Source organism: Trichosurus vulpecula, chromosome 4, assembly GCF_011100635.1.
Source record: "Trichosurus vulpecula isolate mTriVul1 chromosome 4, mTriVul1.pri, whole genome shotgun sequence".
Lineage (NCBI taxonomy): Eukaryota > Metazoa > Chordata > Mammalia > Diprotodontia > Phalangeridae > Trichosurus > Trichosurus vulpecula.
This window is the reverse complement of record NC_050576.1, coordinates 427,026,594-427,285,905: the sequence shown is the minus strand read 5'-3', so window position 1 is coordinate 427,285,905 and position 259,312 is coordinate 427,026,594. Positions and strand designations below refer to the sequence as shown.

Genomic DNA, 259,312 nt, shown 5'->3' with positions numbered 1-259,312 from the left:
TTGTCTGAGGTCACAGTTGCTACCTCTGCCTTTTTTACTTCAGCAGAATCATAATAAATTTTGCCCCAGGACATTTTAATTTTATGTGAATCTGTTTCAAGCATGTTTCTTGTACATACATATTGCTGTTTTCTTTTGGTTTCTAATCCATTCTGTTATCTTCTTCCATTTGCTGAGTGAATTAATCTCAATCATGTTCACACTTATGCTTGGTTGTGATATTCTTGTCAGTTTTCACTATGGAGTTTATTTCAGGAGGTGAACAGCGAATTCTCTTTATTTTCATTTTGTCCTCTGGAGTTTTCTTTTATGATTTCATGAAATACGAAATATGAGATTTTTTTTGGTAATGGCTTTTAGATGTTTTAATGATCCTTACATTTTCTTTCCTTGATCTGTGTTTTAGGTCAGTTGTTTTTGCAATGAAATATCTTACATTTTCATCAATTTTTCAGTCTTTTGGCTTTATTTTAATATTTCTTGTCTCATGGAGACATTAATTTATATTTTGTCGTTTCTAATTTTTGGAGAGTTTGTTCCTTGGGCAAAGTCTGGTACCTCCTGAGCCAATCTGTTTTTTCCCTTTCCAATTCTTTATTCCATAGTTCTAATTTCTATTCTAGTTTTCCCCTCTAGTGCTCTCATTTGGTTTTTAAACTCATTTTTAAGCTCTTTTAAAAAATCCTTGCCTCATCTTTTCCAGGAGTTCTGGTTGGACTTGGGCCCAAGTTGTATTTGTCTTTGAGGATTTGTTTATAGATGTTTTGGAGTTCTTTTCCTCTTCTGGGTTTGTTTCTTGAGTGTTCTTGTTACTAAAATAGATCCTTTTGGTGAGATTCTTTGTGTGTGTGTGTGTGTGTGTGTTTACTAATTCTTCTAAATTTAGTCTACTTTCTGACCTTGAACTTTATATTTGGTCTGGTCTCTGCATACTTCTGGGGAGAATATCTGGTGTGAGTTTTTGTCCTCTTTGGTTCTTTTGCTGCTTTCTTGGGTTATTGTGTTATTTCAAGATCTAAGGGACCCTCGGGCTGGATATATGCAAGTGTTTAGTGCTCATAAAATGATCCAGAGTAAAGTTTGCCCATTGCTCTTCTAGTCTGAACTCTGCAAGTTCCTGACCTGGATTTGGTCCTTTGCAACAGTTCTGATGGCTTGCTCGAAGTTTTAGTAGATTGTTGTTGGACTCAACCACTATTAGCCTATTCTGCCTTTCAAGGCATTCTTCTCCTCATTGGCTTTTTGGAGCTCTTTTGCCATTTGAGTTACTATTTTTTCAGGTGTTATTTTCTTCACTACTTTTTTGGGTCTCCTTTAGCAAGTTGTTGACTTGTTTTTCATAGTTTTCTTGCATCACTCTCATTTCTCTTCCCAATTTTTCCTCTACTTCTCTTACTTGCTTTTCCAAATCCTTTTTGAGCTCTTCCACAGCCTGAGACTAATTCATATTTTTCTTGGAGGCTTTTCATGTAGGCTCTTTGACTTTGTTGACTCTGTATGTTTTGATCGTCTTTGTCACCAAAAAGATTCTATAGTCTGAGTCTGAGTTTGAGTCTGAGTCCTTTTTTGCTGCCTGTTCATGTTCCCAGCCAACCACTTGACCTTTGACCTTTTTGTCAGGGTATGACTGCTTGTAGGGAGTACTTTGTCCCAAGGTTTAGGGTCTGTGCTGCTGTTTTCAGAGCTACTTCTACTCCACTGTCACCACAAGGTCTGCCACAGCAGACCTCCTCCTTCCCCAAGAACTGCCAACTAGGATTGCAACCCAGATCCAAGCAAAGGGCACAGCAAAAGAACCTGTCTCTGCGCCAGCAAAGCACTCTTTGCACTCCTGCTTTGATCTGCTGCTTGATTCCTCCCATCTTGTGAGACTCTGGAAGCAGCTGATGCTGGAGACCTGGAAGCAGCTGCAGGAGCTTCCTGCTGCTGCCACCACCGCACCACCTTGTATTGGCAACCAAAAATGGGCTCCTTAGCACTTAGTCAACAAGTGCCCTTGACTAGTTTGGCTTTTTCCCCTGAACTGAATGCTGTTTGTATGCTGGACTGGAGTAAGCTTGTCGGCCCCTTCACCTTGCTTCCCTTGCTTAAGCTGATGGAAAGAACCTGTGCTTTCCGGTCAACCCCTTCACTTTGCTTAAGCAGATTGAAAGAACCTGTGCTTTCCCCGGCGTACCTTACACCCCCCCCCCCCATCCGCAGAAGCTGGATGGTTAAAAGCAGCTCCCATTGAAGCCAGAGGCTGCTACAGCTACAGCTACAGCCGCAGCCACAGCCGCAGCCACAGCCACAGCCACAGCCACAGCTGAAGCAGGAGCTGCCAGTAGCAGAGCTGACCTACGGGAGGAAGCTGAACAAAGACTTCAGGCCAGTGGGTAATCTTTTTACCATAGAGGGGGAAGCATGATTTTGCTTTACGCAATCATGCTTCTCTGTAGCCTCCTGGTTACTCTTTCAAGGCGTACTTATTGGGCCTGGAAGCTTTTGATCAATATATCAAAATGGGGTTGCTGGTTCATGGGTTGGTTACTGTGGAGCCTAAATATATGTTTTGATTCTTCTGCCTTCTACTTTGAGAGTTTCTTATATCCGGCGGTTCCGAACCTTTCAGACATGTTTATGATCCTCTTTGAGATTATAAACTCTGCCCTCCTAATACACACCTCCGCCACCCCCAGGGCTGGGGCCAGACGGTTCTTATCCAGATTTTGCAGTTTTCCCACTAAGCTCCATGGTCTTTGCCATTTGTGGTTTGAGAAGTCTGGTAACTGCCACTGCTTAATGATTCATGGCCCTCAGGCCTGCTCCACTCGACTCCTGCTCTGGTTGGTCCTGGGCTGCACTCTGCTCCCAGCACTGTGGGATAGACCCTTCCCAGCAACCATCCAGGCTCTCCTGGACTGGAGACCTGCTTCCCTCTGCTATTTTGTGGGTTCCACAGCTCTAGAATTTGTCCAGGGCCATTTTTTACAGGTGTTTGGAAGGATTTAGGGGAGAGATTAAGCAAGTTTCTGCTTTCCAGCCGCCATCTTGACTCCAAACTCCACTATTAGCCAGCTAGAAAGCTATGTAGGTTCAGAGTGACATAACTATAGGGTCCCTTTTGGTTATTATTCTTCTGAAGATTTTAGACTATGGTGGATGTTGGACCTGAGGCCCTTTTTACTCCTTGGGTCAAAACCACACAATTGTCTTTGACTTCTGAACTTGTTTCTCAGTACACAGCCTAGAACCTGCTATTCCTTCTCATACTATATAATCTCCTCCTACCCTTGACCTGATGTAGGGCCCCTCCTTAGTTGGGTCTGAATCTTTGATTTGGAACTGGTTGTTGAGGGACAGAATTGCTAGTTAGCACTTTTCTTTGTATCCTGCACAAAGTTGGAGTCCTCCTATGAGTCTTGGAACTTTTTGCTCTGGCGCATAGCCTCAGTCTTCTATCAAGTTCCTTTGCACTGAAATTCTATGTGCTAAGGGTCCTTGATTCCTCACTGTCAATTGACCTCTGTCTTTCTCCCTATGATGACCTGGGCTAAAATTATGATTTGTTGTGATTTTTTCTTGGGTTTCCTGATCAGGACTCTGGTACATTTTGCAGATCTTTTGGAGAAAGAGTGGTGCTAAGCGAAGCTAAGCTGTATTTCTTCCAGCTACTCTGCCATCATGGCTTGGCCTGCTCTGCTCTATTCAAAAGAGAGCTGTCTGTTCAGAAATTTTTTTTATAGCAGCTTTATCTATAACAAAAAATGCAGGCAATTAATGTACAAAAATAAGGGAATAGTTAAATAAATTCTGCTATATTACTGCAATAGGATGCTATTATGATGGAAATTCATAAGAAATATAAAGAAATCTGGAATATCTCATAAATCTTATAGTGTAATATAAACATTGAGATCAATGTGTATAGTTATTATGCACAGTCAATGAATAAGTAAATATTAAGTTCTTACTGTATGCAAAGGCACTATGCTAGGTGCTGGAGATATACCTGTAATAAATGAAATAATCTCTACCAACAAAAAGCTTTTATTCTAGGAGAGGGAGTTGGGGGGTTCTTTGGGTACTCCCACAATTGGCAGCAGGAAATGAGTTAGCAATCACACTTTAATTAAACATAGGATATGGGGGTAAAAAGCACAGAAAGGCAGAGACAAGCAGCGAAAAGTGTTACAGAGGAAAATGACAATGTGGGAACAGAGGATAGGGTAGTGAAGGAAGGTCATTGGGAAGATGAAGAGGGGCAAAGTGAAAGAGTATCACTCAAGTAACCATGGATTAGAGTTACGAGCACTAAGTATGGACTCCATGGAGAAAAAAGAATGCTGGTGGGAAGGAGAAGGAAGAGTTTGAGGTTTCATTTTTAAAGGTTTTTTGGGGGAAACAAACCAACTCCTGCTCCCATCTGTGCCACCTCTGATGGGGTTAGTTCATTAACATATCCAAATCATCTGTTATTGGTATAACTTCGAAGTTACATTTCAAAGTTACATTTTTGATGTTCTGCTTGTCTGAAACTATGGAGGTCTGGATTTTGTTTGAAATTTACATATCATAGGATCAGAAACCTTAACAAGCAGAACTGAGATGACTTCCCCTGATTCAGTACACATTACCAGGATGTGAATTTTGGCTAATACATGACTGTTTTGCGGTTTAGTTGGTTCCTTCAGTTGCATCTGACTCTTCATGACTTGTTTTGGGGTTTTCTTGGCAAAGATACTGGAGTTATTTGCCATTCCCTTTTACAGCTCATTTTACAGGCAAGGAAACTGAGACAAACTGGGTTAAGGGGCTTGCCTAGGGTCACACAGCTAGTGTCTGGGGCCAGATTTGAACTCAGGTCTTCCTGACTTTAGGTATAGCACTCTATTCACTGCTCTTTTGATCTTTGGGAGAGTTTGTATGTGAATTCCAGGTTCTCTATTGCAATCTTATTTCTTGCTATTGCACTAAACTTTTATACAAGCTACTGATAACATTACCTATCATATTCACTAGAAGGGGTAGTGGTGGTTAGGGGGACCAGAACAAGACACAATTTTAACATGAGGGATGTTAAAAACATACTTAGTCTAGGAACAAACAATGCTTGTTGGAAAGCCAGGAAGGTTTTTTAAATTATATTTTACATTTATTCTTTCTGAATAAATGGGTATGTCCCCTGAAAGGAGTGCAGGAGAGTACAAGGACTCAGACAAATGCCAGCCCTTTTATTGGCTCCCAATTTGAATCTCCCACCTGGCTCTTCATTGGCCAGATACAACCCCCTGAACTGCCCACGTTATGCCCCTCTCAAACAGCTCCTTAAGTATGTGTACAAGCCTCTAACCTTTCACCAGATCAGAAGTCTGGTTTCTGCTAGATCACAACTCTGATTAGAACTAGTCACCTAACTTACATTCTGCTAAAGCTGGGTGGTGGGGGGGGCGGAGTGCTTTTAATCCTGTGGAAACAAAACTCCTTCCATTGTTTCCCACAATTTCCCCCTTCTTTTATTCAAATTTTTGTTTCCACATCTTTAATACTCCCTTACTGTCTCATATGAATTCTTCCTCTTATCTATCTTCCCTTTAAGTAGACATGAGAGGGAGAGGTTGATTGACCCACTGACAAGTCAAAAGGAGGCAGTCCCATTTATAAATACAGATACACAGACCCAAAAGAATACAATAATGCAATTGTCCCTTTAAGATTCAGAAGTCTCTTCTCATATAGCTGTCTGGCAAGGAACATCATTGATGAAGTCCTCTGGTCCTTGGTATTTGTTCCAGCCATCTCCAGCACAGCATCTCAGTACCTTCTGCCTCTTGTCTTCTGCCTTCTTATGTCCATCCTCCTACAAAAGTGACCTTGGCACAATTTTAAGTTACCATTCTTACAAAACCAAAATTGGAAACTTGGCCAGTTGTCATGTTTAAGAGATTCAAATTAGAACCTAGTTTCTTATACTTTACATTAATCCATCATTAATTCTCCCACCAGGAGGATGAGATTTCACTAAGGAATTAATAACATACATAAATGCATTAAGTAACCAATTTTTAACATAGTATGTATTAAGCCATAAACTTCTAGTCATGCCATGTTTCTTTTAAGGCATTTACAGAATAAATCACAAGCCATTCTTCTTTTAACATTAACTAATTGTTACAAAACTTGAGACAAGTATGATATTAACTGAGTAACAAAATAATATTCTCTTGAGCCCTTGATCTAATTGTCTTCATACTATTACAAAGAATTAAAGGACACTAGCTTATACAAGAACATATATACATATACATGTATATATACATATATATGTGTATATATATATATATATATAAAATAATAACAGAAATTATCTAAATAGCTAGTTGTTTGGGCTAAAATCCTACGCCTGATAGCTCAATCTTATAAAAACCTAAGATGTTCCAGAATCAATTATTTAATAGATTTGTTATTGTGCTTACAAAACTTTTTGATTACAGAAATTTGCCACTAAGAGATTAGGGATTAAACTTATAGTAAGGGAACAATATTTCCCTAACTTTATGTCACCTCCAGGCAGAAGTTATGTCTAAATGCAAACTGCATTGAGCCAGGCTTAAAGTCTGCAAGGTTTCAGTTGAGGAATCAAGTTATAAAAATCCTGACTCAGCTCAGGCTGAATGGCCAGTTCCCCAACATTTCCATGAGATCATCATACCTGCAGTTCATACCTGCCCCTCAGGGTTTCTGGTATCATGGATCAGTGGCTTCGATAGCCCTTCTTGATATCCATACATGGAGTTAGACCCATAAAAACAGTTAACAGTCCCATTAAGTCTTTGAATAGCAAGCTCCAATAATCTGTTTAAGATATGACTATAATCTCACATCGGTTAAGGAACATCTTTAAAATGAGCCCTAATAGCTTGCATGCATTGTTATACCTACTTATAGAAATTTTCCATTAAGATCATAAGTTATTGCTCTAATAGATTTGCATCTGTTTCCCAAGCTTCCAATGAGATATACCATATAAATATAATAGGTTCAAACACTAACTTTATCTTATATTTTAGATCATGGACTGAATTCAAATCAAGACAGAAACATTTAACTCTTCCCATTAATGCAAAAGCATTCAACAAGTTATCTCCCTCTAAGAAACTTACACTGAAATTATTTTCCCCAAACTAAAGAAGTCTCTGATTTAGTTCCAGTAATTAATTCAGTCAATTGTATTAATATCCAGTTACTCTTATATCATTTTAAAAAATGTAAGGACCTTATTCCACACAGACACACAGTAACTTTAAATCCCAGCCTTAGCCTATGGGATAATGATTCAACATTGCATTTGTATCTTTATTTCTTTTTCCCTTTATCTAATTATTCCCATAACATTTAGAAAGAATGTTATCTTTCACATAACTATACAAGACTATCAATTTACCCAATTATTTGAAAATAGCAAGATTTCAAATATTTGCATTAATCAAAACTCTACCAGAGCTCACATCTCAAATTCTTATTTTAAAATCTGTCCTAAGCCAGTCATTAGAGATCATTTGTAAATTGTCAGCTAATTCAGGCTCCCCATCTAGGAACTCTATATACAAAAGTTTACCAATTTGATACACTTCAATATGGTTGGATGCACTTTACACAGAGATTACAACTCCAACAAAGCAAGTCCACCTAAGTCTTCCACCTAGGCCTTCTGCTTTTTAGCCTCCTGTGACTTTCTAGCCTGTGCTGTTTCCAGGCTTTCCAGTCGCAGAGACCCAGGGTTATTACCTGAGGGGTCTTCTCTGTAGCTGCTGCCCATCCCCTTCCTTCCCTTCCGCCAGGTGGGAAAAGATAAAGCTCTATCTTCTTATCTAGACTAAGGAGGGGAGGAGGAGTGGGGTAAGGGAATGAGGAGACTGTAAGGAAGCTGTTTCAGGACACCTTAAGGTGTCTCTGAGTCTCTTCCCCTCATCCTGAACTTCCATAGAATTTCCTCTTTCCCCCCTATCCTGGGTCATAAAATTTTCCTGTCTTCCTTATCTTATGTCATCACCTTTTTTCATCCTGTCCTCAATCTCTTAACCCTCTATATAAGCATATCTTCCAGACATCTGAGTCCCACCCAGAGATTCATAAAATTCACTGTGGGTTTGAACTACAATAAAGTAGGCCTTCTAAAAATTATACAAAAGATTTTACAAAACATTGTTTTTCAAAATTATTTTCCCTTCTTTTTAAAAAAAATAAACAGCTTACAATTTATCATGAATTGACAGAAATTATAAGAGATCCCAAACCAAGGCCTTTGCATAATTACCAAATTGCCTTTCACAAACACACTTTTGTAAATATTTTATACCCAAACAATTTTAACTGAAACTTCCTCTTAAATAGACAAAACTTGGAAGTTTATGACTGACTTAACAGCTTTGCAACCCATTCATCATTTTTTTCTGACAATATAATGGTAACGACAGAAATGTAATAATGCCTTAAACATTATTATGTATTTAAAACTTGAAACTACCCATTCTTAAATTAGGTGAATGCATTTCTAAATAGCCTCACACAGAGAATCAATCATCTCATCACCAACACATGGAAACTATCACCGTAAACCACTGTATATATTTTCATATATAGCCAAGATTTCAAATGGAAAATCTGCTATATTTGTTTATAACCAAATATAACAGTTTCAAATTAACACATTTTTATCACATCACTTAAAAAAACCCCAATCCATATCCAAAAAATGTCAGATTAAAATTTCTTTAACACTATTCTACCTAACAATGATTTCTCACATTTAACAATCTAAGAGAACTTTAAAAATACTATTTAGAAATAATATAACATCAAATACATTTCCAGATTATCACATATATAAATTACTGATCCTATTACTTTTGGTATTTTAAAAACCACCTTAAAGTTATCAGGTATAGCCAGTCATTGCCAAGTAACAATATGTAAACATTTTAATTACATCCTGGTATTTATATATTCCCTTAAATATATTTTATCTAGCTGTATATTCCCACCTCTGAATGGCTCTTCTTCTGAGCTAACTATTGCCTCTGGCCCAGGCAAAGCTTAATAATTAATTGAATAATTACAAATCACAGTAATCAATACCTTTACCATAGTCAGTACTCATTTTTTTAAACCTTAGTTTTTAATAAAACCTCCATATTATCCTGAAATGTGGATAGACATGCTTCTTTCTAACCTACCATAACTTTCTCTGTTGGTTAAGAAATCAGGCTACAAATTTTCATTTTCACTTAATTTCCTTGTACTCTTTAAAGTCCTTGAGTCATCTAAAGAAAGATGGGGAGGGAGTGGCTCTTAAGAGCACATGGGTTTGCTGCTCTCCCATGCCCCATTCAAACCATTCATCTTTCTATTTTATGCTCTGTGTTTTTGCTCCCACTTCAATCTCTTTCCTAATCTCAACTCAAACTACTGCAGACATTTCAAAGAAATGAAAAAAAAATTATACCCATCAATTTTATCCAGCTTCTTTTGTACCTTTAAAACTAGAAGTTAAGTTAAATGTCTAAAAATTTACATACTCAAAGAGCCAAATTTCTCCTTCCCCCCCCCCACCTCAGTTTTCTTTTTCTGGCAGCCTCCCAGAGTGCTTGTTTTGCTAATTAACCCCACTTTTAGATCCCAAATTTTCCTGCTGTTGCTCAGGAACCTGACTTAAGCTGTCTCTGGCCATTTAGTTTCACTTTTTCATTCAATCTCTTTACTCATATTCCTGGGCTTCTAAGAATTTAAAAAAAAAAAAACAACTAGTCCCAGGAATTTAGCAGTCTGAGGAAGGGAAATTCCAATCTGCGGATATTCGGGCCCATTGTAAACCAATGGGGATACCTCCCTATCTCCACAGTGAAATTTTTCCTTTTTCTTATGCCATATAAATCCCAGACGAGCCCCCAGTTGTTAGAAACATACTTAGTCTAGGAATAAACAATACTCATTGGAAAGCCAGGAAGGTTTTCATTATATTTTACATTTATTCTTTCTGAATAAATGGGTACATCCCCTGAAAAGAGTACAGGAGAATACAAGCACTCAGACAAATGCCAGTCCTTTTATTGGCTCCCAATTTGAATCTCCCACCTGGCTCCTGAACTGCCCACGTCATATCCCTCTCAAACAGCTTATTAAACAAATGCACAAGCCTCTAACCTTTCACCAGATCAGAAGTCTGGTTTCTGCTAGATCACAGCTCTGATTATAATCAGTCACCTGACTTACATTCTGCTAAAGCTGGGGGGGGGGGGGGTGGAGTGCTTTTAATCCTGTGGAACTAAAACTCCTTCCACTGTTTCCCACAGGGGACAATAAAGTTATCTAGATGTCTATACATGAAAACTGATAAGTGAAGCTTTTCCTAATTTTCCCAACTTCTGGTATCCCCCACCCCATCCCACTACTACATTGTATTCAACTACTTTGTATGTATTTGCATGGGCTCACTTCAAATTTGTGCTGTATCTATAGATTGGTGTATTTATCTCCTCCATTAGAATGTAAGCTTCTTGCAAGGAGAGATTGTTTCATTTGTTGTACATTTACCCTGGCTCAGGCACAACCGGACTTACTGATTAATATAGAAGAAATAGAAAGACAACAATACAAAATAAATACAAAGCAGTTCAATACAAGTTAGGTTTAAGAGAAAGGGCTCTGGAAGAGAAAGGGATTCTGATGGACAAAGGTGAGTGACGAGCATTTCAGACAGAGAGTGAGTGGTGTGTAGGAGTAACAAAGAGAAAGCCCGTTTGGCTGGACTGCAGAATTCAGGAGAAAATATGTATAATGGGGTTACAAATACAGGTTGGGGCAGGGCTGTGAAGGGCTTTACAAGCTAAACAATGGAGTTTATATTTTATCACAAAGGTCATAGGGAGACACTGGAATCGATAGAGTACAGGAATCACATGGTCAGGTGTGCTTAAAGAAAATCCTATGGTAGCAGCATATAGGATGGTCTAGAATGGGGCTAGAATAGAGGTTCCAAAACTTATTTGGCCTACCATCCCTGTTTCAAAAAAAAAAAAAATTACTCAATACCACACCCCCCACCCCAGAAATCTACATTCTTTAACCCTTTAACATTTTTTTTGAAATTTGCATCATTTCAAAAAAAAAGATGCATCTTAAATTTAATGATTTATTATAAATTTGTGGGGTTTTTCCTTCATTGAAATTTTGATGATGCAATATTTTGTCACGTAACGATATGGCATTGCGAACAAGTCATTACATGCACATATTCTGGCTGATGCATGCTGGACTTCCAGACAATGCCTGACACACTCACATGCCAATACTTGCTTGTTAAGACCCGTTAGCAGGTTTGACCACTGATCAGTCATAACTTGTGTAATGGATGATTGAATTTTGTTTCCACAGAAATCATACAAACATAATTTACAAAACCTAAGGAGTCATACTTATGGCTAATGTAAGAGATAAACTGATTGCAGAAGAAAGCAGTGGGGGATGTTGATTGAACATTTCACTGCCAGTATATGAGCAGGTGCCTCCTTATCAGCATATCCAAGGGCAAATGTCTCCTTCTTTGTTCTTTGGGTAAACCTAGGAATTGTCTCTCCTGTATTAACAACCTTAAAGGCCAAGGGAGAACTTCATTCCAGAGCACTAACTTGAATAGTGGGACTTTTCTTAAGTTAACACAGACATCCTGGGTTCAGCTCTCTTAGCAATTGAGAAAACTCCTTTCTCATGCTATGGAGACCATAAAGTCTGAGTGATGCAGACATCCTGGGATGAGATTAAAGGTATTTATGTCTTGAGAATGACGATGAAAGGGGGGAGGGAATTGAAATGTGGAAATGAGAGATGTAAGCAGGGGTGGAGACCCACATGGGGGTAGGTTTTAGGTGTTTTCAGATAGGCTGTAGACCCTGAAATATCTGACCAATGGGGTATAGGGTAGGGAAATGCCAATCAGGATAAGAAATAAAAGGATTTGTAATTATCTGAAAGTATGTGTCTCCTTATGGGTCACCAGGTCTCTTGTGGTCTCTGGCAAGAGAATGATAAATAAAATCTTTCTTTAATTCATTGAGGGCTATGTGGAATTTCTGGTAAGATGATTATTTCTGACACTCGCATTTTGTGCGTCTATTTGGAAAATAATGTAATAACAATGACTTTAACCGTTACATAGTAGCCGAAACATTTATGAAGTTTTTCAAAATTTTCTTCTCTTCTTTCCTTACGCTTCCGCCGCCCCTTTATTTTTATTTAACTCTCCTTGACTGCACCCAACGCTACTATGTTCCCCCAGATCACTCTAGTGACCCACTCTGGGAGCCTTTGGGCTATAGACTTGAGGGAGATAGACCATTTAGGAGGCTGTTGTAATGAATCGTCCGGGTGAGAGGTGATAAGTGCCTGAAGGGTCATATGTGAGAGACGTGGAGGTAGAAATGGCAAGATTTTGCAATTAATTAGATGTGTGAGGTGAAGGAGAGTGATCACTCAAGGATAACCTTCAGGTTATAATCCTTAAAAAGGGAAGTTTGGAAGAGGGGTGGGATTTGGGGGAAAGATTAATTCAGTTTTTGAGATGTTGAGTTTGAGATGTCTCTGGGACATCTAGTTTAAAGTGTCCAATAGATAAATTGTGGTGGGAAATTGAAGTTTGTGGAGAGTCTTGGGCTAAATATATATAAATGTATATGTGTATATATACACACATACGCATACATGCATATAAATATATATGTATATCTATATATCTAGTTAAACACATGAGGTCACTAAGCTCATATATACATGTATGTGTGTATGTGTGTGTGTGTGTGTGTGTGTGTAGTTAAACCTATCAGGTCACTAAGAGAGTATAGATAGGAAAAGATTTGGGGGCTTAGGTCAGAGTTTTGGGGGATATACACAATTAGCGGATAATATATTGATGACAAACCAGCAAAGGAGGATGAGGAATGGTTAGACAAGATGTAGAATCCAGGAAAAAGTAGTGTCATGAACCTCCAGAGGGTAGAAAGCATCCAGGAGGAGAGAGTAATCAATGGTGTCAAGTAGAGCACATGGTTTGAGAAGGATGAGGCCTGAAACAATAAAGACTATCATATTTGGCAATTGAGACACCACTGATAATTTTGAAGAGAGCAATTTCATTTGAATGTTGAGGTCAGAAGCCAGACTGCAAAGCATAGAGGAATAGATTTGAAGAGAAGACCTGGAGGCTGTGAGTGTAGAAAGCATTTTTAAGGAATTTGACTAAGAAAAGGAGAGCTATAAGACAGTAACCTGAGGGGATGGTAGGCTCCATTGAAAGACAGTAAGGGTAGAAGTGGACATGCTTGAAATTAGGCAGGAAGGAACTAGTCAATGGGGAAAGGTTGAAGATTTAAAAGACTGAGGGTGACTGAGGTTTCAGTCTTTAGAGAAGATTGAAGGGGAAAAGATCAAAGGCATATGTAGAAGGGTTGGCCTTGTAAGGAAAAGGGCCACCTCATTATCAGAGATTGGGGAAAAGGAAGAGACAGCTGAAGGTTTTGAGATAAAGAGAAGCAGACAAGAAGGATCTCAGGTAGAATGGCCTCCATTTTCTCAATAAAATAAGTGTAACATAGGTTCTTTGGCCCCTCTGAGACTTGTTACATTTTACACCCATGCAGGGCTCTCTGGTACCCTAAACAGTGGAAGGATCTCTTTCCTCTGACTCTACTTGTGTTTGCCCCATTTTATGTGCCCAGTGACTAGTATCCCAGAGCCTTTTAACTGGTCAAGATTAGAGTAGCAGGAATATTTACTTCAAAGATATAACAAACACACAAACACTTCCCCCAACGCCTCTGGAACATAATCCCCTTTCCCTCCCCCCCTCCATACCGCTTCTGCATTGGTCTCTGAATATGGGAAGGGGATTAGTCTAACAATTTTGATAGTTCCTCTGTGGTATTAGTCCTACTAAGTTCAAGACCAAAATATCCCTGCCGGGCTAGCATCCCAGAGCTTTGATGTTGGGCAGGCTGAAATACCCTACCTGGACTCTTGGACTGCCAAGTCCCTGTGGCTTGAGCACCTGGGTCTGACACTATACTCTGTTAATCTAGAACAGAAAAGGAGGAAGGGAAATGCCAAAAGTCAGGGCCTATTCCAAAGTCCCTGTCCCTTTACTATGTGATGTGAATGAAGATGGCCTTCACTCTAAGATGGGGATGGGGGGGGGGCAGGTGTTGCTGAGCCATTGGAAAAAAGTTGCTCCAAACCACATATGCCCAACACAGAATGTTCATGTATGTTCCAGTCCCACAGTCTCTTGGAAGAAGTTCCCCAGAATCTCTGCTATCTTAGGTGGTCTAGGCAGATGCCAACCCTCACTCCCTCCCCAATACATAAATATAATTACATTACATTACAATACATTAATGTGTTTACTAGATCATTAGTTTTTTTCTCTATTTCATCCTTTTAAAAAAATAGATGCCTGTTTTAACAACCCAGCTAGCAGCTTCTCTGGGGGAGTAAGATCCCTCCCCCACAGCCGGCACCAGGGGGCTGCTGGGGCCCAGGAGGCTGCCGGGGAAAGCACAGGTTCTTTTTATCTGCTTAAACAAGGAAAGCACGGTGAAGGGGTTCATCAGCTTACTTTAATCCAGCATTCAGTTAGCATACAGACAACAATCATTCAGTTCAGGGGAAAACGCCAGCATTCAGTTAGCATTCAGTTAGTTCAGGGGAGCATACAGACAAGCATCAAGAGGCAAGACCAAATGCAGATTCATTGACTTACTTCAGGGGAAAAAAACCAGCACCCTGAGGTTCAAAACATTCATTTAGTTTGGGGGAAAAACAAACCAGCACCCCGAACCTCAAAACCAAAACACAAACAAATTACAAATATCAACAGACAGACCCAATACAATTCATAATTACCAACATCCGGGCTCCGCTGGAGAGCAAGGGCTGGCCCAGAGTCACGTTTGCTTGCCGCTGCCCCCACACCAACCAGAAGAGGAAAGAGAGAGCTTCAAGCTGTCCTCTCCCCTCTTATAGGGTTTTTGACATCATCAAGCGCAGCCTGAATGACCAGGGCCGATTGGTTCTTGACCTGGCCCCTCCCCCTAGCGTAGAGGTTAACACCTCCCCTCAGCCAGCCCCATGACTCATCACACAGGAAGTTTTCTGCTTCCTGACACGCTCTCTGGGCTTCCTGCCCTGGAAGAGCAAGCCACAGCATCCAGAGGCTCAATGAGGTAAGCTGAGTCATTCAAAGAAAAGGAAGGCCATTCTGGTTACAATGCCCTTTAACACCACTTTAATTTTAGCATATAATCCTGTGCTTCCCATCTCCTTCAGAGGAGGTTACACCTTTGAATTTTTATCAAATTCTTTTGAAAGAAGAAAAAAACAGTTTAGCAGAAAGTGTCCAGAAAGCCCTTTGTCAGAAGACCTGCGCTCAGATTTCACATCCAACCCTGGCTACCTAGGTGGCTCGGAACAAGTCGCGTCTCTGGCCCCTATTTCTTCATTTCAGAAATGAAACCGTTGGATTACTGTGAGCTCCTCGAGAGCAGGGGTTATTATCATTATTATTATTTTTTTTTTTTTTTTACTTTTCTTAGTGTCCCCAACACTTGGCAGGGACTCTTCTAGCTCTAGCTCCACGAAGGGAGCATGACGGCGTACATAACATTCCAGACCTACAATCCTTTTCTTCGGGGGAGGGGTCACTTATTTTTAAGCGGTATTCCCATTACCCACTACAGCTTAAACTCTTTGAAGGCAGGGACTCCTTTGGAAAGTCTCAAAGCTCGCAGCCTCGCTCTTGGAAAGTACTTATACGTTTGCTGAATCGAGTTACTCTTAGTAATGACAAAGAATGCTTGTTGACAGAATGAATGAAACTGCGGGTGACGTGGGTCGGAAGGGAGGGTGGGTGTGCGTCTCTTCGCGCGTCCCAAGGGCTCCACAAGCACCTGGAGACCGGGTCTGGGCAAGTCCGCCGGGTGGAGCGAGCCCAGAGCGAGGCTGGAACTGGAGCGTATCCGGAACGCCGGAGGTGGGCGTGGGTGGGTTCGGCCTCCGCGCTGGGGAGCAGGCGGGGAAGGCGGGCCAGGGGGACGGGCCGGAGGCGGGCACTGGCCGCGCCCCTCGCAGGCGGAGAGAGGCCGAACTTGCTGCATTGCAGCCGCCGCCGCGCCGCTCCACTCCTCCCGGATAACAATGGCGGCTCCGAGCCCGAGCGGCGGCAGCGGGAGCGGCTCTCCCGGCGCCGTGGGGCCCCCAGGGCCGGGCCACACGGCCGTCAGCAGCATGCAGGGTAAGGAGTGCCTCCTCGCCCCGCCCCAAGACCCCCGCGAACTGCCAGTGGCGGCCGAGGCCTCGCTCTCTGCCCCCTCCTTCCCCACCCCGCAGCTCCCCCTCCCCCGCCGCGGGCTTTCCTGGCCTAGTAGGCGCCACTCTTGGGCCTGGCTGTCCCGGCGGCTCCGGAGCTTCCTCGCGCAGCCTCGGCCCCGCGGCCCCCGCCGCTCCTGGACCCTCCCTCCGGCCCCGACCCGGGTCGGCCTGTGCCTCACCTGGCACCCCGGCGGCTCAGGCCCCCGAAGGATCAGTGCCCTCAGCAGTGCCCTCCAACCTGGTGATGGTTCCGTAACCCCCCCATCCCCCGCCCCCGGGAGGACTAAGGCTAGGAGGAAGAGGTAGAGGAAGGCCATGCCAAGACCCTAGCTGCCTCTCCTTGGTGACTCCCCTTAGAACAAATGCTTCGTGACTTTGGAGTGAATTGGCTTTTTGGCTGGGGGTGGGGGAGGGGGAATCGAGCCTAATTTCCCGGCTTCCCCAGGACCTGCCCCTGGTAATGAGGTGCGAAGGTGTTTTTTGGGTTTTGTTTTCTTTTTTGGTTGTGGTGGCAGCCCCTTCCGTGCAGGCCTTTTTGCTTGAACTTGGATATTAGAAAATGGGAAACTTTATTTAAACCAAAGAACACAAACATGTGCATTGTTATGACACTGCCTCTCCTGTAGTCCCCTAGCTTTTGAAAACATCTTCGAAGAAGGTGTTTTTTGTTTGTTTGTTTTTGGCCGTGTTAACTGATCTTAAAAGATGCAGAAATAGGTTCAAGTCATGCCTCTGACCCATACTAGCTGTGTGACCGTGGGCAAGGTGCTTGGCCAACTAGTGCCCCGGGCAGTTCTCTTAAAATTATAAACTACCGATGAATTGCTAGGATGAAATCACAAGTCTTGATTCTCCTCTCACCCTCGAAAACCACCTTCACCGCCCCCCCACCCCCCCAAAAAAGTCTGAAGCCTTTGATAGAACTCATCATTTTAATAATACGTGCTTGAGGTTTGGGAGCTGTTCAGTGCAGGAGGTGTGTTTTGTGTAGCCTTAGAAATCTCTGGTCACTTTTTACATTCTTCTTTCGTTGAATGGACAGAACCAGGAGGATAGTTCCATGGTAGCCAGTATTGACTATTGTGACATTTTGGTTGCTCTCTTGAGAGTTGGTTGTTAGTAGGTCAGTAAACATACATAAAAGTACACAACTGTGTGCAAACAAGATGGATACAGGATAAATTGGAAATAATCATCAGAGGAAAGGAACCGGTATTAAAAAGGATCAGTAAAGACTTCTTTTAGAAAGTGAGATTTCAGCTGGAAGTTAAAGGAAGCCAGGAATAGTAGGAGTTCGAGATAAGAGGGAGAACATTTGTACAATAGACATCCATATACTTGTTAACTTCTGTCAAAGAGAAGTGCACTGTTCTTTCTGTGGGTTTATTTTAATACTCAGACATTATCGATATTCCTATTTCTTCCATCAGTATAGATCATGACTCATTTGTGTCTTTCAATCCTGTGTGATTCTTGTTTATGTTCTATAGACCCTCCACAAGGGATCTGTCCTGCCACCAGAGATATTTTTGGGTGCTTTTAAAATGTTACGGGTGTCATTAGCATTTGGGCTAACTGTTGGCTATCCTTCCCTGTCAATACTTGACCCACCAACCTTTTTCGGATCGTATATCTCCTTGATATCTCTTAGACTATTTCTTTTTAGGTATGTCATAACTGGAAATACAGCCTACCTGGATCAACCATCTGTGTTAGATACATTTCTTTAGGTGGCACTACATTCTAATTGGGGAAAAAAAGTCAAACGTCAAAAAGTTAAATAAGCCAAATTATTATAAAATGTCAAATGAAGTCTAGAGGCAGCATGGTGTAGTACAAAGAATGTTGAACTTAGAGTTAAGGACTAGAATTCATATTCCATCTCTGCCATTTGCTACCTGTGTGACCTTGGGCAAGTCACTTAAACTTTAGTTTTCCTATCTATAAAATGTGGGGTGGGGATATTGGACTGGATTACCCCAAGGTCCTTTCCAGCCTAGGTCTATGAACCTTTAAATCAGTGGTGTCAAACTCAAATAGAGATGGGGGCCCAATAAACTATAGTTAAGAATTCCTTATTTTTATTGCATTTAATATATTTTGTTAAATATTTCCAATTATATTCTAATCTGGTTCAGGCTACATGGAGAGGGGCCTGCATTTTGCCACTTTGGCTTTAAGGATTCATAAAACCTTGCCTTTATTTATACTACTCACTTCACTTAACTCTAACAGCTTGAAAGACCAAATAATCCCTGAAAGACCTTTGAGGTTGAAGTGGCCTTAACTGTAAAGAGGTCACAAGGACTGCTTATGAGTATTCTGTTGTTTTAATTTGAGAAAACATAATTATAAAAAAAAATTATCAAATGAAGCATTTCTTGTAAAGTGCCTAGACTCAGAAGTGTTTAGGAAGTAGCAGGATATTGGGGGAGCTGTGTGGAAAGAACATTGGATTTGGAGTCAGAGGACTTGGGTGTAAATTCTGACTCTGCTACTTAATGCCATTATGACAGTTACTTAAATTCAACAAACATTTAAGTTTCTGTGTGTCAGAAAGGCAGTGTGCTAGGCACTAGGGATACAAAAACAAGTGTAAAATAGCCTTTACTCTTAAGGAGGAGAGGCAGCCAATTGGGTCAGTGGATAAAGGAGTGGGCCTGGAGTCAGGAAGACCCAAGTTAAAATCCTGGGCTCAGACACTAGCTGTATGACACTGGGCAAGTCACATAACTTCTGTTTGCCTTAATCCATGGTAGAAGGAAATGGCAATCCATTCCAGTATCTTTGCCAAGAAAAACCCCATGGACAGTATGGTCCATGTGGTCATAAAGAGTAGGACACAAGTGAACAAAAATTCTTAAGGGTTTTTTTTTTTTTTACTGAGGTCATATCAGTCAATCTTTATACTAGCCCCTTCCAACTCTCAGATTTTGTGATACTGTGAATCAAGCATTTATCAAGTGTCTACTATGTGTCAGATGCTAAGGATATAAGCTTACATTCCATGAAGGGGGAAAACACATATACATATAAGTACATATAAAATAAATAACAAAGTAATTTGGGAGTTGTAGGATATACCTATCAGGATCAGAAAAGGACTTGTATGGGAAGAGCACTTGGGCTGAGTTTTTGAACTAGGGATTCTGAGAGGTGGAGATGGAGGGAGTGCAGTTTAATTGGGAGACAGCAAGGGATTTGAGAGATGGAGTGTGCATCAAGAATACCAATTTGATTGAACTTCATGTAGGGAGGAGCATATGAGCTGAGCCTTGAGTGATTCTAAGAGACAGAAAGAAGTGCTTTTTAGGCGTAGAGGACAAAGCTTGAAGGTGGCCTGTTGAATTTTGAGAACAGTTGTTATGTCAATTTGGCTGAAATATAAAGTGCATGAAGAAGAATATGTAACAATTCTGGAAAAATAGGTGGGATCCAGTTTGTGAAAGCCATTAAAATTTGAGCTAAAGAGTTTTTATTTTTCCCAGAGGTAATAGTGAGTCACAGAAAATTTTTGAGTAGGGAGTGACATGGTCATACTTGTATCTGAAAAATCTTTATTTAACTGCTATATGAAGGCTGGATTGGCATCAAGAAGAAGATAGCGTGTTATGGAACTGATTAAATATAGAGTCAAGACTGGAAAGAAATGTGTAGGGGTGATCGATTTAAAGAATTGGTACAGTGGAAAGAACACTGCTTTTGGAGTCAGAAATTGGCAGGCTATTGTACTCAGGGTGATGAATGTTAGTAGAGAGAAGGGGGTAGAATCAAGTAGACTTAGATTGGTTTGTGGGGGATAAAGGAAAAGGAAGAGTTGAGGATGGGTGGCTTTTCCTTTGGAAACCTTGGTGACCAGAAGGATGATGGTCACTCAGCAAAAATAATTAAGTCTGGAGGAGGGAACAGTTTGGGGATGAATATGAGTTCCATTTTGGAGGTGTAAATTTGAGATTTCTAGGCTTCAGTTTCCTTCTATAAAATGAGGATGTTGGATTAGATAATTTTTAAGGTCATTTAAAAATGTTATGATCTTACGGTTCTTTTTAATTTGACAAAAAATAATTATAGGATCAAAAGCCTATTTACATGCAATACATTCTTTTACCAAAACTTTCTCCTGAGATGGGAATGGGGTGGGATGGTGAGGCTTGACTCATGCCTTTTGAGACTATCTAGTTTTTCCATATATCTAGATTATTTCTAGTCCTGACGGATCAACTCAATTTAAAAATTGTTTATTAAGGGTCTCCCACGTTCAGAATATTGTACTAGAGAGTCAAGCACACACAAAATATAATAGTTACTTCTTACTGTGGTGGATCATAGATTTAGAACTGGAAAGGACATTACAGGTGTAGCTCCTTCATTTTACAGATGGGTTCATGTACACTAATAAGAATAATACAATCTAAATTTAGGGAGACAGCACTGCCTGGATAGATAAGAGAAAGCTAGGAAAGACGTTGAACCTTAGCTGAGCCTTAAAGATGAGAGATTCTGAAAGATGGGGTGAGGACAGAGTACATTCCAGGAATGGGTGGCAAAATGTACTTAGAGAGAGATAGTATGCTGAATTCAGGATTCTTAGTAGTCCAGTTTTTCTTGGTCTTAGAATCTGTGAAAAGAAAGAGTATGAGATGAAACTGGAAAGGTAAGTTGGAGCCTGATTGTGTAAGGCCCTAATGCCAAGCTGAGGAGTTTATTTTATCCTTGAGAAAAAGTAGGGAGACATTTAAGATTGTGATTTGGTAATGGGCATGGTCAGATCTATTACTTAGCAAGATTATTTTTGATAGCTGCATGGAGGGGGCAGCATGATGTAGTACATTAGATTTGGAGTTAGGAAAACCTGGGTTCATATATATTTTTCCTTAGACATTCACTAGCTGTGTTACCTTGAGCAACCAGCTTTAACCTCTCTGTGCTTTATTTACCTTACCTGTAAAATGGAAGGTTTGGATTCAGTAGCCTCTATGATCCTTTCCAGCTCTCAATCTATGATCCTAAAGATGTATTGGAAAGGGGATGTTGTGGAAGCAGGAGGTATTCGATTAGAATATTGTAATAGGTGATGAGGGCCTGAATTAAAGTGGTAGCTGTTAGCAGAGAAGGAGGGATGATGGTGTCAGATTTTACCTCGACAACTGATTAGACATAGGAGTGAGGAAAGTGTTTATTGATTGAGGGCATATTGCTTACTAAGTGCTTCTTGGTTGAATAAATGGAAATTGAGAAAGAAGAGGTAGACAGATAAGAGAAGAAATTGGGAAGTAAGTACTTACTCTGTGCTAGGCGCTGTGCTGAGAGCCCTTTTCAAATGTTAGATCCTCACAACAACTCTCTGAGGTAAGTGTTATCCCCATTGCACAGGTAAGGAAACTGAAAGAGGGGTTAAGTGAACTTACTTAACCAGGGTTATACAGCTTATTAGTGTCTGAGGTTGGATTTCAATGTAGGTCTTCCTGTCTCCAGACCTAGTGCTTTATCCACTTAATTGCATCAGCTGATGAGGACTGGAAAAATATTATCTTATTTAGAAGTTAAGAGATCCTTGGTAACTTTGGGTGTGGGGAGTTTTATTTGAGACCAGGGGGTCTAAACCAGATTGCAAAGTTTTGAATATTAAGAGGGGAATAAGTTGAGGCAAAGAAGAAAACTTTTTCCAGGGGTTAGGAGGCTGTGAAAGGAAGAAGAGATAGGCTAATAAAATGAGGGGATGGGTCAAATGAGGCAGGATCAAATGAATTTTTTTTGTTTTAAATCTTGGGAAGACCTGGGCATATTTGTAGGCACCAGGAAATAAACAACTGATAAAGGAAAAATCAAGGATTTGAGAGAGGGAATGAGCCAAAGAGCATGAGAGGAGGGATGAAAGAGAAGGGTTACCTCCTTCTAGAGACTAGAAAAGGAGGATTGAATGGAGAACAATGTACCATGATTTTGTGGTGTGGATTTAGGGAAAATTGGGAGTTCATAGGAGATTGCTTTATTTTCCAAGTAAATTAGGTGGTGAGGTCCTCTGTTGGGAGGGAATAGTGATAGAGTTGTGTGGGCGACTTGAGAAGAGAATATTTGGAACAGCTGTTAGAAGAGCTGATCGTGGTAGAGAGAGATTAAAAGGATTGCCCCACAGCTGTTAGGGCCTAGTTGAGATTAGTTTACATAACTTTCTAGAAGTACTAGTCAGCAAGTTTATGTAACTTTTTCCATCAGGTTTGGTAGCCAGGAAGAAAAAAAGAGGGCTAAACCAGGGTTGAGGTTTATCAAGATATTAGCTGGCTTTTCGTCCTACCAAAAACTTAAAAGTTGTGTGAACTTAGGCAAATAGATTAACTTGTATTAGCCTCGGTTTTCTTGTATGTAAAATGGGGATGAGAATAGCATCTGCCTCTTTTGGTGTTTGAGAAGATCAAATGTGGTAATGTATATAAAGTGCTTTGCAAATCTTGCTGCCCTTATTAATTTAAACTATTGTTAATGGAGCAAGGGCATCAAGTCTAAGACATTGAATCATGCAACTGAATAAATATAGGGTCAAGACTGGAAAGAGATGTAGGAGTAATTGATGTAGAGAATTGGTACAGTGGAAAGAACACTCATTTAGAGTCAGAGAACCTGAATTTGAATCAAGACTCTTCTAAATGTGTGACATGAGGCATGTCAGTAAACCTCATGGGACCTCAGGTTTTTAATCTGTAAAATGAAGGAGTTGAACTAGAAGACCTCTAAAGTCCCTTCCATCTTTAAATCTATGGTTTTGGAAGTTACTGTGATGACAAAGAATAGATTTAAAACGTGATTAATTTATAATTGAAAAGAGGAATTTCAGATCTTTGAATCATGAACATAGAACAGTTATGGATGATGGCGAGATCTAGGAGGTAATTATCTTTGTTGGTGACTGTGGTAGAGCGATCCAGATATATGAGGTTTTGTTCTGAGACTGGTATGTGCATTCTGAATTGTACACTAATTATTAAAAATAGGAATATTTAAGAAATTGCTTTTGATATGATTTCCTTGCCTGAAGGAAATTATGAAGATAGATTAATCATAATTTAATTTCTAAAACCCAGCCTATTGATTTAGGTTAATATTATGGCTATACCTCCATAGCCTTTGTCTGCTAAGAACTTCTCTGGGTATCTGATCAGATTTCATGTATTGAGAGTGGTTTTTATACCACACTGTGTGCCCAGTGTCCCTTACTATTTTATCTATTCCTATTTGCCACTATATTTTTTTGCTGTTTCTGTTGATTTTCTGGAATGAGAATATAATGCTACTAGGAGTGCTACTTTTAGATTTGAACTGACCTTCTCTTATGTTATAGAGACAATCCTAGGGCTATAATACGAAGGTCATGGTGTGCTTCAGGAAAGTGCAACATATGTGTATATAATTAATATTATAAGTCTTTTATATATATATGTATACACCCATTAACATTTTTTGGAGGTATGGATTTGTGATTTCATCGCTATAAGGAACTCTTCAGATACTTCCTCTAATAACTTGAATTATGTTATCTTATAAAGTTTTCAGGAGAATTGAGAAATTTAGTTAACTTTCCCATGGTTACAAACTATATGTTAGGGTAAGGACTTGTACATATGTTTTCCTAATTTGAAAGTTGGCCCATCTAGTACACCATACTGCCTCTCTTGCTACAATATGTTGCCTAAAGAGAGTTGCACAGGAGAAGCGAATAAAGCATAGCAGAAAGATTTTTGATCAGAAAAGCAGAACTAGTTAAACACAGATAAATGATATATACCATATTAATTTTCCCTAGTAGCTATTCCTTATCTAATTTGTGATGGTCATATCTGATTTTCTCTCTAGTACCAAACTTGTACTATTTGGGCATTTTCTGTTCTATCTCCTATCCTTCACTTTGGTCTGGTTATAAAGTTAGTTTGGGACAGCTGTGTGGAGTCCTGGCAGAAAGGATAGGTGAGGCTGAACCCATCCCGGGTTAGAAAGAGTTAGTGTGGGTGACCTAGCCATGCTTAGGAAATAGGTTTGGAGGCCTCCTATCCTTGGAATTGTATTGTCTTGGAGATTTCACTTAATGTGTCCTGATTCAGTGAATCCTTTCATTCTTGTGGAGTGCCCAGTCTTATAGTAATTATGTATGTTGTTTCCTTGGTTAGGCTTACATCATTCTGTATTGGTTCACACAATTCCTCCCGTGTTTTTCTGAACTTCTCATGTTTGTTTCTTTTTTAATAGCATAATATTCCATTGAAGTCTTATGTTTTATTAAAAGTCTTATTTTTCTGTAGCTATTCCCTACTTGATGGGCTCTCATTTATTTTGGTACATATAGATGGGGTTTTTTTTTTTGTGTGTGTGGTTGTCATCTGATATTCCATATTATATTCCATGGGGAATGTAACCCATTAGCGCAATCACTGGTATAGGTGGTATGAACAACTTGTATAATTCCAAAGAATTTTTGAGAAGAGTTGGAGCAGCTCTATCAAAACTGTATTAGTATACTTTCTTTCCTATAGCCTCTTCAGTATTGATGATCTTCTGTACTACTTAATAGGGTATGAAGTGAAGCCGTCGGGTATTTTAATTTGAATTTTTCTTCTTTTTAGTATGTCTTTTCCTTCACGCCATCTCATTTGAAGAGGTGGCCCTTTAGGCAAAACTGTTTACATGCACCTGTAATCCCATTCCATTGTGTCTTCTCTAGCAGATCTTTTCATCTATCATCTTTCCTTTCTAATTGATTTTCAATCATTTTCCATTTACTGGCTGCTTCCTTACTAACTAGAAACATACCTGCATCTTCCCCATCCACAGAAACTCTTGCTTGATCCTGCTATCTCTGAAAGCTATGACTAAACTTGACCAGCTGTAGTCTATACCTCCACTTTCTTTCCTCATACTCTTTTCTGAACTTTTCAATATAGATTCCAAAATCATCATTGTGCCATTCCTCTTCCTCCTCCCCCACAAAAAAAATGAAAAGAGAGTCATTGAGGCATATTTTAAAAATGCGCCAAAGAGAACAGAAGTTTAAAAAGAATATGTTAAACCAGAACAGTTTCAAAAGTAACATGTTGAATTTCTTATATATTTTCTTTTAAAGAGAATTGTAGCGTAATAGAGATTCACAGTTTCACTTGTAATCCTCTTTTTTCTGTTCTACTGTATATATGAAAATGTTCTCTTTTTTGGACTTTGTTAAATTTGTAATTTAAAAAATAAAGTAAAAAAAATTGTCATTTCTCAGGGAACTTGTAGGCTTTCTATTGCTCACTTGTGAGAAGCTCTGTTGTAAGTTTTTTTTAACCATAATCATGCTAGTCTACAAGGTTTATAACCTAGCAATCATTCTTGACTCCTTTATTTTTAACAAAAAGGAGTCAAAAATGATTGCTAGGTTATAATAAGCTATTAATATCTATGTGAAAAATGTTAAAATTACTCATTATTTGAGAAATGCAAGTTAAAGTGCCTTTGAGCCTTTATCTCTCACCCATTAGATTAGTAAAGATGACAGAAAAGGGAAATGACAAAATTGGAGAGACCATGGGAAAATAGATAAATTAATGGAGCTGTGAATTGGTCCAGTCATTCTGGAAAGCAATTTGGAAGTATTCCCAAAGAGTCAATTATATAACCTATTGATACCATTACTAGGCCTATACCCCTAAAGAGATCAAAGAATGAGGAAAAGGATCCAAATTTGCAAAAATATTTATAGCAGCTCTTTTTGTAGTGAAAAAGAACTGGAAACTAAAGTGGATAGCTATCAATTGAGGAATGGCTGAACAAATTATGTGAATGTAATATTATAGCTCTATAAAAAATGAGAAAAGGAACTGTTTCAGAGAAAACTGGGAAGACTTATATGAACTGATATGCTGTGTGAAATGAGCAGAACTGGGAGAATAATGTAGGAACTCAACACTACTGCAAGGAAAACCACTTTGAAAAGCTTAATACTGATCAGTGCGATGACCAACCATGATTTCAGAATACTGACGATGAAGTGTGCCACCCATCTTCTGGGTGAGGTGATGGACTCAAAATTCAGAGTGACACATATGACAAACAACATTTTGGGAACATTTGTTTGTTTTTATTATGCATATGTTAAAAGGGTTTTGCTTTTCTTTATTTTCTATTTGGGGGTGGGTTGAGGCATAGGGATTGAGTTACCAAAAACAACAACAACAAAAATGAGCTGATGAAATCCAAAAGGTATCACTGATAAGCAAGATGGCTTTGAAAGTTAAATGTCAAGTTTATTAATTTAGTATAAAGTTAAAAAGAAAAGCAGGCTCTTCATAATGGAGATTTGCACTGTTGTGTACAGTCCCCTCATGTTCTATAATATATATATTGAAATTCTCATTTTATATTATTTGGTGTTTGCTAAATTCAAAAATTAAAAAAAAATTTAAGTAAATTTTTAAAAAGAAATAAAAGACATTCATGAGCTGGAGAGTATCTGGGGGAGTTCATGGCACATTAGGATCAGTTGAAGGAATTGAACATGTTTAGCTTGGAGAAAACGAGACTCGGGAGACATGATGATGATCTACAAATATTTGAAGGAAGATCCCTCTTGTGGAGGGAAGGATTTGACTTGTTCTGTTTGTTCCCAGTGGGCAGAATCGAGAGTAATGATTGGAAGTTGCAAAGAGACCAATTCAGGCCTGATATCAGGAAAAACTTCCTTAACAATTAGAGCCATCCAAAAGTGACATGACTTTCTTTGAGAAGTAGTGGATACCCCCCTCCTTGGCTGTCTTCAAACCAAGGCTGGACTATCACTTGTCAGGTATGTTGTAGTGAGGAATTCCCTTTTGTATGGGTTGGGCTAGATGGCTATTGGGGTACCTTCTGTCTCTCAAAGTCTGTTATTTTGTGAGATAAGTAGTCAGCAGGTATGGATAGTTTGCTAAAGTGATGCAAACTGTCAACAACTGTATGGAAAAATATTCCACATTCAATTCTACAAATCAGGCACCTGTTTGTGTGCCAGGCACTATGCTAAGAAATGGGGGTACAGCAAGGGCAAAAGACAGTCCCCATTCTCAAAGAACTCATAGTCTAATGGGGGAGACAACATATAAGCAAGTATATAAAATCAAAATATAGATACCATAAATTGGAAATAATTAGTAAAATTCTCTTCTTTCTCTTCCCTCCCCACTAAGGAAAGACAAATACAGTCATTGTAGCAAATAAACATAGTCAAGCAAAGCATGTCCATATATTTGCCATGTCCAAAAATTGATAGAAATTATTATTTTTTAATCAGTTTGATGAGCTTGTAAAAAACTAAAAGTTGCTCGGGAAAATGGAGTATTTGACAAATATTTATTAAAATAGGAAGTTATAATAATGCTGATATGAAATTAATTCTGAATATTTTAGTTGCCGGAATGAACTTACAATAAATCTACTATGCATCCATACCTCCTTTTGTAACCACGTCAGGTCCAAACTGCAAAGTAGGTAGCAGAAAGTGTGACACATTCTTTACAACAAGAACCTCAGATTTGGCATTCAGTGATAAGTTTTCCAAACCTTTTCACCATGATTTGAGCCCTTTACCAACATCAAGTTGGAAGATATTTTAAAATTTTATTTTTTGTGCCACAAAACAAATGTTTGTTTGTTTAGAAGGAATTAGAAAAAGGAATTAAAATGTGTGGAATATAACTGTTAGAAACATGCTTAGTCTAGAATAAACAATACTCATTGGAAGGCTGGGAAGGTTTTAATTATATCTTACATTTATTACTCCCAAATAAATGGGTACATCCCTTGAATGGAGTAGGAGAAAGTATAAGGGACTCAGACAAATGCCAGTCCTTTTATTGGCTCCTAGTTTGTATATCGCACCTGGCTTTTCATTGGCCAGATGCAACCCGATGAACTGCCCATGTCATGTCTCCCTGAAATAGCTCCTTAAGCAGTGTACAAGCCTCTAACCTTTCACCCCATCAGAAGCCTGGTCTCTGCTAGATTACAGCTCTGATTAGAACTGGTTCTAATCAGTCACCTGACTTACATTCTGCTAACACTGGAGTGGGGGGTGGGGAGATACTTTCAGCTCTGTGGAAAAAAAGTTATGTTTTCCACATAACTTTTCGATTTAAACTTATGCTATGTTTTTGTCGACTAAGTTAAGAATCAGAAGGTGAGACTTAACCAGTTTCAGTTTCTTTTATTTTTCTAAGATAAATGAAACGAAAATAATAGCAAATAATTGGCAACAAATATTTACTAAGCTCCTACTCTGTGCCAGACTTTGTTGTAGACACAGGGGATATAAATACAGGGATTTTACATTCTAATGGGAGAGACAACAGGCTCATATATAAGCTTATACTAATTATAAAGAGAAGGCACTAGCAGTTTTGGGGTTCAAGAGAGGCCTTATGTAGAAATGGGTGCTTGAGGTACACTATTAAGGAAGGGAGGAATTCTATGAAGTGGAGGTGAGAAGGAAGTTCATTTTAGGCAGTGGAAACAGTCCAAAGGTACTGAGATGAGAGATGGAATATCATGAATAAGGAAAATAGAGGTGGCCAGTTTGGCTGGATAACAAGAGTTCAGTCTACAAACCTAGAGCAGTTGTGAAGGGCTTCAGAATCTACACAGAAGAGTTAATATTTTATTCTAGAAGCAGTAGGAAGTCACTGGATTTGAGTTATGTTGGGATGGGGGAGGGGTTTGGTATAGTCAAATTTACACTTAAAGAAAATCACTTTGGCACCTGTATTTAGAAAGGATAGGGAGAGAATGAAGGGAACCTAGAAGTGCCATATCTTTTACACTGTACTGCAAAGTAGTAATTCTCAAAGCATTTTGGTATTGGTAATAAAAAAATGGAAATCAATTTGTACAACAGATTAAGTTCACTACACATTACTGAAGCAAATTAATTTTGTAGCACAGTATTTGATAAATACAAAGACCTCAACTACTGGGATAAAGACTCAGTGTTTGACAAAATAATGCTGGGAAAATTGGGCTGCAGTATGGAAAAAATTAGATTTAGACCAACATTTTATATCAAAATAATCTCCATATGGATATATGATCTAGATCTATATGATCTAGATTTAAAGGTCATGTCTTAAATATAATAAAGACACAAAAATAACTATTGGAGCTATGGACTGAAGAAAAGTTAATGAGCAGTTAAAGAAATAGAGGAGCAGACTACAGAAGATAAAATATATATTTTTTAATGTTCTTTTTTTTAAATTTATTTTTATTTTTAGTTTACAACACTCAGTTCCATAAGTTTTTGAGTTCCAAATTTTTTCCGCCTTCCTCTCCTCCCCCCACCTGCTGGTACGTAATTTGATATAGATTCTACTCATACCTTCACATTAAACTTATTTACACAATAGTGTCTACACAATATTCTCTACACAGTAGTGTAGAGGAGAATCATAACCAATGGAATGAATCATGAGAAAGAAGGAAAAAAAAAAAGAGAGCAAATAGTTTGCCTCCATCTGCCTTCAGACTTCTTAATTCTCTTTCTGGATGTGCATAGCTTTTTCCGTCATGAGTCTTTTGGAGCTGCTTTTGAACCTTGTATTGCTGAGAAGAGCTAAGTCTATCGAAGTTAGTCATCACAGGTACTGTGTGTCTGTAATGGGGTATGATGTTCTCTTGATTCTGTTCCCCTCACTCAACATCAGATCATGTAAGTCTTTCCAGGTTCTTATGAAGTCTGTCTGCTCCTCATTTCTTATAGCACAATATTATTCCATTACATTCATATACCACAACTTGGTTAGCCATTCCCCAATTGATGGGCATCTCCTTGATTTCCAGTCTTTGCTACCACAAAAAGAACTGCTATAAATATTTTTGTAATACTGGCCCATTTCCCACTTATGTGATCTCTTTGGGGTACAGCCCTAGAAGTGGTATTGCTGGGTCAAAGGCTATGTACATTTTTATGTAGCCCTTTGGGCATAGTTCCAAATTGCTCTCCAGAATGGCTGGATCAATTCATAATTCCAACAACAATGTAACAGTGTTCCAATTTTCCCACATCCTGTCCAGAATTTATGATTTTCCTGTTTTGTCATGTTAGCCAATCTGACAGGAGAGATGTGGTACCTAAGAGTTATTTTGATTTGCATTTCTCTAATAAATAGTGATTTAGAGCATAAAATGTGTAATTTTGATTACATAAAATTAAGTTTTTACAACAACAAATCCAGTAAAGGGATTAAAAAAGAAAACTGGGATTGGAGGATAAGGAATAAACTTTTCTTTGGTAAAGGTATTACTTCCAAGATAAAGAACTCATTCAAATATACAGGAGCCACTTCCCAAATGATAAATGGTTTAAGGATATGAACAGACACTTCTCAAGGGGTGAAATCTAGGTTATCTATAGCCATTTAAAAAATGCTCCAGTCACTAATAATTAGAGAAACATATATTAAGCAATTTGGAGCTTCTGCCTCATACTCATCACATTTGGAAACAGGTTTATAGGAAAGCAGGCAAATTGATGCACTGTTAGACCTGGGGATGGGTGCAACTCTTCTGGAAAGCAGTTTGTAATTATACACAACAAGTTACAAAACAGTGCATGCCCTTTGACTCAGGTATATCACTGTTAGGCTACCACCAGAAAGGTCAAAGAAAATGGAAAAGGTCCTTTGTATATAAAAATATGTATGTATGTATGTATCTATTAGGGTTTTTTTTTTGTGGTGGCAAAAAAAAAACTGCTGGAAACTAAAGAGATGCCTATCAATTGAAATGGTTGGATAATTTGTGATATGTGAATGTGATGGAATGTGTGCTGTAAGAAATGAAGAAAAATAGATGATTTCAAAGGGAGATGGAAGGACTTGTGTGAACTGATGCAGAGTGAAGTAAGCAGAAGCAGAGCAACAATTTCTACAATGAAATACATCAGTATTACAAAAATGAACAATTTTTGAAGATTTTCAAAGATTTATTTATTTTTAGTTTTCAACATTCACTTCCATAAATTTTAAATTTTCTCCATCTTCCTCTCCCAGATGATATGTGATCTGATATAAGATGTACATATACATTCTTATTAAACATTTTCACCTTAGTCATGTTGTATAGAAGAATTAGAATGAATGAGAGGAACCATGAGAAAGAAAAAACAAAACATTAAAAGAGTAAAAAGTATGCTTTGACCTGCATGCACACTCCATATTTCTCTCTGTGGATAGCATTTTCCGTCATGAGTCTTTTGGAGTTGTCTTAGGTTTTGCATTGCTGAGAAGAGCTAAGTCTATCAAAGTCAGTCATCACACCATGTGGCTGTTACTGTGTATGATATCTTCCTGATTTTGCTCACTTCACTCAGCATCAGTTCATATAAATCTTTCCAGGTTTTTTTTGAAGTCTGCTTGCTCATCATTTCTTATAGCACAGTAGTATTCCATTGGATTCATATACCACAACTTATTCAGCCATTCCCCAATTGATGGGCATCCCCTCAATTTCCAGTTCTTGGCCACCACAAAAAGAGCTGCTATAAATATTTTTTACATGTGGATCATTTTCCCATTTTTATGATTTCTTTGGGTTACAGCTCTAGAAGTGGTATTGCTGGGTCAAAGGGTATGCAGTTTTATAGCCCTTTGGACGTAATTCCAAGTTGCTCTCCAGAATCATTGGATCAGTTCACAACTCCACCAACAATGCATTAGTGTTCCAGTTTTCGCACATCTTCTCCAGCATTTATCATTTTCCTGATTTATCATGTTAGCTAATCTGATAGGTGTGATGTGGTACCTCAGAATTATTGTGATTTGCATTTCTGTAATCAGTAGTGATTTAGAGCATCTTTTCATATGACTTTAATTTCTTCCTCTGAAAACTGCCTTTTTATATGCTTTGACCATTTATCAATTGGGGAATGATGAAGACTTTTATAAACTGATGAAGGAACCAGGAAAACAATACAATCACAGCATTATAAAGATAAACATCTTTGAATGTCCTAAGAACTCTGGTCAATACAATTACCATTGACTCTATTAATGTAACATATACTATCTACCTCCTAACAGAGAGGTGATAGATTTAAGGTGCAGAAGGAGAGAAATTTTAAAAAAATATATATTTATTTGTTTTTGGTTTTCAATATTCACTTCTATAAGATTTTGCATTCTTAACTTTCTCCACTTCCCTCTGCTCCCCTTCCCCAAGATGGCATGCAATCTGATATAGGCTACCCGTACACATCATAATACTGTACAATCATATTAAAGGTATTTCTACATTAGTTATATTGCAATGAAGAAATAGAGCCAAAGGGAAAAACCATGAGAAAGAAGAAACAAACAAACAAAAAGAAAGTAGTAAGCTTTGATGAGACAGATTTTTGTATATAACCACTGAGAGATTTTGTTTCTCTTGATGGTACATATTTGTTGGAAGGAATTTTCTTTTTTTTTTTCTTTTTTTTTTCCCAGTAGTGTGGAGGGTGGGAAGAGAGAAAACAATTTTCTATTAATTAAAAAGTTGTGGGGAAAAAAAAAAAGCCCAAACCAGTAAAGAGATGGAAGTTCTACAAACAGTTCCACATACTATAGGTGTGGAATGTTGCATGCATTTTCAGATGAGGTCACTATGGTTACTTTTCTTTTAATTTGTTTATTTTGTTACAAAACAGAGACCTCTTAAAGAATGAGATGTTAAGAAGGGAAAGGAAAATCATTAGCATTATCTCACATAATAAAAATCTTTACCTCACGTAATAGAGGAACTTCTATAAGATGAAGAGTGTTTAGGCATGGATGAAGGAGTGAGAGAAAAAGTATTTTGTGAAGTGAGCCAAAGGTTGAATACAACTACATACACGCCACCTGCCTCCAGTGCTTCCAAAGATGAAAGTACATTTAATTGAAAGGGAAAATAAAAGAGGAAGGGACAGAGAGGGGTATGTGTTGAGAGGACAGGATAATTAGGTAAGGCAATGGTTATAAGCAAACAAACTCCAACATAACCTGTGGGCATCAAAGGGAAATTTAAAGGAAATGAGGAGAGTGAAAACCAAAAATGATAGGTAGGGCAGGAGGAAGAGAAAATGGACAGAGTTGTGGAAATAGACTGCTTCACATCTGTTAGGCAAACTTCCTCTCTTTTTCTACCTTTTTATTTATAGAGAAGAAGGTGGAACAAAGAGAGAAAGAGTACAAGAGTACAAAATGGAGGGCAATACATAATTACTGTAATGATGAACCTCAATGGGATGAGCTTACTCATAAAATGGAAGAGGATAGCAGAAAGCAGACTAACAATATTGCTTACAAAAAATACTTGAAATATAAAGATTCACAGAGTTAAAATGAGGGGCAAAAGAAAAATCGCTTTTACTTTGAATAAACTCTAAAAAGCAAGGAGTAGAAACATGATTTCACATAAGGCTATAGTAAATGTAATTACAATAAAAAGAGATATAAGCATGGAATCTATATTTGAACTTAAAGGCACCCCAAGTCAACATCAGTACTTAACATATATGCACAAAATAGCATAGCATCTACATACTTGAAAGAAAAGGTAATAAAATCTCAGGGAGAAAAAGATAAAACTATTATTGGGGGGGACTTCAATGTATTCCTTTCAGACCTGCATACATCTAGTCAAGCTAAATAAGAAAGAAGTTAAGGACCTGAATAGAAATTTAGGAAATTTAGATTATAGCTCTCAAGTGATTACCAAATGGGGACAGAAGTGAGCTTACATATTTCTCAGCCATGCAAGGACCTTTTACAATAATTGACCCAGCATTAGGGAATAAAAATCTCACTAAAAGTTCAGAGAAGCAAATACTAAACCCATGATTTACTGATAATGGTACAAAATGTATATTCAGTAAAAGTCCTTTGAAGAAGAAATTTAATCTGAGACTAAATTTTAATACCAAGGAAATGATGGGTCAAAGAACAAACCATAGAAACAAAAATATTCATCAAGGCAAACCGTGATGAGAATTTTTTTTTTTAAAAGTCCTTTTGGGATGCAGGTAACGCAGTCTTTAAGGGAAATTATATCTCCAGACACTTTCATCAATAAAGGAGAAGGGAAAATCAATGAATTAATACAATGAATAAATACAATTGAAAACAAAGATGCCATTGAGTTGAAAAAACCCTAATAAATGAGCATTTACCTAATCTGATTTTATTTTGTTCTTCCCTATTTACACGTAAAAACAATTTTTAACATTCATTTTTAAAACTTTGAGTTCCAAATTCTTTCCCTTCCTCCCTCCCCCTCCACCTCCGTTAAGTAGGCAAGCAATTCTATATAAGTTGTACGTGTATAGTCATGAAAAACATATCCATGAGAGTAATGTTGTAAAAGAAAACCTCAAGAAAAATGAAGTTAAAAAAATGTTTCAATCTGTATTCAGACACCATCAGTTTTTTCTCAGGATGGATAGCATTTTTCATCATAAGTCCTTCAGAGTTGTCTTGGATTGTTGCATTGCTGAGAATAGCTTCATAGCTGATCATCTTACAATAATGCTATTATTTTGTATACAGTCCATTTACATCAGCCCGTGCAGGTCTTTCCAGATTTTTTGTGAGAGCATCCTGCTCATCATTACTTATAGTACAATAATTTTCCATCATAATCACATACTACAACTTGTCCACCCACTCCCCAATTGTGGGCATCCCTTCAGCTTCTAATTTTTTACTCCCCAGAAAAGAGCTGCTATAAATATTTTTGTACATGTAGGTGCTATTCCTTTTTGTTTTTTATCTCTTTTGGGATACAGACCTACTAGTGGTATTGCTAGGTCAGAGGGTATGCATGGATTTATAGCCCTTTGGGCATAGTTCTAAATCGCTCTATAGAATAGTTGAATCAGTTCACAACTCCACCAGTAGTGCATTAAAGTCACATTTTTCTCACATCCCTTTCAGCATTTGTCATTTACCTTTTCTGCCCCATTAGCCAATCTAATAGGTATGAGATAGTACCTCAGACTTGTTTTAATTTGCATTTTTCTGATCAATTGTGAGTATTTTTTCATATGGCTATAGATAGCTTTGATTACTTCATCTGAAAACTGATCATATCTTTTGATCATTTATCAATTGGGTAATGGCTCCTATTTTTATAAATTTGACTTATTTCTCTATATGTTTGAGAAATGAGGCCTTTATAACTTGCTTCAAAATTTTTTTGTACAATTGCAATTGCTAACTGTATTTCCTTATGTCCAGTTCCTTCGACCCTCGTTTATTCTATTCTCTCTCTCCTTGTCTGTCCTCAAAAGTGTTTTGCTTCTGGCTACCCCCTCCTCCAATCTACTCTCCCTTTTATCCTTGCTCCACCTCACCCCACTTTCTTTTATCCCTTTCCACTCCAACTTTTCTGTAGGGTAAATGAGATAGATTTCTATACCCAATTGAGTATGCATATTATTCTCTTTGAGTCAGTTCTGATGAGAGGGTTTGCTCATCCCACCTCACCTCCTCCTTCTTCCCCCCCATTGTAAAAGCTTTTTCTTGCTTCTTTTATGTGACATAATTTACCCCATTCTACCTCTCCCTTTCTCTTTCTCCCAATACATTCCCCTCTCACCCCTTAATTTTATATTTTTGATATCATCCCTGTGCCCTCTGTCTATATATACTCTTTCTAACTACCTTAATAATGAGAAAGGTCTTATGAGTTACAAATATCATCTTCCTATATAGGAATGTAAATAGTTTAAACTTTTAAAAATCCTTATGATTTTCCTTTCTTGTTTACCTTTTTATGCTTCTCTTGAGTCTTGTATTTGAAAGTCAAATTTTATATTCAGCTTTGGTCTTTTCTTCAGGAGTGCTTTAAAGTCCTCTACCTCATTGAATATCTATTTTCCCCCTTGAAGGATTATATTCAGTTTTGCTGAGTAGGTCATTCTTGGTTGTAATCCTAGCTCCTTTACCCTCAAGAATATCATATTCCAAGCCGTTGATCCTTTAGTGTAGAAGCTGCTAAATCTTGTGTTATCCTGACTGTGGCTCCATATTTCTGGCTGCTTGCAATATTGTCTCCTTGACCTGGGAGCTCTGGAATTTGGCTATAATATTCCTGGCAGTTTTCATTTTGGATCTCTTTCAGGAGGTGATGGGTGAATTCTTTTAATATTCATTTTACCCTCTGGTTCTAGAATATCAGGGAAGTTTTCCTTAGTTATTTCTTGAAAGATGATGTCTAGGCTTTTTTTTTTTTATTGTAGCTTTCAGGTAGTCCAATAATTTTTAAATTATCTCTCCTAGACCTATTTTCCAGGTAAGTTGTTTTTCCAGTAAGATATTTCCACATTGTCTTATATTTTTTTCATTTTTTTGGTTTTGTTTTATTGCTTCTTGATTTCTTATAAAGTCATTAGCTTCCATTTGCTCCATTCTAATTTTTGAGGAATTATTTTTTTCATTGAACTTTTGGACATTGTTTTCCATTTGGCCATTTCTACTCTTTAAGGCATTCTTTTCCTCATTAGTTTTTTGGACCTTTTTGTCATTTGGCCTAGTCTGTTTTTTAAAGTGTTATATTTTTTCTGGTATTTTTTTGTGTCTCCTTTATCAAGCTGTTCACTTTTTCTCATGGTTTTCTTGCATCACCCTCATTTCTGTTCCCAATTTTTCCTCTACTTCTCTTAGTTAATTTTCAAGATCCTTTTTGAGCTCTTTCATGGCCTTAAACCTATTTGTAATTTTCTTGGATGCTTTGGATGTAGGAGCTTTGACTTTGTTGTTTTATTTTGAGTGTATGTTTTGATCTTCCTTGTCACCATAGTAACTTTCTTTAGTCAGAGTTTTTTTTCCCCTTTGTTTGCTTTTCTCCACCCCCCACTTGCCTTTTAACTTTTTGTTAAAAGTAGAGCTCTGCTTCCAGAGTAGAGGGTGTACTGTCCCAAGTTTCATGGGTTTTGTGCAGCTGTTTTTGGGGGAACTTCTAGCGACCTGTAAGTTTTCGGTTCTTCAAATATGGTACAGTCTAAAGAGAAGTGTTTGCTATTCTCCTGGCCTGTGCACTGGTCTGTGAGTGACCACAAGCACTCTTTTCTGCCCCTTCACTGTGGCTGCAGTCTCTCCTATGCTGGTGCTCCACCTCACCCTAGAACTGCCACCCAGGACTGCAGCCCAGATCTGAGTATGGGCAAAGCAACAGAGTCCCGCCTCAGTGGTAGCATGAAGACCTGTATAATCTCTCTCTGACTAGTTGTTGGACCCTCTCAGTCTGTGGACTGAAAGCTGTGGAAGCAGTCACTGCCACTGTTGCTGCTGATTTGCTGGGGCTGTGCTGGCATGGCCTACACTAAATTGCACTCCATTTTCACCGAGGTAGGACAGACTTTTCCTGTTGATGTCCTGGCATCTGTGGGCCGAGAGAGCTGGAAACCACCACTGTTCCTAGTGATTCAGTTGCCCTGAGGCCTGCTCTGGGTTTGCTGGGGCCTGGTCTGCGCTGGCCAGCAGTGGACTGTGCTCCTCTCTCACATGGGTGCAGCAGACCTTTCCTGCCAACCTTCAGGTTGTCTTGGGCTGGAAATTTGTTTCACTTTGTTTTTTCATGGGTTCTGCTGCTCTAGAATTTGTTTAGAGTCACTTTTAAAGGCGTTATGTAAGGTTTGGGGGAGAGCTCAGGCAAGTCTTTGCCATTACTCCACCTTCTTGGCTCTGCCCCCTTCCCTTTCTTATCTGGTTGTTTTTGATTGATTGAGTCTAAGGAGATTCCAGGCCTTGTTCACACCTGAGCTTTATTTGGGTGGGGTGATTGGTTCAATCTGCCTTCCCCAATAATCATCCTCTGTTTATGCACATTAGTCCTAACTTGCTCTTTAATTACCTAATCTGCTTTACTCTTTGTTAGTTGGTAATGTTTTCTAGTTGTTGGTTTTTTTTAAATTGGCTTGTTTCCTATTTATCTGACTTATTTACTACAAAATTCTGTAGAGCAGGGATTATAGTTTCAATTTCTTTTGTAGCTCTGTGTGATGGGCACAGGAACAATCTGTTGAATTTAAACACAGTGATCAATTTATGCTTAGTTCCCCTTATTTCTTCTTAAAGTCCTCTTTAAGGAAGAAATAATAATAAGAAGGGAGATTAGGAGGAGTTAATTTTAGCTATCCTGTAGTGGCTGAGAATTGCCTAGGTTGGTGATTCTTATTATGTTTAGCTCTGAGTGTCCCCTTACCCTGATGCTGATTTATCCCTCTGTGATTGGTTTCAGGGTTTGTATGAGTTCCCTTTGGAGAGTGACCCTGTTGTGGTACTGTGATTCCAGGTTATAGTTCCTGAAAGGATTGGTGCTGGGTAAGGGAATTCCTGCAGACTTTGAGGTAATTGTCTTTGGCTCTGTTTTCTTTTTTTATGATGGGATTAATGGTTTAAAAGAGAGATGAGTCTTTCAAAGGGGTATGTGAAACCTTTTTTTTGTGTTTGGATATTTTGGCTAGAGCTTGGTGTAAAGGCCACATCTGCTCAGGGCTATTTTTTTTTTCCTGAAGCCTTACATTAGATTGCTGAATTCATGAATTCCTTGTAGTGTTGAATTTGCTAGGCCTACCTTGAGCCCACACATAGCTTTGGTGATAATTTATTTCCGTTTCTGATAACTAGGTTGTATCTGTTTCAGTGGTAGACTTATTTTCACTGTTATACTAATTAAGGGCTACCGGTGTATCAGACATGTGGGCTATCAGATTACTCCTATTTTATGCCAGTCCCTTACCCTCTTTCCTGATTCCTTAGACTTTGCCAAACTGTTTGATTGCATAAACTTATAGGTAAAAGTTTTTTGAGCGTTCTCCTCCCAATGGTTGTATATTTATTTATAAATTATATGCGTATACTATTTTACTACAGCTTTACATATGAACTGAAAAGGCTGAGAAGAAATAAACGGTATTTTAAAAATACTAGTCTAAAGCCTTTTTCTTCTCACTTAAGTTATTAACAGTATTTTCAGTGAGAACGTGATTGAATATACTTTATTTCTTAAAATCTTAGTTTAAGTTTGTGATAACTCAGTTTATTTTGATAATTGCTTTTAATGGCTGTCATTGATTAAAAAAAAAAGATACCTCTGTAAAATGGCAAACAAAGTGGGACTTTTTGCTGTTTTTTCTTTTGGAGTGCTTCTCAGCACTTAGGCAATCAAGTGCCTTTGATTGAGTCTTGCCTTTCTTTGAATCAAGAGTCTTTGATGATCTGCTTAAGTCACAAGAAAGCCTACTTATCACATGAGTTTGAATCAAGTGGTTGTGATGCCCTCTGACCCTGAAGAAGTGTATATATACTCTGAGGTTGGCATTTTGCTTTGGGAGGCTCACTCATTGGAAGAGTGTTGGTATGGAGGCTTTGGGTAGCCATTAAGAGCCCCCTGCTTTGAAAACCCAGATGTTGGTGCTTCTCTCTCTCTGGTAACTATGTATATATTTCTATGGACAGACAGAAGCCCTGTCTACTGATTTGTGTTATTTGCTTTGTTTATATAATTTCTGCTTGCAATTTCTGTTTGTGTTTTCTCTGAAGTTCAGGGTGCGGACTTTTTCCCCTGAACTAAGTGAATGATGTGTGTATGTTTAATTAAAGTGAGATTATAAACCTCTTAAAGTTCCTTTCTTTAGAAAAGCTGATCAAAGAACCTGTGCTAGCAGCCCTCCTATGTTCTGGTATTATTGACCTTACACCGCCACAAAAGGTGCAAGCAGCATTGTTGTTACAACCTCACAAAAATGGAAGAAATATGTCTTGCTGTCTATGCTTATTACTAAGACATTTTTACTCATTTTCTTTTTTAAAATAAAATTATATTGATCTTTGGCTTTTATATCACCTAACTTTTCCCTTTTTCCTCCTCCGCCCCAGAGTGTCAAAAAACAGTGTTTAAGAAAGACAGGTGGAAAAGAGGAAGAGGAAAAAAATTCAGCAAAACTGATCAATGCACTGCAAAACTTTGGCATTAAATGTAATTATTCCACATCATACCCACTTTTCTCTGGCAGTGAATATAGGGGGAGATACCTTCTCATTTCTCTACTTTGGGTCCAATCTTGTTTCTCATAATTTTGCAATGTTCATTTTCTATTTTTTTTAAACTTTTAATGAAATCTTTTGTTTTCACATTACCAGAATTCTTCCAGCACTCCCTCCAGCCCAAATAAGCCTTCTAAATAATGTACAATATTTTTTTAAAGAAAGAAAAAAAGGAAAGTCAATAAAACCGATCAGTACAAAAAAAAAAACCCTGAAAAATGTGTTCTAAACCCATAGACCTCGTCCACCTTTGCAAATGAATAGGGGAAGCAAGGCATCTTCTTACATTTTTTCTTTGTGGCCAACTTGTTCTTGGTTATTTTGAAAATTCGTTTTCTTTTGTTTTTGGTGGTTCTCCCCATTTGTATTTTTCTAGTCATTGTGTATATATACATATACACATATGCATACATACATACCTACAGTTTTCCTGGCTCTGCTGTAGTTCATGTAAATCTTTCCACTTTCTCTGTATTCATCATAGTCAGGAGTTCTTACTGCCATTCCCCAATTGATGAGTGTGTATTTTCCTCTCTAAGTTCTTTGCTTCCACAAAAAGTGTTGCTATAAATATTTTGGTGTATATAGAGCCTTTCTTTTTGTCTGTGACTTTCTTTGGGTAAATACTGTCAACCTCCGGACTTTGGTCTAAAAGAGACAAATGAAATTAGGTCAACCTTCGGAGTTTGATCTTAAAAGAGACGAATGAAGTTAGGTTATGTACGTGCAGTTTGTTCTCTGTGAGCTAGCGAAGCATGCATGCATGGAGTCAAATTAGACTGAACTCAGAGAAAGGCCAGCTGAAGGAGACTATACCCATAGAGCAAGGAAGTGTTCCTCCTGCTCTCTCTCCCTCCCCCATCTTCCTGACTCAGGATGCCTGAGTTTTGCCCTGAGCCTAAATTATAATTTCCATATCTATCAACCATAAACATGGGAGTGTCATAACAGGATAGTGTCCATAAAACATCAAGATAAGAGAAGTGCTGTTCATCAAGATAGTGTGTGGTTCAAGGCATCTGGTCCTTTGCAGTCACAAACAGAAGAATGTTCCTGGTCAGCTTCATTTGGCCTTGTGATTGGTCAGACAGCCAGGAACATTTGGGTTTACTTAGACAGCATGCAAAGGGTTATGATATGTTAACTCAGAGTGAGTCAAAATGTGTTTCTCCTGATTGGCCAATCCAGGTTTTAGGCCTTTTTCAGGTGATGGGGGTGGAGCGGGCTCAAGCTGGTTTACATTTCCCCACCTTTTGGTCCGAGGTGCCACCTGCAGACCAAGGAAGGTATGGGAAAATCCTTACTTTTCCTCAGGGAGATCGAGGGGCATTTTGGCAGCCCTTTGCAATGCAACCAAAAGCAAGTAAAGAAAAGGGGAGCCCAAGGTAGGGGGTTGGGGGGCATAGCAAAAGAAAATCATAAAGCCAGACAACCTAAACCAAAATTAGGGTATCCTAGAGATATGAGTAAATAGCATATGTCATGCAGGAATCTGGAAAGGGGCCTCAAGTGGGGAGGGAGCCTTTTTTCTTTCAGGCTTGATCAGGATCTTTTGGGGAATCCAAATGTGTTGGACGTCGTCTTGTTCAGGCACCTACAGAACTGGAGGACAGGGTCTACTGTGGGTTTAGATGTCCACAGTGCGGGGGATGGGGACTGTCTTCTGATGATCCAGGAGTTCACACCCATAAATTGGCAGCTGTGGGAGTAGTCAAAAGGATCTGATAGTGCCTCTTAGAAGACACATGGGTTGACAGTTGGGAGAAAACAGCATAAACGTCCTTGGTTAAAGGCACATAAAGATGGTCTAGTTTCCCAGCCACACAGGGCTTGGTTCAAACAATAGAATAATGTTTTTCTCACAATTCCCATTATTTCATAATTACATTAAGTCAGGTATGGATCAAACTACTTAGAGGGCTCATGATGGACTCCTTTTGAGAAGGGAGATTTACATGTTATCAAGATAACTAAGAAAACTTAAACATAAACCAACTTAAACATAAACCGTGCAAAGCAATATGTCATTATCAGCACTGTTAAGTAACATCAAGTCTCCTTGTATCCCAGTAACCCATTTTCAATGTCCATTCAATCAGTACCTTTTGAGTCCCAGATATTTTATGCAGTTATCTGGTCCCTAGGTATCTTTTCTTGGACAGTTAGGTTTTATTCTCAGGACATCTCTAAATTGGATTCTGCTTCTCTGGTTTCAAATCTAGAGGTTCTCAGAAAATTCTGACTTAGTATAATTTAGTACAATCACTTAAATTTGTTTTTCCAATTTTAAAACTTCAGAGAATTTCAATTTATGTACCATTTGCCATTTCTATCCTTGTGTGAATGCTGTGCCTGATAGAAGAATCTTTTAAAAAAATTGAGGGTCCAACCATAAAATAAGCTCTTCTGCCTTTTAAAATGATCAGATAATTTAATAATGGGAAAATAACTTCACTTTTCTTTACCATTGGATTTGTGTGTAAAAATCCAGTTTTGAGAATTTATTGCCAAAACATGCTTAAAGCTTGCATTTCAAATTTTGGAAGCTAGTCATATACATCTGTATGTAATTCTTAGAGAAAACAGTCTAATCATGTTGTTTTTCTCAAAATTTACTATTGAATTTACTATCATATTACATCTTTTTCTTGTTACTTTGTCTAATTATTTCCCCCTTAGGAGGATATCATCCCTCTATTATTATTTGACCACAAATATAGGTTAAAATTATAGATACTCCTTCTTGCATCCTATTATAGTGACTCAGAGATATTCTAGTATCAACCTATCATTTATTTATTTATTAGTATACCTTTGAATTTTTATTATTGCAATAATTTTTTTAACAGTGCTGATAATGACATATTGCTTTGCACGGTTTACGTTTGTATGGTATTCTCTCCTCAGGTCAAATCTGATGAGAGCAAGATTCACTCATTCTCCCTCACTTGCCTTCTCTTCCCTTCCTACAGAGCTGCTTTTTCTTGCCACTTTTATGCGAGATAATTTGCCCCATTCTATCTCTCCTAATCTTCCTCTCTCAATATATTCCTCTCTCATTCCTTAATTTGATTTTATTTTTTTTAGATATCTTCCCTTCATCTTCAACTTACCCTGTGCCCTCTCTCTCTCTCCCTCTCTCTCCCCCCCTCTCCCTCTCGCTCTCCCTCACCCTCTCCTTCTCCACACATACATATATACATACATACACACTCACATATACATATATATACATAAACATATATATATATATATATATATATATATATATATATATATATATATATATATATATATATATATATATATGAATATTCCCTTCAGCTACCCTAGTACTGAGGTCTCATGAATCATACACATCATCTTTCCATGTAGGAATGTAAATGAAACAGTTCAACTTTAGTAAGTCCCTTGCAATTTCTTTTTCTTGATTACCTTTTCATGCTTCTCTTGATTCTTGTGTTTGAAAGTCAAATTTTCTATTTAGCTTTGGTCTTTTCATTGAGAAAGCTTGAAAGTCCTCTATTTTATTGAAAATCCATATTTTGCCTTGGAGCATTATACTCAGTTTTGCTGGGTAGGTGATTCTTGGTTTTAATCCTAGCTCCATTGACCTCTGGAATATCATATTCCAGTCCCTTCGATCTCTTAATGTAGAAGCTGCTAGATCTTGGGTTATTCTGATTGGGTTTCCACAATACTCAAATTGTTTCTTTCTGGCTGCTTGCAGTATTTTCTCCTTGACCTGGGAGCTCTGGAATTTGGCGACAATATTCCTAGGAGATTTCTTTTTGGGATCTATTTGAGGAGGCGATCGATGGATTCTTTCAATTTCTATTTTGCCTTGTCGCTCTTGAATATCAGGGCAGTTCTCCTTGATAATTTCTTGAAAGATGATATGTAGGCTCTTTTTTTGTTCATGGCTTTCAGGCAGTCCAGTAATTTTTAAATTCTCTCTCCTAGATCTGTTTTCCAGGTCATTGGTTTTTCCAATGAGATATTTTACATTGTCTTCCATTTTTTCATTCCTTTGGTTCTGTTTTATAACATCTTTATTTCTCATGAAGTCACTAGCTTCCACTTGCTCCAATCTAATTTTTAAGGTAGTATTTTCTTCAGTGGTCTTTTCCTTTTCCATTTGTCTAATTCTGCCTTTCAAGGCATTCTTCTCCTCATTGGCTTTTTGGAGCTCTTTTACCATTTGAGTTAGTCTATTTTTTAAGGTGTTGTTTTCTTCAGTGTATTTTTCAGTATTTTTTTGGGTCTCCTTTAGCAAGTCATTGACCTGTTTTTTATGGTTTTCTTGCATCCTTCTCATTTCTCTTCCCAATTTTTCCTCTACTTCTCTAACTTGCTTTTCCAACTTCTTTTTGAGCTCTTCCATGGCCTGAGACCAGTTCATGTTTTTCTTGGAGGCTTTTGATGTAGGCTCTTTGACTTTGTTGACTTCTTCTGGCTGTATGTTTTGGTCTTCTTGGTCACCAAAGTAAGATTCCAAAGTCTGAGACTGAATCTGGGTGCGTTTTGCTGCCTGGCTATGTTCCCAACCAACTAACTTGACCCTTGAGTTTTTCAGTGGGGTATGACTGCTTGTAGAGTAAAGAGTTCTATGTTCCAAGCTTGGGGGGATGCACCAGCTCTGCCACACCAGCACTCCTCCTTCCCCAAGATCCCCCAACCTGGACTGGACTTAGATCTTCAACAGGCTCTGCACTCCTGATCCACCACTTAATTCCTCCCACCAGGTGGGCCTGGGGCCAGAAGCAACTGCAGCTGTAGTTGTGTAGCTGCCCCACCTCCTCTGCCCCCCCCCCCCCCCCCCCCCCCCCGGGCTGTGACAGAACCAGGAACTCCTTCCACTCCCGCAACTTTTCCCACTAACTTTCTCTGTTGTCTTTGGTGTTTGCGGGTTGAGAAGTCTGGTAACTGCTGCAGCTCACTGATTCCGGGCGGTAGGGCATGCTCTGCCCGGCTGCTGGTCTGGTTGGTCCATGCCGCCCACGCTAGGCTCTGCTCCACTCCCACCTCCCTGCAGGGTAGACCTCACCGAGAGACCATCCAGGCTGTCCTGGACTGGAGCCCTGCTTCCCTCTGCTGTTTTGTGGGTTCTGCAGTTCTAGAATTGGTTTAGAGCCATTTTTTATAGGTTTTTGGAGGGACCTGGTGGGGAGCTCATGCTAGTCCCTGCTTTTCACCTGCCATCTTGGCTCTCAACCTATTATTTAATAGATTTAGTATTTTACTGACAGAATTTCTTGATTATAGAAATTTGCTATAAAAGGAAAAAGACAGTTATAACAATCATAGCACAAGGGAAAAAACTTCCTTAGCTCTGTTTGTTTCCAGGCATGAGTCATGTCTGACAGCCAGTCATGTAGTCAACAAGATGTTAAAAACAGGGCTCAGGATTAACCAGGTGGGGAATTTACCTTTTCAGAAAGGAAATAACGCAATTGGGAAATATGAGTCAGGAGGATCCTACCTAGGCCATGTCTGAGGTTATCCCCAGAATTTTTCCCAGTCACAGGCATATACCTGTAGCAGTCCTCAGCTTGCAGTGCATTCCATTTTCTATTGTTGGTTTCATGACAATTTGGACAGCTGTCCCGTAATGAAAGCTCAAAACAGTAGTAAATTACGGTCCCATAAAGTCTTGAATTGCAAGTTGCAACAATCAGAGCTTTAATCACAGAAAATTACTGCCACTTTCAGAATCCCTTTAAACAATGGGAAAGTCTTTAAGATGAGTCTTAAGTAGTTTGCATATATTTCTGCACATGTTCCAATTCCTCATTACATAACAGACATGAGTAAAATAAAATTTCCCATTAAGGTAATACAAGATAGCTCATAAGTCACTACTCTTCACTAACAACTGTCTGTACTGAAATACTGTTTCTTAAACAAAAACAAAAGATGTTCCTAACTTTAACCTCACAACTTGATAGATTTACGTCCTTGTTTCATGGACTTGTTTATCCTTCTCTACTTATTCTCATCACTCTGAAAGAATGAGATACTTCAGAAATTGAATCTTAAGCGTATGATCTAAGTTCAAATACTAATTTGACTCTTGCTTAGGCCAGGGAATGACTACAAGTTCAGATAAAATAGCAAGATCTCTTCCCCTTACAGGTCATTACAGTAATTTAGCAATGAATTAACTTGCCAATGAAAATTTAGTAGGTCTTCTAAAAATCACACAAAAGATTTTTTATGAAATCTCTTCCTAAAAGCATTTTCTTTTTTTAAAAACAGCTTAAAATTTGTCCCGATATAAAAAGGAATACTAACTAAACTTTTATGGACTAAATTAGTTGGGAACTTACAAAATGATAGATATCTCTTTTCTACTTTAAAGCTAAAATAAATCTTTAAAATTAGAATGTATCAAAACTAAGTTCATGTATAATGTCCTTAAGTAACATAAATCCCGAAAGTACTATAACAAACTAAAATCCTAGTTATCACAAAATTCCTGGTTGCCACCTCCCTCTAGTCAGAAAGGTTTTTCTAATGGGGAGGAGATTCAGTTTTTATTAGCCTTATCACAGTAACAAAGTTTATCAGGCCTTTAAAAATTTACTAGGTATTTTTTCCTTCCTTTGTCTTTAAATATATCACTAGAAATTAAGAAAATAATAACATTACGGAATCTCACATAGTGAATGTGGTAGTTCACAAACCTCCAAATTAAGACAGACACACACATACACATGTGTATATAATATATATCCTAAGATAAAGCAAACTTGAAAGTCACACTCCTATTTTGTGCAAGGATTCCCATTTTTTCAGTAGGAATTCCACAGCACAGAAAATTCTTGCACAGGGTTGATAATAATTTTAGATGAAACTTCGTCTTAAATATAGACAAAACTTTTGGGAGTTTATAATTTTCCTTAAATTACAGTACTTTAGAATTTTATAGCACATGATCAGGAGGCCTAACAACTTCCGTTACCCATTCTTCCCCCCCCCCTCTAACATTTAGATTATGAGGAATTGCTTTTCTAACAACATAGCTGATACAGTTATTTACCAAATTATACAATACAAGAAAATTTAGAAATATAACATTACCCTAAACAGTATTCTGTATTTAAAACTTGAAACAAACCCATCATCAATTTAACTGAATGCACTTCCAAATTATCTTCCACAGAAAATCATCTCATCATTAATATGTTGAAGCTACATCTTTAAACTACCTCATATACTTTCATAATAGTCAAGGTTTTCAAATGACAATTTACTATTACAGTAAATATCATCATCATTATTGCCTGTTTATAATTAAATATATACCTCATTAAAATTTTAAGTTTTCAAATTATCTAATTTTATCATATCCTTTTAAGAACTCAATTCATATACAACAAAGTCCAGATTAAAAATTGCTTTGTCTAACACCATTTCAGCCTCACAGTGGTCTCTCAGATTTTACAATATAAGAGAATTTTAGAAATACAATACAATTTAGAAATACAGTAATAACGCAAACAATAAACTTCAGATGACATCAATTGCATTTCCAAATAATAACATAAAGAAATTATGGATCTTATTACCTTTGGCATTTTAAAACTACACTAAAGTTGTCAGGCAGGGAACAATTTTGTTAAATTAGAGAATGCCTAGCATATGCCAATCATTTTTTTTTTACTTTAGTTTTTATTTTTTTAAATTTTATTATTTTTTTTAATTTTTATTTTTAGTTTACAACATTTGGTTCTACATAATTTTGAGTTCCAGATTTTCTTCCCTGCCTCCCCCCCCTGCCTTCCCAAGATGGCATGGAATCCCATATAGCTTCCATGTATAATTTTGCATTGAATTAATTTATACACTAGTCAAGTTATGGAGAAGAACTGTGATCAATGAAATGAATCATGCAAAAGAAGAAACAGGACCAAAAAAAAAAAAAAGAAAAAAAAACAGCCCAAAAACAAAAACAAAAGAGAGAAAAGGAAAAGAAAAAAAGGGGGGGGGCGGGGAAAGGCTAGCATGAAGTGTGCCTCAGTCTGCATTCATAGTTCATAGTTCTTTCTCTGGATGTTGATAGCATTCTCCAACACGAGTCCTTCGGAGTTGTCTTTGTACCTTGTGTTGCTGAGAAGAGCGAAGACTGTCAGGGTTGGTCCTCACAGAATCCATATATCTGTGGTTGTGTATAATGTTCTCCTGGCTCTGCTCTGCTCACTCAGCATTATGTCGTGTAGGTTTTTCCAGGTTGTTATGAAGTCCGTATCATCCCCATTTCTTATGGTACAATAGTATTCCATTACCTTCATATACCACAGCTTGTTCAGCCATTCCCCAATTGATGGGCATCTCTTTGATTTCCAATTCTTAGCTTCCACAAAAAAAGCCACTATAAATATTTTTGTACCTATGGGTCCTTTTCCCGCTTGTGTGATTTCTTTGGGATACAACCCTAGAAGTGGTATTGCTGGGTCAAAGGGTATGAACATTTTTATAGCCCTTTGGCATATGCCAATCATTGTTAACCACTTTATAATCATTATATCATTTTGATCCCACAACAACCACAATTTTTATATTTCCCTTTACAAATCAGGAAACGGGGCAAACAGATAAAATAGCTTGCCATAAGTTACATAACTGATACATTTTTGCAACTGGAACAGACAAGGGTGAACTTACCAAGAGCATAGGCTGACTGGCTCTCCCACCTCATACTGCTACTTCAGGCACTACTAGGGGTACCCAGATTCTCCTAGGCAGCAGCTCAGTGCTGGAGGGAGGCAGCAGAGGGCACTGCCTAGGAGCTGGGATGGCTGGTACCGGGGCCTTCCCAGTAGTCATAATTCTTGGTGGCAGGGCTCAAGGAATGCAGGCCTTGAGACCTGACCCACCTCTCTTTCTCCCTCTCCACAACTGCAGATGCTGCTGGAGCTGGGGCTGCTTGTAGCTGCTGGGACAAGGTGGGCAAAATGTACTGCAGGTGATACTCCTAGGCTAGCTGGGAGCGCTACAGGGTACCCAGGGGCATAGAGCCACTGGGGTCACTGCCAGCGAGGCCCCTGCTGTGGCTTCTGCCCCTCCCCCCATCCTTCTATCAGGTTGGGAAGGGTGATCCAAGTTTCCCCTATAATTCTCCATCATTATCTTTTCTTAATCTGATCTGGGGTGAGAGAGGTTAACAGGGAAAAAACTTGTACTGAGATACACTTGACTTTGGGGGAGGGAATGGTGATCAGGACTGTGGGGAGGTGTTTCAGCAGGGGGTGAGCTCCTGGAATTACCCCAAAGTCCCAGAAGTTTTCTTCTGGTGTCTTAAAATGATGAATTTCCAAACTCCTTAATGATTACTCTCAAAACCTCTAGAATCTGCATTAATCTTTCTCAGTTTTTTCAGTAGCTACATCCCTTAGAATAGAACTATACAAATTGTAGTCTGTAGGGGCCAAAATTAAAATAGGCTAAACTTCTTTGGGCCACAGATAGGTTTTTAGTGGCTCACTTTCCAAGTAAAGGTATACATAATGATTAAACTATTTTGCAAATTATTTTTTAAAAAAGAGAAATTTCAGTTGAAATCAATTAATTGCATTTATTACTTAAGGTTTTTATTTATCATGAAATCACATTAATGTTAAAAAAATTACTAAGCTGTACAAGTTTTAATGCATTTTTCAGGTTTTCTTTCTGTTTACATTTAGTTAATGGGACGTATTACACTTCTTGTCAGCAATCAGTTTATCATACTCTGGAGTTTTAGAATCTGAAAACTAACTTTAGTAGCCACCTCATTTTCTAAGTTTACTTTCTTGAAAAACCGTTGTTCCCACTGAGATTTTTCAACAATTTGGATGCTTTAATTTGTTTTTCATTGGTGTCCAGTTTTCTTAAGTCAGAAGGTTTTGATTCGAAATGGAGATGAAGATTGTATTCCTTCAGAATGGCCATTACTTCTTGGCAAACAAGGCCCATTATTTTATCTCTGGTGTAAATAAACAAATATCTGTTTGTCCACTCTAGATTAAATGCTTTCTGTTCTGATTCGATCTTCCATCTCTTTTTATCACCCATTTTACACAGTCACCCCCGAAACTATAAGCAGCTGCTCACACACAAAGAAATACCGAACTGAGCGTCTGACCTTGGAGAGAGCGCAGACACTCATGTACCTTGGAGCATGGCTACGCAGCTAGGGAGGGGATGAAGCCCCTCTTTGCCTAGCAAGCTTCAGTTTCGATGGCTCATGGCTGCACTCATTTTGTCCCTGTTTAATGTCAGTAAGGAATGAAAACATAGCAAAAAGATACGACTCTTGCTTCTCCCAGAGCAGAGACAGATTGATGTGGTTGGTTGCTGCAGGTCACATGAAAAACAGGAGAGCCTGAGCAGTGACAACCTCCTGCTAACTTACATGACAGCCACAATAGTGACTGGGGGAGGCTGGTTAAGGACAAAGCACTCATTACATCTTTACTTTCTTTTACATTCTCTACATTTCTCATGGGCCACCTGAAATCCTTTGGCAGGCTACATGTTGTGCAGGGCTGCCTTAGAAGTTTTTCTGGCTGGCTGCATTTTAAATCTTCCAAGGTAAAAGCATCTAGTTCACAGCACAAACATGACACTGACATAAAGACACAGAATAATTGACAAAACAAATACAAACTGTGCAAATCTAATCATAGAATAGGCTATCATTACTCTGAGGAAGGGGGGTGGGGAATTTGCAAGGATCCAAAACCAACAGGGTGACTTATGTATCCACCAAGGAGGCAATGGGGTGGCTCTCTACACCTCTGCTAGTTGAGAGAGGGAACAAAGAGGGGCAGATGGGAACTGGATCCTAGAAACTTTCCGCAGAGCACCCTGAAGGTTGTGGATTTAAAGGGACAGGTCTCGAGCTTAAGTTCAGGGATTTGGTCCGTAGGTGGGCCAGGAGTTTGCCTCGAGGAAGAAGGGGATTAAATGCTTGTGGGGAAACTGTGCTAATGCTGAATTGGTCTTACAAGTTTTTTTTTTCTAATTTTTCATATTTTATTATTTAATATTTTAGTTTTCAACATCGATTTCCACAAGATTTTGAGTTACAAGTTTTCTCCCCATTTCTACCCTCCCCCCCCCCACTCCAAGATGGCATATATTCTGATTGCCCTGTTCCACAGTAACCCTTTCCTTCTGCCACCCCACTCCACCCTCCCCATCCCCTTTCCCCTTACTTTATTGTAGGGCAAAATAGATTTCTATGCCCCATTCCCTATATATATCTTTTTTTGAGCATCTGCTTTTAAAACTTTGAGTTCCAAATTCTCTCCCCTCTTCCCTTCCCACCCACCCACTCCAAGAAGGCAAGCAATTCAACATAGGCCACACATGTATCATTATGCAAAACACTTCCACAATAATAATGTTGTGAAAGACTAACTACATTTCCTTCCATCCTATCCTGTCCCTCGTTATTCAGTTTTCTCCATTGACCCTGTCCCTTTTCAAAAGTGTTGGCTTTTAATGACCCCTCCCTGCTATCTGCCATCCCCCCTTTTACATCCCCTTCCTCCTACTTTCCTGTGGGGTAAGACACCCAACCGAGTGTGTATGTTATTCCCTCCTCAAGTCAAATATGATGAGAGCAAGATTCACTCATTCCTCCTCACCTGCCCCCTCTTCCCTTCCAACAGAACTGCTTTTTCTTGCCACTTTCATGTGAGATAATTTACGCTATTCCATCTCTCCCTTTCTACCTCTCTCAATATATTCCTCTCTCACCCCTTAATTTAATTTAATTTTTTTAGATATCATCCCTTCATATTCAACTTACCCTGTGCCCTCTGTCTATATATATGTATATTCCCTTCAACTCCGCTAGTACTGAGAAAGGTCTCATGAATTACACACATCTTCTTTCCATGTAGGAATGTAAACAAAGCAGTTCAACTTTAGTAAGTCCCTTAGGAATTCTCTTTCTTGTTTACCTTTTCATGCTTCTCTTGATTCTTGTATTTGAAAGTCACATTTTTTATTCAGCTCTGGTCTTTTCATTGAGAGAGATTGAAAGTCTTCTATTTTATTGAAAATCTATATTTTGCTTTTGGAGCATTATACTCAGTTTTGCTGGGTAAGTGATTCTTGGTTTTAGTCCTAGCTCCTTTGACCTCCAGAATATCATATTCCAAGCCCTTCGATCCCTTAATATAGAAGCTGCTAGATCTTGTGTTATCTTGATTGTGTTTCCACAATACTCAAATTGTTTCTGGCTGTTTGCAGTATTTTCTCCTTGACCTGGGAGCTCTGGTATTTGGCCACGATATTCCTAGGAGTTTTCTTTTTGGGATCTTTTTCAAGAGGCAATCAGTGGACCCATATCCAAGGAGGGCAAAGCAGGCTCTGCACTCCTGCTCTGATTGCTTAATTCCTCCCACTGGGTGGGCCTGGGGCTGGAAGCAACCGCAGCAGGACCTTCCTGCTGCTGCTACCGCCACCGCCCCACCACCCCCAGGGCTGGAGCCAGACCATTCTCACCTCTATCCAGCAGTTTTCCCATTAACCTGGTCAATGGTCTTTGGCGTTTGTGGGTTGAGAAGTCTGGTAACTGCCACAGCTCAGTGATTCATGGCCCTCAGGCCTGTTCTACCTGACTCCTGGTCTGATTGGTCCTGGCATGGCCCATGCTGGGCTGTGCCCTGCTCCCAGCACTGTGGGATAGACCATTCCTGGTGACCATCCAGGCTCTCCTGGGCTGGAGTCCTGCTTCCCTCTGCTATTTAGTGGGTTCCACAGCTCTAGAATTTGTTCAGAGCCATTTTTCACAGGTGTTTGGAGGTATTTGGGGGAGAGCTTAAGCAGGTCCCTGCTTTCCAACTGCCATCTTTGCTCTGCCCCTGTTCAGGTTTTAAGGGAAGAAGTTTTTGGTTCTTGCTCTACCATTTCAGAACCAGTGGTGAAAACTCTCACCCTTGTCTAGATATCTTTTTTTTATTTAAATAGAGGATATCAGATTCAGAAGCTGAATTGCAGAAGCTGATTACAAAGAAGACCTACACAATACAGAACAAAGCAATGTGATCCCCATCCTCAGACCTAGCTCAGAGAGAATTTTGGACTTTGACCCAACTAGTGGGAGTCTGGAAGCTGGGAATAGAGAGAGACTTACCCTCCCCCCACCAAAATCAAGACTCCAGGAAAACTGTCCTGTGGTGCCCTCATCACTAGTGTTATCTGTGTAGGGAGCTCATCTTTCTGCTCCATCAGTTCCATCTGTAGTCATGACACCAAAACTGTCAGCCTCTAGAGTTTGGTCTAAAAAGAGACAAACAAAATTAGGTCATATATGTACAGTTTATTCTCTATGAGCTAGTGAAACATGCAGGCATGGAGTCAGATTAAATTGAACTCAAAGAGAAGCCAGTTGAAGGAGACCATAGAGCACAGAAGTGGGTGTTTACCCCACTCCCACCAACTCAGGATGCCTTTTCCATATCTGTCAGCCATAAACATGGGAATGTCGTAAAACCTGAATGTCATAACAGGATAGGGTCCATAAAACATCAAGATAAGAGAAGTGCTGTTAATCAAGATAGTGTGTGGTTCAAGGGACCTGGTCTTTACTAGTCACAAACAGAAGAATGTTTCTGGTCAGCTTCATTTGGCCTTGTGGTTGCTGACACGGTCAGGAGGAGCATTTGGGTTCACTCAGAGAGTATGCAAAGGGTTATGGTATGTTAACTCCGAGTGGGTCAAAATGTCTTTCTCCTGATTGGCTAATCCAGGTTTTAGGCCTTTTTCAGGGGATGGGGACCTCAAGCAGGTTTACATTACCTAGCACTGGAATCTCTGTGCCACAGATTATGGACTTTGTAGCTTCTTTATTTGCATAATTCCAATCTACTTTCCAGAACTTTTATGTTAATTTACAACCCAGCTCCACCAATAATACATTTCATTAGTCTGACTGTCTTTTCACAACTCGGATAAAATTTATTATTTTTATCTTTTGTCATCTTTGCCAGTTCTGTTTGAGGTGATATTCATTTTTCATTTCCACATACCAATTATGGGAACATTTTTGTTTAATTTTAGCTGATACATTTTTGTCTTCTTTGATGCCAGTTACTTGGTTTTGCAAACTAGTGAGGTGTTTGTATTTTTTTTGTAAGTGATTCAAAGCCCTCTGAAATTCTTTGTTTGGAAGATTGTAAAATAGGTTTAAAATCTTCAAAAATTTTCAAATGTGCAGATATGTGAACCTTCTTATAGATGCCACACATTGTTTTTGCCAATGAAAACTTAGTTTTTAAATGTCTTAATAAAAAAAAATAATTCTGATGCCATCATGTTTTCAGAATATTATCTCAAGTCACTATATATGTATATATACACACACACTCAGGACAAAGACAGTGACAGTAAGTAATTTTAATAATTTCAAATTTATCTGTCCAGTTTCTCAGATGTCATTATATAGTCATTATTTTTTATCACTGTCATGTACTGAGGAAGAGCCTAGACTAGAAAAGATTAAGACAATATTCTCTCTATCATTTATTTGTTGTTCTCTTATGCTCCTGTTATTAGTATTTTTAATCCTTAGGTTTCTTTGTAGGAATCTGAGCCCCTTGTTCATTTTGCTAGGGTTAGTTTAATAATATAATATCATCTTTAAATCCACTTATTAGTAGACACATGTAAAATGAGTACATTGAAAAGTGATGAAAATGAATGAATACGTGAAGATGCCATTTTCAATTCCTTCATCTTGTGGATGAAGTCAGAATTCCTTATGAACCATGTGACACATTTGACTATAGGTCAAGTGAAGACACTGTTGTCAACCATAGACTGCATATGAATAAATACTAATTTCTTTGTTATTTTTAGGAAAAAAGATATAAATAAAAGTTCTCATTTTTTCTCTCATCCCATTGGATCTTCTTTTGTGTTCCACTTTGCATACCACAGCCCTAGACAATGTGGGACTAGAGAAGGAGTAATGATTTTGGAAGTTGAGAAATTGGCTTCTACACCTAATTATAATCTCTGTCTCAGTTTCTTTGGGCAAGTCTATGGACCTCATTTTCCTCATTTTTAAAACAGGGGTGAGTAGACTAGATTTATAAGGTCTATTTTTAGCTCTGAATTACATGATCTTCTAATTATTACAGATTCCAAATTATAGGTGTGTCCTGATTAAATGTATGAATAGTAACTCTTACTTATGAAAAATTTGAGCTGCTGAACCAAATACATAAGACACGTGATTTAATCATATTGTATAGCTTTGGGGCTTACTGGTTTTTTTTTTTTTAAAGCAATTTATTTATTTTAACATATTTGGTTTTCAGCATTGATTTTCACGACATTTTGAATTACAAATTTTCTCCCCATTTCTACCCTCCCCCCCACTCCAAGATTATATTAGGCTTATATTCTGGTTGCCCTGTTCCCCAGTCAGCCCTCCCCTCTATCACCCCCCTCCCCTCTCATCCCCTTTTCCCTTCCTTTCTTGTAGGGCAAGATAAATTTCTACGCCCCATTGCCTGTGTATCTTATTTTTAGTTGCATGCAAAAACTTTTTTTGTTTTTGAACATCTGATTTGAAAACTTTGATTTCCAAATTCTCTTCCCTCTTCCCTTCCCACCCACTCTCTCTAAGAAGTTGAGCAATTCAACCTAGGCCACACATGTATTATTATGTATAACCCTTCCACAATACTCATGTTGTGAAAGGCTAACTACATTTTGCTCCTTCCCAACCCATCCCGCTTTATTGAATTTTCTCCCTTGACCCTGTCCCCTTTCCAAAGTGTTTGTTTTGATTACCTCCACCCCCATCTGCCCTCCCCTCCATCATCCCCTGCCCCCTTTTATTTTTTTTTTTTATCTTCCTCCCTCTTCTTTCCTGTGGGGTAAGATACCCAACTGAGTATATATGGTATTCCCCCTCAGGCCAAATCTGATGAGAGCAAGGTTCACTCATTCCCCCCTCACCTGCCCTCTCCCCTCCTCCCATAGAACTGCTTCCTCTTGCCACCTTTATGCGAGATAATCCACCCCATTCTATCTCTCCCTATCTCCCTCTCTCAGTATGTTACTCTCTCATCCCTTAATTTCATTTTATTTCTTTTAGATATCTTCCCTTCATCTTCAACTCACCCTGTGTCTGCTCTCTCTCTTTTACATATATATATATATATATATATATATATATATATATATAAAGAGACATATATATATATACACATACATACATATACACATAGATATATACATACATACATATTCTCTTATATATATACATAAACATATACATATATATGCATATTCCCTTCAACTACCCTAATACTGAGGTCTCATGAATCATACACATCATCATTCCATGTAGGAATGTAAACAAAACAGTTCAACTTTAGTAAGTCCCTTGCAATTTCTGTTTCTTGATTACCTTTTCATGCTTCTCTTGATTCTTGTGTTTGAAAGTCAAATTTTCTATTCAGTTCTGGTCTTTTCATTGAGAAAGCTTGAAAGTCCTCTGTTTTATTGAAAATCCATATTTTGCCTTGGAACATGATACTCAGTTTTGCTGGGTAGGTGATTCTAGGTTTTAATCCTAGCTCCATTGACCTTCGGAATATCGCATTCCAAGCCCGTCGATCTCTTAATGTAGAAGCTGCCAGATCTTGGGTTATTCTGATTGGGTTTCCACAATACTCAAATTGTTTCTTTCTAGCTGCTTGCAGTATTTTCTCCTTGATCTGGGAGCTCTGGAATTTGGCAACAATATTCCTAGGAGATTTCTTTTTGGGATCTATTTGAGGAGGCGATCTGTGGATTCTTTTAATTTCTATTTTGCCCTGTGGCTCTAGAATATCAGGGCAGTTCTCCTTGATAATTTCTTGAAAGATGATATCTAGGCTCTTTTTTTGATCATGGCTTTCAGGTAGTCCAACAATTTTTAAATTATCTCTCCTGGATCTATTTTCCAGGTCAGTGGTTTTTCCAAGGAGATATTTCACATTGTCTTCCATTTTTTCATTCCTTTGGTTCTGTTTTATAATATCCTGATTTCTCATAAAGTCACTAGCTTCCACTTGCTCCAATCTAATTTTTAAAGTAGTATTTTCTTCAGTGGTCTTTTGGACCTCCTTTTCCATTTGGGTAATTCTGCCTTTCAAGGCATTCTTCTCCTCATTGGCTTTTTGGAGCTCTTTTGCCATTTGAGTTAGTCTGTTTTTTAAGGTGTTGTTTTCTTCAGTGTATTTTTCAGTATTTTTTTGGGTCTCCTTTAGCAAGTCATTGACTTGTTTTTCATGGTTTTCTCGCATCCTTCTCATTTCTCTTCCCAATTTTTCCTCTACTTCTCTAACTTGCTTTTCCAAATCCTTTTTGAGCTCTTCCATGGCCTGAGACCAGTTCATGTTTTTCTTGGAGGTATCTGTTGTAGGCTCTTTGACTTTATTAATTTCTTCTGTCTGTATGTTTTGGTCTTCTTTGTCACCAAAGAAAGAATCCAAAGTCTGAGACTGAATCTGGGCGCGTTTTCGCTGCCTGGCCATATTCTCAACCAACTAACTTGACCCTTGAGTTTTTCAGTGGGGTATGACTGCTTGTAGACTAAAGAGTTCTATGTTCTACGTTTGTGGGGGAGGTGCCAGCTCTGTCAGAGCCGCACTCCTCCTTCCCCAAGAACCCCCAGTCCAGGCTGGGCTTAGATCTTCAGCAGGCTGTTGCACTCCTGCTCTGATCCGCCACTTAATTCCTCCCACCAGGTGGGCCTGGAGCCGGAAGTAACAACAGCTGTAGCTGCCCCACCTCCGCTGCCCCCGGGGCTGGAAGCCGAACTGCCAACTCCTTCCACTCCCGCAGCTTTTCCCACTAACCTTCTCCGCAGTCTTTGGTGTTTGTGGGTCGAGGTGGGACTGGTAACTGCCGCAGCTCACATATTCAGGGCGCTAGGGACCCCTCCGCCTGGCTTCTGGTCTGGATCGTCCACGCTGCTCAGGCTGGGCTCTGCTCCACTCCGTCCCAGCTCCCAGCTCCGTGTGGAATAGACCTCACCCAGAGACCATCCAGGCTGTCCTGGGCTGGAGCGCTGCTTCCCTCTGCTGTTCTGTGGGTTCTGCCGTTCTAGAATTGGTTCAGAGCCATTTTTTATAGGTTTTTGGAGGGACTCGGGTACGGAGCTCACTCTAGTCCGTGCTTACCAGCCGCCATCTTGGCTCCGCCCCCCGGGCTTACTGTTTTATAAAAATATTCAACACATCTCTGTATGTAACATTTAGTATATTTAAGTATAAATTTAAAGGAATATATTGTAATTGAGCTTGAAATTTTGAGCCTTTACTTCATTTGCTTTTTTACATATTGTGTTTGCTTACATTTCTCTCAGATTTATTCTCTCGATATTTCTTGAAGGAAAAAAAAAAGGGACTCTCGTCCTTTTCCTTTTTAAAGATAATTTCTTTGGGGGGTGGAGCCAAGATGGTGGCTGAAAAGCAGGGACTTGTGTGAGCTCCCCGCCAGGTCCCTCCAAAAACCTGTAAAAAATGGCTCTGAACCATTTCTAGAACTGCAGAACCCACAAAATAGCAGAGGGAAGCAGGGATCCAGCCCAGGACAGCCTGGATGGTTGCTGGGTGAGGTCTATCACGCATGGAGCTGGGAGCAGAGCCCAATGTGGGTGGCAGCAGGATCAACCAGACCAGGGGGCAGGCGGTACAGGCCCTAGTGCCCTGAATCAGTCAGCTGTGGCACTTACCAGACTTCTCAACCCACAAACACCAAAGACAACAGAGAAGGTTAGTGGGAAAAGCCGCTGGGGACAGAGTGAAAAGAGTTTGTGGTTTGGCCACCACCCCCGGCACCATGGAAGTGGTGCAGCTGCAGAACTACAGCTGCAGTTGCTTCTGGCCCCAGGCCCACAAGGTGGGAGGAATTAAGTGGCGGATCAGAGCAGGAGTGCAGAGCCTGCTGAAGATTTGTGTCAGGTCCAGGTTGGTGGTTCGTGGGGAAGGAGGAGTGCTGGTGTGGCAGAGCTGGCTGTATAGAAGTAGCTCTGAAAACAATGGCGCATGCCCTCAAGCTTGGAACAAAGTACTCTTTACTCTACAAGCAGTCATACCCCGACAAAAAACTCAAGGGCCAAGTAAGTTGTCTGGGAACATGGCCAGGCAGTGAAAACAGACTCAGATTCAGTCTCAGACTTTGCAATATTTCTTTGGTGGCAAAGAAGACCAAAACATACAGCCAGAAGAAGTCAACAAAGTCAAAGAGCCTACATCAAAAGCCTCCAAGAAAAACATGAACTGGTCTCAGGCCATGGAAGAGCTCAAAAAGGATTTGGAAAAGCAAGTTAGAGAAGTAGAGGAAAAACTGGGAAGAGAAATGAGAATGATGCGAGAAAACCATGAAAAACAAGTCAATGACTTGCTAAAGGAGACCCAAAAAAATATGGGAAAAAAAGATAATTTCTTTTAAAAGATATTTTTTCCAACATGTACTTTTAGCTCCCTTTATTTTTGTGGTTGTGGTTGCTTTGAAAGGTAATCCTATGATTATTAAATTAAATCCTATGATCTCTGATGAGAGATCTCTAGAAGGAAGGTGTTTTAATATTATAGAAGAACTTTCAGTCTTTCCCTCTCTTAATTTGACTTTTTCCAAATTTCTTCTCTTGCTCTGCACCTCCCCCACCACCTCCCCAACATTGGCAGTATAGGGTTATTGATACCCCTCATTCTTGTTCTCTAAAATGTAGTTGAAGGCGAACCAGATTTGAAGTCAGTTGTCTTGATTTTGATTCTTGTCTCTACTTTTGGCCAAATAAATCACTGCCCCTTTCTGGTATTCAGTTTTCTCATTTGCCAATATTATTATGTAATTTTCAAGAACTTGGAGATTTGCTAAAGGAAAGGAAATCTGAAAGGACCTTTGTAGACTTGCTACTGTAATTGCTACTATTTGTAATTTAATTTAGGTTAAGTCACTGTTCTTTTACTAAATGAGTGAGAACTTCAGAGATCAATGAGGTAGCCTGAGGATAGCAGTGAATAATACATTCTTTCCTTTTTAAGAGTAAAGACTCAGGAGAGGAGATCCTAGCATCTGTTCATTGAGTCATTTTACAGGTTGTTCCTAAAGTCTGTACACATAGGCAATTGATGGCAATGTGGAGTTATTGCATCATGTTCACGTGAATCTTGCAAACCGCATCAACCTTTGCATCACAAATGATGGAAATCATATTGAAGATGTTGTTAATATTACAATTAAATTTTCATTCATTTCTTGAAAATATGCATTTTTGCCTATGTGTCCAGACTTTAGGAACACCCTGTATAATTAACAGATAAAATGAAGAATAGCAATTCCAATTGACTTATTTCTAGCATTGCCTTTTAACTTAGCTAGTCTGTGTGAAATTTAACCCCGAAGCACAGATTTAGAATTTCAGGAACATACTGTATCTGAATATTTAACTATATAGTTAATCATCTACTTGCTTCATAGTTTCTTTTTTTGGGAGGTTCAGAACATAATATAATATAACCATAAAAGTAAAAATCACCATGATTACAAAAACGGTTTCTAAAAGAAAGAAATAGATGTTAGAAGTACCTTGATACTTTGACGTATCAATGTGGTACTCCTTCTAGTGATAGATTATGAATTAGTTACTTTAAAACACTGATTTTAACTTTGAGCTTCTTGCTATTTAAGACAAAAAGGGAAACATAATTGACCTTTGTAGTTTTTATAGTTCAATAAAAGGAAACAAAAAGTTCATCTAGAGACTTTTTCCTTGTAATTGAATTTAAGTAGGAATTTATCATTTGTATTAGTGAGGGATAACATGTACTCAGTTTAACAAAAGCACAGATATTCTTTAAATAGGAAGTTACATCCACAAGCATTTATTGTCTACTTTGTGCTAGGCATTGTGCTAAATGTAGTGTAATCTTAAATGTAATCTTAACCTGCATCAAAAGGCATGCAGTATCCAGAAGTAGGGGTGGTGGTACTACTCTACTTTGCTTTGGTCAGATCATTACTAGAGCATTATGTTAGTTTTGGCATGCCACATTTAGATGGATAAGTTGGCGATAAGGCCAAATTGGCAAAAGAAAATCAAATGACCTGTCATCAAATAACAAAGGCAACCTTGTTTTAGTATAATATGTTGCAAATTTCCCTCTCCCCTTTGACAAGTTTTCCTACCAACTTTCCCCCAACAGGATGTGAGTTTTTGTAGGGTATAGTGTGTTGAGTATTAGAGATATTCATTTCTTGATTGTTCCTTCTCCTTTTTTACCTATACTTTTCTCCTGTTTGTTCTTTAACTCCTGGGCAAGACTTGAGTAATCACTATAGCTTTAGATGGAAAGTAACTTCTTTTAGCCAATAATCAGGTTTTTCTTCCTTCTCTCCTAAGAGGGAAAAAAGGTGAAGGAGAAATTCCAATTAATTTTGTTACTTATTTATATCCTCTTGCGTCTTTCTATCCGTCATCCTGTATGTAAAATATTAATATCTGAACATTATAACACTGTCACTTATATAACTTTAGAGTTATGTGAGATCTTTTAAAAAAATTGAAGCAACCCTATTACTTTCAAGTAGGAGAGTAATAAAAAGAAACAAATACCTTGGAGTTTGTTGACATTGATATGGCAAGCCTTTTTTCCCCCATAGATAGTGCAAAAGTAACCTTTAGTTTAGAGGATGAATTATATCACCTTCCTAATAAAGAGTCCAGATTAACAGCACTAGATTAACTGAGTCCAAGTTTCATTGACCTTAAAAGCAGTTAAAAAAAAATTTAAAGATTAGAAAATTTAAGTGTTGCAAAGAAACTTAATTCACTATTTGATTCCTACTTTAACAAGTTATGCTGTATCATGATTATAGTCTATAGGACCTTAAAAATAATCTTGGCAGGAAACATCAATAAAGAAAAAAAATATTTACAGAATATGCCACAGTGATCCAGAATGAACAGAATTGAGTTTTGGAAGCTTTTTCCAAGACTCTTAACATTTGCCTCTTACAATAGTGAGGTTTGCTTATTCAGCCTTTTTCAACTGCTCCTTCTCATTTGTCAGGATCTGCTCCATAACCTAATACTTTTACTTACCCTTTGCTTCTTCCCTGTTATCAGGCCCAATTCTGATACCCCCTTGAATTTCAAGGTGCCCATGTGGACCTGCATGCATTTCACCATGGCAAAACCAGTCTCACCCAGCTGGGTCTTACCTCATTTTCTGTTTGAGCACTCAGTAGGGCATAACCCTAGTATCTACTGTATACCAAATAAGCTCTAGGGATCTTTCTCTTGACTCCTGTTCCCACTGACTGGTGGGATTTCCAGAGCTAAACTGGCTACATAAAGTGTCAGGGTGATTTCTTCAATGACTTTGGCTCAAACCCCTCCTGGTGTGCTTCCCCCCAAATTATCAATTGATAAACATTTAGTCAGCTAGTTTTTTTTAAAAAGCAGTATTTTTACTAAAGTTGGTTTAGTAAGAATAATTGATATAAAACATACCTCCCAAAGTTTTTGATGTACTTATAACTCCAGTACAAGATAGACTAAGAGAAAGGGGGCTCTTGCTTAGAGATCATGTGGCAAAGTGGTAACTCATAGCAGCTCTTAGTTGCCGGAAGTCTTTTTTTCTCATTTGTGAGTTACTTAAATTCCCCTTAGGCTATTACAGTTTACTTGTGTATTATATATATTACATATATACATATAAATACATATATATGTGTTAGTTCTACTATAACACTTATTTTGAAAACACAAAATTGGCCCAGTGAGAATGATATATTAGGGAACATTTTGAGCATAACTTGACTTGTGTTTGCAAGTATGCCATTTCTTCCCCAGAAAACAGTGAGATAACCACACAGAATTGGACCATTTCACTTTAACTTGCAAGCTGCATAGAACCCTTCAGATTCCCAATTCTACAAGCAAACTTAGGTCTTTTTCAAGGTGAAGTGACATTATATTTATTGTGTGTCTTCTGATACAGAAGGAGCTATGGCCAGAGGACAGATGGTACCAACACACTGACTGGCAGTTCATAATTTCAGCCTGCCCAACTTGTGTGAGACTAGCAGCCTAGACTGCCGGCCTGACCTCACTGCAGCCACTATTCATTGTATTGTTTGTGTAATTTTTATTTTTTAATTTTTTTATATATTTAATTTATTTAATATATTTAGTTTTCAGCATTGATTTTCACAAGAGTTTGAATTACAAATTTTCTCCCCATTTCTACCCTCCCGCCCGCTCCAAGATGGCGTATATTCTGGTTGCCCCATTCCCCAGTCAGCCCTCCCATCTGTCACCCCACTCCCCTCCCATCCCCCTTTCCCTTCTTCTCTTGTAGGGCAAGATAAATTTCTATGCCCCATTGCCTGTGTATCTTATTTCCTAGTTGCACGCAAAAACTTTTTTTGTTGTTGTTTTTGAACGTCTGTTTTTAAAACTTTGAGTTCCAAATTCTCTCCCCTCTTCCCTCCCTGCCCACCCTCCCTAAGAAGGCAAGCAATTCAGCATAGGTCACATGCATATCATTATGTAAAACCCTTCCACAATACTCATGTTGTAAAAGATTAACTATGTTTTGCTACTTCCTAACCCATCCCCCTTTATTGAATTTTCTCCCTTGACCCTGTCCCTTTTCGAAAGTGTTTGTTTTTGATTACCTCTTCCCCCTGTCTGCCCTCCCTTCTATCATCCCCCCTTTTTTATCTTCTTCCTCTTTCTTTCCTGTGGGGTAAGATACTCAATTGAGTGTGTATAGTATTCCCTCCTCAGGTCAAATCCAATGAGACCAAGATTCACTCGTTCCTCCTCATCTGCCCCCTCTTCCCTTCCTAGAGAACCACTTTTTCTTGCCACTTTTATGCGAGATAATTTACCCCATTCTATCTCTCCCTCTCTCCCTCTCTCAATATGTTCCTCTCTTATCCCTTAATTTGATTTTATTTTTTTTAGATATCATCCCTTCATATTCAACTCACCCTGTGCCCTCTGTCTATATATATATGTGTGTATATATACATAGACACACACATATGTATATGTGTGTGCATACACATATATATATGTGTGTGTGCATACACATATATACATATATATGCATATTCCTTTCAGCTACTATGATATACATAGACACACAGATATGTATATGTGTGTGTGCATACACATATGTATATGTGTGTGTGCATACACATATATACATATATATGCATATTCCTTTCAGCTACTATGATACTGAGGTCTCATGAATCATACATATCATCTTTCCATATAAGAATGTAAACAGAACAGTTCAACTTCAGTAAGTCCCTTATGATTTCTCTTTCTTGTTTACCTTTTCATGCTTCTCTTGATTCTTGTGTTTGAAAGTCAAATTTTCTATTTAGCGCTGGTCTTTTCACGGAGAAAGTTTGAAAGTCCTCTATTTTATTGAAAGTCCATATTTTGCCTTGGAGCATGATACTCAGTTTTGCTGGTTAGGTGATTGTTGGTTTTAATCCTAGCTCCTTTGACCTCCAGAATATCATATTCCAAGCCCTTTGGTCCCTTAATGTGGAAGCTGCCAGATCATGTGTTATCCTGATTGTTTTTCCACTATACTCAAATTGTTTCTTTCTGGCTGCTTGCAGTATTTTTTCCTTGACCTAGGAGCTCTGGAATTTGGTGACAATGTTCCTAGGAGTTTTTTTGGGGGGGGGATCTGTTTGAGGAGGTAATCTGTGGATTCTTTCAATTTCTATTTTACCCTCTGAATCTAGAATATCAGGGCAGTTCTCCTTGATAATTTCTTGAAAGATGATATCTAGGTTCTTTTTCTGATCATGGCTTTCAGGTAGTCCAATAATTTTAAAAATCTCTCTCCTGGATCTATTTTCCGGGTCAGTGGTTTTTCCAATGAGGTATTTGACATTGTCTTCCATTTTTTCATTCCTTTGGTTCTGTTTTATAATATCTTAATTTCTCTTGAAGTCACTAGCTTCCACTTTCTCCAATCTAATTTTTAAGGTAGTATTTTCTTCAGTGGTCTTTTGGACCTCCTTTTCCATTTGGCTAATTCTGCCTTTCAAGGCATTCTTCTCCTCATTGGCTTTTTGGAGCTCTTTTGCCATTTGAGTTAGTCTGTTTTTTAAGGTGTTGTTTTCTTCAATATTTTTTTCAGTACTTTTTTTGGGTCTCCTTTAGCAAGTCATTGACTTGTTTTTCATGGTTTTCTCACATCACTCTCTTTTCTCTTCCCCATTTTTCCTCTACTTTTCTTACTTTCCAAATCCTTTTTAAGCTCTTCCATGGCCTGAGACCAGTTCATGTTTTTCTCGGAGGCTTTTGATGTAGGCTCTTTGACTTTGTTGACTTCTGGCTGTATGTTTTGGCCTTCTTTGTCACCAAAGAAAGATTCCAAAGTCTGTGACTGAATCTGAGTCTGTTTTCACTGCCTGGCCATGTTCCCAGCCAACTTACTTGACCCTTGGGTTTTTCAGCGGGGTATGACTGCTTGTAGAGTAGAGAGTCCTTTGTTCCAAGCTTGAGGGGATGCACCGTTGATTTCAAAGCTATGTCTATACAGCCAGCTCTGCCACACCAGCACTCCTCCTTCCCCACGAACCACCAACCTGGACCTGACGCAAATCTTCAGCAGGCTGTGCACTCCTGCTCTGATCTGCCACTTAATTCCTCCCACCACATGGGCCTGGGGCCGGAAGTAACTGCAGCTGTAGTTCTGTAGCTGCACGTCCTCTGCTGCCGCTGGGGAGGTGGCTGCACCTCAGACTCTGTCCCCTGCAGCTTTTCCCACTAACCTTCTCTGTTGTCTTTGGTGTTTGTGGGTTGAGAAGTCTGGTAAGTGCCACAGCTGACTGATCCAGGGCACTAGGGCCCGTTCAGTCCTGCTGCCGCCCACGCTGAGCTCCGTTCCCCTTCTGTTCCATGTGTGATAGACCTCATCCGGTGACCATCCAGGCTGTCCTGGGCTGAATCCCTGCTTCCCTCTACTATTTTGTGGGTTCTTCAGTTCTAGAATTTATTCAGAGCCATTTGTATAGGTTTTTGGAGGGACCTGACAGGTAGCTCACGCAAGTGTCTGCTTTCCAGCCACAATCTTGGCTCTGCGCCGCCACCCCCCCCCCCCCCGCCTCTCCCCCCGTTGGTGTATTTCTGAATCATTCACAAAACTGTGCTGTACTTTTTAATAGGTTCCTATCTTTTTTTAGTGTATCACTGATGAAGTTTTTGAGCATTGTGCCCCAACCCCCATTTATCCCATAAACCCTGTGGTTTTTATTGAGATTTTATATAGTGTGTGTGTTTGTGTATAAGGAAAGTCACATCAATAAGTACCTATAAAAATATATATCAAGTAATTACCAAGCAAGTTGGAGGTGTGAGAGAGATCTACCATCTCCTCTTCTCCTTTTTGATCTTTTCGTGTTATTCTGAAGTAGTTTTCAAATAATGATTTAGCCAATACAGTATATTGTGTTAGTTGCTATTTATCTTGCTTTGAGAAGTGTGATCTTTAAGCAATTGTATTTTGGAACTTAAGTTATTCAAAGGCATCTTGAATTGTGTATATCTCTGCAAGCTATTCAGAGCAGAACTACCTCATATGTTAATTTTTTGTCTGCTGGGTAGTTAATTCTGTGATTTTTAAGTTTTTTATATTGTATTCCTTCTTTTAGTAGTAGTCCTGATTTAAATTGTTGATAAGTCGTTTTTCTTTCTTTCTATATGGAGTATTTTTTCCCTTCAAGTAGTTCTTGTTTTTGTGGTAATACCCCTCTTGGAAGTGTGGTGAAGCCTCTGGATCTCTTCTCGGAATTAGGTTGTAAATTACATGGGATCATGAAGGTATCCAGTTGTATTGAAACATCATCATATATTAAAAAGGAAAAGTTCATGGACTCCCAGCTAAGAATCTGCCTTAAAAATGTGTTTAAGCTTAATTATGTCAAAAAAAAATGTTGAATCTTGGATTCCTTCTTTTTGGAGTCCTTTAGATTGTTTCTCTTTGTAGATTATTTAGTGTTAGAAATGTACTTACATTGTCTAGGAATAAACAAGACTCATTGGGAAGCCAGGAACGTTTTAATTATATGTTATATTTATTCCGTCTGAATAAATGGGTACATCCCCTGAGTAGACTAGAGGAGAAAGTACGAGATGGACGGCAGTCTTTTCATAGACCCTCCCTTCGAATCTCCCGCTAGGCTCTTCATTGGCCAGATACAAGCCCCTGACTGCCTACCTCATGCCCTCCTCCAGTGACTCGTTTAATCATGCCTACAAGCCTCTGACCTTTCACCTGACCGACTTGAGGCCTGATTTCTGCTGAAGCTGGGGTGGGCGAGGGGCAGAGGGACACCTTCAACTCTGTAGAAACAAAACTCTTCCTCCCATATCTTACATTCAGTTTTGTAAATTTTGGGAAATTTTTTTTTTCCCTCCCTCCCCACCCCCCCCATATCGTGCTGCTATTGTTATTTTATAAAACCCTCTAGGACATGAATAATCCTGAAGTTGTAGCATTTTGATCTGCCTTCCAAATTCTTGCATTGTTTCGGTTCTCTGGAATAGTGCTGTTTTTTTGTAGTTGATTTGCCTAGTTATTGTTCTCTTTTCTAATACAGTGAGTGTATCGTTGGTTAATTCTGTTAATTAACCCGAAGTTTTAATTTTAATCTCTACACTGTTTTTTTTGTTGTTTTCTTTCCAGTCTTTCTTAAAGCTTCATTTAATTTTAGCATCAGTTTATCGTTTATAAAATTTTTTCTTCAAGCTCATTTGTATTTGACAAAATAAGAATACTTTGTGTACTTTGGGTGCTAAGTCATTGAGCACTCTGTTTACCAGGATCCCAAAGCTTTGGCTCAGGGCTGTCCAAAATGGGGCCCACTGCCCATGCAACCAGGGCCTCTCTACAAGCATATAAATTTACATAAATGCTTTAGTAAAGGAAGCTGAGCTACAGCAGAGCTCACTAAAATGGCAAATAAAATATATTGTGTATTGTTTCAATAAAAACCTAAGGTTGGACAGCTCTGCTTCAGCTGATGAGATTCCAGTAAAGGACTTTTCTACCACTACCTATCCCTGTCCTTATGATTATTTTTTAAACAAAACTTTGATTTTTGTTTTGAGGTGATCGGAGTTAAGTGACTTATAACGAGGGTCACACAACTAGTAAGTGTCTGAGGTAGGATTTGAACTCAGATCCTCCTGACTACTCCAGGGCTGTTGCTCCACTGCACCACCTAGCTGCCCTGTTTTAATTTTTTTTATAAATACACTCTGTAGTTGGTTATAAATTTGCTATTATCATTTTTTACAAGAAAATGGTCATCTGTAACAGGTATGAGTTTGACCCTAAGAAAAATGACAGGTGAAAATACAAAGGTAAAACAGAAAAGAGGAGCCAACCATTCCCACTAAGGACTTATAATAGGTTTAAATAATTAGCTCACCTAAATGCATCTAAGATGATTTGATTTATAAAAAAGTAAAATTTGTGTTTAGTTCTGCTAGGCTATGTACTATATACAGCAAAGTACATTGTAGTTGAAAAAATGTATTTGATGTTTCTTTAGGACTGATTGTTAATTGACTTGTGTGAAGTCCTACAGCTAGTAGAGAGAAGAGGAAAAGGGTTTCAGCTGTCCCCTAATGCAGCACTTTCTGAAGTACACCATAGTGCACCCAAATCAAGAATGTTTTCAATGTAGTTACTTTAGAAATGCGTTTCAAAGCACACAAAAACAAGCCACGTGATTAAGTCTTATAACAGTTTAAATTTAGGAGTAAAAGAAAGGCAACACAAACTAACAGTTACTCAGAGAGCTCACATTTTCCTAGGGGCATATAACAAGTACTCAGAGAAAGACAAAATAATTTTAGGAGGCAGACAGAGCTCTTAACAACTAGGTTCAGGAAAAGTATCTTGTAGGAAGTAACACCTGAACTAAGTCTATTTATAATTATTTTCTTTTCTCTTTATATTTTATTTTGTTGTGGATTTAATGAGAACTAAAAAAACAAAAGGAAACATTTCCATATTTTTTAAAAATGAAGAGGATCACATACTTACATAGAACTCTTTTTAATTCTCAATTTAACAAATACTGGATAAAACTTGCATTTCCATGTCCATTATAGAACAAGAAGGGATAGTACATGAAACTAAATTTCTGTCATGTAGAGCTTGTTTTTCTTTTAAAGTGTATAATAAATTCCACATGTGACTTTTAAGTCTGCCATGCTTTCTTGTGATTCCTTCTGTCCTTTTCTTCTCTTTTTGGAACCCCATCGCTACTTCCCTTTTCTCTCCTACCGCCCCCTCTCTCCTGCCTCCCACCAAACAGAGAAAAGTAGAACCCTTGTACCAAATATGCTCCCAAGCAAAACAAATTCCCGCATGGGTCATGTCCAAAAATGTGTATCTTATAGGGCATCTTGAATCCTTCATTAGGACATAGGTAGCATACTTTGTCGTGAGTATTACGGAATTATCGATGGTCATTACATTTTTTTTTGGAGGGGGGAAGGCAGGGCAGTTGGGGTTAAGTGACTTGCCCAAGGTCACACAGCTAGTAAATGTGTCAAGTGTCTGAGGCTGAATTTGAACTCAGGTCCTCCAGGGCCGGTGCTCTACTCACTGCGCCACCTAGCTGCCCTTATGGTCATTACATTGTTTGGAGTTTTTAAGTCTTTTCAAGTGATTTTTCTTAATATTGTTTTTGTTAGCTTGTTTATTGAAAAACATATGACACATTTAACATATTTTCAACTCTAACTTCATTTTACTTCTGGACTTGCTTCATTTTTCTTTTATACATTAAAAATGCATTAATGGCCATCTTTTCTTATTTTTTGTTCTATAACCCAACTGCTAGCTCCGTTCTCTATCCCAGGTTACTCCCAATAAAGAAAAAAAAATAAAGAAGCATAGTCAAAAAAAACAAATCCATACATTTTTATGCTCCAAAATGTGGGTCTAATTCTGTGCCTTTTATCTGTTATTCCATCTGTCAGGAGACTTCCTCCTGCTCCCTCCGGTAGGTTATTGCATTCAGCAGAGTTCTTAAATCTTTCAGAATTGTTTTTCCTTATGGTGTTGTTCATTGTATGATTTTTTTCTCTTAGTTCAGCTCACTTCATTCAGCAGCAAAGGTCATACAAGTCTTCCCAGGTTTCTCTCTCTAAAACGGCTTCCTTCACCATTTCTTTAGAGACATAGTATATTCCATTCCATTCATACACCGTAATTTATGCAGCCACACCCCAATAGATGAAAAGATATGAACAGGAAGTTCTCAAAGAAGAAAGCAAAAGCAGTCAATAACCATGTGAAAAAATTCTTCAGATCACTATCAATGTGTGCAGTGCAATTAAAACTATTCTGAGGTTCCACCTCATATTCATCAGGTATGTAAAGATGATATAAAAGAAAAATTACACTTGTCAGAGGGGCTGTAGGAAGACAGGCACACTGGTTCACTTTGGAATTGTGGATTGATCCGGCCATTCTAGAAAGCAATTTTTAATTAGACGCCCAGTAAGCACTAAACTATGCTTACCCTTTCACCTAGCAATGCCACTATTAGGTCTATGTCCCAAAGAGATCAAAGAAAGGAAGAAGACTCACAAGTACAGAAATACTTGCTCTTTGTTGCAGGAGAGAACTGGAAATAAAAAGGTTGCCTATCAATTGGGGAATGACTGAACAAATCTTGAAATGATTTTAAGAGGTGGAGGTGAGGAGAGAGTGAACTTTTAGACATGGAGGGTACTATAGTCATCGATAAAGGAGGTGGCACATACTGTGTTCAGAGAAAAGTTGGGGGACAGTTTGTCTAGAATGGACAGGGAATAATGGGAAATATGTCTCAAAAAAGTAGTTGGGTATTTTATTTTAAGAGGGGTAAAAATGCCAGTCTTTGAAGGTTTTTGAATAAAGAACATCATCATATACCTTAGGAATATTAATTTGGAAGCTATATAGATGTTGGACTGAAAAAGTATATAATGGAATGAAGAAAAATAATCAGGCCACTACCATAATCCAGGAGACAGATAATGAGGGCCTGAACTGAGATGGCGGTTGTTTGAGTGGAGAGGAGGTTATATATAGTGGAGGGAGAATCAACAAGTTATGAACTAGTTCAGTATTGGGGTTGAGGGAAAGGGAACAGTTAAAGATGACTCTGAGATTACAAGCCTGGGTGATTGGGGAAAAAAGAGGGAAGTTTGGAGGAGGCATAGATTTTGGGGGAAAGATATTGAGGTAACTCTCAAGAAAATTTCCTTTTGATTCCCAATCACAAATAACATTTAAATGAATTTGAAATTAAAAGTAGAAGCATCACCCTTGTGGATATATCCCCATTTACTGTTGTGTAGATAATGCAAGAAATCTGAAGTTATGTTTTTAGGAAATTCCATGTGTACAGTATTTCAGCCATAATGTGGTAATGTGAATTGGTTCCCTGTTTTTAAAAACTATTTTATTGGAAGTTGAAAACTAAATGTCATGTTATTTTAATTTTGGTGTGATTCTTTGAATTACAGTCAATGAACTGGAACTTATCTCTTTTACTTTAGGCTTTCAGATAAACTTCTGTGAAAAGGCACAAAGTAAGCTATACATTTTATAGTTATGCTCCTTTTTTCGTATCCATCTTGGTATTGGGAATGTGTCCACTGTTGTTTCAACTAACCAACCATGGAGATTTTACATTAATAGAGCTTCCATTTTTCATTCTTTTATCAACTACAAACATTTTCTCTTAGAGTTGTTTATTGTAAAACATTTTACCCCTTTTCAGTTAAATATTTCATAACTGGAATAGTAAAATAGAGATGCATGACATTCAGATTGCTGACATTAAATCATAATTTAGCTTACCAGTTAAGACCCACTTTTATAGACATAAATATAATCCTATATTATATATATAAAACACAGACTATAACTGAGATTGGTATAAATCAGAGTTTTCACATATATGCAATGTATTTTTAAGGGAATTTTTCTCAAAAAAAATTGTAGTTATATCATAAAACTAATAGTTTAATTATTATGCATATTTTCAGATTTTCTTTTTGCTAGTTGGTGATAGGAAAATGACCATCCCAAAACAAGATATTGAAATAAAGTGTTCTGTGTCTTAAAAAAAAAACAAAATAAAACACCAAACTAAACTACTTTAAGAGAAAGGTTATTTATATTTGAATTTTAAAATGTCAGTTATGTAAATCAAATTCAATAGAGGAGACTGCCTTCAAATTACACCTTTCTCTGTCTAATTCCCCACCTATTAAGACTATTTCCACCTTCCCCTACTCACCCAAATGTCAGAAAGTGGTATGTGATATATAAAACTTTTAAATATATTTTATAAGGATATACAATTAGTGTATATTATCCCTTCTGTGATGCTATCTCTGGGCTTTTAACATTTCAAATTAAAAATTGATATACATTTTTAACAACGTTTTTACACATACAAATCCAGTTTAAGTAAACAAACTGGACACTGTTCTTATCATCCCCCAAGACAAATCAGACCCAAACTTTACTTTTTGACCTTTAAGAAATGCCACCAGATCTTTTCCCCCTCCTCTCCTTCTTATCCTCCAATAGTAGTTAGGTTTTCCTTTACCTAAGTCACAGCAGGAAGTTTTTGGTGTGTTTTTAAAAGTACGTTATATGTGTTACTGTCAAGAACACCAATCATTTAGTGAGACAGATTAGAATCTAGAAGAAAGATCATATTTAAAAGGTCTGTGCCAGAATTTGGCATGATATTTTAAACTGAGGTGTTTTCTCATTGGACCCAAAGTATGAACGATCCATTCACCTATGCCACTGAACTCTGTTGTCATGGGGAGGGGTTGATTGCAGATCAGTCATCAGCATTTTTTCCCCTTTGCCTTCCCCTAAATTGTGAGAGGCATAGTGGATGGGGTATTGGACTTAGGGTCAGGAAGACCTGAGTTCACATCCTTCCTCACACTTACTTCCAGTGTAACCCTGGACGAGGAAGGCACTTAACCTCTGTGCCTCGGTTTCCTTATCTGAAACAGGAGGGGATTGGACTAGATGATTTCTAAAGGCCCTTCCAGCTCTAAATCTCTGATCCTATGACTACTAAGTTGGGTGTTGTGTGAGCCAGGAAAGTCCTGGAAGCAGCAAAACCAGTTAGTTTCCAGAGTTATGCTATGAAAGAGGTACCTATTTATTGCTAACTCCAAATTTTTGTTTGTGACATTCAACAATTCTTCTACTCCTGGCTCCTCATTTTCACAAGGAATTTATTTTTTCTCAGTGATTTTTCTTCTTCCAGGCCTCCAGTATCTTTGATGTCAAGTTAGTTAGCCTTTCTTATTACTGCCTGATGGTGTGGTTCTGGCATATTTCCAAATTAGCTTTACATCAGGTATGTATTAAAAATAGCCTGATTGCTTAGGTGTGAGTGGGATATGCCATGAACAAAGGTACCTTCACTCAAATAGGAATGAGTGGTATGAAGGACATGGAGAGAGGAGATGTTGGTGATCACAGCACTTTTCTTTTTTATTAACTGTGCTTAAAAATCTGGCAGCAGGACCACTTGCTCTGGGTAGAATTATAGAGACACCAGAGATTCCCCCATGGCAGGCATTATCAATATTTTTTTGTATCATGACCCTTTTGGCAGCCTGGTGAAGCTCCTATTACCAGAATAATGTGTTTTTTGTTTTGTTTGTTGTGAGGCAGTGGGGTAAAGTGACTTGCCCATGGTCACACAGCTGGTAATGTCAAGTGTGAGGCCACATTTAAACTCAGGTTGTCCTGAGTCCAGGGGCCTGTGCTCTATCATCTGCACATCCAGCTGCCCCCCAGAATAATGTTCTTAAATGCAAAAAATTAAATGCCCAGGATTGCAAAGGAAACCAATTATGTTGAAATACACTTATCAAAATATATGTATTTTAAAAGTTGATAGGGTAAGAGTCTCTGTCTTAATGGAAAAGGAATAGACGAAAGAAGAATTGGAAGAAGCTAGCTGACCATAAATTTGGAAGTCAGTCAACAATTTTTAGACACTTAACTATAGTGCTGGGGAGATAAAGGCATAAAACAGTCCCTGACTTCAAGAAGCATATATTACAGTCTAGATAGCATACAAATAACTAGGTATATGAAAGACACAGACAGTAGGTGAAGGTAATCTGAAAGGCAAGAGACATTCATAGATTGGGAAGAATCTCTTGCAGAAATGCAAGAAATGTCATTTGAACTGAGTCTTGAAGAAAGCCAGGGAAACTGAGATGGAAATGATGAGGTGGAGTGTTTTAGTCGTAGGAAACAACCATACATAAGCATGGAGTAGTGAACTAAGTGTCTTGTTCTGGAAACTACAAGTAGACCAGTGAAACTGGATAGAGTGTGTGGAGGCTGAAGAGGGTGTGAGAAGCCAGGAAAGATAGAAAGGGGCCAGGATGTGAATACGTTTAAATGTCAAACAGCAGACTTGAAAGTTGATCTTGGAGGTGATAGGTAGTGAGTAGAGCTAATTAATCAGGGAAGTCACATGAACAGAGCTGTGCTTCAGAAAAATTACACCATCAGCTCTCTGCTGAATAAGAGTTGGTAAGCCCCAGCATGCATCATTTTAAAATTACTTGCCCTGCAAACTTTTCTTTCTGGGCCTGTTGATCCATTTTAACTTGTATAACTGTATTTTGAAAAATTTAGTTTCTCAGTTTGCGTTGGAAGATAGGTATAATTTTCTTGTTACTGCTGGTTGAAATGGTCACACAGAATACCTGCATTCCTTTTTTTTTTCTTTTGACACAAATCTTGGCAAATTTAACAGTCCCTTCACAAAGTACAATATCTAAAAATAAGGAATTTGAAAGATTGGTCTTTCATCTTTTTAGATTTTTGAAATTCTGAGAAAACTAATTTTCTACCTTGTTTTACTTAAAACCAATGTTTCTACAGTTATCTTGAATGTGTGGAAAAATTCTCAAAAACAAAACAAAAAAACCTCCACAACTCCCTTCCTGTTCCTCCCTCCCCTCTGCCCCCAAACCCTTTCAAAATAAAATTTTACTTCAGTATCATATATCCTTTTTAGGAGATGGTGTATAAAACCAAGTGTTTGTAGGCCAGGTAAGGGAATTTCGGTGAGGTTCAAAATAACTATTGAAAACTCAAGATAAAAGTGCTACTATGTTATATCTTAAAATGACTTATAAGACTTTTGTGATGACTAATGGAAGCTCTGAAGTTTTTTTTCATTGTCTGACTTTCATATAACTTCTATTCTTTATGTTATGTTACTCAATTAAAAAAAAAAACACCACCACTACAATCACCTCTTACAAGTTGGCAAATTTTATTGGAGTACAATTATACCTTGGCATTGCACAATTTTTTTCTGGGTGCTGAATTTCTTTAGGAGTCCAATAAAAGTCTACTGAATGTCTCATTTTGTATGCCTTTTTATATGTATATTTATATATATTTTTGTTTATATTTAATCACTTTTGTAGGCATATAGTACTGATACAAGACAGTAATAAGTGCTTTTCTGATACTGAGATTTTTATGAAGTTGTAATATCAGGTGTCAAACATGATTAAATGTTTAAAACAAATTTTCTGAAAAAAATTGTGTAGAACCCTTAAAATTGCCATTATGATGGTTTGATCAATTGCTGCTTAAGAATATGTTGCTATTGTGTATAAAGATGCTTTTATGGTTTGCAACAGATTTGGATTATCACATGATGGCATTCAGATCAATGTGGTTAATTTGTGCATCTCATTCTTTTGCAATATAATTTGCTTTATCTTATAAAATCAGAATTCTTTAGCGTACTGATTCCCAACCATTGGCCTTTGGGTTAGTGCAAGGAGTTTGTGAATCCTTCAATAAGCAAACATGCCTTCTTCATGCTGAATAAACAATATATCTTGCACATAAATATGATACTAGGTTTCAAATATATGTAGATGCTAATGTAATTAATAAAATTCAAATCAATATAAAATTAATTCATAAATAATGAATTCATAGTAGTCCCTCCTTTGTTTTCTCAATCAGTGATTGTGAATAGTACAACTACTATGGGGATGGGGGGAGCTCATGTTTTTTGACTTTAAAAAAGCATCATACTAAAAAACTTGGGAGCTACTATAAATTGGTATTTAAGTTCCAATTTTCAGATATATGTCAAAAGTAATTAGGTAAAATTTTCTCAGGTATACTTTTTCTCTAGTTTATGAATTACATGTATTCCATTTTGGATGAGAATTATATACTATCATGAATGTTACCCGCAATAGATATTTCTCATTTAGCGTGCAGTTTCAAGAGCAAATTATAAGTGAAATCCACTGCTGAATAAGAGATTGTCAGTTTTGAGTTTGTTTTGTGAATTTAGGAAAGAATTTGGTTTTCACACAAGATGTTGCTTTTTTATTTATATATTTGATTTATGAGGCTTCTTTTTTAATGCTATACTTTAATCAGAAATCTGAATCACTGTTGGCTCAAGAGAAAACTTTAGAGGAAAGTAGATAGCCTTGCTTGATATGCTTTAGTGTTTCATTAAAAAATGTCCTGTTAATTGAGGATATTGGAATATGAACATCTTGCTTGAAAGGAAATGTGTTGTAGTTGAAAGTGTGTTTAACACAGAGTTTAGAGTGACCTGGGTTTGAATTATATCTCTGGCATATGATAGCTGTGTGGCCATATAGCATTTCTACAGTTAGTTTCCTCGTTGATAAAATGGTGATAACCCTTGTGGTATTTACTTCACAGGATTGTTGTGAGAGGAATGCTCTTCTAAAGTTAAAGTATTATATAAATATTAACTATCACCATCACCACTACCACCATCATCAATATAACTTTTTTGGAGACTATGCCCCAGAGCTTAATACTCTATTTGTTACCCTTCCTTTCTTTGTTAATAAAATCACCATCATTCATCATCTTCCCATAATTCTGCTTATTATCATTAACAAGAAAATAACTGAAAAGTTATTTTTTAATAGATTGTACTAGTACAGGATTGTAGCAATAAAACAGGCCTCCTAGTCTGCTGACCTCTCCTGCATATTAAATGGATATTTAGTTAGACCAAAAAAAATGGGAAGTTTATATTCAGAATGTTTTCCCAAATTTTTTTATAGTAAATATGGTAAACCCATAAGATTCTTAATGAAATAGTTATTATTTTTTATGTTAATTTAATTGGTATGATTCTTGGGGAGCAGTATCGACAACTCTTAATAGTATAAAGATGTCATATAACTTCAAGGCCTAATACTCTGTAAATATCTGGTGAGTATATTTATAAATATTCCTATTTTATGCTTTAATCTTCCTTAAGTCAAGATAGAGTCTTTAGCTCAATTTAGAATTAATTATATACCCAGAGTTTTTGGATAGATTTCAAGAGGCCCATGAATGTTAACAGGGAAAAAATTTACATTGTTATCTGCACTATAATGCTTACTGAAATTTGGCATTTCCTTCAGTTAAGAGTGTAGAGCACAAACATCATTCTAAGAAGGGGTCCACCCTACTGCCATGACACCAAGTAATTTTCTTAAATCAACAAGAGAGAATTTCTTATTTTTTGTTGTGGAAATCCATGAATATATATTCAGAATTGCTAAGAAAATACCGAAGTGGTTTTTAAACTGAGACTATAATAGTCATATTAATTACATTATTTTCAGGTCAGTAAGTTTTAATAAATTGATTAAAAAAACAACTCTGAGCAAAGACTCAAACTTTAATTCAGCATGTTTTAAGTGCCTACTCTGTGCAAATCAAATATGCTAGACTCTGTGAATACAGAGACAAAATCTGAAATAGTTCGTATTCTCAAGAAGCTAGTATCAAAAATGTCCCATTATTACCTTAGTGAATCCATGAGATATAGGTATTTACTCCATTTATAAATGGGTAAACTGAGGCTTTGAGAGGTGAAACAACTTCTCTAAGCCTGTAATGCTAAACAAATGACAGAGCCTGAACTAAACCTTAGGTCTGTGATGCTGCTCTTGCCACTCATTGCTGTTTCTCTCTCTCTCTCTTTTTAAACCTCATAGTGGCAGCAACAAGCTATAGTGTCATGATATGACCTGATATGATCTTTGCTGGGTGGCGGTGGGTATGGGGCTCAGGATCTTTTAATCTCTAACATAATAACTTATAGATCTGGATGAACAAAGGCCAGAGATACAGTTATTGCTCTACAGCAAACTCTCAAATCAGATACAATTAAGGAATAATTGTTCCAGGTGACAAAAAGATTCTACACAAGATGTCTTTATTTTTAACAAGAGTAGTATAGGAAGTACTTTGAGTTACCTGCTGTAAAAAACTGAGCTACTAGAGGGAAGGAAGACTATAGTCGGTCACTTTTAAAATCGTTGTTACTATAGAGCTCACAGTAACACCTTTAGGAAGAAATAAAATTAACTTGGACATCGATATCCATGCCTTTTCCTCTTTTGGGTTCCTTATGCAAGGAGCTGTTTAGTTCTGATCAAGCAGAAATAAAAATTGGTGATTATGGAATCTTTTCATAGAGGGTCCAGAATTTATAGTTGCTATCAAGAACTCCATATCCTCTAAGCAGGCAGGCCTTCTATAGAGTTGTTTGAGAAATGGAACACTTCAGGCACCAGGAAACCAACTTGTTCCAGCTGACAACTTTGTTTTGATTGATTCATCTGTTTATCTCAAAAGTTAAAAATGTTACGAGATCGTTGTTCCGATAATCTAGAAGCATTCACTCTTGCTTTTGGATTGAACATATGCAGTGGTAGCTCTATTATAGAGTGGCGAAACGCGTGGCAAGTTTCAAAGCAAGATTTTGTAATATCAGCTTTTTAGGGAAAGGAAATAGTTTTGAGCTCAAAGGGAAAATATAGCGCATTTATGTAGCATTATTGTGAGGTGATTCTTGGCCTCCTTTGGGAAAGCTAAGCAGGACCTAAAAATACCCAGAACCCTTCAGTATACAAAATACCCTGTTGAGCTTTTCACAGAACCATACAACTTCGGAGTTGTAATGGATTATCAGTAGCCTTCTAGTTTAAGTTATAACTCTCATTCTGAAACCATCTAATTCTGTCATCATCTAGAGCAGCTTTCCATCTTTTTCATAGGAATGCAGTGAGAAACTTTTTCAAATAATTTATGAAAAATGAAACTACCAGTTTAGTAGATATGTAAAAAAATGAGTATGATATGACTTGTTCTTAATAAAACTATGCTTCTTCTTTGAAATTATTTTTCCTTTTCTAGATGTTCACTTCACCCTTTCTCTAATGATGCATTCTAAAAATTTCCCAGAAATTAAAGTCAAGCTCATTGAATATCTCATTCCTTATTTGAAAACTGGAATGTTTTTCTTCTCCAGTCTTGATATACTTCCCAATTCTCCACTGTCTTTCATATATCATTAACAGTGGCTCAGAAATAAAATCTTCCCATTCTTTCAACGACTGGATATGTAATTCACCTGGACCTAGGAACTTAAATTTATCCAGGGGGCAGCTAGGTTCTCTCTTACTATCTAATTACTTATTTGGAGTATCAATTCCTATTAGTAATTTTTTTTGTGTCAGTGCAGTTTTTTTTGTAGTACTATATCATTCTCATACTCACCTTCAGTTACCTGCTGTTGCTTATCTCTTGCACATATCTTTTAAAAATCTAAGTTGGTCTCTGAGTTTCCTGTGCATCCACATTGGTATCTTCAGACAAATCTCATTTTTCTTTGTATGAGAATTATTTCTTTTTATGTTTTAATAGAGTTTTATTATTTTGAGCTGATTTCCTATATTAGCAATTTTGGTCTGAAGATCTTTCCCACCCATTAATAGGCCATGTGACCTGCTTATATCACAGGAAGCCTAAGTTACATGGTGGGAGGAACTTCCTGACAGGAAAAGGAAGTTATGTCATGGAAAATAGAGAGAGAGAGAGAGAGAGAGAGAGAGAGAGAGAGAGAGAGAGAGATATGTTATGGCTGCTATGGGCTGCCCTCATGATTGTTAGAACTGAACAGGCTGACTTAGCTGTACTGTGAACTTGTTTTGGGGAAGACCCCAGCAGGGGGTCGGAGAGGTTTTGGGATGGCAAGTTTCCAGGCTGTGATATCTTGTTTTAAGTTCTTTTCTATTATGATAAAGTGGGCTGACTGGCTGTGGGAGCTGAACATTTGATTATGGGATATGATTTTCTGGTATCTGAATAAATGGTTTACTTCTTTTACCTTCTTTATGGAGAATCTCTTGTACTTTGCGATACAAAACTACATAGGCATTTTGACAATTATCGTCTACGTTGTAGTATTGCCTTACTGTTTCATTTGCCCAGTAGAATTTTGCAGTGTACCTTGCCTGTTCGCTATGCGAAATCAAACTGAAGATTTGAATATGGTCAGAGATTTTCCCAATTGTTTTAGTAAATTTTACAGATTTAAAAGGATAGTAAATTCCTTTTACCTGTATATTTGACTGCTCTTCAACATAGAGTGAGGTAATCCTAAAGACACAGTCTGGAATGTACTCTAGATTCTGGGCGTATTTCAAATGGTTTAGAGGGAGGATAGGTGATATTTCATGAAATTGATCATACTTATGTTTACATTTGGAAAAATACATCATTTTTTTCCTTGGTTTGTTTTTGTTTTTTTTGGGAGGCAGTTGGGGTTAAGTGCCTTCCCTAGGGTGGCACAGCTAGTAAATGTCTGAGGCTGCAATCCAGGTCCTCCTGACTCCAGATCTGGTGCTCTATCTAGGGCACCACCCAGCTGTCCCTGCTGCATGGTTTTAAAGTTTTTTCTTGGTAGTATTAAAAACTGCAAGGACATTAACTCCATAAATATGACCCTTTTCCTATATTAATTGAAACATGTAACATGCCCCACTTTCTAGAACAGAACATATGTGTGAAAATGAGATTTAAAGTATGTATGTGACATTACATTTTATATAAGAATGTTGGACACTTGTTTTACATATTAGTTAAATCAATAAGGCGCTAACATACAGCCTTGTCATACTCATTTTCCAATTGTAAGTCACTTCTTCCATGTTTGGTTCTAACTATTGCCTTTTGGCTTGCATGCAGGTACCTCAGGAGACAAGATGATCTGGTACTCCCATTTCGTTGAGGATTTGCCACATTTTGTTGTGATCCATACAGTCAAAGCAAAAGTAGATGTTTTTTTGGACTCCACTTTCTCTATAATCCAGCAAATGTTGGCAATTTGGTCTCTAGTTCCTCTTCCTTTTTTTTTTAAGTTAGTATTTTATTTTTCCCTAATTACATGTAAAAACAATTTAAATTTTTTTTTTTATTTTTAGTTTGTAACACTCAGTTCCACAGGTTTTTGAGTTCCAAATTTTCTTCCCCTCTCCCCTCCCCCCAAGATGGCATGGAATCCAGTATATCTTCTACATATACCTTTACATTAAACATATTTACACAGTAGTCAAATTGTAAAGAAGAACCCTGATCAATGAAGTGAATCATGAGTGTGTGAGGTAGTGAGAGAATAAAGTGTAAAGGCTTCACAGGGAACACACACACACACACACACACACACATATATATGTGTGTGTGTGTGTGTGTGTGTGTGTGTGTGTATATATATATATATATATATATATATATGTATATGTATATCTAAAATGTTTTAGAATCAATATTTAGAGAAAAGGGAAATATCAAATTTGAGTCTGTGGGAGTCTGATTAGTTAGCCTTTGGGAATATCTTTCTCCCCTGAAGTTTTTGTTCTTTCTTCTGGTTCTGGTTTAAAGATTTACCAAATAAGAATAGGGTCACTGTGACCTGCTTTTCTTTACCATGAGAGAGAGAAGAGGGTTTTCCACTTCCCCTTACCCTATTCTCCTTCTTTAGATTTATAGATGTCACCTCAGTTCTGAGTGGAATACAGGATTGTGAAAGCTTCCCTATGAATAACTCAGGCAAGGCAATATTCAAAATAGAGATAGTACTTAAAATTTTAGTTAGGATGTGAACCTCACCAGGCCTGAGTTTAGTTTTCCTTTAAATCATATGATTTTGGAGAAATTAGATGGCATTCCCCTCTCCCCCTCCCCTCTCCTATTTCCCCCATAAGGTAATTCTGTAGTTTCTGTGCTTGTATTGGGTAAAAACTTATTTCTTTGTTCCTGGTTAGATTGTGAGGCCACTTGTGTGTACTAACGGGGGTGGGGTTCCAGCCTCTGGGGTGGAATTTCTCAGAATTGTTTGTATGGGGGTATATATCTCCCTGTTTGCCTTCTCCCTGAGGCGGGGGGCCATCACTGCTAGTCTGCCCTGGTAGTGAGAGAGACGCCCAACTCTTGCAAGACTTGATCAAATAAAGCTTCTGTTTTTCCTAACTGGAGAAACCTTTTTTTTGCTTGAGTCAGTGGTCTTTTGACCCACACAATGAGGAAGAAAAAACAAAACCAAAAAAAAAAGATAGAGAAAAGAAAAAGAGAACAGATAGTTTCCTTCAATCTGCATTCATGCTCCATAGTTCTTTATCTGGATTTAGATAGCTCTTTCCATCATTAACATTCATTTTTAAAAATTTGAGTTCCAAATTCTGCCCCTTCCTTTCTCCCTATACCCTGGCCACCCCCCCAACCCCCACCTCCCCGCTCTGAGAAGGCAAGCAGTTTGATATAGGTTATACATGTGTAGTCGTGCAAAACATATCCATAATAGTTATGTTGTGAAAGAAAACATGGACACACAAAAATAAAGAAAAATTAAGTTGAAAAAAGTATGCTTCAATCTATATTCAGACACCATCAGTTCTTTCTCAGGGGATGGATAGCATTTTTCATCCTAACTTCTTCAGAGTTGTCTTGGATTGTTGTATTGCTGAAAATAGCTACGTTATCACAGTATATTTCACCTTGCATTAGCCCATGCAAGTCTTTCCAGTTTTTTTTACTGAGGGCATCCTGCTCATCATTCCTTATAGTACAATAATATTCCCTCATACCACAACTTATTCAACCATTCTCAATTGATGGTCATCCCCTCAACTTCTAATTCTTTACCCTCAGAAAAGAACTGCTATAAATATTTTTGTACATGTAGCTCCTTTTCTTTATCTCTTTTGTGATACAGACCTAGTAGTGGTATTGCTAGGTCAAAAGGTATGCCTGGTTTTATAGCCCTTTGGACATAATTCCAAATTGCCCTACGGAATGGTTGAATCTGTTCACAACTCCACTAACAGTGCATTAAAATCTCATTGTTCTCACATGCCCTCTAGCATTTGTCATTTACCATTTTTTTGCCCTCTTAGCCCATCTAATAAGTATGAGGTAGTACCTCAGAATTGTTTTAATGTGCATTTCTGTAATCAGTGAGTTAGAATATTTTTACATATGGCTATAGATAGCTTTGATTACTTCCTCTGAAAACTGATCATGTCTTTTGACAATTTATCAATTAGGGAATAGCTTTTTATTTTTATAAATTTGACTCAGTTCTCTATATGTTTGAGAAATGAGGCTTTTATTAGAGAAACTTGCTTCAAAATTTTTTTTTACAGCTGCAGTTGTTCCCCCCACCCCCGTTTATTCTGTTCCCTTTCTTCTTTTTCCCTGCCTCTCCTCAAAAGTGTTTTGTTCCTGGCTACTGCCTCCTCTAATCTTCTCTCCCTTCTGTTTCTCCTCCCCATTCTTTTATCTCCTTCCCTTCCTGCATTCCTCTAGGGAATTTGTATGCCTAATTCATTGTTCACCTTTATTCACTCTTTGAGCCTGTTCTGATGAAGAGTAAGGTAGGGTTAACTCACTCTGCCTCACCTTTCCCCTCTTCCCCTCCATTGTGAAAGCTTTTTCTTGCCTCTTATATGTGACATAATTTACCCCATTCTACCTTTCCCTTTCTCTTTCTCCCAATATATTCCTCTTTCACCCTTTAATTTTATTTTTCAGATCGCATCCCTTGATATTCAACTTCACCCTGTGCCCTCTGTCTATATATCTATATCTGTATATGTATGTATGTATACACACATATGTGTATGCATGTGTATATGTATACATACACACATATGTATATACATACATATATACACATATGTGTATATATATGTATACACACATTATATATATATATTTATATTTATATCCCTTCTAAATACCCTAATAATGAGAAAGATCTTATGAGTTATAAATATCATCTTCCCATGTAGGAATGTAAACCGTTTCACATTATTAAATCCCTTATGATTCCTGTTCACCTTTTTATGCTTCTTTTGAGTCTTGTATTTGAAAGTAAAATTTTCTGTTCAGCTTTTGCCTTTTCCTCAAGAATGTTTAAAAGTCCTTTATCTCTTTGAAAGTCCATTTCCCCTGAAAGGATTATACTCAGTTTTGCTGGGTATGTGATTCTTGGTTATAATCCTAGCCCCTTTGCCCTCTGGAATATCATTCAAGCCCTCTGATCCTTTAACATAGAAGCTGCTAAATCTTGTGTTATCCTGACTGTGGCTGCATGATACTTGAATTGTTTCTTTCTGTCTGCTTGCAGTATTTTCTCCCTGACCTGGGAATGCTGGAATTTTACTATAATATTGTTTCAACAATCTAGCTAGCAGCTTCTGTGGGGGGGTGTAAGATCTACCCACAGCCAGCATCCGGAAAGCTGCCAACAGCACAGGTTCTTTTGATCTGCCTTAATAAGGAAAGCAAGGTGAAGGGGTTGACAAGCTCACTTTAATTCAGCATACAAATATCAGTCACTTAGTTCAGGGGAAAAAACCAGCACCCTGAACTTCAGAATAAAATACAAACAAATTACAAAAATCAACAGACAGACCCAATACAATTCATAGTTACCAACATCTAGGTTCAGCCCAGGAGCTCAGAACAAGGGCTGGCCCAGAGTCGCGTGCCACCACTGCTGTAAGGAGGAGCTCCAAAGAACAGACAGCCAACCCCTGGTTTTTATATCTTTTTCAGCATCAGGGGTGAGTCACACATGCGACTCACCCCCATGACCTAGAATCGTCACAGAGAGGCAGACTTAAACCCACTTGGTCTAAAAGCCTCTGCTCTCCCAGACATGTAAAGTAGGCCCTCCCTGGAGTTAGCCCCACCTTGGGCCCCACCTTAGTTGCCAATCCACACCCACTAAGGTTTTACACCTAATAGGGGTTTGGGCCTGGTGCTTAGCACCTAGTAAGACTCAATCAAAGACCCTGAATTAATCAAAGGAAACAAAGGCCAAACTCTTCAAGGGCACTTGTTGAACTAAGTACTAAGGAGCCCATTTTGATTACCAACACAAATATTCGTGGCAGGTTTTTTTTTGGGGGGGGGGGGATATCTGTCAGAAGGTGACGAGTGGATTCTTTTTTTTTAAACTTCTTTTTTGTTTTTAGTTTACAACACTCACTTCCACAAGTTTGTGAATTCCAAATTTTCTCTCTCCCTCCTCCCTCCCTTCAAGACAGTAGGCAATCCAAGATAGGTTCTACATATACTTTTGCATTAAATTTATTTACATAATAGTCAAGTTGTGAAGAAGAATTGTAACCAATGGAATGAATCATGAGAAAGGAGGAAAAAAAAAGAGAGCAATATAGTTTGCCTCAGTCTGCATTCAGACTCCATAATTCTTTCTCTGGATATGCATAGCTTTTTTCATCATGAGAAGAGCCAAGTCTATCAAAGTTAGTCTTTACAAATACCCTGTGTCTGTAATTGTGTATAATGTTCTCCTGCTTCTGCTCCCCTCACTCAGCATCTGTTCATATAAGTCTTTCCAAGTTATAATGAAATCCTTCTGCTCTTCATTTCTTATAGCACAATAGTATTCCATTACATTCATATACTACAATTTGTTTAACCATTCCCCAGTTGATGGGCATCCCCTTGATCTCCAATTCTTTGCCACCACAAAAAGAGCTGCTATAAATATTTTTGTACATACTGGTCCATTTCCTACTTGAATGATCTCTGTGGGATACAGCTCTAAAAGTGGTATTGCTGGGTCAAAGGGTATGCACGTTTTTATAGCCCTTTGGGCATAGTTCCAAATTGCTCTCCAGAATGGCTGGATCTGTTCACAATTCCACCAGCAGTGTATCAATGTTCCAATTTTCCCACATCCTCTCCGGCATTTATCATTTTCCTCTTTTCTCATGTTAGCCAATCTGACAGGAGAGATGTGGTACCAAAGAGTTGTTTTGATTTGCATTTCTCTAATCAATAGTGATTTAGAGCATTTTTTCACATGCCTATAGATATCTTTAATTTCTTCCTCTGAAAACTGCCTGTTCATATTCTTTGACCATTTATCAATTGGGGAATGACTTGCATTCCTATAAATTTGACTCAATTCCCTGTATATTTTAGAGATGAGGCCTTTATCAGAGACACTGGCTGTAAAAATTCTTTCTGAATTTTCTGCTTCCCTCCTAATCTTACTTGCATTGGCTTTGTTTGTACAAAAACTTTTCAATTTAATGTAATCAGAATTAATCCATTTTGCCTTTTGTAATGCTCTCTATCTCTTGTTGGATCATGAATTCTTCTCTTCTCCATAAATATGACAGGTAAATTATTCCTTGCTCTCCCACATTGCTTATAGTATCAGCCTTTATATCTAAATCATGAACCCATTTTGACTTTATTTTGGTATACAGTGTCAAATATTGGTCTATGCCCAGTTTCTGCCATCCTATTTTCCAGTTTTCTCAGCAATTTTTGTGAAATAGTGAATTCTTAACCCAGAAGCTAGACTCTTTAGGGTTATCAAAGAATAGATTGCTGTAGTCATGGACTACAGAGTCTTGTGTTCCTAACCTGTTCCAGTGATCTACTCCTCTATTTCTTAGCCAGTACCAAGTATTTTTAATTTCTGCTGCTTTATAATACAGTTTAATATCTGGTATGGCTAGGGTCCCTTCCTTAGCATATCTTTTTATTAATTCCTTTCATATTCTGGACCTTTTTTTCTTACAGATGAATTTTGTTATCCATCCAGCTCTGTGAAATAATTTTTTGGTAGTTTGATTGCTGTGGCACTAAATAAGTAAATTAATTTAGGTTAAATTTTCATTTTTATTATACTAGCTCAGCCTAACCACAAGCAACTGATGTTTTTCCATTTATTTAGATCTGACTTTATGGTGTGAAAAGTGTTTTGTAATTGTGTTCATATAGACCTGGAATTTGTCTTGGCAGGTAGACTCCCAAATATTTTATAGTGTCTACAGTAACTTTAAATGGAATTTTTCTTTCTATCTCTTGCTGTTGGGCTTTGTTAGTAATATATAGGAGTGCTGAGGATTTATGTGGGTTTATTTTATATCCTGCAACTTTGCTAAAGTTGTTTATTATTTCAAGTAGTTTTTTACTTGATTTTCTAGGATTCTCTAAGTAAATCATCACATCATCTGCAAAGAGTGATAACTTAGTTTCTTCTTTGCCTATTCTAATTCCTTCCATTTCTTTTTCTTCTCTTATTGCTAAAGCTAACATTTATAGTACCAACTTGAATAATAGGGGTGATAATGGACATTCTTGTTTCACTCCTGCTGTTATTGGGAATGCATCTAGCTTATCCCCATTACATATAATGCTTGCTGATGTTTTTAAGTAGATGCTAGTTGTGATTTTAAGGAAGACTGCATTTATACCTATGCTTTTTCTAGTGTTTTTAATGGGAATGGGTGTTGTATTTTGTCAAAAGCTTTTTCTGCATCTGCTGAGACAATCATATGGTTTCTGCTAGTTTTATTGTTGATATGATCAATTATGCTGATAGTTTTCCTAATATTGAACCAGCCTCGTAATTCTGGAATAAATCCTATGTAGTCATACTGTATTATTCTTGTGATAAGTTGCTGTAATCTTTTTGCTAATATTTTATGTAAAATTTTTGCCTCAATATTCATTAGGGAAATTGGTCTATAATTTTCTTTCTCTGTTTTGACTCTTCCTGGTTTAGATATTAGTACCATATTTGGGCCATAAAAAGAATTTGGTAGAACTCCTTCTTCCCCTATTTTCCCATATAGTCTATAAAATATGGGAATTAATTTTCCTTTAAATGTTTGATAGAATTCACATGAAATCTATCTGGCCCAGGAGGTTTTATTCCTAGGGAGTTCATGATGGCTTGCCCAATTTCTTTTTCTGAGATGGAGTTATTTAGGTATTTTACTTTCTCTTCTGTTAACCTGGGCAATTTATATTTTTGTAAATATTCATCCATTTCCCTAAGATTGTCAAATTTATAGGCATATAATTGGGCAAGATAATTCCTAATTATACTTTTAATTTCCTCTTCATTGCAGATGAAGTCACCCTTTTCATTTTTGATGCTGGTAATTTGGCCTTCTTTCTTTTTTTAAATCGATTTGACTAAAGGTTTATTAATTTTATTGGTTTTTTCATAAAACCAACTTTCAGTTTTATTTATCAGTTCAATAGTTTTCTTGATTTCTCATTGTATTGGTGTTTTTTTTTGTTTGTTTTCTTGTTTTGTTGTTTTTTTTTTTTTTTTGAGTGGGGAAGGCAGGGTAATTGGTGTTAAGTGACTTGCCCAAGGTTACACAGCTAGTAAGTGTGTCAAGTGTCTGAGGCCGGATTTGAACTCAGGTCCTCCTGACTCCAGGGACTGTGCTTTACTCATTGAGCCACCTAGCTGCCCTGCCTTGATTTCTATTTTAATAATCTCTCCTTTGGTTTTCAGTATTTCTGATTTGGTATTTAATTGGGGATTTTCAGTTTGTTCTTTTTCTAGGTTTTTCAGTTGCACGCCCAATTCACTGATTTCCTTTTTCTCTATTTAAGCATTCGGAGATATAAAACTTCCCCTAAGAACTGCTTTTGCTGCATTCCATAAATTTTGGTGTCTCGTCTCATTACTGTCATTCTCTTGACTGAAGTTATTGAATATTTCTATGATTTGTTGTTTGACTCACTCATTCTTTAGGATTATATTATTTAGTTTCCAATTAATTTTTAGTCTGTCTTTCCATGGTCCTTTATTGCAAATTAATTTTATTGCATCATGATCTGAAAAGGATGCATTGACTATTTCTGCCCTGGATTGTGAGGTTTTTATGCCCTAGTACATGGTCACTTTTTATGTATGTGCCATGTAACTGTTGAGAAAAAGGTATATTTCTTTCTATCCACATTCAGTTTTCACTAAGAGGTGTGTATCATATCTACCATTTCTAAAATTCTGTTCACCTCCTTAACTTCTTTCTTGTTTATTTTGAGGTTAGATTTATCAAGTTCAGAGAAGGGGAGGTTGAGGTCACCCACTAGTGAAGGTTTGCTGTCTATTTCTTCCTGTACCTCCCTTAAGTTCTCTTCTAAAAATTTGTATGCCATACCACTTGGAGCATGTGTGTTAGGTAATGATACTGCTTCGTTGTCTGTGGTGCCTTTTATGAGGATATAGTTTCCTTCCTTATCTCTTTTAATTAGATCTATCTTTGCTTTTGCCTTGTCTGAGATTAGGATTGCTACCCCCGCTTTTTTTTTTTTTTTTTTTACTACACCTGAAGCATAATATATTCTACTCTAGCCTTATACCTTTACTCTGTGTGTATCCTCCTGTTTCAAATGTGTTTGTTGTAAACAACATATTGTAGGCTTATGGTTTTTAATCCATTCTGCCATCTGCCTCTTTTTTTTTTTTCTTTTGGAGTGGAGAAGGCAGGGAAATTGGGGTTAAGTGACTTGCCAAAGGTCACACAGCTAGTGTGTCAAGTGTCTGAGGCTGGATTTGAACTCAGGTGCTCCTGATTCCAGGCCAGGTGCTCTACTCACTGTGCCACCATTCACATTGAATTATGATTATTATTATGTCTTTTTCTTCATCCTTTTTACCCTCTTTATGCTTTTATTTCTCCCTTCTCCCTTCTATTCCTGAAAACAGTTTGGCTTTTGACCACTGCTTTCCTAAATTTTCCCTCCCTATTAATGCCCCCCCCCCATCTTACCCTTTTCTTCTTGCTACTTCTTACCTCCCTTTTAACCACCCTCCCCCCTTTTTCTTTCTTCTTTCCCCTCCTACTGCCTGTAGGACAAGTTTGATTTCTGTACTTATTAGAGTATGTTATTCCCTCCTGGAACCAAATCCAATCAGAATACAGCTCATACACTGCTCTTCTTCCTCCCTTCTTTTCCTCTCCTGATTCATATGTTTTTGTGCCTCTTCATGTGATGTAATTTACCATTTTCTATCTCCTTACCTCTTTTCGCAGAACAATCCTTTTGTACCCCTTAATTATGTTTTTTTATCATCACATCAGTTACTTTATACTGACCTCCTCCATCTATGTATATCCCTTTTAATTGTCATAGTAACTCTACTGTTTTCAAGATTGACATATGTAGGATATATAAAACAATACAATCCAATAGTAAGGATATAAACAATTTGCCCTTGTTGAATAACAAGGTTATTTTTTTTCTTCCTGTTTAACCTTTTATGTTTCTCTCTTGAGTTTTGTATTTGAAGATCAGATTTTCCATTGAGCCCTGTTCTTTTCATCAGGAAGGTCTGGAATTCCCTTATTTCATTGAACATCCATCTCCTTGCTGAAAAATTATGCTTGGTTTTGCTGGATAGTTGATCGCTGGTTGTAGTCCAAGCTCCTTTGACTTATGGAATATCATATTCCAATCCCTCTTCTATTTTAATGTAGAAGCTGCAAGGTCCAGGGTGATCCTGAGTGTAGTTCTACGATCCTTGAATTCTTTCTTTCTGGATGATTGCAGTATTTTTTCCTTGACCTGATAATTCTGAAATTTGCTACAGTATTCCTTGGAGTTTTCAATTTGGGATCTCTTTCAGGGGTCGATCAGGGCATTTTTTTTTTCTTTCTCTCTTTTTTTTTTTAATTTTTTAAATTTAATATATTTAGTTGTCAGCATTGATTTCCACAAGAGTTTGAATTACAAATTTTCTCCCCATTTCTACCCTCCCCCCCACTCCAAGATGGCATATATTCTGGTTGCCCTGTTCCCCAGTCAGCCCTCCCTTCTGTCACCCCAATCCCCTCCCATCCCCTTTTCCCTTCCTTTCTTGTAGGGCAAGATAAATTTCTGCGCCCCATTGCCTGTGTATCTTATTTTCTAGTTGCATGCAAAAAGTTTTTTTTTTTGTTTTTGAACATCTGTTTTTAAAACTTTGAGTTCCAAATTCTCTCCCCTCTTCCCTTCCCACCCACCCCCCCAAGAAGTCAAGCAATTCAACATTTTGCTTCTTCCTAACCTATCCCCCTTTATTGAATTTTATCCCTTGACCCTGTCCCTTTTTGAAAGTGTTTGTTTTTGATTACCTCCACCCCCATCTGACCTCCCTTCTGTCATCCCCCCCTTTTTTTTTATCTCCTTCCTCCTTCTTTCCTGTGGGGTAAGATACCCAATTGAGTATGTATGGTATTCCCTCCTCAGGTCATATCTGATGAGAGCAAGATTCACTCATTCCCCCTTACCTGCCTTCTCTTCTCTTCCTACAGAACTGCTTTTTCTTGCCATTTTTATGCAAGATAATTTATCCCATTCTCTCTCTCCTTATCTCCCTCCCTCAATATATTCCTCTCTCATCCCTTAGTTTGACTTTATTTCTTTTAGATATCTTCCCTTCATCTTCAACTCACCCTGTGCCTGCTCTCTCTTTCTCTCTCTCTCTGTATATATACACATACATATATACATATATATGCATAATATATGCATATTCCCTTCAGCTACCCTAATACTGAAGTCTCATGAATAATACACATCATCTTTCCATGTAGGAATGTAAACGAAACAGTTCAACTTTAGTAAGTCCCTTGCAATTTCTTTTTCTTGTTCGTTTTCTTGATTACCTTTTCATGCTTCTCTTGATTCTTGTGTTTGAAAGTCAAATTTTCTATTCAGCTCTGGTCTTTTCACTGAGAAAGCTTGAAAGTCCTCTATTTTATTGAAAGTCCATATTTTGCCTTGGAGCATGATACTCAGTTTTGCTGGGTAGGTGATTCTAGGTTTTAATCCTAGCTCCATTGACCTCTGGAATAGCATATTCCAAGCTCTTCGATCTCTTAATGTAGAAGCTGCTAGATCTTAGGTTATTCTGATTGTGTTTCCGCAATACTCAGACTGTTTCTTTCTGGCTGCCTGCAGTATTTTCTCCTTGACCTGGGAGCTCTGGAATTTGACGACAATATTCCTAGATTTCTTTTTGGGATCTATTTGAGGAGGCGATCAGTGGATTCTTTCAATTTCTATTTTGCCCTGTGGCTCTAGAATAACTGGACAGTTCTCCTTGATAATTTCTTGAAAGATGATATCTAGGTTCTTTTTTTGATCATGGCTTTCAGGTAGTCCAATAATTTTAAAATTCTCTCTCCTGGATCTATTTTCCAGGTCAGTGGTTTTTCCAATGAGATATTTCACATTGTCTTCCATTTTTTCATTCCTTTGATTCTGTTTTATAATATCTTGATTTCTCATGAAGTCACTAGGTTCTACTGGCTCCAATCTAATTTTTAAGGTAGTATTTTCTTCAGTGGTCTTTTGGACCTCCTTTTCCATTTGGGTAATTCTGCCTTTCAAGGCATTCTTCTCTTCATTGGCTTTTTGGAGCTCTTTCGCCATTTGAGTTAGTCTATTTTTTAAGGTGTTTTCTTCAGTGTATTTTTCAGTATTTTTTTGGGTCTCCTTAGGAAGTCATTGACCTGTTTTTCATGGTTTTCTTGCATCCTTCTCATTTCTCTTCCTTATTTTTCCTCTACTTCTCTAACTTGCTTTTCCAAATCCTTTTTGAGCTCTTCCATGGCCTGAGACCAGTTCATGTTTTTCTTGGAGGCTTTTGGTGTAGGCTCTTTGACTTTGTTGTCTTCTTTAGGCTGTATGTTTTGGTCTTCTTTGTCACCAAAGTAAGAATCCAAAGTCTGAGACTGAATCTGTGTGCCTTTTCACTGCCTCGCCATGTTCCCAGCCAACTTACTTGACCCTTGAGTTTTTCAGCAGGGTATGACTGCTTGTAAAGTGTTCTATATTCCAGGCATGGGGGGGATGCGCCAGCTCAGCTACACCAGTACTGTTCCTTCCCCAAGATCCCCCAACCCGGACTGGACTTAGATCTTCAGCAGGCTCTTCACTCCTGCTCTGATCTGCCACTTAATTCCTCCCACCAGGTGGACCTGTTGCAAGAAGCAACTGCAGCTGTACTTCTGTAGCTGCCCCACCTCCATGGCCCTGTGGGTGGTGTCTGAACCACGAACTCCCTGTCCCCAGCAGCTTTTCCCACTAACCTTCTCTGTTGTCTTTGGTGTTTGTGGGTTGAGAAGTCTTGTAACTGCTGCAGCTCACTGATTCAGGGTGCTGGGGCCTGCTCTGCCTGGCTCCTGGTCTGGTTTGTCCACCGCCCACGCTGGGCTCTGCCCTACTCTGTTCCGCTCCCAGCTCTGTGTGGGAAAGACCTTACCCAGAAACCATCCAGGCTCTCCTGGGCTGGAGCCCTGCTTCCCTCCACTATTTTGTGGGTTCTGCAGTTGTAGAATTGATTCAGAGCCATTTTTTATAGGTTTTTGGAGGGACTTGGCGAGGAGGTCACGCTAGTCCCTGCTTTCCAGCCGCCATCTTGACTGCATTCTTTCAATGACTATTTTACCCTCTTGTTCTAGGACCTCGGGTCGGTTTTCTGTGATAATTTCTTGGAAGATACTGTCCAGGCTCTTCTTTTCATCATGGCTTTCTAGTAGACCAATAATTTTTTAAGTTATCTCTCCTGGATTTATTTTACAGGTCAGTTGTTTTTCCAGTGAGATAGTTTACGTTTTCTTCTATTTTTTCATTCTTGTTTGACTGATTGTTCATGCTTCATAGAGTCATTAGCTTCTACTTGCCCAATTCTAATTTTTAAAGACTTGTTTCCTTCATTTAGCTTCTTTACCTCCTTTTTCTTTTGGTTAATTTTACTTTTCAAGGAGCCATTCTCTCCAATTCTGTACCTCCTTAAGCATTTCACTAGTTTTACTTTTTAAAGATTTGTTTTCATCAGTGACTTTTTTTCTATATTTTTTCTTTTATCTCTGCAGTTTTGTTTTTAAAATTCTCCTTGAGTCCTTCCAGGAATGCTTTTTCAGTTTGAAACCAGTTCACATTCCCTTTTGAGGTTTCAGATGTGGGTATAGTGTCAATGCTGTCCTCTTCTGATTTGCAATTTTCATCGTCCCTGTGGCCCCTGGTTTTGTCAGCTAGAGGCTATATAATGCTGCTGCTCACCTGGTGCTGAGGTGAAGCTGGCTGGTGTGGGAAGGTTGAGGCCAGGTCTATCTCTTTCTGGGTACCACTGGTTACACTGCAGCTCCTGGTTTGTGAAGTGTCTTTTCCTAGGGCTGTGTTACAGCATGAATGGTCTCAACCATTTTCTGTGCTGGTGTCTGCTCCTTCCCTTGGTTATGGAAAGGCATATCTGGGGTCCTTGTGTTGTTGCTTCCTGGGTCCACCCCCCCTGGGACTCAGGAACCCCCGCTGGTCTGCTGAAGTGGGGCCTGCTGGGACAGCTCTCTTCCTGCACTTGTGTCCTCATACCAGAAGAGGGGCCAGTCTCCCCAGCCTCCTGAGTTAAAAGACTACCGAATCCACACTTCTGGCTCCTCTCTTCCAGGGTTCCTCTCAGGTCAGTATTGTCTGGGTGAGGAAGGGAGGTATGAGAGCCATCTTACCTAGTCATCATGGCTCTCAGAAATTCAAGAAGGTGAGTTTCAAACTTTATACTGTGGACTGAAAGCCTCAGGAGTAGCTGCTGCTTGGGCCACAGGCACTGCAGTTCTATCTCATATAACACATGTGTTCAGAGTCCTGAGGATCGCCACCGCAGCCTGTAGTTCCGCTCTGGGCCTGCTCCTACTCCTGCTTTGGTGTGGTTTAATTCCGTGTGCCCAGCTCTCTCCCACCCTGGTGAGCTGCGGTAGATTCTTCGAAGTTCTGTTTTGCCCTCTGATTTGAGAATATCAGGGCGGTGTTCCTTGATAATTTCTTCAAAGAGGATGTCTAGGCTTTTTTTTTTTTCAATTTCATCATGGCTTTCACGTAGCTCAATAATTTTGAAATTATCTCTCCTGGATCTCTTCCACTTCAGTTGTTTTTCCAGTGTGATATTTCATGTTGTTTTCTTTGACTTTGTTTGATTTTTTTTTCTTCTTCTTGATTTCTCAAAGTCATTAGCTTCCATTTTCTCCATTCTAATTTTTAGGAATTATTTTCTTCTTCTCATTGGCTTTTTTAGACCTCTTTTACCATTTGGCTTTGTCTTTTTTTTTAAGTGTTATTTTATTCAGTATTTTTTGTTTCTCCTTTATCAAGCTGTTAACTCTTTTCTCATTATTTTCTTGTGTCACTCTCATTTCTCTTCTCTATTTTTCCTCTTCTCTTACTTGATTTTCAAAATCCTTTCTGAGCTCTTCCATGACCTGAGACCAATTCATGTTTTTCTTGGAGGCTTTGAATGTTTGGCTTTGTTGTCTTCTTCTGTGTTTGGGTTTTGATCTTGTCAGTATAGTAACTTTCTTTAGTCAGTGTTTTTTCCCTTTCATTTGCTTATTTTCTCAGCCTACTACTTGACTTTTAACTCTTTGTTAAAGTAGGGCTCAGCTTCCAGCGTGGACGGTGTACTGTCCCAAATTTCAAGGGTTTTGTGTAGCTGTTTTCAGATACCTTTAAGTTTTCAGTTCTTCCACAGAGGTATGTTCTAAGGAGAAGTGTTTAACACTCTCCTGGCCTCTGCTCTGGTCTGTGAGTGACCACAAGCATTCTTTTCTGCCCTGGAACTGTGAGATGGTACCCCCCCCCCCCCCACTATGGTTGCAAACTGCTATGCTAGTGCTGCTCCTCATCCTGAGACTGCCACCAAGGACTATGACCCAGATCTGAGCATGGGCAGAGTAACAGAGTCCTGCCTCAGTTCTAGCACAAAGACCCCTGTAATTTTCTAATCAGTTGGTCAACTCCCTTACCGTCTGTGGGCTGAGATCTCCGGAAGAAACTGCTGCTGATTCAATCAGTCCCAAGGCTTGGTCCTGGTTTGCTGCGGCCAGGGCTGTGCTGGGCTTTATTCTACTCTCACCCATGTGGGACAGACCCTTTTTTACTGATCTTTAAGTTGTCCCTGGTGTCTGAGGGCTGAGAGGTCCGTACCAGTGGCGTTGTTGCCAGTGATTCAGTTTCCCTGAGGCCTGCTACCGTTTGCTTGGGCTGGTCTGTGCTGGCATGGCCTATGCTGGACTGTGCTTCTCTGTCACTTGGGTGCAACAGACCTTTCCTGCTAACCATCCACGTTGTTTTGGACTGGGAATTTGTTTCACTCTGTCATTTTGTGTTTTGCTGCTCTAGAATTTATTTAGTGTCATTTCAAAAATTTATTTGGTGATGTTTGGAAGAGCACTCCAATGAAACCCTGCCTTTACTCCCCCATCTTGCCTCCGCCCTGCCCTCTGCCTCTCTGAAAATCAGCCAGTTCTTCTGCTAATTCTCTGTTCAAATACTGCTGATATCTAGCCTGTAGAACCTTACGCATAACCTTGGTGGCATGTAAAATGAGTGTACTTGTTTGGAAATGTGAACATTCTTTGGCATTTTCCTTTTTTAGGATTGGGACTTAAACTGATGTTTTCCAAATTTGCTGGCATATTGAATAGAGCACTTTAACAGCATCACCTCCACTAGCCTTAGAGTTAGGCAATGCTTCCTAAGGCCCACCTGACTTCATTCTCTTGATTAGTAACCACACCATTGTAGTTATCAGTGATGATAAGATCTTTCTTTTCAGTATATTCTTACCATTTCTCAATCTCTTCTGTTTCCATTAAGTCTATTTTTGTCTTTTATCATGCCCATTTTTGCATGAATCTTTCCCTTGATATCTTGAATTTTTTCCTAAGACATTTCTTGTCTTTCCCATTCTATTGTTTTGTATTTGTTTGCTTTGTTCATTTAAGAAAACCTTCTTATCTCTTATTACTATTCTCTTGAGTTCTGAATTCAGTTGTGTGTATCTTTCTCTTCATCTTTTACTTTCCTTCTTTCCTCAGCTATTTTTAAAGCTTTATCAGACAGCCATTTTGCTTTACTTTTCTTTGGAATGTTTTTTTTTTTTAATTGTTGTCTCCTGCACAGTATTCTGAATCTGTTCTTCTGGCACCCTATCTGCCAGATCTAATCTCTTAAATTTATTCATAACTTCTACTGCATATATTTCATAAGGGATGTTGTTTAGGTCATACTATATGGTCTGATGGTTTTCCCTACTTTTTTCGATTTAAGTCTGAATTTCATAATGAGAAGCTCCTGATCTGAGCCATAGTCAGCTTCAGGTCTTGGTTTAACTTATTTGGCCTACTGTCCCCTTTAAAAAAAAAAATCCTCAGTGCCCCCCTGGAAGTCTACTATCTTTAAGACTTTAACAGATTTTTTGAAAAATTTGCATCATTTCAAACAAATGCAAATTTTTTTTAAAATGATGCATCTCAAATTTAATAATTTGTTGTAAATTTGTGGGTATTTTCCTGCATTGAAATTTTGATGATGCAGTATTGTGTCATGTAACTGTATAGTATTGTGAACAAGTCATCACATGCACATGTTCCTGCTGATGCATGCTGGACTTCTGTACAGTGACCAACATGCTTGCCTGCCAACACTTGCTTGTTAAGACCTGTCAGCAGGCTTGACCGCTAATTAGTTATAACTTGCATTTTGTGTGTTTATTTGGAAAATAATGTAATTGCTACTACTCTAACTGTTATACAACAGATGAAACATGTATGAATGGTTTTTCAAAATTTTCTTCTTTTCTCTTCTTTCCTTATGCTTCCACCGCCCCTGGTAAGTGTCAGAGACTTGGTTTTGAACCCAAATATTCCTGACTTCCAAGCCCAGTGCTCTATCTACTGCACCACCTGATTGCTTCTGCTTTTTTGTCTTTAAAATGTTGTTGTTATTGTATTGTTTTTTTTAAGTTCTCATTTTACTCTGTATCAGTTCACACAGTTCTTCCTCATTTTGTCTGAACATCCCTATCATCATTCTTACAGCACGATAGTACTCTTTCATTCATAACCATAGCTTGTTCAGAATTCCCTGAATGATTAGTTTTCAGTTCCTTGTCACCACAGAGAGCTGCTGCAAATATTTTTGTACTTATGGGTCATTTTCCTCTTTCTTTTGATATCTTTAGGGTATAGGCCTAGTAATAGTATTAAAAGGGTGAAAGGATATGCAGTTTAATAACTTTTTGGGCATAGTTCCAAATTACTTTCCAGTTCCAGCTTTACCAACAATGAAATTCACCCTGTTTTCTTGCTGTGCTAGTAATGGACTTCTTATCATTGATTGCGTTCATGTATAGCTTGGGCACTTATAGTGGGGAGGCAAAGGAAAGAAGTGTTTATTTAGCATCTACTATGTGCAAGGCCCTGTGGTAAGGTACTTTATTTGCAAATATTTCCTAACAACTCCGTGAGGTAGGTGACATCATTGCCCCCATTTTACATATGAGGAATGAGAGAAATGATTATTTTTCTGTTATATTAAAAACCATTTGTTAAATTAGGCTTTTTTCACCCCATTTATTTCCTCATTGAGAGATCAGCCCCTGTAGGTCAGAAGTCCCACTGAAGGACTTTGCTGATATATGCAATTGCCCAGGAACCTCTCCACCTAGAGAATCTAATCTAGTTGAATTCCAGCCCTAAAAGCATTAGCCTCAGGCCCATGAAATGCTCTCCCTCTTACCCTATCCCCCATTGTATGGAGAAGGTTCTGCAGTCTGCTAGGTCTCAAGGTTAATCTACATTCTCAGCTGTAGCTTGAAGGCTTTCAGCCCACCTCCTGGTCCAACTCCCTCATTAATTGTGCACCAATTGGGACTGATCCCTGTCTGTTAGGGGTGCCCACTTTTCCAAAAATATTTAAGTGTAATCTCTATGGGTTTGTCTTTGGTTACAGAGAGAGACCCTGACCATCAATTTATTGATTATTTACTAGCCAAATTACTAAATTGTTAATTACCCAGTACCTTTGTCTCTGGGACTTTTCATTCATCTCAGGAAACTGGGGCATTCTGAGATTAAGTGGCTTGCTCTAAGTCACTCAGGTAGAAAGTGTGTGAGGCAAGAAGACTTTCACCATGTCCTGATTTTAGGCTCTAACCCACTCTTAGCCACTCCACCTCCTAGCTGCCATGTTGTGAAAATGAAATACATGTTTTCCTTTCCCACTGTGTGTGGGGAGGAAGGGAAGCAGGAGAAAGTCAATTTTTTTTTAACAGAATGTTTTCAATAATTATATTGTAACCTCTTATTTTAAAGAAAAAACACCCATCCATTAAAAAATTAAAAGATTCAATAAACATTTATCATGTTACTCCCCCATCTTGAAATTTAAGTTCCTGGCTCTTTAATTCAGCCCAACAGCTGGTTTTTTTCAGGTGTATTATTATGTGTATTCTGAAGCCTAGGAGTAAAAAACCAAAAAACCGAGGAGCTCATGTTTTACTGAAGGCAAACATATAAAAGCAAATACAAGATATTTTAGAACCAGAGGGTAAAGTACAAATTGAAAGAATCCACCAAGTCACCTTCTGAAAGAAACCTGAAAATGGCAAACTTCTGGGAATCCAGCCAAAATCCAGAACCTCCCAGGTCAAGGAGAAAATACTCCAAGAGAATTCAAATTCTGGGGAGCCATAGTATTTAGATTTAGCAGCCGCCATTATAAAACAATAGAGGACTTAGACTATGATATTACAGAAGGCAAAGGAACTGTGATTACAACCAAGAATAACCCACCCAGTTAAACTGGGTAAAATCCTACAAGGGGGAAAAAAAGGATATTTACTGAATTAGAGGACTTTTCAGGCATTTCTGATGAAAAGACCAGAACTGAATAGAAAATTTCACATGCAAATAGAGAGTTTATAAGAGCTAAACCAGGATAAATTCTTACATTCCTATATGATGGAGATGATACTTGTAAACTCTTGAAACTTTATCATCCCTAGGAGTCTTAGAGGGAATGTAATTAGAGAATCTGGTTGTGATTCTATTATGTTTGAATGATCTCAGAGGAAGAACTGAAGTTTAGGGAAGAAGAATGCATTGGGAGATGATAAGGGAAAGGAAGAATGGGGAAAATTATCCCACACAAATGGGGTACATAAGCAAGAGTTTATAAGACTTTGATGGGGAGTTGGCAACACTTGATTTAATCTGAATTGCTTCCAAGAAGGAAGATTACAGATACTCATCTTGGCCAATAAAGCAGTAGGAGAGAAAAGGAGGAGAGGGGAAGTATAAGAAGGAGGTAGAATAAGAAAGGCAGTGATCAGAAGGAAAATAATCTTAAAGAGGATACATGGTAAAAAAAAAAAAAGAGAGAGAGAGCATGAAAAGGAGGAAAATATACAGTTGTAGTTAGCAGTAGTTATTGTGAAAGTGAATGGGATGAATTCACCCACAAAGCAGAAGAGGATAGCAGAATGGATTTGAAACCAGAATCCAACAATATGTTGTCATAAGAAACACACTTGAAACAGAAAGATTCACGTGGAGTTAAAGGGCTGGAGCAAAAGCTATTATGTTTCTGCTGAAGTGAAAAAAAAAAAAAACGAGGGTAGAAATCACTCAGACAAAGGAAAAGCAAAAATAGACCTAAAGAAGACATAAATAGGAAAAGTACATTTTGATGAAAACTACATAGACAATGAAGTGATATTCTGAACGGATGCAGCAGGTGATACAGCAACTCAATTTTTAAAGGAAAAGTTCAGTGAGTTACATGAGGAAATAAATAGTAAAGCTACAATATTAGGGGACCTCAGTTGACCCCTTCTCAGACCTAAATAAATCTAAACATAAAATAAACAACAAAGAAGTTAAGGAGATGAATAGAACTTTTGAAAAGTTGAATATGATAGACGTATAGAGAATATTGAGTGGAACTAGAAAGGAATATAACTGTTTCTCATATATATATGGCACCTTCACTAATAGTGACATATTAGGGCATAAAAGTCTCACAAAGAAATGCAGAAAAGGAAAACTATTACATACATCTTTTTCTGTTGATAATGCAATAAAAATTGCATTCAGTAGCAAAAATTAAAAATAGATTGGAAACTAAACTCAGTTCTAAAGAATGAATACAGAAAAATTTTTTTTGACAAAATAGCACACTCATTTCTTTTAAAAACACCAGAAATCATAGGAATAAGCAGAACTTTCTTTAAATAGTATCTGTCCAAAACCAAGAGCAAACATATGTAATGAGGATAAGCTAGAAGCCTTTCCATTAAGATCAGGGGTGGAGCAAGAATGTAGATTATCATTACTATTCAATATTTTAACTAGGAAAGCTAGCTATAGCAATTAGATAAAATACACCTATTGAAGGATTATTTTATTATTCAGAAACCACTGCTTTATTTTTTCAACAGTCATTTTTTAAAAAATTTTGAGTTCCATATTTTTTCTCTCTTGTTCCTTTCCCCAAGATGGCAAGCAATCCAGTATAGGTTATACACATGCATCATGTAAACATACTTCTATGTTAGTCTTTCCATGAAAGAAGAAACTGAACAAAAGGGAAAAGCCACAAAACAAAAGTGAAAATAGTTTTCTTTGATTTGCATTCAGACTCCATAGTTCTTTCTCTGGATATGGAGAGCATTTTTTATCATGAGTATTTTGGAATTGTCTTGAATCATTTTATTGCTGAGAAGAGCTAAATCAGTCTTACTGTATCAAATCGTGTAAGTCTTTCCAGGATTTTTTGAAATATGCCTGCTCAATATTTCTTACAACACAACAGTGTTCCATTACATTCATACACTACAACTTGTTTAGCCATTCCTGAATTGATGGGTATCCCCTTAATTTCCAGTTCTTTGATACTACATAAAGAACTGCTATAAATATTTTTGTATCCTTTTCCTTTTTTAATTATCTCCTTGGGGTACAGCCCTAGAAGTAGTATTACTGGGTCAAAGGGTATGCATAGTTTGATTGCCTTTGGGGATAGTTCCAAATTGCTCTCCAGAATGGTTGGCTCAGTTCATAATTCCAGTAAGGTTGCGTTAGTGTCCCAATTTTCCCATATCTTCTTCAACATTTATCGTTTTCCTTTTCTGTCATATTAGCCAATCTGATAGGTGTGATGTGGTACCTAAGAGTTGTTTTGATTTGCATTTCTCTAATCAATAATGCTTTAGAGCATTTTTTCATATGATTATAGATAGTTTTGATTACTTCATTTGAAAACTGCCTATTTATATCCTTTGACCATTTATCAATTGGAGAATGACTTGTATTCTTACAAATTTGACTCAGTTCTCTAAATATATTGAGAAGTGAAGCCTTTATCAGAAACACTTGCTATAAAAATTGTTTTCCATTATTCTCCTTTCATTTTTAAAAAAAATTAACTTATTTTTAGTTTTCAACATTCACTTCCATAAGATTTTGAGTTTTAAATTTTCTTCCTTCCCTTCCCAACCCTCCCCTCCCAAGATGGTGTGCAATCTGATATAGCCTCTACATATACATTCATATTAAACATATTTTCAAAGTAGTCATGTTATAAAGCAAAATTAGAACCAATGGGAGGACCTATGAGAAAGAAGAAATAAAACAAAACAAAAAAAATGAGCAAATAGTATGCTTCAATCTGCGTTCAGACTACATGTTTCTTTCTCTGGATGTGGATAGCATTTTCCATCGTGAATCTTTTGGAGTTGTCTTAGATCTTTGCATTGCTGAGTAGAGCTAAGTCTGTCACAGTCAGTCATCACACAATGTGGCTGGTACTGTGTACAATGTTCTCCTGATTCTGCTCACTTCACTCATCATCAGTTCATGTAAGTCTTTCCAGGTTTTTCTGTTCATCTTTTCTACCTGCTCATCATTTCTTATGGAACAATAGTATTCCATTACATTCATGCATCACAACTTGTTCAGCCATTCCCCATTTGATGGGCATCTCCTCAATTTCCAAATCTTGGCCACTGGAAAAAGAGCTGTTACAAATATTTTTATACATCTGGGTCCTTTTCCCATTTCTATGATCTCTTTGGGAGACAGCCCTCGAAGTGGTTTTGGTGGATCACAGGGTATCCACATTTTTATAAGCCTTTTGGGCATAGCTCCAAAATGCTCTCCAGAATGATTGGATCAGTTCAAAACTTCACCAACAATGCATTAGTGTTCCAATTTTCCCACATCTTCTCCAGCATTTATCATTTTCCTTTTCTGTCATAGTAGCCAATCTGATAGGTGTGATGTGGTACCTGAGAATTGTTTTAATTTGTATTTCTCTAATTAATAGTGATTTAGAACATTTTTCAATTTGACTATAGATAGCTTTGATTACTTCATCTGAAAATTGCTTATTCATATCCTTTGACCATTTACCAATTGGGGAATGACTTGTATTCTTACAGATTTGACTCAGTTCTTCATATATTTTGAGAAATGTGGCCTTTATCAGAAACAACTGCTGTAAAAATTTGCCCATCTTTCTGTTTTCTTTCTAATCTTGGTTGCATTGGTTTTGTTTGTGCAAACCCCTTTTTAATTTAAAGTAATCAAAATTATCTTTTGCATTTCACAATGTTCTCTTGTTTGATCATAAATTCTTCCTTCTCTATACATCTTACAGGTTCCTTACTCTTTTAATTTGCCTACAGTATCACCCTTTATGTCTGAATCACATACCCATTTTGACCTTATCTTGGCATATGATCTGAGATGTTGGTCTATGCCTAGTGTCTGCCATATTATTTTCCAGTTTTCCCATGACTTTTTGTCAGATAATGAGTTTTTATCCCAGAAGCTGGAGTCTTTGGGTTTATCAAGCAGATGATTACTATAGTCATTTACTACTCTGTCTTGTGTACCTAATCTATTGCACTGATCTGCCACTCTTCCACCACACATTTCTTAGCCAGTGCCAAATAGTTTTAATGATTGCTGCTTTATAATATAGTTTTAGATCTAGTACAGCTAGGCCACCTTCTGTTGCATTTTTTTTCATTAATTCCCTTGATAGTGTTAACCTTTTGTTCTTCCAGGTGAATTTTGTTATTTTTTTCCTAGCTCTATAAAGTAATTTTTTTGGGGTAGCTTGATTGCTATGGAACTGAATAACTAAATTAATTTAGGTACAGTTGTCATTTTTATTATAGTATCTCGGCCCACCCGTGAGCACTGATATTTTTTCAATTGTTTAGGTCTGACTTTATTTCTATGAAAAAATATTTTGTAATTGTTTTCATTGTCATGGCAAATAGACTTCCAAATGTTTTATATTGTCTTCAGTTTTTTTTTACTCAAGTAAGGCATTTATTGAGGCTAACACACATACCAAGCAGGTTCTTCTGCCCCTTAAGGGAGATGCAGCTCAAGACTAGTTTAAGGCAGCCCTGCAAGGGAGAAAGGGTGCCCCCAAGGGCAGAGGATGCCCAGTTAAGGAAGATGCCCTTGTCTGTAGTTGTTTTACGGAGAATTCCGCTTATAATTTCTTTCTGCTGCGTTTTGTTGGTAAAATACAGAAATCCTGAAGACTTATGTGAGTTTATTTTATATCCTGCAACTTTGCTAAAGTTATAAATATACTATCTTATCATCGGCAAAGAGTGATAGTTTTATTTTCTCGTTGCCTATTCTAATTCCTTCAATTTCTTTTTCTTCTCCTTATTGCTAAAGCTAACATTTCTATTACAATGTTGATTAATAGTGTTTATAATGGGCATCCTTGTTCCACCCTAATCTTATTGGGAAAGCTTCCAGCTTATCTCTATTATAAATAATACTTGCTGATGGTTTTAGATAGGTAGTACTTATTCTAAGGAAAGCTCTATTTATTCCTATATTCTCTTAGAGTTTTTAATAAGAATGGGTGCTGCATTTTGTCAAAAAACTTTTTCTATATCTATTGACATAATCATATGGTAGCTGTTGGTCAATTATATGAATAGTTTTCTTAATATTGAACTAGCCCTGAATTCCTGACGTAAATCACAGCTGGTTATAGTGTGTTATCCTGATGACAAATTGCTGTAATCTCTTTGCTAATATTTTATTTAAATTTTTCACATCTAGATTCATTAGAGACATTGGTTTATAATTTGTTTTTCTCTGTTTTGTCTCTTTCTGGTTTTGACATCAGCACCATATTTGTGTCATAAAAAGAATTTGGTGGGACTCCTTCCTTGCCTATTTTTCCAAATAGTTTATGTAGTATTAGAATTAATTGTCCTTTAAGTATTGGGTAGAATTCACTTTTAAATTCTTCTGGTTCTGGAGATTTTTTTTTAATAGGGAGTTCATTGATGGCCTGTTCAATTTCTTTTTCTAAAATGGGGTTATTTAAATATTTTATTTCTTCTTCTGTTAATCTGTGTAATTTATCTTTTTGTAAATATTCATTTCACTTAGGTTGTCAGATTTATTGGCATACAATTGGGCAAAATGGGTCATAATTATTCCTTTAATTTCCTCTTCATTGGTGGTGAATTTACCTTTTTAATTTCTGATACCGGTAATTTGGTTTTCTTCTTTCTTTTTTTAAATCAAGTGAATTAAAGCTTTATCTCTTTTATTGTTTTTTTCCCCATAAAAACAACTCTTAGTTACTAGTTCAATAGTTTTCTTTCCATTTTATTAATTTCTCCTTTGATTTTCAGAATTTCTAATTTGCTGTTTAATTGGGTATCTTTAATTTGTTCTTTTTCTAGCTTTTTTAATTGCATGCCAGATTGATTGATTTTCTTTTTCTTTGTTTTATTCATGCAAGCATTTACTGATATATGTCCCATAAGTAGTGCTTTGGCTGCATCCCATAAATTTTGGTATGTTGTTTCATTATTGTTATTCTCACAGATTCAGTTATTGATTGTTTCTATGATTTGTTGTTTGGCCCACTTATTCTTTAGGATTAGACTATTTAGTTTCCAATTAATTTATAATCTATTTTTCCATGGGCCTTTATTACATGTAATTTTTATTGAATCAATCTGAAGTGTATTTAATATTTTTGCCTTTCTGCATTTGATTGTGAAGTTTTTATGCCCTAATACATGATCAGTTTTTTGTGTAGGTGGTATGTACCCAGTGAGAAAAAGGTATATTCCTTTCTATCCCCATTCCTTTTTCCCCAGAGGTATATCTTATCTAACTTTTCTAAAAGTCTGTTCACCTCCTTAACTATAATCTTCCCATGTTGGGATGTAAACAGTATAACATTATTGAATATCGTATTTGGGTGGTATTTTTTCCTTTCTTTTTTACCTTTTTATGCTTCTCTTATGTTTTACATTGAACAAATTTTCTGTTCAGCTCTGGTCTTTTCATTAAGAATGTTTGAAAGTCCCCTATTTCACTGAATGTCCATCTTTACCGTAGAAGAGCAACCTCAATTTTGCCAGGTAGTTGATTCTTTGTTGTTAATCCAAACTCCTCTGCCTTCTAGAATATTATATTCCAGACCCTCTGATCCTTTGATTTAGAAACTGCTAAATCCTGTGTAATCCTGACTGTGGCTCCTTGACTTGGTAGTTCTGGAATTTGGCTACAATGGAATTTTCTCGCTACTTGGAATTTTCATTTTGTGATCTATTTTAAGAAATGATTGGTAGATTCCTTCAATGACTATTTTACCCTTTGGTTCCAAGATGTCAGGGCAGTCTTCCTTGCTAATTTCTTGAAAGATGATGTCTAAGCTCTTTTTTTGGTCATGATTTTGAGGTAGTCCAATAATACTTAAATTATTTCTCCTGGATTTATTTTCCAGGTCAGCTGGTTTTCCAATGAGGTATTTTACATTTTCTTCTTTTTTTTTTATTTTTCATTCTTTTGAGTTTGACTGATTCTTGATGTTTCTTAAGAGTCTTGGGGGGGGCGGAGCCAAGATGGCGGCTGGAAAGCAGGGACCAGCCTAAAGCTCTCCCCCAGGACCCTCCAAACACTTATAAAAAATGGCTTTGAATAAATTCTAGAACTGCAGAACCCATGGAATAGCAGAGGGAAGCAGGGCTCCAGCCCGGGACAGCCTGGATGGTCACTGAGTAAGGTCTATCCCATGGAGTTGGGAGTGGAGCAGAGCAGAGCCCAGCGTGGGCTGTGCCCGGACCAACCAGACTAGGAGCTGGGTGGAACAGGCCCTAGTGCCCTGAATCAGTGAGCTGTGACAGTTACCAGACTTCTCAACCCACAAACACCAAACACAACAGAGAAGGTTAGTGGGAAAAAACTGCAGGGACAGAATGAAAGGAGTTCCCGGTTTCTACAGCCCCAGGGGCAGCAGAGGTGGTGTAACTACAGAACTACAGCTGCAGTTGATTCTGGCCCCAGGCCCACCTGGTGGGAGGCATTAAGTGGAGGATCAGAACAGGAGAGCAGAGCCTGCTCAGATCTTAGTGGCTGTCTGGGTTGGGGGTTCTTGGGGGAGGAGGACCGCTGGTGTGGCAGAGCTTGCTGTCTAGAAATAACTATGAAAACAACAGCGCAGCCCCTCAAGCTTGGGACAAAGTACTCTCTACTCTATGAGCAGTCATACCCCGACAAAACCTCAAGGGTCAAGTGGTTGGCTGGGAACATAGCCAGGCAGCAAAAATGCACCCAGATTCAGTCTCAGACTTTGGAATCTTTCTTTGGTGACAAAGAAGACCAAAACATACAGCCAGAAGAAGGCAACAAAGTCAAAGAGCCTAAATCAAAAGCCTCCAAGAAAAACATGAACTGGTCTCAGGCTATGGAAGAGCTCAAAAAGGATTTGGAAAAGCAAGTTAGAGAAGTAGAGGAAAAAATGGAAGCGAAATGAGAGTGATGTGAGAAAACCATGAAAAACAAGTCATTGACTTGCTAAAGAAGACTCAAAAAAATACTGAACACCTTAAAAAATGGAGTAACTCAAATGGCAAAAGAGCTCCAAAAAGCCAATGAGGAGAAGAATGCCTAGAAAGGCAGAATTAGCCAAATGGAAAAGGAGGTCCAACAGACCACTGAAGAAAATACTACCTTAAAAATTAGATTGGAGCAAGTGGAAGCTAGTGACTTGATGAGAAACCAAGATATTATAAAACAGAACCAAAGGAATGAAAAAATGGAAGATGATGTGAAATATCTCATTGGAAAAACCACTGACCTGGAGAATAGATCCAGGAGAGATAATTTAAAAATTATTGGACTACCTGAAAGCCATGATCAGAAAAAGAGCCTAGATATCATCTTTTGAGAAATTATCAAGGAGAACTGCCCTGATATTCTAGAGCCACAGGGCACAATAGAAATTGAAAGAATCCACCGATTGCCTCCTGAAAAAAATCCCAAGAAGAAAACTCCTAGGAATATTGTTGCCAAATTCTAGAGCTCCCAGATCAAGGAGAAAATACTGCAAGCAGCCAGAAAGAAACAATTTGAGTATTGTGGAAATGCAATCAGAATAATGCAAGATCTAGCAGCTTCTACATTAAGGGATTGAAGGGCTTGGAATATGCTATTCTGGAGGTCAAAGGAGCTAGGATTAAAACCAAGAATCACCTACCCAGCAAAACTGAGTATCATGCTCCAAGGCAAAATAGGGATTTTCAATAGAATAGAGGACTTTTGAGCTTTCTCAGTGAAAAGACAAGAGCTGAATGGAAAATTTGACTTTCAAACACAACAATCAAGAGAAGCATGAAAAAGTAAAGGAGAAAGAGAAATCACAAGGGACTTACTAAAGTTGCACTGTTTTGTTTGCATTCCTACGTGGAAAGATGATGTGTATAAATTGTGAGACCTCAGTATTATGGTAGCTGAAGGGAATATACATATATATATACGTATATATATATATATATATATATATATATATATACACATATATATACGTATATGTATGTATATATGTGTGTACATATGCACACACACACAGAGGGCACTGGGTGAGTTGAATGTGAAAGGATGCTACCTAAATAAATGAAATAAAGGAATGAGAGAGGAATATATTGAGAGAGGGAGAAAGGGAGAGATAGAATAGGGTAAATTATCTCACATAAAAGTGACAAGAAAAAGCAGTTCTGTTGGAAGGGAAGAGGGAGCAGGTGAGGGGGAATGAGTTAATCTTGCTCTCTTCAGATTTGACCTGAACAGGGAATACCATACACACTCAATTGTGTATCTTACCCCACAGGAAAGAAGTAGGAAGGAGATAAAAAAGGGGGATGATAGAAGGGAGGGCAAATAGGGGGAGAAGGTAATCAAAAGCAAACACTTTGGAAAAGGGCCAAGGTCAAGGGGGAAAATTGAATAAATGGTGATAGGATAGGAAGGAGCAAAATATAGTTAGTCTTTCACAACATGAGTATTAGGGAAGGGTTTTACATAATGATCCACACGTGACATAAGTTGAATTGCCTGCCTTCTTAGGGAGGGAAGAGGGGAGAGAATTTGGAACTCAAAGTTCTAAAAGCAGATGTTAAAAAAAAAGTTTCTGCATGCAGCTAGGAAATAAGATATACAGGTAATCGGGCATAGAAATCTATCTTGCCATAGAAGAAAGTAAGGGAAAAGGGGAGGGGGGTGTGGGGTGACAGAAGGGAGGGCTGACTAGAAAATGGGGCAATCAGAATATATGCCATCTTGGAGTGGGGGGGAGGGTAGAAATGGGGAGAAAATTTGTAATTCAAACTCTTATGAAAATCAATGCTTAAAACTAAAAATAGCAAATAAATAAAAAGAAAGAAAAAAAAAAGAGTCCTTAGCTCCTACTTGCTGAGTTCTAATTTTTAAGGAATTATTTTCTTCAGTTAGCTTTTGTACCTTTTCCATTTGGCCAATTCTACTTTTTTATTTTTTAAAACAAATTAATTTATTTTTAGTTTTCAACATTCACTTCCGTAAGTTTTAAATTTTCTCTGCCTCCCTCTACTCTCCTGTCCCTAAGATGGTATGCAGTCTAATATAGACGCTACGTTTGTTTTTATTAAACATTTTCAGATTAGTCATGTTGTATAGAAGAATTAGAATGAATGGGAGGAACCATGAGAAGGAAAAAACAAAACAAAAAAAAGAGAGCAAATAATATACTTCGATCTGCATTCAGACTCTGTAAGTCTTTCTCTGGATGTGGGTAGCATTTTCCATCTTGAGTCTTTTGGAAGTGTTTTACGTCCTTGCATTGCTGAGAAGAGCTAAGTCTATCAAAATCAGTCATCACACAGTGTTGTTACTGTGTACTATGTTTTACTGGTTCTGCTCACTTCATTCAGCATCAGTTCATATAAGTCTTTCCAGGGCTTTCTGAAACCTGTCTGTCCATCGTTTCTTTTAGCACAGTAGTATTCCATTACATTCATATACCATAACTTGTTCAGCCATTGCCCAATGAATGGTTATCCCTTCTATTTCCGGTTCTTAGCCACCACAAAAAGAGCTATTATAAATATCTTTGTCGTTTTCATACATTTTGTTCTTCCAGATTGATTCTATTTTTAAAGAAGTTGTTTTCTTCAGTCAATTTTTGTGCTTTCTTTTCCAAACTGTTGACTCTTTTTAGATAATTCTCTTGCATTCTTCTTTTTGCAGTTTTTACTAGATTTTTAAAATCCTTTTTTAGCTCTTCCAAGAGGACTTTTTAGGCTTGAGACTAATTCATATTTCCTTTTGAAGCTTCTTCACATGTAGGCATTTTGACACTGTTATCCTCTTCTGAGCGTGTGTTTGGCTCTTCTGTGTTGCCATAGTAGCTTTGTGTAGTTAGGGGTCTTTTTTGTTTTTTGCTCATTTTAAAAGTTGAGCTCTTTTGCTGTGGTACAGGGGTTGCTGTCCCAAGCTTTTTGCAGGTTGGGGGTGGTGGTCGGGGGCCTGGTCATTGGCTTTCTGCACTGGGCTGGTGGCTTGACCACTGTTGTAGAGTGGCTTGGCCTAGTTGTGCCTGTTGTATCTTCGGTTCTGAGGCTGGAAGCCTCATAGCTGGCCTGCTGTACCACTGACTTGCTGAACTAAGAACACAGGGCCTTGGGTGCTGATCTGGCTATGGTAAAGAGCCTCCTGCTGGCTTGGCTGGACATCACCTTTGCTGGGCCCTGCTCCCCTTTTACCTAAGTGAGGCAGATCTTTCCTGAAGTCCTTCTCAGTTCTTACAGTGGAAATAGTTTCACTTGCGTCTTTTTCTGGATTCTTTCACTTCAGAATTCTTTTAGAAGCCTGATTTAACATTGTTTTTGAGGCAAACTGGGTTGCTCAGGCTACTTCCTGTTTTCTTTCTACCATCTTGTCTTCACCCTTCCAACTGTCACTTTTTGCAGATAACTGATGGTTTACTTAGAGAACCCTAGAGAGGTAACTATAAAACCAATCGAAACAATTGCAGAGCATTTAGTAAACCCACATAAATAATTCACATAGTACTAGCAAAACCTAGAAGAAGTAGAGAAATTCCATTTAAAATCACTACTGATGGTGCTAGATCATTGAGGAATTATTGCACTTAGCCAATAAGTATGGATGTCTTATCTAAAAATTTACTGTCTCTCACAATAATAAAACCAAGTGTTCTTAGTTTGGCTGTCAGATCACTGAAAAATAACATCATAAGCATAGTTGATCTCTTGATGCTTTTCTGGAACTGGGAGAGTAAAGTATTGGATTGGAAAGACATTTTTGGCGTAAAAGTTTCTAATAGGCCAATATTGACCATGCAGTGTGGAACAAAATGAGAAATTTGGTAGCCTCACTAGAAGTTAGCAAAAAGAGGATTACTTAGAGTAGGGGAAGGACTGCCAGAACAGGCAAAGGATTTTCCTTAAGGGTTCAGTTGGTTAGGTTGAATGTTACTTCTCAGTACTAGTTTTCCTCCTAACTTCTCATTTTGAAGCCTCAAGGGCCCATTCTCCAAGAAGTCCTCGTGTATTTTGTTGTGGTATTTTGTTTGTATTCAGATAACCAGAAAGCTTCATCAGTGTTAGGTCTCTGACCTAAGTTTGGCCCCTGATCAATTTAGTTGCATGATAAGTTCAGTACATCTTTGCAGAGGAACTCTGGCGATGATTATCTCAAAGCTATCTGCAGGACATAGGTAAATAGCAGAAATATAAAATGTCAGATGAGAAAGTAAACTGAGGAAAAGTAGATAAGCTTCATTAATAAACCTGAAACAAGAGCTTCCAGAAATAAGAATGAAATTGAGATTTCTTGTCTTTAATCATGGATTTAAGTAAATAAAACATCTCTTGGTCTCCAAGGAGATTCTAAGGCCCTTGAGAGCAAGTAGTATTTTGTTTTGAATTCTTAGTACCCAGTACCATTCCCAACACCATCATTACTTAAATGTTTATTTCATTGAAGTCAATTCAAAAGGTGGCCAGCAGCTCACATCACTAAGTAATTTAAAAGCCATAAAACTTATCAGAAGGAAATATTTTTACAGTTTTAAGAAGTGCTTCTTCATGTCTTTTGACCATTTTTTTTCTTGGATGAATCCCTGTCACTCATATGAAGCAGTTTCATTTATATCTTGGATACCATTATTGTGTTAGAGAAACTTGCTGCAAAGGTTATTTTTCATAGTTAACTGTTTACCTTCTCATGTTAAGTGTTTTGGTTTTGTTTGTGCAGATTTTAAGAACGTAATCAAAATGATTCATTTTGTCTTCAGTCATTTTTCCCCCCATTTAAAAAAATTATTTATTTTTAGTTTTCAACATTCACTTCCATAAGATTTTGAGTTTTAAATTTTCTACCTCTTCCTCTCCAGGATGGCATGCTATCTGATATAGGCTCTATTTATACATTCATATTAAACATTTTCACATTAGCCATAATGTAAAGAAGAATTAGAACTAATGGAAGGAACCATGAGAAAGAAGAACCAAAACAAAACAACATAAGAGGAGAGCAGATAGTAGTATGCTTCCATCTGCATTCAGACTCCAAAGTTCTTTAACTGGATGTGGATAGCATTTTCCATCATGAATCTTTTGGAGTTATTTCATATCCTTGCATTGCTGAGAAGAGATACGTCTATCAAAGTCAGTCATCCCGCAGTGTGGCTGTTACTGTGCACAATGTTTTCCTAGTTCTGCTCATTTCACTAAGCATCAGTTCATTTAAGTCTTTCCAGGGCTTTCTGAAGTCATCCTGCCCATCATTTCTTATAGCACAGTACATTAATAGACTACAAACTTGTTCAGCCATTCCCCAATTGATGGGCATCCTCTCAATTTCCAATTCTTTGCCACCACAAAAAGAGCTGTTATAAATATTTTTGTACCTGTGGGTACTTTTCCCATTTTTATGCTCTCTTTGGGATACAGCCCTAGAAGCAGTATTGCTGTATCAAAGGGTATGCACATTTTTGTAGCTCTTTGGGCACAGTTCCAAATTGCTCTCCAGAATGGTTGGATCAGTTCACAACTCCACCAACAATGCATTAGTGTTCCAGGTTTCCCACATCTTCTTCAATATTTATCATTTGCCTGTTTTGTCCAACCTGATAGGTGTGATGTGGTACCTCAGAATTGTTTTGATTTGCATTTCTGTAATCAATAGTAATTTAGAACTTTTTTTCATGACTATAGATATCTTTAATTTCTTCCTCTGAAAACTGCCTGTTCATATCTTTTGACCATTTATCAATTGAGGAATGACTTGTATTCTTATAAATGTGACTCAATTCTCTATATATTTTAGAAATGAGACCTTTCTCAGAGATACTGGCTGTAAAAATCGTTTCCCAGCTTTCTGCTTCCTTTCTAATCTTAGTTACATTGGCTTTGTTTATGCAAACACTTTTCAATTTAATGTAATTAAAATCTTCCATTTTGCATTTCATAATGTTCTCTATCTCTTGTTTGGCCATAAATTCTTCCCTTCTCCATAGATCTGACAGTAAACTATTCCTTGTTAATTCCTTGGCTCAGCATTGTTAGTAATATATAGAAATGCTGATGATTTATGTGGGTTTGTTTTATATCCTGCAACTTTGCTAAATTTTTTATTACTTCAAGTAATTTTTTACTTGATTCTCTGGGATTCTCTGAAGTATACCATCATATCATCTGCAAAGAGTGAAAGCTCTGTTTCTTTTTTTGCCTGTCCTAATTCCTTCAATTTCTTTTTCTGTATTGCTAAAGTTAACATTCAGTACAATATTGAATAACAATGGACATTCTTGTTTCACCGCTTCCCCGCCATCTTATTGGAAATGCTTCTAGCTTATCCCTATCACATATAATTCCGTATTTAGTCATGAATCCTTGTCCTGTTCATAGTTGTGAAAGGTATTTTCTTCCTTACTCTTGTAATTTATGAGGTGACTTTTTATTAGTGATGGAGTGTTTTGTGTGAGGAAAAGCAAGGCCAGATTTTGTTGTAAGATGTGTGAAGGGAAGCAATTTACAATAAGACTTGGAAACATAGGTTGGATCCAGATTGTGAATAGTTTTAAATGCCATATTTGATCTTAGAAGCAGTATTCAACAGTACCTGTTGAGCAGGAGAGTAACATGATCAGACTCTGTTTTAGGAAAATCATTTGGAGAACAGCTTGAAGCAGGCACACCAATTAAGAGACATTAGTCCAGGGAAGGAATGATAAAGTCCTGAACAAAGATGGAGAAAAGGAAATGGAAGTGAGAGGTGTCATAAAGATACCATTAGCAAAACTTTAGTTACTAATTGAATATATGGAATGAGGGAGAATGGGGAGTTGAACTGTCCAATCTGAATAATTGTAAGGATGGTAATGCATAGCAGAGGAATAGAAGACTGGATTTTGTTTAAAATTTTCAAGTTAAGTGTTTATTGATGTTTACCTCCAATTTTCTGTGTTTTATCTTTCCCTAGTTTGGGCATTACCAAGAAGATTCCCCTATATTTGTCTCTTGAAAGGATTATGGGAGTTGCTTTCTTTCTCCATTTTTGATAACTTTTTTTTTTTTTTAGAAAATGATAGAATCCATCAGGAGCTGGAGGTTTGTTTGTTTTAAAGTAGTTCTTTTACAACTAAACCTATTTCCTCTTCTGAGATTGTGTTAATTTAAGATCTCAGTCTCGTCTTCTGATAGTTTGGATATTTTTTATTTTTGAAATTCTTTTGTTTCCTCAGTTTTGTTAATATAACTGCATAATATGTTGTGATTATTCTTTTTTTTTTTTGTTGTGATTCCACATTATTTTCTATTTTATTGATTTGATTTTCTCCTGCCTTTTAAAGCAGATTAACTTAGATCTTTTAAAATCAGTAGTTTTACTTATGATTTCTTATTTCTAATTTATGTTTCTTCCTCTAAGTTTTAACATCTCATATTTTGTGCACATTTTAGGTTTATTTGTTGTCTTTTTAGTTTTTAAAAATGCATATTCATTTAATTTATCCTCTTTTTCTATTTTGTTAAAGTATGTTTGTAAGGATATGTTTTTCCCCCTGAGGACTGCTTTAGATGCATCCTAGAAATGTTGTATGTTGTTTCATCATTACCTTTATGTTATTTTTTCTGTTTTTTTTTTTTGTTCTTTGACCTTCTTGTTATTTAGGATTTCATTGTTCAGTCTTCATTTCTGTATCTTTTGCTTTGTGGTCTGTGAACTAATTACTATTTTTGCTGTCTTATGGTCTATAAGGGATGTATTAATTATTTCTGCCTTTTTGCATTTATTTGCAATATCTCTATGCCCTGATACGTGGTCAGTTTTTTTTTGTAAAATTTCCATGTGGTACTGAGAAAGATGTATATTCTTTTGCTCTCTTATTTAGAAGACCCCGTAAGTGTTTCAGTTGTAATTTTTCCAGAAATGTCTTCAGTTCCATATTTTCTGTTTTGTTTATCATTCTCTTAAACTTATCCCAAACTGAGAGAGGGATATTGAAGTATCCTGTCACTTTTTTGTTTCTATGGCCTCTCACAACTCCGATGTTTCTTTTAAATGAGTCGAGTGCTAAGGCATTTGGAGTATATAAGTTTATTACTGCTATTGGTTTTTTGACTATGGTTCTGATCAGCATAATATAGTTCCTTGTTTCCCCCTTTTTACTTTTTGACTATTTGTTTTTGCTTTGTCAGCATGATTGCAGATCCTCCTTTTTGGATTCTCTTGATAAACAGTAAATTGTTCCCTATCCTTTCAGTTTTATTTTCTTTATGTCTTTGGTTTTTTAAAATGTATCTTATAAACAACATTTTAGGGCTTTGTTTACTTATCCAATCTGTCAGTCTATTTTCATTTTATTGGAGTGTGTAGACTAGGGGTGGAGAACTTTCTGGGTCCTTTGGTGAGGCCTTTTGACTGAGTTCAAGTTTTACAAAATAAATCCTTTTATTAAGGGGATTTTTTTCTGTAAAGTTTAGATTCAGTCAAAGGGCCACACTAGAGGACCTAAAGGGCCACATGTGACCTCCGGGCCACATGTGACCTCCGGGCCACATGTGACCACCAGGCCACAGCCCTGGTTTAGACCATTTAGATTTAAATTTATGAGAATTATATTTATATTTTCCTCCGTTTGTCTCTAATACTGTTTTTTTTTAAGTTATGATTTTCCCTTTTCATCTACTATAAACATAGTACTATGTTTTTTAAGTTACTTTACCTTAATCTCTTTTAAGGTGGCGTTGTTCCCATTACCTCCTACCACCACAGCAAAACCCCCTTCTTACCCCCTCTCACCCTTTCAGTTCTTGCCTCCTGTTCCTTACCCACTCCCCTATTAGCTCTTCTGTTCTGGAGACCGGAGGAGTCACCTTCACTAATTGCTAGCCTCTGATTTGACCCCATCACATTACAGTCCTCCCCTCTGTCCCCTTTCATGTATTCTCCCATGTTGTAATGTAGTCCTATTTAAACCACAACCACAGCAAAAACCCATTGGTTTGCTGGAAAGAAGAGTGTCAACCAGGTGTTGTCCATAATGCCCCAGGTCCACCTCTTCGCTGTTGCTTCTACCAGACTTCTGCTTCCACCTCTGCCTCCTTGTATACATTCAGAAAGAAGTTTCTTACTGGTTCCTCTGCTTTCACTCTTTTGTTGTTGCAGTTGTTGACTCCCATATTTATTCATTTCTCCTATGTTTTTCTTTAGAGTATTTGAGAAGCAAATCTCTTCATTCGTAGTTTTCTTTCTAAAAATGTTTCAAATGCTTCTTTATTATTAAATGTCCATCTTTTTTCATGGGTGGTTAAGCTCAGATTTGCACGGAATGTTACCCTTGGCTATACCCTGAGCTCTGTTACTCTTTGGAACACATTATTCCATTTCCTCCTCCTCTTTCTGGTGGGTGCAGAGTAGTCTTGTGTTACTTGGGTTTTCTTTCCTTTGTATTTGAAGGTCTTTCTTTTGATAGGTTGTATTGTTTCTGAATTTAATTGTTAAATTTAACCAATATGTGTCTTGGAGTTTACAACCTTGGCAACTTTTTCTGCGTCATTTCGTGAATTTGTTCAATTGGTATCTCATTTTCTTTGTGCGTAAATCTTAGGTCATTCTTTTCTGTTATTTCCTGTATTTTGGTATTCAGGTTTTTTTTCTTTTACAATGTTCTTCTGGAAAACCTGTAATCCTTAGGTTGTTTCTACACATCTTAACTTCAAGATAAATATTTTGCTTGCATAGTGAGCACATTTTCTTTTAATGTTGTTTTTTGCTTCTCTTCTAGATTGTCTTTCACTTCTCTTTATTTGCATTTCAATCTATTATTCTCTTTTGGTTCTTTGATTAGATTTGCCAGATTTGTTTTTATGTTCTGCCAATTATTTTTGCAGTACAGACAATTAATTCAGCTCCCACTAATCCCCATTTCTCTTTGGAACCACTCAGAATGTCATGTTGTTATTCCATGTTCTCTTCAAATTCCATAGATTACTCTGTCTCATCGTTTTTCTCCTTTTTGCAGTTTTTATTTATAGATGCCTGAACTTATTTACTAGATCTGGAGGCCATATTTCCTTCTGTTAATGTTTCCTGTGTTGATTTATTTTCATATTTTCACAGTCTTTAAGTTTTTCCTTCTTTAAATCTTTGGAATTTAAGTCATTTAAATATTTTCTTCATTTTCCCCTGTTCACATTCTGGTGGTGGTTACTGGGGCTGGATCTTAAAACATCTCAGCCTCCTCCCACATGGGCTGGGCAATTCATGGTTCACCCACCAAAGTCTTTGTCCCAAGTCATTCTTGGGTGGTCAGAGCTGGCTGCAGCTGGATGCTATGTTTTTGCCCTCAGGCTTAGTGGGTTTCTGCATAGTAACCCTTCACTTTCTTCCTCCCCAATACACAATGTCCTGCCTGTCATGGTGACCTGTCATAATCCCTCTGTTCCTTACTTCATTGACCTTGCACAGGTAGTTCAGTTCCTTGTAGTGCTGTTTGCCCTATCACTGGCATTTCAGAGCTTTGCAGTCCTAGTGTTACAGGGTTGTAGCCCTGCATCATACTTTTGTTCAGGGAAAGGTTGTCCTAATGTAGCCTGAGCGAAATTCCACAGTCTGCAGTTGAGGGCTGCATTCATTGAAAAGAGGTTTAGGGGTAAGTTTTCCTTTATCAGATGCTTGGATCTGCTAATACATTGTTACTATCTGTAGCATGAGAGTTGGAGGAGAGGTACTGAGTGAGCTCAGGGTCAGTAGGCTTCATTTTTTTTTTTAACTTTGTTTTGGATTCTGGGTGTCCTGGACCATGGAGACAAATAACCTTCTTTTATCTCTGGTGCATGATATTTGCCCTGAAGAGGTTTGCGAGGTTATGGGGGTTAGAGAAACTATCTAGTTCTCTTGTTGCTCATGTGACAAATCACTTTACACAGATAAAGTCAGATCTAAATAATTGTAATATTTATTGCTCACAATTAGGGTGAACCAATCTAATAAAAATGGTACCTAGATTAATTTAGTTATTCTGTGCCATACCAATCAAACTATCAAAGGACAACTTTATAGAGGTAGAAAAAATAATAGCAAAAATTCATCTAGAAGAACAAAAGGTTAAGAATATCAAGGAAACAATGGGAAAGGAGGCCTAGAAGTATCTATCAAAACTATATTACAAACCTGTAATTGTCAAAACAATTTGTTACTCAATAGGAAATGGAGAAGTAGAGCAGTGGAATAGATTAGGTTTACAGTCTAGAGAAGCAAATGAGCAAAGTAACCTAATGTTTGATAAACCCAAAATTTCCAGCTATAAACTCACTACTCTACAAAAATTGGGAGGATAAAATAGATGTTCATAAACATCTCATATTGTGTACTAAAATAAGCCCCAAATGGGTACATGATTTATGATTTATATCATAAGCAAAGTAGAAGAGCATGAGATCAATTACGTCTCAGATCTATGGGTAAGAGAAGAGTTTATGACCAAACAGGAGAGTTAGAAAGATTGACAGAAAGTAAAATTTACAGTTTTCATTATATAAAACTAAAGATTTTTTGTACAGAGAAAACCAGTACAGCTGAAATCAGAAGAGAAGCAGGAAATTGGAAAAAAACATTTGTATCGAATTTGTCTGATAAAGGTCTCATTTGAATGTTTATAGGGAACTAAGTCAAATTTTTAAGAATAAAAGCCCTGATTTATAAATAGACAAAGGCTATGAATAGGCAGTTTTCAGAGGATAAAACTCAAGCTATCCATAGCTGTATGAAAAAGTGCTCTGAAATCATTAATAATTAAAGGGATGCAAATTAAAACAACTCTTGAGATACCATCTTACACTTGTCTATGATGACAAGAAATGAAAATAACAATAGCTGGAGAAGATATGGAAAAGCAGGTATCCTAAGGCACTATTGGTGCAGCTGTAAACTGATCCAGCCATTCTGGAAAGCAATTTGGAACTATGCCCAGAAATCTATTAAATCTTTAACCCAGTGGTACCACTACTAGGTCTGCATGCCAAAGAGTTCAAAGAGGGAGGCAAAGGATCCATATTTATAAAAATATTTATAGGAGCTCTTTCTGTAGTGCATTCTATTGTGGTACTGGAAAATCAGTTATTGCTAAGGAGACCCCTGAGAAAACCCCAGCTTGCATAATAAAGAATGGACTCAGACCTTTTGGCATTTAGCAAATGTCACTGGGGCTCCATGACTCCACCAAGGAATGTCAATAAGATTATCCCACTTAATGATAACCTGTCAGAATCTTTTTTTTTTTTTTGGTTTCTATCATTACACCTCTTTATTGATAAGTTTTTTTTACTTTTTTTTAATTTATTTAACATATTTAGTTTTCAGCATTGATTTTCACAAGAGTTTGAATTACAAATTTTCTCCCCATTTCTACCCTCCCCCCCACTCCAAGATGGCGTATATTCTGGTTGCCCTGTTCCCCAGTCAGCCCTCCCTTCGGTCACCCTACTCTCCTCCCATCACCTTTTCCCTTCCTTTCTTGTAGGGCAAGATAAATTTCTGCGCCCCATTGCCTGTGTATCTTATTTTCTAGTTGCGTGCAAAAACTTCTTTTTATAAATTTTTGAAAATCTGTTTTTAAAACTTTGAGTTCCAGATTCTCTCCCCTCTTCCCTTCCCTCCCACTCTCCCTAAGAAGTCAAGCAATTCAACATAGGCCACATGCATATCATTATGTATAACCCTTGCACAATACTCATGTTGTGAAAGACTAACTATATTTTGCTCCTTCCCAACCTATCCCCCTTTATTTAATTTTCTCCCTTGACCTTGTCCCCTTTTGAAAGTGTTTGTTTTTGATTACCTCCACCCCCATCTGCCCTCCCCTCCATCATCCCCCCCCCCCCTTTTTTTTATCTTCTTCCCTCTTCTTTCCTGTGGGGTAAGATACCCAATTGAGTATGTAATGGTATTCCCTCCTCAGGCCCAATCTGATGAGAGCAAGATTCACTCCTTCCCCCCTCACCTGCCCTCTCCCCTCCTCCCACAGAACCGCTTCCTCTTGCCACCTTTATGCGAGATAATTTACCCCATTCTATCTCTCCCTATCTCCCTCTCTCAATATATTCCTCTCTCATCCCTTAATTTGATTTTATTTCTTTTAGATATCTTCCCTTCATCTTCATCTCACCCTGTGCCCTCTCTCTCTCTCTCTATGTATATATATATACATATATGTATATACATACATACACATTCACTTATATATATATATATATACATATATACATAAACATACACACACACACACACATACATATATATGCATATTCCCTTCAGCTACCCTAATACTGAGGTCTCATGAATCATACACGTCATCTTTCCGTGTAGGAATGTAAACAAAACAGTTCAACTTTAGTAAGTCCCTTGCAATTTCTTTTTCTTGTTCTTTTTCTTGATTACCTTTTCAGGCTTCTCTTGATTCTTGTGTTTGAAAGTCAAATTTTCTATTCAGCTCTGGTCTTTTCACTGAGAAAGCTTGAAAGTCCTTTATTTTATTGAAAGTCCATATTTTGCCTTGGAGCATGATACTCAGTTTTGCTGGGTAGGTGATTCTTGGTTTTAATCCTAGCTCCATTGATCTCTGGAATATCATATTGCAAGCCCTTCGATCTCTTACTGTAGAAGCTGCCAGATCTTGTTTTATTCTGATTGTGTTTCTACAATACTCAAATTGTTTCTTTCTGGCTGCTTGCAGTATTTTCTCCTTGGTCTGGGAGCTCTGGAATTTGGCGACAGTATTCCTAGGAGATTTCTTTTTGGAATCTATTTGAGGAGACGATCGGTGGATTCTGTCAATTTCTATTTTGTCCTGTGGCTCTAGAATATTGGGGCAGTTCTCCTTGATAATTTCTTGAAAGATGATATGTAGGCTCTTTTTTTGATCATGGCTTTCAGGTAGTCCAATAATTTTAAAAATCTCTCTCCTGGATCTATTTTCCGGGTCAGTGGTTTTTCCAATGAGGTATTTGACATTGTCTTCCATTTTTTCATTCCTTTGGTTCTGTTTTATAATATCTTGATTTCTCATCAAGTCACTAGCTTCCACTTGCTCCAATCTAATTTTTAAGGTAGTATTTTCTTCAGTGGTCTTTTGGACCTCCTTTTCCATTTGGCTAATTCTGCCTTTCAAGGCATTCTTCTCCTCATTGGCTTTTTTGGAGCTCTTTTGCCATTTGAGTTAGTCTGTTTTTTAAGGTGTTGTTTTCTTCAGTGTATTTTTCAGTATTTTTTTGGGTCTCCTTTAGCAAGTCATTGACTTGTTTTTCATGGTTTTCTCGCATCCTTCTCATTTCTCTTCCCAATTTTTCCTCTACTTCTCTAACTTGCTGTATCAGGAGGGCAGAGTTTATAATCTCAAAGAGGATCATAAACATGTCTGAAAGGTTCGGAATCGCCGGATAGAAGAAACTCTCAAAGTAGAAGGCAGAAGAATCAAAACATTTATTTAGGCTCAACAGTAACCAACCCATGAACCAGCAACCCCATTTTGATATGTTGGTCATAATCTTCCAGGCCCAATAAGTACGCCTTGAAAGAGTAACCAGGAGGCTACAGAGAAACATGATTGCGTAAAGCAAAATCATGTTTCCCCCTTGATGGTAATAAGATTACCCACTGGACTGAAGTCTTTGTTCAGCTTCCTCCCGTAGATCAGCTCTGCTGCTGGCAGCTCCTGCCTCAGCTGTGTCTGTTTCTGAAACTGAAGCTGCAACTGTAACTGACGATGTAACTGTCGTAACTGCCTCTGGCTCCAACCGGAAAAGGAAAGAGAGAGTCTTCAAGCTGTCCTCTCCCCTCTTATAGGGTTTCTGACATCATCAAGCTCCGCCCGAATGACCAGGGCTGATTGGTTCTTGAGTTGGCTCCTCCCCCTAGGGTAGACCAGGTTCTGGAGCTAACACCTCCCCTCAGCCAGCCCCATGACTCCCCACACAGGAAGCCGTCTGCCTCCCGGCATGCTCCCCGGGCCTCCTGCCCCGGAAGAGCAAGCCACAGTGTCCAGAGGCTCAATGAGGCAAGCTGAGCCATTCAAAGAAAACAAAAGCCATTATGGCTACACTTGCTTTTCCAAATCCTTTTTGAGCTCTTCCATGGCCGGAGACCAGTTCATGTTTTTCTCGGAGGCTTTTGGTGTAGGCTCTTTCACTTTGTTGACTTCTTTAGGCTGTATGTTTTGGTCTTCTTTGTCACCAAAGAAAGAATCCAAAGTCTGAGACTGAATCTGGGTGTGTTTTTGCTGCCTGGCCATATTCCCAACCAACTTACTTGACCCTTGAGTTTTTCAGCGGGGTATGACTGCTTATAGACTAAAGAGTTCTATGTTTCACATTTGGGGGGGGATGCTCCAGCTCTTCCACACCAGCACTCCTCCTTCCCCAAGAACCCCCAACCTGGACTGGGCTTAGATCTTTAGCAGGCTGTGCACTTCTGCTCTGATCTGTCACTTAATTCCTCCCACAAGGTGGGCCTGGGGCCTGAAGCAACTGCAGTTGTAGCTGCCCCACCTCCACTGCCCTGGGGGCAGTGGCCGAACCAGGAACTCCTTCCAAACCACGAACTCCTTCCACTCCTGCAGCTTTTTCCACTAACCTTCTCTGCTGTCTTTGGTGTTTGTGGGTTGAGAAGTCTGGTAACTGCCACAGCTCACTGATTCAGAGTGCCAGGGCACACTCTGCCCAACTCCTGGTCTGGTTGGTCCGTTCTGCTCATGCTGGGCTCTGCTCTGCTCCGCTCCGCTCCCAGCCCCCAGCTCCTTGTGGGATAGACCTCACCCAGAGACCATCCAGCCTGTCCTGGGCTGGAGCTCTGCTTCCCTCTGCTATTTTGTGGGTTCTGCAGTTCTAGAATTGGTTCAGAGCCAATTTTTTATAGGTTTTTGGAGGGACTCGGCAGGGAGCTCACGTTAGTCCTTGCTTTCCAGCCGCCATCTTGGCTCTGCCCCCAACTATGCATATTCTAATGGGGTTTGTTTTCCTTGCCTTCTCAATGGGTAGGGGAAGGGAGAGCATTTGGAACTGAAAACAGAATATAATTTGGGAAAAAAAAGAAATCATAGGTGAACTCTTTATTGGGGCAACTGCCCCACTCCTTGTCCTACCCAGTGTTTCTTTTACGTCTTCTTGGGCCTCTTCACGTCTTATGCCCTCTAAATAGTCCATCCTTATTTATGATACACAATTTTATTTCTTATTTGCATTTTCTAGGTAAACGTAAAGCACTGAAGCTGAATTTTGCAAATCCACCTTTCAAATCTACAGCACGATTTACCTTGAATCCTTCAGGAGTCCAAAACCCACACATGTGAGTATGTTTTCCTTATAAGTGAAAGTAAATGACCAACATAAGCATGGATTCTGAAATAACATAGTAGAGATTTTCTGAAGGCAGGTGTAATCTTATCGGCCATCTATTATACCGCTATTTTAATCCAAATCATATGTACTTATGATATAGTAGTATTTTGTAGATTTATTTTAGTAAATTTAAGTGGGGGAAATGAGCAGAAGGATTAAAGACAATTCTGCTTGTTCCTATTAGTAGTAGCCTGGGTTAGTTTCTAGTTTCTGAACCTGAAGTGGGTCTATCATTTATATTCAGTCATATATAGAAAAGTTACCTATCATTCTCCACAGATTCCTCTTCCTCCTAGTCTCCCCTTTGATAGCCTCATAGGCCCTCGTGTCTTATAAGGTAACTTCCTTTTAAGGCTTTTTTTCCCATGTGACTATTACTGAAATGAGGCCATATCCACATTGTGTTGATTTTCAGTGAATGAAATGTGACTGATATAATTCTGTAGCATTTTATTAAAAATCTGTGATTGAGCTAATGTCACAGACTTGATTTTAGTTTGATTTTTGATAAAGTTACTCATTTAATTCCTATTGAGATAAAGGATTTCTTTGCTACGTAGCTGAATCAAAATTCATTCATTATTAAATAGATGCAATATGTGTTAATATCTATGACCTGTTATTAATAGATTTTGTTGGCAACATTTGCCCCTTGGGGTTATTTCGTCCTAGGCACTCTGCTTACCCCTGAAGGACCTACTATAAAACTAGTTATCTGTGCTTATGTAACAAGAATTATTGTACTCAGTGTCTTTGAATGCTGTGAATAAGTAATGTATGGTAGACAATAAATGTTTGTTTTAATGAAATTCGTATTACAAAAATATAAAAGGTAATATTGAACATTGCTGTTGTCAGGATTGGGTTTCTATTTACCTTTCTTTACAGATGTTCCACAAGTTGCTTTTCTTTCTTATGTTAGTTTCTACTTTTTTTTGAATCTTATTCCTCACTCACAATTTGCCAGTGTGGTTTTTTTCCCCCCATTTCTTTTCTATCCTTTCCCTTTTGCCTAATAGCATTCTTCATCAACTTGTTTCTTTTCTTTATCTTTATCTTATCTCTATCCTGAAGGCTCTGCATGAACTTGGCATGAATTCAGGAGTAGGTGCCCGTTGCTGGTATCTTTTCTTTCTTCTTGGGATAGAGAGAAGTATTTTGGGCAGGAGGCCAAAAACCCAAGTGAATGTGTGAGTTTGGTGATAGGAATGGACCCAGAGTGAGATATACTGGAGCTTTAGAGTTCCTCATGACCATGAATTAACTGGAATTATTTGGAACTACTCCTGAGATAACTATAATCAAGTAATAAGTGTCATGGTAAAAAAAAAAAATACAAGTAGGAACCATGCACACTATATTATTTATTAAGATTTTAATTTGTTTAAACCTGTGGTGTTCACTCCATCTTTAAGTCACTGTTAAAGGAAGATATGTTGAGCAGAAGGAGATGTTTTTATTTACAGAGTTTAAAAAAAATCTGGAAAGTGCAAACATTTTCAGGTCATCTGTTATAAGGTTCACAGTAAAATATTTTAATTTCATTTCATTTGTAAAGGATTTGTAATTTTATTACTGTGGGGGAACTCCTTCCACAAATCTAGAATACATTAGGAATCAAGTGCTATAAATTTGGTATAACTTTAAAAATATTTCAGGGATTTGAGGGCAATCTTTCTCTGTTGTTTTGGAAATTTTCTATTGGCCCTTGGGCTGGTAGCTGTCATACTACTTCTTGTGGACCTCTGCCGAGCAGTAAGCCATTTAGAGGTCCCTATCATTTTAATCAAATTTTAGCTTCTAGTAATAGGTTATGGCAGGGCATGGAGACTCTATTATATAGGCTGTCAGGATGAGGATATTCATCTCATCCAAAAGTCTTTGTAGAAAAAAAACTAAGGAATGCTCTTTAAATATTGTTACCTTCCCCTCTCCTATTGTAGAAGTCCAATTTACATACATACGTGGCCCTTAAAGATCTCTAATATCATTCAAATCACATCATTGTAAATGACTACCACACCAAAAAGGATACATTTTTGTTAAAACAGATTATTTGCTGAATGATTAAGGAATAGTTGCATGTATCCTAATTTTTTTTAATTCCACACAATTTATTATGTCCATAATTAACAAAACAGTGTTAGTATGAATTTTCATCCAGGAGATGGAAATTACTTTGTTGTATTGTATTAAATTGACTACAGAAGTTGTACAGAAGAATTGTAAACAGCAGTGTGGCGAAGCTTAGCTTCAACCACTGTTTGCTCCAGAGAACCAAAGAAAACATGGATGGTGGGGAAGACCTTTGTAAATCAATTCTTCTAGTTGTTGGAGTACTTTCTTTCCTCTTTGATTCAGGAGTGTCTGGGCTTCCTAGAATTATATTAGCGTTAACATTAACAATAATCATTGCTCTTCTTGATGTCAGTATAGCTCTGCCCACGTACTCTAGTGATAGAACATTTCCTAGTTAGTAATAACTCACACTTATACAGCTTTTTAAGGTTTGTAAACTCACCAAAATTACTCTGAATCCTAAGTTGTTTGAATATTATTATTATTCCAGTTTTACAGAGCAGAAAACTTAGGCTCAGAGAGTTTTAAATGACTTGGTATCATCATTCCTTTAACTCCCCATCTAGTACTTTTTCTACTATACCATGTTATCACTCATAGGTGTGTTATTAGAAGCATTTTCTCCTTTTGGCCATTCTCACTCTTTGTCTCCAGGAACTGATTCTTGGCAAGTACCTCTTTCTTGTGAACTTGATGTTTTAGTAAATCCAGTCAGGCATGACTGGGAAGTCAGTCATGATCTCTAGAAATAGGGGGTTATACATTTCTGATTAAGTAGTATTCCTTACATGGCGAAAATATCCATTTTACTCTTACCAAATTGTGACATAGTATTTTACTTTTAGTCTGAAGTCTTAGATATATAGTTTGAAAGGGACCTCAGCCATCCATCTGCTTTATTTTGCACATAAGGAAACAGAACAAGACAGGTTAGTCGACTTGCCTAAGGTTACACTGGTTTAAAAAAAGTGGTTTCATACACTCAGGTGGGCCCATATTGTGAAATCATATTTGTACCAGGATTTTGCAACTTGTTAGCCCCTGAAACACTAGAATTAAGACTATGAAAATTATTTTTTACAGTGTTAGCTTTCATCAGCTCAGAAGTAAGTGTCACCCAGGGTAGAAGAAGGAGGAATCTGTTTAAAACATAATTTTCAAGGAGTAATGACACTTGATAAAAAAAATTCTTTGCAAAATATGGTATGGATTTGTACCTATCCATAGATGAGCAGTTGGGAAACTGAAGTACACAGCACAAGTATGTAAGTGTACCTCTTTATAAACTTGTCTCATCTACAGAAGGTCCTTGAAGTGATCACGTAAAGGACCTGCATTGTAGAGTTAAGTAAAGTTTCATCGAAAAGACAACAACAGAACAGGAGATCTGTAGCAGTAGCACGTAATTATCTCATACCTGCTGTTGAATCAGGAGGGACTGAATTGGGATCCTGATCACCAGCATTATGATCCTGGGCAAGTCACTTAACCTTTCTTAGCCTCAGTTTGCTTATGTATAAAATGGTGGTGATAGTACCTACATTGTAGGGTTGTTGTGAAGATTAAGTGAGATAATGAATCTAAAGTAGATGGCAAATGTAAAAGTGCTATGTGAATATTATTTATTTTCCTGATTCTGGGCTACAAAGTGGGCTTTGCCAACCAGTTTCTGCTTGGCATCCCTCGTGAGAAATCCCCAAAATTGAGTGACCTGTTGACCCATGTCTAGCTGGTGGATATTGTCACAGACCTCTGTGATGGCAACCTGGTTCAGGGACTTTGTGGAATGAGAAGGGGGTAGGAGCTCAGGACACATAGCAAGTGTATGCCATGGAATTAGCAGAAGTTGTTTTTCACATCTACCCATCTCCTTGGGAGTCTACTCATGTTTTAGTTCCATACAGAATATTTTGGGTTAGAAGAAACTGGTCTAAAGCTATTTCTATTGAGTCTACTGGTTAGGCTGTTGTTTCTACAACTATCAGATGAGAAAAAAAGAAAACAAAAATATTTCGTCTGGCTGTCCCCCATGCATAGAATTCTCTCCTTCTTTATCTCTGTCTCATGGCAGAGAGTGTCGTTTCATCCAACTCTCTCATTTTATCGATGAGGAAAGTAAGGCCCAGAGGTATTAAGAGTCTTGCAGGAGACCTTACATTTGAGTCCTGTGATTCTAAGCTCAAAGCTCTTTTGAAGCTCTGTTGCTGTTTGTGTAGCCTTTGGCAAATTATTTATCTTTTTTAAATTTCGTCTTGTTTCCTCCTTGATACTATGAGCAGAGTGATTTAGATCAAGGAGTCTTAAAACATTTTTTGTGTCATGGACCTCTTTGGCAGTCTGGTGAAGCTTTTGGACCCCTGATCAGAATAGTGTTTTTAAAAGCATATATAAAATGTATAGAATTACAAAGGAAGCCAATTATATTGAAATAAGTTCATCAAAATATAAAACAACTTTACCAGTCTTAGGTTAAGAATCTCTTGTCTAGATAATTTCTAAGGTTCCTTCAACTCTAAATTTCTGCACTTTGTTATGATATGACTTTAAAAAAAATCAAATCCATAGTCAAAAGAGTATGATTTGCTGTCATTAGGAGATTAAAAGGAATGAGCCTCAGGCTCAAATAACAGATAGTAATAATGATATAATAGTAATTAAGTCTTTTGAACACTTGAAGATTGACAAACATTTTTCTTACAATGTTTCTATGAGATAGATAGATCCCCATTTTATTGAAGCAGAAGCTGAGAATCGAAGAGGCTAGAACAGCTTGCCTATGGTCATATATCTAGTAAGTTTCTCTAATACTGACAAAGTATCACTAAAATAAAGGAGGACTGGGAAAAGCTTTGTGTAGAAGGTAAGACTTTAGCTGACACTTGAAGAAGGGCAGAAAGGAAGGCAGAAACGAGGATGAGAGAGTATTTCAGGCCTGGGGGACATCTTCTACTATGAAGTCTGGAGATGAAACATCTTGTGCAAAGAGGTCCCTATCACTGGATTGTGGAGTATGTTGTAAAGAATTTGATGTAAAAAGACTGGAAAACTAGATGGGGCCCAGGTTATGAAGAGCTTTAAAAACCCCAGAGGATTTTATAATTTATTATAGAGGTAAGTTTATTGAATAGGGAGGTCAGTTTGACAGGAGAGTGAAGGATGTGCAAGAGTGGGGGGAGACAAGGCATGGAGGCCAAGCAGCAGGCTGTTAAAATAGTTCAGGTACAAGGTGATAAGGGCCTGCACCATGGTGATTAATATCCAATATTATGAAGGTAAAATAATAGCATTTGATTTGATGATTAACTGGATTTGGAGGTAAGACAGAGTGAGAAGTTGAGGAAGACATATAGGTTGGGAGCTTGGGTGACTGAGTGTATGGTGGTCCCCTCAACAGTAATAGAAAAGTTAGGAAGAGAGGAAGGTTTTGAGGAAAACATAATGAATTCATCTTGGACATGATGCATTTAAGATGTCTTAAAGGCAGGTGGAGACGTGAGACTGGAGGTCTGGAGACTGGACAAAGAGATTTAAGAGTCACTTGCAATAAAAATGATAATTGAAACTATGAGAACTCATGAGATCACCAAGCAAAATAGTAGAAAAGGAAAGAGAAGAGGGCCCAGGACAGATACCCACAGTTAAGAAGGTGTACCCAGCAAAGAATACAAAGTGGTCAAATAGATAAGATGGGAACCAGGAGAAAGAGATGTCACAAAAACCTAGAGAGAAGAGAATGTTGAAGTGTCAACAGTGTCAAAGACTGGAGAGGGATCAAGTAGGAAGAGGATTGAGAAAAGGTGGTTAGATTTGGCATTTAAAAGATCATTGGTAACTTCAGGGAGAGCATGTTCAGTTGAAAGTTGAAGTAAAGAGCCATACTATAAAGAGTTAAGAGAGGACATGGAGGTATTCACTGCACACAGCTTTCTCAAGGAATTTAGTTACAAATTGGAGGAGAGATAGAAGATAATAGTTATCAGAAATGGATGGATTAAATAATGGTCTTTTTTGAGGTTGGGGGGAATGGGTATGTCTGTAGACAATGGGGAAGTAGACAGGGAGAGACTGAAGATTAATGAGACAGTGTGGAGATAGAGGGGGCAGTGTGTTGAAGCAAACAGGATGGAACAGGATCACTTGTGCATGTAGAGGGGTTTGACTTGGCAAGCAGAAGGGCCAGCTCTTTATGTGTAACAATAGTAAAGGAGGAGATATGAGATGAAAAGGAGGGGAGAAGAGAGTGCTCTGGGTTAATAGTATCAATTTTTAAAATGAAACTGAGTCAGTTTTCTCACCTCTCAAGGTGGAAGGAGGGTGAACCATGGGAGCTTTGAGGAACGATGAAAATGTTTTGGAAAAAGTGTCATGGTGAGTGGAATAGTGAATAGATTTATTGTTCAGTTGTTCCAGTCATGTCTGACTCTCTGACACCATATGAGGTTTTCTTGGCGAAAGTACTGGAGTGGTTTTCCATTTCCTTCTCCAGCTTGTTTTATAGATGAGGAAACTGAGGCAAACAGGGTTATGTGACTTGCTAAGGGTCACACAGCTATAAGTGTCTGAGGCCAGATTTGAACTCAGGAATAGGAGTCTTCCTGACTTCAGGCTTGTCACTCAGTCTATTGAGCCACTCAGTGATGTATAAAAGGATTTCCTTGCTTCAGTAAGGGTCCAGTTTAGATGATGTAACATAAATTTGTAAGTAGGGTACTTAGTTCAGTTTTGTGGTTTTCTCTGGCTTCATTTAGTAGTATGGAATTGTTAGAAACATACTTAGTCTAGGAATAAACAATACTTGTTAGAAAGCCAGGAAGGTGTTCATTATACTTTACATTTATTCTTTCTGAATAAATGGGTGCGTCCTCTGAACAGAGTGCAGGAGAGTACGAAGACTCAGAGAAGTGCCAGCCCTTTTATTGGCTCCCAATTTGAATCTCCCATCTGGCTCTTCATTGGCCAGATGCACCCCCCTGAACTGCCCATGTCATGCCCCTCTCAAACAGCTTGTTAAGCATGTGCACAAGGATCATCTAACCCTTCACCCAATCAGAAATCTGGTTTCTGCTAGATCACAGCTCTGATTAGAAGCAGTCACCAGACTTACATTCTGCCTAAAGCTGGGGGGGGGGGGGGGGGGCGGCATGGCTAGTGCTTTTAATCCTGTATAAACAAAACTCTTTCCATTGTTTCTCACAATCCTCCCTCTTTTCTTTTATTCAAATTTTTGTTTCTACATCTTTAATACTCCTTTATTCTCTCATATGAATTCTTCCCCTTACACATCTCCCCTTTAAGTAAATAAGGGAAGGGGGAAAATTGATGGACGCACTGACAAATCAGAAGGGGGCAGTCCCCTTTATAAATACAGATACAAAGACCCAAAAGAAAATAATAATGCAGTTGTCCTTTTGAAATTCAGAAGTCTCTTCTCATACAGCTGTCTGGCAGGGAACATCATCAATGAAGTCCTCTGGTCCTTGATATTTGTTCCAGCCATCTCCAGCACAGCATCTTAGTATCTTCTTCTTGTCTTCTTATAGAATCCTGATTTCTTTTTTTAAGTTACCATTGTTACAAAATCAAAATTGGAACCTGGCCAATTGTCATGTTTTAAGAGATTCATATTAGAACCTAGTTTCTTGTACTTCACATCAATCCATTATTAATTCCTCCACCAGGAGAATGAGATTTCATGAGGAATTAACAACAGGCTCCAGTACGTACATAAACATATTGAGTAATCAGTTTTTAACACAGTATATATTATGTCATAAATTTCTACTCATGGCATGTTTCTTTTAAGGCATTTACAAAATAAAACCACAAGCCATTCTTCTTTTAATGTTAACTAATTGTAACAAAACTTGAGACAAGTATAATATTAACTATGTAACAAAATAATATTCTCAAAAGCCCTTGACCTAATTGTCTTCATACTATTAATGAGAATTAAAGGACCCTAACATATACAAGAATATGTATTAGTGACATATCAAGTCTAAATAGCTAGTTGTTTGGGCTAAAATTGTAAACCTAATAGCTCAACCTTATAGTAATCTAAGATGTTCCAGAATCAGTCATTCAATAGATTTGTTCTTGTCCTCACAAAACTTTTTTTTTTCCTATTTAAATTTATTTATTTAACATATTTAGTTTTCAGCATTGGTTTTCACAACAGTTTGAATTACAAATTTTCTCCCCATTTCTACCCTCCCCCCCCCACTCCAAGATGGCATATATTCTGGTTGCCCTGTTCCCCAGTCAGCCCTCTGCTCTATCATGCCCCCTCCCCTCTCATCCCCTTTTCCCCTCCTTTCTTGTAGGGCAAGATAAATTTCTACGCCCCGTTGCCTGTGTATCTTATTTTTTAGTTGCATGCAAAACCTTTTTTTTTGTTTTTGAACATCTGTTTTTAAAACTTTTAGTTCCAAATTCTCTCCCCTCTTCCCTTCCCACCCACCCTCCCTCAGAAGTCGGGCAATTCAACCCAGGCCACATGTGTATCATTATGTATAACCCTTCCACATTACTCATGTTGTGAAAGACTAACTTCATTTTGCTCCTTCCGAACCCATCCCGCTTTATTGAATTTTCTCCCTTGACCCTGTCCCCTTTCCAAAGTGTTTGTTTTGATTACCTCCACCCCCATCTGCCCTCCCCTCCATCATCCCCTGCCCCCTTTTATTTTTTTTTTTTATCTTCCTCCCTCTTCTTTCCTGTGGGGTAAGATACCCAACAGAGTACGTATGGTATTCCTTCCTCAGGCCAAATCTGATGAGAGCAAGGTTCACTCATTTCCCCCCTCACCTGCCTTCTCCCCTCCTCCCACAGAACTGCTTCCTCTTGCCACCTTTAGGTGAGATAATCCATCCCATTCTATCTCTCCCTATCTCCCTCTCTCAGTATGTTGCTCTCTCATCCCTTAATTTCATTTTATTTCTTTTAGATATCTTCCCTTCATCTTCAACTCACCCTGTGTCTGCTCTCTCTCTTTTACATATATATGTACACATACATATACACATATATATACATACATACATACATATACACATAGATATATACATACATACACATTCACTTATATATATATACATAAACATACACACACACACACACACACACACACACACACACACATATATATATATGCATATTCCCTTCAGCTACCCTAATACTGAGGTCTCATGAATCATACACATCATCTTTCCATGTAGGAATGTAAACAAAACAGTTCAACTTTAGTAAGTCCCTTGTAATTTCTGTTTCTTGATTACCTTTTCATGCTTCTCTTGATTCTTGTGTTTGAAAGTCAAATTTTCTATTCAGTTCTTATCTTTTCACTGAGAAAGCTTGAAAGTCCTCTTTTTTATTGAAAATCCATATTTTACCTTGGAGCATGATACTCAGTTTTGCTGGGTAGGTGATTCTAGGTTTTAATCCTAGCTCCATTGACCTCTGGAATATCGCATTCCAAGCCCTTCGATCTCAATGTAGAAGCTGCCAGATCTTGGGTTATTCTGATTGGGTTTCCACAATACTCAAATTGTTTCTTTCTGGCTGCTTGCAGTATTTTCTCCTTGATCTGGGAGCTCTGGAATTTGGCAACAATATTCCTAGGAGATTTCTTTTTGGGATCTATTTGAGGAGGCGATCGATGGATTCTTTCAATTTCTATTTTGCCCTGTGGCTCTAGAATATCAGGGCAGTTCTCCTTGATAATTTCTTGAAAGATGATATCTAGGCTCTTTTTTTGATCATGGCTTTTAGGTAGTCCAGTAATTTTTAAATTATCTCTCCTGGATCTATTTTCCAGGTCAGTGGTTTTTCCAAGGAGATATTTCACATTGTCTTCCATTTTTTCATTCCTTTGGTTCTGTTTTATAATATCTTGATTTCTCATCAAGTCACTAGCTTCCACTTGCTCCAATCTAATTTTTAAGGTAGTATTTTCTTCAGTGGTCTTTTGGACCTCCTTTTCCATTTGGCTAATCCTGCCTTTCAAGGCATTCTTCTCCTCATTGGCTTTTTGGAGCTCTTTTGCCATTTGAGTTAATCTATTTTTTAAGGTGTTGTTTTCTTCAGTGTATTTTTCAGTATTTTTTTGGGTCTCCTTTAGCAAGTCATTGACTTGTTTTTCATGGTTTTCTCGCATCCTTCTCATTTCTCTTCCCAATTTTTCCTCTACTTCTCTAACTTGCTTTTCCAAATCCTTTTTGAGCTCTTCCATGGCCTGGGACCAGTTCATGTTTTTCTTGGAGGTTTTGTTGTAAGCTCTATGACTTTGTTGTCTTCTTTAGGCTGTATGTTTTGGTCTTCTTTGTCACCAAAGAAAGACTCCAAAGTCTGAGACTGAATCTGGGTGTGCTTTCGCTGCCTGGCCATATTCCCAACCAACTAACTTGACCCTTGAGTTTTTCAGTGGGGTATGACTGCTTGTAGACTAACGAGTTCTATGTTCCACATTTGGGGGGGAGGTGCCAGCTCTTCCACACCAGCACTCCTCCTTCCCCAAGAACCCCCAACCTGGACTGGGCTTAGATCTTTAGCAGGCTGTGCACTCCTGCTCTGATCTGCCACTTAATTCCTCCCACCAGGTGGGCCTGGGGCCAGAAGCAGCAGCAGCTGTAGCTGCCCCACCTCTGCTGCCCCCGGGGCTGGAAGCCGAACCTCGAACTCCTTCCACTCCCGCAGCTTTTCCCACTAACCTTCTCCGCAGTCTTTGGTGTTTGTGGGTTGAGGAGTCTGGTAACTGCCGCAGCTCACATATTCAGGGCGCTAGGGGCCCCATCCGCCCGACTACAAGTTTGGTTGTTCCACGCCGCTCAGGCTGGGCTCTGCTCCACTCCGTTCCCAGCTCCCAGCTCCGTGTGGGATAGACCTCACCCAGAGACCATCCAGGCTGTCCTGGGCTGGAGCCCTGCTTCCCTCTGCTGTTCTTTGGGTTCTGCCATTCTAGAATTGGTTCAGAGCCATTTTTTATAGGTTTTTGGAGGGACTCCGTACGGAGCTCACACTAGTCCCTGCTTACCAGCCGCCATCTTGGCTCCGCCCCCCACAAAACTTTTTAATTATAGAAATTTGCCACTAAGAGATTAGGGACATAACTTACAGTAAGGGAGCAATATTTCCCTAACTTTATGGTTATAACAACAATGTTGTTTACAGCTGCTGTGGAGGTATAAGGCCAAAAACAAGACCAACAACACTAGCACAGAGGAAGGCTGCTAGCACAGGTTCTTTGATATGCTTTTCTAAGGAAAGCAACTTTAAGGGGTTAACAATCTTACTTTAATTAAACATACATATACCATTCACTTAGGTCAGGGGAAAAAGTCAGCACCCCGAGTTTCAGAGAAAACACAAACAGAAATTACAAGCAGAAATTAGAAACAGCAAAATAACACAAATCAACAGATAGGCTTCCATCTGTCTGACCATAGCAATACATACACAGTTACCAGACAGAGAGAAGCACCAACATCTGGGTTTTCAAAGCGGGGTGGGGGGTGGGGGGGCTGCAGTTAATGTCAACCCAGAGTCTCCAATGACTGAACCTGAAGCAAAATGCTAACCTCAGAGTATACGTACCCTTTTTCAGGGCCCGAGGGCTTTACACCTCCTAATTAGCAAAAGGGTGTGGGCCTTCCTATAAACAAAGGCAAGACTCAGTCAAAGGCACTTGATTGCCTTAGTGCTGAGAAACACTCCAAAAAAGTCCCACCCTGCTTGTCATTACACATGTCAACTCCTGGCTGTAGTTATGTCAAACCGCAAACTGCATTGAGCCAGGTTTAAAGTCTGCCAGGTTTCAGTTGAGGAATCAAGTCAAGAGAATCCTACCTCCACACATGTGGAACAGTCACTCTTTCAACCTTCCCATGAGATCATACCTGCAGTTCATACCTGCCCCTCCCAGGACTGTTGGCATCATGCATAAAAGGCTCAGATAGCCTTTCTTGATATCCATACCTGGAGTTAGATTCAAAAATGGTCAGTTAATAGTAGGTTCCAATAATCAATTTAAGATATGATTATAATCTCACATTGGTTAAGGAACATCTTCAAATTCAGTCTTAAATAGCTTGCATGCATTTTTACCCTTGTTTTAGTTCATAAAATCAAATTTTTCCATTAAGATCATGTTATTGCTCTCATATGTTTTCATCTGTTTCCCAAGCTTCTAATGAGATATACTTCAAGAATTGAAGCATATAAATATGATAGATTCTAACACTAACTTTATTTTTTAGATCATGCAATAAATCGAAATCAAAACAGAAACATTTAACTTCCCATCAATGCAAAAGTGTTCCACAAGTTATTTTCCTCTAAGAAACTTACACTGAAATTCTTTTCCCCAAACTGAAGATGTCTCTGATTTAGTTCCAGTAGTTAATTCAGTCAATTGTATTAATACCCAGTTGCTCTTACATCATTTTAAAACATGTAACAACCTTATTCCATATAGATACACAGTAATTTTAAATCCCAGCCTTACTCTATGGGATAATGATTGAACATTGGGTTAGTATCTTTATTTCTTTCCCTTTATCTAATATCACAACATTCAGAAAGAATATTCTTATCTTTCACATGACTATACAAGAGTACCAGTTTACCCAATTATTTGCTTAAATTTTAAAATCTGTCCTAAGCTGGTTACTAGAGATCATTTACAAATTCTCAGGTAATCAAACTCCTTGTTTGGGAACTAAAGCCTGTTGTTTTTCCTGGGCCAATGACCATGCCCACACAAATAGTTTCCAGGGACCTGTGAGTTTTGTGAGTTTACAAAATAATGGAACTGATAATGAACTAGGGGAGGGGCTAATTCAGATGCCCCTGTTTGAGGACCCCCATTAAAAAAAAAGGAGTGGGCAAGAACCAATCTGGATAAGGCTTTTATTAACAGTGTTCCTAGATGGCAGTTATAAAACACATTCCCCTCAAAGAGTAGTTGTTTCCAAGGGATAGCAATCAACCCTGATGGGCCTTCATCCTTTGAGGGGAGCTGTATTAAAATGAGGTCTTGAGAAGTGACCTAGGTCACTGGATCCTGATCAAAGAGAAATCAGTTTCCATCTCCCTCAACAATAGGGAGGAATCAACATTTTCCCAGACCTGTCTGGGTATCTCATTTAGATTAGATCTCACAAGTCCTTCTGAAGAAGGATTGGTCTTTATAGAAAACAGTGATGGGAATGGGGAGCCTGAGGACTCTGTTTAAGGTGCCACAGAGTCTTTCCTCTCCTCCTCTCCTTAATCTCTTAACCCTTACCTAAGCATATCTTCCAGACAATCTGGGTCCCACCCAGAGACTCATAAAATTCATGGTGGGTTTGAATATAAATTTCCAATATCAAGTTATTACAACAAATTATACAAAAGATTTTGCAAAAATTTCTTCTCTAAATGATAAGTATTCATGAAGAAAATCACTTGGACAGCTCTAAAATGATAGGTATCTCTCTTCCCTCCTTAAAGCAAAAATAAACCTTTAAACATTGGGATTCATTCACAAATTCCTAAGTACCAAAAGGTGTTGGGGGAAGGAGTTCTGTTCCCATTAAACTAGCCTTATCACAATAACAAAGTTTACCAGGCCTTCAAAATTCACTCAGTATCCTTTCCTTCCCTTGTTCTTTTTTATTTTTAAAAAACAATTTACAGTTTATCCTGCATTGACAGAAATTAAAAGAGGAGATCCCAAACACTGCCTTTGTATAATTACCAAGTTTCCTTTCACACACATATTTTTGTAACTGCTTGTTTTATGGCAAAAACAATTATAACTGAAACTTCCTTTTCAATGAAGACTAAATTTGGAAGTTTGTGATTTCTTAAGTTACAGCAATGGTACAGTACAATTCTTAACAACATTTAGGTAAGAGAAATTGCTTTTTAAACAACCCATTATCAATTTAGGTGAATGCATTTCTACATCTCCTTTCACAGGGAGTCATTCATCTCATCCCCAACACATGGAAACTATCACCTTAAACCACTGTATATATTTTTATAAGAATCCAAGATTTCAAATGGAAAATTTGCTATAATATTATTACTTGTTTATAACCAAATATAACAGTTTTATCACACCCTTTTAAAAGATCAATTCATATATAAAAAATCCAGATTAAAATTTCTTTAACACCATTTCTACCTACCGGTGGTCTCTCAAATCTTACAACCTAAGAAAACTTTAAAAATGCAATACATTTTAGAAATAAGATGACATCAATTACATTTCCAGATTATCACATATAGAAATAATTGATCCTATTACTTTTGGTATTTTAAAAACCACCTTTAAAGTTACCAGGTATGGCCAGTCATTGCCAAATAACAATATGTAAACATTTTAATTACATCCTGGTATTTATATATTCCCTTAAATATATTTTGTTTAGCTGTATATTCCTAGTGCTGAACAGGCCCGCCTCTACTTCCTTTTAAAAAAAAAAAAAGGCTGAAGTCCCATCTCTTTTCTGAGACTCCAGATTAAAAAAAAAAAAAAAAACAAAACAACCCCCCTTAGACATTTCAACTCCTTACTCCTATTCTTCAGAGGTTTTTTTTTTTTTAAATGCAATTTATTTATTTAACATATTTGGTTTTCAGCATTGATTTTCACAACATTTTGAATTATGAATTTTCTCCCCATTTCTACCCTCCCCCCCACTCCAAGATGGCTTATATTCTGGTTGCCCTGTTCCCCAGTCAGCCCTCCCCTCTATCATCCCCCTCCCCTCTCATCCCCTTTTCCCTTCCTTTTTTGTAGGGCAAGATAAATTTCTACACCCCATTGCCTGTGTATCTTATTTTTTAGTTGCATATAAAAATTTTTTTGTTTTTGAACATCTGATTTTAAAACTTTGAGTTCCAAATTCTCTTCCCTCTTCCCTTCCTACCCACCCTCCCTAAGAAGTTTAGCAATTCAACCTAGGCCACACATGTATTATTATGTATAACCCTTCCACAATACTCATGTTGTGAAAGGCTAACTACATTTTGCTCCTTCCCAACCCATCCCGCTTTATTGAATTTTCTCCCTTGACCCTGTCCTCTTTCCAAAGTGTTTGTTTTGATTACCTCCACCCCCAACTGCCCTCCCCTCCATCATCCCCCCACCTTTTATTTTTTTTTTATTTTTTTTTTTTATCTTCCTCCCTCTTCTTTCCTGTGGGGTAAGATACCCAACTGAGTATGTATGGTATTCTCCCTCAGGCCAAATCTGATGAGAGCAAGGTTCACTCATTCCCCCCTCACCTGCCCTCTTTCCTTCCTCCCATAGAACTGCTTCCTCTTGTCACCTTTATGCGAGATAATCCACCCCATTCTATCTCTCCCTATCTCCCTCTCTCAGTATGTTACTCTCTCATCCCTTAATTTCATTTTATTTCTTTTAGATATCTTCCCTTCATCTTCAACTCACCCTGTGTCTGCTCTCTCATATACACATAGATATATACATACATACACATTCACATATATATATATATATATATATATATATATATATATATATATATATATATATATATATATATATATATATATATGCATATTCCCTTCAACTACCCTAATACTGAGGTCTCATGAATCATACTCATCATCTTTCCATGTAGGAATGTAAACAAAACAGTTCAACTTTAGTAAGTCCCTTGCAATTTCCGTTTCTTGATTACCTTTTCATGCTTCTCTTGATTCTTGTGTTTGAAAGTCAAATTTTCTATTCAGTTCTGGTCTTTTCACTGAGAAAGCTTGAAAGTCCTCTATTTTATTGAAAATCCATATTTTGCCTTGGAACATGATACTCAGTTTTGCTGGGTAGGTGATTCTAGGTTTTAATCCTAGCTCCATTGACCTCCGGAATATCGCATTCCAAGCCCTTCGATCTCTTAATGTAGAAGCTGCCAGATCTTGGGTTATTCTGATTGGGTTTCCACAATACTCAAATTGTTTCTTTCTGGCTGCTTGCAGTATTTTCTCCTTGATCTGGGAGCTCTGGAATTTGGCAACAATATTCCTAGGAGATTTCTTCTTGGGATCTGTTTGAGGAGGCGATCGATGGATTCTTTCAATTTCTATTTTGCCCTGTGGCTCTAGAATATCAGGGCAGTTCTCCTTGATAATTTCCTGAAAGATGGTATCTAGGCTCTTTTTTTGATCATGGCTTTCAGGTAGTCCAATAATTTTTAAATTATCTCTCCTGGATCTATTTTCCAGGTCAGTGGTTTTTCCAATAAGATATTTCACATTGTCTTGCATTTTTTCATTTCTCTGGTTCTGTTTTATAATATCCTGATTTCTCATAAAGTCACTAGCTTCCACTTGCTCCAATCTAATTTTTAAAGTAGTATTTTCTTCAGTGGTCTTTTGGACCTCCTTTTCCATTTGGCTAATTCTGCCTTTCAAGGCATTCTTCTCCTCATTGGCTTTTTGGAGGTCTTTTGCCATTTGAGTTAGTCTGTTTTTTAAGGTGTTGTTTTCTTCAGTGTATTTTTCAGTATTTTTTTGGGTCTCCTTTAGCAAGTCATTGACTTGTTTTTCATGGTTTTCTTGCATCCTTCTCATTTCTCTTCCCAATTTTTCCTCTACTTCTCTGACTTGCTTTTCCAAATCCTTTTTGAGTTCTTCTATGGCCTGGGGCCAGTTCATGTTTTTCTTGGAGGCTTTTGTTGTAGGCTCTATGACTTTGTTGTCTTCTTTAGGCTGTATGTTTTGGTCTTCTTTATCACCAAAGAAAGAATCCAAAGTCTGAGACTGAATCTGGGCGCGTTTTCGCTGCCTGGCCATATTCCCAACCAACTAACTTGACCCTTGAGTTTTTCAGTGGGGTATGACTGCTTGTAGACTTACGAGTTCTATGTTCCACGTTTGGGGGGGAGGTGCCAGCACTGTCAGAGCCGCACTCCTCCTTCCCCAAGGACCCCCAGTCCAGACTGGGCTTAAATCTTCAGCAGGCTGTTGCACTCCTGCTCTGATCCGCCACTTAATTCCTCCCACCAGGTGGGCCTGGAGCTGGAAGTAACAACAGCTGTAGCTGCCCCACCTCCGCTGCCCCCGGGGCTGGAAGCTGAACTGTGAACTCCTTCCACTCCTGCAGCTTTTCCCACTAACCTTCTCTGCAGTCTTTGGTGTTTGTGGGTCGAGGGGTGTGTTAACTGCCGAAGCTCACATATTCAGGGCGCTAGGGCCCCCTGCGCCCGGCTTCTGGTCTGGATCGTCCACGCCGCTCAGGCTGGGCTCTGCTCCACTCCGTTCCCAGCTCCCAGCTCCGTGTGGAATAGACCTCACCCAGAGACCATCCAGGCTGTCCTGGGCTGGAGCCCTGCTTCCCTCTGCTGTTCTGTGGGTTCTGCCATTCTAGAATTGATTCAGAGCCATTTTTATAGGTTTTTGAAGGGACTCGGGTACGGAGCTCACTCTAGTCTGTGCTTACCAGCCGCCATCTTGGCTCCGCCCCCTCTTCAGAGGTTTTACACAAAGGCTTGAGTTAGAGTAGCTAAAGACCTTAGCCAAAACAAAAGATCTAAGGAATCTAAACAAAGTGTGGTTGCTTCCCTTCCTATCAGAAACTTTTGAAGTTTAATAATCAGTTGAATAATTACAAATCACAGTGCGTGGGATGAAAGACCCTCACCAATTAAAAGTTAATAAGGAGCCCTCTCAGGGTGGGAACAAATAAATTTTATTCAATTCTCAAAAATTGGGTGTCCTCTGCTAGCACAGAGCAGAACCAGCAAAGCAGGCGCTTTACAAGGGGCAAAGCACCCATAATTATACTTAACACAAGAGAATTCCCGCCCACCTCTGACCCTTCTCACCATTGGCTGGGAGGTGGGCTTACAATCTGAGCACGAAAACTAGACAAAAGAGCCAGGAAATCAAGGCACAGAAACTCCAATTCCCATTCCCTTAGTTAATGATTACAACTGAGGTGACATCTATAAATCTAAAGAAGGAGAACAGAATAAGGGGAGGGGGAGACCCTCTCCATTCTCTTACAGTACTTTTACAGTAAAAGAAAGCAGGTCACAGTGACCCTGTTCTTACTGAGCAAATCTTTAAACCAGAACCAGAAGAAAGAACAAAAAGTTTCAGGGTAAACTTTCCCAGAGGCTGAGCCATCAGACTCTCATGGCCTCAGAATTTTTTTTTTTTGACTTCCCTATTTCTTGATTTTTAAACATTTCTTGATATATATTTATACATATCTTCCCTGTGAAGTCTTCATGTTTTATTTACCTCACATAACAGTAATCAGTATCTTTACCATAGTCAATACCCATTTTAACCCATTTTTTAATAAAAACCTCCACATCATCCTGAAATGTGGACAGATATAATTGCTTCTTATTTTCTATAACTTTCTCTGTTGGTTAACAAAGCAGGCTACAAATTTTCATTTTCACTTAATTTCCTTGTGCTCTGTAAAGTCCCCAGTCATCTAAAGAAATATGAGGAGGGAGTGGGTCTTAAGAGCACATGGGTTTGCTGCTCCCCCACACCCCATCTTTCTATTTCACCTTCTATATTCTCTCTCCAACTTCATTCATTCTCTTTCCTAATCTTTACTCAGACTACCTTACACATTTCAAATAAACGGAAAAAAAAGTGTTTTTCCACTTACCCCAATTCTGTCCACTCTGAACCTTACAAAAAAACTAGGTGGGAATTAAAATGCCTAACAATTTACATACTAAAAACAGCCAAATTTCCTTTCCCCCAACCTTGGTTTTATTTCTCCAGCAGCCTGCCTGACATCTTTTGTTTTACTAATTAACCCCTCCAAGCCTCAAAAGTTTCCCAAAGGCTCCATTTCCAATTTTCTCTTAAAGAAACATGAAACATAAAACTTAAACACACAGAGCAGACATTGGAGAAGACATGGCACACAGGAACAATTTTGAATTCAAATTCAGACCTGTCTTAAGCATTAACACATTTCACTCTTCAGATCTTCAAATCACTTTCTGGCTGTGTCCTCCCACACAAACCTCCTTTATGTGTGACAGTGAATGGTTTTAAATGGAAATTGATCTGCCTCTCTCTGATCTGCCTTCAACTTTAAACTAAACAGTATTTTTCTCTGTGTTTCTCTCTCCTGTCTGCCAGATCCTCTGAGACTGCTGAAGTAGGTGGGGAGGGAGGGGAAGTGGAGATAAAGAGGAAGAAAGTCCAGCTCCTTTATTGTAGGTTAACTTACTGTTTTTTCAGTTAGCCAGCAGATTATCCCAATGGTCTTTCTCAGGTAAAATGCTAGGAGAATTCCACTCTTCTCTTTCAGTTCCTTTTTTTTTTTAACAAGGTCTTTTCCCAAACTAGGCAAATCTGACTTATCAACCTAGAATCCGAGATGTGACAGAGCAGTACTTAGATCCTGAATTTTTCTGCTGTTGCTCGGGAACCTGACTTAAGCTGTCTCTGGCCATTTAGTTTCACTTTTTCATTCAGTTTCTTTACTCGAGTTCTTGGGCTTCCAAGGATTCCCCCCCCCCCCCCAAAAAAAAAATAGTCCCAGGAAGTTAGTATTCTGAAAAAGGGAAACTCCAACCTGTGGATACTCTGCCCTGCTGAAAATCAGTAGGGGCACCTCCCTTTGTCCACAGTGAATTTTCCTTCCAATGCTAGCAGTCCTGGATAAGCCCCTGTTAGAAACACACTTAGTCTAGATCGGGGTGTCGAACCTTAGGTTTTTATTGAAACAATAGACAATATAATTCTGATTTGCCATTTTAGTGAGAGCTCTGTGGTAGCTTGACTTTCTTTAGGAAAGCACTTATGTAAATTTCTATGCTTGTAGGCAGGCCGCAGAAGTCCTGCTGTGGGCAGGCCTTGGGCTGCATTTTGGACAGCCCTGGTCTAGATAAACAATACTGGTTGGAAAGCCAGGAAGATTTTCATTATATTTTACATTTATTCTTTCTGAATAAATGAGTATGTCCCCTGAACAGAGTGCAGGAGAGTACAAAGACTCAGAGAAATGCCAGTCCTTTTATTGGCTCCCAATTTGAATCTCCCACTGGGCTCTTCATTGGCCAGATGCAACCCCCTAAACTGCCCACATCATGCCCTTCTCAAACAGCTTGTTAAGCATATGCACAAGGATCATCTAACCCTTCACCCAATCAGAAATCTGGTTTCTGCTAGATCACAGCTCTGATTAGAAGCAGTCACCTGACTTACATTCTGCTAAAGCTGGGGCAGCAGGGTGAGGGGGTGGGGGTGGGGGTGTGCTTGTAATCCTGTGGAAACAAAACTCCTTCCATGGTTTCTCATAGAGGAAGGCAGTAAGTAGTCTGTTCTCAGGCTGAGGGTTTGGAAGGCCAAGATCTGCAAAGGCTAAAGGGGCTAGGGACTGGAGAAGTAGACAGTTGAACTGGTTCACGGAGGGGTCAGGATGGTGAAGGGAAAAAGAGCCTTCCTAGTCTTCTTATACTTTACTCTACTCCATATACTCTTCAGTCTAGTTATACTGACCTCCTTGCTATTCTTTCCTGAACACATCTTCTAACTTTGTCTGAAATACTTTCCCTCTTCATCTCTGTTTGGCTTCCCTGGCTTCCTTCAAATCTTAGCTAAAACCCCACTTTCTACTTTCCTGATTGTCTCTCCCATTAGACTGTGAGTTCCTATAGAGTTAAGGGCTAGTTTCTGTCTCTTTTTTTTTGATCCCTAGTACATACATGCATGACACATAACAGGCACTTAATAAATATACTGATTGGTTCTGTCACTTAGAATCTTAGCTGTCCCATTCTGCTTTGTGTTATCTGCAAATTTGATAACCATTTCACCTATATCTTCATTTAAGTCTTCAATAAAAATGTTTAATAAAATAGAACCAAATACTGATTCTTGGAGTACCTCCCTCTAGGATGGGAAGAGGTTGACATCAACAACCACTCTTTGGATCTGTTCTTTCCAACTATTTTTGAGCCCTTTTAATTATTATCAGTTAACCTACATACATTTTATCATTTTAAAAATAAGGATGTCATAAGAGATTTTGTCAGATGTAATGGTATATTGCTATTTCTGCAACATCCTATCTGTTAATCTTATCAGAAAAAAAGAAAATGAAGTTGATCTCGCGTGTTATTCTTCCTCCCCATCTCCTCCCTTCGTGACTATTTTCTGAACTTCATATCAATGGAGGTAGTTAGAAGCAAGGCTGTCAGTCTCCCTTTCTCTAAAATCATATGCTTACACACCACTTTCTTTAAGAAAAATATATTTATCACATCTAACTGCAAGATAAGGTCAGTTTATACTAAGGGCCTATTATGTTCATCACTTGTGGTCATGGCCTATATGTGTACAGAGAAATATAATTCAAGATCACTAATTACCCTGAGACCCCTTGATAAAATAAATGTTTATTAATTGGCATTGAGAAATGAGAGCCTATGCAGAGGAGGCTTCCAGTCTTTTAGAGCATTTTTACATATGACTGTAGATAGCTTTAATTTCTTTATCAATGGGGGAATGACTTGTATTCTTGTAAATTTGGGAGGCTTCCAGTGTAAGAACTCTTTTCATTCTACCATGCTGCTGCTAGGTTCGATTGCAGTTTGGAAATTGTACAGTAAATTCATTCAAAGTTTCTCCCTGAAACAAATATTCCATTACTTTAATGTCCATATTTTCTGGTAATGCCATACGTCGATATAACTCATGGAACACTATTGTCACTGAAGTCCAAATTGTGAATTATCCTTTAAACGTTTAAATCACTCAGTATTCTGTGTTGTATGGACTTGGATTGTCTTACTAAGTTTTTCACAGAATGCTGTTTTCTCATTTTCTGCAGCATGTTCATGCAGTTATTTTACTGAAGTTAATTAAATGTGTTTTTCTTTTTTCAAATGCTTTATTGTGTTATGTATAAAAAGTTTGAGAGACATAATTTCTGGATAATTTTTAATTTTATTGATTATGGCTACTGGGTAATTAATAAAAAAGATGGTCATTTGACTGTCTCTCATAAACCAACGACCCCTCATGGAACCCACTCAGCACTTATGTTCCCTTGGATGAGGGTGTTGCTGAGGGTGGAAATCAACTGATTGGTTAACAAGTAAATCTCGGGCACAGCCAGGTGAGTAGAGTAGAGTAGAGTGAGTAGCAGTGAGTAGAGCACCGGCCCTGAAGTCAGGAGGACCTGAGTTCAAATCGGGCCTCAGACACTTGAAACGCTTACTAGCTGTATGACCTTGGTCAAGTCACTTAATCCCAATTGCCCTGCCTTCCCCCTGCAAAAAAAAAAAAAAAAACAAACAAACAAAAAAACCAGGTAAATTGCCAAAAGATGTTATAATGAGGGGTGGGTTTATTCTAATGAGGGTCTGGGGGATGGGACTCATCTGTCAGTCTTGGACAAAGAGACTTATCTGTGCCAGAATATGCCCTGTCTGGGGCAATGTAGACAAAAGGGGGGATCTGCTTCCACTCAGACCTACCTGACTAAAACACAATTAGAGAGAATTCATCGTTTCCCCTACTCTAGCATTTCTTTACCTTTTGATTAGTTCTAAGTTTTCCCTGTTGGTTGCATCTCACCCAAAATTTCATCTTATCAACCCTGTCTTTCAGAGTCTGACTGGATATCTTACAGGGGCTGATTTCTGAATGAGAAATAGGAAGAGGAAAAACCTTAGTCCTAATTCAACAATCAGTTATTAATAGAAGAGAGAAATAATCATTTCTCTCTATTGATTTTGTTGCTTTTTACACCAGAGTCATTACTTAATACGATCTTCTTCTTCCAACTCCTCTTTAATAATAAAGAAAACAGTTAATCAAGGCCACTGACACAATTACCATGTCTAAGAAAGTATTCAACTTTCTTCATCTGTACTCCATCAAGTCTCTTTGAAGAAGAGGGAAATTTGTTTTGTCACTGGCCCTTTAAAACCAAGATTAATTATTTTGTTATTAAGTTTTCTCAGCTTACAAAAATCTGCTTTCTTTCTCTTCCATTTCCTTCATTTGGGGAAAAAAGAAAACATATAATCCTCTTAACAAATATGCATGCATAGTCAAGAAAAAACAAACTCCTACATTGGTCATGTCCAAGAAATATATGTTTCATTCTGTACTCCTGAATTTACTTTCCTATCAAGGGATGAGTGATGGAATATAGGTTCTGGGAACCCCTTTGAACTCTCCTTGAGTCTTCCCACTTGATCTGGCATTGGCCTGAGGCCCAAATCTCTGTTACTCTTAACCTAGCCTAGCCCTGCATTGTCTGTTATCTCTAGGTAGCCTTCAGCTACTTTCTATCCTCAGATTCTCTTGATTCATGGAGTTTACTTACCCCAGTCCCATCGAGATCCTCCTCAGACTCCTCCTCAAGATTGTCCCTAAACCCCTCCTCCATCACCGCAGAACCACCCCTAGATGCCTCCCGCAGTCTTTCTGTATATAAGTCTCATCCTGCCTCCATGAAGGCGCTCAGATTTCAGTCTAGTGTCAAAGCCCAGTATGGTGAATCTTTAATAAACTTTGTTTTTCTCTTTGGCTAAAAGAAGGCTTGGGTTGAATTTATTTGGGAAGCGCCTAGCGTGTTGGTGTTTTGGGGTCCTGAGCACCCCTAATCTCAACAATGAGTAGTATGTTTTATCATGTACCTTCTGGAATCTCGTGGCTGGTCATTGCATTGATCTTACTGCTTAACTCTTTCAAAGTTGTCTGTGTTCTCAATATTGTTTTTGTATCAGGTATTCTCCTGGTTTTGCCCCCTTCACTCTGCATCAGTTCATACAAGTCATCTCTCTGAAATTGTCCCCTTCATCATTTGTTACAGCAAAATAGTATTCCCTTACATTCATGCAGCAATTTGTTCTGCCTTTCCCCATTGATGGGTAGCCTGTTTCTAGTTCTTTCCCACCACAAAAGAGCTGTTATTTTTTTAAAGGCTGTTCCCTTGAGGTATCGGTCCAGTAGTGTTATCTCTGAGTCAAAGGGTATTCATAATTTAGTAACTTTGTATATAGTTCCAAATTGCTTTCCCGAATGGCTTGATCAATTCACAGTCTCACTAACAGTGTATTAATGCAACTATTTTTCTCACAGCTCCCTCCAATATTTGTCCTTTTCTTTTTCTGTCAGTCTTGTGAATCTGATATGTATGATATGTGGCCTCAGAGTTTCTTTAATTTTCATTTTTCTAGTTATTAGTAATCTGACTTTTTTTTTCATGTGACAGATAGGTGGCATAGTAGATAAAATGCTGGGCCTGGAGTCAAAAAATCCGAGTTCAAATTTGGCCTCTGTGTGCTTAGTACTTGTGTTGCTCCTGGGCGAGTCACTTAATATCAGTTTGCTTCTATTTCCTCAACTGAAAAATGAAGATAACAGCAGTACCTCCTCACAGGATACTCATGAGAATCAAGTGAAATAGTATTTGTAAGGTTGTTAGCACAGTGCCTGGCACATAGTAGGTGCTATGTAAATGTTTATTCCTGTCTTCTTCTCCTTTCATATGGTTTTTGATAGCTTGGATTTCCCCCTTAGAAATCTACCTTATGTTTGATCACTTACCAGTTGCTATTTGGGGAATGGATCCTATTATATTTTTGGATCAATTCTCTGATTCAAATCTCTCTTCTTGAGAACAAGACCTTTATTAAAGAAACATACTGTGAAGATTTTTCCCTATTGCCTGCTCCCCTTCTAATTTTATATCCATGGTTTTGTTCTGTGCAGAAGCTCATTAATTTTATATAATCAGAATTTTCTGTGATCTTATCTATCCTTTGTTTGGTCACAAACTCTTCCAGATCTGAAAGGCAATTGCTTTTCTAGTTTATTTATGATGTAACCTTGTATATCTAAGCCTTGTGTCCATCCATTGTAGCCTTTTTGCAAATTCATAGTCATGGGTACTGTGTGGGATGAAAGACCCTCACCAATTAAAAAAAATAAATTTTTAATAAGGAGCCATCTCAGGGTGGGAACAGAAATAAAATTTTATTCAGTTCTCAATAATTGGGCATCCTCTGCCAGAACACATCTAGCAAGGGAGGCCCCATACAAGGGGCAAAGCACCCATAATTATACCTAACACAAGAGAATTCCCGCCCACCTCTGACCCTTCTCACCATTGACTGGGAGGTGGGCTTACAATCTGAGCATGAAAAACTAGACAAAGAACCAGGAAATCAAGGCACAGAAACTCCAATTCCCATTCCCTTAGTTAATGATTACAATTGAGGTGACATCTGTAAATCTAAAGAAGGGAATAAGGGGAGGGGGAGATGCTCTCCATTCTTCTACAGTACTTTTACAGTAAAGATAAGCAGGTCACAGTGACCTTGTTCTTACTGAGCAAATCTTTAAACCTGGAACCAGAAGAAAGAACAAAAAATTTCAGGGTAAAAAAAAAAGAAACTTTCCCAGAGGCTGAGCAATCAGGCTCTCACAGCCTCAGAATTTTCCACTTCCCTATTTCTCTATTTCTTGATTTTTAAACATTTCTAAGTATAGATATGAATAGATATATATATATATATATATATTTATACGTATATATTCCCTGCGAAGTCTTCATGTTTTATCTTTTCACTCCCTCACACAGGTACTTCAATTGTTGTTACGTAGTGTGCCATGAAGTGATCTTTCTTTTTGGACACACATAAAACCAATGGAAGAAAATCCTTTTATATAGTGGGAAGAGTATTATATTTAGAGTCACAGGACCTAGATTTAAATTCTGGTTTTACTGTTTATGGCTTTTTCACTTTGGGCAAGTCATTTGACCTTTTTGGGCCTCTGGAGTTGGAAAAGATAGCCTCTAAGGTATCTAAATTAATGAACTCAATATCCTTTGGCAACTGAGAGATTTGTTGAGTTTAAGAAGACCAAAATATATATTATCAACAGTAATTTTCACTAAATAAATGGAGTTAGATTTTTCAGGAAAAAATAATGAATATAAATGTTTTTTAACAGTAGCTTATACCAAATTCTGTGAGAATGCATTACTTCAGTGTTTTGCATACACTTTAAATTCACATTCACTTACTTTTGAACACTTTGTATCTCTCCAATGGAATGTAAATTCTTAAGGGTAGAGAATGCTTTTTTGTTTGTTTTTGTCTCTCTATCCCCAGGTCACTAAATATTTGTTTGCTTATCAAAAACCATATGAAAGGGGAAGAGGACGGGAATAAACATCTATATAAAACGTACTTTGTGCCTGGCAGTGTGCTAAGAACTTTACAAATAATATTTCACTTGATCCTTACAACAATCCTGTGAGGAGGTAGTAGAACCTCATTTTGCAGTTGATGAAAAAGAGGCAAGCTGATATTAAGTGACTTTTGTCCAGAGGCATACAGGTAGTAAATGTATAAAGCCAAATTTGAACTCAAGTTTTTCTGGCTCCAGGCCCAGCATTTTATTCACTAAGACTTTTGAAATACCCTATATTTATATTGTACTTTGTTTCTCTAAACTGTTTTTTAAAAAGTTGTTTATAATCATTGCCTCAAATTTCTCTCCTCTCACTCTCTTCTACACCTCTTGCTCTATCCAGAGTTGAGAAAGATTTTGTTAGAAGTAGTCGACTTACGAAGAATTCCACCTGGCTATGAGTGAATTTAGAAAAAAAAAAGATTTTTATTTCATGTCATTATCTGACTGACCCCTCTGCTCCTTCTGAAAAAGGGCCCAGTTACTGAAACCCTTTATAATTCAAACATTCGAATTTCCTGCCTTGCTAGACTGGCTAGATGCAATCTCAGGAACCTCCCACTTTATACTCTCCTCCCTGATAGGTTCCCCTTCAAACAACTTATTATGCATGTGTACAAGCCTCTGATGTTTCACCTGATCAGAAACCTAGTTCTGCTAGGTAGCAACTGATCAGGACCAGTCACCCCTGACCCACATTCTGCTATCACTCAAAGCTGGGAGGAGTTTTAATCCTGTGGAAACAGAATTCCTCCTATTGTTTCCCGTAATTTCCTAGTTGCCAAATCTAATAATGCTTTCTCAGTCCTCATTCTTTTGACCCTCTCTGATGACTTTGACAGTGGTGTCAATCTCCTCTCTAGATTTTCAGGACACTTATCTCTCCACTGTCTCTTTTGTTGAATCATCATCTGTGTCTTATGTCTTAACTGTGGATCTCCCTCTAGGCTGTGTTCTGCCCCCTCTTTTCCCTCTATATTCTTTCATTTGATGATCTCATAAGATCCCATGAGTTCAAATTATTATCTCCATGCAGATGATTCCCAGATCTGTTTATCTAGCACAGGGGTGGGGAACCTGAGGCCACACATGGCCTTCAAGGTCCTTGGGTGTAGCCTTTTGACTGAGTCCAAGTTTTATATAACACATGCTTTTATTAAGGAGATTTGTTCTGTGAAGTTTGGATTCAGTCTAAAGGCTGCACTTGGGAACCTAGAGGGCCACATATGGCCTCAAGGCCAGAGGTTCCCCACCCCAGATCTAGCCCTAGTCTTTCTCCTGAGCTTAAGTCATGGATTACCAATTGTCTGCTGGACATTTCAAACTAGACACCCCATAGATGTTTCAAACTCAATGTGTTTAAAACAGGACTCATTATAATGTCTCTCCAGGTTGATATTTAACTTTAGTATGATTAAACATATAATAATAGATAAGCAAATAGGGGTTTAGCAGTCTGAGAAGTAAATTTATTTATTTGTTCATTCATTCATTAATTCATTTTTGCCCATTAATAATAGGCTGGTTTCATTGTTTTCTATGCCTGTTGTTTTCTAGGTCACTGTTTTTGAAATCTTAAGCTGCTAGTAAGGTCTTAGGGAAGCAAGAAAAATCAGGTTTTGGAGTCATGTGGGTTGTAGTGCCTGAAGGGACCAAGTCTAGTATGGCATGGGTATTGGAACCAATTTAGGGGCTGTGGGTGTTAGGGCCTGAGCCTTGTTATTCTTGAACATCTAGGAACCCCATCCAAGGTACAACTAGTATATACTTTACATATGTTTGCCCAGGGTAAAGGCCTCTCCACCCTTACCTCATTTTCACTATATTTTCATTTCAAATATATACAGAAACACAGGGAAGGGAAAACAGGTAATGGCTTACATTTATGACTATACTGATAAGATAATTTTCTTTATCCTAAAGAATCTTTCATTCTAAAGAAGAAATGGACAGTTTCAAAAACTGAATATAAGACATTTTTTAGCAAAATAGAATTGAATAGAATTGAAGACACAATGATTTTCTCCCATTACATTTGTTTGCAGTTTTTAGTAATTTATCACATTCTTAAAAGGTATATCCCTGGTAGCCCAGCCTCTTTATTTTCTCTGGGTGTGGTATCTTTGTAATTCTGTTCTGAAGAGGCAGGTCCTTTAGGGATTATTATAACCATCATACCCTGGTGGTGTTCTACAGCCATCATTTTGTCAGGTATAAAAAACCCAGGGTTCTAAAGCGACAGATAGTATATATGTTAGAGACATTTCTTCTAGGAAGTTAGAAGCCCTAGCTTCTTTCCTGAAGTCCCCAGTGGTAGTAAAGCAGTTCTTACATTTAACTGTAACTTCTTTTTTTAATAGTATTTATCTTTTCCAATTACATGTAAAGACAATTTTCAACATTTTTTATAAGAGTTTGAGGTCTACATTTTTCTTCCTTCCGTTCCACCACTCCAAGGTGTCAAGTCAAGCAATCTGATATATGTTGTGCACATGCAATTAGGTAAAACATATTTCTACACTAGTCATGTTGTAAAGGAAGAAGCAGTACAAAAGGAAGTAAAAAACAAACGAAAAAGAAAGTGAAAATGGCATGCTTTGATCTGCATTCAGACTCTGGATGTGGATGGCATATTCTGTCATGGGTCTTTTGGAATTGCCTTGGATCATTTTGCATTGCTGAGAAGAGCTAAGTCAGTCATAGTTGATCATTGCACAATGTTGCTCTTACTTTGTACAACATTAACTGTTACTTCTGAAAAAGGCAATTGATACACAATTTTAGTCATTTTTTTAGAGATACTTCATGACTTGGAATTTTTAAAACTGCCTGATTTTCCAAGCTTTCATGTACCTTGCCCTTCTAAAACTGATTTAATAAGCTCTTAAAAGGTTACACGAAGGACATGGCCATAGGATGCCAGATTCTTCAAACCAATTCAGTTACAGAAATCAATCAGTCTGATTGCTATCTCCAATCTGATTTTTTCCACATATTTAGTCCTTCGTTCTGATGTTATAGACGTAACAAAAGTTTACAGAAGGACCTAGCAAAAGTGTCTTGTTGATAATGAAGTCATTCTTCTTGCTGAAGTTTGAATTTACAACTAACTAGTTCCTCAGGCAACATGTAGTCTTAACATTTTTTTGAGGCCCTAATATTTGTAAGTGTCTAAGCAAAATATTATTAAGCAAGATCAATTAAATTCAGCATATTTATTAAATAGCTACTTTATGAAGAGCACTGTGGTAGGTCCTGGAGAAGAAATAAAGATTTTTAAAAGACTGTGCTCTGTAAGACATACTATTTTGAATATGCCGGTGTATTCCCAGGTTTGAATTGCAACATATAACAGACTATCTTCATTCAAGATGAAGCCAAGACATTTACTCAAACACCAGGAAGCCAAATCCACCACAGTAATAAAGAAGTCTATACACATTACCAGTGCAGGGGGCACCGCTACCCCCAAGCCTTCCCTCCGTCAGGCCTCCCCACGAACAAGCTCCCTTAGACAAAATGCCCCCTCTCACCCACACTAACTGCTCTGCTCTCTCTGCCTCCTCTCTCTCCCCCAGCTCTACCACATTCATACTCCCTGCTCCACCCATTTAGCAAGTTCCTCCCACCACAGGCTCATGTGACTTAGGCTCAAAGCAGGTCACATAGGCTATCAATGGATGGGAAAGATCTTCCCATTCCCATTAACATAACACACACAAATAACTATTTTAAAAAACAGAAGATAAGTGGAGAAGAGAGGCATAAAGACAGTGCTGTGTGAGCTGGAAGGAAGGAAACTTTCCCTGTGGAGACATCAGGGAAGACTTCATTACAGCATTGCCTCTTCTGTGTTAGTCATTGTGCCAGCCTCTTTAGAAATATCATCCCATTTGATTTTCACAAAAATCCTGTGAAGTAGATCCTATTTTTATTCTTATATTACAGTTGAGGAAAGTGAGGCAGATAAAAGTTAAGTGACTTTCCCAGGGTTACAGAGTTTGTAAGTACCTGAGGCTCGATTTGAACTCAAGTCTTGTTGACTCCAAGCTCATTTCTCTATCCACAGCAACACCTGGCTGCCCTGAGGCTAAGCTGTGACTCATCCAGGTCACACAGCTAATATTCAAAGATATTCTGGTCTCTGTGTCTTATGCGCTGTCAGCTGGGCTCCTTAGCTGCATACTGTATCTAAATGAGCGTAGATCCATTTCATCACAAATAAAAGCAAGAGATCTATTTTAAAAAGCATTTTTGAAGCCCCTGTTTTAAATAATATGTAATTAACTCATAAAACTAGTTTTAATAACCACCAGAATTGGCTGTAAAGAGATTTTTTTTAAACTTCAGAGCTTACTAACATTAAGTAAAATGAGAATTTTTTAATGCAGAGTAGAATATAAAAAAGTATTGGACATAAAGTTATGAATCTTATTGAATAGCTTGCTTTTCTTTTTAAAATGTGTAATGAATCACAATTTTTCCAAGGCCTTTTCCTTTTCTATGTTATCTGTTGACTTTTCATTTTGTTCTCTTTTATATTTTTTTTAAATAGATGTTACTTTTTTACAATTAGCAAAAATCTGTCTTCTTTTCCTCCCAGCCCCCCAGCCCCTGCCCTACGTTGAGAAAGAAAAGCAAAACCCTGTTACAAACATGTATAATTCAGCCAAATAAGTTTCTACATTAGCAATGTCCAAACAAAGTCTCATCCTGCATTTAGTTCTTCATCCTCTTTCAGGAGGTGGGTAGTATTTTTCATCATGAATCTTCTAGATTCATGTTTGATCATTATACTGTTCAGAATTCCTAAGTCTTTCAAAGTTAACCTTTTAAAATAATGTTGTTGTCATTGCCTAGTATTTTTTCCTGATTTTTACCCCACTGCACTAGGTCATTCAAGTCTTCCCAGGTTTCTCTGAAATCATCTCTTTCACTTTCACAGCATAACTATAATTTGTTTAGCCATTCCCCAACTGATGATACCCCCTGTTTCTAATTCTGTGCCATTATAAAAAGAGCTATAAATATTTTTGTACATTCTTCAAGTTTGTTTTGCTTAGGACTAATGCCTCTCTTAATTTACCTTCTTTCAACTCCCCCCTTCACTCTTCTGCCTGTTTCTTCTTATTTCTCTGTTGAGTAAAATATATATTTTTATACTCTGTTGTATGTGTATGTGTGTATGGTTCCTGATGATTAAGTTCTGAGGGGATACATATATTATCTCCCCATATTTCAATGTAATTAGTCTGAGTTTGTTTAGTCTCTTGTGATTGTTCATTTGTGTTTACATTTTTATGTTTCTCTTGACTTTTGTGTTTGGAATTCAAAGTTTCTATGCAGCTTTGGTGTTTTCTTCAGGAATGCTTCATTAAAAGTCCATTTCCCCATACTCAGTTTTGATGATTAAGTTATTCTTAATTGTAAGCCTACATCTTTTGCCTTCTGGAATATAGTTTTTGCTTTATGTGAGTGGGCTTGCCATAGACTTTTACATGAAATGATTTTTATGTAATATGAATTTGCCCCTACCCACCGATTACACTTAGCCTGTATATTAACAAAGACATGCTAAAAATAATATTTTTACACAAGTCATAAAATGTGATAAAATGCAGACATATGAAATACTGTACTATGATCACAAATGATTATGAAATGAAAAGTAAAGTTAATGATAAAGTATGCACAGCACTGTACAATAAAGTTAACATAGATATGCAGTGTGTTGCCCCTTCACCACCCACTGCACCTAACCTTTATCACTGGTAGTTGGCTACACTACTTTTTTTGCAAAGCTATGGAGAGATGTTTAGACCAGGAGTAGGGAACCTGCAGCCTTGAGGCCTCATGTGGCACCCACGGACCGCCTTTTGACCAAGTCCAAGTTTTACAGAACAAATCCTTTTATTTAAGGGGACAATGACTTTTTTTCCTGGTATACCTGATGATAGCACACAATATTATCCTCAACTAGTGTTTAAGAGTTTTTTGCATAAAGTTGAATTTGCTGCAATAATGCAAATTTATGTAAAGTAACAATGGAAAACTTATTATAGAATTCATATCTTGAGAATAGGAATTGGATTTCTCTTCTGTCACTTAACAATATAAAAATAGCGTGTTCCTAGCTGGGGTTAGAGTACAACTAACAAAGCTGGTAAGAAGGTATTTGCTTAGACTCTGAAATCTAATCAAAATGGCTTTAACCTGAAAAAAGATGGGGAATGTTGCTTGTATATATCTACCAACTTCTGTTTCAAAGAGAATAACTATAATGTTGGGAGAGGAATAGCAATATAGTTGCCCATTATTCATGGACAACAAAATCCAGGAAAGGAGCCAGCAGAAATCCTATTATTTCTGATCAATATACATAAATAAAAGGAAAGTTGAACTTAATACAGAAAAGTAAATTTGACCTCATAGTTATCATTGAGACTTAGTAGAAATGAGACCCTTGACTAGAATATGACTCTGAATGGCTATACCCTATTCAAAAGAAAGAAGATAATTAAAGCAAAGTAGCATTGTATATTAAGAACATCTATTCATGTAAAGAAATCTCAGAACTAGAGGAGAATTTAATGTAGAACCAGTAGAGGTGGAAACAGAAGTTATCACTGGAAGATACTACAGAGTACCAGAAAAAGAGAGAAAAATAAGTACGACTGAAAAATAGATGTAGAAAAATGTAGAAGTGGGGCAAGATAGAGTAGTAATATTGATGTCAATCATCTGGACCAGGTGTGGTGAACCTGCCACATGTGACCCTCTAAGTCCTCAAATGGAGCCCTTTGACTGAATCCAAACTTCACAGAACAAATCCTTTTATTAATAAAAGGATTTGTTCTGTAAAACTTGGACTCACTTAAAAGGCCGCACCCAAGGACCTAGAAGGCCACATGTGACCTTTAGGCTGCAGGTTCCTTACCTCTGATCTAGACAGATCCATTACAGAACATTCTCTTGTAAAGCAGAGCTGCTAAACACACACACACACACACACACACACACACACACACACTTTAGTAATAATTTCATCCTTTAAAATGTAAAGGAAACTATTCAGGACCTGATTCTCACCTATAAGAAGGAACTAGTTACTAGTTTGGGAATGATTGAACCTTGGTTAGAAGTGATCACTTCATCTGAGAATTTGTGATAAAGGAAAGGAAAGCTTTGCTCTCATTTTAGGGAGCAGATTTCAAAGATTTCAAAGGAAGGAGAGGTAGACTTCCATGTTCAAAAACTTTATAGGGAGGTAAATCCAGGAGGGATTAGACTTTCTTCAGAATGAAATCCTGAAGAAATAAAGAGAAATAATTTTAATGATTAGGAAAAATTTGAGTTGTTCAGAGAGACTATAAATGATAACTTAGATGTTTAAAAATTACTCCCCCAAGAAATGAAAGAAGAGAAAGACATGTATAGAAGATATAAATAAAAGCAGCTAATGTAGAACGAGTACACAAGTGGCACGGTCATATAAATGTAAGTGTTAGGAGCACTGCTCTGAATGATGGCCTGGGAACTTTTTTCTTTATATACTCTCACTAAATGACCTCAATGACTCCTTTGATTTTAATTTGCTCTATATTGATGGCTTCCCAATCTCTATAACCAGCCATATTCTCTCTCCTGAGCTCTGATTTTGGGTCACTAACTGTATATGTAGCATTTGAAATAGAGATTCTGTGACCATCTCAAACTTAGCATATTTACAATAGAATGTGTTATTTTCCCCTAAAACCAGATTTCTTGAACCTTCCTGTTCCTGCCAGCTTTCCTATCAGCTGGGCTCATAGTTCTGGTGCCAGACTCCCTCTTACTCATCCCCATGTCCAGTTAGGTGGCAAATCCTGTTGTTGCTACCTGTATACCATCTCTTGTGTCTGTCTTGTTTTTACCTCCTACAACCATACTGATTCAGGCCTAGATCCTTCCCTGCATGGACTCTTGCAGAAGCTTCCTCTTCATTCTCTCTGTTTTAAGTGTCTCCCCACTCCAAACCATCTTCCCTTCCATGTCCTCCCTGTCCCCCCAAAAAACCCCCACAAAAACCAAACTTTAATAGAGCCTTATTCCTCCTATGGAAAGGAACTGGACTTTTGATTTCACTGATATTGGAAGCTCAGTTGTGAGGAAACTCCCTCCAGTAATTCAGGTTGGCACCCTCTAGACAGTTGCCTAGGGTACTGAGAAATTATGACTTGACTAACTTGTGTAACGTCACTCAGCCAGTATTTGTCAGGGGTTTTGACACCAGTTCTCTATGTACCGTACCACACTGCCATTAGGATATTTTGGAGGGAGAGAGGGAGAGGGAGAGGGAGAGGGAGAAGGAGAGGGAGAGGGAGAGGGAGAGAGAGATTGTGAGAGTATATATATGTGTACACACGTACATATACATATTCTTCTATTCTCACCCTGGCCCCTGTCTTCTTACATAATATTTCCCCTGTACACACCTTAGCAGTACAGCTATGCTGTCCTACTTTCTGTCCTTCATATACATATCTTCATTCCCTGTTTCTGTTCTCCTTACTGGCTGCCCCTCCCCTTATGTCTGCACTACATTCCTTCTTAGCACCAGCTATTAGTGCCTTCTCTCCCAGAGAGTGTGGATTCACACAGCTACCTATTCTGTCTCCCCCACTATAGTACAAGCTCCTTAAGGACAAAAACTGTTTCACTTTTACCTTTGCACCCCCCAGTGCTGAGTACAGTGGCTCCACGTAGTATATGCTTTGTAAATGTTGGTTGATTGATAAACGTAGACTTGTGAGGAAAACTAAGATCATTAAAAAAGGACTTTTTGAGTTATACTGAGAAGAGTATCCAGGAAGGCATAAGAAAGCTGCTTGATGATAGCTGACAATAAAGTAAATGAATTATTCTTAGTATTTACAATAAATTATTCAAGAGCAGTGTGGTATAGTAGAAGGAACACCGAATTTCTAGTTGTGGGACTTGAATTTGGATTTTTGTGACGTTTCTGGGCTTTAGTCCTGTCTGTATGAGAAGGTGGTTGTACTTGATGACCCCTAAGGGTCCTTTTGTTTCTAAATAAATGAAAGGAGGCAGTTGGGAACAGGCCATGCTAACCTGATTTCATTTTTTAACAAGATTACTAAAGCAAAGGGAATTCTATACTGTAATTTGTGTAGATTCTAGCACAGTATTTGATGAATTTGGTTATTCCATTTTTGTAGAAGAGATAGAAATGCTTAAGTATACGTGAGTGTATTTGTGAACTGATTGAATGGCGAGACCCACATTTAGTAATGATTTGATGTATCCTGAAGCTTGTGTTTAACGTTTTTGTCAGTGACTTGAAGAAAGACATAGATTGAATGCTTTCCAAAATCGTCGCTGATACAAAGCTAGCATGGATAACTAACATACTGGATTCATCTGTCATTCAGACTAATGGGTACTTATTAAGCACTAAACTATGTGCCAGGGACTGTGCTAAGTGCTGGGGATACAAAAAAGAAGCAAAAGACAGTATCTGCCCTCAAGGAGCCCACAGTGTAATGGGAGAGAATAACATGCAAACAAATATGTGCAAAGTTGTACACAGGACAAAAAAAGAAAGTAATAGAGAGGTTGGAAAAGGCTTCATACAGCAGATGAGGTTTTAGTTGGGATTTGAGAAGGGAGGGCAGAAAAGGGGAGCCAGGGCGGAAATGAGGAGGGAAAGCATTCCAGCTAGGAGAGACAGACAGCTTAGAGAAACTGCCTCAAACTGACAGATGAGGCATTTTTTTGTAGTCACTGCCCGAAATGACTGTAATGTGTTAAATTCTGGGCCAAAGATGAAATTAGTTGGGACAAATGTAAAGTCTTATGTTTAGGTTAAGAAAAGTAACTTCATATGTACAAGGTGAATAAAGTGGTAATTTTTAAGGGACTATTTTAATATGAGTCAATAGTGTGATGTAGCAGTCAAAAAGAGGTCGTGTAACCTTAGCCCCTTAGTTAAACAGATAGTCTAGGTATAGGGATTTCATTGGATACAGTCTTGCTGTACTCTCCTTTACTCACACTGTCTCTAGACTATTAGTCTCTAGTCATTAGTTCTAGGCATGACATTTTAAGAAGGATATTAATAATCTGAAGTTTCTATAGGAATGTGACAAGGATGGTGAGAGGGTTTGACATTATGCTTTGTGAGAATTCCTTAAAGAAACTGAGGAAGTTAAGACATGAGGCATAGGGTTAGGTTGCATTATAGCTGTCTTTAAGCATCAGAAGGGCTCTCACATACAAAAGGAGGGCTTAGACTAGTACTAGTTGTCCACTGAAGACATAACAAGATACAGTGGCTAGAGACTTGATGCTGTGAAATAACTTCCTAACCATTAGGGGAATCCAAAAGTGAGGTGAGCTACTCTGCGTGTAGGATGGCATGCCCCATAGCACAAAGGTTTTCATGGAAAGTCTGGGTGACCATTTTTGACACATATTTCAGAAGAGATTCTTGTTCAGGGTTGGGCTGGATTACCTCTAATATTCCTTTGAACTCAGAGATTCTGTGATTCTGAAATTTTCCCTTGTATTTCATGGCTAATGAGCCTATATTAGAGATTAAATTTCTCCCTAGTTCAAAGTAATAGAGAGACCACTTTCAGAAGCATCATGGCATAATGGAAAGAGAGCTGGCTTGGAAGCCAGCAGACCTGGATTCAAGTTCTGTCTCTGATCCATGCTGACTGTGTGTTCCTGGGCAAGTCCTCAAGACCCGAAGTGTCAGAAAAGGTGCCAACCTGCATTAGTAGAGGAAATTTCTCACTGAGAGTTGCCTAGAGCAATGAAATCACAGGTCCCGTCTGTGCCTCTGTACAAGTGGCAGAATCTGTAGGTTGGAAGACTAGAAAGAGAAATCAAAAGGACAAAATAATTTTTGGGGGGCGGGGGTAAGGTGGGCTAGTGGTGTAGGTGATAAATTAATCCTTCTTCTGGGAAGTGGAGTTTGTTCCTCATAGATATTTCTGAACTAGATGTGTCCCTATAGATTTTCTGCCCTTTTAAATCTCCCCTGATGATGGTAATTGATAAAAAATAAAAATTGTCAAGGTGTCTTGTGTTTTTTTCTTTTGTCTGAATGTTTCATGTAGGCAGTTTTTGAGTGTTGATGTTTGGACCTTCTGTGTGTAAAGTTTCCTCAGCCTCTGATTGTAACTTTTGAATTTTTGAGGGTTCCAGGTACTAGAAGGTATGTATGATCATTGGGGAGCTAGTTAATAAAAATGTTGCTCTACTCACTGATTTTTTTTTTTTGGCCTTTCAAACTTAAAACTTTCAACCCAAGTACTTACTAATAATAGGTGAAATAGGCATTACATTAGAATGGGACTCTAGCAATACTTTTAAAGTTTTAAGTCCAAGGAACACAAAGTAGTGACCAAAAAAGAAAGGTTTCACTAGCTTTAGCATTCTTAAAACTTTGAAGAAGAAAGGAAATTTTTTCATTGGTACTCTAAGATTACATTTCTTTCATTCATGTGTCTTGGTATCTTAACAAAAATGTTTTGTTTTGTTTTTTAAATAGTGACGCTTTGGGCTAAATACTAGATAGAAGACTGGTATATCCTTGATTTGATATAGGTGGTTCTACTGGCTTGGTAAAGGAGAATGTTTCTGTGCTTATTTTTGTACATCTGTGCATATTACAATATTTTTCATTAATTTTATCTTTCCACCAACACATAGGTGCACTGTTCACTTTTTAAAATTCTATTTGCCCTTAATCTCCAGGTTGGAATTTTATAGTCAGCTTGGTTGCCTTAATGGGAAATTGCAGTGACAGGGCCCTTTCCTGTGGCTTACTTTTTTTGTCTGCCACTTGCCCACTTTCTATCTGTATGTATTCTCTTCATTCATTGATGAAGAAGGGATAGAACACTTTATTAAATTAACTAAATGACAGTTGTTCTGGTAAGGTCAGTTGGCTCTGAATATGCTTGGGAATTTTGTGCATTCTTCTTGGCATTAAATAGAACCCCCAGGGTACTATATAGCAGGGTAATAATGCTCTCTGAAAAGGGAGAGTTTCCATCTACTGAGATTCTGTAGATCAGAAAATCCTTGTAGGCTTTTGATGATTTACCTTTAAGTTAGAAAATAACTCAGCAATTGAAAGTGTAAACTAGCTTATAGAATTAATTTTATCAGAAGCAGAAAAAGAATCTTGTGCTTGAGCAGAGAAGAGGTGATAGTTAACTGCAAAAAATATAAATATAGATCTTTTAAAATTTATTCATATTTTTAAAACCTGGAGGTCAGAATGTTTCAGTAGCTTTTGAGAAACCAAGCATTCCCACACATTTATTCAGTGCTACCAAAAAGAAAAAGTTAAAACTTATTTAAAATGTGGAAAAATTGCTTCCCAATATTTTAACAGAGAGAGACTGAGAACACACAGCATTGAATCATCAGGAAAACTGAAGATCTCCCCCGAACAGCACTGGGATTTCACTGCAGAGGACTTGAAAGACCTTGGAGAAATTGGACGAGGAGCTTATGGTTCTGTCAACAAAATGGTCCACAAACCAAGTGGGCAAATAATGGCAGTTAAAGTAGGTGATGCCCATAATTACTTTTGGTACTTTAATCCATTAGGTGATGAAATTTGATGGGGCAGTAATGCTGTTTCTGTTGTAGTTATATTCTAAGTGAAGGTTATGTTTATTGTAAATATAGTGCCTAACAAACTGTTTATCTCAAAGGTGTATTGCAATATTTTGACCGAGACAAGCTTGTATATGACAAGTGCCTTGTCACATATGCTTGCATGTGTAATTGTTTATACATGAAGTAACTTTGGCTGGACTCCTTAATGTGCTCTACCACTTGTCATGGATGGGTGTTGACCATGATGGTGACCTCTTGAGAGAAGGGCAGTGCTGCACTGAGCCAAGCTAAGAGCTAGAAAAGAATGCAAGGGGCAGGTTAGTCAGGACAGGGGTTAACAGCAGCTGCAGAAATGGTTTTAGTGGAACCATATTCTTCTTGCTGCCAGTAGCTTCAGCCTTAAACTGGCCTTGCTGACTAGATTTTATTTCCTTTTACCTGGCCTTTACAATCATATCAACATATGTAGTTGATGGATGATCATGTCAGATTCTACACAGTTTGAGAGTGACATACCATCTGTTTTCTCCCACTGTCCCTCCTCTCTTTCCCAGTGCCCAGAAATAAAGATAATAAAGGGCCTTTCTGACCAATTGGTAGTAGCCAAAAGGAAAAAAATTTGACTGATAGATTTCTTAAAAATACTTGGTGGATTTCATATAAACTTTTAGTGGATTTATGGCTATTTTCTCCCTTCTTAAGAAATTAGAGAGTTGATTTGGGAACCTGCAGGCCCCCCCCCCCCCCAAGTTATTCCCTTATCCCATAAAATGGTTATCATGGGAAGTATAGTAGGATATTTAGATGAGAAAACATCAATTTGTCACTTGACTGTAACTAGCTATATTAGTGGTTATTGTTCTTTCACTGTCTTGGCATTTTTGTGAAACTAATATATATAATAATGGATATGGAAGTCTATGCTGAAATAAGTTTGGTTGTAGCTTTTTAATTTGTTGGCATTTCCTGGGGAACATGTGAGATGTAAAAAAGACAAATTAACAATGATAACCTAGAAAAGTATTTTATAATTCCCTAGAAGAGCATTTTGAATTGTGTGTTAATTTACTTGACATATATGCTGTGAGCTATCTTATCTTGAGAAGAAGAGACATTATTTCAGTGTGATTACTATGTAGGTATGGGAACCAGGTTCAGTTAGCTTGGGATTTACTGTTGAATTTTCATTTTTGCCAAGAAGTTTATTCTATATAGAGCTGATGTTTCATCCATGTGCTAGGGAGGAAATTGGTTTCTGCTTCTCTCTCCCTGTGTTTGTGTGGGCATTGCAATGCTGATTTCAGTGATTAATGTACAGAGTAATAAATGTCCATTTTTACTGAACCATTTAGGTATCTAAGGTATCTGAGAAAGGTACTCCACTTTAGAGCAAAGGGACACTTTTAGGAAGCAAGGTGAGTCATTTATACCAAATGAGTTTCCCTGTTTCTATTTAGGACACTAGTGCCTTCCTAGTCACTCAGATTTATTACCCTGGAGTCATTCTTTCTTTTTCCCTTTCTCTGACCCAACCCCCATTCTATTAAGTTGAAAAGTCCTGTGGATTCTGCCTCTGCACCATCTTTCAGTCTCCTTCTTTTCATTTGCACAGCAGCCACCCTAGGCCCTCTTCGCGTCTTCTGGAGCAACACAACATCCTCTTAATCGATAACTCCTCCGTTCTTTACTTTCTCTAATACATCTTCCATTCAGCTGCCAAAATAATATTCCTAAATCACATTTCTGAATATGTTCATTTCCTGCTTGAAAAGCTGTAGTAGTGTACGTTGTTGCTTCTGAGATGAAATAACCTTTTCATCTTAGCATTTAAAGGCCTCCACGTATTTCACTACTCAATCAATGAGTAATAAGCCTTTAAAGGCTAATTAAGGAATTATTAAAGGCTCCTGAGGAGTTTTGGCGGGGGGGGGGGGGGGGGGGGGGGGGGATAATTTTGGTACAATAGTTCCTTCCTGGTCATATAGCAGAGACTTATAAATATCTAGAACATCATCTGTATAGAAACAGGATACAGTTGGATAGTAGTATTCAGAGCCATCATAATGATCTCTTGATTTGCCGTGTAATCATTTTCAACTTGTTGTATCCAGATAGATTTAGTTTAATAGCAGTGGTGAAGATAACTCACTATTTCTTCTCTGTCACAGTCAGATATTTGGTACAATGAGTATGAATCTAAAAATTAAAAAAATTAGGAACTAGGTTATTGTTAAATGTCTTTTAGATGCATCACTTCTCCTTATGTAGAAGAGCAATTTCAACTTTTATACTTGGCATTACTTCATTCAGTTTCAGTAATAGTACTGTCTTTTCCATACCAAAAGAATTGAGATCATGGATAGGTAATTTGGGCAACTAAGTAGTGCAGTAGGTAGAGTGCTGGGCCTAGAGAGATGACTCATCTTCCTGCGTTCAGATCTGGCCTCAGACACTTACCAGCCATGTGACCTTGGGCAAGTAATTTTTCCCTGTTTACCTCAGTTTCTTCATCTATAAAATGAGCTGGAGAAGAAAATGGCAAGCCACTCCAGTATCTCTGTCAGGAAAACCCCAAATGGAGTCACAAAGGGTCAGACATGACTGAATAACAATAATAACACAAGTAATTTGAGTTTATGGCAGAATCATATGGTTACGTGAACACATTACATTTTGAAGCCTTTCAGTAGGCAATCTCCCTCTCTCCCCAAGAAGGGGCTAGGGTCAGTGGCATAAATTCTTTTGTTTACCTGTTCCAGCAGAGCTTTAAATAGATAAACAACCATTTAGACTTTGTAGGGTTTTAGCTTTGTCCAGTGTCTTTGCTTTTTAAAGTTTGAAGATCCTGTGTTCAACCGGACAGGATAACAAATTGGAGTTCTTAAAAGTTTAGATTGCTGGAACTGTGCCTAAAGGGCTATAAAACTGGGCACACCCTTTGACCCAGCAATACCTCTTCTAGGTCTGTATCCCAAAGAGATCATAAAAATGGGAAAAAGGCCCACATGTACAAAAATATTTATAGCAGCTCTTTTTTGTGGTGGCCAAGAATTGGAAATTGAGGGGATGCCCATCAATTGGGGAATGCCTGAATGAGTTGTGGTATATGACTGTAACGGAATACTATTATTCCATAAGAAATGATGAGCAGGTGGACTTCAGAAAAACCTGGAAAGACGTACATGAACTGATGCTCAGTGAAGTGAGCCAGAACCAGGAGAACATTGTACACAGTAATAGTAACATTGTAGGATGACTAACTGATAGACTTAGCTCTTCTGAGCAATGCAAGGATCGAAGACAACTCCAAAAGACTCATGATGGAAAATGCTCTCCACATCCAGAAAAGGAGTCTGAATGCAGATTGAAGCATACTATTTGTGCTCTCTCTCTCTCTTTTTTATTTCTTGTTTCTCATGGTTCCTCCTATTGGTTCTAATTCTTCTTTACAACATGAGTAATGTGAAAATTAAAAAAAAAAAGTTTAAATTGCATGATGTAATTAGTAGAGTTATCCTTACACTCAAAAAAGTCTTAATAAGACTATTTCCACATGACTCTTAGAGTAGACCTCCCAGACCTTCTTTATATGATTGGAGCTCTTCCCATAGTAGACATTGCCATGCTTAGGTAAGAAAGTGGGAAAGGCCTGGGAAATGACCCTTACACATTTTCTTAACTTACAGGGTCTACTAGCTCCTCACTGTTGAAACCCACCTTTTTTCAGTGCAGCAGCTCCACCAGCAAAATGGAGTTGAATCAGGTGCTTTTTAAAATAAAGTATTAACTATACCTTGTATATTAGACAAAACCACTTTAATAGACTATTTTTTGAAACCAGAGAAATAATTTCATTCATCTTTTTTTGTTTTGTTCGCATTTGTAATATTTTGGTGTTACCAACCTGTAAATTTAGATAGGATTTGTTATATCTTCTTAACTCCGGAAATATGTAAAGAAAACAAATAGCCTTCAATAGTCCTGAGTTCTAACTTTGCTAGTAATTCTTTTTTGTGGTGGTTTTTCTTCTTCAGAGCAGTGTATACTTAGGTATAGGTGGGTAGTAAGAGCAAATGGAGAATCTCAAACCCCTACCCTATTCTTCCCTCTCTCTGAAGCCCTGCTTTATTGTTAACAAACTCTCCCTTAGATTAATTCTTTTCATGCTCTTTCCAGCTTTTCACACTCATGTAAACCTGCCAGGCTTGAGAAGATTTCCCTGACTCTCTACGGCTAGTTGCTCCTCATCTCCTGCTTCCCAACATATTAGTCTTTGTAGAAAAGCTGACATACTTCTTGCTAGTCCTGAGTACTATCTTCCTTTTATACTGCCATTCTCCTGATGTTAAATACTATAGAAAAAAAATACGCAGCCTTTTGGAGAGGGTTTGCTGCAAAATCAAGCCATTGAGAGGGCCTTTCACCAAGGACATTCACATCCACCAGAAATCTCAAGACTCAGAATATCAAAGTTACTATAGAACCTGTGCTACTAAGAGATCATGAGACTGGGAAATAAGTGCTTGCTCTGCATTCAGTTCAATTAAATCAACACTTCTTAAGGACCCACCATGTACCAAGCACTTCTGCTTGACGTTGGGGTTTGCAGATATAAAAACCAATCAGTCTCTGTCCTCAAGGAGCTTTCATTCTACTGGGGAGAAACAAACACGTACACATAGTAATCATCATAGTTGTGTGTGTGTATGTATGTGTATAATATAGTTCTTACTATATGCTAGGCATTATGATTCAAAATAGGGTGTTATAAAAGTCTTAATAGCTTAAAATAGCTCTAAGACTTGAAATACCCTGTATAAAGTGAATTTAGGGGCAGGGAGCAGTAACAGCTGGGGGGAATTGAGAATGGGGAGGTGATGCTTGAACTAAAACCATGAGGGAATCTAGGGGTCACAGGAAAAAGTGAGGAAGCAGGGCCTTACAGGCATGGGGGACAGCTTGTTTAAAGGCATGGAGTTGAGAGATGGATTGCCCTGTAAAGGAAATGGCAAGTAGTCCAGTATGGTTAAAACATAAGAATGTGTATATGTGGGGGATAGAAGAGGGAGGTTAACATAGAATAAACTAAAATGCTAAGGTGGAGTCAGATTATAAAGGGCTTTAAATGCCAAACAGAGGAATTTATATTTTTCCTATAGGCAGTAGGGGCCACTGAAGCTTCTTGACCAAGGAGTTAACATGGTCAGACCTGTGCCTTAAGAATATCAAGTTGACATCTGCATCAATGGATTTAAAGGGAGAAGCTAGATTCAAGGAGTCCAAACAAATAGGACACTACTAAAGTAGTCCAGATGAACAATGTTGAGGGACTGAATTACAATTTTATTGTGCAAATGGAAAGAAGGAAGGTGTGAGATCTAGCGGAAATGAAATCAGTAAGACAGTTAGCTGTGGAGAGTGAGAGAGAGTAAAAGATTAAAGATGGCTCCTAGGTTGCAAACCTAGGTGACTGAAAGAATGGTAGTGACCTCAGAAGAGTAGGGAAGTTAGGAGGCATGGATTTAAGAGGAGAGATGATGCCTTTGGTATTGAATGTAGTGAATTTGAGATATGTAGTTAACCAGCAGGCAGTTGGAGATGCAGTGCTTGCATTCAGGAGAAAGATAAGTGATGAATTTGTAGTTTTAGGAGTCCTCTGTGTAGAGATGATAGGCTTTGGGCAGTGATGAGATCACCAGGAGAAAGTAAATCAGTAAATTTAAAAGTATGTATTAAGTGCCAACTATTTACCAGTTACTGTGCTAGGCGTACATGTCAGTAAGGCAGCAAACACAACATCAACAATAATTGTGAATATGCCTATGTAGTTCTGTATCTCAAATTATGAGAGACTTTCCCTATAGAAGGTAGAAGTAAAACCTTTATTCAGACACCAGATAACCATATCCCATAACCAGGCAATCTGCTCCCACAACCCGTCAGCCTACTTTATCATAACAGCAAAGAACTTAAAATACAATGTCACAGCATGGAGCCTCACCATCCCAAAACCTCTCCGACCCCTTGCTGGGTCTTCCCAAAAACAAACTTACAGTACAGCTATCACAGCCTGCTCAGCTATCATGATGGCCATTAACAGCCATAACAGCTTTCTCTCTCAGCATTTCCTGTGACACAACTTCCTTTTCCTCTTAGTAAGCTCCTCCTACCTCATGTGACTTAGACTTCCTGTGATGTAAGCAGGTCACATGGCCTATTAATGAGTGGGAAAGATCTTTAAATCTAAATTGCTTTTACAGCGTACAAGTACAAAGTACAAAGAATGACCTTACTTAAGTGGGTTTATATTCTAGTGGGAGGAGACTTATATTTATGATGTATATTTGTACGTATTTGTTTATTCTTGTACATAAACAAAATGGTTAAATACTTTGAGCGTTAAGTATGTTGTGAGGAGGGAGGGCTGGATTCATGCAGAAGATGGGTGTCTGGGCTTCATTTTAATGGAAGAGAGGAACTCTGTGAGATAGAAGTAAGGAGGATGCGTTCTAGGCCTAGGGGACTGCCAGTGCAAAGGGGTGGAAACGGGAGATGGTACATTGAATATAAGGAACAGAGAAGGCCAGATGGGCAGAATCACAGTGCAAGGGAGAGAATAATGCCCAGTGGAATTGGAAAGATGGGTTAGGGCCATATGGTGTAGGGCTTTAGAAGATAAATAGAAGAGTTTGTATTTGGCAATAGGAAAATACTGGAGTTGGTTGAGTAAGGGTATTACATGGTCAGAGCAGCACTCAAGGAAAATTACTTTAGCAACAGCATGTAGAATTGATTGGAGTGGTGAGAGTAGTGAGTCAGGGAGACCAGTTAGAAAGCTATTCCAATGATGTAGCAGAGAGAAGGGGTCAGAGACTGGAAGGATTGTATGCCTTCACTAGAAATAGGAAATTTAGAAGAGGAAAGTTTTTTTTTCCTTTAGGAAGGGAAGGGGGAAGAGAATGTCAGTTTTAGGTGTGTTGAGTTTTAAATGTCGCAGAAATCCAGTTTGAAATATCCTACTGGATATTTCCAGTTGGCAGATGGTAATAAGCTGAAACTCGGGAAAAATGGGCTAGGAAAAATGAGCGGCAAAAATGGCAGAATAGGAGGAAGCAGTACAGCCCAGCTCCCTTGCATAACTGCCAACAAACACATAGAAGGAATGCCAGACCAAGTATTGATTGGGAAATCCAAGGAGAAAGCACAAGGAGTTATTTTTTTTTTTCCTAGCCAAGGTGAGCCTAAGGAGATGGCCAAGGGCAAAGAGCAGTCAAAGACCCTAGCCTATGTACTGGGCAAGAACACGAACAGAAGCAAGTGGCAGCTGTGTGTAGCACTGACTCAGGAGCAGTCTTTGATCCAGGCTCTAGCCAGGTCTTGGACCTGGAGTTGAGTGACCAGGGCAGGGAATTCAGACCAATGAGAATCCTGTGGTTCTTTTGCTCCAGACCTATAAAGTCTTCCAGGTAGTTTACATGAAATATAGCTGTGTTACCTGAACTCAAACTGGACTCAGGGGTTTGCAAAGCTCAGACCAGAAGAGCAATAATTGGACTTTGTCCTAGATCAGACTGCCTTGAGGTCACTGAAAATTTTCAGGTTCGAGACTGGAATTGCTCTAGAGATCCTTGAATAACATAGCACTTAGTTCCCAGGTGTGAGAAACATGCTCAGTCTAGAAAGAACAATACTTGTTGTGAAGCCAGGAAAGTTCTCATTTTATTTTACATATGGAGTATGCTTGCTCAGACAAATGCAATGCTTTTTATGCTGTTCCCAATTCAGATTTCCCCCATTGCTCTCCATTGGCTAGATGCAGCCTCCCGAACCACCCACTTCATGTTCTCTTACTTGATATGTTCACCCCTCAAGGAGAGCTTGTTAAGCATGGGTACAAGCTGATCAGAAGCCTGATTCTGCTAGGTCGAAGCTCTGATTAGAGCCAGTCACCTCTGACTTATGTTGTTGTCACTCAAAGTGGGGGGGACGGGGAGAGGTAGTTTTAATCCTGTGGAAACAGAATTCCTTCTTTTGTTTCTCACACAGGGATACAACATACAACCAAATAAGGCCCAGACATTTGTTCCAGAATAGCACAGAGTCGGGCCCTTCCAATTTAGGAAGTAAGGCTGGAATAATGAGTTTATAGAAGAACTCCAACAATAAAGAGCTGTTAGAGAGAAAGAGACTCCCAAGACAAATTCAGAAGAGAATGACTACAAACAAGAGAAGGGCCACCTTTTGTCAGAGACTGGGGGAAAGGAAGAAAGAGTATGAAGTCATGTCAAAGCCTTTTGAAATGAAGAGAATGGGTGTAAAGGGAGCTTATGTTGAATGGCCTCATTTTTTTTTTCATAGGCATGAGTGGGGAGGAGGAGAGGACTAGTCAGTCAATGAGTATTTTTAAAACACCCATATTTGCTAGCAACTGTGCTAAGCACTGGGTATACAAATACAATAAAAAGACAGTCTCTGCCCTCAAGGAGTTTACAGTCTAATGGGAGAAAAAAACATACAAAATGGAGCTGAAAAGCAGGGGAGAAGGGGACAAGAAAGTACAGGATACTAGAGCATGATGAAGAATTCCAAAGAAAACCCAGAAGCAGTGTAGATGGCAGAAAATGCAGAGGAGAACTTTAGGAGTGATGAGAAGCTTTTAGAATAGGTTCTGTTGTTTGCCCTTTGTCTTCAAAGAAGACCAATTGCGTCAGGAGGGTGATGTCTTGACTTGCAAGAGAATCGAATTTAAATGAGGCAGAGCTGTGTGAAGTCATCAGCCTCACTCTCTCCTCCTGGGTGATCTGAATCCAGTGGCCAGACAACTGGAGATAATCCCTGAATAGGCTCTATAAGGAGTGAGATAAGGAATCAATTAGGGAGGAATGAAAGGACTGACTGCCTTGCTGCAGTGAGGTGTCAGTTGAGGTTGAATAACATAAACTTGTAATGTATCTAGTGACTTAGTTGTGACTGGCAGCTAGGAGACACAGTGGTTAGGGTGCATTCTGGAGTCAAGAAGACCTGAGTTCAAATGTGGCCTCAGACACTTACTAGCTGTGCACCTCTAAACAAGTCACTTAACTTTTATCTGCTTCAATTTCCTCAACTATAAAAGGGATAATTACAGCACCTACCTCAAAGGGTTGTTGTGAGGATCCATGAGATTGTATTTGTGAAGTGCTTAGCACAGTGCCTGGCACATAGTAGATGCTTGATCAATGCTTGTTTCCTTCCTTCCTTTCTCTTCCAGCTTTGTTCAGCAGCTTGTGATCATGAATGGAAGAAGCTGATGATGGGAGCAATCAAGGCTGAGGTTTAGTAACAGAAAAGTGGTGCTAGGACAGAGGAATGAGGAATTCAGTAGAGAACAGAGTTTGGAAAGGGAGAAGAGTGAAAGCAGAGCAGGAGTAATGGTCTGATGAAGTATTGAGGGATGGAAGGAATGAAATCATGAATGGGGTCAGGGATCAAAGAAAAGGTGTTAAATCATTAGGAATAATAGATTATGGTCAGATAAAGGAATTTCTAATTAGGGAAGTAGAATGTTTGTGTGTTATGGCAAGATTAAGTGTGTAGACTTATCCCTGTGTGTAGCTGAGGCGGAGTGAAGGAGCAGATGCTGGAGATTTAAGAAGAACTAGTAAGTAAGAGTTTAGAAATTTTTAGCAACCTAAATATAAAAGTTTTCCAGTATAAAGGCCAGAGGGAAAGGAAGATGATGAGACAGGTGCTGAACTCCTTGAGAAAGAAGGAAGAATGATTTGGAGGTAAGTATACTACAGCTACCATGATTTTGATGAGAGGAAGATTTTAATCGTCTGAACTTCAAAAGAGAGAAGGTTACTGAGTGAAGGACTAAAGAAGAAAGCCTAGAAGTCAAAAGAGAGAGTAAAAAGTATTTGTATTTCTTCTCTACGAGCAATGTAATGAGGTTATATGAGAGATGGTACAACCGATTCTAAAAAGAATGTTTAGAGATGCAGTGTTCTCTTCAGTGTTCCCGAGAGTTGAGGACTCTGTGAGGGCTAATACATAGAATGATTGTGAGACTCAGGAGATCCAGGATGAAAAGTAATTTGTTTATTACCAAAGTAGAAAAAGAGGATAGGGCCCAGGACAGATACCCGATATAAATTCTCACATTGGAGACAGGGGTGACCCTCTCCTTTTATCAGTTGAAGAGGTTAAGAAAGCAGTGCCCCAAAAACCCACAGAAGAAAGAGAATCTAGAAGGAAGGGTCAGCGTTGTTAAATGCTGCAGATGAGTCAAGAAGGATGAGCGTTGTGAAAAGGTAAAGGAAACAGCTATTGCTGATTTTGGAGAAAGAAGTTTTATTCTGGTGGTGGGAACAAAAACTAGATTTCAAGTGATTGAAAAGTAAGTTTGAGGTAAAGAAGTAGCGGCAATGAATGTAGACAGCTTTTTCTGAGTCTGGCTGTGAAAGGGAGGGGAGATTGAGGATGATAACCTAATGCAGGAATGGTGAAGGCACAGATCTGGCTGTGTTTGGTTCATCAGTAAAAAATAAAGCAGAAAGGGGGATGATCAAAAAGGTAAGACTTTTGGAGAAAGGAGGGAATAGGGATCAAGACACATGCAGAGAGCTGATAAGAAGGGTCACTTCTACCAACACCGGAACAAAGGAGAGATTAGAAGTGACATTGTTGAAATTCGACTTTTAAAATTGAGTTAAAGAGTGACCTTGCTCCATGTGACCTCTATTTTTCGATATTAGGTTGTCTGCTGATAATTGGAGGTGGTGGAGTGGTGCAGATTGTACTACATAAGGGTTATCATACAGGTCCCTCACAACCTCAAGGAGGCTACTGAGCTGGTACAATATGTGTTTAGTCTTGGAACTGCTCATCAGTACCTACAGGGTTTTTACTAGACTAGATGGCTGGCCAAAAATCTTTGCTTCCTCCACACTGTCCTCATCTCCACCCCAGCTTTCCAACATTTAACTGTTTAACTTTTAACATTTAACTATCCCACCATACTCAATTTTATCATAAGTGTGCATAGGAGCCTCTCTGAACTCTTTTTTTTTTTCTTCACATAGCTGATAAATTGCTACTTCCTGCTCTCCTTATCTCTGTAATTCAAAATTTCTATTGCCTAATGAGGAAATATTTTCCAAAGGTACCATTTGTCACACACTCATTTCTATCTGCCTTAGTCAGTCTGTAGTCTACTCTGCCCTTCAAATTTTGTTATGCCTGTTGGAAGAGGCAGGATGGAGCATTGGATTTGAGGTCAGGAAGACCCGGTTAAATCCTGCTTCAGCTACTTATTAAGTGTGTGACCCTAGGCAAGTTAACATTTTATGTGTCCCAGTTTTCTTATCTGTAAAATAAGATGGTTGGATTTGATAGCTTCTAAGGTTCCTTCTTGCTCTAAGTCCGTGGGTCCCTATTTTATTGCTCACCTTCATCCTAAATCTCTTTATCTTGGGTTCTTTCAGTCTTTTATGTCACCTCATGTTGTCAAAACATATCTGGAATTTGCCCTTTTCTCTCTACTTACATAGTGACCTTATTAAAGAATTTCAGAGTTAGAAGGGACCTCAGGGGTGGGGAACCTGTGGCCTCAAGGTTACATGTGGCCCTCTAGGTCTTCAAGTGCGGCCCTTTGATTGAATCCAAACTTTATAGAACAAATCTCCTTAATAAAAGGATTTTTTCTGTGAAGTTTGGATTCAAAGGGCCGCACTTGAAGACCTAGAGGGTCACATGTGACCTTGAGACCACAGGTTCCTCACCCCCTAGCCCATAGCTGAAAAAGAATCCCCTTTACAACCTAACTGTCAAGTGGTCATAGAACTTCTGCTTGAAGATCACTGATGGCACTATAGGAAAACCTTCTAGCTCCTGAGGCAGCAAAATCCCACAAATCATTAGGAAGTTATTAAGCCAAAATTCTCTACATGCTCCTTTTGTCCATTGCTTCTGGTTCTGTCCTCTTAATAGAGCTGAATGAGCCAAGTTGTTTTTTTTTTTTTAAATTACTATATCCCACTGTTGACTTGAGTCTACTAAAAACTATAGGACTTCTACAGACTAAATTGTTGCTTAGCCATTCCTCTCACATATTGTACTTGAAAAGTTTGTGCCTGTGTGTGTGTGTGTGTGTGTGTGTGTGTGTGTGTGTGTGTGTATGTATTTAAAAAAAACAAACTTTCAGTAGCTCCCTGATGTTTCTAGGATGAAATGCAAATTCTTCAGCTTAGTGTTTTAAGTACCTCCACAATCAGGCTCCAAACTTTGTTTTTGGTCTTTTCTCACATAATTGTTCTTCACACTTTATATTTCAGCCAAACTGGACTAGTAGTTGGTAAATTCAGTAATTCATCTCTTGTCTCTGAACACTGCATGTCTTTCCCCATGCCTGGAATGTCTTCCCTCATTTCTTCCTCTCACCATCCTTATTTTCCTTCAGATGTCACCTCTCTGAAGTGTCCATTGATCCCCTGAGTTTTAGTGTTCTCTCATATCTCAATTTATATTATATTCCTCCTCTCGTTTTATTTATATATTGCCACCCCCACCCCCACTGTGTAGAATATCAGTTCCACTAAAGTGAGGGACAGTTTCATTTTTGTCATACTTAGTGCCTTAAACAATGCCTCACAAAGAGTAGGCACCTAATCTGTGATGAATTGAATTGAATCACTGTTAACTGAGTCTTCACTGATGCTAGATCCTATTTTTCCCTTAATAATTCAGTTATGTTCCCTGGCTGTTTCAACCTTCTGTCCTTAAGGTCCCCCAATCAATATTGTCTTGGAAGTTACTGAGAAGGTGAAGTTCACCCATTATTAATTTCCTTATCATGCTTGAAAATACTCTCTCTTAAGGTTAATCTGTCTTTTGTTCCAGTCTTTGAGGAATAGTTGATACTCCTACTTGCCAAGCTGACCTTTTCCACTTATGTAGAATATTTTTTAACCATAACATACATGTCATAACATGGTGCCTCATACATATTAAACACAGTAAGTATTTGTTGAATTTTATTAGCAATATATGTAGCTTAGACATGTCTCTATTTTAGGGCTTTGGTGTTCTACCTTAAAAAGTTTCTATATGTTGTAAAACTTCACTTATTTAAATTGAGGGAAATATCCAGTTATAATTACTAGAAGTTCTGAATTTTTGGCATAGTTTTAGAGTATATTGTTTTACTTTAAACTATATATAGTATCTTAACCTAGAGAAAGAAAATGTTGGCAAGTAGAGATGCATGGGGTTCTTGTACAGAAAACATAATAATTACTTGAAATTGCAATTTCAGTTGTGAGCAAATGGATGTTTTTAAAGTAGTTTGAAATACCTCAAACTTGGTTGATAATTAATTTTATTTACTTTTCTCAAGACTTTTTTTTTTACCCTTTATTTATACAGTCTGGAAAAATTTGTGTAGGAAAAAGGAAATTCTCAATCTAAATTATTATATATTACAAATTAATGAAGTCTGGATTAATTCAGACTGCTTATAATTGAGTTGAGCAATGAAATAAAATAATGTTAATGTATGCATATATATATATGTGTGTGTGTGTGTATGTATGTATGTTTTGTATAATTAGAAAAGCTCTTGAAGTATCAAGTATGTACACATGTATCCTTGTAGAAAACGGGTAAAATCCAGGTAATCTAAAAGTGGTGTTGCTTAAACTTAGCTGTTAGTATCTCACATTAAACCTTAAGAAATGGCAAATTCAATCTGCTCATGCCTTCAGTTTCCGTATTTCATAGTGTCATTTCTAGTAGGGAAACAGACGTTTTGCCATGATTATAGCTGCATAGCTTAAGTCACAAAGTTGACTGTAATTTTTAACAAGTATTTTGCTCGGTCAAGTCATGTGCCCTTCCTGGGCCTCACTAAAAATGAAGGGGTTGGCCTGAAAGGCCTATGAAGACTTTGAAATGAGTATACTACCTGCTGATGGAACTGTTATCTTTGGGTATGATAGTATCGGCTAATATTTATATCTCACCTATGGGTTTGTAAAGTGAGATACACACACACACATACATACATACACCCATATATATACACACATCTATCTATCTTGCGTATTATGCACAATATACAATTTATATATACACATTATAACATTATATGTACGCACATTATATATACAAATATAATCATAACCCTGTGGAATACTTGTGCTGTCCCCATTTGACAGATGAGGAAACTGAGGCTGAAACTTCTTGGGGCACTTAACCAAGGTATAATAACTGAAGCATAATTTGAACTTGTCTTCTTGACTCCCAAGTCCATCCTTCTATCCACTATACCAGTACTATCAAACTCAAATAGAAATGCATCAACCACTGATTTAACATAATCTATGTTGTATTTTTATTTAAACATTTACCAGTTATGTTTTAATCTGGTTCATAGCCAGTATGAACTTACTATCTCTGTATCATACTACCTAGTATCCTGGATATTGGCCTGCAAGCCATTGATCCAATTTATTCATCCTTTTTGTTAATTCATTAAAACATTTATTAAGTACTTCCTGTGTACATACAGAACACTAAGCACTGAAGAAGATGCTATTTTTAGAAAAGACAATCTTTAATGACTAGCCAAAAAATAGTTCTGCGCCTCTTTTGAAGTTTTGTCCATTGCATGCCATTTATTATGTTTCCTAGAACTCAGAATTCAGAACTGGGTGAGGCCTTAGATAGGTGTTATTTAATACAGTCCTCTCATTTTACACATGATGAAATTGAAGTCAGAGAGGGGAAACAGTTGAAGTTTCAGACACACCTATATAAAGAATTGGTTTAGGGAAATGTAGTATTTTAGTGATTATGACATTAATAATGTCCATGGCAATAAAAGTTTTTCATAGTGGTGCTATTTCCATGTGTCTAAAGAAGTATGTAACAAAAAGCCTCTTTCCCCCTGCCCTCTAGCAAATTAGTATTACACTTAATCCCCAATAGATCATTCACTGTCATTGCTGGCAGGAGCTGGTCACTTCATGTGCCCCCCCCCCTCCCCCGCAAACCTTATCAGTGGTTCCTGGGACTGCTGTTCTGATTGTGATATACAATATAAATGCTAATAAAGTTATCATTTATTAGAAAAGCTTGTTTCTAGGAAATAATGTAATTCATTTTTGCATAAATGAGCACCACAAGTTTATGAACAACTTTCTGTATTATTGAATTTTAGTAATTTTCACCTTTCTGAAATGCTCTTTTTGACTGAAAAATGAATATTAATATCATCCCCAAAGTTTCCAACTGTTAAATGAATAAAAACACTGAGGCGGTAAGGGAGTGATGGGAAAATAATTTCTGGTTTCTTTAAACATTTGATCATATCTTTTTTCCCCTTATTTTTCATTTGGGAACTAAAATACAAAATGATATTTGCAAATATAAATTTATAATGATCAATCAGTTCACTTACATGGAAAACATAATAGCTAGTGAAGAAGTAGTGAACAATAAAATTACAGGCCTTTCATCCGGCATGTCTTGGAGCAAGAGAAGCAGCTGCTTCTTCTGTTTAAGCTAATGCTTCTTATAACCCCCAGGGTTGGCACTTGTTTCTTTGTGCATTTGGTTTATCATCTATGAAATAGAAATTCATTTGATTGCCTTCCTCTTTCAAGACACTTGTGGAGTAGTGCCTTGAAATTCTTAGAAAACAATGCTATCTTTTTCTTTTTTGACTATTGGCTTTCTTGTTAAATATGGTATATAAGGTGCATTAATGAAGTTGAGGTTGTGAATGTCACTATGAGAAGAAAAAATAAATTTTGTGGAATTAAAAAATCGTTGTTATCCTGTTGTTTTCACCTGCTTTTCTACCATAACGGGAGATCCTCCTCTGGTTTCATTCTAAAGTCTTTGAGTTTGCAACTTAAGAAGAGAGTGATGACTTAACAAAGCATTGTCCCTAATTTCCAAGTTCCCCTATACAGGTTATGCTAGCCTGAAGTCTGCCCTATAGTTTTGATGATTTTTGCTTTTAACCTGGTCTAGAAGAAAAGATTTGAGAATCAGGACGTAAAATCTAAAATCTAGTTCATTTTTGACCCTAAGTAGCTATGTGGTCTAAAATAAATCTTCTTAATTAACTGAGTTTCTCTATCCGGCTTTAACATTATATAATTGGTATGTATGTGTGCTTATAGTTTCTCCTATGAAAACCTTTAAAAATGTAATTTCTTAGACTTTTTCCTGTATTTCATTTCCTTAGTTTCCTTATAGCTGCTATAAGGGCATTAATTTTTACAGCATACATGTATTGTTGCATAACTCCCATCATTATCAGTGTGTTCTTTGCTATCAGATTCCCATAGTTATTCAGAAAAGGAATTTCTAAAATGTCTGTGGTAGATTCAATTGATAAATAAATAGAATAAATACTGAATTGATTTTTCATTTTGGGAAAGTTTTCTTATGGCAGGATATTATTTGTGAACTTTCAGAATAGTACTTTAAAAAAAATTTTTTTTGTGGTTAAAAAAAAATTCCTAAAATGATTATTTTCTGTTTTTGTGAAATAACTTTTCATGGTAATTATTTTTTCAGAGGATTCGGTCTACAGTGGATGAAAAAGAGCAAAAACAGCTTCTTATGGACTTGGATGTAGTGATGCGAAGTAGTGATTGCCCATATATTGTTCAATTTTATGGCGCACTCTTCAGAGAGGTATGAATCTGTGGTTTTTAATAAATACTGCAAAACTGATTAAAGAAAATTAGATTATAGCTTTCGAGTTAAAAGTGACTTAAGAGATCAGTCCAATTTCCTCACTTTATACATTAGGAAACATGTACAGAGAGATTAAGTAACTTATTGGGTATATACAGCTCCATTCTTTGTTTTTGGTTAAAACTTTTAGTAGTAAGATCTCAGAGGGCATGGGGATAATTGAGATGGATATTCATAAGAGATGATAAATTTTATAGCTGAAAAAGACCTTGGGAGATCATCAGGTCCAACCTGTCATTTAACATTTAAGAAAACTCAGCCTCACTTAAATAATTAGAATCTTTGTGCTGGAAGGGGACCTTAAGGGATCATCTAGTGAGTCTATCCTCCTACCCACTATAGGAGTCTTTTCTGTAGCACTGCTGACAGATGTTTAACCTCACTACTTGTAATAATGAGGAGTTCACCATTTCATGAGGTAGCTAATTCCATTTTTAAAAAATTTAATTTATTTAATATATTTCATTTTCAGCATTGATTTTCACAAGAGTTTGAATTACAAGTTTTCTCCCCATTTCTACCCTCCCCCCCACTCCAAGATGGCTTATATTCTGGTTGCCCCGTTCCCCAGTAAGCCCTCCCATCTGTCACCCCACTCCCCTCCTATCCCCCTTTCCCTTCTTCTCTTGTAGGGCAAGATAAATTTCTATGCCCCATTGCCTGTGTATCTTATTTCCTAGTTGCATGCAAAAACTTTTTGTTGTTGTTGTTTTGAATGTCTGTTTTTAAAACAAATTCTCTCCCCTCTTCCCTTTCTACTCACCCTCCCTAAGAAGGCAAGCAATTCAACACAGGCCACATGCGTATCATTATGTAAAACCCTTCCACAATACTCATGTTGTGAAAGATTGACTATGTTTTGCTCCTTCCTAACCTATCCCCTTTTATTGAATTTTCTCCCTTGACCCTGTCATTTTCGAAAGTGTTTGTTTTTGATTACCTCCTCCCCCTGTCTGCCCTCCCTTCTATCGTCTCCTCTTTTTTATCTTCTTCCTCCTTCTTTCCTGTGGGGTAAGATACCCAATTGAGTGTGTATGGTGTTCCCTCCTCAGGTCAAATCTGATGAGAGCCAGATTTACTCATTCCTCCTCACCTGCCCCCTCTTTCCTTTCTAGAAAACCGCTTTTTCTTGCCATTTTTATGCGAGATAATTTACCCCATTCTATCTCTCCCTTTCTCCCTCTCTCAATATATTCCTCTCTTGTCTCTTAAATTGATTTTATTTTTTTATATATCATCCCTTCATATTCAACTCACCCTGTGCCCTCTGTGTGTGTGTGTGTGTGTGTATACCTACATATATACATACGTAGACACACATACGTGTATATATGTATACACACACACATACACACACACACACACACACACATATATATATATAGATAGATATATATATGCATATTCCTTTCAGCTACTATGATATTGAGGTCTCATGAATCATACACGTCATCTTTCCATGTAGGAATGTAAACAAAATGGTTCAACTTTAGTAAGTCCCTTATAATTTTCTCTTTCTTGTTTACCTTTTCATGCTTCTCTTGATTCTTGTGTTTGAAAGTCAAATTTTCTATTCGGCTCTGGTCTTTTCACTGAGAAAGCTTGAAAGTCCTCTATTTTATTGAAAGTCCATATTTTGCCTTGGTGCATGATACTCAGTTTTGCTGGGTAGGTGATTCTTGGTTTTAATCCTAGCTCCATTGACCTCCAGAATATCGTATTCCAAGCCCTTCAGTCCCTTAATGTGGAAGCTGCCAGATCCTGTGTTATCCTGATTGTTTTTCCACTATACTCAAATTGTTTCTTTCTGGCTGCTTGCGGTATTTTCTCCTTGACCTGGGAGCTCTGGAATTTGGCTACAATATTCCTAGGAGTTTTCCTTTTGGGATTTTTTTGAGGAGGTGATCTGTAGATTCTTTCAATTTCTATTTTACCCTGTGGCTCTAGAATATCAGGGCAGTTCTCCTTGATAATTTCTTAAAAGATGATATCGAGGCTCTTCTTTTGTTCATGGCTTTCAGGTAGTCCAATAATTTTTAAATTCTCTCTCCTGGATCTATTTTCCAGGTCAGTGGTTTTTCCAATGAGATATTTGACATTGTCTTCCATTTTTTCATTCCTTTGGTTCTGTTTTATAATATCTTGATTTCTCATGAAGTCACTAGCTTCCACTTGCTCCAATCTAATTTTTAAGGTAGTATTTTCTTCAGTGGTCTGTTGGACCTCCTTTTCCATTTGGGTAATTCTGCCTTTCAAGGCATTCTTCTCCTCATTGGCTTTTTGGAGCTCTTTTGTCATTTGAGTTAGTCTATTTTTTAAGGTATTGTTTTCTTCAATATTTTTTTCAGTATTTTTTTGGGTCTCCTTTAGGAAGTCATTGACTTGTTTTTCATAGTTTTCTTGCGTCATTCTCATTTCTCTTCCCAATTTTTCCTCTACTTCTCTAATTTGCTTTTCCAAATCCTTTTTGAGCTCTCCCATGGCCTGAGACCAGTTCATGTAGCTAATTCCCTTCTTGCATGGCTCTAATTGTATATTTTTTGGGCTTCCTTTTTTTTTCTTCACCTTTTGTCAACTATTATCCTTGATTACTTCTATATTCATATTAATGATTCATGAGACACACATTTCTTCACCCTCCTTCACTGTTCTGAATCACCTGGCATCAATGTTTTACATTATTAGTTCCCAGCTGACCTGGCTGTATCAGATACCATTCTGTCTCCCAGTTTATGAATTGATTCTTTTCTTCTCTGAGAACAATCTAAACTGAACTAAACTGAGAACTCCAAATCCATAGGATCTATTTTGTATCCCCCCTGGACCATATGATAATTTCTGCTGCTCCCAAACTAGGGATGAACTAAACTCCTTCCACTGCCTAGACCGTTGATGGCCATTTCAGTATCATGTGTTCCCATCCCCATCCTAGACTCTCTTGTCTTTCTGTCACTTGCTATGTCTATCATGCAATCTCCAATTCTGTACATAAACCTCCACCTCCACCTCTTTGCTTCTATTCTGGTCTGTATTCCTTGAAGAAGGCAACTTCAGTGGTCTAATGGAAGGTAGAACTGTGTTTTCTACAACTTGATTTTTTTTTTACTGCACATTTATCTCTCAACTCCTTGAAATCTGACTTCTGCCTCTAGTATCCCACTGAAGCCCCATTCATAAAGTAACTCTCTTAGAGGCTGTTTTTCAGTTCTCATTCTCTCTCATTAGGCCTTAGAGGTCTAAACTTTGAAAGTATCTCAGTCATCTATTTCAGTCTCTGTATTTTAAAATGGAAAAATTGAGGGCGTAGGAAGTTTTTCTTAATGACATTTTCACCTATTCTTGAAACCTTGGAATCATCTTTGCCTCCTCCTTTACTCTCATGCCTTTGTAGCATGTCTTATATTTGACTTTTCTTGGAAAGGGGTGGAAAATTTCCCTTTTACTACCTAGTGTTAGAACCCTTAATACTTCATTTCTAGACTATTGTAATAGCTCCCAATAGGTCACCTGCATTTTAAGTTCTTTTTCAGTGCACAGTACTGCCAGATTAATTTTCCTAAAATATCGCTTTCATGTTAATTGTTCTGATGAACGTTCCATGGCTCCTCATTGTATTTAATGTGATTTCAGACTCTAGCCTGGCATGCAAGGACTCTCACAATCTGGCCCGATTCCACTTTTCCAGAAATACCTTCCCTGTACAAATCTTCTTCTCAAGCCAATCTGGTTAACCTGCTTTCTCCTATATAAGCTTTAAGAACTCCGGCTTCTATCCTGCTGAATTTGTTCTTATGCTCTGTCATTTGTTCCTGCCTCTCTTATTTCTTACGTCCTATTCCAATTTCTCTTTTTCCCTAACGACATCTTTGCCTTTTCAGAGCTCATATTTTGCTTATACCGGAGGAAGTTGGTGGCATAGTAGATAAACTGCTGGGCCTGGAATCAAGAAGACCCAGGTTCAGTTCTGGCCTCAGACACTAGTTGTATGATCCCAGTCAAGTCATTCAACCTCTGTCTCAGTTTCCTTCAGTGTAAAGTAGAGATAATAATAGTGCCTGTCTCTCAGGGTTGTTTTGAGGATCAAATGTAAATATTTATAAAAAGTGCTTAGTGCAGTGCTTGACACACAGTAGCCCTATATGGATGCTTATTCCCTGATTTCCCTTCAATTAGGATTTTATCATATGCTTCTTTGTATTTTCAACAATCTTTTTGTGTGTATGTCTTATCTCTCCAACTTAATCAAAAGCTTACTGAGGGAAGGAATTATATCTTCTGCTTTTAAAAATTCTCCCATTGTGCCTGTCATAATTCCTTAGACATAGTAGATCTTCACTAAAGTTTGTTTTGACTGACAGCTGTTTATATATGTAGTGCCTTGAAATATAGATGCAGTAGATACTGAATATGAATAACAAATATTTGTTAAATCTGACCTGGTATACCTTAGAGGCATTGGCATTTTTGGCATTTTTTTTGGTCATTAAAGTCAAACCCTTTTCATCAGATGATTGTAATTTGGTGTTTTCATTCATTTATTCTTTGTTTCCAGTGAAGCAAAGATCATTATATTTGAGAGCTAAAAACTCCTATAATTAATTTAACCCCACCAGTTCAGTCATATCTTGAAAAAGGAGTGTTTAAATCAGAGAGAACAGAAATAACTGAATGAGGAATAAATGAGCTCTAGTGTGAATGTGTTGGGGCAAGTGCATTTAATTAAACTTTACAAAGCAAGATAAGAATCAGTTTCAGACTTATCTGAAGATTTATTTATTCAACACTTGAAACAGGGATATGATCAAACTTTATAGAATCACCGAGTACAGTGGCTACAGACAGGTTAAAATTCTAAAAGTGAATTTGGCTAAAAGTGAATTTGATCAGCCAATCCAAAATATGAGAATTAGGAAGCAGTTATTTCAATTAGAAGGTAGTTAAGGTAAACAAAAAGTACATACTGTTTTATTCAATAATTTTAAGCATATCCAAATTAACTATTAAAAGGGTAAAAATATAAAGATGTAAATGTTTAAGAAAATCTTAGATAAATTTACAAATTAAAACCATAGACAAGCAAGACAGCTTTGCATGTTACATGTTGAATTTATTATATGGCGAGGAACAATTTTCCTTTTACAGAGCTGTTTTGAGTATTGTTTTTATTTTTCTTAATATATATTTTAAAATACAAGCATCTTGTTAAGAATAGTCACACAATGGTCCTCTTTTTTTTCTTTTGTTGTATATTGAAGTGCTCATTTTGGGGGCTATTTTAAGTTCAGAATTTTAAAAATAATGCATTCTTGCCTTGTGTGAGATTCTGTGTTCCTGTCTATTTTTTTTCCTCATAAATTTTCCTTAGAAAATATATTGTAAGTGCCGGAGACCTTACTTCTGGGCCTTTTAAAACCTTGGAGCTACTGACATATTCAGGTTGTCTGTTGGTTATGCCTTGTTCTCATCTTACATTTCCTGATTGTTATTTTTTATACCTCTTAAGGCACGTATCATTGGTAACATGTGACATTCTTTGGGCCATTTTTAATTTTGATTTTTTTTCCTATTAAAGAAAAAGATGGGGTTTTGTGTTAGCACTTTATGGTTTTTGAAAACTGTGTAATGTTTTAAATGCTTTATGGATTCAGTTAGATGATAAATTGTCTCCTAACCCCTTGAAAACTGTGTTTGATCTGATGTAAAGACTCAGAGTAGTTAAATAACTGTAGGCTTCAAATATTACCTCCAAGCACTGAAGAATGAGAAATAAACAAAACTAGGGGATCTGATAGCTCTACCTTGTAGAAGGGACTTTCGGACTCTAGTTAATAAGTTGTTAAACACTTCAGGTTCCAAAATTAAGTTATCAAACCCGAGTCTCATATTCATAGCTATAGAAACATTCAGAATTTAATATTTAAATTTTTTTCAAATTTAAATTGTGAGCTTTGACAATAAAAACAAGTGCAGACTAAGAAATGCAGAAAATACACTAAATTGTGCAGTATCTCTTTATTGCCTTTTCTTTTTCTTTCTCACTTTTCCCAGTCACTGTGATAGAAGTCACAAATCTTCAGAGATCATCTAGTCATTTTTTAGCCTAAAGTAGGAATATATTCTCCAGTATCTCTGACAGGTGAAAGTGTAGGACTTTGCAAGGATGCCCAATTCATTTTTAGAGAGCTTCATTTGTTCATTTCTAACCATAGCCTATGTGAAATGCAGGAGCTGGAAGTAGCTTGTGGATGTGTTTTCCTTCCTCATCCCTGCTTCTTAGTAGGTGGTATCGAATGCTGGCATTGAAATCAAGGAGAGAGCTGAGTTTTAATTCTACCTCAGATACTTATTAACTGTGGCCCTTAACAAATTACCCCTAATCTCTTTAGCTTTAGTTTTCCCATATATAAAATTGGGATAATAATAGTATTACTCACAGGTCGTGGGTATAAATGAGATAAAATATACATAAAGTTTCTTGTAAAACTTAAAGCACTATATACATTTCACCTTTTAAAAAACTAGCATATGACGTGAGATGTTAGTCTAAACCTAATTTCTGCCCCATTGCTTTCCAGTTTTCCCTGCAGTTTTTATCATATAGTAAATTTTATTTTTGTAGTTGGGGCTTGTTGTACACCACACCATTTTGTTCACTTGTTTCTGCAGGTTACACATCAGTACTCAATAGTTTCCATGATTACTGCTTTATAGTACAGTATCTGATCTGTTGGTGCTATTGGACTCTTTGGCCCAGTTATACCAGTACTAGGTCTATAGCCCAAAGAAGGGAAAACAACCCATACATACAGAAATAGGAATTGCAGTGCTTAGATAGACTACTCCTGAGGACTAATGATAAAGCATAATGCCCCCTGCCTGATGGAGATAGGAGATTTCTCATGCAGATTAAGATACTAATTTTTGGACCAATGTTTGATGTGTTTTGCTTGACTATGGTTATTTGTTAGGTATGCTTGTGTGAGAAAAGAGAGATGTGTTTTAATGGAGAGAGGGATTTAAGGGAACCTAGATATAGTAATGCCAAAAATAAGGAAGAGGGTATCATTGTAGCATTTTAAGGAAAAAAGCCCTGAAGACAACACAAAAGGAAATTTTAAAAAAAGCTAGCAAGATAGCTTTGAAACTAAATTGAATTGGTTATATTCTTTTTCAAAATGCAGGCTATTTATGGTAGAGGTCCATGTTTACATGTACAATCCTCATTTTCTTTGCTGCGTATGGAAATACTGCTTCCTCACCATAACTGCAAAGGTAGAAAGTGAGCTACATACAGAATTGAGAGCTGTTTTCTGTTGTTTGTTTGTGTGTGTGTGTGTTTTGTTTTGTTTTGTTTTTCCTTTTTTACCTTGGTTTGTTAGGGCCAGTGAATTTATCACCAAGTGATTAGCCTATTGTGCTTCTCCATAATCTGGCCTGGTCCTTGGAAAGCAGAAATGGTTTATTGACAGGACTTGATTTTAAGTCTTACCAGCCTGGTAAAATCTGTCACAGCTTATATTCCATTGACCCAACCTTCAAGAATTCAGGACTGCCCCCATGTCAAGACGAGATGATGAGTTGGTCATATAAGAAAACTAGTTTTTATCTACATAACACTGTATGATTAAAGCATTCATTAAGCACTTATATACACTTAACATTGTAGTCCTCAAATAAGGAAGTGAAAAAATGACCTCCACATGCTTATTATGCATTATCCCATTTTATTCTCTTATAGCAACCCTGTTATAAAGTATTTTCCCAATTGTATAGATGAAGAAACTGAGGTTCAGAGAGAGGAAGTGACCGGCCCAAGGATACGCAGCTGGCCAGTGGCCAGCCGAGCTAGGCCTGGCCCTCTGTCAGAGAGATGGAGTTAAGATCTTGTTATATTTAATGCCGTTTACATGGAAGCGTTTGTGTAACAGAACTTCTCTTCATTTGTCCTTAGGACATAGCCATTAGTAATAGTGCTGCTACATTGGTTACAAATTCTCTTCAATATAGCTTTTAAAATACTTTCTGAATTGTGTATTATTTGCATAGCTGGTGGAAAGGGAAGCTGAAATAGACATATTTTTGACTCTTAGCCTTTTAAGTCTCTTCATTCACATCTGCCTCTAATATCCCAACTATCACCCTAATAAAACTCATCCAAGATAATTACTTTTCCACCTCCTTTCCAGCAGCCATCTCACCTTTTTAGCCTAGAGGGGCTTTCTGCCCTCACTTCTGATTGCTGAGTCCCCATGTGGGCTCGCATTTGATGAGGTACTTGGGCCATGCTCCCTTCATTCCTAGCTCCCCTCTTCACTTTGTAGACTTTTCCATCTGTTCCCCAGAAGCTTTGCTCCACCTTGGCTCTCCCTATCCATCACCTTTTCCGTACCTAGCTCCCTTTTTTGTACTGTCTTTACCTGTTAGAATGTAAGCTCCTTGATGGTACACACTGTCTTTTTTCCTTCTATTTCTGTCTCCTGCACTTAACCCAGTACCTGGCACATAACGAGTGCTGAATAAATTCTTCAAGTCGCTTAACCTTTTTGGGCCTCAGTTTCTCATTTTGAAAATGATCTGTAAAAGCCTTTCTGATTATAAAATTCTCTGATCTTATTACTACATGCGAAAAGATCCAGCTAGTAAGAGGAAAGGATTGGTGTTTAAAAATAAGGTATATAATATCAGTTCAAAATATTTATTTTAATTTACTTTTTGTGATGAGACCAACACCAACCTCTGTTGTTCCAGATATGACAATGTATTTGTTACTAAAATTTTTTTGAAATTTGTTAACATTTTATTTCCTATGTTAAAATATATCCCTTGCCCTATTACAGTTTAATTAAGGGTAAAAGTAGACTTAGTTAAAAAAAAAAAAGATAGCATATAAGAGATTATTTGGAATTTTCTGTATAATACTGTTATAAAATATTAAAGAAGGAAATAGAGCAGTTTAAAAAGAACTGCCAAACAGATTCTTATCTAACACAATTAATTTGCTATCTAATGGTAATGGTAATAGATAATTTAAGGATAATCAATTTTTTTTTTAGGGTGACTGTTGGATCTGTATGGAACTCATGTCTACCTCGTTTGACAAGTTTTACAAATATGTATATAGTGTACTAGATGATGTTATTCCAGAAGAAATTTTAGGCAAAATCACTTTAGCAGTAAGTATCTGGGTTTTTTTTATTGTTTATTTTTCTAGTAATTATTTCAAATGTTAAATCTCTCTTAATATCTTTAAAAATTTACCAAAGAACAGTTGTATCACATCCACATATCTTCTTGCAGAAGGTTCTTACAGAGTCAATTTGTGGTTTACAGACATGATCTGCCTAACATTATTACTTGGGTTTATAAAAAATGATATTAGGTAAAATAATATTTTTATGGAAGCAATTTTACAACTGGCCTGTCAGCCGAATTATTTTGTAGCAGTGTTTCTAGCTTCACACAAGGTCCTAGTTAAAATATGTAAATGATATTATTTTGGACCTAGTTTAGTTGGGGCAAACCGATTTGGAGGTATTCCTTTAAAAGGAGAAAGCTTTAGAGATCTTGCATAAAAGAATTAGTATGTCAGGCACTTTGCCTTAACAGACTTTGTGAACTAGAAGTAGATCTTGTTATGACTTGAAAAAGAATTCATTTTGTTGATTATTTTTTCCCTTACCGCTTTTGCTTTTACCTTGTCCTAAAATTTCATGAATACTCTTTATAGTTAACATTCCTCAAATGATCAGCATGGATATGGTTGGGTTTTGCACTTTGTATGTTACTATCAAATTTAATTCAGGAGTCCTAGTTCCTTCCCTCTTTAACCAACTTAATTTTCTAATGATTAATAGTAATCTAAACAGTGATCTATTATGTCTCACCAACCAGATGTGACAAGAGCAACAAAAGAACAAAGATATGTGGGTTTATATAACTTCAGAGACTTAACAAAAGCACAGAGTTCATGACATCTGGGAAGAAGTCTTGAACGAGGGTTTGGTCTCCAACACATATAGATATCTAACAGAAATGTGTAACACCAAAAGCCATTAGATAAGTGATCCAAGAATACAAACAGTTTTCAAAAGAAGAATTACAAACTATTAGCAACCACATGAAAGAATACTTCAATTGCTAGTTAGAAAAATAAGAACCAAAACAACCCTGAGGCTTTACCTCATTAACCAGAAAATTGGTAAAGATGGCAGAAGATTAGAATAGTGAATGTTCAGTGGGTTGTGGAAATACATTAGGCATGCAAATACAGCTATTCTGGAAAACAAAATAAAATTAATATAATGTTCATATCTTTGACAAAGAGATTCCACTCTTAGAATATCAAAGAGGTTTTCTGTATACGTGAAAATGTTTATAATAGCATCTTTTATAGAAGCAAAAAGAATTGGAAAAAAAAAACTGGATGCCCTTCGTTTGGGAAATAGCTAAATAAATTGTGATACATGAATGGAATATTAACTGCGTTGTAAGAAATTGTGAATATTATAAATACAGAGAAGAACGGAAAATCATACATGAACTGAATTAAACAGAGCCAAGAAATCAGTGTATACAATGACTTTAGCAATATAAATTGAAATAAAAACTACCACAAAACAGTTAATAATACATATTTTAAAATTACAAAGAATAAGTTTTACTCCAAAAGAATATGAGCAAACATCACTTTTGCAGGGGTGAAAGTGGGGGGTCCTTGGGTGAGGAACATGGATCATGTTGTCTTTTCCTATGTATTGATCAGTTTTGATAATTTTATCTTTTCCTCTTTTTATTAAAAATAATTCTTTGTTACAATGGCTTTCTAGGTGAGATTGGGGGAGGGAGACAGGAAATTTTTTTTAAAAAGAATTCATGATGTGGGGGATTGTCTCTTTTTAAATTACTAGTAGAAAACTGTCTCATGAAATAGACGAGGGAATAATCCTTTTATCTGTCTTTATGCTAGACATTTTTATTTTTGAAGAAGCTCATAAGTACAACTTTTATTAATTTGTTTATTAAACACATCAGTTATTTTCTGTAACTGTCACATAGAGCAAGAAGTGTAAGAAACTAGGTTTTGCAATCACTTATAATTTCTAACTAAAATTATAATAGGTTACAAATTAATTAGGAACTTTTAAAAACTCAGAATACCTAAGTGTAACTTGTTCTAATTGACATATATTTCATTTCTCTGCTTTTTTTTTTCTAGACTGTGAAAGCACTAAACCACTTAAAAGAAAACTTGAAAATTATTCACAGAGGTAGGTAGGCATGGGCATTCTCTTTGTGGAAAAGAAATTAACTTTTTTTTTTTAATTTGAAATATCATTGAAAATTATGCCATACATATCATGGTATAATTTTTCTTTGAAAGCTGTTTTGCGTTGTTGGCAGCAGACACAGATGGCTCTCTTTTTAAAAAAAATTCCTTTTTATCTCATATAGCTCAATCTCACTAATACGAAGTTTAGAAACAAATTCAAACCTGCTAACAATTTATATTTAAGGTGTCCTTTTCTTTCATTGCGAAGCAGTTTTTCTTGATATGTGACTATATAGCTATATAAACGACTACTTTAAAGCTAATTTAGAAAACTAATATTGCCAAATGAAGAATTCCACAAACTGTCAAAATTGGATTAAGGGACTTAAGTTGTTGTATTCTTTCACCAGCCTGGGCAAAACTGCTCTTCATCATTAGGAAGCACTGCTCTACCTCTGAGATACCCAACTTGGTCTTCTTCCTCTTGTTATTTCCTTTGATAGATCTGCTCAATAGCTGTTTCAGACTACCTTTCTTCTCAAGTCACCAACTTCTCATCTTCTTTACTGAGAAGATAAAATATGTGCAACATGAGCTCTTGTATTTACTCTCATTTCCATTTCAATAAATCTTTCATTTTTAGAATGATGAACACAGGAGTGGGTTTGAAACCTACCTTAGGCATATTCTAGCTGTGTGATCATGGACAAGTACTCACTGTAAAACAGGAATAGTAATTTTTGTGCTATCTTTTCACAGGTTTGTTTGAAAGAAAGTTCTTTGTGAACCTTAAAGTGGTAAAAATCAGTCAACATATATAGAATTCTTTCATAAACCTTGAAGTGTTATATAAATCCTAGCTATTATTATTATTATTATAAAAAATGCAAGTCGTTATTATTCCATCTAGTCTCAAAGGAAATAACGTTCTACTTCCTGCTGTAAATCTAGCCCTTTCACTTTGGCCTTTGATTTATTTCTGAATCCAGAGGGACAGTGTTGCCACTTGTAGTTTCTGGTTCTCCAGGATCTCTAGTCTCTCCATTTTTCTCTGACTTTAGAAATACGGATGTGTGTATATGTGCACAGATGCATATATAAATTACAATTTATACACCCCTGTATATACACATATATGTAGATATGTTTTCTTTTCTTTCTTTCTTTTTTTTTTTTTTTTTGGAGGGGAAGGCAGGGCACTTAGGGTTAAGTGACTTGCCCAAGGTCACGCAGCTGGTAAGTGTGTCAGGTGTCTGAGGCCATAGTTGAACTCAGGTCCTCCTGACTCCAGGGCTGGTGCTCTACTCACTGTGCCACCTAGCTGCCCCCTATGTTTTCTTATCTACATATATTTTTCACTATTTTTTTGAAGGCACTCCTTTTCTATACTGCTGAACTAATTTAATGCATAATCCATTCTTGCTGCTTCCATTCCTCTCCACCTACTCTTTCGTCTCCTTAAAATCTGGCTTCTATACTTACCATTCTGTTTGGATTATACCCTTAAAGATTGCTGTTAACCTTAATCACTCATTCACTATATAGCTGTTGAGCACCTGCCATGTGTATTATAGCACTGTGTTAATTTCATTGGTGGCTACAAAATAATAGGAAAGGTCAAGGCACACGGAGGTCCACATGAGTGCACCAGACGAAGTGGAGTGGCAGGTTCGTGTGAAAAATTGGTGGAATAAGGTCAAAAAGGTACACTGGGCCCAGGTTGTGAAAGACTTTGTATTTCAAACTAAAGAGCTTGGATTTTATTCGTGGTCTAGAAGTTGCTTTATGAAGGTTCTACAACATTGGAGCAGAAAAAGGAAACAAATATTGAAGGAAGATTAAACTCTTTTATTTTATTTTTTTTGATTAATGTCATTCTTGATGAAGGAAAGCAGGGGATGTTCAAGCCTGGGCCTGCAGGGTTACTGCCTTAGGTGAATTTACAGTGTTATCGCACGCACACACACACACACACACACACACACACACACACACACACACACACTTATATAGTTGAACAAAAGCAGAGTAGTAGCAAGGAACTCAGGGAAAAGTGGGTAGACAAAGTTAGCTTAAGTAAAAGGTTTAAGTAGGGAAGTAGTGGACAGTGAATCGTAAAGGTAGTTTGGGGGCAGATTCTGCAAATCCTCGTCATATTAATTTCTTTATCCCATAGGTAATGTGGAGCCATTGAAAGTTCTTAAGGAAGAGACAAGCATGAGAAAATCACCAGGAGACTAGTTAGAAGGCTACAGCACCTGCTAATTTGTAGCACAGAATTTAACACATTTTGTATTGTTCTGTATTCTTTTATTTTTATTTGTCTTACGTCTGTGTAGGCAGGGATATATATTGCTTATATTTGCCATAATATCCAGCATAGCCTTCTCTGTTTAGCAGAGTATACATTTAACTGATTGGTATTTGGTTGTTTGGGGGAGGTTGGTTAGTGATAGGAAGATTTCATTAGAATATGAATGTTAATATCTTGTTTCTTTGGGGATGAATCACATAAAACTAGTGATCTGATTTTTTTGTTTGTTTTTTATCATAGTGGTCAAAACTTATTTCTATGTTTATCCTTGCTGGTTCTTTATATATCATTCATCTCCTTACTTACTGTTGTGGTTGTCCTGACAAATTGCCATAAAGGACTGTGCTCTCTTTCATAGAACTTTAATTTTAGAAACACATTATAGCAGCATTAGTCACAAAGACAAATTTATATAACATGTAAGGTTTGTGGCAACATGGTATAGTGACCATATCCAGACGGTCTCAAATCCAGGAAGACCACTTTTGACACATACTGGTTGTGTGACTGCAGAAAACCTTCAGTGGTTACGTGTTGCTTAAGGATAAAATGCAAAGTTTTTCTTTCTGATGTATATGACCTTCTGTGGTCTGGCTTCTACTTAACTTTCTAGCCTTTATTTACGTTGCTTCCATCCAAATACCAAACTTAACATGATGCTTCCAACTTCCATGCATTCATACTGTCTGCCCTTTATGGTTGTAGTACACTCTTCATTTCCACTATTCTGAAACCTTATCTTTCATGGCATAGCTTAGTTGTCCCCCTCCCAAGGGAAAGAACTCTCTTTTTCAGACTTTCTTTGAGAATTTGTCAGGATACCTCCTTTGTCCTCAACCTACCTTAACCTTGTATTGTATCTTATATTTATCTAGGAGCATGTCATATTCTCTATCAGTCCTGCCCCCCCTCTCCCAGGCTATAAGTTCCTTGAGGGAAAGAACTGGATCATTGTTGCTTTTGTTTCCACAATGCCACGCATATAGCAGGTGTTTAATGAGCAAATTCGAATGTGTTGTCCTCCTGTTTGAATCTACAAGTGCTCTTTAGATGATCTACCTTAATTGGATCTTATGGCAAGCTGTCTTTGCAAGTTTGTTTTCTTCTCAGCTGCTTTTTTCCCCCTCTCTTTTGTAATGCACTTCTGATTCTGGTTTCCATCCTCCTCAGTTATGTTTTACAAATGAGCTTGTATTCTAAACCTTTGCTCTCTTTGGCTGTCATCCTGTGCCTTGGCCGTGAGATTGTATTTGCTGGCTGAGACAATTACTAGTCTTTTTTGTCTTAATATCAGTAACAGTTTTGCATTGGTTAAATGTCCTAATCATTGTCCTATTGTCCTGTTTTTCATAGTCGTCAGCTTATTTAAAAATAGCTTTGGTTGGAGCAGCTATAATCACATGGTGTCTTTTCATCTTAATCTTCCACTTTCATATTTATTTTGACCTTTGCTCTAAACAGTTGATGATCTGACTGCACAGAGACAGCTGATTCTGAGATGACTGCTACCTCTGTAACCAGTCATTTCTTGTCTATTAAGGTATAGTCAACTTTGGTTTTTTGTTTGTTCGTTTGTATTCTGTGTTATGTAGTGTTCACCACGGCAACACCTTCTGATTCAGCTGGAAGAAGAGTCTTCATCAAGTACAAATGTTAAGTCTTCTGAATGCCAGGCACAGACCTTTTGCCTCTTTCATTTCTTAATCCTGAACCCTATTTTCCAATCATATTCACAGTCTTCCCATGAACCCAATCTTCACATTGAACTGACTTAATATCAAGTTACATGTTGACCTAATTTAGAAAATTCAATCATAGTATACATAGATTTTTCTACTTATCCATACACTGAAGTAGCTCTTGGCTCATGAACTTCAATTATTTTTGTTTGCTTTTATCTTTGGGAGTACTGACATACAAGATGACCAAATATCACATAAAATGATATTTGTTATTGCCTTTGATCACGCTTTGAAACCAGTTCCACTAGCTCTGTGCATTACTATGATGAGTGATTTTGGACAGGTCACTTAACCTTTCCATGCCTCAGTTTTCCAATCTGTAAGATGATGTGTATGAATTAGATAGACTTTATTTACAAAACATAGAGTAAAAAAGACTTTTTAATATTCCATTTTCTGCTACTGCACCACTGGAAAAGGGGTCATTTTGTGTTTTTATGCATTTTGTGATTCATCCTGACCAAAATAATTCATCACCTGATTGCCAAGCTTGTAGTGTGAATGAGACACTTTGAACTTAACTAACCTGGTCCTCAGATAGTAGGTCTGTCTTGAAATTTTTTCCAGCATAGTCTTTGAGAACCAAGAGTGACTTTGAGAACCAAGGCCAGAGGAAGACTACTTTTAAATATCTTTGGAATTTGAGAATTGTTGAGTAACAGTCTTTTTGGCTCCATGACCAATCTTCTTTGGCACAGCCCCCCTTCATTTCTCATCATAGGATACAAGAGAACAACAATAAATCTCTGGTTGTGCATGCCCTTTAGCAAGCAGCTAGAACCCCTCTGTCACCAGAAGTGAACTAAGTATGCAGTCACCTGGAAAAGGCCATTATTTAGGCTCAGCTCCATGGGAAGTCTCCCACATTAGCAAATTGGGAATTCCCCCAGTTGTCCCCATTATTTAGGCATAGGGACTGAGCACTATGGATCTTCTTTCATCCATCCATCCATCCATCCATCCATCCATCCATCCATCCATCTATGATTTTATTGGCATAGGAAACTCACAAGTGAAGAGTATCCCTCCAATATAGGCCATCAACTTCTCTGCAATTTATATCTTCAGAGAGTTGCTTAAAGCACCTATAGGTTAAGTGATTTGCCTAGTGTCACACAATTAGTATGTGTCAGAGGTAGGTCTTGAACCCAAGTCTTCTTGGCATTCATGTCATTTCTCTGTCCCCTATACCATGTTTCCTCCATTATACATGGACACAAATTCATTCAGGATCTCTGGTTTTAGAAATGAAGTCTTGTGACAAGGAAAAGAAACAATCACAACATTGAGGATAACTAATTTTCTTATTCTCAGTGACTCCTCCTTTATTTGAAAAGGTTAAAAAGCAATTACCTAGAGTTTCTTCCTTCTTTCCTTCCCTCTCCCTCTCCCTCTCTCTGTCCATCTCACACACAGACACAGACACACACGCAGACACAGACAGACACACACACACACACACACACACACACACACACACACACACACACACACTGGGTTAGGGAAAAGTAGGGTTGTAATTTTCCTGATGGAACATTAGTTCTTTTCACTAACAGCTATTTGGCTAAGGACACTGCCCCACAGTACAAGCTGGGGACTGAAGGAGACGAAAGGCATTTTAATCTTGTCACTGACACAGAAGTCTTCCCTGAGATTCTAGTGCTTACATCCCTATGTAGGGATCTCTTGAAGGCACAGCTCACACAGTCAGAGAAACCACTGTAGATAGCTTTGAGAAAACCAAAATATTATGGAAATGACCAGGTTCAACATTTCACAAAAGTCGTCTTTGCCAGGGTAGCTGTCTGAGGGAAAAAGAAAATCATTTTCAAGATCTCCATTTTTCTAAATGCCAGCCCAGGGCAATCAACTTGAGGGCCACCTGGCATGAGACAATGGTGGAAAAACATAAAGATAGTTTACTCAGTTGGCCTTAGCTAAAAGTTTACCCTTCCTTTATTGTGCCTGCTATTTGAAGGAGGTTCAGGCAGTACTTCACCAGGAAAGCTGGGAAAGAAGAGATTACCTAAATACAGATTACCTAAAGAAGTCTTTTGTGAGCAAGAATTTTGAGATACCCTGTTTAATGAAGCTAGAAAAATAGATTGGGACCAAACTGTGAAGGGCTTTGAAAGCTAAACAGAGGAGCCGTATAATCTGATCTAAGAGGAATAGGAAGCCATTGAGTAGGGGAGTGACATGATCATATCTGTGATTAAGGAAAAAATCACTTGGGCAGCTGTATGGAGGTAGGGACTTGCTGTCTGGAGATTATTTAGAAGGTTAATACAGTAGTCCAGGTGTGAAGTGATGGGGATCTGAAATAAGTTAGTGGCTATATGAATAGAGACAAGGAATTGAATAAAAGATATATTGCAGAGGTAGAAAAGGCAAGTTTTTGCAGCTGATTAGAGATGAGATGAGGAAGAGTGAGGAGTTGGATATTATCAAGATTGCATACCTGGAAGATTGGGAAGTGGTGGAGATGGTTGTACTTCAGATAGAAACAGGCAAGATTCAATCTATGCAAGGTAGATTTTGGGGGAAAATAATATTTGGTCATGTTGAATTTCAGATGTCTCTGGGATATGTAGCTTGAAATGTCTAATAGGCAGTTAGTGATATAGAATTGAAGCTTAGAGGAGAAACTGAGTCTGGATTTAATGCAATTGTAAGTTAATAGAAATGATGACTAAAACCCATGAAAGCTGATGGTAGTGTTAGTAGTAAAGAGAAGAGGGCCTAGGTCAGAGCCGTGGGCAATATCCGAAGTTACAGGGTATGATCCCAAGATTATGAGTGGCCAGGCATAATGAGAACCACTAGAGACAGTAAATGTTAGAGGCAGGACTTGAACACATATCTATTTTTCTGACTTGAGGCTCATTTATCTGATGTACCACACTTGTTTTTCTCTTTGTGTATGTATATTCATATGCTTATATAAAAATGTATTCTCCTAGTTCTTACAAAATCCTGTACCAAACTCATCCCCTCATCTCTGTGAAAAGGCATAAACATTGCCTGAATATTTTCTATGGCATCCTTTTATTATTACTTGTGGTTTGATTATAAGGAACATTTAGAAAAATCATGTTTTCCTAATTTTAATGGAAATTAAATCTTTATACTCCAGAATCTGTGTGACACTTTTTTAAGGAGAAGAAAGTCACCTTTCATCCACATCTGTAGATGTTTGTATCTTATAAAGTCAGCTTTTGCCATGTTCTTCCCTTTTTATAATTAAAGGCATAAATGTTAGAGTAAGTATTATGTTGGGTTTTTTTTTCCTTGAGAATTGGTAGATCAAGCATTACACTTAATGTTACTTGCTCAATCTTAGTGCCAGAAAGGACCTCAGATATTTTCTCGTGTCTCCTCCTCCATTTTACAAATGAGGAAATGAGTTATAGAGCTGTGAAGTGACTTGCTGAAGGTCACATAGCAAGTAAGCATTGGAGTTAGTAAATACTAATTTAATGTTTGCTGTTCATAGTCCATAACTACCATTTTTATCATTCTTTTTCTTAAATTAACATTTATGTAGTGAATTTCATTTATCTTTTACAGACATCAAACCTTCCAATATTCTTCTGGATAGAAGTGGAAATATTAAACTCTGTGATTTTGGCATTAGTGGACAACTTGTGGACTCCATTGCCAAAACAAGAGATGCTGGGTGCAGGCCATACATGGCAGTAAGTTTAATGCCTTAATTGGTGTGTGTTATTTATCATGTTGGTGATCTGATAACTTTTGCTACATGACCTTCTATAGAACTGTCCTCTATTCATACTATACTACCTACCTAGAATGTTCTGCCCCATTTCTCTTCGCCTCGCTAAGTTCTACTAACCCAACTCAAATCCTCCATCTGCCAAAGTGATCTTTCCCTCCTTTGAACACCTATAACACTTTTTGTCTTTGCCTGTTATTTAGCACTTATCGATAGTCTTGTGAATGTTCATTAGCCTTTTCTGTGCCTATTCTGTGTCTCCAGTTTAATTTATTCTTTGGAAACAAGGCCTGTGTTTATAAGGTTTTGTGATTATGCAGTGCGTGCCAAGCTCGGTGCTTTGCATACAGGTTTTGGCGAATGTTTGTTGGTGATGCTGGTGTTCACATTTCTCAAACTGGTATTGAAAGCATTTTCGACTTGGTGGCTTTGAGTATTAGCTATACAAATATTACATATGCTATTAATACAGAGATTACAGAGAAAAAACATAGTAACTGCATCTCCTTTGACCTTGTGACACTTTTTTTGGGGGTTTAAAGACTTGTTTATGGCACAGGCAAGTTGAGACGAGTTGAAACTTTGGGGAATCGCAAAATAATATTGCTATGCACTTTTTCTAAAGTTTTATTTCAGAATTTTTCATCAGTATTCATTGTTGGCGTTGCTCTATCCCTTTCAGGTTTTAGATATTACTACCGTAATTGACTCTTTTATAAAAGTAATTTTGTAAAGTATTTTACTGGTCAATTTTTGAAAATAATTTTTGTAGCATAGATATTAATTACTTGTTAAATTTTTCATAGAATTTGCCCATATTTTCATGTAGATTAAGGTCTTTGGTAGTTCCTTTATAACTTGAAAATCTAAGCCATGTTGTTTTGTTAAATTTCCTTACTTTGCTATTTTGATTCCTAATTCTCTTTTGATTTGTTCCCCTATATGGGTTAGAAAAAAGTTTTTTTCAGATTATATTAGTTGAAAAATTTTGATTGGTGTAAATCTAGAGGCCTGTAACTTTGTTCAACGACCTCACATCTCATTATGTATCATTTATTTGGATAAAGAGATGTGATAGGTATCTAATTTGTGCATAATATAAATAATATTGAACAATTTTATCACTGTTTATCATTTTTAATGAGTGACAGGTAAAAATAAATATCTTTATTCAGTTTTCAAATGATACAAAGCTAGCAGGAATAGCTATTGGAGGACTGGGCATATCTAAGGAGAGAAAATTTAGTAGGTATAAGTATAATTTACCTTTATGGGTTTTTTTAAAAAGTCAGCTTTATAGCTATAGATGTGCTTACTTAACATTTCTTTTCTAAAAGATTATGAGATATCTAGGGGACCACAAGCTCACTATTAGGCTTCATTGTGATATGGTTGCCAAAGAAGCTAATGCTGTCCTCAGCCTCATTAAGAGGTAGAGTGCAATGCACTGGGTCCTATCACCAGTTGCATTTCTATAGTAATGATAAGCCTGAGAGTGTCCGAAACAGAGTGACCCCTTAGGGAAGAGCTTTGAGATTGCCATGTGAGGAAGAAAAGACATAGCCAAGATTTTGTAGCTTTATTCACAAATTTGAAAAATTATCATATGTAAGAGAAATTGAACTTTTTCTACTTGTCCCTGGAGGGTAGAACTAGGAGCAATGGGTAGAAGTTACAGAGAGGCAGATACAGACTTCATGCAAGGTAAAATTTCTTGACTATTAAAGATATCCAAAAATAAAATGGGTAGCCTTTGAAGGGACCAACCACCCCACCCCCCATTTACAGATGAGGACACTGAGACAGAGAAGTTGAGTGACACTTGCCCCAAGTCCTCTCACTCCTGTTTCTGCTATATCACATTGATTATAATAGTGGCTTCTTCCTAACTAGAGGCCTTAATGCAAAAGCAACTTTAAATGACCATTTGTTGGGTATTTAGAGGGAATTCATTGCCAGGTAAGGATGGTACTTGATAATTTGAGGTCCTATCCAGCTGTAACAATCTGTGATTCTGTTGAAATGTTAAAAAAAAAATATGCATAGGCTAGACTGATTCTTCAAAATTAACCAAATAAGCATAAATATAAATTTCTAACTTTAGGCTGTAGAAGACAAGTATACACATATGGTATTGGAGGATGGAAGTGGGAGCTTAATAGTTCATATGAAAAAGATCAGGACCTCCCTTAGTACCATTGATAGGAGGATTCAGGTCCTGGGAACAGGTAGTCCAGTTTAGAGAACTATACTTAGAGAGAGAAATTACCAAACTAGAGTTTGCTCCAAGGGGAGTGATAGGTTTGTGAAGGACTTAGATTCTGTGTCATGAAGAATAGTTCAAAGAGCAGAGTATTTATTTGAAAAGCTGACATATGGAAGAGGGAATTGACTCATTCGATATTAATCCAGGGGGCAGAGTACCAGCTAGTGGGTAGAGTTATAGAAAAACAGATATCTGATTTATACATTCCCACATTTTCAGATGCTGATCCATTGTTTCCAAGCCCTCCATGCAAATTCAGCCCACATTTTACCTTGGTGTGATGATGCAAGATTGCCATCTAGTGACCCAAAATGATATCATCATAGTGTAAAAGAACAGATTTGGTAGATGGGAATAAAGAAGATAGTACAATACTTTTATGTTTTGGCTAAGTGATTCCTTTCAAACTGTGCTGCCATTTCTACTTTTACCATTTGTGAACATTCAAACATTCTGTAGTGATCAAATTGTTCCCTGAATTCTTGTATTTAAAAAAAAAATCTATTCCTGGTCTTTCCTCATAACCACCCCCCATCCCCACCCCCTAACCCCTCTCCCTGCCCTTGTGCTCTAGTTGTCTGAGAAGAAGGGGAAAAAAAATCACCATCTGTGTGTGTTGCTGTATTATTAAGTATATCTCATTTGAAGCAACCATTTCTGTGTATGGAATATAAAAATTGCCAAGCACTGTACAGCAGAATATCATAGCTCTAACAATGGAATATAGTATAGAAAAATATAATTATCCTCCTCAACATCCGTCTCAGAGTCTTAAAATATATACTGATGTTGATGAGCTCTTAAATTCTGTACATCAGTTTTTTCAAAAACCTATTGTGGGTTGAAGCTATTTATTTCAGCCTGTGGTAATGAGTTGTATAACTTTTTAATTACCTGTTGTATAGAGGTATAAGTAGTTATTATTAAATGCCTGGCACATAGTAGGATTTCTCTCTCTAATCTGTTCAGTGATTTCATTAGCTCCCATGTACTCAGTTATCATCTCTGCAGGTAATTCCCAGATCTATATATCCAGCCCGAGTCCCAGTCCCATATCACCAGCTCTCTCTTGAACATTTCCAGCAAGGTAGAAACTTCTTTCCCTCATCTTGATGCCTGGGATATTTGGGAGGAAAACCAGTGATAGATTTAAAAAAAGAAAATGCAGGAGTTCATTGACCAGTTTGATCACTACAAAAAAACTCATAAGTGTTCGTGAATACTTAGGCATCTCAGATTCATTATATCTAAAACAGAATTCATTCTCCTTTCGCCTTCCAAATTTCCCTGTTACAGTTGAAGAGGTAACAACATCCCTTCAGTCACTCAGATTCATAACCTTTTTGTCATCCTTGATTCATTTACCCTAAACATTCAGTCTGTTAACCAATCCAGTTATTTCTGTCTTCATAACATCTCTCTTTCCCTCTACTCACACAGCCATATGTAAGTAAGGCCAGATTCATGATCTGGAGCATGACCATGAACATGCCTGAATGGTTCAGAATTGCAAAGTATGAAAAACTCTCTAGTAGAAGGCAGAGTAAGTATAGCATTTATTTAGACCCCAGAGTATCCAAACCCAGGACCAATAATTCTAATCCGATATAGCAGTAATTATATTCCAAGGTCAGTAAGCCCACATCAATGTAGCAACAAGGAAATTAGAACACGGTATTATAGCAAGGAACCAAGTCATCCTGTAACCTTCCCCCGCTAGGACTTTCCTGTAAACAGTCATTCAGGAATCCTAACTCTCCGCTCAGTGCTCTCCTCTGCAGCTCTGTCACGCTGGCTCTCTCATTGTCTGCTGCCTCAATGTCTTCTTGATGTCTGCTTCTCACTTCTGCTTCCCTTTGCTTTTGTGCCTCTTCATTTCTGCTTCTCTCACACTCTGGGCTCTCCTTGTATACAGCCCTAGCTAGTTTCTGATTGGCCAGAACTCAGTTCTCCTATTGACTAGAACTCAGTGCACATACCATCAGCTGTGATCTTAGCACTCCCCTTAGGGCCCTGAGGGCTTCATGCCCAAATCTGCTTAGTACCTAGGAAGTAGAGGCTTTAGGCCTACTTATAAACAGAGATATAAACAAGCTTTCCCACCTAGTACCACCTGAGGCCTATTGAATGGGTGGAGAAGATCTTTGATCACAAGCCCCCACCCTGTTTTCAAACCCTCCTTATTTCTCTGCCAAACTTCTGAAAGTTGATGTCTCCTCATTCCACTTTATCTTCCACATGTCTTCCAGAGTGAGAGTTAGCTAAGAAATGCTTCAAGTGCTGTGGGGAGAGCCTCCTTATTGGAAGAGAGGCATTGCTTTGTCAGTTGACTAGGCTTTCCCAACTGGAGCAGGCTGCTGGGAAACTAATTGGAAGAAAGCTGGTTTGAGAGAGAAAAACAATAAAAACAGGCTTTGTATCTATTTTGCTGTGAGAAGTGACTTGGGCTGATTGGACAAAGCAGAAACCTTCTTATTGGGTGAAGAGCCATTGGGTTTGTATGTATTGCCCAATAAGCTCCTCTTCTCCTTTCTTAGTCATCTGATAGTAAGGTGGTTATTGTTCTTGCCAAGTCCTGTCCCACTTTACCAACTGCCTATCGTACATTTGAAAGTGTACGTTGCATAGACGTTTCCAACTCGGTGTACAAAATCTTCTCTACTTCTGTTGAGGATATCATCATTCTACCATTTTTCCGAGTTTATAACTTCTGTGTTATCTTCAACTTCTCATCTTCACCTTCCCCACACATCCGTTCAATAGACCAATTTTACTTCTCCACCACTACAACATGTCCCTTGTATGGCCTCCTTTCTCTAGTCACAGAGCCATCATCTCTTCCCTTGGGAGCTATTGCAGTGGCCTTCCAGTTGCCCTTTTTGCCTCAGGTCACTTCTTTTGCTTCAGGTCACTCCCAATCCATTCTCCATACAATGGCCAAAATAATTTTCCTTAGGCACAGATTTGACCATGACCCTATCCTTCTCAAATAACTCTAGTGGTTACGTATTTCCTCTTAGATCAAATAGAAACTACCACTGTTTGGCTTTTATAGCCCTTCACAACCTAAGTTTCCATCTTTGTTGTACACTGATTCCTCTGCTTCAGTTCCTTCAAGATTTTAAGCACCACCTTCTACATGCTTTCTTGATCCCCCTTTCTCCCTAACTACCTTGTATTTATTTTCTATTTCTTCTGTGTATATTTATTCTTATATTCTTGTTTGTAAAAGTAATCTCCCTGATAGAATGGAGATTTCTTGAGAGTAAGGATTGTTTTTTTTTCTTTGCATCTCTTATAGTACCTGGCACATCATAGGTGATTAATAAATGTTTGATTGATTGTGCTAGTAAGGACCAGAGAAAGAGTGGGCTACAGCTAGCAAGTTAAGCTAAGAACGACAAAAATTGTTTTTTGTTCTGAACTTTTAAAAAAAGTTACTGGAGGAGGAAGTGGGTGTGCACCTAGGTGGTGCGGTGGATAGAGCACTGGCCCTGGAGTCAGGAGGACCTGAGTTCAAATGTGGCCTCAGACACTTACTAGATAGTTGATTCTGGGAAAGTTGTTTAACCCCTAATTGCCTACAAAAAAGGTTACTTTCAGGGGAAAAGAGAAGGTTAAAGAAAGGAAACAACCACTTGCTGTTCAGGGAGGATGGGGCAGTGGTAACTGGCCTAAGAGAGAAGGCAGAGTTCCCCAATTACCAAGGACAGTGTAAAAATGGATAAAAAGGAGATGATATCCTAGGTATGGTGATAGCGATAATGTGATTGAGCTACTCTTGACAAATTCATCAAGTCACCGGACTCATCCTTGGTTACTGAAAGGACTGGCTGTTGTGGTTGCTCGGGCGCTGTCAGGGATATCTGAAAGTTTGTGGAGAATAATTCAGGTATTACCGGACTGGAGATGGATAAATGTCCCAATTTTCAAAAAATAGAAGATAATGGAGTGTGAAAACTATAAGCTAGTGAGCTTGACTTAAATTCTGTGAGAAGATTCCAGAGCTTATTACCAAAGGGGATGATTAGCTAACATACAGAAAATGAAACAGTGATTATACAAATCTTTCATGACATCATTTGGAAAACGTCATGCTAAGATAACCCTACTTCCTGTTTTGATGGTGTTACTATGCTAGTAGATCAGGGGAATCTTGTTGACACAGCTTACCTAGATGTTAGCAAAGTGTTTCATGCTTTTCTTATGGAAAAGATTGAGATGTGGACTCTACAGTACTCAAATCCTGAGTACTGTGATTTCTCCTGACATTGTAAAAGTACCAGTGGAGCACTTGCTCTGTCCATCCACTTGTCATATCTCTTCATGTGACAAGCCCATCCTCTCTGTCTTATTGAGGGCATCCTGATGCTGCTCTTTTTTAGAGTCCCTTCTTGGTTAATACATTGAACTCTGCTTGTCTTTACAATGTACCATTCCTGCCTTTATGTGATGCTCATCTTCTTTCATGGCAGTGGTGTTCCAGGTAACATTGTCATATATCAGCACCAGTAAAATATTTATATTGAAATGATGCAGCTTTCCTGTTACAGAAAGTTTGAGGTCAGTGCTTTGTAATTTCCCTAAAGCAACCCAGCCTAATTCTTTTCCTTTTTAATTCTGTGCGCAACTTTTTATCCATCTGTATTGTCTGTACAGATATTCATATTATTGGACAAGCTTTATAAGGGGTCCATTCCTATGCATGTTGAAATATGGACAATATACATGCTTCACCTTTCTTGCGTGGATGGACAAGATAAATTCTTTTTAGTAAAGATCTCTTCCAGGAAATTCTTCAGTGTTTGGGGATTTGGTACATTTGATATCATGTGAGCAAATAGGAGTGACCTTCCTATCCAGAGGGAAACCTTTTTGTTCTTTCCATTACAGTGAATGGTACTTTTGCTAAACGAACATTTCCTTGTTTAATGTCTCATCTGGTGATTATTACCAGAGGATAATTGAACAAGATAGGTTATTTCTCTTACTAAATGTTCCAGGGAATTCTGAATGATTTTGGTTTACACATGAGAGATACCTTGATATATTACTTGAAATAGTACAATTAAATGGATCCAATACTAGTAAATGACTAGATTCGAAGAGTACTTATTAATAATTTCATGCCAACATGTATCCTAGCCCTGGGATAGTTAAAGAAAGAGATAAGAGTGGTAGAGGAAAAATTGGGAAAAGAAATGAGAACGATTTAAGAAAATCATGAAAAGAGAGTTAAGAGCTTGGTAAAAGAGGCATAAAAATACTGAAGAAAATAACTTCTTAAAAAACAGAATTGGTCCACTGGTAAAAGAGGCACAGAAAATCACAGAAGAAAAGAACTCTTTAAAAACCAGAATAGATTAAATGGAAAAGGAGGTAAAAAGCTCCCAAAGAAAATAATTCCTTAAAATTTAGAATTGGACAAGTGGAAGCTAATGACTCCATGAGACATTAAGAAACAATAAAACAAAGTAAAACAAAATAGGAAAAAAATGTGAAGTTCTCATTAGAAAAGCAACTGACCTGGAAAATTGAAGACAAATAATTGAAGAATTATTGGACTACCTGAAAGCATGATCAAAGAAAGAGCCTAGACATCATATTTCAAGAAATTATCAAGGAAAATTGCCCTGATATCTTTGATCCAGGGGGTAAAATAGAAATTGAGAGAATCCACTAATCATATCCTGAAAGAATCCCCAGGCATATTATAGCCAAATTCCAGACCACCTAGGTTGAAGAGAAAATACTTCAAGCAGCCAGAGAGAATTCAGATATCATGGAACCATAGTCAGGCTCACACAAGATTTAGTGACTTCCACATTAAAGGAATAGAAGGCTTATGAAATATGATATTCCAATAGGCAGAGGAGCTAGGGTTACAACCAAAAATAAAAATTAAGCAAAACTGAGTGTAATCCTTCAAGGAAAGAAATGGATATTTAATGAAATACAGGGGGCAGCTAGGTGGCGCAGTGGATAGAGTACCAAGCCTGAGGTCAGGAAGTTGAGTCTTCCTGAGTTCAGATCTGACCTCGGATACTTCCTAGCTATGTGACCCTGGACAAGTCACTTAACCCTGTTTGCCTCAGTTTCCTCATCAATGAAGTAAGCTGGAGAAGGAAATGGCAAACCACTTTATTATCTTAGCCACGAAAACTCTAAATGGTGTCATAAAGACATTTTATGTCTGAAATGACTAAAAAGCAAAATGAAATAGAGGACTTTCAAGCATTCCTGATGAAAAACCCAGAGCTGAATAGAAAATTTAAATTCAAACAGAAAACTCAAAAGAAACATGAAAAGGTAGACATGAAATAGTAATCATCACAAAGGACTCAAAAAAGTTAAATTATTTACATTCATATATAGGAAGATGATATCTGTAAGTCCTAAGAACTTTATCATTATTAGGGTAGCTAGAAAGAGTTTACACAAAGGTCATAGATGTGAGTCGATTATGTTGGAATGATCCTTCCTCCTCTTCCCCCTCCCCCCCGCCCCCCAAAAAAAAAGAAAAGTAAGGTCGGGAGAAAGAGGGATGCACGGGGAGAAGAAGGGGGAAGGGAGAGGTAGACTGAGGTAAATTATCTCACATAAAAGAGGTGTACAAGGAAGAGCTTTCACAGTATAAGGCAAAACGCAGGGTGGGGAGAGGTAAGGGTGGTGGGCAGTGCTTGAACCTCACTCATTGGAATTGGTTCAAAGAAGAGAAAAATGGGGGGTGGTGTAGAAATGTAACTTACCCAAAAGGGAAATAGGAGGGGAAGGGAATAAGAGAAATGGGGAAGGATGACAAAGGGAATGGTGGATTCAGGGAGGCAAGGTTTAGAAGCAAAATAGACTTTTGAGGGGGGACTGGGTAAAAAGAGAATGAGAAGGATAAATAGAACCAAATAGGTTGGAGGGAAATACACAGTAATCATAACTGTGAATGTGAATGGGGTGAGCTCCTCTTAAAAAGGAAGCAGGTAACAGAGTATATTAGAAAATAGAATCCAACTATATGGTGTTTATAAGAGACATATTTGAAACAAAAAGACAGTTAAAATAAAGGGCTAGAACAGAATCTGTTATGCTTTTCAGCTGAAGTAAAAAATTTTAAAAAGGCAGCAATAGCAATCGTGATTTCAGACAAATCAAAAACAAAAATAGACCTAATTAAAAGAGATAATCAGGGAAACCACATTTTGCTAAAAGTAATATATAAAAATTTTTTACAGCAAGTTTTTCTGATAAGACCTCATTTCTTAAATGCATACTGAGTATAGAACTAAGTCAAATTTATAAAATAAGAACCATTCCCTAATTGATAAATGGTCAAAGGATATGAATACGCAGTTTTCAGAAGAAATAAAAGCTATTGATAGTCATATGAAGGAATGCTCTAAATCACTATTGATTAAAGACATGCAAATTGAGACAACTCTGAGGTACCATCTCACAGCTATCCGGAATGAGAAATGCTTGAGGGCATGAGGGCAAAATAGGTATATTAATGTGTTGTTGATGGAGTCATGAAGTCCAGTCTTTCTGAAAAACAGTCTGGGACCATGCCCAAAGGTCTGTGAAACTATACTTACTCCCCATAATATCACTACAAGGTCTGTATCCCAAAGAGATCAAAGAAAAAAGGAGGATTTACGTACAAAAATATTTATAGCAGCTCTTTTTATAGTTACAAAACATTGGGAATTGAGGGGATACTCATGAATTTGGGAATGGCTGAACAAGTTGTGGTATATGATTGTAATGGAGTACTATTGTACTTATAAGAAATGACAAAGCAGATAGTTTCAGAAAAACATTATGATAAGACCTGTATGAATTGTTACAAGGTGAAGTGAGAAGAACCAGGAGAGCTTTGTCCACAGTAACAACAATGTTGTAATGATGATCAGCTGTGAAAGACTTGGATACTCTGATCAATGCAATGATCCAAGACAGTTCCAAAAGATTTATGATGGAAAAATATTATCCACCTCTGGAGAGAGAACTGATGGAAACTAAGTACAAATTGAATTTTTATTTTTCTTGTTTTTTAAAAAATATGGTTAATAGGGAAATATATTTTGCTTGATTTCACACCTATAATTTATATCATTTGCTTGCATTCTTGGTCAGAGAAGGATGGGAGGAAGGGAGAGAATTTGGAACTCAATTTAAAAATGAGAATTCCAAAAATATTAAAAAACAAATCTTTGAGGGAAAATAACTTCAGTTATTTTTCTCATGATTTGCTAGTAAGCCATTTTGAACAATGAAATTGATTTAACCTGTCAGGATCTTTTGGGATTCTTACCTGTTTATCTAACATGTTAGCCATATGTCACAGTTTTAAATCATCTATAAATTTAATAAACGTACCATTGATGCTTTTCTCAAAGTCACTGATAAAAATGTTAGCCATCACTGAACTAAGTACAATTGCTTGTGGCATACGATTAGAGATGTGGTGAAGAAAGCTATTAACCCAGGCAGTTAGATTATGCATTTTTCCAGAGGCAGCAGCCAGGTCTATATCTAGTCTTCATTTAATCAAGAAGCAATTATTAAATTCTCGTTATAATACCAGGCTCTGTGTTCTAGGTACAGGCATATCATGGTTTTCTCCAAGGGTAAGACAATGTGTCTCTTTTAGTTCTGGTATGTTTTCCTGTTGATGCCGAGTGACTCCATTCATTTGTTCATTGACCTATCTAGCTATCTATCTAGATAGATATATATTGGACATACTATGAGGGGAATATCCTTCAGTGACTGTTAGGTCTTTTTTTTTTTTTTTACATTTATCTACATTAGAAGAATTCAGTGTACTGACTTAAATCTTAGAAAATTCCTTCAAAACAAGCAGTATTTATTGTGAAGTAGGTCATAATTTTGTTAAACAAACAAAACCCTAGATTCTAATGGTAATTTTTATCTCTTGTGCTTTTTCTTAGAGATTCTGATAAAATTTAAAATTTACTTGGCAGATGTTTTGTTATCTTTCTTATAATATTCTTTAAATTCTCAGAAAAATAACTACCAGCCCTAGCAGTAATAGCTTCTTTGTCCTTGATAGTGGCATTCTTGCTACTAACTTGGATACATTTATTTTCTTACTGCTGGGTTGGGAAGATTGTGCCTATGAATATAATTTGGTAAAATACTCTGACTTTCTTTGAGAAAAAAAATGGAATCCCAAACGATCTGCTATATCTCCCATCAGAAGGCCCCAGAATATACTTACTTGTTTATTCAGAGTTCTTATTTACCATGTTGAAATTGGATATTACATTGACTAGGGTTTTCATTTCTATTCTAGCCTGAAAGGATAGACCCAAGTGCATCGAGACAAGGATATGATGTCCGTTCTGATGTGTGGAGTTTGGGGATCACACTGGTATGTTGAATAATTTCTTTTTCTACCCACTTTCCTAGTTGTAAAATGCTTTTTTAACTGAAAAAGAACAACAAAGCATGAAATAAGTGTTTTCCACAAAGTTTTGCTAGGCATAGAAGGCATACTGCCTTCTATTTGATTTTTCTTTCTTGTGGACTTTTGCCTATAAACAGTAAATCCCAAGTCAAATTAGGTATATCTGTGGACTTCCAACAGTGTGGGAATGCCAGTAGGCAACCAATTTGATCACAGAGGTAAAGTTTTTGAAGCAGATCAAGACCCAGAAATGATACACTCACCTTAGTTTTGCCATAATGTTTTGATATCCAGAACACTTAAAATTCTTTGTTATAAAATTATGATAAAATTAGCTTATATCAACAAATTGAAGCAGGTACCTTATTTTAAAAAAATCATTTTCTTTGCTAGTTGCGTACAAACCAGATAAAAAGTATCTGTCTACTCACACTGTCATTTGCTTGAAAATCTTAAGAGAGACTGTCCCCCTCATCTTTGTTTTTCTTTTTCGGTGTCTTGGTTTCTACACTACAGTCCACCTCCAGTGCTTCGTGATGGCATAGTGTTTACCCTGAGTTCTCAAACACTTTGCCAGTAGGGCCACTCTCTTGCTGGTTCTACAAAGCTATTTCCATGGGTCCTTCAGTGTCATCCAGTACTTGCCATCCAAGGGCCAGCCTGGCTAGTAGTAGTAGTAGTAAGAGTAACAGTAGTAGTAGCTGACACTTTCATGTCACTTAAGATCCCCAGTTTGCCCCACACTTATCTCATTTGCATGTAATGTAAGTACTGTGCCTGTAGGCGCATTGTCCCCATTCTCTACATGGAGAAATAGAGTTTACAGTGAGGGGCGAAGTGACCTGCCCATGGTCCTGCAGCTAGTAAGTATTGGAGGCAGGGTCTGAACCCATGTGTTTTCTCACATAAAGTTTAATGATCTTCCTAATATGCCACCTCGATTCTTACTAGGTTATTTTGAAGAGGTCTCCTTCTGGAGAATTGGCTACCAGATGGTGTTAGACTTTAGCTTCTACCTTGGGGAAAGGCAGTGCATACATTTTAGCTACATTTGAACCAAATTCCCAGGTGGAAGTAAAATAGTCCCCACCAACATCACCTCCCCCCCCCCCCCCCCCCCAAAAAAAAAGTCTATAATCAAATTTGCTACTTCAGCAGTAGAGTTGTCACTTGGTAACCGTCCCCATCGTAGCGAACTTCTTTAAACTTACCTAGTAAGGAGTGTGATTTAATGGACTCTCCAGCATCCCCAACCTAGAATGGTCACTGAGCTATTGAAGGATGTTTCTCTTCATTTATATGTGATAATGCTTGAACATCTAGTAGGTGATGTTTCTTTTTTTTTTTACTGTTTCTTATGAGTACAGTATAACTTGCATTTCAACAGCAGCAGTAAGATACTTTAATGGGGAAATTCTGAATTTCCATAGAAGTATCAATAAAGAAGAAATGAAGAATTCTAGTGATCATATTGATCCCCAAATCCATTCTAATTTTGCCTTTCTCATGTAGTGGGATGTCTTCATGTTTCCTTCCTTCATCTCTTAAATCCCATTCTCCAGAAAAATATCTCAGAAATTTATTCATATTAAGGTGCAAATGAGTGATAAGATAGCAGCATGTGGGATTGGGTAGTCCACTGTGAAATGTAGATGAAGCCTTAAGAGAACTTAGTTCATAAGTCCTCCTGGAATAAAGCCAGATATTTGATATTGAATAGACAACCAGTGAACTTTCTGGTCTTTACAGCTATTCACTTGAAGTATGTTTAGCAATTAGGGATGAAGATGTTAGTTGTGTCAAACAAAGAAGGGGAAGTATGTTTTCCAGATAAGTTATGTCTTTATTGAAATAGAACATAGAATCATAAATATTAAAGTTAAAGAATTAATTTCTAATACTATTTAGCTCAGTGAGGGGAGGTACATGTTAGAGGAGCAGGGAAGGGAAGGGAGTTGGGGAGAGGACTTCCCAGTGTAAACACATCATGAAGACAAATTGTGCCTAGCTAAAAAGCTGCGCTTGATTTTGAATAATAGGTTACTTTTCTGTGGGTGGACATACTAGCATTGTAATTCAATCCTTCTTAGTTAACTTAAATTGGAGAAGAGTGTGGAACAACTGTCCCTGGTGTGCTATTCACTTCAGTTGTCTTTTTCTCCAATCATTTTTGTACTTAGCCATCAGTAGTCTAATAATGACATGACCAAAACATTGGTTAGCTGGCTGTACAAAGAAATTAGATTTTGTCAGTACTTTCTTTTAACCATTTAAACATTATTCTTAAAAGCATATCTTGGTTTGTGAAGCATATGCTAGATGACCATTTGTTGCTTATGTTTCAGAAGTAATTCTTGTTCAGGACTGGATTCCTTCTAAAATAATTCTATAGAAGAATAAGAAATCAACATACTGGGGATTGTCAAGTATTTTAGGCGTGTATGTGAGGCAGATATTCAAGTTTTTTGGGATGATTTTGAGGGATTATTTTAAATACCATTGCTATAAACTTCATTCTAGGTAAAGGGTGGTCAGGTATTACTAGATGTCCCATCCATAGTAGAACAATAGGACAAGAAAACAAGGAAGTCCAAAGACTCGTTCATTGAACTCAGCTCATATTTGGTTTTCCTATCTTATATGTCCTCATATATCCTCAGTTCATGGAAGTGCTTGACCAAGGGCTTCTGCCTGGTCCCCTACTCAGACTTGGGTACACCTCTGATGTCAGTGGCCTAATACGAAGTACCTGGGACCTGTCTCAGAGAACCCTTCAATGGAGAAAATGTTTTATATCACCTTAGGGGGTGTACCCATTTAGACTCTGTTTCCCTACCTTCTCCCTCGTCCTCACCTCTCAGATGCCCTTCACGATAGAACTATCTACTCTGGATGGACTCTGGATGGACTCAGGAGTCTCTGAATTGGAGGCAGCATGATACAGTGGAAAGAAGACTGGCTCTGGAGTCAGAGGACCTGAATTCAAATCTGCTTCTGATGCTTACTACCTGTGTGACCTTGGGCAAGTCACTCACCCTCCCTGGGCCTCAGTTTCCTCATCTGTAAAATGAAGGGGTTGGATTACATGGCCTCTGAGGTCCCTCCAGGGTTTATTTAGATCTCTGACCTGACAGTCGATCACTCCAGGAGCCCTGCCTACACACAAGCATGTCCTTTCTCCAAGGTAGCTCTGGAGCCCAAAGCCCTTGAGTTTGTCTGATGTGCAGTTTCTTTTGTTTGCCTGATTTCTAATTGTAGTTTTCGGTGGGCTCCACACTTCAGTTCCCCCAAATGATTGCCCTGGCCCTGCTGGGATCTTGTCTTGGGTCCCAGGTAGGACCCTTCCTAAGCTTTTGTTTGGGGGCCTGGATTTTAAAGCCATTTACGTGGGCTGTTAAATGATTCCGAGTGTATGTTGCTTTTACCTCTTTCCTTTCCTCAGTATGAGCTGGCTACGGGCCGATTCCCTTACCCAAAGTGGAACAGCGTATTTGATCAGCTGACACAAGTAGTAAAAGGAGACCCCCCACAGCTGAGTAATTCCGAGGAAAGGGAATTTTCCCCAAGCTTCATTAACTTTGTCAACTTGTGGTGAGTACTTAATACACTGAAATTTGATGTAATTGTAGTAATAGCTGTATGGAAGTTCATGCCAATGTGAGGACCCTTCCTGAAAATCTCATCCTCACATCAGAGTTTCCCACCAGACCTTAGTGCAACAGCTGAACTGTAGTTCTCACTCTCCAATCTGTCCTATACCAACATTTTTTAATCATCGTACAATATGAATTTCATCATGTTAACTGCCTGTTTAAAAAAAAAAAAAACCAAACAACAAAAACTAAAGTGGCTCCCCTTGCCTGTTGACTTAAATCTAAATTCCTTAGTCGGATTCATTTGCACTACTACTTTCCAACTCCTTAGGGCACTTACTTAATTCATATTATAATTGCCTGAGTATATTTCTTATCTCCCTCCTAGACTCCATGAGAACAGGGACTTTTGAATCTCCTCCAGTGTCTAGCTCAGCGTTCTGTATATAGTAGATGGTTAACAAATGTTGGTTAAATTAGTGAATGAATGAAAAGATTACTTTCTTTTCCATGCAGGTTCTGCTTCTCACTGTCCCCTGAATATGACAAATTTATTATTATTCATTGCATATGTTTGCTCCTGCCTTTTCTTTGTGACTGGAACGTTCTTTCCATTCCCCTCTGCTTATCCAACCGTTACCTATCTTTCAGGTCCCAGCACAAGTAGTTTCCAATCCAAGGGGGCCACAGAGTACCGGGGGGCTTGTAGCATCACTCCAAGGGGTCCATGAATCCATATTAGTTGATTAATTTAATAAGCACTTAATAAACACTATGTGCAAGACACTGTAACAAAGTGAATAGAAAACTTTAGCTTTTGAGCCAGGAAGAGCTAGATTCAAGTTCAGTCTGTGAGACGTATTGGCTTTGTGACCCTGGGTAGGTCACTTAACCTTAAGCTTTTTAAGCAGCTCTCTAAGGTTGCAAAAGAAGGTTCAGACCTACATTGGTTAAAAAGGTTTCCCCACTTGGGAGTTCTCCATGTGAATTAAATAACGGAGCTAGCCCCTTTGTGCAAGGCACTGGGAATGGAAAGGTGCAATTGGATAGTGTATTTTAAATCAATATATTTGACGTGATATTGGATTTTTTTAAATCTTGAAAGAGGATTCTTATATTTAAAAATGTTGAAAACTACTGGTCTACAGCACTCATTTGACTGATTAACTTATATTATTACCCATTAGTCAGATATGATGTATCTTAACTCTCACTAAAGGATTTTGTCTTTTTTTTTTTAACCTCCTCAGTACTTAATCTAATATTACATATACTTAGGAAGTATGAGAGGAGCATTTTCCACTGTCCTAAAACTAGACCAGGAGATTTGGGTGAAATTCAGAGTGAAGGGTAGCTAATTCTAGTCATTCTTTTGATTTTCTGAGCATTTCTGTGGTTTAGACTGACCTGGCTTTTTTAGGATTCTTGAAGCAGCTTTGGACTCCCTGCAAACAAGTACAATACAGAGAAAAGAGCACGGAGTTTAGAATCAAGAATTTGGATTAAAATCTCAACTTTGTAATTTATTGCTTGTGTGACCTTGGGCAAGTCCCTCTATGGGCCTCAGTTTCCTCCCCTATAAAATGAGGGGGTTGGGCTACAGTGCCTTCAAGATTCCTTCTATCTCTAAATATTTGATCCTTGCTATTTCAAAGAACAAGTCTGGGCTAGGAGTAGACGTGCTACTCCCTGAAATCCAGACTCACAGCCTCACTAAACACTAATGTTGTCAGGATTGTATACTGTTATTACTCTGACCTTGACAACACAGATTAAAAACAAGGGTTTATTCATTTATTTAATTGATATTTACATTAGCCTAGAAATTGCAATACATTTCTTATTGATTTTAGTCATTCCTACAAAAGGTGCTTAAATATTTTTATAGTATAAATAATACTTTATGTGCATGTATATGTGTATACATGAATGTATGCATGCATATACACATATAAATATGTACATAACATTATGGTCTCAGTCTGGTTTACCAATGTTCATTTGATATTCAGCTCCTGGCCATTTTGGATAACTTAATGGATATGATGCTTATTGGACTTAACCTGAGTTCACATTTAACCTCAGACACTTACTGACTATGTGACCCTGGGCTAGTCACTTGACCGTTCTTGGCCTCAGTTTTCTCATCTCTAAAATGGGATAACAACAGCACTTACCTCCTAGGGTTTTATGAACACCAGATGTGTAAAGCACTTTGCAATCCTAAAGAGCTATATAAATGTTAACTATTTTATAGATTAAGAAATTGAGACTTAGAGAAGTTAAATTTTACCAGTCTCATACCACAAGTGTGTGTGTCAGAGTCCGGTATGTCTTGTCACGTGTAATTTCGTTTGCCTTCATTCAGTTACAGAAGGTAGTAACTGGAAGAGGATTTGTCTAGTCCAGTTCCTTGATTTATCGACAAGTTAGAAAATGGAGGCACAGAAACTTCAAATGACTTTACCCAATGTCATATAGCTGCATGAACTTTATTCACTCTCTTTAATAAAAAAGGAGGTTGCTTTTTGCTTTACTCAAATCTTACCTTTTTTAAGTCTACAATGTATAAGGAATAAATAGTAATTGTTTATCTAATAAATAAAATAATAATAAATATCTAACAGTAATTGTTTAAGCATATATTCCAGTGTCTAAATATCTAAATGAGTGTTATCTTCTTCAAAGGGATCTCCTTATTGGAGAAAGGCTTGAAGAACGCTACAGGATTTCTTCATTCAGTCCAAAGGATCTTTCTACATTTATATTTCTAAGAAGTAGAGGAATCTTTGTTTATTCCATTAAAGTTTAATAAGTCCTTTTATTTCTTACACACAGATATTTCCTGATCTTTCCCTCACTCCCAGAACCATCCCTTGTATAATTGAGCTTTCTATAGAAAGGAGAATTTTTTATTGATCCTTTGGACACAATATGAATTATTGCCTTTAACCTGTTAGGAATTTTTTTTTTTGAAATTTTTGTCCTCTCTCCTCTCTCAGCATCTTTCATGCTTGCTTTCCTGTGCTTTTTGTAGTAGTTGTCATTTTATCATATATACCTTTTTTAATGTTAGAAGGAGACTCTTAAGTATCAGGAAAACAAAGTGATAGAGGAAAAGATGCAGTGGAAAGGGCAATGGATTTGAAGTAATCAAGGCTAGGCTCCGATCTGTGCCCTTCTTGCTGCCTGTGTGACTTTGAACAAGCTATTTGAACTATCTGAGCCAGTTTCCTTAGCTATAAGACGAGGTCATATCTAAGGTAATCTTCCTACTTTGAACACTGTCATCTATGTGAAGACATTTCTCCCTCCCTGCTCCTAGCCCGCTACATGATGAGGGTCACACAATCACAGATTTAGAGTTAGAAGGAATAGAAATCACCTACCCCAGTCCTCTTGTTTTACAGATAAGGAGCCTGAGGCCTAAAGAGATGAAGTTACTTGCCAAAAGTCATATAGATAGTAGTGACAGAGGCTCAGGATTCAAATCTAATCCAGCACACTTTGTACTGCATTATGTTGCCTCTAAAGAAATTAAATTTTATTTTTTAAAGAGAAAATACTTTCTTCATGGCATAGTGAATATGGTTATCCCTCACCTACCTGAAGTTTTCCAGAAATCCACAGGAGCTTTAGCAGCAGAGCTTCATGCTTAAAGATGAATGAAAGAAGGAGGCTTTTGATTCCTACTTCTCCTTCCACCTAAAGAATATGTCAAGACAGAGTCTCTGTATCAGCTGTTTTTTCCCTCTTTTTTTCTAACTCTTGTCACCACCCCTTATAACAAGGGTTCTTAACCTGAGTCTGGGGACTTAGATGAGGAAAAATATTAAATCTTTGATTTCCTTTGTAATTCTATGTGTCAAATTTGATTAATTTTAAAACATGATTCTGAGAAAAGTGGTCTGTAAACTTCACCAGGCTGCCAAAGGGGTTCATTATACAATAAAGTTTAAGAACTCCTGCCCTACAGGATCAAGATGCCAGATGGTCACTAGCTTTTTAAGAAATTGCCAGAAAAATTCTCCGAAAAAATAAGTAATCTAGTATGTTGTGCTGAAGGCAGGGTCTAAGATTCACTTTAACAATAGTGGAAAAACCACAGGATTAAGAGTCAGGAGACCTAGACCTAAATCTCCACCTCTGGCATTTACTAGCTGTGACATTAGCTTTGGACTCTTTACTGCCCTCACTATTATTAAGTTGCCCCAGGGGTCTTCCTGAATAAAAGCTGAATTCATCTGTACTAGTAAGTTAGGTCTTAATCTCACCAAAGTACCTGCAGTACTGGCAATTTAAAAAAATGAAGTGGAAGGTTATTTTGAGGAGAGAATATAAGCCCAGATCATGAATCACAAGAAAAGGTCTTGAGTTTCATTTTTGTTGGGTTTTATATTTGTTCCAAAAGAAGATGTCCTATCCTACAAGATTAGTGTATTGCATCTAAGAAAGGAAAAACATAGTAGGGTCTCTCCATTTTAACAATCCTATTTTTATATTGTTTTAGCCTTACAAAGGATGAATCCAAAAGGCCAAAGTATAAAGAACTTCTGGTGAGTATGAGACTTTAGGACTTATGGGTATTTTGGTTTACAAGAAAATAGGTCTGTCTGTCATATAACTGGTAACATTTTGGGAGCAGTACAGTTTGACATATTAGAATATAGTCTTAAAAAGGTATGTGTAAAGAGAACTTTTTAAAGTTTTTCTATATCAGTTTCAAAAATGCATTTCTGGAGAAAATTTTGACTCCAGCATAGAATTATAATTGTGTTTCTGAATTGTGACATTCGCTTTAAGGAACAACCTGCCTTTGTGATCACTTGACACCCTGACAGTTAAAGGTGTTTAAACCTCCAGCAGAGGCTAGATGGTAACTACTGGTTGGGAGGTCCCCCCTTCCCACTCCCCAGCTAACTCCTGTTGCTTTGTTTACTTACACACACACACACACACACACACACACACACACACACACACACACGCACGCACGCACACGCGCATATGAAAAACCAACATCTGTAAGGAGGAGGCACCAGGCATATGTATAAAATGTCTGTCAATGTCTCCCTGTTTTTATGGCTACAGATGCTTATGTCAGTTGACCTTACCTATTTGTTAGTGAAGAAAAGGAATTCAGGAAAATCTAAATTATCCAGATTGACTAGGCTATAGCGTAAAAATTCATGGGAATATTTATTTGTCTCTTTTGAATTTTGTGCTATGTAACTATAGGTAATGGTAGCTCACATTTATAGGGGATAGATTTAAATATCCCTTGGGAACTTCCCCCTGCCCCCAAGAAACGATAGTCAAAGGGTCATATAATTTTTTTTATTCATTCATTAAATACAGCATATGTATCAGAGGATCACAGATTTAGTGCTGAAGAACCAGCATTTCACAGATATGGAAACTTCAAATTATAAGGAATTTGAATATTTAAGTAGCTATACTGTCTCTGCCATTTGTTCAGTTTTTATTAGGAAGTCATATCTATGATCCAATCACATCCAATCAGATGATAATATTGACAGGAAGAAGTACTAGGTAAAATCAGCAATAAGACATTGAAAAACCAGCCTTAGTATTCTAAAGATAATACCAAGGTTGAGTCATACTTCTCCTGGTATTGAATCAAAAGGCTGTAGTCAGTTTAGAGAAGCAAATGAAGGAGAGCCATTGCCACGTTAGAAATGGAAAGAAATTACTTGGATCAAGGAGACAGAGCTTTAACATCTGGGTAAAATATCATAAGGCTGGCAAGATCCTGGTAAGTTGCTGACGTATCCTGCTAAGTTGATCAGTTGTTATGGAGCTGGTACTGAGTGTTGAAGCCATTTTGGAGAAAGCCAGCCATTGCTGCAAAGGGGACTCCTTTTGGACAAGCCTGCTCCCCCACAGCAGAACAGCAGAAAGTCTTCTTTCAGAATGCTTCCTTTGGTGCCTCAGCATGTTGCCTGACCGCTTTTGTATGAGGAGGGGTAGCTGTTCTCCCCAGCATGGTCGGGCTCCTTTTCATTGTAGTAATTAGTTACCAGCAGAAAGCAGCTTCTTCCCTTCCCTGAAATAGTGGTGCAAGAGTTGGTGTCAGTATTAGTTATGGATACAGCACATTTCCGCCTTCCACATATACCAGATATTAAAGTTTTGCTTTTATCACCATTCTGAACTTGCACACTTGCCTGTAGCTTTGGGTTGTGTTAAAATATACAAAGTTTTGGATTGTCCTAGCCAGAAATACTAATTCTTGAATTTTCGATTGCCTTTTAGAAACATCCCTTTATTTTGATGTATGAAGAGCGCACAGTGGAGGTTGCATGCTACGTTTGTAAAATCCTGGATCAAATGCCAGCAACTCCCACCTCTCCCATGTATGTTGATTGATATTGCTGCTACGTCAAACTCTAGAAAAAGGGCTGAGAGGAAACAAGATGTAAAGAATTTTCATCCATCACAGTGTTTTTATTGCTTGCCCAAACACCATGTGCAATAAGATTGGTGTTCGTTTCCATCATGTCTGTATACTCTTGTCACATAGAAAGTGCATCCCTATAATATCTGATTGATCACACAGTGTTAGTGCTGGTCAGAGAGACCTCATCCTGCCCTTTTGTGATGAGCATATTCATGATATGTGGAAGTCAGTATAATTGATCTATTGACAGTGATTGGATTGCATTTTAAATTCATTTCTAGACTCAAAACTGGGAGATGCAGCTACTAGAATGGTGTTCTCAAATTCCCAAATGTTTTAAGAAGGAGGCAACATGAGTGTGCCATGTGCGAATGTAGAGATATAGGACTGAATGAGAAGAACTGGCAAGGCCAGTGAGACATGCAGCGTCTTGTGAAGTTGAACGACAAAGGAGGAATTGACTTTCTTCACTAAGTGCAATAGATTTACTGATTCGACGTTCTGTTGCTTTACAGTCACCATGTATGTTCTGGGTCAGTGTGCTCAACTGAATTTCCTGTTCAAATGAAATATATTAAATTAGAGTGACTGTCTTTACCAAAAAAAATGTTGCGTTGAAAGCGAGTAACATTAAAACCCTGAGACAGGACAGAATGTGTTCTTTTTCTCCTTTCCCAATACAGCTTTTCTTCATTGGGAAGATCCAGGAGTTTGCCACTTGTCATAGAAGGTGCTGACCCTAAGAATCTTTGATGTAATAGAATTCAGTGTGCTGCCAAAATGATGCTCCACCTACCACAAACCCCCAGGACTGAAAGAAGAGAAAACGGTGCAAAGGGCAAAGTTGAATTTCCTTTTAATCCTAAGGTCTTCTCCCAGGCGACTTTGAGTGACTCCAGTTCTAACTCTCCCTTGCCCTAGGCCTGACACTTTTCTAGACATAATGCAGTGATAGAGTGGAGGAATAAATTGCTTTGGTTGATTAGGTAGAAGTTTGTTTCCTACAAACAGCACAGGATTTGCTTCTAGTCATCCCTGCTCCAGAACTTCAGTTCATGTGGCTGCCTGTGGTTGCTATATTATCATTTACTTAATCTGCTATTTGAACCTTTCATCATGTGTGAGTTTTTTTATTTGCCTCAAACTTCTATAACAATGGCCTTTAGCCCCAAATATGTCTTGTGATGTATTTTAATATTATAGGGATTAGGAAGTATGGCACACTGGATGATGTGATAAAAGAATCTCTTTTTTCTACTAGAAATAAATTTGGCCAGAAGCCAATTTGAAATGGCTTCCTAAAATTGAAATTCTTGGTATATAAGAAAAGCCCAAAGACAGGAAGTGTTAGAAAGCCATTGAAGTCTCCTGCCTTTTACTAACAGGTATCAGCCAGCCCTTCTTTGGGTGTCAGCTATATACCTTCTCTCTCTATCCTGGGACACTAAAAGTTAGACTGTGTGTAGCAAAAATTATCGTGCATGGTTAGAGGCATGCTAGATATGTATTAGACATGGCTGGGTCTGCAGGGGATTCCATCACAGAACTAAATCATGGCAGCAATTGCTCATTCTCCTCCCAGGGCTTGTGATGGATATTAATATTAGAACATAGAACAATAAAGAAAGAATGGTGCTACTGGAAGTTACACGCCTGTAATTTCAGAATCTAAAAATGTTCTTCCTGTTTGGTAATTATGTCTACCTGTCAGAGACATGAGAAGTGACAGGATGTACGCCTGCCTTCCACTGCATTTAAGCCATTGCCCTTTCCTGCATCTCTACTGAGGGGAGTTTTCTTCTCTATTGTCAACTTCTTCCTGTCTGGTTCAGCACGTGGTCACTTTGCTATTTTTCTAATGGAGATGAAAGCAATTCTGACTGTCCGGGAGCTAGTCTGACCATTCTCTTGTGTGGATGATCTTATAAGAGGCAATTTATTAGTGTATTAATCATAGATTATTATGAACTATTAAGGGCAAGGAGTTTATTACAGTGTATATTTTTTAAAAAAAAGGGTATACAGTGTTCACGGACTGTGAAAATAGTGTAAGAACTGTACATTGTGAGCTCTGGTTATTTTTTTTTTCTTGTACCATAGAAAAATGTATAAAAATTATCGAAAAGCTAATGTGCAGGGATATTGCCTTATTTGTCTGTAAAATGGATCTTAGTAACATATCTGCTTCTCAGAGCTTTGGAATATTTTATCCTGTATTCTGGTTTGAATTACTTCTCTATTTAAGATATATCATGGAATCGAAGTGTTTATGTAATAGTTCTATCCTTTTTGCCTGCAGGTCAGTTGTAATAAATCTAGGATGTGATGATGACCTTGTTATTTCATTTTCTAAGGTCAGATATTTAGAGTCAAAATGAATTAAATACCCATAAAATATTCCTATCTCCTTCAAACTAGGGGGGAATAAAACTCCTTTGAGGAGTGGCAGTTGCCTCTTCCTGTTTATATAGGTTGCCGTATCTGAGAAGTTCATCAAATAGTCACCGTGGTCACTTTGTGCCCTGGGTGATATAACATCTCCACAGGCAAACCAGTTGATTTCTTGGTTGTTACTGGTTGTCTCTTTTCCCTAACCAACCTTCATGCATGGTTCTTGAAGAGTCTCGGCGTCAGGATGGCAATGTTGCACATGGCCACATTATCGCACAACTAACCCTAGAAACTCATCTTGGCCTATATCCATGTGATTATTATATGTCATCTTTATTCTTTGCCTTTGCCTTTGCCTTTGATCCCAGGGTGGAAACAGGTACTGGGCTGGGTACATGGTGATTCTCTCACAGCTGCTACTGAGGGGTTGGTAAGGCCCATGGGGCCTAAAGGAAGGAAGCACACACACGACTGTGAGAGTCTGACAGCTAATTTGAAGAAAGGACCTTGAACAGGCTTGTTTTAGTCTGGATAATCAGCTATTTTATCTTTCCACACAGTTAACTCATCAAGAAATATCTTTTGTACCCCAATACTTATTCCCTGGCTACAATGCTTATCTACTCTGGAAGAAAAGGGTAAAAATAGTCTAGATCTTTCAGCTAGGGAGAACAGACACTGTCCCTCATTCTTCACAAAAAATTATAGCATGGGTTGAGTAAAAGAATTGAGGACTATGATAAGAAGGGAGGGGTGGAGCTAGTGGAACATGAGTTATACTTACACAGCAGCCCAACCTTAAGAAAATGGCAACTCAGAATTTCCTATACATCTCTACAGGCCCTAACTCTCCAAACCTAGTATGCTCAATCTCCCTCTGCAAATTGAGGAATATCGTATGAGGTTTTAAATGGGACAGTACAGTTTAATTGTGTCTTAACCTTAGATTAGATGTGATGTCTAAATTGATTGGAACACAAGTACTTACGTACAAAGGAATCCTTTTTAGTCAGATTTTTTCATGTTTGCAGATGGTGTACCTATGGAACGTACTCCCACTCAGAGAAATGATTCATGCACGGTACACCAGATGCCAGAGGTAATGCATCACATATGATGTCACAGACAGTGGAAGAGGTCTTAGAAAGCATACCTAAAAACCATTTTGGACCTGTACCTCCAGGCTCTCTGGAATACTACTTCTGTCTGTGGTGAAAGAAAAAATACTTGTACTTTTTTACCCAGTGCCTGACTTTTACCTGCATTTATATCATCCTGCACTAGTTTTTCAATCCAATGTATGCTTTGGGAATTGAGGTTTGAGTTATTATGATAGTGATGGGAAATTGCACATTTTAAGGAAGCCAGTGTTTTGGGTGTTCATTTGTGCCTTTTTGAGGATTTACAGCCCATAATGACACACCTGAACACACGTGTTTACGTTTTGTCTTCATCTCAACCTTCCTAGGGTAAATAATTATCCAGCTCTTTTGACTGTTTCAAACCTACAACAGAGACAAGGACCAAACCCTGTGATTTCATTGATTTAAGGAACTCCCAGATGATAAAAGTCTCTCCACTAATTCAGGTCGACACCTTCTCTGCAACTTATAGTCTTAGTTGCCTAGGTCAATGAGAGATTAATTGACTTTCCCATGGTTGTACAGCTAGTTTGTATCATAGGTAGGACTTACACTTAGATTTGCCAGGCTACAACACCAACCTGTTATCCACTATGACATCTATATTGGTGGTTTAGTTTTGAATTCACATCTCCAACATCTTTGCACAATGGTTAGCAGCTTCTGTTTTCTAGTTGTTTATTAAAACTCACTTAGATAACCACAAATGTACACCTACTACTTTGAATTTTGAAATTTGAGCTTTTTTGCAGTAAGAAGCCATTTGCTTGCAGATTATTGAAAAGAATGCAATGTTATCTGCATAGGACTTTTCAAAGTAAATTTATTTTGAATTACTTAACAGTCACATAGCTACTTGGGAAAATGTGCAGCTAGGATCCAAATTAGCTCATGTTCAAAGCTAGGCTCTCTCAACTACAGTCTTTTTAAAAAAAAATTTATTGTTTTTGGTTTTCATTATTCACTTATATAAGATTTTGAGTTCTAAACATTTTCCCACTCCCTCTATTCATCCCTCCCCAAAATGGCATGCAATCTGATATAGGCTATACACGTACAATCATATTAAAGATATTTCCACATTAGTCATGTAAAGAAGAATTAGAACCAAAGGGAAAAACCACAAGAAAGAAGAAACAAAAATCCACTATTTTCTTTTTAACAGCGGTGGAAATGGTAGGTGGCCATGAAGCAAAGGGACTATTGTGTATTTTTTTTCCCAGAGAAAACCATACATAGTCATTTTGCAAACTGCTCATTCCATTAATGCAACAGCCCAAAGCATTAATAGAGTTTGTTTCTTTGAAGAATCTCCTTCCTTACCCCTTTAGCCAGTTTTAATAATTACAGGAGAAAAATCAGCCTCATAGCTAAATCTTGTTTTTTATTATTGTCTAGCTTGGCTAACTTAACCACCCTGTAACTTTTGGCTGTTGATGTAAAGATAAAGATTTGTCACCCCAGAGGTGTTTTTTTAAAGTCCACTGGCAATGCAGAGAGTTCAGAGGAATATTTGATAGATTTAGCATGGATCCCTAATGAGATCACCCTGACCCAGCTATCCCAGGCTCTTTGGTTATTTAACCCTTTCGACCCATTACCAGTCTCAGACCTAAATCAGAGTTTGAAAGCATCTGCTTTACTATGTGCCATCCCAGGTCTCTGAAGCTGAAAAGCAACAGATATGAGGCACGGGTGAGAATGGCCAAGACAGCAACAATGGGTGCCAAGGTGCTTATCTCCTTCACCAGCCCTTAGAGTGAGTTAGCTGCAGAGAGCCTACAGCGGGAGCACTGAGAACAGAGTATACATACAGGCATATGGGAGGAAGGCCATTATGGGCAAGAAGATGAAAGAGGAAGGAGTTCAAAGTGGAAAAAGGGGCACGAGCTTTTGTTAAGTGTCCGCTATTGCTACGCACAGTGTATATGCTGGTTACCGAAAGACAAAAATGAAACCACCGCCTAAAGGAGCTTATGTTCTCCTGGAGGAAACAATACATACAGATAAGAGATTACACTACTGGATGAGTCAGGAAAAGCCTTGTGTAGGGGTAGCACTTCAGCTGAGCTTTTAAGTGTACTTGGAATTCCAAGGGGCAGAGATGAAGAAGATGACAATTCCAGGTACAAAAGATAGCCTGTGCATAGTCATGGAGATAGATGACATGCCATTTCTGGGTAATAAGCAGACAGTTTTGACTGGAGCATTGAGTGTATCAGAATAAGTCCTATGAAATTAGGCTAGAAAGATAGGCTGAAGCTAGGTTACTTTAAAGATCAAACAGCAATTTGCATTTTATCTTAGAGGAGAAGTTCCCAACCTAGGGTTTATACAACCCTAAGAGGTCTGTAGATTAATTTCACATGGTCTGTAAACTTGACTGGACAAAAAGATTCCATCTTTATTTTTCTTTAACCTAACTGAAATTTAGCATTTCCTTTCATCTTGATTTTTTGAAGAATTATTGAGAAGCCTCCAGGGACTTCAAGCTGCTAAAAGGGTCCATGATAGATGAAAAAAAAATATCAAAGAACCTTTCTTCTAGAGTCAGCAGGAAGCTACTAAAGCCTTTAGAAGTTTTCTTTAGCAGAATGTTGCAAGACAGATAGAAAAAGTAAAGATGTGGGGAAAAAAGAAAATGAAAGAATTTAAGAAATATGGAGGTGTGGGGGGTCAGAAGTGGAACGAAGATGCTAAATGATATGCCGCGATCAAAATGTTGAAAATGAAGTCAAAAGTGGTGGTTTTGAAACTTAGTGCTGTGTGGATTTTAGATCAGTCAATTCTCTCTGGGTCTCAATTTCCTCCTTGGAAAATGAGAAGGTTAGACTGTATGATTTTTTTCTTCTTATTTTTTTTAAAACATTTTTTAGAGTGGAGGCAATTGGGGTTCAGTTAGCTGCCAGGGTCACACAGCTAGTAAATGTGTGAGGCCATATTTGAAGTCAGGTCTTCCTGACTCCAAGGCCAGTACTCCATTCACTGTGCTGTCTAGCTGCCCCAATCTGTGATTTCTAAGGATCCTTCCAGCTCTATGAACCAAGATCTTATTTTTGCATAATTTTCACAAAATAAGAGTCTGTGTGGGGTGAGGCATAGCAGTAGGAAAAAGGTACTTTGATAGGAGATAATACATGGAAGGCAGAGTGATGTAGGAAGAGGATTGAACTGAGAGGGTCATGGGATTTGAACTTGAAGTGATCTTAAGAGGTCACTTAGTTCAACTCTGGCATTTTATGGCTGAAACAAATGCTGATTGGCTCCAGATCTAGTGATGTTTCCCCTGGGATAGAGGGTCTCTAATCCTAACTGTGCTATTAATTTGTATGGACATCATTTTCCTCAATTTGTAAAATGAGGGGTTTGGAATGAATGATGTCCTTTCTGTTGCTGGTAGTCTGATCCTGAGTAGCATTTTACAACTTGCTGTATGTCTGCCTATGTTACTGAAGTTCTTTTAAAGTTAATTTACCTTGGGGCTAGTACATTATTCTTTGCCAGCAAAGTGGATAAATTCATGGATAGATCCAAGATTTGTAGGGCTACCACTAACATCTGAAATGGGAAATTCAGTGCTAATGGGCTGCTTCACATCTGAACTAGGGAAACAGTAGGAGTACATGGGTTTAAGCATTCCTTGGTGACATTCATGAATCATAACTTCTTAAAATCCACATAAGAGGATTGTAGGTTGGCTTTTGTGACCAGTATACCAGAATTTCTAAATTGAGTGTCATCCCTAAGTGAGCAGTACTCTACGACTGTGTACTTCAGTTCCTCTCACTTTTTGGCTGGACTATTACAATACCCTACTTACATATCTCCTGGTTTCCAGTATCTCCTGAGGTGAAGTCTTATACAAAGGGATGTATCTCAGCTGTTTACTCTTTTTTTCACAGAGAAGGACTTCTTCCAGGTATTTCAATATAGGGAGGTTTTTCCATTAACAGCATATATGTAAAAGACTTTGCTTATCTTTAAGTGCTATATTAAGCTTTAAGTTATTATTACCACCACCACCACCATCATTATTAGCTTATTAGATCCATTATGGCTGATATTATAGCTTCCAAGCAAGTGGTAAGAATCTACTTACTTATGCAACCTTGGGCAGTTAACTTCCTTGGGCCTCAGTTTCCTCATTTATAAAACGAAGAAGTTGGATTGGGTCAAGGGTGAGGAACCTGTGGTCCCGAGGCCGCATGTGGCTCCCTAGGTCCTCAGATGTGGCCCTTTGACTGAATCCAAACTTCACAGAACAAATCCCCTTAATAAAAGCATTTGTTCTGTAAAACTTGGACTCAGTCAAAAGGCTGCACTCAAGGACCTAGAAGGCCAACTTGGGCTCAAGGCTGCAGGTTCCCCACCCTGGACTAGGTGGCTTCTAAAGTTCTTTCCAGCTCTAAATTTTATGATCCTACAAATCTAATCCAAATATCTCTGAACTTCCTTTACACCTAAGGCAAAGGAAGTCTTTCTGAACTGGAGGTAAAGGAGAGTATCCCCCACAGATGAACTGTTTTTCTTTCATCTATTCTTTAATAACTTTTCAATTCATGTGATCCTCTGTAGAAAGCTTTACTATCTGGCTGACTATATCAGACCTTCTGTTAAAACCTGGAATAAAAGAAAGGAATGTTTTGAGCTTGCAGTAACACTTATGACCATTTAGGGGAGCCTTAGAGCTGTAAAAACAAATTCAGGAAGCTGGACAATTTTAGTCAAGATCATAGGATTTAGAACTGAAATGAGAAATAGATGGTTAAGAAATTTCACTTCTTCACGATATTTGGCAGTGAAATGGAGAAAATTAGGACAGTAGCTAGGGTAGGGGAGTGGATAGAGGCCGCAGGGTCAAGTGAGAAAATCTTCAAGATGGAGGAGGCTTAAATATGTTTGGAATGAGTCAAAGGGGAAAGAGGGAGCCAGGAAGGAGAGATGTTAGCTGCTGTACTGAGAAAGTAGAAACCTGAGGGCAAAGGAAATAGGACAAAGGCACAACTTGAAGGGTTAATGGTACCAAGGAAGAAGGATACCTCCATTTTTTTACTAAAGACAACTTAGATCACATGTGAAGGTTCAGAGATATTTTAAGGTGGAAAGGGAAAAAAAATTACGTTGGATGTCTTTTTTTAATAAAGTCTGAGGCAAGATTATCTGCCGAGAGTGAATCAAGGGTAAGGAGTATGCCTTTGGAACGGCAACTGTGAGAAGTATCACAGCTGCTGCGACAATGAATGACAGGGCTGTTCAACAACAGTGTGGTTAAATTGCACAAAGCTGTTGTTAGCTAGAGGAGCATCATGTTGTGACTTTCCCCAGAAATGTACTGAAGCCCATGAGCAAGAACAGAAAAAGAAAATGTTGGGAATGATGATGAGTCAGTGATTGGCATGGGAGGCATGACAAAAGGTCAAGGGGGAGTCAAGAAGTTTTCGATATTAGTGGGTGCAGCATGGAAGTGACCAACCATGGATTTTAGGCAGCACATCAGGAAGGCGTGAGAGCAATGAGCAAACTGAGTAAAAGGGAAAGGAACAACGATACTAGTAATGGCTACCATGTGTAGAGTGCTCACTATGTGCCAGGCACTGTGCTGAGTGCTTTATAATTATTATGGATCCTCACCACAGCCCTGAGGGGTAAGTGTTATCGGTATCCCCATTTTACAGATAAGGAAACTGAGGCAAATAGAAGTTAATTGACTTACCCAGAGTCATATAGCTAGTAAGTGTCTGAGGCCAGATTTTAACTCAGGACTTCTGTTGAAAGTCAAGAACTAGTCTGGAACATATTGGAAAATTAAATATCAGTAAAGAATTTGTGGTCAAAGAAGGGTCTTAAATTCTAGGTCATATAGCAACGCTGTACCTGTATTCAAACTTGGCTCCTTCCCTCTCCTTTATTCCATATATCCAGTCTCCTTTCCTTTTAGATGACTATTATGGTTATTACCTTAGGCTTGGATTATGGTAACTGCCTCCTAGTTCATCTCACTGCTTCTATTCTCTTTCTTCTCCAGTCTGTTCTCCACACAATTGGCAGAACACCTAAGGCTCAAGTTTGGCCTCAAAAATCTTCACTTGCTCTCTACTGTTTCTACAATAAAAAGCAAATTCTTTCTCCTGGGCACAAACCCTCTACAAACTGTCTCCAATAAATCTTTCTACCTTTATTTCATATTACTCCCCTTCATGAGATGTAGATAAATCGACCTAATAGCTGTGCCCTGAACTCAGAACTATTGTTTCTTTCATCTTTATACTGTCTCCCATACCCTTTCTCATTTCTGCCCCTGAGAATCCTTGTCTTCTTCTAAGGTTCTGCATAGGTGCCAATTTCTCTTTATAGCCTTTCCTGATCCTACATTGTTAGTCTTCTCTCCCTCCTTAAATTGCATTCTTTTTTCTTTAACCGGAGGAAAAGGGAGAGAAAGGCTATGGTGAGTGCCATAGACTTCTGTCAGGGAAACAGTTGGAATACAGGTGATTCCCCTTGTCTGACTCCCAGTTTCGAAATCTGCCAAAGGAGAGGGATCATCTGTGAGTCTATAATATTTCATAGCTGTTGCTCAGGCTAGCCCCCATTGAAGCCATTGGACATGCCTGGTGTTCAGGGTACATTTTAGTTGCTAGTAGTTCTCTCTCTGTGCCTTTTGTGAATCAGACTTGGTCAGGAAAAGACCCCAGTTCCAGGACACCCTCTTTCCTGTTTCTGACAGGCTACTATACCTAAACATTTGTTAAGTGGCTCTTCTAGATCCCAGGATTTCAAATTTCAGGACTTTCAGGAATCAGAGTTATAATTTGTCATCGTTTTGTAGAGTTACTTCCTTAGGCATCTATGTTTTCTGCTTGGAATTCCTTTCATAGGACCTAACAGGATCTATTGAGTTTATAAATTAGCAATAACAAAGGACTCTTTGCATGCAATTCCAATAATGTCTGCTATGTTTTATCATTAACTGTAACATCTTCTGTAAGATTTTGTCCCCTGATGCAGGAGATGCATATTCTATTTTTAAATGTTATATCAATAGTGAACTTGGGAAGAGTGATAAGTAATTCAGCATTCTAAAAAGAGGCTTGATGTTATGTTGCTATATAGCAACACCAGGAATTATCAGAGAGGAGGGAGGAGAATGAGCTAGATCAGCAGCATACATCAGTACCAGAGGTTTGCAGAATTGAAGGGACCATGTGAAGAGACATGCTTTAGGACTTGGCAGTGGGTTCAAGGTACCTTCCTCTGCTCGTCTACCCCAGTGTTTCTGTCCTACCTATAACCACACAACAATCTGTTCCTGAATCAAAACAGCCCCAGAATGAAAAGGGTAGAACTTGAGAAAAAGCATGATTATAACACTATTCAATTCAACTTGACTTGGAGACAGAAGACACAACACCATCACATAAAATCTGTTTATGTTAGGCTATTTACTTATAAGGATACATGTTTTTTATCCCTGCTACGATGTAAGCACCTTGGGGACAGGGACTATATCATTTTTTGTTTTTTGTATCTTCAGTGCATAGTACCTGACATAAAGTATGTGCACAATAAATACTTGTTTATGAAAGGTTAAATCACAATATATAATAGTGTAACTCCTGCCACTCCCTTCAGTAGCTGTGGCAGCCTGTGGCTATTGAGCAACTTGGATGTCTGTAATATTAATTAAGTTGGGACTTTTTTACTGTTTTAAAATGCTAAATTAAGTGTCTTTGATTGAGTCTTATTAAACCCCAGGCCCACACCCTTTTACTACTAGGTGCAAAGCCCCAGGCTGGTTAGCAAACTAGTTTGCTAGTTTGAGAGAGGTGTGAAGGCCCCCGGGATCTAAGGGAAGTTGCTAAGACCAGAGCCGATAGTATGCGCCTAAGTTCTGGTCACTCAGATGACATTTGATGATGTCCAAAGACTGTATAAAAAGAGAGAACAGAGCTATTTGCTTGAGGCTCTCACTTCTGGAGGAGTGCTGGTGTGGGACTCTAGGCAGCCACTTTAAGAGACTCCCGGCTCATCAACCCAGGTGTTGAAGGTTTTTTGGTAACTATGAATTGTGATTTGGTCTATTTATATTGTGTAAGTTTGTAATTTGTTTATATTTGCTCTGAAGTTCAGGTTGCTGGGTTTTCTTCCTGAACTAAGTGAGTTGATATGTATATGTTGGATTAAAGTAAGATTGTTAACCCCTTAATGTTACTTTCCTTAGTAAAGCAGATCAAAAGAACCTGTGCTGGCAGCATCCTTGTTGTTGGGCTTGTGTTGGTCTTTCACCCCCACAACAGCTGCTAGCTGGATTGTTGCCACAATGTCTCACGATGGAAGCATTTGTGATGGCTTTATTCACTTCTTAGTACGTCGTCCACCAAAGCCAAGTCAGCTTTGTTTATCCTTGTACAGTCTCTGCTCTCAACAAGTTTACTATCTAATGAGTGAGACAATATGCAAATTGCTCTGCAAAAACAAGCTAATTCTATGATGTGTAGGCCAACCTCAACAGTGGGAATGAGGCAGGTGCAGATCTCAGTGTTATTGCTTGTAGCTATTATTTACCCTCAGCTGTTCTGCCTTCCTTAACATGTAAACATCTTAAAAGTTATTTCACTGTCAAAGAAGCTGAAACCCAGGAAGGGCAAGTCACTCTATGTAAGGTCACTAAGTGAATTTTTCCACCTTGCCATTGAGATCCCCTCCTTACCTACGTAGTCAGCCCTCTACTAGCAGCTCCCTCTATTACCCATCAAAAAATACTACACATCATGCATCCTGGTGATGAGAATGTCAGCCATGTGTGCTGTTAGATGGGGCAGTTCCTAGGGCAAGTTCTTTGATTTAATTTGGGCCATCTTATGGGCCCTGACAAGCGGCTCCCGGCTCCCCGGCCAGTGCCCGAGTGACTCCAAATTTCTGTACCATAGACTTTTTTTTGGCAGCTTGGGAGGGTGGGCAGATGGTGGCATGACTGTAAATTTCTGTGTTTTGCCTTATTTTAGAGTATGGATAGGCACCGTGTGAGGTAATGGGAATAAAAGACAAAATGAAATAGTCTTTGCCCTCGAGGCACTTATATTCTACTAGAGGGAAACAATATGTACTATAACGCTAAAGGGGGGAGGCGGGGCACGGAGCCAAGATGGCAGCAGGAAAGCAGGGACTTGCTTAAGCTCCCCCCCAAATCCCTCCTAAAAACTGTAAAAAAAATGGCTCCTAACAAATTCTAGAGCTGCAGAACCCATGAAATAGCAGAGGGAAACAGATCTCCAGCCAAGGAGAGCCTGATGGTCGCTGGGAAGGGTCTATTGCATGGTGCTGAGAGCAGAGGGCAGCCCAGCATGGGCCACGCTGGGACAGACCAGACCCAGAGTCAGCTAGCTGGAAGAGGCCTTGGGGCCGTGAAACAGTGAGCTGTGGCAGTTACCAGACTTCTCAACCCACAAACGCCAAAGAGCAGGTTAGGGGGAAACTGCAGGTTGGAGTTCAGAGCAGTCTGGCTGCCAGCTCTGGGGGTGGAGGAGGTCATGCATCAGTGGCCATAGCAGCAGCAGGAAGCTCCTGAGGCTGCCTCCAAAGTGCCAGCGTCAGCGGCTTCCAGAGTCCCTGGCTCACAAGGTGGAAGGAATCTAGCAGCAGATCAGAGTGGGAATGCAAGGAGCGCTTTGTGGGCACAAAGGCAGATTCTCTTGCTGTGCCCTGCTTGGATCTGAATTGTGCTCCTGGTTGGCGGTTCTTGGGGGAGGAGGAGGTCTGCTGAGGCAGGGCCTGAGGTGACGGTGGAGTAGAAGTAGCTCTGAAAATAGCAGTGCTTGGACCCTAAAGCTTGGGACAAAATACTCTCTACTCTACAACAGTCATATCCTGCCAAAAAGCTCAAGGGTCAAGTAGTTGACTGGGAACATGAACAGGCAGCAAAAATGAACTCAGACTCAAACTCAAACTCTAGGTTCCTTTTTTGGTAACAAAGAAGATCAAGTCGTACAGCCAGAAGAAGTCAACAAAGTCAAAGAGCCTACATCAAAAGCCTCCAAGAAAAATATGAATTGGTCTCAGGCTGTGGAAGAGTTCAAAAAGGATTTGGAAAACCAAGTAAGAGAAATAGAGGAAAAATTGGGAGGAGAAATGAGAGTGATGCAAGAAAACCATGAAAAACAAGTCAATGACTTGCTAAAGGAGACCCCCAAAAATACTGAAGAAAACAACACCTTAAAGAATAGACTAACCCAAATGGCAAAAGAGGTCCAAAAAGCCAAATGAGGAGAAGAATGCCTTGAAAGGCAGGATTAGCCAATTGGAAAGGGAGGTCCAAAATATCACTGAAGAAAATGCCACCTTAAAAATTAGATTGGAGCAAGTGGAAGCTAGTGACTTTATGAGAAACCGAGGTATTATGAAATGGAACCACAGGAATGAAAAAATGGAAGACAATGTGAAATATCTCATTGGAAAAACCACTGACCTGGAGAACAGATCCAGGAGAGATAATTTAAAACTTATTGGACTACCTGAAAGCCATGATCAAAAAAAGAACCTAGACATCATCTTTCAAGAAATTATCAAGGAAAACTGCCCTGATATTCTAGAACCAGAGGGTAAAATAGAAATTGAAAGAATCCACAGATCACCTCTTGAAAAAGATCCCAAAAAGAAAACTCCTAGGAATATTGTCACCAAATTCCAGAGTTTCCAGGTCAAGGAGAAAATACTGCAAGCAGCCAGAAAGAAACAATTTGAGTATTGTGGAAACATAATAAGAATAATACAAGATCTAGCAGCTTCTACATTAAGGGATCAAAGGGCTTGGAATATGATATTCCAGAGGTCAAAGGAGCTAGGATTAAAACCAAGAATCACCTACCCAGCAAAACTGAGTATAATGCTCCAAGGCAAAATATGGATTTTCAATAAAACAGAGGATGTTCAAGCTTTGTCAATGAAAAGACCAGAGCTGAATAGAAAATCTGACTTTCAAATACAGGAATCAAGAGAAGCATGAAAAGGTAAACAAGAAAGAATTCATAAGGGACTTACTAAAGTTGAACTGTTTTGTTTACATTCCTACATGGAAAGATGATGTGTGCAATTCAGGAGACCTTTCTCAGTATTAGGGGAGTTGAGGGGAATATAGACAGCACAGGATGAGTTGAATATGAAGGGATGATATCTTAAAAAATGAAATAAATTTAAGGGGTGAGAGAGGAATACATTGAGAGAGGGAGAAAGGGAGAGATAGAATGGGGTAAATTATCTCACATAAAAGTGGCAAAAAAAGCAGTCCTGTTGGAAGGGAAGAGGGGGCAGGTGAGGGGGAATGAGTGAATCTTACTCTCTTTGGATTCAACTTGAGGAGGAAATAACATACACACTCAATTGGGTATCTTACTCCACAGGAAAGTAAGGGGAAGGGGATAAAAAAGGGGGAATGATAGAAGGGAGGGCAGATAGGGGGAGGAGGTAATCAAAAGCAAACACATTTGAAAAGGGACAGGGTCAAGGGAGAAAACTGAATAAAGGGGGACAGGATAGGATGGAAGGAATATAGTTAGCGTTTCACAACATGAGCATTGTGGAACTGTTTTGCATAATGATACATGTATGATCTATGTTGAATTGGTTGCCTTCTGAGGGGGGGGGTGGGAAGGGAAGAGGGGAGAGAATTTTGAACTCAAAAGTTTTAAAAGCAGATGCTTAAAAGATTTAAAAAAAATTTTTTTTGCATGCAGCTGGGAAACAAGATATATAGGGAATGGGGCACAGAACTCTGTCCTGCCCTACAAGAATATAAGGGGAAAGGGAATCGGGGTGGGGGGAATGGGGTGAAAGAGGGGAGGGCTGACTGGGGAACGAGGCAATCAGAATATATGCCATCTTGGAATGGGGGGGAAATGGGGAGAAAATTTGTAACTCAAAATCTTGTGGAAATCAATGTTGAAAACTAAAATATTCAATAAAATATATACAGAGGATAAACATAAAGGCATTTTGGAGCACAGATACAAGTTAAGCACGTGCAGCTGCGAAAGACTTTTTTTAAGGATTAATGTTAACTCACATTGATGTAATGCTTATGCATTATAGTGCTTTCTCAACAACTCTGACAGACAGGCAATGTAAATGTTTAATGCTTTCATTTTACATGGGAAAGAACTGAGGACAAGAGAGGTTAAGTGAATTGCCCATAGTCCCATAGTTAGCAAGTGGGAGAGCTGGGATTTGAACCCAAGTCTTCCAATTCTAAAGTCCATCACTTGCTCCACTACCCTAGAACTCACTGGGAGGAACCAGTCCTCCCTGCTGGCTCAAGGTGACTTGATTCCTTAGCATACTCTAAGTATCTAATTTCCTGTAAATATACCCTAGAATGCCTGCTCCTCGCCCTTTCGACCCACTGTGCCAAACTTTTAAAAATTTTTCATCACTCCTGAGTTATTAGAAATTTTTTTTCTAAGAGGAAATAACTAATATGACTAGAGACATAGGTCAGTTGTGATGGTAAATGGTATGTATTTATAGGAGGGCAGAAAAGTGTCCATTTCCCCCCACTCTTTGAGGTAAGTCAGAATTTCAGCTTGCCAGCCCCAGGGAGGTCATGACTTCTCTCTGCTCCCTTCAGATGATTTCTGCCAGCTTCTGGGATGCTCTGACTGACAGAACCTTGAGCTACTTACCCTTTGTCTGTTTATCTCTATCTGTGTCTTTTTCATCTCTCCATTTCCCACCCCCCCCCATATGTTTATCATTGCTATTTTTTCATTGTAATTTCCAGGACATAGTCTCCTTATTCCTTTTCCTCTCCCTCCCCCTCATTGAACCCTCTCGTAACAAAGAGGCACGGTTAGGCAAAGCAATACATCACATCAATTTTGTTGAACAATGTATACTGTATACTTCATATTCTGGAAATTCAGTCCTATGGCTCCTTTCTCTGAAATTTTGGTTCTTCCCAGAACCTTCATTTCAAGAAAAGTTGCCAGGCCAGCTATCTTTTCAGCTTTCTTTTATATGTTTTATTCCTCATATGTAATATAGAATATAAGCTCCTTGAGGGCAGGGACTGTCTTTCTGCTTGAATTTGTATTCTCAGCACTTAGCCCAGTGCCTGGCTCATGGGAAGTGCTTAATAAATGACTTGGTTTGTTGACCAGTAGTCTACCACTTCTCTACTGAAAAGAAGCTTATGCTTCATTATCCGTGCACTGAGGTCAATTCCATATAGTAATCTGACTTCTGATGTGTTTTATTTATTTTATTTTATTTTTATTTTCCTTTACATTATTGTACTAAGAGAACAATTTCTCTTGGTCTTGCTTACATTGTTCTGCAACAGTTCGTCAAGTAAGTTTTCATAAGTTTCTTCAAGTTCTTGTTATTTATTGTTTCTTTTTTGACACAGACTTTTATTGGTTTAAGAAACTAGTGGTGAGGAAACTCCCTCTCTCAATGCAGATCAATGATTGCTCTGCAATGCACCCACTTTTTTATAGTTTTTTTGCTGTCACAATTTGACTTGCCTTTTTAGAGTCTTAGAACCATTGAATGTCAAAGCTGGAAGGGGCCTTGAGATCACAGGAGCCTAAGATCATAGGATTGAGATCTTTAAGATATCTTAAGGATCATATATTCCAATCCCCTTATAAGGAAACTGAAGGACCCAAAGGGTAATTTGCCAAAAGCCACAGAGCAAGTTAGTGGTAAAACCAGGCCTGGAAGCCAATATCTTGCTTCTCAGTAGAACACTCCATGATCCTGTAGTGCCTTTTGACAATGACACACCTGTGTGTCAGTGTGTGTGGCATAGCAGCTGATGTTCCTGGATTCAAAGCAAAGACAATTCTATGGAATGAAATGCTCCATTAGGTTTTATGACTCCACTAACTTTTAAAGAGTTACTTTATTTTATCATGACTTCAACCCCTGTCTAATGAATTTAAACAAATGAGGTAAATATGAATCACATACTCATATAAAAATAGAAACAAGTCAGGAGAAGGGCTTTTGATCTGTATATAGAATGGCCCCTATCCTCACATCTCCTAAATATTTGCACCTCTTTGTGCCAAAATGTGAGCAAATGAGCAAAAAATGTGTACTTAGAAAGTAGGAAAATAGTACTTGTTAGTTTGAAATATTTTGGAGAGAGGCCAAAATGAGGCCCTGTCTCTGGTTTGGATTTGGGTGTTGGTACTCCTATTTGCTGTGCTCAACAATTTCTGCTTTGATCTTCAAAAGCTTTTACTTTCTTTGGGGAAGACACTATTTGTTGGGTCTGAGATACTCGGAATGCTTCTTCCTTAGGTACTCTAAGGGCAATACAATGATCCTGCTGCAACTCAGACACTCATGTAAGAGCTTACTTAAAAATTACAGTCCCCTGGTATTGAGGGATATAGATTTTTTCCCAGGACCTTCTCCATTGACCTACTGTCTTCCTTCCAGGAACCTTCTCTATTCTATTCTTGAGCTTCCTCACAGGGACCTTCTCAGTCTCACATCCTCCAGACTCCTTACACAGAACTTCTCTCTTAAACATTTTAAACTCTTCACAGGGACTTTCCCTATCCAATTTATTTATCCCTCCTTGACTTCTGAATTTAATTTATCCCCTCTACAACATCCCTGATAAGTGATAATATAGCCTCCACTGGAAGCCTTCTACTAACAGGAAACTCAAACTTCTTCAATACACTCAATTTTGTTAGTATTTTTTTCCCTCATGTGGAGCTGAAATTGACATCCCTGTCTCTTTCATTTACTTTGCTAGTTTTATTCCTTGGGGCCAAGCAGAATCAATATAATCAATCTATCTTTTAATACTTTACAAAATATTGTATAACTAACATGCCTCTCCTCAAACTTCTCTTCTCCAGTCTAAATGTAGATCCTATTTGAGAACCAAACAAACTTGTGTTTATACAGACTGAGTTCAATCATTACAGCATGTTCTATAGTCATGCTTTTTATTTCATGCCCTCAGCTAGATTTTCCCCTAGGAACTTCAAAATTTGATTTTTGTCTAGGTCTCTACAGAAAGGCAAATGAATCTCAGTTCCCAGACAAGTACTAAAGCTAACAATACAAGAAAACCTTTATTTCACCCAATAGAATATATAAAAACATAAAGGATTTATACTTGAGTATATAAATCATCAAAACCTCTCTCTGGTGAGCCTCTAATTCCCCTAATTCTTTCAATTTATAATATTACCATGGCGTTGAAGTTCCCAGTTGGGGGAAGATGTTCTGGTTGATAGTTATTTTACCATGCACCTACACAATTCACACAACTCACAACATTGGTGGGGAGTAAGGGCCAGGATTACTCCACCACCTTGTAGCTCTGTTCTTTGGCTTTGGATTCTGCTTAGTTCAGGAACTCCTCCTCCTTGTTTGAGAAATTAGGCCTTGTTCAGGAACTCATCATTTTCCCAATGCAACCCCAAGTCAGTTATCATTTGGAGGACCATGTGATCCCTCTTCTTCTGGGGCCATGTCTCTTCTTCCTCCTCCTCCTCCTCTTCTTTCTCTCCCTCTTTTCTTCTTCCCTCAAAGCCCCTAACCAGGCCCAGTGCTCTAGCAAAATACCTCAGTGTTAAATCATTATCTTTTTTATCCTGGGATGAGTCCTATTTAATTGCTTTCTCCCATCTGCATCCAATTATCCTCAGTACATTGTGTAAATTTAAAATGAAATTTCTTTCAGAAGGTTACTGGAGATTTTTTCTATTTTTACTTTACTCTCTGATTTCTTAAAACATGACATTTAGGCTTTTTGTGGTTAACATCTTGGTGAATTTTAGCTTATCTGTCCTTGACATTTTCCAGGTTAGGTATTTTTATAGGAGATATACATTTTCTGATTTTTTTTTCCCACTCTTTCACTTTGGTCCTGGTATTTCTTGTAATCTCATAGAGTCATTGATCTCTGTTCTAGTCCAATCTAATTTTCAGAAAGTCTATTGAGTAAAGTTTTTGCACCTCTTGTTCTAAGCTGTTTATTCTCCTTTCCATTCTTTTCTTGAGAGGTCTTATTTCTGTTCCCATTCTTTTCTTCAGAGTTCTCACAACAAAGGGATAATTTGATTTAAAAACATGAAAAGAACAGAAATTCTTGTTTCCTTTTCTATTCTTTCCTCTAGAGCTTTCATTTCATTTTGTGGTCATTATGCTTCATTTCTTTGATCAATTCCAGTGCATCTTGTGGTAAATATCTGATTTTCCTGTAAGGCTTTTCTTGTAGATGCTGTGGAGTTTTCTTTTAGATTTATGTTTTAAGTGTCAGTGGTATTTTCTTGTGTTTTTACTCCTTTTTTTTCCAGCCTTACTACATGAATTAGAACTTTGGGCCAGTTTCTGTGTACTTTTAGAAGGAATGATAAGGCTCTTTTTGGTTCTAATTTATATTAATGAAGCCTGGAAAATGAGTGTTCTGTTATTTCAGTGTCTCTGGACAGTATTTTATGAGGGCAACCTGTGCAGGGTACTGTGTGCTGGGGTTTAAGCCAAGATGCACCTTGATTATTGCCCTCTTGGCTTGAGCCTAGCAGCCTTCTGAGCTGGATTGGGTTAGGGTCAGAGCAATACAGCTTCAGGACCCAGGTGTTCTTTGCTAGACTCTGGTGTAGGACCCCATCCCTGTGCTCTCAGTACTTTCAGCTTGAGGCCTCAGTGCCTCACATATTTCTTTACTGGAAGGCTTCTTCTATAAGCTGTGGCCCAGATTTTCTGTCTGGATCCTTTCCCTAATGCTCAGAGATTTCCATCTCTCTCTTTGTGCTTATTCAGGCTGGCAAAATGCACTCACTATTGTTTCTCTTTGGATTCTTGATCATTTCTTAGTCGGTTATTCTTTTTTTTTTCGTCTGGAGAAGTTACAGAGTAAGATACATCCATAATTAGGGATAGAGATGTGGATGGTGATCCAACAAAGAAGGCTAATAAAAAGGATGTCAGAAATGTAGGAGGAGACATTTATTAATCACTTAATATATTTCAGGCACTGTGCTAAGCATTGGGGATACTAATTCAAAAGCAAGACAGTTCCTGTTCTCAAGAAAATTGTATTCTGATAGGGAGAGAACATATGTACTAATAAATGGTGGCCAGAGAGATGTTTTTTAGTCTGAGAAGTCACATGGTGGTGAGTGGAGCAGGAAGGGTAAATTCTGAGAGGATTATCATCAGATTTAACAATTAAGAAGTCAGTGATCTTTATAAGTTTGGATAAAATAGTTTCAGTTGAGTAATGAGGTCAGAAGCCAGATTTCAAGTGGCTGAGAACTGAGTGAAAGTAAAGGAAGTAGAGGCAAGGAAAGTAGACAACTTTTTCAAGGAATTTGGCTGTGAAAAGGAGAGTTAAAGGGCGAAGCTTTAGAGGTGATAAGGTCAAATGAGGGTCCTTTTTTTTTTAAAGGATAAGAGAGATGTGGGAGCATTTGTTGGCACCAGGGAAAGAGAGCTATAGATTGAGCATCACTTTTATTCTCTGCTTTGCACAAGAAATTCAACCCTTATTTTATTTATTTTTTCAATATCACCATAAGTATGTGTTCATAGATCAGCAAGACATGCATTTTTAACATGCATGATCTTTAAGCTTTATTATTTTTTTCTGTATTTTTCTGTATAAGCTCTATTATTGTTTTCTGTATTGAAAACAGTTTCATTTTCTATTTAATTGGAGACTAAGAATATTTTCTTTTAAGTTTGAGCTTTGGAACTTTTAATTCTATTACTGAAACAATTTGGGTAAGACAGTTTATATTATACATATGGTTTTATGGGTGGAAGGAACCAGTGGGAATCTCAGCTAAGTATTCAATATAGATTTGTCGTGTGTCAGACGTAAAGTGTCATTAGTAACATCTTCAAAAGGAAAATAAAAAGGACAGGTATGTTACCAATCAGAACAATCCAGTCATTGGAAGGTTTTTATGCTTCCAGTGGAGAGAGACATTTTATCTTTCCTCATAGAGAAACAATAGCTTACATAATAGCTCACATTCATTTAAGTGTGATTAAATTCAACAAACATTTATATACAAAATATAAAGCACTTTCCTCACAGGATTTGTAAGGAAGATTTTGTAAACCTTAAAGAATGATGTAAATGTGAATGATTATGTGCTAATAACCTCGTGTGTCAATATGTTGAGTCAGTTTTTTCTGAGCAATCATGGATCTCCTTAAGCAAGCCCTCTAATAATGTAGAGCTTGATCTAATCAGTATGATGACATCTGCTAACAGGAATATCAGAAGGATCAAAATATATATACATATACATACATACATACATATATATATATATATGTATATATATATATATATATACATATATATATATGTATGCATACACATATGTAGATAGATATCAAAAGAAACCCCACTTCAAGTTGGATCTTATACGGAACAACCTCCGTAATATAACCAGTGTACATCTCTCTGTTTTCTAACTCTTTTGGCATAAATAACCAGAGGGTAATTTGAGAATCCACAGTCACTCAAAAAAGATTGGCATAACAATCTATATAGGAAAAACAAAATAGATGAAAATTATCTGTTGTCTAGGGAAGGCAATGACATAAAGTTGCCTGGTGTGTTGGTAACCAAAAATGGTCTCCTTAGCACTTAGTTCAACAAGTGCCCTTGAGTACTGTGGCTTTTGTTCCCTTTGAGTAATTCATTGAGCCTTACTAGGTGCTAAGCCCCAGGCCCAAACCCCTATTAGGTGTAAAACCTTAGTGGGTATGGATTGGCAACTAAGGTGGGGCCCAAGGTGGGGCTAACTCCAGCGAGGGCCTAGTTTACATGTCTGGGAGAGCAGAGGCTTTTAGACCACGTGGGTTTAAGTCAGCCTCTTTGTGACGATTCTAGGTCACATGGGTGAGTTGCGTGTGTGACTCACCCCTGACGCTGAAAAAGATATAAAAACCAGGGGTTGGCTGTCTGTTCTTGGAGCTCTCTTACTCACAGCAGTGGTGGCGTGTGTGACTCTGGGCCAGCCCTTGTTCTGAGCTCCCGGCCTGAACCTAGATGTTGGTAACTATGAATCTGTATTGGGTCTGTCTGTTGATGTTTGTACTTTGCTTGTAATTTGCCCTGAAGTTCAGGGTGCTGGTTTTTTCCCCTGAACTAAGTGAATGATATTTGTATGCTGAATTAAAGTAAGCTTGTCAACCCCTTCACCTTGCTTTCCTTAGTTAAGCAGATCAAAAGAACCTGTGCTGTTGGCAGCTTTCTGGGTGCTGGCTGTGGGTGGATCTTACACCCCCACAGAAGCTGCTAGCTGGATTGTTGAAACACCTGGCAAGTCTATCAGTATGTGGAACAGGCAAGAAGAACAATAAATTAGACCCAGCATTATTAAGGAGCAAGAACAGAGGTTGGAGGGTACTTGGGGTATTTGGAAAATTGTGAAGTGCTTTTTCATAGATCCTAAGCTGCTGCCTGGTGCAAAAATGCTTCTTTTTAATACAAATATTTTCTTGTTGATGCTTGTGGTTCCAAGTCTTAGAAGTCAAGAAGTACTTCAAGAAGTACTTTGATCTTTTTCACTTCAACTAAAAGTTGAATTTCATACAGAGAGATAGTATGGCATAGTGTAAGAGAGCTTGACTGTGAGTCAAGAGAAAACCTAGGTTAAAATTCCAATTTAACTCTGACACAAATTGTGTAAGTGTTACCTTGGACTCAGCAGTCTAAGCTTCAGGCCTAAGTGGAGTGGATTCAATTTTGAGGGCTACCCTGCAAAATTACTTCTCTCTCTGGCTCGCTACCCTAGGAAATCTAAGAATATCACTTGTATCTAGGTTTCAACAAATTCAGGTAAAAGACGTCTCCCTAAATCCCATACAAATATACAAAAATAACAGTGGGCACATTGGATACAAGATAGCTTTTATTTCATTCCAGATAAAAGTGCATAAAATGCAAAAATACTCAAAAGAGCCCACAAACAAATTCAGAAAACATATAAAGAACTCAAAATAGTCCATAAACAATTAATACAATTATCTTCTCTTCCTGGTGATTACCATTTTCCATAAGCATCTTAAAGTCCTTCAGACTCAGAATTTCCACATTATTTGGATTGCCTTTGAGGAAACTGAATTTGGGATAGTTCAGTGAGTCTTTCTTTTTACAGAGTTGTATGCAGTGCCTCTACGCTTATAAAACCATTCTGAGTGTTTGAACAGAAAAGTCGAGCTTAGTCAGGGAAACCAATACCTGAAGATTTGTGCTGGGATAAGGTAGACAGGAACCCTGCAGCTCTCTCAGTCTGATCCTAAAATTGGCTTGAGAAACAGGACAGGCAAATGGAGATGCTGGTCTCTGACTGGGAGGGCAAAAATCAAGAAACTCTCTGGATCAGAATACCTCAGCGTTGTATATAGAAAGAGACAATAAAAGAAAAATAGTTGAGGATCTCAGTATACCCCTCTGCAACAAACTAACTAAAATCTAAACAAGAAAGAAGTTGGAGACCTGAATAGAATTTTAGAAAATGTAGATATCTCTCTGGTAATTACTGAATAGGAATGGAAAGAAATGCATGTATTTTTCAACTGTGCATGGCACCTTAACTATGGCATAAAAACCTCCCAAACAACTGCAGAAAAGCAGAAATATTAAACATCCTTTACTGATCATTAGTGTTCCCCTTCTTTTTTTTTAAATTACAGTTGCATAGACCTACTACTGCTCTGAGCAGCAAATTTTTACATGACTTGATGATACTAATCCAATGGCAATAAACCAATTAGAATGTGTAGAAAATCAGCAAAAAGAAAGCAAAAATAACCATGTAAATGGTGACTTAGAACCAGCAGTATTTTTAAAAGAAAATTTCAGCTGTGCAACAACAATTCAGTGTTCACAGAAGCATCTCAGTCATTTCATGGAGGCAGCATTGCTGATCACAGCACAAGAAAATCATATTTGATTAAGTTCCTTTGAAGAAAGGATTGAAATTCATTGGAGACTAAATAACTTAATTCTAATGACTTCATGGGTCAAAGAACACATAAATCCTAGAAAAATAGAAAATTTCATCAAAGAAAATGTTAATATGCCAAAACTTTAGGGATTTAGCCAAGACAATTCTGTGGGGAAAAATTTACATTTCTAAATATTTTCATCAACCTCTCTGAATCTCAGTTTCCTTCCTTTTCAGAGATGTAATGAGGTTGTTATGAGAATCAAATGAGACAGTGTGTATAATGCTCTTTGCAAAACTTTAAAGCACTATAAAAATGTCAGCTATACTAAAATGCTTATTCAATTTTATGGATGTGACTGTTGTTGTTGTCTATCCTTTGTTCTGAAGAGGACCATGACATCAGGAAGATGATGCCATGACTTGCAATTGAATTGGATTTAAGTGAGGGAGGGCTATGCAAGGTCACCTGTCTCACTTTCTCCTCCGGAGCCACCCGGGTCCAGTGGCCAGATATAGACCAGAATGACTGGAGATGGCTCCCTATGGATGTGACTTTCCAGCCTTTTAAGTGTCACCTAGGTAGCTAGATAGATTGATAAAGTATTACGTGCTTACTGTCAGGTGCTATGCTAATTGTAGAATATATAAATATATGCAAGCTACACTGTACTTGCCCTCAAGGACTTTACGTTCTAATAGAAGACAATGCATAAAAAGGAACTCGAAAGCAGAGCAGAGGGAATTAGACTATGATCACAGAGTCATAGCCTGGATATGACCTGGAAGTGGAATGAATAGTGGCAAAGATAAGGCCAATCAATGCTAACCTATCAGAGCCAAGGTCAGGGGTGGAGTCCAATGTGAAGAGGCAGAGATGATAGCCTGAGATACATGGCATGGAGAGGGTTAAGTATAGAGGAAGGCTGCAACTGGGCAAGATGAAGCCTTCTAACTTTGAGATTCTATAAATGACACAATCTCTGAAGATTCAGAATTGCTCGGAAAAGAGGCCAGTTAGGACTGCTTGAGTGCTTCATTGATAACCATGAAATATAAAAAGAACCAGAGAAAAACTTTTAGGATGTTGCATACATCCTCTTTGAAAGACCTGTGGGTAAGAACAGGAGACCTACAGGATGAAAAAACACAGATAAATTCCATTCTTTATCAATGAACAGAATATTCCAGTCCATGAGATAACAGATCTGTAAGTATCAAAGTGGCAACATGTGGCAGTGGGGATAAGGCAAAGGCCTGGAGGAAGGGAGGTTGGGTCAGGAAAAAAATACTCTCTATCCCAACCCACAGGCTAATGACCTAGTTATATTTATGACTACTTGCCTACACCATTCCTCCATTTTCTTTCTCCCACCCCTAAACCCCATGAGATGAAGAATTAGATTCATTTTTCCATTGAAGTCACTAATGTCTGGGGCCAGTTATGGGGTTAAGAAGAGGCACAACTCAGCTATTTTAGAGATTACTTTACAAAGTCATAAAAAGCACAATTAAACCAACATTATATTACAGTTACTAAAAATACCACAGGATCATTGGTTAACTCAGGGTGCTAGATATCCCATAGACTAATTTAGTCACGGGCAGGATGCCATGTACTCTCCAGACAGAATCTGCATCAAACTGGGAGCTGCTAAATATAGACATTTTGGTTTGTTCAGAACAATCTGAAAGTCAAAATAACCTTTTAGCTGGGATGCAAATGAGGCATCATCCTCCAGGGACATCACCTTTTGTAAACCCTCTTTGCCATCTCTATTCTCAGTTTTCCCAGCCTTCAGTTCTGGAACCCTTGGAAAAGCCCCAGCATTTTAATATTACAGGAGATTGTTTAATGTAGTGTTTCAGATGGAAAACTACTCCTACTTAGAGCTGCAGTGAAGTGTCAAATATTTATACAGGCCCCTGACTTCACTCTTTGGCAGCTGCTTCTCTGTGTCTCTTGTAGCACCTGGTGCTGTGCTCTTTACATGATTGTCATTGGTTCTCTTTCACTGGCTGATTGCAGAAAATGAACCTGAGAGAGAAAAAAAAGCACGCTTATGAACTTGAGCTGGGCAACTACTTGTTATTAACTGATGAAGTTCATGGTACTTCTGTGAACTGGTCATCTGTGAAGTAGTCATGGATAACCACCTATGCATCTCTTTAGATGGTAACCTATGTCAAACTTATGCTGGATAAATTAGGAAGTTTGCCTTGGAAGGATTCTTTGGAAGTCATTCTGCCCAAATCCTACTTCTAGGTAATACTGATCTATATCCCGTTGATACCATTGCACATTCCATTCTTAAAGGTATTAAGGAGATCCTACATGACCTCACTCAGAAATCTACTCTGATGTTACATTTAATTAATTTTTATATTTAATCACTAATTAATTATTGTGGCTGGCCTATGTTTTCTCATGTTCAGACCTTAATAGAGATGTAATATTACTAATCACTTCTTGAAAGGAGGGGAGGAAGGAAGAAAATATGCAAGGATTCAATGCCTACTCTGTGCAAAGCAATTCACAAATGTTATTTCATTTGGCTTTCAGAACATTCTTGGGAGTTTATCCTCATCTTACACTTGGGGAAACTGAGGCAGACAGCGGTTAAGTGACTTGCCCAGGGTCATAGAGCTAGTAGGTATCTGAAGCTGGATTTGAACCCAGACCTTCCTCACTCCAGGTCCGGTGTCCTAGACACTGTACTACCTACCTGCCTCCAGAGTATTTATATGTAGTGGCAAGAAGGAGTTATAGAGGTATAAATGCTTACCGTTATTTCCTGGGCTATGTGAGGCAAATTAATTAACCTCCCTGGGCCTCATTTTCCTCCTCTGTATGAAGCTTTCATAGCAGAGGCTATCACATGACATGAAGGACATTACAATTCAGGGGGATTTGTTACTATTCTGGCTCCTTGACAGAAAACTAGGAAACTTCACTATCTGATAGAATGTTGGATGCTACCACCAGTTCTGTTTACAAAACTCGAAGAAGGAAGCATTTTGTTTACAAACCAAAGAAAACATACTAAAATCATATCAGGGATCATGGGAAATTAAAAAAAAAAACAACCTGTGGGCAACTTAACCTCTCCAAATCCTTTCGCTTCCATAGTTACATTTCCCATTTTGTGCTGTCTCTAATATGTCTCTTACCCTTCCCACAATTGTTTTTTTCATTGGCATTCCATGCCTATTCTCTGGCCATCTGCAAAGAATCATTCTTTGATCTGCCTGCAGTTCTTCTGAACTCCCAGCAGATGGGAATATCTGTTTTTCCCAACTTGAGACGCCCAGCTCCCAGCTGTAGAGGAAAGCATGCTACTCTTGAGCATCAGAGGACCTGAGTTTGATTCTAAGGACAACAGTAAGGGTGGTTTGTTGGTTTGGTTTTTTAGCACAACATTCAGGGGAGGGGAAGAGGTTCAAAGAAAAAAATGAATTACTGTCTGGAGTGGAGAAGACAATGATAAGAGGTGACATAGAGAAGACGAAACTGCTCAGCCTTTATTTTGCTTCTAGTATCTTTTTTTAAATTAACATGTGATCTTTATTATTTTTGTTAATATTAATATGCTTATAGTTTTCCAAGTACTGAACCAACTCTGCATTCCTGATATAAATCCAACCTGTCTACTCCCCGCCCCTGCCAATTTTTAACACTTTTATTTAAAGTTTTGAGTTTCAATCAGTATCCAGCGTCCCCCTCCCCCCTCCCTGAGATGGTGAAGAGATATAGGTGATACATGCGCAATTATGTAAAACATTTCCACATTAGTAATTTTGCACAGGAAGGCTCAAATAAAAGGAAAAAATAAAAGAAAGGAAGTGAAAAAGTATGCTTCAGTCTGTATTCAATCAATATCAGTTCTTTCCACGGAGCTGGATAGTGCGTATGCTTCATCATTATTAGTCCTTTGGGATTTTCTTGGATCATTGTATTGCTGAGAATAGGTAAGTGATTCATAATTCTTCATCAGACAATATTGCTGTTACCGTTTACAACGTTCTTCTGGTTCTGCTCACTTTGCTGTGTATCAGTTCATCCTGAAATCATCCTGCTGATCGTTTCTCACAGCACAGTAATATTCCATTACAATCATATACCACAGCTTAACTATTTCCCAGTTGATAGGCATCTCTTTGATTTCCAATTCTTAACTATCACAAAGAGTTGCTGTAAATATTTTTGTACAAATAGGTTCTTTTCTATGTTTTTGGATGTCTTTGGGATGCAGACTTAGCAGTGTATTGCTGGATCAAAAGGTATGCACAATTTTATAACCCTTTGGATACAGTTCCAAATTGCTCTCCAGAATGGTTGAATCAGTTCACAACTCCACTGACAGACATTAGTGTGCCAATTTTCCCACATCCCCTCCAACATTGAACATTTTCCTTTTTTGTCATATTCTGCTATCTTTTCAAAGGAGGATAATTTTTAAATTTGAAAAGACAGAACCAAAATTCTGAAGAGGGAACTGAACCCAAGATAAGGAGAAGATTGAAAACAGTCATTTGTTACCCCTGGTTAATTTAAATCAGTAGACTTAGACAAATTCACCAGTTTTCAAGGAAGGGAAGAGAGTCTGAAAACTATAAACCAGTGAGTTTGACTTTGACTCCAAGCAAAATGGTGGAATTATTAAAAGGGTGGTTAATTAACATCTAGGGGAAAAAGGCAGTGATTGGAAAGCCATCAAAACCTCACCAGGAACAGGCCACATCAGACCAACTTAATTCCCTTTTTTTTGACAGGTTTACTCAAACGATCAATCAGGGATTGTTGAAGATCTAGTTTACCTAGTTTTTAGCAAGACAGTTGACAAATTCCCTCATATATTCTTATGAAAAAGATAGAAAGATGTGAGTTAAATTATGGTACAATTAGATTCATTCATAGTTTTTATAATAACTATTCAAAGAGATTTAATTAATGGCGTGAAGTTATACTGGGAGAAGGTCTCTAGCAGAATGCTCTAGAGATCTATGTTTGGCCCCAAAGGTGTTCAACATTTTTATCACTGACTTGGAGAAGGGCATAGATGGCATGCTTATCAGAATTGCAAACTATACAAAAGTGAAAAGTATAGCCATCACATTGGGTGATATAATTAAAATCTATAAAGATCTTAATAGGTTGGAACTTTGGGCTAAATCTAATAAGATTAGTAGTTTGATATGGCAGGAGAGAGAGAAAGAAAGAGAGAGAGAGAGAGAGAGAGAGAGAGAGAGAGAGAGAGAGAGAGAGAGAGAGAGAGAGAGAGAATGAACACCTTTAAGGCACTCAAATATAGCTTGAACTAGAAGGCCCATTTGATTCTGAGATTCTGTGTTCTCTTTCTGTAATGATGTAATTTAAGACAGATTACAAGTCTGTGTAAGGACTGATTGGACAAAGAAGACATCTAGTATAATGAAGTAATAGAACCATAACTGGGTTGACAAGATATTAGAGTGCTAAGGATGAAACTGACACTGGAAGCTACCAGGCTTCTGTCGGGAGTTTGAAGGGAAATGAGTTCACTGAAAAAGTTCTGCATAGCTCTGAAGTCCAGACTGCAACATTAGGCAGCCAAAGGGACTGAGAAGCAGAATGAACTAGACAAGGTTGTGCTTATTACCAAAAACATCATTAAAGTAGGTAACTAAAGCAAATTAAAAAGTTAATTTTTTCCCTAAAATCTGGGACAATTTTATTCTCTGTTCTGGGCTGGTTCAAGTATGTTTTTTCCCTCAGAACCAGCCCATTGTATTTCAGATGATGCTACTTGACCACAGCTTTAAGCCCAAACCAATTTTTCTTTTATTTTTCTCATCACACACACACACACACACACACACAGACACTTAGTATAACAAGTTGGGGCAGCTAGGTGACACAGTGGATAGAGTACTGGGCCAGGAGTCAGGAAGACCTGAGTTCAAATCCAGCCTCAGATACTTCTAAGCTGTGAGACTCTGGATAAGTCACTTAACTCTGTTTGCCTCAGTTCCCTCATCTGCAGAATGAGCTGGAGAAGGAAATGGCAAATCACTCCAGTATCTGTGGCAAGAAAACCCCAAAACAACTGAAGAAGTTTATCCTGGCTTGGCTACATACTACAGTTAAATAACTACTGTGCTTATTAATATGGTGAATTTCTTCAAAGTTTGAATGTTACTGAATCTATAATTACTTGCTATGTGTTGGTACATGAACAAGTCTTTGGTACTGCCTTTGGGAATCAAAGTCATGTATTTTGCAATACTATTGTATCATTAAGCATGGCGTATAAATCCACTAGACCACTCACTGCAGTACCATGTATATATTTGTCAGTGGCATTAATGTTGGCATATTCATGTGGGCACATATGGGGCAATGTCTGGAAACAATACGAGCTAAGATATTTGAGGGGTATTCTTGCTTTTGCCATTGAAAAACATAGAGGTCTCCTAGTAATAGACTTTAAGAACGAGGACACTTTAAGGGCAGAAAAGTGAAAGATTTGGAAAAGTGTATAACTTAGGCTTCTGTTTATAAGGCAGGTGAGGAAACTCAGGAAGTTTTCTAATCCTGCCTGAGAATTTGGACCATGGAAATATACCTGAGGAAATGGAACTAAGAAGCTTTTCCTGGAAATTTCAGATTTGTCCACAATCTGAGGGTAAAGAATTGCTTAAAGAAGGAGGGTCCTTTCTAATTATAGGAGGCATTGCTACAGAGAGACCATATATTCATAATTATACCTAAGAACTTCACTTCATGTATTAGCAAGGTGGAGACCATATCCCCTGGATACTATAGACCCAATATTGACATTTCCTCTGGACATGAACTATATCATCAATAGGTTGGACAGGCAAGAGGGTGCCAAGAACAGTGGAAGGCCTCTGAGGCAGAAGTCAATGAATTAATTTATTTTTATCCCAGGTAATTCACACACCATTGTGCCTTCGTGTGAGTTACTGATGAGATATGGATTATTATTCAGTCAGCCAACATACATCTGTTTTGAGGAATTATTTAATTACTATTTCCCCCAATTATATGTGAAAACAATTTTTGACATTTGTTTTTTAAAATGTGAGTCCCATATTCTCTCCCTTCTCTCTCCTCTCCCCTGATTGAGAAGGCAAACAATTTGATGTAGGTTATTCATGTGCAGTCGTGCAAAACATATTTCCATGTCAATCATGTTGTGAAAAAAAAAACAACCCTCCCTCAAAAAAAAGTTTTTCAAAGAGTGCGCTTTAATTTGCATTCAGACTCCACCAGTTCTTTCCCTGAAGATGGATAGCATTTTTTTTTTATCATAAATCCTTTGGAATTGTCTTGGATCATTGTATTGGCTGAGAATAGCTTTTACAGTTGATCATTGTACAATATTGCTGTTACTGTGAACAGTGTTCTTCTGGTTCTGTTGATTTCACTTTGCATCAGTTCATGTAAGTCCTTCCAGGTTTTTCTAAGAGCATCCTGCTCATCACTTCTTATAGCATAATACTATTATATCACAATCATGTACACAACTTGTTCAGACATTCCATAACTGATAAGCATCACTTCAATTTCCAAATCTTTGCCACCACAAAAAGAGCAGATCTATAAACATTTCTTTACATATAGGTCCTTTTCCTTTTTGCTTTTATAATCTCTTGGGATACAGACTTAGTAGTGGTATTGTTGGGTATGTATAGTTTTGTAGCCTTTTGGGCATAGTTCCAAATTGCCCTACAGAATAGTTGAGTCAGTCTATAACTTCACCAACCGTGCATTAGTGTCTCAATTTTCCCACCTCCCCTCCAACATTTATCATTTTCATTTTCCATCATATTAGCCAATATAGATGTGGGATGGTACCACAGAGTTGTTTTAATTTGCATTTTTTTAACCAATAGTGATTTAGAGCATTTTTTCTTATGACTATAGATAGCTTTGATTACTTCATCTGAAAACTGCCTGTTCATATCTTTAGTCTATTTGTCAAATGAGGAATGGCTCTTATTTTTGTAAATTTGACTCAGTTCTCTATATATTTGAAAAGCAAGGCCTTTATCAGAGAAACTTGCTGAAATTTTTCCCCCTATTTTCCCCCTCTTTATCCTCCTCTCTTTCCTTTCATCATATCCATCCTCAAAAGTTTTTTGCTTCTGACTACTGCCTCCCTCAGTTTTCTCTCTCTTCTATCAGCCCCCCCTGTTTTTTTTTTATCATTTTCCCTTTCTACTTTCCTGTAGGGTAAGATAGATTTCTATACCCAACTGAATGTGTATGTTATTCCCTCTTTGAGCCAATTCCAATAAGAGTAAGGTTTAAGTATCCCCCCCCCCACCATCATCCCCTCTACTGTAAATGCCCTTTTGTGCCTCTTTTATGTGAGATAATTTACCCCATTCTACAACTCCCCCCTTCTCCCACAGTATCTATTTTTCTCACCCCTTAATTTTATTTTTTAGATAATTATCCTAACATATTTAATTCATACTTGTATGTATTCTCCATCTAAATGTCCTAATAATGAGAAAGTAGGAGTTACAAATATCATCTTCCCATGTAGGAATGTAAACAGTTTAACATTAGTGAATTCCTTATGATTTTTCTTTCTAGTTTATGTTTTCATGCTTAAATCTTGTATTTGTATTTTCTTTAAGCTCTGGTCTTTGCATCACAAATCCTCAAAAAGTTATCTATTTCATTGAATGTCTGTTTCCCCCCTGGACAGGTTACTCAGTTTTGCTAGGTAGGGGATTTTTAGTTGTAATCCTAGCTCTTTTGCCCTCCAAAATATCATATTCCTAGACCTCCAGTTCTTATGTAGAAGCTGCTAAATCTTGTATTATCCTGACTGTGGCTCCATGGTATTTGAATTATTTCTTTTTGGCTCTTTGCAATATTTTCTCCTTGACCTGGGGGCTCTGGGATTTGGCTATAATGTTTCTGGGAATTTTCATTTTGGGATCTCTTTTAGGAGATGATTGGTAGATTCTTTCAATTTCTATTTTAGCCTCTGGTTCTAGAATATTGGGGCAGTTTTCCTTGATAATATCTTGAAAGATGATGTCTAAACTCTTTTTTTGATCATGACTTTCAGGTAGTCTAATAATTCTTAAATTGTCTGTCCTTGATCTATTTTCCAGGCAAGTTGTTTTTCCAATGAGATATTTCACATTTTTTCCTATTTTTTCATTCTTTTGATTTTGTTTCATTGTTTTTAATATCTCGTTTTAAAGGAATTATTTTCTTCAGTGAGCTTTTGTACTTCCTTTTTTTATTTGCCCAATTATACTTTTTAAAGACTTCTTTTCTTCAATAGGTTTTTGTGCCTCTTTTTTCATTTGGCTAGTTCTGCTTTTTAAGGAATTTTTCTCTTCATTGGCTTTTTGTACTTCTTTACCATTTGGCTTATTTTGTTTTTTTAAGGTTTTATTTTCTTCAGCATTTACCAAGGTCTTGACTCCTTTTTCACAATTTTCTTACATTACTCTCATTTTTTCCCCCAATTCTTCCTCTATATCTCTTATTTGTTTTTAATAACTTTTTGGGGTTTTCCAGAAATTCCAAAAAGGGACTGTGACCAATTCACATTTTTTCTTGCACATAGCTGTTTTGACTTTGTTGTTTTCTGAGTTTGTGTCTTGATCTTCTCCGTCACCACAATAACTCTATGATCAGGATCTCTTGTTGTTGTTGTTTACTCATTTTCAAGCCTACTTCTTGACTATTTGCTCTATGTTAGAATGGGGCTCTGCTTTGCAGGGGGAGGGGTGCTGTCCCAAGCTTTAGGTTTTTTTGTGCAACAATTTTCAAAGCTAATTCTGGGGAACTGTAAGTTTTCAGTTCTTCCAAGGTGCTATGATCTAAGGAGAGGTGTGTTTACTGCTCTCCTGGCCTGTACTATGCTTTGTAAGAGACCACAAGAACTCTTTTCTACCCTGGAGCTGTGACCAGGCTCCCTGCTCCCCTGGAGCTGCAAGTAGTGTTCATCTTCACCCTGGGACAGTGACCCAGATCTGATTATGGGCAATGTGACAGAGTCCTATCCCCAGTGCCAGAAAAGGGTTCCCTGTAGTCTTCTGACCAGTTGTCTGACATCTGTGGCCTGAGATCTCCAGAAGCTACCACTGCTGACACTGAATCAGTCACTCCCAAGGAATTTGTGTGGGTGCAGCCTGTGATGGAGTGTGCTCCACTCTCAGCCCAGTATGACAGACCTTTCCTGTCAACCTTCTCAGTTGTCTTGGGCTGGAAAATTGTTTCACCTTATCCTTTTGTGAGTTCCGCCATTCCAGAATTGTTTTTAGGTGTCATTTAAAGTTGTTTGGAGGAGAATTTGGGAGAGCTTAGATGATTTCCTGTCTTTTCTTTGCCATCTTGGATCCAACTTGCCTCAACATCTATTTATTAAGCACCTACTGTGTTCCAGGCACCACTAAATGTTTGGGTTTACAAAGAAAGTGAAAAAAAAAGTCTTTGCTCTCAAGGAGTTCTCAGTTTAATAGGGAGAAATTGTAGAGTAAATGGAGGAGATTAAGGTATAAGAAAACTGAAAAGGTAGGAAGGGGCCAGGTTATGAAAGGTTTTAAAAGCCAAACTGAGAATTTTATATTTGTGCTGGTGGTAACAAGGAGCCAAAGGCATTTATTGAATACCACCTATTATGGGTAGATAATACAAGAACACAAAATAAATAGGCTGGATAGAGAGGTTGTGAAATTTGAGGAAAATGTGGTGAAATTGATTGTAAGCTTCTTGAGGGCAGGGGCTGTCTTTTGCCTCTTTTTATACCCCTAGCACTTAGCACAATGCCCAGCAGTGGTGGAGCATCTAGGTGGGACAGTCAACAGAAGGCTGGGCCTGGAGGCAGGAAGACTCATCTTCCTGAGTTAAAATCTGTCCTCAGATACTTACTAGCTGTCTAACCCTGAGCAAGTCACTTAACCTTGTTTGCCTCAATTTCCCTATCTGTCAAATGAACTGGAGAAAGAAATAGCAAACCACCCCAGTGTCTTTGCCAAGAAAACGCCAAATCGGGTTATGAAGAGTCAGACATGATGGAAATGACACAACAGTAACAGCAACAATAGTACACAGTAGGTGCTTAACATATTTATTGATTAGTTGATTGAACTGGATTGGCGTAGTTGAGAGAAAAGGACATTCTAGGTGGAGAGAAGAGTGTAAACAAAGGCCCAGCCAAAAGAAAACAAAGGGTACATCGAAGTGCAGTTAAATAGTCCATTTTGGGTAAGAGCACATGGTGAGTGAGAAGGAGTAAGTGGGCAAGGATCTGTTTTCTTAAAAGCCTTCGATAAGTCAACTGACCATACTGCCCTAGAATTCAGAAGACATCGTGGTAGGACACATACAATTCATTAATTGCCTCCAAAGAACAAACCAAACAAACTTGCTGTCTTCTGGGAGTGGATGACAGAGTAAAGGTCAGGAGGAGTTCTGGCTGCTTCTAGGGCTGACAAAATGAAAAACTATAGTGAGTCATTCCTTTTCCCGGGCTTTAAAAAAAATTCCTTTTCTTTTACTGTTTTGAAGACTAAAGGCTTTGTATTTATTCCTTCTGGTTGGGCTGGTGCTTTTAGATCTTTTTACTTCTAAGTTTTCTCATTTCCATAAGAAAGAAGCTTGCTAGAGACACTCTTAGAACCTGAGCCTTGTAGGAGATTCCCCAGGCCTCCTTTTCTTTGATTCCCCAAATGTGGTTCCTAGCCTGGGAAAGGCTACGTTGTTCTGGCCGTATCTCTTAGAGTTAGAGGAGGAAAAACACCACAGCCATAAGATTCTCACTAATAAATATTTCCACTTAGTTGCAGTGTTTTAATTAGTCAATAAACAAAGGCAGTTGTCAGATTCTGAGGTTGAATTCAAGCCAATGAATGACTTGTAGCCCTAGAAAAATAGATTATTTGTGGTGCCAGATTTTAAGCTTAAATTTCTTATGTAAACTTTTCTTTTCCTAAGAATAGTACATGGAACATATTCTTTGACATATTTTTCCTAGGGTTTCCTAGGACTCCAGTCTCCTTCCTCATTATCAAATCATACAAATACTAGAGCCAAAAAGGACCTTTGAGATCATCTGGTTCAATCCTCTTGGAAACTGAGGCTAAGACAAAAGAAGTGACTTGTCTAAGGTGAATCAATCGACTAACATCAATTTATTAAGCACCTGCCGCCGCTAGGCCCTGTGCTAAATACTGAGGATACAAACACAAAAACAAAAGCCTCTGCCCGTGCTTGGAGAGAGTGGTACGCTAGAGCCGGCTGCCAAGTTCCTGAGATGAAAATCACCTGTGAAGGGGAATCACCTTCTTTCCAAGGAGTCCGTTGTACTTATGGACAGCCCTAATGTTAGGAAAATTTCCTGCACATTTTCCTCTTTATAACTTCCACCCATTGGCTTTTGATTTTACCCTCTGGAGTTAAATATAACAAGTCTAACCCCTTTTCAGCAATGTAGCGCTTCAGATCCTTAAAGACAGCTAAGCTTCTCTGGAGTCCTCTCCTGCCGACTAAAACGTCCTAACTCCTGGTTGTATTGTGGAAAGAGCACTCTCTTTCCACAATACAACCCTATGGGAATTGCTTATAATATGAATGACTTATGCTGACTTAAATAGCCATGAGAAACTAAAAATCCCATAATGGAGAGAAGTACATGGAAGGTCAGGGCTGGGCTTCAGTTTCTTGGAGCGGTAGTTGTAGTAAATGTGGCTTCCCCATCATATCTCTTTCTGTGGGAAAGAAATGAATAGCGGCTTAACATTGGATTTCTATGTTGGGGGCTACCCAGATGGTTATAGCAAACATTGTACTTTGGGCAGCTAGGTGGCACAATGGATAAAATGCTGGTCCTGGGGTCAGGAATGAGTTTAAATCTGGTCTCATACAGTTTCTAGCTATGTGTCCCTAGGCAAGTCACTTAAATCTGTTTGCCTCAGTTTCCTTAGCTGTCAAATGAGCTGGAGAAGGAAATGGCAAACCATTTCCGTGTCTTTGTCAAGAAAACCTTAAATGCAGTCAACCAAGGGTGGGACATGACTGAAACAACTAAACGGCAAAGACATTGTATTTTAACAAAGCCCCCAAGAAAAACAAATATGTTACCTGGGATGGGTAAGACATCAAGCTATTTCAATCCTAGTATTCACCTTACCATTGATTAGTTTATCAGGTGTAATAATTTCTTTAAAAAATTGTAGCTAAGTGGTTGTATAGTGGAAAGACAATTGGCTCAGGAGTTTGAGAGCTTGACTCTAGTTACCTGGCTCTGGATAAATCACTTCTCTTTCCCAGTTTTCTGAGTTGTAAAATGAGGAACTGATCTTGAATGAGATTGTCTCTAAAATCTTTTCCAGATTTGATTTGACCTTTCTGCCAAATAATTACTTTAGAACATTTAGAATTGCTTGAGTAGAATACTTAATCCAGTTGGAGGGGTACTATGAACAAGAAAGTGGTTTTCCTTGGGAGATACTAAGTCGTTGCAATCTGCCTGTTCTGACCCCTTCAGTTTTCCCACATTTGGGAAACTCGACTACAGAATTTGTGGTAGTGGGGATTGCACTGACGCTTCTCTCTGTGTCTTTCCTGTG

At 37.9% G+C, this 259,312-nt stretch overlaps 1 protein-coding gene and 1 non-coding gene across 5 annotated transcripts; both read left to right on the top strand.

Annotated features, from left to right (window-relative positions):
• The first annotated feature begins 16,141 nt into the window (after positions 1-16,141).
• On the top strand, positions 16,142-223,567 carry MAP2K4 (mitogen-activated protein kinase kinase 4). 4 transcript variants are annotated; one of them, XM_036756181.1, is made up of 13 exons: positions 16,171-16,318; positions 72,070-72,102; positions 124,641-124,737; positions 163,489-163,663; positions 180,288-180,407; positions 189,524-189,643; positions 191,686-191,737; positions 199,366-199,493; positions 211,108-211,185; positions 214,664-214,812; positions 219,325-219,370; positions 221,091-221,191; positions 221,517-223,567. In XM_036756181.1, exons 1-13 carry the CDS (start codon positions 16,222-16,224, stop codon positions 221,542-221,544), a joined length of 1,224 nt encoding a protein of 407 aa, XP_036612076.1. In that variant the 5' UTR covers positions 16,171-16,221; the 3' UTR covers positions 221,545-223,567. The 4 variants fall into 4 exon arrangements, with proteins under 4 accessions (XP_036612079.1, XP_036612078.1, XP_036612076.1 ...); XM_036756183.1 differs by lacking the exon at positions 72,070-72,102 and having other exon boundaries at positions 16,160-16,318; XM_036756182.1 differs by having other exon boundaries at positions 221,091-223,567.
• A 35,568-nt stretch (positions 223,568-259,135) lies between these two features.
• LOC118849366 lies at positions 259,136-259,299 on the top strand. Its single transcript, XR_005010412.1, has one exon. It is a non-coding gene; the product is annotated as a U1 spliceosomal RNA (small nuclear RNA).
• Positions 259,300-259,312: the final 13 nt, after the last annotated feature.

Coding starts and splice junctions, on each gene's coding strand:
- MAP2K4 (XM_036756181.1), top strand. CDS start 16,222: ATGGCGGCTCCGAGCCCGAGCGGCGGCAGCGGGAGCGGCTCTCCCGGC. Junction 124,738..163,488: donor GGAGTCCAAAACCCACACAT/GTGAGTATGTTT, acceptor ATATTTTAACAG/AGAGAGACTGAGAACACACA. Junction 180,408..189,523: donor ATGGCGCACTCTTCAGAGAG/GTATGAATCTGT, acceptor TTTTTTTTTTAG/GGTGACTGTTGGATCTGTAT.